Below are 284,439 nucleotides of genomic sequence, written 5' to 3'. Positions count from 1 at the left end.
AGAACTCATGTCATCAACGTCCTGGCCAGTAGCGCTGCTATGTCCTTCTGTCTCATCTGTGTGTGCGTGTGTGTGTGTGTGTGTGTGTTACATTTGTATTTAGATATTCAAGCCGCTAGCTCTGCAGGTTTGGTATTTCAACACAGCAAGTATTGTAAAGATAGACTGTTACGTTCTGACCTGACATTTAAAGGAAAACTCAAGTGTAAAAAAGGATACCTGCGTAGTTAATAGAAGTTAGAGAATACTATGATATAGTAAGTAAAAGCAGGAGTCAAGAGCGCACACGCCAGGTTTGCTAAGGTACACACAGAGTTTCTATGAAGGCATTGAACTGTTTCAGATGAAAACAGCAGAAATGCAGAACAGTAGAAGTTTTTTTGTTGCTGTCAACAGCTGCGAGGAAGCAACTGAACCACAAGTTGTTTCTTGCCAACACAATTGCAATAAAAATTGTCGATAATCACATACGCTGGCTGATAAATTAGCGTCAGTGTAGTGTCCAAAAAGTATCAGTAGCGTGTGGGGTCACGGCAATGAAAGACTCTTCAGAATGAGTTGGCTTTTCAATGCATTACAATACCTCCACCAGCTTAGTGGAACAGCAATGGGACATGCTTACAATTCTGTACATTCAGAGTCAAAACAAAACAGAGACTCACTCTTAAAAACGATATAACTTCAATTCCATAATTTGTATTATACCACTGTCTTCTGAACTGATGATGAGTTGCTAACAAGCTGCAAGCCGCTCGGCCTTTTTTTGGAGTCTCCCTCAAGGCTTTCCAGCTGCTGTTGACTAATCTGGGCATCTTCTTTTACAGTTTCCAAAGCATGTAAAACGTATGTATCACCAATGAATGGGCTGTTACACTTGTTTCCTGGCACCTTTTATTGGTGTAATAGTTTAGCTTTTGAGTTGTAAGTCTTGTTGTGATACCTTATCTTGACTTTGGCTGTTGGCTCGCTTGATGGCAAACAAGCCTGCAGTTGCTGTTGTCGGTCCCCGACTGCTACATAATCACATATGAATTTCCTGCCTGCAGAAGTTTCTGGTGACACCTGTAGTGTTCCCTAACCTTCATCTTTTTTTTTCTTTTTGCCATACAGTCTTTTTTCCCATTGTTTCTTTGCACCTCTCTGCTGCCCCATGCCCCCGTGCAGAATAGTATCCACTGAACAATTCCATACTAAACAATGGAAAATATTCCTCTACTGCCAGCCAGTGCAATTCTGCAAATAGCATTGTCAGCACAAGCACATTCAATCACATTCCAATTTCCCACAAAACGCGGAAAGTTTTTAAACTTTTTTTCAACTCTGAAGGACAGTTGTATTGTCCACTGATTACAGTGTAATCTTCCCTGCACCAGTAGCCTGTCTCACATGACTTACAGAATAGTGCCCTTCCATTGCTTTAGGCTGCCATTATTTGTGTGAGTCTTTGCTTACACCTTATAATGATACCTCACTGCAGAGAAGTGTTATCGTGTTAACTACAGTAACCTGTAGACAAGTTTACTGGGGTAGGGAATGAATTTAACACCAACTTCTATCATGGTTCACATAGTTTATACTGGTGTGAAAATAAACAACCACTATCTAATATATGTGTGTATTTAAGACACATTGTAAGTATTCATCATGACCATTCATTATAAAGGAGAAAAAAAATATATATATATTAAGAGCATTAACTTGACAAATGCATGCTGGGAAGTTCACTAATATGCTAATTGGTTTCATATTTTATTAGTTGAATTGACAAGTTGAGTAGACTGAGTCGAGATGTCAGAAAGTCAGACAGACAATGACTAAATAATGTCAAAGAAAAGAAAGTGCACTCTATTTGTTCAGTCAGCCGGAATGAGACAGCACATTTTGCAATGTTCAAGACAAGGTTTAACAATTCTGATGCTGAAGGAGACAGGGCTGATCTGAGTTGCACCTTGATGGAGCTGAGTCCCATTTCATTCCTGCACAGTGCCCTAAATTCTGGGCTAATTGTAAAGGCCAGAGACTCTTATTACCTCCTTTCTTCCTTTTCCTTTTTTTGGCTGTCAGATGTGTCTTTCTGTTGGACCACCTAACGCTGGATGTCGATCAGGTGTCTGATGCGCCCTCCCCCCTAGTCACGTACCACCAGTCTGCAACAACCACAAAGAAATGGTCGGCACACAGGCAGCACTAGTGACACAACTGAATGCAGAATTCAAGGAAAATCAAGAACGAGAATGTAAATAAACGTTACTATTTGACGTCCCCCCTTGTGAGGCACAGCACCGCAGGCAACCACACTGTCACAGGCAGTTCTCCATGAGTTTCCCATAAGGCCTATTCATCAAAAAATGAGTTACTTCCTGCAATAAGTATTAGACGGCATTTTGCATTTAAAGTCTACAAAGCATTGGCCTTTGCTATTTAAGCTTCCAACATAGGATAGAATCATAAATCCCAACTTACAACTGCAGCTTCCTCACAAAATGTCAAATAAGCCACAGGTCTGAGCCATGTATTGTATCTCTAACAGGGCCACTGTCATCAGTTTCTTGCTTTAACTAAATTATTCACTCAAACATTTTTTTCACTTCATGAGCTGAGAGATCCTTTCATTGTTCTCTTGAATGCAGCTCATGGGGAACACTGTGTGTCTAAGGTTAGTCATTATTGATTTCACATTTGTTTGCCAAAGTGCATGCCTGTTAAAAAAAAAAAAAAAAAAAAACACTTTCCCCCATTCTCTCATTTTCCTTTGAAAGGATTTATTTATCTCATTTAAGTGCTCAGGGCACTTGAAACCCCAGTTGAGAAGAGAATACTTGATGTGCATGCACAGTGGGCTTGAAGAACAAGGTGAAAGGCAGAAGTCACATGACGGTGGCTTGTCATAGTCTCTCTCCCTCTCAGCAACTCTCTCACCATCCCTCCGTGTCTTAGAGTTGCTGAGTAGGGATTCTATAATGAGAGAGCTGTGACGCTGAGAGGTAGAAAAAGAGAAAACTAAGCAGCACGGGCTTGTGGGGGGGCTACGGGGCGAGGGACGGGTAGAGGGGGCAGGGAAGGAGAAAAGTAGGAAAGAGGAGGAGCGGAGTCAAGAGATCAGGATGTAGAGAGAAAATTCTCGGGCAAGGTCTTTCCTAATGAACAAATTATCATGCAAAGGTGTCGCTCTCCACCTCCCCCAACCCTCCCTCGTTTCCTTCCTCTCTGTCTTTCATCGTCACTTGTTCTTTCCTTTCTTTCCTTTCTTCTCGTCCCCACCTTTCTCTCTCTCTGCTTCACTGGATTGACCTTGGTTCCAACCTCGCTCAAATCCCTTGCTCGTTGCCACCCTCCCTATTTCTATAACCTTGTTTATTTTTCTGCCGCATTCCTGTTTTCTTTATCTCGGTTGCTTCTCCTCCTTTCCACTGTTTGCCCCCCTCAACGTTTTCTGAGTTCCTCCAGGCCTCAGGCAGTAGTCTGCTGCTCTAAAACCTCTCTATCAGCACATCCCTGCAATAGTCAGGTCTGACAGTCACTTTCGCTGCAGAGCTGCCTGATTTACCACATGCATGCACACACACACACACACACACACATACTCGCACACACAGACACTTGGTGTTAACATAGCGCTAACATAGTGGAACCAGAACTGTCACTAAATGTGCATGGCTGTGCGTGACTATCTTCTGCATCACTAATAACATGAGATGGTTATGCATGAATGCTTCATTCTAAATGTGAAAAATATGCACAGATACTATGTGCGAGTCTGTGTGTGCGCGTGTTAAACTGGGTGCATTTGCTCCCCCAATTTCTTTACCTCTCTTTCTCACTCTTCAAATCCTGTATTAGCCTACCAGCAACGTAAAGGTCACACAATGCAGCGGCGTTTGACTCTGCAGTCTGTTAAATAATAGCGTTGCTATTTACTGTGCTCAGCCTCAGTCTGACATCTAAGTGTGGCCTGGGGGCTACATCATCTCCACAGTGTTGTTTCAACAACAGCTTCGCATCGTGTCAGTGCTCACTGGGCAGGCACATCGCCTGGTACATGTTTTGAACATGTTTTGAACTTGTCGGGGTGGGGGACATCTGAGGAAAGAGAAAGGTGAGAGAAGGAGAACAGTGGGAACAACAACAACAACAAAAAAAAACTCAGAAAGTATAGTGAGCAAATGTTTGTTTCTGACATCGAATTGAAGGTAAACTTATAAACAAATCAGCTTGCTGACTTCACTTTCTATTTGTTCCTAGTCTGAATGCTATCAAAATAACACTGACACTGATTCCCTTTGTTAGATATTGACACTGTTATTTATAGCTCACCTATGTGGCCCTAACGTCATCATCCTTCAACTATGAGGACAGAAGATGACTGCCTCCTCTACGTCAGGAGCAAGATTTCAGTTTTAGGTTTTGTTTGATCTGAGTTTGAATCATTTATGTTCCCCGTCAAAAAGTGGACAGAATAATAAAAACAGCAAAACACTAAATCATTATAGGAAACACAGCTTGTTGTTACTTGTTATTTTTGCTAACCTTAAGATGTCCAGTCACTTAAATCCATCATTTTTGACAAGACTTACTGGAATTACGTATGCCTTAAAAAGTAAGCTGCTGCACTTCTGAAGTCACTGCGTCTCTTTATTTCTGTTGGCATGGCACGGAGAAAAACTGTACACAAGTGGTGTGTTGTTGTTGCATTGATATCACGCTGGTGATTTTAGGGAGACTGCCAGCAGTTTGCTGAACCTCAGACTGTATAGTCATCATTGTACATCCTCTAAGGGGTGGCATTGCTTCAGATAGTAAAATATTAGTTATATTATTTGTCTTTGTAGGAACATGTTTTTAACACAGTTTGCAGTGCACCCTAACCTGCTTTTTGGATTTTAACTAGCCAAAATATAGTGTTGTCATTTTCTCTTTCCTTCATCCCTCTTTTGGCAAACTGGTGTGCCCATCAGCCAAAACATTAGCGCTTGTGCTGCCAGCAGCTGCTCCTGTACCATGTGCATCAGCCTAACCGGACATGGCTTCGGTTCTATTCCAGCCACGTGATTGGTCCGTGCAGCACCAACATTATCATTGTTTTTTTTGTGTTGTCTGTAAAGCCTGGATGGAATAAGTTCTATTGAAGTTATCTCAGCCCTGTTATTACGATGCATATCTTTATCACTTTATCACCCAGTCCTATCTGAAACTGTAACACACAGCATTGTTTTACTGTTTGCTTCTTGTGTCCCAGATTGTTTGCCAGAGTGGCACACACGCACACACACGGCACACATAGACAAGACCCAGTGCAACTGTCCAAAACGTTGATGGCATTTATTCTTATATGTCAACAAACATACATGATTGAAGCAACGACCATATATTGCACAATAGGTTGATAACTGAATTATTGTGCACTCAGAGAGTGATAGTTACAGCTTGTTTTAGCTGTCTTTCGTGGCTGCCTGGATCTTTTTTAGGAAATGCACTGAGTGACTCTTTCATAGCTCCTGCAGATGTTCAAGGCTTCATTTAATGAGCCTTCTGCAGAATTTAGGAAAATAATTGAGCTGCAATTAATCACACTGCGTGAGCTCAGCTCGTTCTCTGTGCACAAGGTCTAGGACAGCCAAGCCGGTTACCTCATTTATATGACATCAGTATAGTCTGTTTGTCCATTTTTGGGTCACGTTCACGTTCCTGTGATGAAATCCAAGCCTTGTTTTTTTGGGGTAAACTGAACTGACCTTAAAAATGTTGGAAAGATGGCAAAATAGATTGGATTTTGGTCATTTAATTAAAGATTGACTGGTGTCAGGTAATAATGACCCTACGTTTGTGTTTTCTTACTGTCATTTGCATGTATTTGAATGTGTAGGAACTACTTGAAATGACACAATGAGGGGGATTCCCTCATCAAAATGAAATTTATCACTGCCAAATAGGGAGGACTACAATGTAAATACAGACAGTGCTAAACTGTCCCAATCCAGGCCCAGCCTGTAGGCTTGTCATTTGCCAGTCAAAAAGAGTTATTTTATCTTTGTTTGAATGGAGCTTTCTTGTTCCTCTCGCCTCTGTTTCCGAACGTCTCAGCAGCAGCCCCGGTTCAACGTGTGTCGTGTCTATGTTATCTTAAGTGCCTTTTCTCCCTGGGGCTTACGCAAAGGAAGACAGAGAGAGACGGAACCCTTTTCCCTCTAGCCAGGGAGAAAAAAAAAAAGAAGAATAAATCAAGGTAAGTGTACTGAGTGTGCGAGCGAGAGATCAGCTGTGTCAATGTGTGTTTATACGTGTCAGTCTATCTGCATGTGAGGATCTCTGTGTGCGCCTGTTTCTCTCCACATGTATGTTTATATCTACCTGCGAGTGAGTGTGCGTACGTAGTGTGACCGTGCCTTATGCTCTGTGGCCCAGATGAGTCCGGGTAATTGCTCCTTATATGGTGAACTGTCAGATCACATCACTGTGACTAAGGGAGGAGGGCAGAGGAGCGATTTATTCCCCCACCTATCCCCTCTCTCTCTCCTTTTAATGATCATTATGAATGATTTATGCTCCACTAGCGTGTCTGTGTGTGTGTGTGTGTGTGTGTGTGTCTGAATGTTACAATGAGAAGACTATGTGCATGTGAGTGTGTATTGCGGACAGAGTGAGTGACCAATACAGTGACTGTGTGCATTGGCGTACACTCACACACACACACACACACACACACACACACACACACACACACACACACACACACAGGCTTGGTTTTGTGCATAGACTAACCTCTCACTGTCCTTGGTTGATTCTGTATTCTGGAAAGACACTTTCTTTGGTAAATATTGTTTGGGAGTGGAACATTTGGTATGTGGGTCCCTGTGAGTGTTACTGTGAAGCCTTTGGGATTTGGTGGTGCTGTACAAGACAGAAGGATTATTGTGTTTGTTAAGAACAGAGAAATGAGGATCAAGAGACACACAGACAGTGCTGGTGAGAGAGATGACAAGAAATAGAAGAAAAAAAAATGTGCATGTATGGGTAGGTGTCCCTAGTTGGAAAGGTGTGTGCCTGCTGCTCAGCGTATGTGTTCATGGACTTCCTCTTCATGTTTATGTGTCTTTCTGTGCGCTCACGTGTGTCCGTGTCTGTGCACGGCCTATACTGTATCTCTGAGCACTGTTTCCTTTGATCGAGTCTTTCATCCGTGGCTCAGCTGTAGTTGTAATTGGTCTCTGATGGGACTGACCCAGTGGGTACTGACTGAGTGAAACAGGCTTTGGGTGGCTTCCTTAAATATTTCAGACCAGCCAAACGTGAGGTCTCCCTGCTCTCGCCTCAGGCTCAGCCAACACAACCACTTAGCTGGCTGCCCTCTCCTCTGACAGAGAGAGCCTGATAGACATCAAGAGTGTATCTGACGAGGGCAACTGTTTAAGGCGGCATTCTCGCAGACTTTCACTCTTAGTTGCAAAAAAGTTCATTTGAATGTGAAAGTGCATTTCAGTCGAGAGTGACACCACAGGGGGCTCTGCCAAATAGCACACAACAGTGCGAAATAAAAGCTGAAGCGAACTCAATGAAATCGTCATCCAGAGTCAAACTGGCCAATCGCATACAAGTAATTACATGCTAATATGCAGAGTCATTTATACTTATTTCGGCCTAATATGTGAGCCCAGTCGGCCATACAACTTAGAAAGTGTGAATGTGAGTGTGAAAGTGTTGGTAACATCCATCAGAGGAAAACCAGCAAATGACAATGACAAGCTGCCATTGTGATGCTGTCTAGCAACTGGCAGGGTGAGCTACATCTCCACATCTCAAAGTTACTTCAATGCCTGTTTGCTACAACAAACCACCACCTCATTACAGCATCTTTTATCTGCACCTTGTTGAATGGACGTCCTCAGCACTGGAGCATTCTGCACGAGACCAAATATTTGTCTTGCTTCACCAGCATCACCTCGATCTACTTCTTCCTCATGGAGCCTCACTTTCTCTCCCCAACTTACTCCCCTGTCTGGCTGTCACTCTTCCTCTTTCAGTCAGCTCTTTCCTCTTCTGTCTACCGACTCACTCTCGCTTTCCTCTGTCCCCATCTTCCTTTTCTCCCTTCCCTCTGCCTCCATCCGCGCGCCTTCTACGAATCCGAGGCAAAGCGAAAAAAGATAATTCCCTGGTTCTCTGCAAAGAGACAGCGAGTAAAAATAGAGAAGGTTATCTTTCATGTTCAATTTTAAAGGAATGTTTGAGATTTCCCCGAGATGATTAAAAAGGAACGCTTCTGACAAGGTCACACAGACTCACACGCACATATATACAAGTAGAAACGTGCACGCACACACCCGCATGGAGACACACATGCATTGGAAGCTTGGTCAAAACACCTTTGGGAGGTGCTGCCATTTCTGAAACATAACACTGCAAAGCTAAAACTGGAAAAAAAAAAGAAGAAGAAGAAGAAGAAAACATTCATGCCTGGGTGAAAAACCACAGCAAAACCAGGAGAGTGCGCCTGTTTTTTTGTGCTGCTTCTGTTACCTGAGAAGATAAACGGCAAAGGCAGCAAATCTGATTGACTCGTTCCTTTATTACTCTGGCATTTATCACCGTTCATTTTTGTTGGTAACAGCCCAGGCTTAAATGATTTATTTGCCTGTTTGTGTGTACACATACTTGTATTTCGCGTGCCTCAGTCATACGTCACTTAAAACATTTATTTTTACGTTCGCGCCTGTATGTTTACAGCCTTATTAAGGTTTAACTTTTGGCTTTAAGCGGTATTGTATCCCCGGAGACCAATTATCTGACAGGGTTAGGGAAACGCTGCGGTGTCAGAGAAGGGAGATTGCAGGGTTCTGACAGCACTCCAGCATGTTTCCTCGGGCGTGCTGAGCGTGTTTGCGCGTGCGTCCTGCGTCTACATGCATATGCGCACGTGTGTATTATTTATCATCAGGCTCCCCGCTTGCTTACGTGTTATTAATGAACACGGCTTGCCAGCGTGTTGCTCTGATCACATTTATTGCCCCCGCCCAAAGAAATTGCGTGAGAACCCCCCCCCCCTGCAGTGTTCATTTTGGGGTGTGTGCATGTGTGTGTGTGTGTGCAATGAAATAGTGTGGGTGTAGGTGTCACATACTGCAAATTGCTGTCAGTCCCGGTGTTAAGGTATTCTAGATGTGTCCCAGCCACTTGGTAACTATAGCAGAGACTGACAGAGGTGCTGTGGGACAAAGTGGTGTTGGCGTTTTGAATGAGTTATCCTGAATTCAGTCTGCGTGCGTCTCCAGAGGCATGGATGAATGGCCTGATTCTCTCTCCACCTCCCTTTTTCTTTATGACTTTCCAGCCCTCTATCCTGATCTCCTACCGCTCCCCCTCTTTCCCTTTCAAACTTTCTCACCCCCTCCCCCCCTCCCTCCCTCCAAATCCTCATATTGTGTCTTCTTTATCTATTTCTCCCTTCAGCCCCTCTTTCTGACTGTCCTTTTCTCCTGTCTTCTCTCCCCCTGTTTCTTTTACTCCTTCATTTGTCTCTGCCCCCAATTCTCTTCATTCTCCCATTTCCCCTCTCAACTATTTGAAAGTTGTTTTTTTTTCCAACAATGAACTGCACTCAGGCTGCTCCAACTCTGTTTCCATAGTGAAAGGTGGTCCACTTATGCTCTTCGCTAACCCAACTCTTACCCATGACAGAGTTTTCTTTTGCACCAGGGCCCTTCATTTTTTCTTCATCCTCTTTTATTCCTACTTCTCCCTTTTTGTCAGTAAAGCAATTTTTTACCTCATGATTTGTACAAATTTTCCAACTGGAGCTTTTTGCAGTCTATTTCCCTCGAAAAAAACCCAATGTATTTTAGTGGAGTTTCTTCTTCCTCTCTTTCCCACTCTCCCCCGTGTGTGTATCACTCCCTGTCTTTTCACTTTCTTCCTCGTGTCTCCTTCTGGCTTCACCTAAATGACCCCCTAGAGTCTCACTTCCTCCCTTCTCTCACCTACATCTCTTTGGTTGTCTCTTCCCATTCCTCTTTACTGCCCTTGTGTACTGTTATCCCCTTATCTTTTTCCCTTCTCCCTCCTTTCTCCCTTCCCTCCCAAAGGTGCCAAGGACGAGGGCGATGGAGACTTTACATGTATTGAACAAATCCGCAGAGACACATGCACACAAGTAGCTAGATGCAGATAGATACACTTGCAGTAAAAAGTCAAGTTCATGAAAAGTCTGCATTACATATGCCAGCTACACATATACACCTCTTATACAACTCTCTGGCAGCATACAGAGGATGCAGAGAGTCACACACCAATCAAATGTTCATGTTTAGTCTATAATTAGAACATCAATGTAAAGCACTGCAGAGTCAGCAGCTTAGACACACACTCAGGCAGAGGTACTATAGACAGGCACAGAAGGAGGGAAGGAGCATTATTCAGATACCATTATGTGTCTTCTCTGCTTTCTAACAGTAGTTCCTTTTCTGCGGCTAGTAGAGATCATATTAGGCTGCTATTATGTGGCCCCTCTGACTTCCTTTAGTCAGTGCTCTATCTACAATATCGTTGTCTTTATGTGTCACGGAAGTCATTGAAGATTCCCATAGTGAGAGCTGTTTGGAAAACCCATCCGTATAGTAGATAGGGGTATCCAGTGGCAAACCTCATGTTAATGATGATTTTATCCTAAACGTATAGCCCTCTTTTATTATTCTATTGAGTGGACACTGTCCTCTTTCGCTGATCTAGTTAAGATGAGAAATGGCAGGACTCTGTGCACTGTGTTTCATTCTTTGATTTTTATCAAGTGCAAGAAGCGGAGTGACAAAGAGAAAATGAACGCGGGTCAACAACCATCCTCTGACTCCAAATGGCATGAGACCACCCGAGACACCTGCTCCAAGGCTTATTCCTCAAGATTTAGCAAAAATCTGTGGACTACCTACAAAATACCGTAAAAGGCAGCGTATCAACTGGGTTTGTGGACATTTTTGTAATCCAAATAAATGAGTAAAACAAAATCTCGGCTTTCTTTTAACGCTGAAACACCGATTTCTTCACTAATGTATATTTTATTAGATGAAAGCTCACAAGATGGAGATAAACCTGGTTGGCTATTTTCATCCTAGAAAAAAAAAAAAAAGCCCATTTCACTTGCAAAAGTATGTCACATACATCACAGAAGATATGCACCATGAAGCTCTGTTCTGTACATTGTCTTCAACCTAATGGAATATGTTACAATGTGTTAGCCGGTATTTTTTTAACAAATGAAATGTACGCCTACTTTCAGAATTACCCAATCAATCAAACTCAGGATACTTGGAGCAACATTTCCATATGTGCTAACTCAGTTAGTTTGAAAAGCAACTTTACCCAGAAATATTGAATTACCAAGGTAAATGTTTAAATTTCAATCTTTATGTGATGTCTGACTATTTTTTCCTCCCATTTGACTGAGATGAGACACAGAAACGCTCCGTCTCAGCATTTTAGCCCGCAACTCTATCTGGCAGAGGCACAAGCTCAGAGTGGGAACATGATCTATAATTTATCTCTACTTATGAGCAGACAGTCTGTCAGGATGCGTTGTGTGTGTGTGTTTGTGCATATGTTTCAGTGAGTGTATGTGGGCGTGTGCATGTGTTCACATGTCGGCCTAAACAAAGTCTAAAAAGTGACATTTGAAATCACACAAAATCTTTGGCATCTTTTTCTGACATTACTTTCCCAATTTGCAGTCTGTTGCCAGAGGTTTTAAGGTGGTCATGGCAACGTTGTTACCATGGCTTTTGTAGATATCGAAGAGACAGAGGAAGATAGACCTGAAAGTGGAAAACGTTGTTGTGTGGCACATTACTTTGGAACAGTGTATGTAGTCAACGTGTGAATGATAATGCACTGTTTAGCGGAGAGGGGATTGTCCCGAGCGTAGTCTTTCTTACAATTTGACAAAAAGCACAAATGTGCTAAACACCTGCAAAAACACAAGGATTACAGTAACAACAGACAAGTGCAAACGTATATTAGACCTGTAATACTCCTAAGACGAAAGAGCCCATGCGCATAAAAGTCTTTGGGAAAAGCTCTTGACACCACTTTGGCATCAAATTTCTTCAGGCAAAGAAAGTGAGACATAATGAGAGGAGATTCTATTATCTGTGAATACAAGTGCATGTTTATATTTGTGTGTTTGTCCATATTGGAGTATGTGTGCATCAGGGAGCAAATTTGTAAATCCGCTTGGGTTCGTGCACGTGCCTACGTACTCTGCATGCCTGTGTGCTCCACGCGGTAACCACAGAGAATGGGAGCGAGAAAGCAACAGAGACTGCAGCTCGTTTGATGTAGGAATGGCGGTACAGAAGCTGTATTGATTATCAAAGTATGCTAGCATGTCCGGGGGCCCTCCAAGAGCAGCCGCCCCTCCGCACGCTGACGAAAACAAGCCCACGCAGTTTTAAGGTCTTCAATGCAAAAGCTGTAAACTCCTTTAATTACTATTCTAATATTTGATTTGTTTTGACACATGAATAAAAAAAACATTAACAATAAATGCAGATACAGTGAGCAGTAAGATTGCTATGATTTACTTTTTTATTTCTTTTCTCCCTGTTATCCCTGTTCACTCAAGCCAAGCCAGTGCCCTGACACACAGGTGTGCACACACACACACATGCAGGCTGAAACTCATGATGCATTACCATTCTTCCCATTCACACAGAAACACACGTGCTCACAAACAACTATCAGATCCCACCTCTCTCACATACACACACACACACACACACACACACACACACACACACACACACACACAAACAGTGCTATAGGGCTATTCATCTGTCTGGAGCAGTGGCTTATGAAAGGTCAGTCTTTGAGTTATGACAGAATCTCCTGGCCACAACAACCTAAGCATGGGTGGTAGAGCACTGACTCGCTACGTGTGTGTGTTTGGTAAATGCCTGTGTGTGTGTGTGTGTGAGTGCGTGTGTGTGTGTGTGTGTGAGTGAGTGTGTGTATGTGTGACAGAAAGGCAGAGAGAGAACAGGGGCAGACCTGTAATTAGTATGTGATACTCCTGCAGAACAGGAAAGGTGGGAAAGAAAGGAAATGAGCACCACACTTGGAGAAGTTGGTCTACAGAAACAGTTTACCTCAGTGTGCATGAGAGGAAGGGACAGCCTAAAGGAAAGACAAATGGAGTCGAGAGCTGGAGAATTGAATATGAGGGAGGGAGACAAGGCTTGTGAGGGACGAAGCTGTGGCAGAGATGGAAGAGGGGTGACAGAGAGGGGTCAGCAGAGTGATAAAATGCCAGAAGAGTGCCAGGAGAGTGGATGGATTGGCACAAGAGACAGGGGGGCTCGGGCTAAATGAGAGACTTACCTAGTGTGTGATTGCTTGTATGTCAGCCTGTGTGAGTGTTTATGCAAATCCGTGCATGTAAGAGTGTATGTGTGTGTGTGTCTGTGCGTATGCCTTTGGCAGAAGCGGAGGGGCAGATGCTGCCTGCGCCCCAGGCCTACTGCTTTACGGCCTTCTGCGGAAATGTTGCTGTGCCAACCTTAGCTCTCATCCGCAGCCAATCACACGCCTGGGCCCACGGTGGAGCAGAGTTAATGCATATGCGCCGACACACATGCATACATGGACCAGCAGGAACACCCACACTCACGGAAATTCCATAATGAGAGACAAGGGTAATAAATGGAAAGTGTGTGTGTCAGTGGTGGTTCTGTTCATTAAGGTGCAGGGAACAGTGTGTGCCTGTAATGAACAGGAGGCTTTTGGAAGACACACACACACACACACACACACCACCACCACCACCTAGAAGGGCTGCCTAAAGAGACATTTAAGGATGTTTTATGACAGGTAATATAAATCCGTTCCGACCTCTGAACTTTCCTGAGCTGTAGCAGCATTTTACAGTGAGAACTTTGCATATGAAATTGACCAGCTCTACATCTCCATAACCACACTCCCAGACTTTTCTAAAAACCCCTGTCCCCTCTCATCCTACATATCACTCCTTTTCAATATAAGGCTGTCACTTTGCTGCCGCCTCGCTCTCCTTATAGAACTCCATCAAGAACTGGACAGGGTGCACTGTCATACAACAACCCATAACAGAAGATTGACATCAAGTCGAACACTTTAACATTGTATGTATCACAAATCACCACTATTTATACTCTCCATCCAGTGTAACCATCTTCAGAGAACCTTTAGAAAGAAAAATACCACGATGATGATGAATAAAATGACACTTGTGTCTTGTGTTTCATCACGTTTCATTTTTTCATATGCTCGGTAATTCTCAAATAAAGCGGGGAATAATCAATTAGGCATTTCAACAAAGAACAGCTCAGAGGTGTAAAAGCTCAAAGCAAGAGAAAAAAGGGGTTGGAATAGTTCGGAGAGGGGGGGGTACACAGAGCATCAAAGGTGATGTTGCAGGATGATGTTGCAGAGGAAACAACAGGGAAGCGGTGAAGAAGAAGAAGAAGATAAAGAGCAGGCAACAGAGGGCTGCAGAACAGAGGGATGCAGATGAAAAAACTGAGAAGAAAGGAAGAAAGAGAGTCAAACAGAAGGAGAGGTTGAAGGTTGAGAGGTAGACAGACAGATCACAACCGAGCTGAGACTAGCCGACAGCTGTGAGAGCAGAATTTGATACTGCGGCACAGGCACACAAACAAAGCCGTGCAGACACAGACATGCGAATGTGTGGATGTACACGCACACGCATAAACACAGGGCTCGGCAGCGGCACATACACGTGCTCACGCTGTCCAAAAGAGCCACATTACCCATGAAATATTAATGGTTCAAAGCAATCAGCAAAAATGGAGAAGGGGTTGTGTGTGTGTGTGGTGGTGGGGGGGGGGGGGGTTAAGATAAGGATACAGATGAAACCAGTATGTCTTTATTACCAATGCAGGCATGTGGATGGTCATCAAAATAATATGCATGTTGAATCATCACTTTTTCCAGGAGCATGATCGACCCCCAGAAACACCTCGCTATTAGCTAATTCCAATGAGCAACAAAGCAAGGTCATCCCAAACGCTAAAATACCCCAACGCAGATCCACTCTGTGTAATGTATGACAAATGCATATGTGTGTATGCGCGCGCGCGTGTTATCTGTAGTCAATGCTGTGCTGGAAATGCAAAGCTTAATTCAGCTTCTCAAGCATGGATGGTTTGTGTGAGTCTCAATAAATCATTAATGAATAATTTTCACAGGTGAGGGAGTGTGCATGAGAAAAAGTTGAAAACAAAATTGGGTGAGAACATATTGTCTTCCCTTGCTAAATGCTAATGTTTTCACAGAATATTCTGGATGTCGGATGTGTGGGTGTGGGTGTGTGTGTATGTGTGTGTCTGTCTGTCTCTGCGCATCGGACTGTTAATTCCTGATGATAAAGCACAAACACTCAGGCGCGTTTGTTCTCTTAAGCACCTATCTGCCCCTTAAAAGCTTCAGGTAATAACACCATCAATCACCAGCTCGTGTGGACATGCGTGCATGTGATCTATGTGTATGTGTGTGCGCGCGCATGTGTGTGTGTGTGCCTATGCTTGCACTTTCGACAGAAAGGTCAAAAACAGGAGGAGTCCGCGGAGACACAGGAGGTATCACTTCACTGCAGGAGCTTAATCAGAAGGAAAAAATGTGCCAGCGTGTAAAGACTCACGCACAGACACTGATGCTACACACGCGAACAGACACAAGCGTCCAGGACATGAACATCAGCCGAGTACATGCATTAGTGCACAGCAGTAGCTCCTTACTAATGAAGAGGGGAAACATTGTGGAACGGCGTGTCTAGGCAGGTGTGAGGAGAAATAAACAAATAATGAGATCAACACTGCCAAGATTACAGCACATTCATTACAGGATTTAATCTGTTCCCTTAAATTGCCGACTTTTTTTTCCTCTCTTTATCAGACAACATCATCTCTTCCCGGCGTATGACTTCCATCTGCTCCTTCCGTCTTTTTCTTTAATTTGCGTACTCTGGAAAGCTGATGTTTGGTGCCGCGTCATTAGCCGCGGAGTCACGTCATCCTGCTCCTTTCACCTCCGCGACCAGTTTAACCAGAAAGCACAAACGATGCTCAAGTGTAAAAAAAAAAAAAAAAACAGGAATCACTCAAACTGACTTTAAACATATGTTTAGAAAAAGATTTATGTATCTCGCTTGACAACCACACTTCTCACTCCACTGGTCCATGTTCAGAGTTTAAATACAAAACAGTTTATGCCTGTGTAGATGTCAACACACTTCTGCTTAAAGGGATTGTGACAGAGGACCTCTGCTGCAAATGATTTGCTGAATCTTTTAATAGCCTTTCATAGCTCTTTCTCTTTCTCTTTGCCATTTCTTTTTCCCTGATATTACTTTAAAGGTCACTTTGCAGACGCTGTGAATCTTGAAGAAACAACAACATTCTTGCAGGATTTTGAACAATGCAAATCAAGCACTGACATCCATGAAGGGGAAAACCTGTTATGACAAATAAAGGCAAAGTGTGGGAAATACAAAAAAATAAAAAATAAATTGTTCTGGTCCTGCCTTTTATTTGCAGGCGGTCTGTAACTTTTTGACAGCTAGTGCTGTAGCGGTAAATTTCCGGTGGGGTAAGCCTGTGCTGTCTGTGCCAGCATGCTTGTTATTCTGATGATGGAAGGAAAGAAGGGAAGGAGGAAAAGCTTCCTGATCTTCATTAAGAATGACTCAGCTGCTTTTTTCAGTCTGTCAGCATTTCCAAAGCTGATGACGTTCCAGGGTCGCTGCTGGGCGAGCTATTCAACACAGGAATTGAGAGTTAAAGACTATGCTGCCACGGCTTGAATTAAACTATTTGCAAGGGTGAGAGACATTGTGTGTGTGTGTACGTGTGTGTGTGTGTGTGTATATGTGTGTGTGTGTGTGTGTGTGTCAAAGACTAAGAACTTGTCATAAGTGGTTTATATTAATATTCATAAAGTGATTAAAAAGAAGTACAAGTGGAGAAATAATTCAACTCTTACTCCTCTTATACTGTAAATACCAATGTTTAATTTAAAGAAATTATTTTAAAAATAAACTGAACAGAAAATCATCTCAAGTAATTTCTCAAAATCTCCGCACACACCTTGTTGTTTAATCTGTGTAATGTTTTATTTCTTAAATGGATTCTGATGCATCATGTCCACTCCTGTTTTCTCTCTGTTCTTAAGCGCAGGAGCTCGTTTACTGTAAACTGTGGCGATCAGACGCTTTCTGCATCAGGAAATAAAACAGAGCTCGAATGCGTGGGGCACAACATATGGGTGGAAATCAACTGAAGATGTGGGTAATTCTCAAGAAAATAGCTGTTGAAAAAAAGTTGTATTTTAGACTCGTTTGCAATCAAATGTAATTAATTATTCACCAATCTATTTAGTTTGTTCCAGCAATGTTCAAATTTTTTAACTCAGAGGCTGTAGAACTGCAAGTATATATAAAACACTGGCATAGACTGAATTTTCACAATAATGCTGACAGCATTATACATGCCCTTTTTTTTGCTTTCCACTGCAGCAAAGCTGGCTGAATTGCAAAGTAAATGGGCCACTATGGGGGATCAAGAGGGATTCTGTTTATTTATTTCTTTTTCAAAGAGGCATTAGAGCTATGATATACTGTATATGTAAGTTTGAGTGTAAAGAATGAAAGAGAGATGTGAAACCTTTCTCAATGTCTTGTCAAAGAAAGGATGGGGGAAAAAGAATGGGAGACATCTTTATAGACAGCATAAGAGAGGGTTAGGAGAGAAGCCTTAGAGAGGCATTCTCAAAGATGAAGGATCACTGGCAAATAAAAGAGTAACAGACTTTGGTGTGTGTGTGTGTGTGTGTGTGTGTGTGTGTGTGTGTGTGTGTGTGTGTGTGTGTGTGTGTGTGTGTGTGTGTGTGTGTGTGCATTGTGTATACCCACTGCTCTGTCAAGACCTATCTACTCTTATACCTTTCTTTCCAACCTGACAGGTAGGAAGTAAAAAGTTGTAACGGATGGAAGAATGTGTGTGACAGTTTGCAAGTGTATATATATAAATATATTTGTGTGTGTGTGTGTGTGTGTGTGTGTGAGAGAGAGAGAGAGAGAGAGAGACCTAATGATGTCTGACATAAGTAAGAGAGAGACATTAAAAGGAAACAAGAATAAAGAATATGCAGTTATGTACGTTGAGGATCCACATATTTGGTATTAAATTTGTTTGATATGCGTGTGAGATGAACAGAATTTTCACTTCCTGCATCGTGATTTACTGTAGTGGGTGTGTGTAAATGTGTGTGTGTGTGTGTGGGTGGGTGCGTGAGTGAGTGCATGCATGAGGAGGTGAGAATGGCTGAGAGTGAGATGGGGAAATGAGAGCCAACTCTTTCTCTCCCCCTCTGAGTTTAGAGGCACTTCTTAGATTTATCCTCTGCAACAGTGTTTATTTGTTTTTTTTCCAGGTCCACTAAGCAACATCAGAATCCCAATACACACACATATAGTGTGTGTTAACGGTGTATTCAAATGAAATTATTAATATGGTTGATGGGATGTCTGGCATGTTTCTCTAAACAGTTAAGTGAAATATTCCTACTGTGGATAAAAAGACTTAATTTAAAAATGTATGAAGAAAGATTTTTATATTTCTAACTGCAATGAGTGAACCCACTTCAAGATATACGCCTTTATAGGGTTTTATCTTTATTGGAGCCTGTGTGTGCTGTACAGAGCTATGCCATTAGGTCTAAAAGATCATTTAAATGAGGAATTAAGACATGAAAAAGCTGAAGATTGTGCCTCAGTAAACACTCTGAGGATTATTTATCTGTTTGGAACATGATGGCCATGTAGTGTAGACAAGTGATGGTTGGACTTAACAGTACATGTTTGTTTGTTTTTTTTCTGTTTTGTTGTTTTTATTTGTTTCTATTCCAGCTACTGAGTAACTTGCCAGTAATCATTTCAAACAATGCTATAATGATATACCAAGCTTTGATCATCATGTACACCTTTGTTTATATTACAATAATGCAGAAATTGGCCTAGTGATACATGTTTACCTCTAGCAACAGAGCTACTGTACCCTATTTAACCTGGAATCCTTCATTTCTGGCACTATTTCATTCATTTATCAACAGTTGAGAGATTAGCTAATTTGCAGACAAAACAACTTTTGCGTATAAGGAGAAACTGTGGAGATCAACCCACAGATTTCATGGTTTATTGTTATGGTTTGCTCTCGCCATTCTCGTTGCATTGTTTACATCTGCAACAGGCAATTTCTAAAGAAAAAAGCATAACTTGCCCATCATCAAAGTACACACAGACACAGTTACCAACTAGCTGGTGACACAGTGGAGAATTTTGCAGCTAAAGAATCAGGTGTCCTTCAGGGATTGTAAGAAATGACCTGTCTCTGTATCTCTGAGGTGTAGCTAAATACGTAACTCTTTGGTAACAATTTCCATCATAACATCTTAAAAAGTGATATATCAGTGTTTAGAGCCTGTTTCCACTGAGCCTGATTTGCCAAAAAGAAAATCAAGAGATGCTTCAGTTAGAGGTTAATCCTCAGAATAATCTAATTAACCTTTCCATTGCCACTAGGACTTGGATGGTGCAGGCAAGAGTTAGGGTCATTCTTACTGGAACTAATTCAAACTGCAACCACTTGATCAGGCACTTGAACTAAAGATAAACTATTTATATTGTAGTGTTATCTTAGTGTCTGAAAGTAAATACTATTTTTATTACTATATTTTATATTTTTATAAAAGCAAAAAAAAAACTGACATCAGTGATTTATCTTAACAGCCTAAGAGGTAAAAGCGACAGAGGTGAAAACATGTGCATATACACCGGGATAAGCTAACGGCGCTACATGTCCCACCTGACCTGGAAATTCTCTGTGGGGATAGGTGTAGTCAGTGTAGTCACTCTGGTGCAGAAAATAAACCCCAAAGGGAGAAATCCTCATAAACATTTGCAATGGTCACAGCCCCTGCAGATTTGTTCTGCGGCCGGGTGCATCCTGCTTCTGATTTGCCCACTGGGAGAAAAAAAATATACAAAAAAAAAAAAAAAAAACTCAAAAGCTATGCTCTAAAAACATGAAAGGTAAAAAAGTGTGTACAATAATTTATATGATTTAACCAACTAAAAAAAATATTGTTCACATCCTCAGGGGCAAAGCCAACGAGTGAAGATTAGAATACAAACACACACAAAGTATTGTGGTATTGTTCTTGGATCAAGCGGTGTGAGCAGCACTCTAGGTTCTTAATACAAATGCGTAGTGTACTTCTGCTGTTAATGAGATGGTGACTACCTATGTACAGAAAAATCTAAAAAGCAATCCACATATAAATCAATTTTAGAAGCATTTCTCACATCTGCCACTCGCTTGCCTGTCTCACAGGAAATGTTTCTATTTTATCAAATGCATCAGTTCTCACTGTCTCTGAGGGACGCAACACTGCGGGATCCCCATTTTTTTAAACTCTATGTTTTTCCACTGGCATACATAGTGAAGCATGAACACAGACAGATGTTTAAATTGCATAATCTCCCACTGTTGATACATCTGTACTTATTAACAGCAGCTGACTGTCAGTTTGAGATTGTCTGTTTTAATGTAGGCATATTCCCTCCGACTGCTGCAGTGGGTGGGGAAATAAAATCAGTAAATAAATAAATAGAATTCTTCCTGTGTATTCATCAAACAGCTTATTTGTGCCATTTTTACATATAAATAATGGGCAAGGTCGGGAGAATCTGTAGAGTTGTGCTGTCAGTGAGACATGCTCTCACATGGGGGAAACTCTGCCTCTGTAGAGAGTGCAGGAGGCAGGATAATGGAGGTCACGTTGCGACATTATCCACACTTTAAACTATTAACTTTTAACAATACATATGCTCTAATACTGTACTCAATTAAAGTGTTGAGGTACTTGTACTTCTATTTTATTTTACCTGTTCTTTAGTACAATTATACAAATACAGAGTAATATTGTACAGATTAACCACCTGGCAGTGTATTAAGTAGTTCAGCTTCACTGTTACAGGCTGTGGTTGTTCCACCACAACAAATCTCTAGGTAACAGAGGTCTGTTGCTCATTTTAAATTAATGCTAGAAATGTTTCTCTGTCATATTTTTCACCTTTGAAGGTTCATTTGCAGTTTACTAGTGTGTATTCCCTAACCTCTACTTTTTCACTGCGACTACCTCAAGGGTAACTTTTTGAATAGAAAAAAAATAAATAAATGTTGGATGATTTTTGATTAATTCTCTCCTTGAATCTGTAAATGAATTAAATTCGACAAGGCCGCAATATTTTATATTTTAGCAGAAATTTTATTTATGGAGAACAAACCCTGACTAGACATTTGTGTTGTCAACAGCTGCAAGTTGTGTATAAAGTGTTTAACAGAGAGAAATTAGTTTAGTGGAGTACTTCTAGAAGCATGTACTATGTACAGCATTGACCAGGTATTGACTTTGTAAACTTGTGTTAATTAATACCTTCTATTGTCATCAGTAGATGTCAACAAAATTCAGAACATCTCAAGCATTCAAGTATCTCAACAACTTGAATAACTTACATTCTTATCTTAAGTTCTCAAAGATTAACCCAAAATGTTAGATACTAAGATAGAAGTTATTATCTTATAAGGTTGCATTTAAATACAGAAACGTCCTTATTTACATTAGTAAAATAATTTCTGCAATAGTGAGGCAAACAAAATCAAAATGCAGAAACATAAATATCAAGTTCGATATCCAAGTTGTAGGAATGAACATGTGACCAGCTAACTAAACTGAGTTAGTCATCCACCTACTGATTAGTAATTGCAAAACTTGATGTTGCCTCTTGGTTGACTTGTCACATGTGGGTTGTAAATTTAAAAAAAAAAGAATAAATAAAGAAATTGCACTCATCCAACCCAACACATTGCAATCCATCCAAGATAACTATAAACATGAAAAATAAAGAAAACATCCTACTCTACAGAAAATCTCACCCAGGGGGCGGAAGAATTACTGTTGGAATTTGAATTTGGATGTGATGGTATATAGAGAGACATGGAAAGACATTTGCGCAAGAGTGATGAGCTAGTCAGCAGTCAGTACACAACATTAATGTAAAGTGGATGCAGCGGTACAATGAAGTTCAGTTCAAGTAGGGTAGAGAACAGGACTGGACAGGATAGAGTAGAGAACAGGTAGAACAAGATATGATTAATGGGATTGAATGAGACAGGGAAGGATAAGATTATATAGAGTAGGATGTTAGGAGATAAGATGTGCATGTCATTATTACAGTGAATAGCCACAATGGCACAGGTAGACTATATACCAACATAATTATCCCAAATCATATAGAAACACACAAAAAAAAAAGGATTTTAACAAACTAATTGTGGTTGGCCACATTAGTTAGTAGGACAGTCTCCGTTCCTGCTTCTGCCCTTTAAACGTGTAAAATCTCTGTTGGTTCGTTTGCATCTTGTAACCGCTGTTCCTCTGTCGCTGCAGTTTGTCTGTGTTGGCATATGCTGTCACAGATTTGGAGCTACGTCCCATGGACATATTAAATATTTTCCCAGTTTTTGACTGATAGTCCTGCGGTTGGAGCACCGATGATTTGGCCTCCATAGAGCTTGGTTACTGTAGATGTTTCATGTTGCTTTGAAAAGACATCAAACTGCTGATTACCAGGCCTCATCTAGCTGACAAAAGCTACTAATTGGCATTGCACCTAATATGGCCCACCTCTGTAGTCGTGTCTGCAGCTGGGATTAAATGAATCCCTTTATGTATATTTTGGGTGGTGCAGCCGCTTTGCTATGCAATGTGAAATTCTAACATGTCAAGTCCATAAAAGCAGCTCAGGAGAAACCAAAAGAGGTAAATTCATCTTAAACACATTGTAACGTCTCTATCTTGGTGTCTTTACAATGTAAAGATACTCAGTCAACTTAGCTTAGTGGGACTATTGACGTTTCATATGACACTCAGCTGGAGTGTATTTTAGAGCGTGTTAACTTTCTGGGAGAAATCTGAAACCTCCTGTTTAACAAAATGAGACAGCTGTAGTGACAAAGAGCTACTGTGACAGGTGTATAAGAACCTCGATATTGTAACAAGACCAGGTTCAAAAGACCAGAACCCCTCCTTTAAGGAAGCTAGGGCAGGAGGATTTGGACAAATGTGTGTGGTTGTGAAGAAAGACCAGAGACCCACACTAGTAAGCATTGTTTAATCATGAATCTTGATCTAGTTTATTCATCACGTATAAAGGATATATTCATCCTTCTCTCAATGGCTACCTCCAGTCAGTCTAGTAAAGTCTATGCATTATAAAAATGTGAAATGGTTTGTGCAAGGGTCTTAAACACAGTGATTGGCACAAACCTCCTGTCTACTATGTGCTTTCTCTGTCTGTTGTGTTTTTCTTGTACATTGTCTGTTGTGTGTACCGTGTAATATCTGTACTTCTTGCTTCTGTACTGAAAATGGATCCAGCTGTGGTTCAAGTGTGTGGGGTCTATCTATCCATATTGTTTTAATCTTCATAAGTCTGCCAGATCTTATCAAGTGTCTTTATTAGATCTGGTTCCTGTCATCCATTTCTTTAAGCTGGGACTGGAAACTCCAACTGAAGTCATTGCTCCCACGGTTAGTTCACTCTGAGGTCTATCACTGCTTGATATCACAGTTGCCATCCGCTAGTCACTATCTCTCAATCCTTTGCTAAACTTTTATTGTCCTGTTGTTCCAAAGCCTTGGCTGTTAGATAGAAATAGTTAATATAGATGCTGCAATCCTGTGGAAGATGAAACCCACACTTCCTTCTGCATTGTTGGATTCCCTGTCTTAGGAAGAAGTGCATTCTCAATCTGGCCTTTTGCTCAGTAAGGTATTCTCTGGCTTTGTACTTGTGAATGAAAGGAAATTGGAGGTCTGCACCGCCATCACAATTCTAACTACAGGTGTGGAGCCTCTCCAGTTATCCGTCATCCGTTTTGAGCATCCTTTGCTCCAAGATGCTCAACATATTGGTGGCATGCAAACTTCAACATACTGTTACATAAGTGACAAACGTAAAGGTTAAAAGAAGTGCAAGGAGAAGAGCAGAGAAAAGACCATGCAGACATCATAGGAGTTCACCCATGCTGAGTGTCAGGGTATTTAACTTTGCCCAGCCTCATTTGCTCTTGCCTACCTATCAGGAGGCTACTGATCCTGTGACATGTGGAGGCAGGCCCAGCGAGTTGGTGAGCTTAGTGTGAAGCGGTTCATGGATCAAAGCAGTGAATGCTGAGCTATAGTCCACCACTAGACAGGATCCTTCCACATATCCCTGGGTTTGTATCTACTAGGCTGCGTAAGAGCTTAACTGCAGAGGGTCCAGTAGGTGGTCCGGGATTTGGTTCAGGTGATTCAACACAAGACCATCAAAAGGATTTTATGAACGTTAGGGGCACAGTGACAGGCTTGTAGTCATTAAGGCCTTTGATGCAGAGTTCTCTGTGGATAGGTCTACCACGGTTGAAAGCAACTAATTAGGGGGTCCATCATTACAGTTATTGCTCTAACAACCAAATGTGCCATAAGTTGACTGGTTAGCTTGAAGTGATGGTAAACACTACAATTAGTGTTGTATCATTAGACAGTCCCTCTAATTTAAAACCAAGAATTAATGATGGACTAATAGTGTAACATAACACAACATAACATTTATTAAAAACATAACTTTACTTGCATAATGTGGTGATTCAATCCATAATTGGTGGCAAATGACTTGTCTTCGCTTCTGTGTGTGTGTGTGTGTGTGTGTGTGTATGTGTGTTTTTGTGTTTTTGTGTTTTTTAATATAGCAGCCTGAGTAAAACAAAGCCACTACAAGGTAAATGAATGGAGGACTGGACGGACAGTTACAGATCTATTGCTAGAGTACTGCAATGCATTGTAGGAGTATTATCTTTGAAGAGTATGTGGAATGAATACTGCACGAAATGTCTCAGGGATATCGGGCAACTTGATTTGCTTTGCTATCACACAGGAACTGTCAAGGCTGACTTCCTTTTTCTCCACAGCTACCCTTGTAGATTATGTAGTGAAGCTGTGATCCTCTTTTGTGGCGGCCAAAATAATAACTGTTTCTCCAAAGAACATCCTGTCTTTAACACACACACACACACACACTCTCTCTCTCTCACACACACACACATACTTTTCATTCAATATGCAAATTGAAACTGCAGCTCATTTGCTGATGAAAGAGGATTCGTGCTCAATTATATCTTAATGGGTTGGATAAAACAGTATGCAGGCAACAGATTGTTATTAATGTTTTACTTTTCATTGGGTCAAGTATGACTTTAATTTTCTAACTCAACTTAAGTAAAAGAGAACTGACCTGGCCCACACACTCACACACTCACTCACACACACACATGCACATATAGTTCTCTATGTGAAACTTGAAATTCACCTCAGTCTGACTTCCGAGATTGATTTTGAGGGAAATAAAAGCGCGCTTGAGTCCAACAACAGAGGGCGTGGGTGCGCTTCAATACCTCCGGAATGCTAAGCATTAGATGTGGCCCATAAAAACACACACACACACACACTCGAGTTTCTCCTTGTGCTCCCCCATCTCACTCTCTAGAGTGAGAGAGGTGATGCTGAAGAAGAGCTGACTGAAGATGTGACCTCTCTGCTGCAGCTTGTCGCTCTTTGTTTACTCTCCACCTGCCATGCGCTCCTCACTAATAGCTGATACACAAAACTCTCCCCCCCCCCCCCCCCCCCCCCGGTCAATAACATTATGTTCGGGGAACTCCCTCCTTTTCCAGCCAAGCCGGGCCCCACAGTCTGTCCTACTAAAGCGGCCCGACTAGGCTGGAAATTAGAGATGCAGAGTGGGTTTAACAGAGCGGCACAGTGAAAGCACCGGCAGTGTTCAACAGCAGCAGACCGATGCTGCATTGCGCTCCTCGCCGAGCATCCTCACTCCACTGTGAGGTGCAGGCACGGTGCCCACGGGGCAACAACAGAAAGCATGTGCACCCAAATGAAACCACCAAACAAGTGGAAAGAAAGTCATATTAAAGCATATTACACGGGATGCGTGGATCCTTCAGTTACTTTTGGTGTATTTTCTTTATTAGTACAACATTGGTTGCAGCGGTGGTGGTAGCCTAACTACAGCCTCAGTGTGTGGCACCACTAAATAACTGGCCTGTAGCAGTAATGCATGATCATCTCCCACTCTGCACTAGAGAGTGTGACAATGTCGGTCTCTTTGAGAAAAGAATGAATGAAACCTCGTACACCTGCCCCGGCTGAATCGCTGCACAGGCAGAAACACGCTGGCCAGATCACTCTCTTTTCTCTGCGTCTCTCTTTGTCCGTTCTCTGAATATGTGAATAAAAAAAAAAAAAAAAAACATTTTCCCGCCAGGAGCTGTCATCAGCCGGGACACCAAGCCATTTAATCTTCCTGTATGACAGGAGGGGAGAGGGGGTGGTGGTGGTGGTGGGGGTGAGGTCTGTCCCCAGTCACCGTTATACACACACGGCGACCCAACACCGCCTCTGCTGCCTCTTCAGTTACAGCCCAGCGATCGAGTTACGCGACCGGGGAAAAATGTTGCAGTAGAGTAGAGAGAGAGAGAGAGAGAGAGAGAGAGAGAGAGAGAGAGAGAGGGAGAGAGGGAGGGAGAGAGAGAGGGAGGGAGAGAGAGACTGCAGCATCGCTGGAGACCGGCAGCAGCAGCAGCAGTCCCGAGCAGTGCAGGTGAGAGGCAAAAAAAAAAAAAAAGCCAGAGAAGGAGGAGGCGCATGTGGAGGAGAGAGAGTGAGAGAGAGAGAGAGAGAGAGAGAGAGAGAGAGAGAATGCGGGACTCCTGGAAAAAAAAGACGCATCTACACTCGGTCCATCACCGAGACGTCCACGCCGAACACTGAGCGCACGGGACTACGCGGAATTGATGCTGATATCGGGATCTCCACTCCAGCCCGTAAGGAGAGGCTCTAATTTTCTATTAAACGTGAAGAATTCTTTGCGAGAAACTCGCTCTGAGAAGCACTCTTTGCTCCTCACAACTTGCGTAAAGGAATCCGACGGCTTGGCACGTTGCTCCACTGCGGGAAAAAAAAAAAAAGAGAAAGAGAGAAAGAGGAAATCGCAGCTGGATCGGAAGGTAAGAAAAGAGCGAGGCACCAGCAGCAGCAGCAGCAGCAGCAGCAGCATCCCAAAGACTTTTCTCTGATAAACTGATTTCGGTTCCTCTTTGGGGATGAGAGTTGATTGTCCTCGGCGTCCGAAGAGCACAGCAGTGTGTGTGTGTGTTTCTTTTGTGTAGTAGTAGTGCTGCATTGCAGTTTCCAAGTGTGAAAACGCAGAGGAAAAAGCTGCTGTCCCAAATGTGACTGGAATAAAAAAAAAAAAAAAAGAAGTTACCATTGGGCATTATGAGCTGATAAGCGGGATAGTTGTCCGGAAAGAAAGTGGATTATTCAAAGGCTGATGAATCAGTTTCTGTTTTTACTTCTTCTTCTTCTGCAGCAGGATGGATTGTTTGAAACCTTTGTGGCACGAACAACGCAGCGATGCAGGGGAATTATTAGAGAAGTTGAAACCCCACTGCTGAGTGTGCGAGGAGTGTCACAGGGAGAGGAGCTGAAGTGAAGTACGCGCAGTGAGAGTGCCGGACCTCAGGCGTCACTCACCGCGGAGAGCGATAGGGAGACGGGGAGAAGAGATTCAAACACCCACGCTGTGAGGTACAGCACGCCACAAAGCAGCAATAAAGAAGAGACAGGCCCGCAACCCGGAGGCAATCAGAAGCGAGAGAAAGGAGGATATAGTGGACGGAGGAGCCATGCAGAGGCTTGGTGCAGTGCACTCCTCCGCGGCGCAGCCTCTCAGCCTCGTGGTCTTAGTGCTGCAGCTGCTGACTCAGCTACCGGGTGCCGACTCAGCTCTCCGGTACCGTGTGGCGGAGGAGGGCCCGCCTGACGTCAAGATCGGCAACGTGGCCGCCGACCTGGGCCTCACGGCGGGCACAGGCAGCGGGGACGTCACCTTCGCCCTGGAGAGTGGCTCCGAGTTCTTTAAGATTGACAATGTGACAGGTGAGCTGACTACAGGACCGCGGCGCATCGACAGAGAGAAGCTCCCACAGTGCCAGATGATATTTGATGAGAACGAGTGTTTCTTGGACTTTGAGGTGTCCGTGATAGGGCCCCTGCAGAGCTGGGTAGATCTGTTTGAAGGCCGCGTGGTCATAACAGACATCAATGACAACACACCCTCCTTCCCCTCACCTGTGCTCCAGCTGTCAGTCGAGGAAAACCGCCCAATAGGAACCCTCTACCTGCTGCCCACAGCGACAGATAGGGATTTTGGGCGAAATGGCATTGACCGCTACGAGCTGATCCAGGATGGTGCAGCCGGGTCAAGTTCAACAAGACGCACAGCAGCAGGAGGAAACCCCATCACCAGGGTGGATGGGATTGGGGACAGAAGGGGTAGAAGTGGTGATAATGGAGGGGGAGCAAGGAGCACCGTGTTTGAGCTACAAGTTGCAGATATACCAGATGGTGAAAAACAACCACAGCTCATTGTGAAAGGCCCATTGGATCGGGAGCAAAAAGACTCCTATGAGCTCATCCTCAGGGTTCGAGATGGAGGGAACCCTCCACGTTCATCCCAGGCCCTGCTCCGTGTTTCCATAACTGATGTGAATGACAACAGCCCGCAGTTCGAGAGGTCCACATATGAGGCAGAGATGGCAGAAAATGCCCCTCCAGGTACACCTGTGCTCCAGGTCAGAGCTTCAGACCGTGACATTGGAGTCAATGGGCAAGTGGAGTACGTTTTTGGAGTTGCCACTGAATCCGTCAGGCGACTTCTGAGACTAGATGAGTCCACCGGATGGCTGAGCGTTCTTCACAGGATTGACCGAGAAGATGTGGCTCAACTCAGGTTCACAGTAACGGCCAGGGACAGGGGCCAGCCTCCTCGCACTGACCGAACCACCGTAGTTCTGTCCGTCCGGGATGAAAATGACAACGTCCCAGTCGTAGAGATACGAAAGATTGGACGGATCCCTGTGCGTGATGGAGCAGCGTTAGTGCCAGAGAACGTCCTCGTTGACACACCAGTGGCTCTGGTACAAGTGTCGGACAGGGATCAGGGAGAGAATGGAGCCGTGACCTGCACAGTCGTAGGAGATGTGCCATTCACACTGAAGCCAGCTGGTGAAACAGTGCTCCCACCCCTCCCTGCAGATGAAGCTTTTGACAGGTAAGGCAAATCAAAGGTAACCTTCTACAGTACAATCAATTATACCAAGTGCCTCGTGAGGACAAACTGCTTAGCAATACGTAATCCCTCAGCAAACCTGACCCAATGCCTCTGTCATTAATGATAATTTACTTGGGCACACGCTTAATTGTAATGAGCCAGAATCTAATAATCAAATCCTGTGATTTGAATATAATGATTATATTTCTTGAGGGACAGCAAAAACACTCATGGAAAGGTAAACATAAAGTAATGATGCATTCCAAGTAGTAGCTCAGAACGATGCTTAACTTTAGCTGAGGGGAGGACAAAACATTAACTAACATGTATGTAAGAAGCAAATATTAACTGTATATGTAACATTAGGCACCTGATTTAAAGTTACAAGAACCAATTCATTAATTTAAAACTGATCAGCAGTCAGGAAGTTACCACAGTTTTCAGATGGATTCATTCATGTTATTTAGCTATGTGTATATATTTTTGTAAAATATAATCAAATGTTAAATTTACATCGTAGATGTACTTTTCTAACCATTGGTTAGTACAGTTTTCTATATATTTATATGTTTTCTAACCTTGATCACTACACATTCAGTGCACAGTTGCAATACGTCTCACCCACACCACTGCTCCAGGAGGTTCGTTGTTCATTGAGGATTCAGAGAAGAGTGGCTGAAGTGTTGTTGCATGCAAATTCCATTTAAGCCTGGTTCAAGTGTTTTCTGTTATTCAGTAAGGCTACAGAGTGAATAGAATACCATACAATCTGTAAACTTTGAGCAGAAATGTTTGTAAAGCCAAGGATTTTAGATTCTTGTTTTAATTGCAGCAGTGTGAACTGCAAAAGTAAAATGCTTTCAAGTCAGCTGTAAACATATTTCCTGAAGCCACTGAAAAGAGTGAGTGCAGGAAACAAGGAAGACCATCTTAGCATATCGCTGCTTCTGCCTGACGTCTGTACATAAACACTGGTTGTTGTATTGAATGTAAAGCCATCCTTTGCTGAAGAAATCCTCATTTAAAATAGTAATCATGGGAGGTCTTCAGCAAATCGACTAGTTGATTTAATTAACAGCATTATTCTCTCTGTGCAGATGATTACATGAAGGAAATCTAGTGTGTTTTGAAGATAAAAGCATATTAGAGTTGAATCTATTAGATGTATAATCCAAGTGTGGACAGGTATTTTAGCAGGCCCCTTATTGTTTCAGCATATTTCAATAATGCTTGCTTTTCTATTGTTTAATATACAGTAGATGCAGTCTGCGTATCTTTGGCCTGTTCATTGTGCAACACAGAGCATTAGGACGTCGTGTTGGGATCTGTAAAATGAAAACAGAAAAGTTGCACAACATTCTGACATGCCCCATAGAAACACAATGACTGCTGACAAAATCATTTTATGTTACCCAACACCCTTATTACTGATAAGTCAACTAATTAAGTTGGAGGGAGCAGCGTTAATATAGGTTAGATTTTTGTACAAGATCTGTATCGTTTACATGTAAAGTAGCATGAAATGTATTTTTTTTATTATTTTCACAGGAACAAGAAAAAGTACTTCTTACATACGTCTGCCTTGCTGGACTACGAGGCCACCAAAGAGTACAGCGTTACCATTGTCGCAGTAGATTCTGGAAGCCCCAGTCTGTCCAGTAACAGCTCACTGATGGTGCGAGTGGTAGATATCAATGACCATGCCCCAAACTTTGCCCAGAGCGTTGTGGAGGTCCACTTTGCCGAGAACAACTCACCTGGGGAAAGGGTAGTCACTGTGGTGGCCACAGATGCAGATAGTGGAAAGAATGCAGAGATTGCCTACTCCTTGGACCCTCCTACCAATGGGCCATTTTACATAGATGCAGATAATGGAGATATCCGTGCCACTGGCGTTCTGGACCGTGAACAACGAGAGAGGTATGAACTCAGGGTTATAGCCAAGGACAAGGGCACACCAGCTCTGCAAGGCTCTGCAACTGTTGTTGTTCAGGTGACCGACCGCAACGACAACTCTCCAAAGTTTGTTCAGGAAATCTTTACATTCTACGTCAAAGAGAACCTGCTCGCCAACAGCCCAGTTGGGATGGTCACTGTGACTGACGCAGACGAAGGTGAGAATGCAGAACTCAGTCTGTTTGTAGAGATGGATGGAGTTGATGAGAAGAAGACAGGCGAGAAGGTGGAGGGAGAAGATGGAGAGAAAGAGCGAGGCAATGAGGTGTTTTCTATCGAGAACAACACAGGAACTATTTTCTCCTCTGCATCATTTGACCGTGAAAAGCTTTCCAGCTACACCTTCCGCGTGCGAGCTGTGGATGGAGGGGAGCCTCGCAAAACTTCCACTGCCACCATCTCGCTCTTTGTGACAGACGAAAACGACAACGCACCTTCAATCACCTCTCCAGCCAATGAGTCCTACACCCTTCTTCCCCCTGCCAGCAGTGCCCGCACCATAGTGAGGACCGTCACAGCCATAGACTCAGACACGGGCCCAAATGCAGATCTTCACTATGCTCTAGTAGGGGGAAACCCATTCAGACTGTTTGAGATTGGCCACACCAATGGAGTGATCACCCTGGCAGAGCCCCTGGAGCGGCGCCACAGAGGTCTTCATCGGCTGGTGGTACGAGTAAATGACAGTGGGGTCCCCTCTCTCTGTGCCACCGCCCTGGTTCATGTCTTCATCAATGAGAGCTTGGCCAACGCCACCTTAGTGGATGCACAGGTAAAGATATATTTTGCAGACTAGTATTTTAGCAGCAGCAAGTAAAGTGTGTATATTGTTATGCATGTAAAGCCATGCATTATACAAAATCTTCAAAAGTTCAAGAGAGAATGAAAGCCAATGTCCTCTTTTGGTGTGTGTACGCCACTATTGTTCTACTCAATTGATGGTGATAACCAGTAATGATAGCGATGACACATGTCCTTTGATTCATTCAAGTAATGGCCACAGTGATAACACATTACAATAGAGGAGGGATGTAATGACAGCTGATTGTAGCTGTTTAAACTAAACCAAAAAAAAAAAAGATTATTTTTATGATAGAATGAGATAAATGCACAATGTGCACAGTCTGCGTGATGTTGAAACTTTCTGCCCATTTTTGAGGACATAATTGTGTCTATATTTGTCCCAGATAAAGAACCCTCTTTCTCCTTTTGAAGGCTATTGGCAGTGCCTGCTCCTTTGTAGTTTGGATCCTACCGGAGTGTGTCCAGCTTGCATTCTTATAATGGCTATGCGGTTAAAATAACTGTTATTACTGAAGTGGTCCTTCTTTTATGGTACATTGAACTCAGAGCTGAGAGCATTAGGTCTGTGTGTGTGTGTGTGTGAGAGAGAGAGAGAGAGAGAGAGAGAGAGATGGGCTTGTCCCAGTTTTGGCCTTGTAATACATAGCGGGTTGAAGCACTTTTAATTTGAATAGGAGCTGTACTTTAGCAGTGTGTCATCACTACAGGCCTGAATATTGATGAGGTTTTGGAGTTTGCGTCGTTGTGCGACACATTCTGAACAGTTATCTACAAGAGGTCAAACACTGAGGAAAGAGACTGAAAACCAGTCTAAAAAGCTAAAGCAAAAGTGAACCGTGTGTATTAATACATCTGCTGTTATTGAGGTAAGCTGTGTTATCTGGAGCTGAGGGGCTTTCTTATAGCAAAATTAAACCCGGCTTGAAAGAGCCAGACAGTAGATTTGCAGAAGTAATTGACTAGACTCAAATGTATTACTTAGATACCAGAAATAACTACAAGAATATGAGTTCAAATTTAGCTTATGCTGGTGGAAATCGTTGCTCTCTGCCCTCGTATTAATCAAGAGAACTTCCCATTATGCTTTAATAACAATAAAGCTATAAATGCTGGCAGGTAATAATTATAAAAACGTTGTCTCTGGTGTGGATGAGTAATTTGTATTGACTAATAATTAAGTCAGCTCAAGTGGGCTTGTGGTTACAGTGTTTGTTCAGAGTCTGAAACGCTGAGGCTTTAAGCCCTATTTGAAACTCAGTTCAGAAAAGTTCCTCAACTGTAAAGTAAGTCAATTTAACATGACATCAACATCATGTTAACGTAACACAACCTTGAGATATTTAGGAGGAAAAGAACAGTCTTCAAAAATGTGTTAAAGCGCAGACGTTGTTATTACCGCAAAGTAAGATAACATGCTTGATGGGCGTGATACCACGATAGTGTGTTGAGTGTCAAAGTGTTTTTATCTCACTCTGTCTAACGTGTATGTAAAAGGAAACAAGCTTGCGGTATCTGAGGACACACCTTACATTGCAGATGTTTGTGTGCACCACTACTTCTTATTATAGTTGTGCTTTACTGGATGGTTCAACTTGTGCCATACAGACAATAAAATAGAAGCACCTTGGGTAATGTATATGATTTCCAAGATAACCTTGGAAATTTTTCATTTCATTTATATTTCAGTAAAATTATTCCGTTTTACAGTTGCATAGCAACTAGAATAACATTGTGCTTTCTGTGCCCTGTGAGTGCTCGGTATCCTTGTTTTGAACGACACTTAATGCTAAATCTTGTGCTTCTGCAGGGGAAAAAACACATCTTGAGAGTTTTGACTCACTCCGTGCGGAGGCATCTTGGTGTCCAAAATGTTGTTTGTGGCACTTTTTCTGAAAAAGCGAACAACTAAGTACGATTAGAAGATGCAGGATCTGAGCGCCAGCCAGTAAAAAGGGACAGCCCATGGATGTAATACAGTTGCTTAAGAGTAGAATGAAAAATACAAATTGAACAATCAAGGCGGCGAGGATTAGAACAGAGCACTTGGTAAGCGGTGGAACAATGGTGTTGACAGGTGGAATTAACTGCTATGTGTGTAAATGACTGGGGCCATTGAATTGAACAATAGGGAGTAATATGTCCAAGCTGGTATAAAAGCTGTCTTTGATTACAATATGCATAGCTTAGTTTGATTGTAGGGAGGAACTTGGCAGAGTAATTGAGTAGAAGTCATTGAAGAGAGAATACCTCCATTTCATAATGAAGTCAAACTGAGTGGTGGATGGATGCCAGATGTAATTAGAGAAGGGAAACAGCAACTACTGCTGCAGCACCATGGCAGGAAATTATTCCAGTCTTTTCTATCCGACAGTACTAGGTGAACCACATGTTGGGCAATTAGCTACAATATAATGCTGCAGAGTTTGAGCTCAATAAAGAAGGGATTTGGATGTGATAGTTTGGACATGGCTGTCATTTGGGAAACTTTAGGGTGCTTTGTAAATCACACGCTCTCTCTGCTATGAAAGCTTTTAGTGATAATATTTTCTCTTTCTTACAATTTGTATCTTATATAAGATCAAGAGTCTTTTATTTAGAAATGGGGAATTTTTCCATGTTTCTATCTCCAGGCTACTAAAATGAATTACTAACTTATCAATTATCAAACTACAGCTCTCTGTTCTCTTTTTGAGAGCTGTGAACGTATTGAGCTACAACCGAGATCAGGCTTGGGTCAGTAGTATGATCAGGGGAAATGTCATTGTCTTGGTCACGGCATCCGCATCTGCAGTGACATGCCGATAACAGGATCACTAGAGAGTGGAACAGATAGATGGTGGTGTTGTCCAACCAGAACAAAGCTTGTGCAGCAGAATGCGGGATTCCACTGGGAGTAGCAAAGGTGCATGCTGCGCTTATCCTACTGATACCTTAACCAGCTTGTGTGTGCCCCAATACAAACTGTAACACACACACACACAAGCACCTGGATGGCTGTGCATTTGTAGTTTCCATTCAAAGGGGTCTCTCACATGAGCTTACTCACAGCCTCACGCCGTAGACTTTTTAATGCTATTCTCCGACACATATGCCTGCGTGCATGCTGCCAAGCACACATAAACTTGGCTCATGCATAGGTGACACTGGATTGCAATTTTTTTACTCACAATTTTTGACACTCACAATACAGCAGGCAGTGCAGGGATTCCAGAGAGCCAGGGAGATGCCCAGCCGAATGAAAATGGAAAAAGCATACTGCAGGCTAAGGAGGAACAATGGGGCGTAGGGGAGAGCAGAGCCTGGTGGTGAGGCCCTCTGCTGTGGAAGCAGAATAATGGAATAGAACCAGCACAACTTGCTCCAAAAAAAAAAAGAATCTTAGCACAGAGATAGATGGTGATAAAACAGTGAAATATAACGCAGTTTGCTTCTAAGCTTGGGGGTAACAAGACGTGAGAGTGAATAATGTGTCTCTATATGAGTAAGCCTAATCTGCCTGGGATAATGTAATAATGATGTTACACAGTGCAGTGTGAGCAGCACTTTCTACAGTATTGCCAATACTGCAGGTTCTACTATAGTTATTCTATTTAGTTATCACAAGCCAGGGGGACCCAAATTGAACTTCTCTTTCTCATCTGCTCTCGCTGTCTCTCTCCCGTTCATTTCGGCAAGACTTATTACCCAACATTCTTAAGGCAGCAGGGATTACATGAGTGCATAATTTCGAGCCTTGACAGGTCAAAGAAATTGTCGTGTGAGAACTGAGACGAGGTGTCAGGGCTGCAGAATGAGTTGTCTCACCAGCGGACAGCTTACACTCTGTGTGGCCTCGTGTAGGTTTCATACCTACCTCTCAGAGTGTGTGTGTGTGTGCGTGTGTGTTTCTGTGTTTTGCGTTGTCTCTACATAATGATTCTCCCAACATAGTTGTATTGATTGGCCATATTCAGATTCACCATATTACCAGCAGGGCTCCTCTGGCCAGAATTTCATAGCCTCATTGTCGAGCCAAGTTCCATAACCAGTAATGGCTCTGTTTGTGTTTTAGCGTGCACCAATTTCTTGTAATGATCCTTTTATTAATGTACAACCTCAGAGTCTGTGTGTGTTTGTCTGTGTGTGCTTGTGTGTGGGTGTGTGCTCACAGCCCTGTATAAAAAATGTTCATAAAATCAAATCGTTGGTATTTGTGTCCTCTAGCTTACACCCAAATAGAAATAGTTTGTAAGTGTAATGCAAAGATCAAACTGGATTAGTATGGATTTGCCTTGGAACGAGGAAACCATGAGATGTAACAGAACAAAAAAAAAAAAATCAAGACCCTAAAGAGATAAAAGAAAATATCACCAACATTTATTCCACAGGGCACACATATTTACAGTAGCCCTCTATTTGAATAATCCATCCAATTGTCAGTGCAAAAAATTGTCATAGCAAATCCTTAACAAATTCACGCCTACACTATCATTTACAATGGGGACATTGTTCAATGATGAGACAGAAGATGCGTTTATGTTCTGGGGAGGTAGTTATAGCCTGTCTTTTGCCTTTATTTGCACGTCCATTTGACTGTTTCTTTTGCTTTTCTCTTCTAACCGTCCCTGACCACAGTGTCAGAAGTTTTTATATCATCCTTTTATTCTTTTAATAAGCTTTAAGCAGCACTTCTCTCAGACACTGTTACACTGCAGTTGACATAAGATCACAAGTAGAGAATTACAGGCGCAACATGAAATGTTGCAACCGGGAAGCAAGAGCAATTATATGTTTAGTGACACTCCGTATCAGGGAATAATGGGGAACCTCCCCCACTAAAGTGATGAGTTTAATTAAGTTGAAGATGCTGTTTGATGTCTCTCTGTGGCTCACACCCACTGTGTCCTTTTTTTTCACAGTTGTCGTTCTGGACTTTTTTTTTTTTTCATTAATTATTGTCTGTCTTTTGTTCCTCTTCATCCTGTACTCTCCTTCTTCTCTTCTTCTTCTTCTCTGTCGCTTTCACCACAGGTGGCCCGAAGCCTGATGGCTCCACTGTCACTGGACATTGCAGGGGACCCAGACAGCGAGCGTGCATTAGGGAAACAACGTCTCAGTGTAGCTATCGGTGTCCTGGCTGGAGCCGCAGCTGTTATCCTCGTGATTCTACTTGTTGTCACAGCTCGGCAGTGTGGCGCTCAGGGCAAGAATGGTTACGAGGCCGGCAAGAAGGAGCCAGAGGAAGACTTCTTCAGTCCTCCAGGTGCTCAAACACAGGCCGGACGTGGTGGGGGATCAGACCGTGGACGCAAACCTCGACGGGATAAGCGCAACGGAAGTGGTGGCGGCTCAGCTGCAGGTGGAGGGAAGTCAGACAGATCACTGTACAGTGGTATTGTCACAGTCAATGGACTGCATCGCCATGCCAATGACGATGATGAGGAGGATTTGAGTAGTGCTAGCGAGCGTCTGGCAGCCCGGTACTCTGCTATGGACAATGACCCCAGCAGCCCACGAATGGGCAGTGGCAGGAGGCACCAGTCAAGCCCAGATCTGGCCAGGCACTACAAATCCAGCTCTCCTCTCCCTGCAGTGAATCTACAGCCCCACTCTCCACCAGCTGAGGGAAAGAAGCACCAGGCGGTTCAGGAGCTGCCGCCCTCTAACACCTTTGTGGGCAGTGGAGGTTGTGTTGGGAGTGCCGGCTCCAGCAGCAGTAGCAGCGGGGGCAGTGGCAATGCAGATGCAATGTCTCTGGGATCTGATCAGTGCTCGGAGTATGGCTGCCAGACTGTGAACAAGTACAGCAAACAGGTAGGAGCTTTAGGAAGGGACTGGAATGATGTAATATGTCCCCTTTTTATTTAGATCTTAAAATTTTTCATTCAGCTTTCTGTGGCTCTCTGACTCTGACTTCTGTCTCGTCCCTCCTCGGGTTTCATCTCTTCTTACTCACACAGATGCTGACATCTTGTACCACATACCCCTTTGCTCATGTCTAAACACCATTCTATGTCCACAGAATAGCTGTCAGAGTGTGTGCACACTGGCTCGTACGCTTTTGTGTCTGTGTCAGCATCATAGGTCTGTGACCACGGTGACAGTACCCCGCTGTCACACTGTGTGTGTACCCTGTGTCAAACATCCTCCTTAGCGAGATCTGATGCAAGAGACATGAGTCAACCCCCTACTGCGGGCGAAAAATATGTGAATGTGCATTTGTGTATACATGCATGACTCGATGTGTGTGATGTGTTTGTGTGTAACTGTGTGTACAAACCCCTGAGGAGTTCAGTTGAAGTTAGGAATGGTAAAATAGTTGCTTCCAACTGGGTAATTGGTCATTTTGTGTTTCTGTTTCTTTTGTCAAACTGTTATCTTTCTACCATTTAGCATATATGTTTATCCCATAAAAAAATATCAGTTGCACAGATAATGGATGCATTGGCTTTGGTGTTTGCTCAGGAAGCTGCAGTTAAAAGCTGAAGTCCTGCTGACAAATAAATACTGCTTAGAGACGGTCACTCACCCCTCTACCCACACCCACACACACACACACACATAAATATGCACACAAGCACCATCTATCATTGTAGACATACTGACACAGTAGGATCTCCCTAGTCCGTGGGTAGTGCTCCCAAGAGTCGCGTTTGAGTGACAGCTTACCCTTCTTAAAGGGGCGGTGTCTCACTTGACAGACAGCTCTGCATTTATCCTCTCTGTGGTGAAAAAGTGCTGATGTGGTCATTAAAGGGGAAGTAGAGGAGCTTCTTAGGCTAATCAATTCATACATGGGCTCGCTGATCCTTCTCAATACACGCGCACACACGCACACACACATGCATCCGCACACACACTCCAGAGGTTAATCCATTACGGAGTCAATCCTCTTAATCTGCTGTTCCCAGGGAAAGAAATGCTTACTGGGAGAGTTTGATGTTCATGCTTACGTGCACTCAAAACATGCCAGCACACATCAGGAGACAGGCAGACAGCATAATGAATTATTGATTGTATGGGGTAATTAACTCCTATGCTGCAGTGGAGGGTGCCCCCTCCCACTCCCAAAATATCCAACAGGCAATGGTTCCATACCCAATTCTGTGTGTGTATGTGCATGTCTGTGTATGTGTGCTTGTGCATGCTGCGTTCATGTACGTGTCAGAATTTGTAAACTCTTCCGTTTGGCAACACGAGCCGGTTTGTGTTGGTGGGTGCTTGTCACTGTGCTTGAGGGACTGCTTATTTCATGAAGGCATATGCTTTTTATATGTGAGTGCAAGTGAGAGATAGACTCAGGGAGTAATAGGTGGCAAGTATGTGCCAAATGTAGGAACTGGGACGCTGACAGAATTTGGAATAGCATTAGATCAGGAGAGGGAGAGAATCATAGGAGGTTAGGAGGGGAGGAAGATGGAGTAAACGAGATGGGGGAAGAACTTTGAAATTCAAAGCTACTTTACTGGGTCAGTGAAATCTCTAAAAACTGTTCATCTGAAGTCAGCACATCGTCAGACCAACCAGGGTGCTCTAAATAGGAGGAAACAAATGAAAAAAGCAAGTAATAAAAACCGGGCATCACTGATGAAAGGCGAGATTGCGTCAAAAAAAGCAACAGAGATAAAACAGTTCAGTCAATGGGGTTGGGTCTCTTTTAAATATAAATTGGTCACGAGGAGACTGGAAGCAGAGGGAAGAGTAAGGATATCCATATCAGTGAGCATGAATAAATACAGAAATTATCAGGAGGAGAAGGGGAAAAGAGAGGAAAAAGTGAGTAAGAGGCTCCATACCCAGGAGAGCAGGAACAGAAGTGAGAGAAAGAGGTTAGCTGAAGGGAAAGAGGGTGGTAAAGGTACGTGCAAGAGACAGGGGCACTAATAGATAAAAGGCAGTGTGAGCTAATGAAAAGAAAGTTTTGGCTTAGGACTCCCCCTTTTCTTTCATGGAATAGAGAAGGAGAGCGTGTGTTTGTATGTTAAGTGGTGGTTCAATATGATACTGAAGTTTAAAATAAGCCAAATCCTGATTTAAAACAGTAAAAATCTGATAAACAAATGAGTAAACTCTCCAACAAGACATTAGAGAACAGCGCTGCAGGTACATTTTTGACACTCAGTGCCACAGACACACTGCAGTTGATAACAGAAAGGTATTGGGGTTCGATAGCCAGCTCTAATGTTGATGGAGGGAGTGTAAAGGAGAAGGTTGGAGTTTGTGTGCCTCTAAGTAGAGAGAGAGGCAGGGAAGTTGAGTGTGAGAGAGAGAGACAGAGAGAGGTCTGGTTTGGGCGGCAGCCAGAGAGCGAGAGTGGACTGCTGAGATGTGGGTCATCAGGATACCCGTTGGCATCGGGACACATTAATGATCACAGCAGTCACATGGCACTGCAGTCAATATGGGCAAAGTGGCCTCGTTCTACCCTCTAACCACCACCACCACACACATAAAACACACTCGACCACAAAACTGTTTTTCCTGTCTGCTGTCCTCAATCAACCACAACAGAGATCACAGTGGTTGTTTGAACTCAGCATTACGTGTAGGTTTGTTTTTTTTCTCAGGTTTTTCACTTGTATTTATGTTTTAATGTCAGTGTGGGACGTATCTCGATGCCCACTTTGCACCCCTTCTATCTTGTCCCACCACCTTTTGTTTCTCCCCGTCGATCTCCCCGCTTCCTTTGCTCCAGGCGCGGCCATAAATCTAAACGCCCCCACCACAGCCACCTTTGCATCCTCCAGTGCGTCACACTGACCTCTGAGAATTCATCGACTCAGCGTTTTCACTAGTGTGACTTCTTCTTTTACTGTAGTGAGCACTTTCTGTCTCTGGACCCAGCGAGTGCGCGGGGGCGGGTGAGAGAGAGCGCGGAGCCACAGAGGCTGAATCGAACCAGACACACACCCACTTACATACGCACACACACACACACACACACACACACACACACACACACACACACACACACACATCAAGTGTAATCAATGCCCTGTTAACAAGGCCAAGACTGCGGTAGAAACAAGTGGCTTGATATTGCAGTTTTTGTGCATTGCACTGTTCCACAGCGCTTTGTCAAGGTCACTGCTGGGCTTTCACAACGCGGGGGGCCATACTGCTTGACACAGCAAGGACAGGCTATGGATATGAGTTTGTGGTGAATAGGACTCATCCGGCCGGCCTTGTTCATCTAATTGGACTGTATGGACGGGCACAGGCAAAGAGATTAGGTCTACTGGATTATAAAATTGAAAAGCAGCTTTTCATTTCAACGAAATCCCTCCAGGATTAAATATGATGAGCGTCTGTCATGGACTCACACACACAGTCCACGCACGCCACATGAATGCATCCACACATACGCCCCCTGTGATAACACGCAGTGTGCATTAGGGTCATAGAGGTGAAGGCACTGTGAACCAAAAAACAAGCAGAAACACACACACACACCCACACACTCGCAAAAACCCATTCTGCCCTCCCTCCTTTATTCTGTTACACATGCACAAGCTGTAACCGACCCGTGACCCCTGTCATGATGATACCACAACACACTGATGTATTTATTAAAGCCGTCGTGAGTTCAGGCTGCACAGTCAGCCATATGCTCGTGGGTTGAGTAGTTGGAGAAATGAAGAGGTGAGGGTAAGCGAGAGGTGAGAAGGACGAGGTAACCAAAGCGGGGATCACCAGACGAGCCAGACTGAAAACTGATCTACTGACCTGAAGACAAAGAGCTAGGGCAGGGCAGGGGGTTCAGGGAGGAGGTGAGAGTCAGTGGGCACCAGAGAGGGAACATGAACCAGAGAGAAAGAAATGAGAGAGTGAGCGAGAGAGACGTGGAGGGTGGGAGGAGACCGAAAGGTTGAAATGGAAACCAGCGTTGTGTTTGCGTTACATGCTTGGCTGTGGAGATGTGCAACACATGCGTGCCCTGCAAACATCGATTTTCTGCTTGACCGGGATCATGTGGCCATTTTACAAACATGCTGTGTTTATAGGTGTTTTCATACTTGGATTCCAGTTCCACTGGTCTCAAACAAAGAAGAACATTAAACAAGCGCCTTTTGGTTCTGGTTTGTTTTGTGCTCAGCGACAAACTAACAGGTGTGAATGCTGGCAGGCCCTGGTTCCTGTGATGACGGGTGGTTCCTGGGCTACCTGAGTTAACTGAGCTTGTTTCAGTTCTGTTTAGTCAGATGGACAGTCATCACAGACGGATTTCCTTTGCTTTAAGATGCTTCAGTTTAACATGAAGAACTTACGACTGCAGTTATGACAAGTTATTGTAAGTTATTGTGGCGTTCCTCCAACAACTCTCAACAGCGCATGCTGGGAAGTTTTTTTTTTTTAAACTACCAATTTAATGAGTTAATCCTCATCAATTTATTCATTGAACTCATCGTTTTAAGTCAGAACAAGTCATGTTTTCAAGTTGTGGTGGTCTGACATTTTAAGTTCAATGAACTTGATATTGACAAGTTGATTCCCCTAAATCCCTGTATGTATTACAGTGAAACAACACCCTTCCTCTCACATAAGTGCCATCACAATGCAACCAATAACAGTCGAGACGTGTGCTCTTATCCTCAGTAAGATGAAGGCGAGACCTTAAAAGTGGTATTTTGCTCATCCTTACTTCTTACCTGAAATGTTTTGGTTGAAGGTCAGAATAGTGATCAGGTGACAGTAAACATAACAGGAAGCGTGTAGCAATGAGGGTTAAGGTGAGTTTTAGGAGTCAGAAGAAAGTCAGTAGAAAATTCTCACACATTAAATCAAAGATCTGTGTGTGTGTGTGTGTGTGTGTGTGTGTGAGTGCGTATGTTTCCATGAGAGCCCAGGACAAGCAGAACAATGACAGAAAGACAAAGCAAGGCGAGAATCAGAGGGAGTGAGATTGCGAGAGGCAGAATGAGAGAAATTGTCTGTTTCCTCACACATCAAGGTCACCCAGAGCTGGAATGTGTTTGGAAGTCCCCTGTCTGTCTTGGCTGTTTACCACACGGGATAATACAGACAGGCTGTTCGGCTGATAATGCGACTGTGTTACCAACTCCTCCTTTCAGCTTTAGTTTCAAGATTTCTGTGAAATGGCAGGAATTTGGGAATGTCATTCCCACACAGACGTGAACGCACACAGACAAGCTGAGGCAGGGCGACGCACACACACACACACACACCCACACACCCACATGCAGCCCACACTGTCCGACGTGTGATTTTAACACACACAGACATGCCCAATGAAATGCACTCTTGTGTGTACATAATAGCACATAATTACATACCCTCCCAGATCCCTGGGCATACACACTTTTCACTGCAAGAAGACGAACTCTTTAAAGAATATGATGACACGCGAGCAGAGAAGGAAGTTTTCCATCTCTTACATCAGTTTCCTTCACTCCCCCTGGATCGTATCACATGTTCATGCCCAGGCACACTCTTTCTTCTACAGTCACACACTTCCACAGATGCTTACAAAACACACTTGATCCTAATTCCCTGACACACACACACACTGGAGCGCACACGTAGATCTACGTAGCAAGGCCTTGACTGAGTTGCTTCCTTTGCTCTGTATTGTACAACTGTGCGTTGAGCTCATCGGCCTCCCAGTGTTACCTTAATGGTTGTCTGTGCGTTGTGCAATTTTAACCAATATTGCTAAACAGAAGTGCTCTTTCTCAAACTAGACAGGGATTCTAGACAGCTTAGTAGTTCTGTGACTGGTTTTATCCACTTACACAAAAGAATCTCCCGTGCACTAAGTGGTATTGAGTTGGGTGGAATTAAATCCAGTTGAATGAATTTTGAATTGAAAATGGGACTGAGCCCTAACCAGCTTCATGGAATAATTCAAATTGTATGGAAACAAGACTGAGTCAACTCAAAATGAATCAAACTGATTTGAATTCATTTACCTTTCCAGTGTATGTTGCCGGTATCAGTTCAGTGGGCTGACGTGAGTGATATTGTAGTATGTAAAGTGGTCTGACATAATGTTATTACTTTACTGTGTTAACAAAAAAGTTTTGGACTGTGCCAGAGTCTATTTGTGATTAAATATATTCAAGCCCGTCCAGTTTGATAGCCTGGACGTGTATTATTAAGTCCGTACACCACACTGACTTGTGCGTGTGTACATACAGCTCCATTGGTGCAAATCTAAAAGCTAAATTGCGCAAGTGCGTCCACCTCTGAAGGGCTCTTTACGCCTGGAGCGAACCCGCCTTCAAACCACTTCTAAAAGCCAAATTATTTATACCTGGATGCATCACACATTCCCCGATCCCACTTCAATAACTCATAATGAATCATAAAAAAAGGGGGACAGTCTTTCCTCAAAAGATTCTTTGATGTCGCACTGAGTTGTACGCTCTGAAAGTGACAGACGTAGCAGTGTGAGGATATTAAAGAATAGAGCGCGGAGGGGAAGTTGAATCTCTGCATTACCACCCACCTAGCCAGTCAATGAAAAAAAAAAAAAATTCAGTTTGCTTTAAAAGTTTACAAAGACTTTGGACACTTTAAAAAGATCGGATCACTTTGTTTTAAGCATATTGTGGCTTTAACCTCATACAGATTTAAACGTCACATGCTGCAGTGTTCTAAATTAAATCGTCGGGTCTTCTACCTGGTTCTGTGACATCATTAGTTAGACATCTGTCTGGGAACAGCTGTCCCTGGAACACGTTTAGAAGACTTAAACAGCCAAATGCATTTGTTGTTCAGCAGTTCCAAGCATGCTGTTAAATGTTCCCCTGTCTTCTCTTTATGCGCCGTCCATCATCCAAAACTCCGTCATTCTGGCCATAAGCACGTGGAAATCTGCGCCATATTTTACCCCACAGCTTGTAAAATTAAACTGGCACGTCCTCGAACTGAATGCACCGATCTGCAAGAGTCTCACAGCTCACAAAGAGTTTCCAGGTGCAAACCAAATGTACGAACTTCTAAAACTCGAATGACAAGTACAAAAAATCTATTTTCAAGCACATCATTATGAATTATTAAACATTCCATAGACTGTCTGCATCTGAACTCAGTGCTATCTAACTCATCCAATAAATAATTGTCTCTTTCCAAAACCTCCATCCCCAATGTCTGTCTGCCTCCCCCACCACATGCACACACCCACACCCACACACACACACACACACACACACGCACACACCCTCCTCCGTCTGTCTTCTCTCTGATTGATCTCTCTGTTCTCCCTAAGTGGTTTCATCTCTTTTCATCACTCTCCATCTGGATCCATCTTTTCAAAACCGTTTTTAATGGCTCCAAACTTTTTTTTTTAATAACCCTTAATAGTTTCTTTAAATTTTACAAATGGCTCTTAACAAGCCTCTCCATTTTCTCCTCTCCTCTTCTTGTGTTTTGGGACCGTACTTACAACTTTAATCTTTGCTTTTCATTTTTCTGATTGAATAAAATTAAGCATGCTACCAAGGAACAGGCCTAAGGTGTGAATAACTGTACTGTGCAATATGGTTTATGCATTTTTGCTACTGGCAAATCGGAGCACATATCTCGCTGGATATCAGCTTATTAAATCTTGCGTGAGTGTGAAAGACCGGCCCTCAAAGCTCTGTAGTCCAAAGCCAGTGTTTTTGCCCCGGGCTAAGTGTAGCCATCTGTTTTAGAATTGTTTGGTGGAAGATAGATAAATGAAAAGATCAAGATGGAGATAGAGATAGAGAAAGACAAAGAGAGAGAGGAGAAAGAAAATAAGGAGAAGAGATATTCATGGTCAGTACCCTTGGTTTAGGAATACGGGGATGGTGGGGATGGTGGGGCTGGTGGGGGAGGAGGGGCTGCAGTTATGAGAGCTGGGAGATGAAGAGAAATAAGGCGACGGGGAGATAAGGTGATGCAGTGAGTGGTAGGGGGAGATGTGAAGCAACAAAATAAAAATGCGTTCTTAGGTGTAGCCTAGGGGGTGGGAAGCTGATGGAGAGAGTGTAGAGAAGAAGGAGATGGGATGAAAAAGATAGGGATGAGGTATGTGGGTCTTGGGTTAGAAGAAGACAGCAGAGGAAAGGAAGGGAGGGAGCCCATCTCAGACTCTTCGGGCTATTTTGGTGTGAGAGTTTGTGTGTGTGTGCGTGTGTGTGTGTGTGTGTGTGTGTGTGTCAAAGAGAGAGAGGAAAAGAGAGAGGAAGAGCTTGCTACCTGCCCCAGCGAAAAAGTTACATAAATCTGAGTGGGCAGGCCTCCGCCTGCAGCAGTGCTCCATATTATACCACTGACCCAAGTCTCTCTCTCGATGTATGTGTTCACATATGTGTGTTTGTGTGTGTGTGTGTGTGTGTGTGTGTGTGTGTGTGTGTGTGTTTGTGTCTTTTTCATCCTTGTTCAGCCCCACTTGCCTGTTCATGTTGGAAATAGACCAGATAAGAGACTACTACATAAAGTAGCCGGTCAAGCCATTGGAGAGAAATCCCCCTGGTGCCTTCAAACAGAGGCATTAAAATAGTTTGACCTGTTTGACACACACATGTACTCATGCAGACTATATAATCAGGCACTCACATCACACCACTTTTAACTCTCTCCCGTGGGCATTACAAATTAAGAGTTTCAACAACCACCATCACCCACAATATGTAAGCTAACATGCTTTTTTTTTTTTTTAAACGACAATCCCGAATCAAAACAAACTGAACTCCGATGAGTTAAATTGCACAATTGCAAAATCAATGGCTTGCTCTTAATACAGTTCGGTAATTGCACAGCATTACCGTAACATTGGTTCTTAATGGGTCAACGCTGCACAGGTAGACATCAGCTTTGCATTATTTAAAAGGCTCCATTCTCCTGTTTCACAAATACAGAGATATTATGAAGATGGTAGCTTCCAGCACTAGAGAATAAAACAAAACAACACACTCTCAGATCCAGAGATGTACACACAAACTTACACACAAAAACAAAAAAATAAATAAATAAAAATTGCAATCAAAGTCATGCAAATCTATCTGCCAATTAGGGCCCCAAACAGGTTTCTGTGGGGATGAAATGGCAACCTCTAATTGGCTGGATAAAAGAATGCTCACATCTGAGCCGACAACCTGAGATGGTTTGGAAAATATATACACGTCCCTGTGCGCATACGCACACACACACACACACACACACACACACACACACACACACACAGGCGTAGACAGTGTAAGTGGGGATCACAGACAATTTATGCATGGTTGGGGGAGTCACAAACAGTATCACCGGTAAGATGAGAGGGAAGGATAGAATGTGTGGACACGGATCTGGTGTATTGTCACATGCAGGCACTCACACATACTCATTGACCGGTCAGTCGCTTTTTAAAAGCGTGAATAAAGCTTTGGTCGCGGTGTCGTGTTAACATGAAAGCTTTCACGGCTGTTAAAAAGAGCAGACTTTGATTAGAATTTGATGTGCGAGAGTGTTTCTTAATGCCGGCCTTTGCTGACGACGGCCCTTTTTAATCCAGCGGAGCCGTTGCAGGGAGCCTTCCATCAAAAATATGTTGAATCGACGATTTCACCTCAACATGCTCTAATGTTTTTCTTTTTTTTCACCCTTTTTTTTTTCTGAATTTTCTAAAAGGCAGGAGTCAAGCGTGCTCACCATGCTTGGCCACATTTTAAGTGGATCTCAACCACAAAGCTGCAGCATTAGCAGCCGAGTAGTTTCAAGAGCGATCAAACGTTGAATTTCAAATTATTGACTAAACTAATTGAATATCAAAGAAGCTGGTGTTATTTTCATGAGCGGGTTGAGTTGCTGCTGCAGGAAAATTGGTCTACACGACTTTTACAAACTGAGTTTCTCTCACATGGTATGATCATTAAAAATTGTTTAACAACTAATTTCTTCCTCCCATATGGGACTTTACGTAGGATAATAATAAAATAATGATTAAAGTCGGGGATGTGGTTTGTTAGGAAACCAGTTTACATATAACACATCCACATGTGTACATATATACATATATATACATACACAAGTGCTCTACAAATAGTCAGGCCATGCAAATATACTATACTGTTAGAGGTGTTGCTGTTGTTTTGTGAAGCCCATCTATCCTGTTGATTTTTCCGAAAAAATATCCTGAGAATATTTTTGGAATTGTGACCTTTATAATATATATATATATATAGCTCGACAGGTAGAGAGCTAGACAGAAAAACATGATGTGATGGATGGATGTGATGGTGACGTGCGCACCCACCACTCATCTTTGACGATATATAGCTTCCACAGTGGAGCAACACTATGCAAGAGTAAATGTTTGGGGTTGCACAGAAACTCATTCAGCCACTAGATCATTTTTTAATATATAATGCAAACAACATTCAATGCAGAAAAAAAAGTCTTGTCATGACTGTGACATAAAACAAAGTCTCATAAATGAAACATGAACAATTGCTGGTTGTTGTTTTGTGGTAGTTTGTAAGACTGAAATATATAAGATTCCCTTCACTTGATGTCTCAATATATGTATCGCATAAAAAAAAGTACAAAGACAGAAAACATTATGCATATTAAACATTGCCTGAACACCTATATCTCCTGATTTCCCATCACAAGGCTTAGCTGTCAGCTGAAGTACATTTGAATACTGTAGAGTAGAGACTATACATTTACATATTATAAGTAATTATATAGAGTACTTGTGAGTTTAGTATGCAACAAACATTATGTTTTCAGCTGCAGCTTCAATTTTACTGCAGTGGCTGTGGAATAATTAGCATTTTTAAACGTTTTTAATGCCAGGAGTCACATAATAATTAGGCCGACTCCTCAGCAAAGGCTCAACTGTCTGAAACTCAGAAATGACTTCACTGAAATCATTTCTAAATGTTAAAGCCGAGCTGTGATTTTCAAAAGGCTCTGCAAATGCGGAGCCAGTCTTCCTATATGCATAACATGTGAAGTGAGGTTATCGATGGGAACAGGATGGATTCTCCCCTGCTCTCTCATTAACTCTCCTCTTTCCTTCTCCTTCCGCTCGGTGGCCCGACTCTGCACTCGGTCTCTGGTGTATCGAACAGCATGCACACACACACATACACAAGCTCACATGTAAGTATTCTGTTTGCATACCAAACGCATACGTCACAGCTCAAAGAAAATGAAAGCTATATTAATTATACAGGCTGTGCTTGCGCGTGCACACACACACACACACACACACACACGATAAAGAGAAAGAGTGAGGGAGCAGTCGCTTTATGTTTTTCCTCTGCGTCAAAAGAGACAGAGAGTGAGAATGATTGAGTCTCTCTGCGTCAGGGAGAGGGGGAATGAGGAATAGCGCAGGGGGAGAGAAAGAGCACACTGTCTTCCCTCTTTAATGTGTGTGCCGGTCTGTGTATGTGTGTGTGTGTGTTTGTTTGCGTGCGTGTCATCTACCCAGTATAACGCCCCCTCTGTGTCCCCGAGCCACTCTCTGTCACTCACACACACTGAGACTATTGTCAAGACATTGGGCGAAGCGCCCCTAGACATTTCTGTGGCACTGTGTCTGTCACGGGGGTGATAGGGCCGAGCTGGGGTTCACTTACACACACACACACACACACACACACACACACAAATGCATACAACACGACATTCGTGCATAGAAATTCTATGTTGCCATATTATGGTACTGTTAACGTGCTGGGAGTGCAGCATGCATGGGTGTTTGTGTGCTGTTCCAGCTTGCCGATGTAGACGGTGTATGCGTGGCACGGCCTATGTGGTGTACGTGGTTGTTTGTATTTGACAGCACATTAGGCAAAGCTATCTTTAAACTTGTAAAATGAGTGACACTGATTCTAAACGGACAGGATGGGTTTCAGTTTGTTGTGGCGCTCTGCCGTGTCAACCTCTGTCAGCTCAGCCCATCCGCCAATTTTACAAAAGACAGGAGCACCACTAAGGAGACAGGGTACATTAGAGAGAGAGGGAGGGCAGCGACAACAAGAAAATGAAAGACAGGGTACAGAGATTCAAGTCAGATATGACAAACAAACAAAAAAAATAGTTGGAAAAGTGTAGGATGAAAAACATTTGGATGGGGTGCAAAAGAGTGAAAGATGGGGATGCAGAAAGAGGTGAAAGTGTTCAGGATGCTGAGAAAGAGAAACTATGGAGGAGGAAGCTGTGGTGGAGGGGGGTGTGGAGGGGGGTGGATGTAGGGAGTGGAAGCATAGATACCTTGCTCTTGTATCCGGATGTCTCTGAGGTCCTTTATTGACTCTGTCTATTGTTCACAGCAGCACACCTAATCACTCTCAACAGGGTGGTTGTGTTTGTGTGTGTGTGTGTGTGTGTGTGTGTGTGTGTGTGTGTGTGTGTGTGTGTGTGTGTGTGTCCACCAGTCTTGTGAGTAAGACTACTTATCTGTAGCTTCGTCCTCACTTATACTGTTTCATACACTGGCCCCCACAGTGAAGCTATTGTTCACTCTCCTCTGGTCAGCCTTAATGGACAATAGCAGTGGGTGGGAAAAGCCTGTTCCTAACACGCATACTATCAGTCTAATGGTACACACGCACACACACACACACACACACACATAGTAAATGCCATCTAAATAGAAGGCATACATATGTATGGACTCCCTTACTCACGCATATACACAGAAGCCAGTTGTATGCCACCATCCTGTTTGCATCTTTCTTCACAATGACTGCTGTCATGGATATTATAAGAGATGACTGTTTTAGTGACTGTCAGTGGAAAGTGATGAGCATCACCATCACGAGCACAGAAACACCAACAAAGGAGCTAATCTGAATCATGGGGCATTTGTCCGGTAAGCCTCGCTTTACGTCTCACTCTATGAGCTTTTGTTTCGGTTTTTGTTTTTTCCCCTATACACAGCCACGGCCGGACAAAAGGATAAACGTTTCAAAGGCCCATCGCAGTGAATAGAGTCAGTGATTTCCAATGTGTATCTGCAGGGTGGAGAGCCCAGATGGAGACGGGGAGAGGGAAGAAAGCTCAATGCCAGAGTGGACAGCTTGGTGGTAACAAAGCTGTGGTGGATGGTGATGCAGTAGACTCACCGCGCACAGCAAAGCAGGCTTCACTCTCTCTTAACACACATATAAAATGTATGTACAAACAAAATACACACAGGGCTGGTTAGGTGGCTATAATAATGAGCTCTGGCCACAGGATCACTCCCAGTAAGAGCAAGTAACCTGACCCACTGCATATTCCATTCACACATCGCACGGAGCAAAAACTGTTCATCGGGACAGACGTGCTGGTCGGCTGCACGGCAGGTAGTTCCAGGAGTGGCCACAGGGGGGCTGGCAGCAGACTGCTGCAGTGTGAAGAAGAGGAGTAGAGAGAGAGGGAGAGAGAGAGAGAGAGAGAGAGAGGGGGACCGCATAGTGCCGATCAGATGACCTCGCTGCTGCAGTTAATGTTCTCTGGCGCTCAGACACAAGGCTAAGGCTCTCCCTCGCATTGTGGGGCTGCTGTACTACAAGCTATTGTGGTGGTAGAGGTGGTGTTGTGGAAGGTGTTAGTAGGAGCGTGTATGCAGGATGGAAAGGGTGAGGGGAGTGGAGGAGAAGAAGACGTATATGTTGTTAAAACAATGACCAGCCTTTCTTTCTTCCTTTCTTTCTTCCTTTCTTTCTTTCTTTCTTTCTTTCTTTCTTTCTTTCTTTCTTTCTTTCTTCTTTCTTCCTGTTCCTCTTTGTCTTTCTCTGTTCTCTTTGTCCCGCTGCCATGCCCTCCCCTGCTCATCCCTCCCCACCCCCCTGCTTTATATTACCCCCTCTTTTCTACTGCCGCACTTGCCTCCCTTTACCTCTACCCCATGCCCCGTTTCCTCTCCCCTCTCTCCGCCTGTCTCTCCTTCGCTCCTTCTCTTCTTTCTCTCTCTCTGCAGTGCAGCACAGTGATTATCATTCCTCTCACAGAGTCAGGCCTGATAGTCAGATACTGCTGAGCACCCTTCTACATCACCTGCTTCTAGAGGGAGCAATGGAGAGAGAAAGACTGAGACAGAAGAAAGAGAAAAGGGGAAGGCAGAAGAGGGGGATTGGTAGACTGCAGAATTAGAGGGATGAAAGGGCGAAGAGGAGAGCAACGCAGACAAAAGGGGAAGAAGGAAGAGTGAACAAAGAACAAGGATATAGGAGAGAAAAGGGGGGGAAAGCAGAAGCACGGACAAGGGAGGATTACTCTTACTGCAGAGGTGGTCCCATTGCAACATACACACCGCATAGTTATAAATGTGTGAGTGAGCGTTCGGGCACACCTGCAAGCATGAGTATGAGCAAGCAGATAAGCTCTCTGCGTGGATATCTGTGGCTGGATGAGATCTGTTAGGTGGATGTGTGTGTTGTGGTAACAAGGCTCCTGGCTCATCAACATCTGTGTGTCAGACAGCTGAAGAGATGCCACTCACATTGCCTCATCCCTCCCTGAGCTGAGTTTCAACCTGCTCCCAACCATTTTCTGCATTCTGCAAATACCACAACAAGTCCACAGTCTCTTCCTCTAAACACTGTTCTTTGTCTCTTCAGACTGCCTGTGATGATGTGATTTGAGTCTTTTTTTTTTTTTTTTTTTTGCAGAGCTGTTCCTGTTTTTTTAGATAAACATTTTACCCTGCCACACGTACGGATCATCAACAGCCATCTTTCCTTCTCTTTCCCCCATTCATCCATTTACCAGTTGTTTTATTAATCATTCGTCACCGCCTGACTCCCACACGGTCTCTCGATACTTGTCTTTACCTGTCTGCTTGACCTAATCACTACTCGGTCTAAACAGAGCCGCTGCTGTAGCCTCAGGAAATTGCATTCCAACACTGCACACGTCACTCCGCTATAGCACAAGGTCTTGAATAAAGCTTTAGATCAGTTCTATATTTAAATAACCAGTGTAAATATATCATCATCAAATGAATTGTTAACACATCTGTCCTGTTCACACAGCCCCTGCGAGATGCTTTCTGTCAGCATATTTCACAGTTTCTCCTCCTCACTGCCTTTGATGCATAACTTAACAGTCGACAGCAAAGGATTTCAAAAGATTTTCTAGCAAATGATTCAGAGATTTTTGAGCAAATGTAATCCAAGAACAGAGACATTTGACCAGCTGAGTCAATCTCTTAGTCAAACTTTGGTATACGTGAGTTTTATTCATTGGTCTTATTGGCATGTTGAGACAGCACTGATGAAAACTATTTAAGAAAGTGGAAAAGTACAGAGGCAGCAAGAGAAAACACTGCAGGTATTCTCACTTGTGAATCCAAATGGCAACATAATTAAAATTAGGATATGAAGGCAAACATTCAGAATTAAATGCGAGTGCCAGCAATGATCTCAACAGAGTCACACAGGGCTTTTATTTTGTAATGAAGAATACATACAACTAGTGTACATTGTGTTGTACATTGTGTTATTGTGTCAATACTAAAAATCTTTACGTGGCAGTTTAATTAAGTGTCAGCGTTCATGCTTTAAAACAGCTCATTAATTTCATTTGAAAACTCATCAATAAAAAGTCCACATACACATCTTCTGGCTACATTAGCACAGCATGATTTATATGGTGGGGAAAACCAAGAGCTCAGTCGCAAAGGGCATTTTGGCCAATCAGCATGCTTTATATGAAGTCTGGACAATAACCATGTGGGGTCAATAGAAGCATATTAGTTTTCACTGTCTGTTGTGGTAGCACAGTGCAATATCACCTTACATATCCTGCACGGTTGTGATATGCACAAGACTGAACCGTTTAATCAGCTCCTTTATTGTAGAGCTGTAAATAAGTCATCACATTATGAGAAGGAAGATAGAGCCTCGAAGTTTAGATGGCATTTAAAGAATTCCAAAAACGCAGATTTTAATGAAGACTTAAAGTATCTGTTAAGGGTCAGTAAACGTTTGAACCAAACATTCAAAAATATAGATTTTTAATTCCTGACGTGAAGCATCGTGCATTCACACATTGAAATCTCCAGTCAAGGACAACTGGCGGGGAAATTAACATGCAAAGCTGCACCCTTCAGTCAACATTCAGAAAATTTCAGGTGTCTGGAGGGAGTGATTACAAATGGGATGTCAGGTGTCTGCCTGATTGACATTTGACTCAGAAAACTGTCGGACTTTTGCCGGTTTCAACACAAAAGCCCAGCACATCACAAAGAAAGCGAAAGTACATTTTCTTTATACTGCATAACAGCACCCTAATTTAAGAACATTTGTGAAATTCCATTCCTCACTCATTGATTAAAGTATTACTTCCTTCTGACAAAGTCTGGTACGTTTTTACTAAACAAGAGCATGCAGGCAAAAAAAAAATATCTTCCATATAATTCAATTCTGTTTTAGCCAAACGTAATTATTGAGCCTCCTCTATATATCTGCTGGGTCCACTCAGTGGATATTGATCTCTAAAAATAAGCCATATCTGCCAAACTTCACTTCTATTTTGGTGAAGTAATCATTACAGTGTTGTTGTCTTTCTAAAACTGTACATACATTAGAGCTAAACCTCTCTCAGGTATGGATTATTCATGACATCCTGACTCCTTGCATGCAACGTGACTGGGAGTTCACAAAGTGGCTGAAGAAATGTGTGAAACGTGTCCTCCAGTGTTGATTGTTGTTCTTAACAAAGTTCTTGCTGTGTGTGAACGATGCGCTACGCAACATGATGTATATACGACAAGCAAATAAATAATATAGTCAGCCATTACATGGTGGCTCTCCTCTTTACCTAGATGATGTCAAACACAAATGAGAATGAGAAGAGAGCCAAAGGGAAATGTGGCTCCAGTCCTACAACCATATTTGTAGTTTTGGTTTATGCATAAGCCACATCCTGTCACTTCATTATGCAGACCAGAGTGAAGCAGGGCATAGACAAACACCAACACACATCCAAATGTGTTCACACACACACACACTGTGCAGATGTTTCACATACACACCCTAACACACATGTGTTGAATATGCAGACACATGTAACAAGAAGAGAGGGAGACTGTTAATTAACTAGAGCTCGTTAATTCTCTTTGAACCGACAGCGAGGAGGTTTACACACTAATTACCTTGATGACTGAGCCAACCTGTGCGCGCACCATCTTACATGCACCCCCTCGCACTACAAGCACGCACGCACGCACACGCGCGTGTATTCTCAGAGGCTGACAAAACACATCTTGCAGCCTTTGAAAGTCTCACACAGGCGTACAACACAAACATAAAGGTGTGAAATCTCACTCATAAGCAAATGCATATGCTCACACACACACACAGAGAGAGACACACACAGTCTTGCCCTGAAATGAAAGCTATATTAGGAACATTTTTTTTTTCCTACAGGTTCTTCAGAGCTGCAAGATTCAGGTGGTTACGTTTATTCCGAGTTCAGTCCCATCATGCCTCTGTTTGATTCACGCTGATACGCCAGAAATAACTTCATAATAACTCCCATTCTGTATCAAAATACTCACATGTTTGTACAATACGCTTGTAACACACTCAGCCTGCCATGCAGATGAGTGAAGCTCCCATGTCAGTATTGAACTCTAATGGTCCATGTCAGATTAAGGGAAAGGTTTTTTATGTCCTCCATCAAACTCAATTAATATTCCATCAGGCATGAATTCATAGGCCACACTGGACCTTAGCCAATTCATCCGTATGTGTGTGTGTGTGTGTGTGTGTGTGTGTGTGTGTGCACGCTCATGTTTGAATGCATGTCAACATTCAGTGAATATTTGGAATACTTAGTAATCAGTCTTTATTGCGATTGCTTGGCCAAATTACAGAACACATGCCCACAAACATGCTTTCTGCTTCACGAATCAGCCTGGGAAACAGCAAGTAGAGTTTTGTAGAGAGAAGGTAGAAGATATAAAACACAAATAAATTAAAGGTGTGTGTAAAAAAGGTTAAAAAGATAAATATAAATGGAGGAGAATAAAGCCAAATGATAAGAACAGTGTAAACTGTGCACTCAGTAGAGTTTAATGACTGAAAGATACCAAAATATGGGATTTGGCAAATGAATAGAGGAGAGGTTTGTCAATGAGCGAAGATAGAGGGCGAGAGAGAAAGAGGGGAAAAGGGGTTCTGGAGTGTGGAGGAGTTATGGGTCAATAAAGCCTGCTTGGGGAGATGAGAGGACTTCATAACGAGGTCAAGGACACACCATTGATCGCCACATCGTAAAGCTGACTGGCAAAGAAAAAGAAGGGACGGAGATGTGAGAGTGAGGAGGAGGAGGAGGAAGGCAGAGAAGAGGGGAGAACTGCAGCTGTGAAAAGCATCAAGGATCAACCGAAGGAAGGAAGGAGAAAGGAGAGAAACAGAAAATAAAATTATCAGGGTGAAGGAATGAAAGGGGGCAGCTCCGGACAGAAAGAGGGTTAGAGGGAAATTGAATTAGATGGAATCACTGCTGAACAGATGAATTCTGTAATAACACACCGAGCAACCAGCATGGGGCCTCCAATAGTAGTAATTCTTTGTCTGTCAATCAACTCCCACCCCGTGGCGCATGCTAGATTTCTCCATTCATAAGTAATTCTACCTCAAGTTTGTTCCTCTCGTGGATTCCCATCGCATTTGAGCAGCATCTGATTAATGATTACTCAATGGATTGCCTTTAAGTATTGTGCAGACATTCACGATGAAGTCCACCAGCAGGCAGATATTTTTTGGCTTTTAGTGAGATGCCGTGACGATGATTGGGCGGTTTGCTCTGAATTTCCTTACACACAGTCATACCCCACTCATTGCTAGATCTATAACTCATTGGTGATTCCTTGAATGTGTCACCGTCGGCGATGGCAGCAGCATTTTAATCTTACATGCTACCGTGATGAACTCAGACGTGGTAAACGTTGGCAAGCATTGTTTCTGCGAGCGCGGAGGTTTTTCATGGATTGATGTGTAGCTCTGTGAGTCAAATGTACAAGTCCAAACTGGAGCTCACATCCCTCCCAACTCCTTCCTTCCTCATTTATACGTTTTCTAAACAAAGGCTGGAGACTACCTGTCTGTGGACGCTGTTTTTTCTTGTCCTCTGGTTATCAGAAGTAATCATCAGTTGACATCATTATTACTGGGAAGTAGTTTCTGTGTGATTATGAAAAGGTCCGTGATGTCGAGTTATTATTATTCTATGATCCTAGCAAAACTGTTTTGACAGCTAAGAAATAGAGGATTCATTTGTGATGTTGACATCACTGATCTTAGAAAATCAAGCTTATTATCGTGAGATCACACAATTAACATTTATTTTCTCCAATTGCAAAAAAAAAAAGTAAAATAGAAATTAAATTGTCTTCCCCCATGCCCTCTGTGACTGTCTGCACTCAGCCTGTCAGTCGCTCAAACACTTTCACCCACTTTTCCCTCTCTGTGCCATTGCCCCCAGTCTGAATGAGTGGAAAAGAGATTGGGCTGCTTCATCTAAGCTAATGCTCTAAAAATACATCGCTGTCTCCGTGGACGGTGAAGACGCGAAGCCACTGAGATTCCAAGAACTGCTTCTTTTCCATTAGACTTTAATATCTTTTCTTGTGTCTCGGTCCTGCGCGTGCTCGTCGTCCCCGCTGTCTCACGTACTTCTTGTCATCGCTCTTTCAACCTAACATTGTTAAGAAACGGCAGAAGAAAACAAGTTGCTCTGACTTCCCCCCTCTGCTTAATTAATTTTGTTGTGTTCCTCTGTCTTCTTGTTGCACATGTTCATTAGGTGAAATGTTTCTTTTTCTCTTTATCTTCCGTTGCTCGTAATAAAAAGAGGAATTGGTGCCGTTTGGGTTTTTTATCCCCGCTGTCCATCCGTTTCCCTCTAGATTATCTTGAGGCGGCATTTTAAGATGAAGTTATTCCACCCTAATCTCCGTCTTTTCCTCTGTTCCTTCACTTCCTCTATATACGCCGGGTGTTACAAAGCAGATCTAAATTGAGAGGCCTGTAATTTTACGAGCAGATAAATGAGTATGACAGGAGATAGGAGGGATGTTGTATAGAAATGGGCTTTCTGGCGCAGACTGATCCCTCCTGGCTAGACAGAGTGATTTAACTCTCAAGTTCTTTATCTCCCCCCCCCCTCCAAAGTGAAAACTGACGTGCTAACTAGACAGGGGTGATGGGTAGGTTGAATCATCAGCAGGTGTGACGCTTAGTTTGAGTGAACGCCACAGTTTGTTACAAAATCGACACCACTTCCACTGCAGGACTGGGAGATTTGTCGCCGCTGGTTGATGAACCGTTGGTTTGTCTTCATGATAAATGTTGCAAAAAAATGAAAATAACAGTAATTTCAAATCGCACTGCTTCAACGCAATTAAAGAAGAAAGCCAGGCCAAGCAACATGAAATAAGCTTTGTTATTTAGCATGTTAATGACTAAACAAAAAAAAGGTCTGAGAGTCAGCTGAACGGCGAAGATGAGGCTAATGATATTCTATAATCAATATTTCTGTTATTGTCAACAAATCCAATGAAAACACCAAAACCCATAATGCAGTAATTGATCTCTCAGTGGTTTTCCGCTCCCTCTGCTGTCTGTGGCTCTCACCCTGAAGCCCATTTGTTGCCTATAAAACTGGACACACATAGTTTCACTGTAGTGAATGAGTGAATGGTGTTTTGCTAAAGTAGTGCTGAGTATCTATAAACATAACTAGGACAGACTGACCTAAAATAAATTACACCCATGTCATTCTTATTGAAGGACTGTGGCATCCGATGCAACTGTGTAGCTTGTTTAATATATATAATCAGTACGTTGCGGCATATCTACCAGATTTGTAGACAATTAGAAGAGAATAGAAAATCACCAATCTCATCCTTTAACATCCCTTTTTTTTTTTAAATAGATCACAAATCAAATGTTTTGTGTGTGGACTTGATAATAACCAGCTGCTACTACTAGGCACCAGTCCAGATGAAAAATACGCGTCTCCGGGCAGGCCAGAGGTTTGTAAACATCAGCCGTGTCCAGCAGCATTAATCTAAACTGGGATTAAAAGACAACTGAAAACTTTTGGGACCACAGTGATTGGTTGATGACTATTACCCTGCATTGTAGCAACTAAGCTCATAATCAAGGAGAACACGATCAGATAATCTCAATATGTCTTTGCAGACCCCTACCCACCAGCCTAATCCCCAGATTTAGAATCTCAGATTAGGAATCCTGGATGATTAATCCCATATTGTGTGTGTATGTTCCCTGCAGGGGACCCTTCGCCGGGTGACCTTCTCGGTAGTCAGCCAGCCGCAGGATGCCGGTTGCTATGACAGTGGCCTGGAGGATTCGGAGACGCCAAGCAGCAAGAGTTCATCAGGACCACGGCTGGGAGCCCTGCCACTGCCCGAAGAAGGCTACGAGCGGACCACACCAGAGGGCAGTGTGGGGGAGGAGGAGCATGTGGAGAATGGTCAGAGCAATCACACACACACACACACACACACACACACACACACAAGCAGCCAATACAATTCACTGAAGTCGTTCACAATTATAGTCAAGAGACCTGCAGATATATTTATTTAATATTTTGTCTCTCAAGGCCATATGTTCAGTATTTTGTCAAAGGCTTAGACATGTTTTGATTAAAGAAGAAAGAACACTCTCAATCACTCACTCACTCTCACACACACACACACACACACACACACACACACAAACACACAGACAAACACTTTCATTGAAACCTTGACTGGCAGCAAGGACTCGGGAGTGTTTTCTGGCCTCACGTGATGGGGGGATGTTGACTCAAACAGTCGTCCTGTGTGTGCTGCACATATGTGTGCGCAAAGACTCGCGTGTGTCATGTGAAGAGCTTTTTCAGAGGAGTTCATGTGCGGTAGCATGTATGTTGTGCCAGGAGCTCATCAGCGGCCTTGCCTCAAGTCAGCAGTTCAAATCCTCTCTTTCACCAGCGAAATTGTGCTTGTACCCTTTTTTTTTCTTCTTTGTCAAGGATGGAGAAAGGCAAAAAGAAAAGGTTTTTTATTTTATCTTTATTTTTTTAGTTTTCCTCTTTTATCTGTGTATGGTCACGCCAGAGCTAGAACAGCGACAACACATCAAGGTCACTTTGACCTTGGTGACTGGCTGTACTTCTGGGACTGTAAATGTGCTTTCAGTTAAATGCCACTTTTTTTTCTTTTTTTTTTTGCCGACTTGTGAAATCTTGAGGATTTTGTGGAGTTTAATAAGTTTTTGTCACGCTCAGGTGGAGAGAGGAACTGAACAGAGAATTTTATTGTGTTAGCCATAATTATACTGTATAATTACGTGCCTGTTTGGTTTCACACGAATTACCGCTGTTGCTGCACACAGGCAACCAAACTGGAATTAGTCTTCAAAATACTACAGAAATATCTAATTTCTCGTGTTTAATTGAGGTTATGCAGAACTAAGAAAATCAAAAATTGAATGAAATTGTTTTCCGTTGCTCTTTAGATGTGTGTGGAATATATTTTACTTTACCTTTATCAGTCTCTAACATGAAACCCGTCTGTAGGAAAGTAATTTACCTCATACATCATCATTATAAGTCTTGTCTCTTTTAACATGGTGTCTGCATTGATTCATAATGACTGGTTTACTTAGATAATACCATAACATTTGACTCCTGACCTTACAGCATTAAACCTCTCGTGGCCTCACTAACCTTTTGAACCTGCACTCATGGGAAATAATAAGGCCAATAAGTAACTTAATACAGGTGCATCTCAATAAATTATAGTATCATTAAAAAGTGAATTTATTTCAGTAACTCAGTTGAAAACATGATACTTATATATTAATTAGATTCATTACACACAGTCTCATATATTCCTACTGTTTATTTCTTTTAATTTTGATGATTGTGGCTTACAGCTAATGAAAACTCAAAATCCACTATCTCAGAAAGTTAGAATACAAAAGATCAGTTAAAAGAAATGTTGGCTGAAAAGCAGTACATGCACAGTATAGGGACTCAATACTTGGTTGGGGCTCCCTTTGCACGAATTACTGCATCTATGCAGCGTGGCATAGAGGCGATCAGCCTGTGGCACTGCTGAGATGTTGTGGAAACCATTGATTTGAACCTTGAAGGCTAAAATTTACTTTAATCTAAACAGAGGACTTTGGACCAGCAGTCCAGTCTTTTTTGTCCTTAGCCCACGTAAGACGCTTCTGACACTGTCGCTGGTTCAGGCTTGACACAAGTCATGCCTGTGTCTGGTGAAGCACTGACTTCAGCTGCAGTCCACTATTTGTGAAGTGAACATTTGAAGGCTCAGGAAAACCTTTGCAGGCGTTTTGAGTTAGTAAGCTGATTAGAGTGTGACACCATGAGTCTACAACGTTTTTAGAAGTTAGAAATAACTCATTGACTATATTCTAATTTAGGGGATTTCAGGGTTTTCTTTTACTGTGAGCTATAATCTTCATATTAAAAGAAATAAAGTGTGGAAATATATCTCTCTAAATAAACTTTTTGATGACATTCTAATTTAGTAAGATTCACCTGTATTTCCCTTGCAGGTGAAAGTTTAGATTTGTCATGCAAAATTCTAATAATTATCTTCTCTGTGGCCTCAATTTGTCATTTCATGTGACAACACCTTTCACTCTTCCCATAATTCTTTTATATTGTGAGATTTTTTTGAAGTCAGCAGTTCATTTCTTCCTATTTCCTGTTATTTAAAACATGTCCCAACTGTCTCTACTTAAAAATATTAAATAAAGACTTTTTTTTAAACTATTATTGTCTTGTCTTTCCCGTATCCAGATGCCAGGCAGCTGCCAGATGTAGCTCTGACAGGCAAATGTACCAGAGAGTGTGATGAGTTTGGGCACTCTGACACTTGTTGGATGCCCGTCCGCCCTTCTCCTCGCCAGCGTCAGCGCCACGGCAGCGACCCACCACGGCTCTCCACCTTCGCTCCAGGGGACGACAACAACAATCTCCGTGGTAATGACCATGAGAGTGACAGCGAGAGCGCTGGCAGCGCGGGGAGTTCAGAGCCTGTTGTGGTTGTCAGCGGAGAAGGTCAGAGATTACCCTTAGTCAACGGGGACCCTCTCGGCACCTTGGGTAGTGGAGACCGCAACAGGAACATGGGCGATCACAACCGTAACCTTCTGAACCGCAAGATGACTTCAGCATCCTATGACACGTTTAGCAGTGCAGGATTTGGGAGGCGCCAGCAAGAAGAGGAAGCGGGAGAAGGCCAGAACCCACCTGAGGTTATACCACTGACGCGGACAGGAGGGGACTACAAGACCACATCCTGCCTCACATTGTCACGCCGCGAGGTCTACCTGTGACAGTCCCGCACTGGATCAATCAACACCAGAATATTCCCTTTTCTTAAAAACATGGAGGGTTAAGACTTTACTGGCAAGTCATCAGTTTGGAGGTCCTTTTAAACCTGAGAAGATGTGAAAATGTCAGGAAATATCATTCCCAAAAGCTATCAAAATAGAAACTTTTGGAATCTGACTAATATTTATAGGCACTTAATCCTAAGCAAGCGATGGATCAACTCTTTGAAGAGCTTTGACCATCAGTACTTTCTAAAAAAAAAAAAAAAAGAAGTTTTTTAACTATTAGCGAAATCTGCCTACAGGCTAAGATTTTATCATGTCCATGTGGAGGAGGACTATTTCATCAGCTTCTTTTTACCTGAATCCAATGCATGCCTGACCCTGTGCCACAGAGGGATCTGTGTGAAGAAGATAGAGTATGAGACTGAGTAAATCCTGATGCTAGAAATGCCTCAGTGCATATAAAAAAACCTTGACTGTGGCTACTGCGGGCCAGTTTCGGACTCAACTGGTAAACCACTGAGGTTTTACCTAAAGAAGTAACGGGTCTGGAGTTATTTGGATGTAATTTAAACCAATCAAACTTTTTTAAATGCCTATTCAACTCTATTATAACACAACATGGGAATATTAACCATTCAAACTGCTAATCCAGTGAGAATCCTAAGTGTATCAAGTCACTGTACAGTTACATGGTAGAAAAAAAATCAGGTAATGTTCTTTAAAGACATAAATGACTCAGAACAAACTGCAACAATGTGAAAAGAACCGACTTTTTCTACAGTAATCAAATGTAATCATTCAGAATACAAGGTTCTCATAGAGCGTCGGTAGTGCCACAGTATTCTGGCGCGTATGAAAATGTGCATTTATTATTTTGCCTTCACGCCCAGTCTGTGACTATATATTGTATGTGTGTATTTGACAAAACCAGTGTTATCTCTCTCTGTTTCAGAGTAGACTGGGGGTGCTTAGCTCCCTACACACCTACTGTATCCTGACAGTGTTCATGTATCATAAATACTACACACACACACACACACACACATGCAAACACACACACGCACACATACGCGCGCATGCACACACTTGAACACACACACCTTAGCATGTAAACACAGACTCATACGGTGCATTTACGAATGTGAACATGCCTAAGGCCACAGTTTATGACATGATTCAGTGGCTGTGTAACATAAAGTATATAATAACTTGCATTAACTTTCATACAGAACACATTAAGCACACACACACACACACACACAAACATACATACAGCCTAATAAAACTTTAGTAGAAAGACACACCCATATTAAAGATGTGCGTAACGCACACTTCATATGCACTATGTGTGTATGTGCTCTTTAAGTTTTTTAGCATATTGACTCATTGAACTAGCTGTAGCATTTTGCCTGCTGCCCTGCAGCCAGTATTTAAACATGAAACGTATTTAAATAATTACTCATCTCTCTGACTGATGTGTGGGGCTACATTAAAGGGAATTTCAATGACATCTACTGTATGTATTGATAGACAATGTGGGAATATGAGATATTCTGCATATTGTAAGTAGGACTCATAGAAAAACCAAAATCTCTGTAATTTCTGTAAGAAAAAAAAAAGGAAAAGAAAAAAGACTTGCATGAAGAAAAGATAATGCTAACTTTTTTCTCTCTTTTTTAAAACCACATGCCTTTTTGGATACCACGCCTATTTGGATACATCTGTACTAAATGTGTGTGCTCATGGGGAGAAATGGAGATAATGACGGCAGCATGGGAGCTAGTATTAGTGGAATAAACTGTTCCTTCTTTATCGCGGAGCGAGTTTGGGCTAACCTTGGGCCTTTCTCTGCATTTCCATGGCCCGGATATTGGCACAAAAGGGTGCCACGGGCTGTAAAGAGAAAAGAACGCAATGTAGTGAGAGCACAGAGTTCTGCTGCAACCCTTTTCACCACACAGTGCCAACCTGAACACGCCCATAACGCTGTGCTGAACGGCACAAGATAACAGACTGCTTCACATTCGTCCTTCCCAGCAGCTACTGCACGACTCCAGACACACTCTGCTGCACTGGGCTGAGGAGTGGGTGTGGATTGAGGCCAGCACATCTTAATTCCCATCATCAGTGTGTGGTTCAGTGGTGTGATAGGGATAATAGGGTTAGGTCGTCCCTGTGGTCTTAATGAGTTTCCTTTCTCCTCTCCTCTCCTCTCCTCCCTTGATCTGCACTGATCTCATTAATGTCTGGATAGGCGAATGCAACACTACTGGAAAATGCCAGTAAGTGTGTCTCTTCATATTTTTTTCTGGTTGTTTTGGACCAGACGAGGGGAAAGAGACATGCTTGTTAGGGATGTTCTGCAGTGTAGTTCATAGCTCCTTGTCAAGCTGAGAGTCTCAGCACTCAGGTAAGATGAGTGACAGTGTTTAAACTGCTAACTAACTACTTGTGGTTCTGGCCACACACAAACTCCCACACTGTTGCTGCTTGACTGTGCCCTCACTGAAATATTTCTTAATGTTTGGAAACAGTTTCACAGTAACGCGGAGATATTAGGAGATATTTAATATTACAGGTTGTATACTTGTATGCGCCCTTATTTTTGCAACTCTGTGAACAAACAAACTTGTTCTAAGCCACTGATATAGAGACTCCCTAAGCCTTCACTATCCCCAGATCCCCCCACCTCAAAACATGGCTGTTTACTGAGCTCTGTTACTGATGGACAGTGCTGAGGATATAACGAATCTCAAGGCCTGACGCGGAAATACTGCTGATGGAGCGTTCGCGTTGGAAAAGGGACGGACGAGACAGACTGACTAATTAAATGTGTCTCAGTCTCGTGGACACCAGGAAGGCGTTGGAGAAGTAACATCCAGTTTGTGAGTTTTGGAAAGAGACTCTTGACACAGCCCTGCCTCATCAAAGCGGCACATATCTCTTCAAGCTGCTGTTTTTTGGCAGTTTCATTAAAGCACCTTTCAAACCCTCCTGATCCAGATTTAAGGGAACTTACTGTAGATGAATCCGCGTGGACGTCTTTCTTTCTTTTTTCTTTTTTTTTTTTTTTTGATACTGCACGTTTAAACATGAATATGTTTCAGCCTACTGCAAAGCTAAGAGGGGGAGACGGACAGAGAGGGGCGTGACGTCTGAGATCAATCAACCACTAATCGAGACATTTTTTAAAACAGGCACTTCAGCGGACATCATGTACCTGTCATCCCCCTTGTGCTGTTATCCTTATAGCCATGTACAGATAAAACTACACTGTCGAACAGACAACTGGAATCCATAACAGACTATGGCATGCTTAACGTCTTCAAATCTGCACTTGAGAGAAAAAAAAAATGAGAAAAAAAAAAAACTTTTATTTTCTCTTCTTTGTTTTGTTTTCTTATGGAGCCGGCTCTGTTTTTTGCTGCTCCATTCCTGTAATTACCTAATGAACTAATTGCATTTGCTATGACAAGGAAGAAGAGGAGCTGTCGACGAATGGTTTGGTATGAAGATGAATCATGTAAAAGTTTGACTTTGACATTAAAAAATTTCAAACATGTGTTTGGTACATTTTTTAAGGCAATGATTCACTCAGCAACTGCGAGATAAATGATATCATTATCATTATTTTCTTCTAGAGTATCAGTTTGAGTTGACCATCATTAGTCCACATATATAAGTATTACATCTTTCTAAAGTAAGAGTTTCTATCTGTATTGTCGTTCTAATCTTATAAAGTATTTAGAAATGTTTTATTATTAGTTAATAACCTATTAATGCCCTATAAGAGAATAATGACCATTTGGGTTGCCACATAGTAAAAGAAAAATTTCCTCCGTCATGAAATTAGTTTTGTCTTTTCCAGCTACCTCTGAATTCATCTGAGAAATTATTCCAATGGATCTTGTCACCTCTAAGCCTCTGAACAGCAACTGTAGCAGTACATTTGGACCAAATTTAATTTATGCTACACTGGTTTTGCTGATGATGTATTAAAAGTAATAGAAATCAAAAAAGTTACAGCTAATATTATTTCTGCATAAATAACTTATATTAGGCCTCTAGAATCATTAAATGGTACATTAGCTATTAATAAAGACATTCATTATAGCCTATAAACACTTTATATAGTTCCACTGTTGACAAAACAATCGTGAACCTTGGTTCACTTTCTCAGAAACTTTTAACTTGAGATGTTCAAATGATAATGAAGCTAAATTCATCTACTGATAAGGATGATGCGGTGAAGTCAAAAGCTCTAAACCAAGTGAGTGTGTGTAGACAATTTAGTCACCTGTTCTTTCCAAGGTCAAAGATAAACTTTCTATTAGGTGCAACCAACATAACCAAAATCCTTCCATTAAAAGAATGACACACTGATGCTTTTATTTTACTGGGCAATGACAATTTTCACCTGGCTGACACCAGAACGTTTCCTCTTGAATATCACTAAAATGTAGGACATCCATCAACTTAATCTTTGAAAGGTGAATTTTCTGAACTGATTCCCCGCTGGAAGAAAAGTTTTAAAATTCAGAGGGCAATTTGGACTTAGACTTATCAGAAAAATGTTTCAGAGGTGTTAACTGCTGCAAAGATTAGTGTGAAGGACTGGAAATGTCAAAAAAAAAAAAAAAAAAAGTCCCGCAACCTGTACTTCATTTTGTGCCACATTCAACACTGACACCGTGTGGTCAAGAATCAGTATTACTCATTGTTACAAAACGTCCTCTTTTGTCTCCAGTTCATTCTGGTCACAGTGAAGCACAGTTTAATTTGCCTTCTGTGCTTATTCTGTTGTAAAAGACCGGAAAGAGGTTAATGTGGCAAAGTCTGGGAAATGATTATCTATGAGTGAAAGTTCATATTTCAACGTCTTTGTCACATGAGATAGAAAAAAGGGACAATAGGCAGATAATAGATTTACAGTGGGTGTAATTCAGAATAAATCAGAGAAAAATTGAAGTCTGTAGCTCAGCAAATGGCGTGTATGTATGAACCATGTACAGATAGGATAAAGAATGGGGTGACATTTCAAGACAATTTTAGTATGAATCACTTATTATAGTGTATGTGCAGCAAAGGCTCCAGCCCAGACAATACCAGCAAATCAAACTCGTTTTCCATTTTAACAGGCCAGAAAGTTGGTCTGCACTCTGTCACATGCTCGTCACTTAACGCAGATCCCCTCCCGCCTACTAATTCGATTTTTACGAACAATTACAGCTTAATATTCACATCACAGGTCGAATGAATCGTGCTGTTTGAGGAAAGGATTGAAGCAGTTTCTCTTTTAATTGTGTTTTTCTAGGCTGATGGCTTATAACAATCGCACATTTGATTTATGGTTTAGTCGAAATGTCAATTCATGGATTCATGCAGGCCGTATCATTTTGTGTCCTCATTATCCGCAATTAGTATAATGGCTTGTATTTAAATGACAGCATGTGTCATATCCAATAAAAAAATCTGTTTTCAACAAAAAATAATAATTATGGATTACTGACCGGAGTGATAAGTCTTCAGGAAAGAACAGTCTCGACGTTACCGTCCCCCGAGGACCACTTGTTCTAGCCTGAAATAAGGCCATGAAAACACACATAAAAGACAAATCATTAAACCACACAGTAAAAGGTATTAGTCATCTTCTCTGAAATATCAGGTGTCATATTAATCAACTCATACTCATAAGTCATCTCATTAAATTGCTAACCGTAAAAGACTTTGTAAAGAAATCATAGTGTTTCCCCAGATAAATGGACAAAGAGTTGTCTGCACTGCAAATAAAAAAAACTTTGAAGTCTTAATTAGATTCTTGTGGAACAAAACCCCCAATGCCTGTGTATTTTATTGATTTTATAAAGATAGTGGGAAGAAGTTGTCAAGGGAGGTGCCAGATGAAGTAAACCCGAGAATGTTAACCTCCTCGCACGCTGTCCGGTATATCAAATGGTCTTTAGAGATCACATGCTTTCAGGGGGGGGGCTTAAGCAGATTCTGGTTTCTTCTCAGTGAAAGTGAGCTGAAAGTGAAGTGAATTTGAATTACCTTTACATACACAGAGAAGGAACCTTGGGCTCAAGGCTTCAAAGTGAGGAGACATAGCCGTGTAATGTGCTGAAATTCCCCCCTATCTTGCTCATTTGTGCTTGTCCTGTCAAGAGGAAATGTTTTCTGATGTCCGGTCTATAACAGGGTGCTGCAATCCCACAACACCAAAGAAACATTCAGCTCCACTGTAGTGGAGCATAAAGCATTGCAGGTGTGATAAATTGTGTCAGAGTGCTGTGCTCCTGGGTTAAAAAAAAAAAGCCTTGCAGCAGAGGCTGTAAACATCCTTTCTTGCTGATATGCCAGGTGGTTGATGTGAGATTTGATCCTCCCTGTCTTCCTCCGTAGGCTGTCATTTATGTCTCTTCATCTTTTCATGGCCACATCAGCCTGAACTCATCAAAGCTGTGCCATCAGCGTTCTTAGCAGAATAGCGAGAAGTGACACACACACAACAGGGTTTGATGTGAAGACATATCTTTTAGCAGGGTGAAAAATGTACAAGAATCAGCCACAACATGAATTAAGGTGGTGGTGGACAGCGGGCGGCATGAGGCGCCACTCTGAGGCTGTAGACTCATACATGTGATGTGATGACTGTCAATCATGCTGACCCCTGTCTAACCCAACGACTCCACAATCTTTATTACTCTTTAGCATTTTACATCATTTGTCAACTTGGAGCATGTGAATGTACCAGCAATGAGGTTTGAAGGAGGAAATCAAGGAGGAGGCAAGTTGCCAGTTCAGTCTGGTTCGATTTAGATGACGCAAAGTTGAGTAAAGACAAAAATATAAGCAGGAAATTGTTTATATTCACATGAAAGTAACATGCTGTGTGAATGATGAATTGAGGTTTCAGTGGTAAAAAAACAGTGTGCGGTTTGATGAGAAGCAGAACAGCTGGTACTGTTCTTTAAGGGGATCTGATAGAAACAGCTAAATTGAAGTTAATTTATCCATGCAAATTTAGAGTTATAGAATAATAATAATGCATTACTACTATGATAACAACAGGCTAGTCTGATTTAACAGGTAAGACTGGGAAATGTAAATGTAGCAGCGGCTTCTCGAAGGCTTAAGACAAATGCTCTTAGCTCCTGTGTGATTTGTCTACTAGTAAAGAAAATGTGTTTGCTTGTTTGTAGAAAACTGACAGCTCTAAGCTGTAGTTGTGACAGCAGTGATTTGTGGGTAGGCACCAGGAAGCTCCAGTCTGCAATTTAAAAACATGTAATTACCTATACATTTTAGTACACTTTACAAATAACATACTAAAGTATGTTATTATTTTTTTCTTTATACATCATAAAGAAAATGTTTTTAAAATGGGGTCTTTAGGGATGTTTCAGGTATTTCACATCCACATAGACTATGCATTTGCTTTTTGTTTTATCTTAATTGTAGCCTATTTTCAGAGAATAAATATAAAACTGTGAAATTTCACCTTGAGAGCCTCATCGTCTTATATGAAGTTCATATTCACCTAGGCTGGGCCAAGAGTGTCATACTCAGTAAACATCACATGAATTCATCTAAGCCTGCCTTCAGCTTGAATATTATACAGCGTCTGTTCATTTTAATATTAATTTGTTCACATTCTTTTGAGTTGTGATTATGTGTAAATTTGTATAAGAAAAAAAAAGGTAACTGCCCTTTTCCATTACTTTAAGTGTTTAAGTGTTGTTAATGATACAAGAAATCTAAACATCTATTTAACAGTGCCACATTTAGTATTAGAGGCACTTTATTATCTAAGAGCTGATAACCAGTGTCAATTCGACTTTCATTCTAGATATAATTAAAGAAAATCCATCTAAATAAATCTTATTAATGGATTTTGTTTTGATCTCACTCAGAATGTTTGCTATTACATTTTTGCTCTTTTTGCACAGTAACTGCATGCAACTCAGATACGGTCTGCACAGCAAGTACCTGAGGGACCATCACCAGTAAAACATCACAACTAGTTTAGCAATGTGCCTGGATGCAGGGGCACACGCAGGGGAGTCTCAGCCTTGTTATGACCCCTGTTCAAACACACATACACACATAGCCCATGTTTTCTATATCCTTGTTTCATGACATACTGCACGGATCAGTTCATCCTTAACAGCGGAAAGAAATAGAAAGTAAATAGTCTGTGTCTTATAAATAAAAAATATGCATTTGAAGTTGCAATACCCACTGTGAAGATCTAATTTCTATTTAGGTAAAATAAAAATCGTTATAAAAACATTTATTACATATTTTCTTTAGTTTTCTTGTGTGATCTTGAACATTCAAAATACAAAGCCTGTAGACAATCAAAAACAACACCAAGTACAGGTGTGACCTTCAGTGTGTGATAAACTTTGAGAAAAGAGCATTTTGATGTGATACTTCCCATGATATTTATGCAACTGCCACATAAGGAGTGTAAATTAAATAATACAAATTTCCCTTTGAGAAAACTCTGTAAAACAAGCGGCGCCAATCTCCACCTGATGAAACGTGTAAATCAGTTGAGTGATTTAAATTAGCTGCTTTTATTTTGAACTACAGTAAAGTGAAACATTCCTCAGGGACAATTCATGAGTGTACAAAGTGTATCAACGTGATAACAAGCTGACAAGTTTTACTAATGCTACTTCTATAATGTAATCATTATTGCATTAAAAATAGTTTGCATGTGAGAGCGTTTCCTGTGTACAAGTGAAAATGTTGTGTTATGGAAATCACAGCAAGAGCGAAGTTTGATTTCTCTGAGTTCTTGCAGAACAAACTTTCAGCGGTTTACTTTGTAATTTATATATATATATATACATACTGTATAACCATAGTTCCCACATCCTCTTCATGTAGCCTGGCTCGCTAGGGTTACTTGTATAGTAGCATTCCCTGTTCTCATCTCTTGTGCATGAATGTCTTATCCTTGTTCCAGTAGCCCACTTCTAATCAGGTTGCCCTGGTTCCCCAACACCTGATGTGGACCTTGTTGACCTGGGCGACGTCAGCTAAGATACTGCGCAGGACCCTCAAGCTCCCAGGCCTCTGGTAGAGGACCCGAGCTTGAAGGAATAAGACCGCTCCAAGAAAGGGGCGAGTGGGGAATTTTATATATATAAATTTATATATAGAAAGAAGAAAGAAGTCTCTCCTGTCCTTCTAACTGTATTTATTTGCCCTGCAACAACACACAAAAAAATATATATCATCACAGCCTACATTCGATTCTAATTTCATACACATTTGTAATAGTTGAGTAAATTTCCTAAACTTCTATTTTTTACTCAGTTATTTTACTCAACGTCCTTTTCAAGGTGAAGTTTATCTTCTGTTTCCATTTCCATCTCATCTTTCTAGTTCAGAGTTTAAGTTTTCAGTTTCCTTGACACGTGAGAAGAGAAACACATGTTTCACATACCGTATGTGTCTGCAGGATGTCAAGGCTAACACCTTGACAAAGTCCTTGTTTGCATTTAACAACAACAACAACAACAAAAAATGGTATTAATGCAGGAGTGCAGGTGCCTCGTCAGTGTTATGTAAAGTTATGTAAATCAGCCCAGTCTGATATGGAGACAATTTACACTCTCTGTAGGATTCAATTTACACAGCCCTCACTCTTCTATTCTCATTATCATCACAAACTTTTTTTTTTCATTATTGATTCCTGCTAATTGATCAGATACAGTTCATGACTGTAGCCGTCACTGTAATTGTCACTAAAAATGGGTTCTGTCTTACGCATACTATAACTCCAAGTTGTCATAACACATTGCAACACATAATAATAAGTGTTAAACTCTCTGTTTTACCATTGTTTTTGACAACAGTCAAGTCTTTATTGATTATTAGTGGTTGCATTGGAGACAACAACAACAAAAGCAAAGTGGCATTGAGACACTAAATGTACCAAGAAAACACCCAGGTATCCATAACGTTAAAAATAAAAACAGCTTATAAAGGTTCTGAGTGAAGTTTGAAAGAGCAGTGGTGGGAGCTGAAGCCCTTTTACAGCAGTGGGTCGAACATGTCATTACAACAAAGATCTATCTCTGTAGATGTGAGACTGGCAGAAAACTAGCGAATACAGCAAAGTCTTTACTGTGAAATTCGATTATCTAGGTACAGTGTCTTAATATTAGTTTCAACTGCTCATCTACTTTCACACTTTACAGGAGAGCACTGATGCATTTGCATAAAGTACCTGATTATATAGAGGAAGTTGCATTGCTTTTATTAAAGTTCACAGTAAAGTTAAAATCAATGAATGTGTTTCCTTATTTTTAACTTGGTAACAGCTGGTTCCAACCACAGTGAATGTCATTATGTGTTCAAAGCATACATTTACTGATGTAAGAGTACGTTTGTGCTGTTAAATACAATTTAAGTGTTCCTGCACTGTAACAATAAACCACGAGTAGTGCAACATCCAGAGACGTGTCCATGCAATATGTATAACTGAGCCACACTGAAACAAATATTGCTAATATGTTGAAAACCAGATGCAAGAGAAATCTGTTTATTCTACAACCGTCCAACCAGATGGATGGAAAGGAGCACCGTGTCTGAGCAGACCCACACATTAAGACGTGGGGTGTGAGGAAGATTAAGGAAAAAGTCATGCTCACAGGAAGGGAGGTAACATTTTTACATAACACTGGTGTCACAGCTAAGTGCTTAGAGGGGGCTCTATGTGTGTGCATGTGTGTGTGTGTGTGTGTGTGTGTGTGTGTGTGTGTGTGTGTGTGTGTGTGCCACAATCATGAGTTTTTCATCATTTCAAGTGGCTGATTGTAAATCACACTCTTCTTTTACTGGAAGTATACATGTGCTTCTTCTCAGTGACCATGGATTCAAGTCAAGCTGATAAAATCATAAGCGGTCTAATAAGGGTCTAAAAGGAGCATGTCACCATTTATACCAAAAAACACAAAGGTCACTCATTCCAGCGTACTCACACCCTCAGTCATACATATACACTCACGCACACTCAAGAGGTGAACAACAACCACACTGTGCACAGTCGAGTGTTCAACCAAGGCTGGTGATGTTGGAGCGACCACCGGGAGGTGCTACAATACGGTGGCCAGACCGACGTGGGATGTTGTCATCAATCTGCGCCCCTGATAAAAAAAAGACAAAAAAAAAAAATACTGCTTTTATTTCGTTCAATATTACCAATCTAGCTTCTTAGAAAGCTCTCCAGAAGCCATTTGGTGTGCAGTGGCAAGAAAAAGTATGTGAACCTGCATTAATGTTGTCATAAAATGTGATCTGATCTTCATCAAGTCAAGACTATTAACAAACATAATGTGCCTAAAAAAAAAACACACAATAAAATTCAGATCTTTCATGTCTTTATTAAAAACAATGATTATTATGATTCATACACATTCACTGTTTCTTTCCAAAGCTGCTTTGCGACAAGGACAATTGTTAAAAGCGCCATATAAATAAAATTGAATTGAATTGAATTACTAGCAGGTTTCGATGGTTGTCTTAATAAAGACATGAAAGATCTGAATTTGTTTTGTGTTATTTTAGGCACATTATATTTGCTATTTCTTAACTTAGATGAAGATCAGATCACATTTTATGAAAATGAAAACAATGAAAGTTTGCATACTTTTTCTAGGCACTGTATCTGGATATTTATCTAAACTATACAAAGCATCAAAGGAATCACTAAACTGAACAACAGTGCATCTGCTACCTGATAGGCTGAAGTTGGACTGATGAAGATTGCGTATTGGTGGAGGCTGGTGCGAGGTGGGTGAAGTTTTAGCTGACGGAGCAGGAGTAATATATTTGGGGGTAGGCACAACATCATACACAGGGCCGTCATAGATCCCACGAGTAACACCCTGATTGCCTTTCACCTGGAGAAAAAGCACAAAGACAGAGCATATGTTATTTCTTTTCTTCAGAAACAAAATGACCTGCAATCCATGGGAACAAAGTGGATTACATGATTTTTCCTTATGATGTTACTCTGTTACAACAATATACGTATAAGTATAGTAGGAGTGACCTATATTTATACTGTATATTACCACTACTAATACTATATTTACAGTATCTCCGTGTTCTGTACCTGGTTCCTAAACTTGACGCGCTGATAAGCATAGTCTGGGAAGGGCTTGCGGGGAATAAATCGACCAGTGCCCTGCTGAGCCTGCAGCTTGCCATCCTCATAAACCACCCGACCTTGACTCATGACCAGCGCAGGACCTCCACGGCACTCCAGTCCCTCAAAGATGTTGTATTCTGAAGCCTGTGCAGAGAGGTTTACAATACAGTACACAAGATGAAGAAAACTGTAAATAGAGTAACTGAGGGACAAAAGAGAGATTTTTCATTTCCCCCCCACCATTGAGAATGCAGATACTACAAAGGGTCAAGCCCCATTGTGCTATTGCAGAGGGCATTGCATGAAAGGGCTCAATGCATGCAGCAAAATGCAGCATTTGAGAAGATGGGGCTCGTTGCAACAATGTCTATACAGGGGGAGCGTTAGAAAGAGGTTAGCACAGAATGGGTGAGGGGTGAAGAGGGATTATAACCTAAAGCCTGCCTGGATTAGAGCCTTTGAGAGTGGCGGAGCAGACTGAATACATTAACCAGTGTCTAATATCTTCACCACATTGTGTCACATTGCTCACGGGCAAATTTTGTCCCCTGAGGTCTGTCTCTTGAGTTTCAGTATTTAAGTGATGCACCAAGTTAAATCTGTCCCATATCATTTCAGCTACCTTTTAAAGATATAACCTAAATAAAAATGATATATGTGTATATAATGTAATGCATGCATATTCCTACTGCAGACAGTAATGCCAGGCTTGGCAGAATATCACTCAAGCTGAAAAGTACATTTCAGATTTCTCTTTACCTCCTGTGATCTTTCTCTTAGATTTAATCCTATTTCACACCCTGCTGTCTGTCCTATGAAATGTTCCTCGCTGCAGCCTTTCTCCAGACCCTCTTTGTTCTTTATTGCTTCTGATGTACCTATCTCCCCTTTTCCCTCATCCTCTTTCCTTTCCATCTCCCCTATTTTGGTTTGCTCTTACCGACTGCTGGAGTTTGGCAGTGATGGTTTTGACACTATCAGGATCCCAGATGACAATGTCAGCGTCGGAGCCCACCGCTATCCGGCCTTTACGTGGATACAGATTGAAGATCTTAGCAGCATTCGTAGATGTGACTGCCACAAACTGATTCTCATCCATCTTCCCCATGGCCTAAGGGACAGATAAATGGTTGTTTAAAGTGGGAGGCAAAAGTCACACTCGCAGGTACACACACACACACGTTCTCCCTGCTCACCACAGATTTGTCCCAGATGAAACCCATTCTCTCCTCCACTCCATTGGTTCCCTCTGGGATGAGGGTGAAGTCTTCTTTACCAATTGCTTTCTGGGAAGTGCTGTAAGCACAGTGAGCACTGCCCACCACCTGGAGGTCCCCACTACATCATGGCATAAAAATAAATTTCACAAAGATCAGCATATACTGCATAACATTGCAGAGGTTAACCTGCAAACTATTTAATGCAAGCAACAAAGTGTTTGGGATCTAATGGCAATTTAATTTTCTTGTGACCTTTCCTGAAGACAATACTGAATTTCAAGTTTTGTGATAAACACAGAGACAGCTACTTTCACTTTTGTCCACCAGATGTCCCCAGTGTGCATGTGAGGCACAGCACAAGTCATGTAGTGGCCTGGGGCAGGAAAAAAAACAGCTAGCTGATCCAAACAGACTGGTGCAACACAGCTGCAGCACCAGTGCCTAAAGTATTAACTAGTCAACTTAAAAATGCACTGTGTTATCAAAAAGCATCAACTCATGCTGTTCACTTTCTCCTTACTATATAAGAGTCATAATTTAACTGATGAAGAGCTCATAAAAGGTCATTTTCATGATTCCCTAGCTAATGTCTCTTATTCATTTGTTAATTACAGTGATTATTTCATCATCGTGACCTGTGGGATAGTCGTCTCAGCACAGAGAAGATGCCTATTGAGGAGATAAATGGTCCTACTGCAATGTGAGAAAAAGCTATGTTCTTTTGTTTGTGTCTGTGAAAAAGAAACTAAATGCACCCTGTCGTTTCAGCAACAGCAGTATTGCACCACCAGCACGACAGCGCGGACCCGCCTTGAGAAGCAGTTGCAGACGAAGGTTGGAGGAGCAGAGAGGAAGAGTGAAGAGGAGGGAGGCACTTGGTAGTCAAGGCAACAGATGATGAAGGGTTCTAGTTCCTGTGCTATTTATGGAATCGGGGACAGTCAAAAGTGTGCAGCACAATGTTCTGTGCGGTTTGTCTGTCTATATAAGATGTGAACTACGGTTGGTTTGGTGCAATTTATCCATCTTTGTGAGGCATGATTTACAAATCAACTTACCATTATCAATCAACGTACTTTACACTGTGCACAGTTAAAGTTACTTCAGAAAAATTTCGAATCATCCATTATTAAGTGTCTGTCATCTCGTTCTCTCCGCCCTTGTCTTGTCGTGCTCATTCACCTTCGCTCCATCTGTTCTTTTTCACCGAAGCTGGTCTGACAATATTCCTTACACATCAGCAGCTGCTTGTGACATGAATACCAAACAAATATCTAAGAGCGAACAGGGACAGTTAGATCCTTGCAGGTGTCTCATTTGGTGTCACCCAGCTCATTTGCATTTCACTTTGTGCAGAGGTTATAGCTAAATTAAGCACTTTGTTTGACCTCCCTCTATCTCATTTACTGTAGAAAGCTCTCTGTATGTTCTAGTATGAAATATACTATATGCTGCATATTTCTTTCAGGCTCCCTAGACCACCATTGTTTAGTGAACCATGTGCATTCACTGATGAATGGATGAAAAGGATTAAGATGTACCAAGACAGCAGCGTGTGGAGATGATCTGGAGTAGTGGGATCAGGACTCAAAGGCGGAGAGGTCACATAAGCAGCCGCTTTGGCCCAGTTCTTGCTCCAATAGTGAGAACCATCAGTGGCCAGACTGGCGGTAATTGGCTCCCCAAAAACTACAGAACCTGGATACAAAAATATAAAAATATAGTTCACGTCAATAAACACAGGAAGAGTTATTAAAGTAGAGTCAAATGGATGCAATGGTTCAAAGCTGGTGAAAAAAAAGGTCAGACAGTTATTGAAAAGACAGAGGCTGACCTTTCCTCCGGGCCTGGGTGATTGTGTCAGCTGCACTCTTGCTCATCACCTTAGTGATGTAGACAGGACAATTCACACGGTTACCAAGAGTGATGGCCCGAAACACCGCCTCAGCCTCCAGCTGCATGGAAAGGAAGCAAAGCACTTATAAAACGGGCACAGTGGTGGTGGAATAGCAGACGACCAGCCAGAGTTTACGAAAATCACCTCTTCAGGACGACTCAGAGGATGGCCTTCAGGCCCGGTGATTCCCATCCCAAGGATTTTTCTCTGTTCCTAAACACAAACGAACACAACAGCAGCTGTCACCATCACATGCACTATCGGTACGTAGCGTCATGTTACACCCACAAAACTGGTATCTCATGTATGTGTGAATGTAAAATGTAAATCTCTTGGGCTGTCGTTTTATCAAAGGAAATGAAGCGTGCATTATTATCTTAAAATACCAATGCACGGCGGGGAACACGTGCTATTGTGCTTTTAATTAATGAGCTTCTGACAGTTCTGTCTGGCGCAAAGAACAGTTAAAATGAAAAACCCACCCCTTGCATGGTTTCATTATTTGCTCTGAGAGAGGTTGGTGCCTCTACAGTTTTTTCATCATCCCTCTCTCTATTTCCATTAGAGTTAGCTTAACAAGTATGTCATTATAATTCATCATCTCTCCCATTATAATTCCTTAACCTCATTTATCTATCTCATTATATAGATCACGGTTTTCGCCTAATTGTCTCCTTAATCAGGACTATCATCTCCATGACGATGACTACCATTTTTCATCACTGCTGTCAGCATTATCAGCACCTTCACCATCTTAATCACCATTACATTGTCATCATTAGTATAATAACAGCAAGGGTGGCCTAAGATAAACCTGTCATCCTCAACTGCTGCAGCAGCAGCAGCATAAATCCTTTCTCTCTCGAAAGAGTGAGAGTTATGTAACAAGAATATCTACCAGCTGCAGTGGAGGTTGCATATAACTATAAAGACGGAGGCAAAAATAGAGGAGGTGATGTTGCACTTACCTGAGCGATCAGGTCTCCGTTTTCAGCGTGAACTAACACGACAGCACCCAACTGCTTCAGGAAGGAGAAAGCCTCGTAGAGCTAAAAGACAGCGACGAGCCCAAAGAACAAACAGAAACATATCAATTAGCTCCTATTTTTACGTGGGGACATTAGAGCAGGATTCGTGATTCTGAAGCACACCTGAGAATCTGTCATCTGGTACAAGTCCTTATAGGCCATGAACACTTGGAAGGAGTTGATACCTGACAACAATGAAAAAAAAAAAAAAGAATGTATTCATGACTCAAAGGTGACAAGGAGAAATTCAGCACGTGCAGCGTATGCAGAACGTGTTAATATCTTGCATCTGAGCCAAGAGTAACAACTCTACCGTTTCTAAAGGGAAACTGGTCACAGGAGCCGCTGCTCTAGTGCTGTTGCTGCAGTACTTTGTAGTTGCCCCAGATGAAATGTGATTTTTTTTACTTAAAACAGCTTACAAGCTAAATGTATACACTGCCACCAAGATAGTGCTGTAATGAGAACAATGCAGCTTTCTGCTGTCCCTTCACTGTAAGAGGATTCAGCACTTGGCCAAATTGTTTCTAAATCTGTCCCTATTGTTCTTGTGAAATGGCTCCAAAAAGAGGATGAATGTGCAACTGATACCCGAATTACAGCAATGACTACAATAATAAATAAATAACAGAACGACCAAAAACGAACAGACCTTTTTCTTGCACCAGCAGCTCCAACTCATCTTTAACAGTGTCGTTCCACTGGGGGATGTCCACGTGCAGGGAGTAATCACAGCATGCCTTCTTGTCTGCAGCCTCCTGCCAGTGCTCAAACGCCTCCAGCAGACTGTCCTCGGGCTGAGGGGTCACGTGGTCAACTGAGAGGTGAGAGGGGTCGAAGGTTAAAATGGAAAGAGTGTGTTAATGTGGTCACAGGAGTCGGTTGAGTATGCTGCATGCTTCTAGGGATCCATACTCACTGATCATAGTAGTGCCTCCAGCAAGTGCGGCCTTGGTGCCCTGCAGGAAGTCATCAACAGGCTGAGTACCCAGGTAGGGCTTCATCAGGCAGGTGTTGACATCGATCCCCCCTGGTATCACCATGAGGCCATTGGCTTCAATCACCTTGACACCCCCCGGAACAACCAGATTCTCCCCCACCTGCCTGCCAAGGTTCAGATCGATGTTGAGATAAAAGAGTGATGGATGAAACGTGGGAGTGAGGAGATGATGTGAAAAGATATATCACCATCACAGCGGGGTTGTGAAGAATGAGGGTGTAGAAAAGGTCATAAAAAAGAATTAGGAAGTGAAATATTGATGTACTCAAATCACATATGTTTTGCCTCTGCAATCATTTGACATAATCAACTCCTCATAGACGCACTTGATGAGCCCATCCTCGATGTAGACATCTGCATAAAGACTCTGGTCATCATTGACCACTCGCCCTCCTTTGATCAACAGCCTCTCGCTCTGCAGGGGAGCAGTAAGAAGAGAGAGAGAGAGAGAGAGAGGGAGAAAGAGCAAGAGGGGCTGAATTCAATCCTGACTTTATGATGTATTGCACCAGCGTGCATCAGTTATGTAATCCATGACCTTATAGCAATATAATGACACCTGGATGGAGTCTCAGAACACCTGAAATGTCTCAGTAACATTGATTGTACAGAATACTGAACATTTGGAGACACAGTGGTAAAACAAGTGCATTTTTTTATCAGAGGCTGTGTCCACACCCTTCACCACTGTGGATGGTGCCTGGCAACAGCATCTGGAAGAAGTTTTTGTCTCCATGGTAACCAGTGATCATCCATGGTTCCAGATGATGGTAGCTGACAGCTCTGCTGAATTGTCAGCATCTTTAACCAATAAGGACGCCTGCAGTTTTGGTTTTTGACACCGTCATACATTTTAATGCCTGTAGCGTCTGAATGTGCGCGTGGATTCGCTTTGCATTTGATGATAGATACGTCTTTCTGCAGGATACGTGCTTTTCACACGAGCTGGCTGAAAATGGCATCACCTCCGTTCTGGTTTACGAAAGTCTTTTGTTTCCTGTGCGATTCCTGATTTCCTGACCGTCACGCCAACCGAGTTAATCCCTCTGACAAGCGGCGAGATTACACAACACCGTCCAGCCCCGGGGCGAGAATACGCGCTCGATCCGACGCACGGACGCAGAGAATTGTCACCTCTCTGTCTTAGGTTTGCTGTTTCAGGCTGGAGAAACATTAGAGGGGGACTTCTGTCCTTTACAGCCTCACTAAGAATTGAATCTCCTCTATGCACACAAGCGCATACAGCGTCTTCGGCCAGCGCCGCTGACCAGGCCGAGTCTCTTACCGTCAAATGGGGGATGTTGTTCTTCCCCTGGTAACTGATCCCAGACATGCTCACAGTCTCCAGTCCAGCGCCCTGCGCCACGCTCTGCGCCCCTTTGACTTCCCCGAAAGTGTGTTGGTTTTTGTTTCCGTGTGTGTGTGTGTGTGTGATAGAGAGAGAGAGAGAGAGAGGGAGAGCGATGAATCCGCCGCCGTACGGCTGCGTCACGGAGCGCGCACCGTGACAGACAGGTGACGATCCTGTGCGTGCGTGCGCGCGTCTTAAGCGTCTTCCAGGCACCGACAGCGACGGTTGCGAGCGCCCTCACACCCCGAACACACACACACACACACACACACACACACACACACACACACACACGAGCCCATACATACATGCAAACAGCTCACGTGACCACATGAAAACAATACGCTGCCCGTCGCTGTCCAGTTCAGCACCACGAGCTCAGCGGCGCCCGACGCACAGCGCGTGCCCACGTTCATTTGCATATATATATATATATTTTTTTTTGCATATTATTATTTGAGCTACTTATAAAATGGTCAAACTGGTCAAATGGACAAAGTTGATCCTTTCTGCAGAGTGCAGCTCTCCAGCCTCACTCCTGATGGGTGGATTCATCCATTTGAACCGTTCTAGTTGTGTTCTTCCCAAACTGGGCCATTTTTCCCACTAAAAATAAATTATTGAAATATTTATAAGCCACGTTCAGCCAATCAAAAATAACCCTCATTGTTCTTTTCCCTGTAAGTGGGCCGACAGTCTTCCACCAGCTCTCGGGGCCTGTGCTGCACCTTATATGGCCTGTATTTCTACAGGAGCCTGGTTATAAACGAAACATCAACATTTCAACCTAAAAAGCCAGACAGTGAGAAAGACACCGGCTCTCCCACCTCTCCATTCGCGCTCTCCTTCCCTGATGAGTACTTTATCTCGGAGCCGGTGCGCGCCTCGTCGCTCTCCACCGGTGAGTCGGTCTGTGACGCCGCCCGGGTCTCGCTGGGCGTCTTGCCGATGGGGTCACCGGTCTCCAAAAGCCTCTCCCGGCTCCCGCTTCTCGGGGTGCGGCTCCCTTTCCTCCCCACCGCGTAGTTGTCGAAGTCTATGGTCTTGCTCTCAAACGCCCCCTCCACGGAGCTGAACATCCCGTACGTCTTCCTCTGGTTCGGCCCCGTGGTGATGGGTCCAGCCAGGTAAACAGGTAGCTCATCCTCCCTGTTCCACTGCCTCCTACAGTCAGACATCGTGGCTTCCACGGAGGACGCGGACTTCTCCCAGTCTGAAGTGATGGGGACAGGCAGCCTCGCTTGTTTTACGTCTAACCGGGTCACAGTCCCGCCTCTCGGGCAAGCGCACTCATTGGATGCTGTGAACTGTGAAGCGCAGCTCTCTCCGGGCTACCTAAGACTCCCTCACACACACACACACACACACACACACACACACACATAAAACAGTGAAATGATGCAGTGCTCCAGTTTTATAGGAAGAGTGGTGGTGTGTCAGTGCAAACTAGTTTTAGTTAGATAGTCAGATAACAACAGCAGAGGTTAACCACAAACACAATAATAAACGACTCTGGGACTTTGCCTCCCTCTTTGTGTTCGTTTCTCTGTCACCCCTCTCCCTCCCTCTCTATCTTCTTTGTAATGTGGGGGTTGCGTATGAGCGAGTCACATCAGCGGATTAAACCAGACTGTGCCACGTTTTAACCCACATCTGGAGGGGTACACAGATTAACAAACAGTACATTCACAGCTTTGGCCACAAAAAAGGAGCTGGTGAGACCTGGGTGAGCTGTGGGAAGCAGGGGGTTTTATCTCCACTGGGCCCAAGCAGTGACCTGGATGTTCATGAGATGCTTGCTGATGCACACATGAGAGTTAAAATCTTGTTGCAGTTGGCAACAGACTGTCATCCTCAATGCTGGAGAAAAAAAAAGGCAAAGGAGAGAGAGTGCAAAGCTGGGAGCTGTCTGTTCAGTGCATTGCACGAATATGACCACAGTTTGGCACTATGAAACAAGCAAGCTATCTAGATACTGCTCATATAGCAGCAGATTTATAGGATACCTATATACTCCATATCACATGTTGTGAGAATCATTGCAACACTTTTCAGCAATGGTACAAATCATATTCATAAACAATACGTAGGTAATAAGTAAAGCATGCGTGATACAAAGACTGAATTAAAGCCTGATGCTTTGTGGATTTATACGTTTATATGAATGAGTGATGCACAATGTACAGATGTACAATAAAAACTGCTTTACACCGGCACATCGTCAATGTGCTACTGTTTTAGTTTTCCTACATAAAAAAAGGTCTTATTCCTTAATTTGCATTAATTATTAGAAATGCTTATTTGCCATATTTTTTACCTTTGAAAATGTGTCAAACACATCTGGATTAGAGCTGTACATACAAGTTTTTAACCTCTAACTCAACTGTATTTGAAAACCACAAAAAAGTAGTTAGCAAATTTTAGAGCATGTACTTAGGAACTGGAACTTCAGTAAATACTTGGAAGTGGTACTTCAATCTGTGGTGAAGTACATTTTTAATATGCATGAAGTAATAACATAAACTCTGTAATTTCAACTGAATTATCATGCATTTCCTAAGCGACTGGTGCCATATGGGAGAGAGGCCGGCCATGATTAAGAAAGGCTCTTGACCTGGAACCCCATAATCTACTTAAATACTGGAACCATTCAGTTCAAAACTGCACATGCAGCCTCACCGGATTTCAATCACCTATTGTTTTAAAGCTTTTTTTTTAATACAAATTATTCTTATTATATTATTTCAGAATAAACAGAATAAAAAATGAGAGCTTGGCTATTTAATAGAAATGTATTACCCCATATGGGGAGTATATTTTGAGAGGGTGGGTCACTAAGTTGTGGTGTTGTTTATAGACCGGAGACATGAGAGTTTAACCACAGCCAGTGTGCGTCTCTGGTTTCACAGAGCTGTGCGGAGCGGCGGCATGGACCCCAGCATGGACAACAGACACAACATTTAATTTCAGGAGAACAGTGACTGCACATTTTGAAGAAATCTGCTCATTTAGTTGCCAAGTAAGACGTTCTCCTTTATGTAATTTTACTATTGACTTGTGTAAACTTACTGTCGAGGATGTGCTTTGTCATGGAGTTCAGAGTTCCTGAATACTCGAGGAGTGTCTTTGCAGGGCGAACAGCTCAGATGCCAAGCTATGGCACGGAGTGATTACAGTGTTGTCACAACTAATAAATAATATTCTAAGTTTTGTTTTTGGAATATTTAGATTAGATTACATTAAGATTTAATTTGCCACTTTGTCATTTCAACAGGTTTTTTTTTTTTCTAATTACCTAGTATTGTCTTTTAATGCTGTTTTTATTTCACTGCTGTCAAAACCTTCCTTTCCACTTGCAAAGGAAACTTGTTATATTTTAATGTCTCGTCTGTTTTTTTCACTCACATGACTCACCACTGAGGATTTCTGTTTTTTTTAACTGTAGTATTTAGTCAGACGTTACATGATAGTATATTTACTTATTAATTAACATTTTTTTCTCAGGAAAGATGCAGAAGGATTTCCCATCAGCACCCACACCTCTCAACACACAGGGGTCATGGCCTGTCCTGGATGGACCCTCTCATCCCTCCCCCACACAGATTCCTCTCGCACCCTTCTCCAATAACCCATCTGCTGCACCGTCTCAGGCCTCCAAATGTCCAACCTCCACAGGATCTACTACAGAATATCCCTCTCCACAGTCTATTCAAACCACCTCCGAGCCAAAGCCCTCGTCTTCTGCTCATGTGTCCTCTAAAACAGTTCCAGTGAAACCCTCCTCTCCTCCTACAAATCAAACAACAATTAATTCTTCTCCTAACCCGTCTACACCTCAAATCTCCAAAACCTCATCATTTTCCAAGCTCACATCTGCCTCCAACTTGGCCTGTAACACTCCATCAGGTCCCCCTCCAGTTTTGTCCTCTACCGCTTCCACCACGTCGACTGCTCCTTCTTCCACCGTCCCAGTGAAGAGGACGTTTGCCTCTATGGCCAAGAAGGTGATAATACAGGAAAGACTCAGGAAAGCAGAGGAAGAGGACGCCGTTGATGAAGACGAAGGTAAGCTCAGGTGACGTCGCAGACCGCTACCTCATTGCTGTGTAGAGGTGATAAGCCTCATGCCATGTTGTGGAATCTCTTTCCATGTGTAGCAGAGTAACCCTGCACTTGGATGAGCATCTCTCTTGGCCAGAATGAAGAGGTAATCTAGCTAACGTTGTTTTTTGTTCTAATCCTGTGGTGCAAAACACACTGGGCTGCACTTCAGAATAAAAGGTGATACATGGAGCGCCTCAGTAGCCGAATGGTTACAGTGCATGCCATGTAATCACAGTGTCGCCAGTTAAGGTTTGGCAGGAGACCTTTGCGACATGTCATGGCCCCCTCTGTCTTCTCCTATAATTCCTGTCTTTATATTAACTCTGTGAAATAAAAAGAAAGTAAGAAAAAGCAAAAATACTTAAATTACATGAATAATGACTAAAATAAATTCAGCAAATTAGATGAAACAAGACATCTTTATCAGTGAGGAAGGCTGTTTGTTAGACCACTGGTATTGTAATCCCCTGCATATATCACTCTTCATATCAGCAGCTCTTCTTACTGTATGAATGGCAGGTGAGGAGTAGTGACTATGCAAACATTCAGCTATCTGGACTCTTCATTCACATTTCTGGTTTTGGTTCAAATGTGTCTCAATAACTATCAGTTTCATTGTTGTGAGATTTGGTGCACAGGTTTATGTCCTGCTCGAGTTGAGTCCTTGAGCCTACCAATCTGCACGGTGACACAACGTCTTATTTAGGTAACTTAATTGCTAATATTGTTCACTAACTTAAATGTTGTCACAATGTTTACTTTCAGAGCTACTGAAAGTGTAACCAGCGCACTGGTTGGACCTAAAAGATGCAAAATTCCAGGTGCATGAGACGAATATTGCTACAGGCATAGAAACTGAACCCCTTTGTTTAAAGGAAGTGTTACAAAACGTTATGCATTCAACAAGCATTTGTGACAAAGGACATACAAATAAACACATTGTTGATGGAGCTCTAGAGGTCGTGTCACAGGAAATCTGCATAGACATACAGAGACATTTGAAAAGAAAAACCCAGTCACATCTGCTCCACTTCTTATTTTGTGGTTTGCTCACATTACAGGATGAGATTACAGGTGGTGTTCAGACATTTCTGGATTTAAATAAATTATATGCAAAAACTGGGTCACACTAACCATTCAGTATAATTGGACAGCTATACATGATTGACAGCAATGACGTTGTACAATCAAACAGAGTTCTTTCATTGATTAGGAGCGAATTATGCATATTTAAGTTGTCCTCTCCTCCAGATGAAGAACCAGAGGAAGAGCTGTCTGTGGAGCAGATGGAGGAGAAGGCCAGAGCTGGTGATGCCAGAGCTCAGACCCGGGTGAGAGAAAGCACATAGCACACAGAGTGGCACATGGTGTTGTTTTTTGTCCTGCTCGGTGACTCAGTCTGGGTGTGAGGACGCATCTATTTTTGTCCGCTGATCCCAGACCTTCAATATTAGGCACAAATTACTGTGGCACATATTAACATAATCCCAGTCTTGCAGCATTCACAGACCAATAATTATAATAATAAAAAAATGATTGCTAATAAGCAGATGTTTATGATTTCATTCTCTCTGTCTGTAACACAGACAGCACTTATACAGTGCTTTTCTACAGTACCGGTACTCAAAGTACTTTTACACTGTGCCCCACACAAGCACACACACAGATGGCAGAACTGCTATGCAGCTGACCTGATTCACCAGGGGCAACTTGGGGTTCAGTGTCTTGGATCCATATCCAAGGACACTTGGATGTGCCGAGAATCAAACCACCAATCCCATGACTTGGACCTGTCTTCTAGCAGAGAAGTAACCAGTGTATGTTGTGGGACACCGAGCAAATTATAGTATTGTAAAGTCTCTGTGTCACACAGAAGATAAAGCAGCTTGTCCACTAACTGCAGGTTTGGCGTTTTGATTCAAGGATAACCTGGTCCACATGTCAGAGTATCCTTGGACAGAACACTGATGCTCTTAGTGTGTATAAGGTTTTATGCATAATTAGACTTGACAGACCCTGAATAAATCATAATTTTTCTACCTCACTCTCATGATTTAGCTGGGACAGCACTACTTGATTCTTGCTGAGGAGAAAGACACAGAGTTAAATAACTGTCTGGCTGTTAATTGGCTGATTAAAGCAGCCAAACAGGGAAGAAAAGGTGCCGCAAAAATACTGCAACGCTGCTGGATCCAGAAAAAAGGTAATGTTACAGCATTTAATGCATGCATGTACACGTCTCTGTTTTTCTGTTTGTGTTTCTAGTTCCTTAACCATACCTCATTGTCTACCAGGAATCAGTCCAGAGAATGAGGCTGATGTGCGCAAGTTGTCAACAGAAAGTAAATTTGAGCAGGCAGTGCGCAAAGCAGCCATGATGATGTACTGGAAGCTCAACCCAGAGAAGAAGGAGAAGGTGGCTGTGACTGAGATGCTGGAAAATATCAGCCAGATCAATGCTGTGCCAGGTAGGAGGCACATATACAGCCCTCTACATGTGTACCCCAGACTCCCCAGAATGCTGTAGCATGTTAAATATATCACACATCGCCCTTTGTGATTTCAGTGTTTGCAGCTGTCATGGTGAGCAGTATCACATTACATGCAGACATGCAGCACAACATTTCTAACTCACTGCTGCTGTGGTCACTCCTCACCAACAGGTGGCACTGCTGGGAGGATTCCTGGCCCAACCTCAGGCCAGACCCAGAAAGTACTGGAGAGCATGGTCAGCAATGAGTGTAAGTGTTCAGCCGGCAAGAGAGAGGATATAGGGAAGAGGGTGTGTATTGAGTGTACAGCTGGATATAATAACCTGTAATGTGTCTTCTCAGCCCAACAGCTGGTAGCTCTGGAGGACTTTGTTGAGATGACAAAACATTATGCACAAGGTTTTGTCCCCCCTGCACCCGAACATGAGAGCCAGGCCGCAGCCAAGACTGAAAGCCCGACACCTCATGACAGTGGGGAGGTAAAAAAAACATTAAATCTGAAATGTAACAACACAAATTCAAATTATTTCTTAATATTATTTTGTGTATTATTTGAAGCTCAAGACTGAGTTAGTCCCATCAGGATGCAAGAAGTCCCAAAAAACCTCCTGGGGTTTTGGCCGCAGTGGCATGATGTTGGATGCTAAACAGAGTGGAGCAATAAGTAGAGCCATGGACATGAAATCACGCCTAATGGTATCTCAAACAGATGGACTGTTACAATTGTTCTTTATTTTGTAGATGTTGTTACTGTTGTTGTTAAACCATCTTAATGTTATATAATTACATCATGCTATTGATTGATTGATTGATGCTGAATATTATAATGTAATCATCTTAATTGCATTTGCTTGTTTTGCATGTTAATGTTTCTGGTCTCTCCTTCTATTTGTCTGTCATCACTTCAGATGCTGCAGTACCCGCTGCACGCCATTGTGGAGATGAAGGAGCACCTGGTCGACTGGGCGTCACGAGCCGGCGTCCAGTGGCTGAGCACAATCATCCCCACGCAGCACGTCAACGCTCTGATTTTTTTCTTCATCATAAGCAACCTGACAGTTGACTTGTTCGCTTTTGTCATCCCGTTGCTTGTGTTCTACCTTTCCTTCGTCTCCATGATCATCAGCACGCTGCGTATTTTCCAGAGCAGTAAGGTGAGTGGGAATTGGCAGCTTTGTTATTCTTAAAATTCTAAATCCAGGTGTGTTTAAGGTTTTGGTTTTTTCATTTTACTTGCCTATTTGCTGTGCCTTTAGATGAGGACACTGGAGATTTCCCTATTTGTCTGTTGGTTTTTTAATGCAGCGATTTCACTTTTATTACTACCAAACATATTTTACATGAAATATCTTTGGTGGATACAAACCTTGTGACTTAAAAGTAATCATACTCATGTATTTATACTAATAACATTTATGTGTGGATGCATATATTGTAATTGCAGATGCCTTTTATTTATTTCTTTTTCCCTTTTTTTTCTATTTTTTCCAGACATGGGAAAACTTCAGAGCTCTGACATCTTTGCTGACACGTTTTGAACCTGGGCTGGATGTGGAACAAGCGGAGACCAACTTTGGCTGGAACAACCTAGAGCCGTATCTCTATTTTATCTTCTCCGTTTTCTTTGTAATCTTCTCCTTCCCCGTGGCCGATAAAGGCTGGATCCCCTGTTCTGAGCTTTCTACTGTGGCCATCTTCTTCACTGCAGTCAGCTACAAGAGTCTCAATCCCACTGCTGCGATGTATGCACGCCGAGCAATGCTCATAGAGGTCAGTGTAGATATACCAACAGCATACCTGCAGGTTTTATAATGATTTTCTACCTTTAAAGAGGCCAAATAGTTAACACAATAAACATATTTCATGTATGTGACAATGACACATTAATAAAACAGTTCCCTGAAGGTTTTGTAAAATTTTTTTGTATGTGTACTTTCCAGGTAGCATCATCTTTGTGTGGCCTGACCCAGTTACTGCCCGAAAACATGACAGTGCTTCGTTTCCTGGGACACACTTTCGCCACAGTGCCACTGGGGAAGTCAGTGGTGCTGAAGCTCAGTCTTCCTTGCCTGCTTTATGTTTACCTCTTCTACTTGTTGATCAGGTGAGAAGGAGCATTTAGGGCCCAGGATGTGTTTGATGAACATACTGTGGCTTCACACACTGGATTGTGTCTGTGGGATTTAGCTCAGCATATTTCTGAATAGTTGTGTTGATGCTTTCAAACCTTATAAAATTACTGTCTTCAACATTTCTACTAAACTACTGTTTACTTTCACCTTCAGCATGGCAAGGATACGCGGTTTCCGGGGGACTTACTGTATCCTGGTTCCATACCTTGTGTGTTTCATGTGGTGGGAGTTCTCCGTCGTGCTCCTTCAGAGTTCCTCCGCCGTGGGTCTAATCCGCACCTGCGTGGCCTATTTTCTCTTTCTGTTCGCACTACCTGTCCTGGCATTCGGCCTCGCCATCATGCTCTTCATTCAGCTCTTCAAGTGGTTCCTCGAGCTGGAACTGACCAAGATGATCGTGACCCTCGTAGTGTGTGCGATACCTGTCACCCTGCGGCTCTGGACACGGTTCAGCACGTCCATTCTGGACGTCTTTCGCTCACTGACACACCGAGGCCCCGTCAAAGTCATCTTACTTTGTATCTCTTTGGTGATATTTTTCTTTGCCACCTATGTGTATCATGCAGAGGGACAGAAGGTCTACAACTCCACACTGACTTGGAGCCAGTATAGTCAGGTATGTGGGCCCCCGGCCTGGGAAACTAACGGCATGGCCCAGACACAGATCTTCTGTAGCCACCTGCATGGACACAGAATTACTTGGACTGGGCGTTTCAAGCATGTCCGTGTGGCCGAGACAGAGAATGGGGCGCAGTCTGTCATTAACATGTTGCCAGTGTTCATGGGCGACTGGCTGCGTTGCCTGTACGGACAGACGTATCCCAAATGCGAACCAAAGAACTCTACAGTTGCAAACGTAACAGCTGCAGATTTGGCTGCCAGTTCTCCATCAGCTACAGTTTCACTGCCCGTTCTGCTCCAAATGCAAGAAGAGGAAGAACTGTGTCAGATCAAGGCCCTGGCGAAACACACCTGCCACGTCAAGCGCTTCGACAGCTACCGATTTGAGGTGACGGTGGCGATGATAAGTGATGGAAATGTTGAGAAAGAGGACCCAGCCAGAGATATAGTCCTAATGGCCAGCCACGAGTTCAGACAGGTTCTGCTTAATCTGAACCCTGGCAATTTAGTGGAGTTCAGCACCAAACTGGAGGGTCGGCTTGGAGCCAGAGCTCCAGCCTTTGAGTTGAAAGCGATCCGCTGTCTAGACTGTGTGTCTTCACTGCTGACTGGAGACAGACAGGTGAAGATAGAAAGGAACTGGAGACGCACCACAATGAGAGCCCTGAAGTTTGCGTTTGATTTTTTCTTTTCTCCGTTCCTGTCTGCAAAAATAACTGCCTAATAAAAAAGTAATAATTACTTGTTTATCTTTAGGAGTTCATCCTGCCCCTTTCTCGTGAGGTTACTATTATTAATGTGCCTGAAAGTATTTTTTACAATTAGATCTGACATGGATCTAAAGCTCATACTGACATTTAAACTAGGCGGTGTCTTGGAATGAATATTTTGATTTTATAGTGATGATTTTTTATAGTGCTTTTTGATATTTTATGCGTTTTCAAAACATACTATTACTATTACACTTGATTAGCTTCAAAAGCAGTTCAAGAATGATCAGATGTCAACTCTGTCTTTAGATTAATTATCAGGTCTTGTTGTGTTTGCATCCAAGAGCCTGTAATTTGATTAAATGGAAGCTAATGACGAGTACTGGCCATCACTGAATATCCAGACATAATGCAGATTTATTCAAAATAAAGTATTTTCAGAGTGAGTGAGCTAGATTATGTTTGTATTAAAGAATTCTTGTTGTATGGTGAATATGTTTGCACGTACAGAATGTGTGTACTTTTTTGTGGTCTTAAAACTTCCTGGTCTTCATCTTTTTCTTTAATCATGAGATTTGCCTTTGCCTTGAGCTACAGTGCACATACTGTCAAATGACATTTGGAAAGCCAATATGAAACAATGACCCATTATTTTAGGTTAGCAACGAGCATGTTCACGGTCATGTCAACTTGATCAAGTAGGCAGCTGAAGTCTCAGGGTCAGGAGGACAGAGTATCCATGTTGACCCACGTCCAGTGGTTTTAATGTTGTGGTTGATCGGTGTATGTTAACTGTAACAATTAATGGCGAAGTCTGTATACTGTGAATTTTTTGTGCCTTTTACTTTCTGTGCAACCACTGTGAATTAAAATGTTTGACTTTGAAACCAAATCCCTCATGCATGGTTTTATTCAGATTCATGGTCTGTATGTGTTTTCGCTATAAGAGAAAATGAAAACCACACATTTGATCTGATTGTGTTATTTTATTAATGCACATTCCTTTCATTCACCTCAGTTATGTTTTCTTGTATCGATACAGTTTTCTTTTTTTTTTTTAAGTATGATAGATATACACGCTAGTAGCACTGAGTAATGGCAACATGCTGCTGCTGCTGCTGCTGCTGCTGCTCTGCTCCTCAATACAAATCCTCTCACTGATTGTATGTGTTGGTGGTTATGATGAGATTACAGCTGACTTTGTTCTAAACTACAGCTCACCACTGGAGTCCTGAAACTTACATAATGCTTTAGGTGGCTTGTCACTATGTAACCCATTTTCTGTTTTGCTGTGTTGTACACTTTAGCTTAACCAATCAGTGCACCACTGTGTGCACCACATTCAGCGACACCAACAGACAGTAAAGACCAAAAGAGAGCCCAGTACCTCACAGACAGCAGTGAATGAAATAGATGTATGTGAACAGTGATTTTTCAAACCAAAGGAATTAAGCAGTGAGCAAAGTGGAGACAAGTGGAACAAAGATGATGACGGTTTTCTTCTTCTCTTGTAGTTTAAGGTTAACACAGTGAAATGTTGCTGAACCACCAAATAGTTGTTAAATTTAGGGCATCTAACGCTGTCTACCTCTACACTGATTAATCCACCTCTGCTGCTACAGTAGACATTATATTCAGAGAACTTACAACAATCCCAACAGGGCCAAGGTCACTTGAAAACAAAGCACTTCACTGTAAACAGTCAAATCATGAGCAGGTCACACAATTGACTCCAACACAGACATCACCTTACGGCTGTACAACCTAGACTTTCAGTGTCACACGCCAGAGTAACATGTGGCACTGTGAGGTATACAGTATAATGACATTAAGAACCTGTGATAGGATAATGTGGCATTACTGTCTCAGTGTTACTTGTTTATTATTAATTTATCTTTTGTTAATTTCAGTATGTACAGAATGAGCTGTTGCCCTGATGATTACTGGTGCCGCACGGGACACACCGTTCGTCATCAACACTTTGATGAGCTGACTCAGGGGCCTTATTAATAATAAAAAAAAAACAATGTGCTTAGAGTCCAACTTTTTGATTGTAGGATCCCTTATCAAAATGTGCATATGTATTATAAATTGAAAATTTCACAAATGTTTTAATAAGCATAAAACCTTACAGTAATTTTACTAGTATCTAATATAGATTTGGTCACCAATCAGCTTCAATTAGAGAAAGTGTGACTGTCAATTTAAATAATTTACCCTGTAACTACTCTCTGTAGACTTTAGACAAGGGAAAGACCTTGATTCTGGATTCAAATCCACAAATACTTAATATACATAGCAAAACACTCAGCAGGTGTTGGTTTGTTCACAACTCCCTTCTCCACCACAACCACCAATACTTATATACAGCACATACAGTGCACACTCCTCCTTTATCACATCTTTGCCCTGAACAGTGTAAATCCACAGCATTTCTATAAATGAGATCTCAGGTTTTTACATTTTAGCTCTCAGGAAGCGAAATTGATATCGCATTAGAAAAAGAACACAGAATATTTACAGCTGACAGTAAAAAGAGTGTGTACGTTTATGTTACCTTTAGAAGACAAGCTCATGTTGCAAAGCAAGAATACTGCGGCACTGTGTTTTTGTTGGTGCCATTATTGCAAAGTGAACAGGGCAAAGATTATGGGTGAATTATGCATGCAATCTCCAAGAGCACTGCTCCAAAGGAGAGGTTGACCTGCTGTTGTCACCCAGTTTAAAAAAAAGGTTCAGATGCTGTGAAGAACTGTACAATAATACCACTCCCAACGTTCCACATGTGTGAAAATGCTTCTATTTACATGCACTATCTGGAAAAGTCCTTAGGAATCTACCGTCTAACCACACCAAGGTCTTCATGTTTTATGGCATAATTCATTCTCTGTTGTTTCCCCAACACTTTTTTTTGTCAAATGGTGCGAGAGGATGTTAGTTAGGAGTGCAACTTTGTGTAGTCAACAGCAGAGGTGTCCCCGCACCTCGTCCACTGCCCCCCACTGTGGGGCACTTACACAAACATCTTCAAAAAGTGGGAGTGGAGTGGAAAAACATGTCCTGATCAGTACTAGATCTCAGTATGTTGTGAAACCACTTGGCTTAGACTTTTCGTACAACTGTCCAACCTCCACGCCCATATATATTTAATAATCATATATATATATATATATATATATATATATATATATATATATATATATATATATATATATATATATATATATATATATATATATATATATATATATATATATATATATAAAATATATTTTAACACAGTTTTTCAGTGAGAAACAATAAAAACACTGTGTCTGCCACTTTCCATATTTCCATTGCTGTCACTGTGCCTGTGTCTCAGGGTTAACACGATCCTGGAAGATGTACAGGTTGTTGGTTGCTGCTATGGCAATGATATTTTCGGATGGGTGCCAAGCCATGTGCAGGATTTTCTTTGTGAAGTCCAGGCTATCAACGCCTACATCTCCACGGCGACGCTTACCACTGGTATATACACGTCTGGTCCGCAGCACAGCCCGAGGTTTGCTGCTTTCCCGCCATGCCTCCAAGGTTACACCTCGGCCTGTCTCCCTGTCAAACATCCGGAAGAAGCTGTTGTATGCCCCTGTCATGATGACACTGAGGAGAGGAGAGGAGAGGAGAGGAGAGCAGAGCAGAGGAGAGGAGAGGAGAGGAGAGGAGAGGAGAGGAGAGGAGAGGAGAGGAGAGGAGAGGAGAGGAGAGGAGAGCAGAGGAGAGGAGAGCAGAGGAGAGGAGAGGAGAGGAGAAAAACAAAATTAAATGTACAGGACTGACATGATGTCTGCAAAGCTTGTCTGTGAGATTGATTTAAATGTCGTGTATTGACAAAGGCGGAGCATTTAGAGAAGCACTGTAAGCAGGAATACGATGGTGCATCCCAGCATCCTTCACTTTCAAACGCACTTAAATACACTGTGCTTTGTGTGCCTTACATCTTACCTGTCCGAGCTGTTCCAAACACACTCAAACTTGTCGAAGATGCAGTCGTTCTCATACAGTGAGCACAGCTTACTCCTTAGATATTCATGGACCTGGTGATGATACAGCACACAGCACAGCTGACATCTTAGAGAGTTAACTGAGAATTATTGCATTTTGCTTTCAGCACTGGAAAATCTGGAGCCAGCATATGTTTATGAACTGACAAAACATTCAATAAATGACCTTGACAATATGCTAGTTTATAAAACTGTTTTTTTTTTTTTTTAAAGAAGCTCACTGAATGATCAGTTTATTAATAAATCTTAATATATGATACAGTAACATTTCCACTGATGGCCTAGCAACAGATAACTAACACCAAGGCAGAGACAACATGGGTCAATGTGTCAATACAAATAAAGGTAAGACTGAAACATACAGTAAATAAGGAAGCTCTGTGCTTTCTTACCTGGTATGTTTCCACAGGGCCCTTGTCCATATTTAGGTCCCACACCTTAGCGGTGAGGTAGTCTCTGGTCAGCAGGTAGCGTCCACTGTGGCTGAACTTAACGTCCGACACAGAGGAGATGATCTCTGAGAAGAAGGACCGGTTCCCTGGATCCTCAGGTTCCTCAAACACTGGACAAAGATAGACTAGTTAGGTGTGTCGCAGAAATTACCAACAAGTCATGCTTATGCTCAAGTATAAATACATCAAAGACATAAGACATTATCATATTTCCAAAAATGTGATCTATTCACTGTTACAGTCTCACAGACAGCATGCTTGATTGCTTGTCTCCAATCGCCAACACATTGCTCACGTTTAGTATGTTTGTCACAGAGTGCCGAGGATCTCATATCACAGAGGCGCAGGGTGCCCTTGCTGCTGCTGTACACAAACAAGTGGCAGTGCTGAGGGTGAAACTCTGCTGCTGTTATCACCTCCGTCAGATCCTCCATGTTGGCTGGTTTGATGTCCACAATATCTGAGAAGAGGTACCGTCAAAGAGCAAACATCACAGAGGCCGTGGAACCACATTCTTCTTTGAAGAGCAAAGCAACGCTAGCATAGATACCCAAAGTGTTATGATCATACGTATTTTATGCTATTCTTTGCAGGGAAGAGTGAGGGAAGGCACATAATAGGGTCCAATGAGGCAACTCCTCCCAAGGTGCACCCCAACTAACCCTGAATATGCATGCACACTCTGCTCCTCTTTCTCTGTTCTATTTGTGGTGGTCCTGTGAGGTTCAGTAGAAAGTGTACTGTTGAGTGAATTATTTAAACTCTTCTATCACAGACGCTGCTACAAATTTTCTAGGTCAGCTTCACTTTGAATGGGAAATCTCTAAATGCGCCCCATCCAACATTTTATAGTTCGCAGAGATGGAGGCAATGCACATCACCCTATTTGAAACATAAATCATCAACATAGACACGTGTCACGTTATTAAATACAGAACAAGGATGAAACTAAATATTTACTGTATATATTACAAGAGGTAAAATATTGTGTGTGACAAGTACATTTTGTATTTAAATTATAATTATAGTATAAATATACAGCACTGAAAGGTCAAACCGTGCACGATGAATTTTAAAAGGAGCTATTTCTTTAAAGCAGGTTTTTACACTCCACAGGAATCTACTCCAGTGAGCATGCATACACATTAGGGCATTTTGCCCATAAAACACATATTTGTTCCTCAGTCAACAATTTTAATAATAATAATGGCTAATACTATAATGCTTTACTTGACTGACATGTTCAAGTCATGCCTTAGGTTTGATTGTACGCTTTAGTTTATACATTTATTGAACTAAAACTGTAAAATTGTTATTGTTTTGCTCCCAAACAATGAGATAATATGCATTAATTTTAGAAAAGAAATCAACTGTTGATGTGAACAGATGGTAGATGTTTTCTTTTATTTATAACTACCAACTTTAATCATCAGTAGGAAAAGGCTCAGTTACAAACACTGGAGGTTTGCACTGTAGCCCCTTTTCCAGTCGTCTTTCATTGTTCTAGAAATAATTTTTTACTCATTATTAAAGTGCACTTTTCTTATTGCTGCTGCGGAAGTTGTTGTGATGACACACGGCGTCCCAGTGAGAAAGATCTATTCTATCTAGTCTATTTAGTACTTCTATTTAGTGCAGTTCTGGGAATTTTATACCCTGTGAAACTGAAGAGTCGTCCTCTAGATAGATTAAGTTACAACCAAAGAAATCCTAAGAGAGCTATAGAGTTTATATCGATAACAGAAAACAGTTTTTATCAGCACATTGGAGTTCAAAATTAAATCAGCATGGTATAAAGACAACAAATCACTGTAAGGAAGGATACTGAAGCTGCGGTCTGTGATGCCCAGGTGCCACATATTGATGCGGAGATCATCAGCAGACAGGTACGTCTCCCCGTCGCTGTTGACTGAGATGGAGTTGACATGGTAAGTATGTCCATTGGCAAACACTCTTCTGGGACGGACCTCCACCATTAGATCTGTAGGCTTCAGCACCGGCACCTTAAAGAATGAAGTTATGAAGGGACATGAAAAACAAGAAGACCAAACCAGGAGAATTAGGATAAGAGCAAAGGCACACAAAAGATGGACACTTGCCAGTCAATATCAACTTGATGTGTATCTAACTCACTAAAATGAAAGTGTCCTTATTCAGGTGTGTGTGTGTTTGTGAGTGTCGGGTTTGTACCTGCAGAGACGTGATGGTAGAGACATCCTTGAGCCGTCCCTCCTCATCTTTCAGGTTGTATCCCTCTGGTCTCTTGTCTCTCTCACTTACCTTCCACAGTTTAATGGTCTTATCTGCGACAGGCAGAAAGATTTTCACATCAGATGAAGCTGATTAAATCGGTTTGAAACAACTGAACGGGAGACATGGATCTGCCCTGTTTTCCACTGAATGTTTATGTGACAACTGTAGAAGTTGTTTGTTGTAGCCATTGTCATTGCCCTCAGAACTTAAAGCAAACCAGATCAGATCAGTTTTCTTTTGTTGAGTTCACTATTGTACAACTAATGTGACCAATTACGGGTAAATGCTGCACGTCACTCTTGTCTCACCATTGGTGGAGAGGAGGAAATGTGCTGCGTTCTGCTGTGGCAGCCATCTGATCTTGTTGATTTTCTCTTCAATCTCCAGACTCTTCAGGTAGTCAAAGTCTGGCTCGTGGCTCTGGAACGTACTGTAGACATTGTACTCCCCAGAGTCTCCTGTCTCCCCCGCGTCCTCCAATTCCCCTTTAGACTGCCCAGGGTCAACAGTGGAAAAACAAAGGTTTGAATGGACATATCTAAGTTTCAATAATAAGTATTTGGGGCAATCAACTGGCATAGAAACAGGATTATTAGTAGTATTATATATTAAACTGACCTCAGTCTCTCTTTGAAAGATGACCACTCGGCCACCTTTATCCCCTGTGGCCAACAGGTCCCCTGTCTGGTTGAACTCCACCGTAGAGATGACATCAGCTGTAAGAAAGAAAGGAAAATGGAGGCAAATTAAGAATAATGGTTTGAATGAAAGTATAAAAGGAGAGAAAGACAAAAAGATGACAGAATAGACAACGTGGGATCCGATAATAAGGGAAAAAAAGAGAAAATACACAAAATATATTAGATAGCATCTTGTTCAGTAAAGTCATATGTTATTTCTACTACCAGCTCGGCTCCAAACCACAAATCAACAAATGAATACCTAAAATTTAAAACAGGACAACAACTAGTGTTCAGCCATGTCATGGAGTGACTACTGTCATCGTCCATCGTCTTGTATCCAGCAGAGCAGGATAATGCACCCAGGAAACCGAAACGAATCCGCTCAATCACAGCAGCATGTTATCTGACACCACAGAGACAGTGGTGACCCGCCGTCTGTTCTACCTTCAGTGACGTAGTCTCGCAGGAAGGTGTGGTTGATTTTGGGGCTCTCAGCGTCCTCGCCCATCTGAAGCCGAGGGAGGGTGACCCGCCAGCGCGCCCGTCCTGAGGGGAAGGGTCCAATCCGTGCTCTCTCTCGCCACCCAGGCTCCGCCCATGCTGCTGGGGCCTAGCGGAGCGGCCTGGAACAAGGCATCCTGGGAAACCAGCCAGCAGGAAGGAGAAGAGGTGTGAAGAGGATATGAAATAGAGAGTGAGGAGAAAGAGGGATTTTTAGGACAAGGTAAATGAGTGAGAGGTGGAAAAAAAGGCAGGAATATAGAAAAAGGGAAGCGATGAGGTAGAAGATGTGAAGCAGGAAGAAGTGGATGGTAAAGCTGGGGGTGAAGATAGTTTTGGAAAGGAAAGAAGACGGCTGTCATTGGGCAGGCTCACAATACATACACATAGCATGCCAAGTGCTGTGACCTTTGTTAGACATTCAACACACTCATTAGTAAAGACACACATGTGCAGACACCACAAGGCCCAGTCAACACTACAGCAAATCCAAGAGCTGAAGAGTAGAGGAAAATACCCAACACCACCAGCAGACAAATACTGAATCTAAATCTGGCAGTATACATACAAAAACAAGCACAGGGTGAAGAGAGTGTCAGTGTGAAAATATCCACTGTAACATTCACCCTGCGTAGCTCTGGCACTGGTAGTGAATGCTCCCAGGGTGTGGTAGTCCTCTCTGCCCACTTTCCAGATCCCTGCTCTCGCAAGCACACACACAGTTCTCAAATAGATCTGAGAGGAGATCAGAGGAGAACGTGATGTCTTGCCTGTGCTGCAGGAGAGAGGGGAAACAGGCCTCAGCACACCTACCAGTCAGTCCGCCTGCTGCTGCTGCTGCTGCTGCTGCTGCTATTCCTGGTAGTGTGTGAACGTCCTCTGCTGCAGTGAGCCCAAGCAGGCCTGCGTGTCTGTCAGATGGAGAGGAAAAGGGAGAGAAAAGAGAGAGCAAGGATGGCAGCGAGAGGAGGAGAGGCAAAGTAGGAGAAAAAAAGAGAAAGAGAGAGGGATAACGAGGAGGATGGAGGTTCGCTGGCTGCTGATGCTGTGGAACTGATTCTGTGCAGCATCCAGCGTGTCATGGCAGCCTCCTCCTAGAGCAGCCAATCACAGCACAGCTGTCACTGGCGAGTCCACCCACTGCAGGTGATGAGGAGGAAGAAGCCAGCAGAGGGAGCAGTTAGACACAAAGTGGTGTGTAGCCTAACACTGTTTCTTTTCTTTCTTTTTTTAATTGGTACAATTTCTAAAATTAAAAACTGGAAAATGTGTAGAAGGCTTTATGTTCATTCACTGTTAAAGGTTACACATTACACAACACTGTAAGTGTTTCTCTGTCAGTAAAAAGCATTAGTAAAAATGTATTGGATTGTATTTCAATAGGGCAAACAACATGACAATGAAATAAACCAGAAACCAAACGATGCCATTGAAAAACAAATTTGTAATGTTTGGCATTAGTAAGTTATCATTTCATTTATTAAACTGACATGTTGCTCATTTCCATTTTTGTACAAATTCACACTGTGTAACTCAGATGGAGACCAAAGTTTGTATTTGTAGTAATGATATTATTCCATTGTTCATAAATTGTTTTTGTGCTGTTTTCTATGTGTAACATGTAAAACAATCCATGTTAAATCAAAACCTGGGTTTGACCCAATCCAGTCCAGTCAGGAGTTTAAATGGATCTATGTGGTTCCCTTTAATGAATAAAACTGTGGCGCCAGAATAAAATAAAAGTCATTACCTTGGTGCAACTGTTTCCACAGGCACTTCCACAAGCATCGTTCTCCACTCCTACTCCTTCCCTCTGTCACTTTAGTCTGCTTGCCTATGCAACATGGCAGGTGTTCCTCATGATTCCTCATCAGGTGAAAAAACTTTTATGGAGTTTTATGACTTTTATAGATTTCTTTTTTCTCTTAACGTGGTAAGGGGCTGGCCTGCATCCACTCTAAAACTCCGGAGTCTATGGAGCACAACTCCAGTAAATAGCATAGTTGGAAGACCACTCCAAATATATGAGCGTTTCAGCGTAAGATAGTTTGCACAAAATTGCTATGTATTATTATGGAATGTACACACTTCAGCAGCTGCAACAAAAGTAAAGTTTATACATAATGTCACATATTGGTGTGAAATAAGCCATCCTGCATAGACAGTATTTATACTTTTGGTGGGTAATTTTACTTGTAGTATTGCAACTTAGGTACATGATTTGAGTTGTTCTTTGGCCACTGTGACTTATCTTCAAATTGAAGGATGGATCGACCAGCATTATGTGACGACAGTGGAAGCAGAGGATGTGCAAATCTGCCCCATCAAGTCAAGACAGGCGGTAATTACATGATGTCCTTACCACCTCCGGCCTCTGGGGGGCGGTGATGCCCTTTAACGCAGCGCAGTTGCTGCTTGTTGCGGCCTGCAGAGGAAGACGCCGGCGAGGAGACAAGAGGAAGAAAATGACAGGGCGCGCAAAAAGAAAACCCAAATCAACACAGGTAATTTCACACCGTTCAGACCGCCTCTCTTGGTTTGCAGACATTTGAGTACGAATGACATGTTTACCATGTAAAAAGCTGCGTCGTGTGCGTTAATTAATGGTGGCAAACCCGTCCCTGTTAAACGCTATCGGCAGAAGTGTTTGTCACGCTGGCTGAGCAGCAGCGGTCAGACGACAACATGGCAGCAGCGCCGCAGACTAACTACAGCAGAGCCACAACATACACTAGTTATATCACAGCTGGTTTATTCCCACGAAAGACAAGTCACTGACCACGAGAGCATTTCTAGCTGGATAATATCCGTCAGCTAGTGTTGATGTTAACTTCTCTGACATGCTGCAGGGTCGATGGTCGGTGTCCTGATCCCACAAAGGCCAAAAATCAAGTGCTATAATTGCGAGAAGTGGTTAGCTAGCTAAGATGATGTTTAAATTCTACTTACAGCTGTAAAATGCAAAACAGACAACACAGGGCTTTAGGTCTGTTTGTTAATGCTACACCTTAACTAACACAGCAACCTCTATGAAGGTCATTTCCAGCTTTGTGTTGTTAATTAGAGGCTTTGATCCAGCATAACTGTGGTAAACTTAAATCTGTTATTCTTATATCTAGTCCTCACTCATTAATATAAATAGGACAGATGATAACACCTACTAGTATGATTTGATGCCATAAAACTTGCTGTGTGACCTTTGTATGAAAACAAATTACTTTTATTTTGATATAAGAGATTTATTTTAAGAAGCTGATTCTCTTAAAATACATTTGTTTAGGAATCGGGTGCAGGAAATGGGGAGTTGAAGAAAGTCCGCACTGAGGAATCTAAACCTGCTCCAATGTCGGAGGTGGATTCAGAGCAACGTGATGAGATGGTGCGACTGTGCAAGCTTCAAATGCCAGAAGATCTGTACCACTTCTGGGATTTCTGCAATGAACTCTGTCCTGACAATCCCCGTGGTATGCATGCTACTCTACTCTTGATCATCATTAACACTCAATAGCTGATAATGAGAAATGTTTCATACCTTTCACTGATGTCTGTATGTCAGTTGATTTCCCTATCCATGTGTTATTTTTATGAATGTTAATCTTCACAGATGCTTTGAAAGACACACTGGATTTGCAGCTGGTCGGTCCGTTTGACATTCTGGCAGGAGCTCACAAAAGTGCAAAGAATCCCGAGCCTAACTTTCACCTTCACTGGAGGTATTATTATGACCCACCAGAGTTTCAGACCATCCTTAAAGGAAGTGAGGACAGCCAATATCACATGGGCTACTACAGGTATAGTAGATACACTTTTTGCAATATAAAGTCTGTGAAGGTAGTTAATTAAGTGCCAATGGTCAATGCTGTAATGTCCACCAGAGGATGTAGCCCACTAACAGTTGTTATATCACCAACAATGAGAGAACACAGTCTAACTATATCTCTTATAACTATATCTCATTTGCATTAGTTGTTCTGATTTAGCGTTATTGAATGTCATTGTTCCCTAAATCTACCAGAGACACTCCAGACTCCCTCCCTTCGTTTGTCGGGGCCAGTGAAGCTAAGAAAGGCTGCACTATAACACAGATGGGGGACAACTTATTTGCTGCACTCTTGTAAGTATCACAACATACTCATCCCACATTTACATTTTCCTAATATGTGGTAAGTTTCAGCTGTCTAATTAAGAAATAACATTTAAATGGCAGAATGAAAAATGCTATTTAGTATGTGCAGAATTGCACAATGTATGGTCTGTATTAATTATCAGCACAATAAAGGGTATTTATCCATCTGACATGGGAAGTTATTTTCAGTTTTACAGCAATAATCACCACTGGGCAGAAAGCAGAAGTGAGATTTATGCATGAGGTAAACAGGCTAAAAAGAGTATGTAGAGCTGGTAAACATAGATGAGTTGCATGTCGTGGTGCACTGTTGCATGGACTATAATGTTCAGTAAAGTAACTGTAAACTGTTTGCATACTATTTCTTTTCAATTGCTGTCAACTCACCCACTGCTGATCCTTTTATTCCACCACCAGTCTGTATCTACTAAGGAAGAGGAAAGAGAGAAGCAGCAAGAAAGCAGGAGGAGATGCGTTGGAAAGCTTGGAGACAAAGCTGAGAGACAGGGCAGAGACTCTTGGCTTTTCTCTAGAGCAGAAGACCAAAGGCATGAAGCAGAGAGACAAGAAGGTAACTTACACATTGGCACAAAAAGTGGCATTACCTACTCGTACTGAAACTCACTCTTGCATTCTACTCATTTGTTGCTTAGGGCCCTCGAATATAAATTTGAACCTTTGGAGTGTATTTAAATTAAGTATTATGTACAGTTGTGATTCAAGTCATCAAGAGTAATGAAAAACATGTTCTGCCATAGGTGGTCACCAAGACTTTCCACAGTGCTGGCATTGTTGTGCCTGTAGACAAGAATGATGTAGGATACAGAGAACTACCAGAGACAGACGGTGAGCTTTTACAATGTTTATATAGTTCATCTAGGGATAAACATTGACATTTGTGAAAGGTGTCTTAGCCACTTCTCTCATTTATCTGCTTCCACTGTCCTCTGTGTGCAGCCGGTCTCAGGAAGATCTGTAAAGCCATTGCTGAAGCACAGAATGATGAGGAGCGCGTGAAAGCATTTGGACCCCTCCAGGAGATCATCACGTTTGTTCAGTTTGCCAATGATGAGTGTGACTACGGCATGGGTTATGAGCTAGGAATGGACCTCTTCTGTTATGGATCCCATGTAAGTCTCATTAACAGGTGAATAGGAGCACTAGCAGCTCTCGTGGTCTCTCTACTACCCGACTTAAAATATGGACATTGAGATAGGATTAGTTTCCAGCATGTAAGTGCATGTTTCAGTTATTTGGGTTTTTTGTTTTAGTTTTTTGCCAGAGTGCTTCCTCAATGTTTTAACTTTAAACTTTAGGTTTACAGAAGAGTTCAAATGTGATAATTGTGGGTGTTTATGAGGAGTTTTGGAACCACTGCTTTACGCTCCGCAAAGATCTAATTGTTGAACAGCCACCAACATATTAGTTGACAGAAATGCTTCTATTGATAATTGGTTTCTTGTCTTCCTCAGTATTTCCACAAGGTCATCAAGCAACTCTTGCCCATGGCCTACAACTTGCTGAAAAGAAATTTGTTTGGGGAAATTCTTGAGGCCCACCTCTCAAACCGTAGCCATGATGATCTGGACCAACTCTCTGCACATTAAAAAGACTCAGAAATCAATTTCAGTTCTAGTTCCAATAAGCTTTTCCCACCATGTGTCCTCGTCTTCAGTTGTTTCGTCATTGTTAATGTGTCTTGGTGGTTTTGGTGCTGCTGCCATTGATTGGAAGCTATTTCACGGTATTGTGTTTGTAAAAGGTAGATATCTAATAAAGTATTTTTTTATATTTTTACTTGGTTTTTTTTATCCAAGGTGATCTAAGTGAATCCTTAAGTGATAGCTATTCCATATTGATATTGAAATTGATATTGAAAGGGATTTTGACAGTGTTGGGTTTAACTTGTAATAATAGAGATAGAGGGCAGTGTTGCATTTATAAAACATGCATCAGGATGCTTGTTTTTAACAACTCTAACATGGTAACTGGTGACATGGTAGCACAAGAATTATTGCTAAAGTCAGGCTGTGTTGAAAGGAAAACTTAAAGAGCATCTTTAAGCTTTTTACAGTGTTTAAGGTTTAAGACCTTGCAAAATCTAACAGTCATGCAGCTGACCTGTCTCACCGGGGGCAACTTGGGGGTTCAGCATCTTACCCAAGACACTGTGATGAGAGAAGTCGGGAATCAAACCGCCACACCTATAATTGGTAGATGACTGTCATTAAGTGCAGCTCAAAATGATGGCATCTTAATTTTATAATGCACAGAAAGAGAAAAATGCTGACTTGGCTCTAGGGCTTAAGTGATTTGATGACATACAAATTGATTTTGGAAAATACAGTAAAAAAAAAAAAAGTTAACTAAAATAATAAATGTCTAGTCTATAGACACTTAAAGACATGATTCTCAAACTTGACCTGGTCACGAGATTATGTTAATATTTGTAAGGTATGAAATAAGCCACTGGTTCCCATTGAACCTGGGATTTTGGGGAGGCTCCCGGGAAATTTCCCAATTTGCTTAGTGGACAATTCAGACTTGATGAGGAACCTCTCAACAAAGATTTGGATAGAAAAGGACTTAGATCAAGAAAAGTCTTATGTTATTTATTTGTTGTCCACCTCATTTTCCTTGACTCAAGTCCTCTCTGGTTTTTAAATGTCTCCAAGACATTATTATTGATTTTGTCCTGTCAAGCTCCATTAAAATTGTAGTTCAGTGAGGAGACCCAGGCCAGAGAGGGGGCGTGAAAATACTAAGAGGCAGATGACATTATGAAAGCCCAACCCAGCAGACTCTGATGTGAAAGCTCTTTTTTTTTTTTTTTATAATAATACAGTTTTTATTTCATTTCATGGGTGACTTTTAACTCTTCCATCTGAATAGAGTACTGAGTAGTACTGCTGCAGAAGCACCATTGGGGGGTGGTGAAAAAGCACTACCGCTTGAGGTGCATTCAGGTACCGTCGGTTAGTCGGGAATTTTTTCTTTTGGGTTCATTCTTTGACGCTATGTGAAACGCTGTTGTAGAAAAATAACTAAGATTTACCAGCCTAATTACAGTTTTAAGTGATGTAGAGTAAAAAGTAATTTGACAAAACGCGTACAAAAAAAAAAAAAATCTAACATTCTTGCTTTTACTCTAATTAAGCTCTGTCTCCATGACAGGTTGTTTTTTGACAGTGGTGTCAATAAATTAGTCGTTTGTGCGTTATCTTTATTTTTCAAATCGTTCGTCTCATTCAAGTTTCCGACTGTCCTTGAAGCAGCATCAATCCTGCGGAGTTTCGGGAAAGCGCATCGGAGGCGCGTTCACATGTCAACACACATCCTACACACGCAGACTACAGCGACGCACCGGCAGCATCCCTGGACGCACGGAGCGCTCGTTTGGCTCTGACAGCCTTGAACAATCACCGTTTCAGCTTTGGGGGAACGTCTGATCGCGGACTGACTCTGACGCCGCAGAATGATCCCGGGCCCCGCTGCCGAGCCTTGTGGACTCTGAGGCCCTGCACAGAAATCCACCTTGCACCGGTGAAAGGGACCCTGACTGAGCGCGTCGCCCCCAGCAGCAGCAGCAGCAGCAGCAGCAGCAGCAGCCAGCCCGAGACAGAATGTCAAGCAGCCCCGAAGAAAGTCACTCCAGGGGCGGCGGCTCCGACCGTGACTTGAAAATGGCCTCATCGAGCAACACATCCCCGGAGGGTGGACATCCACCACCTCTGCACCAGAACCGTATACGGCAGGTGGGTGTCTGTCTGTCCGCAGCCTGCGCTCCGCATCGACTCGTCCAGCGAGCCGCGTAACGAGCAGCGCAACCCGCTGCTGCTGATGCTGCGCGCTGAGCCACAGCAGCAGTTAAAGGCGTTGCCGTTCCTCAGCACATCAGCGCTGGAGATCACACAGGTTTTATTTGATGTGACTAAACCGCGGTGAAATTAGCTTTTGCAGATGGTATTTTCTCTTTTATATATATATATAAAAAAAAAAGATTTGTTTTCATAAGATGCTTAGACTCATATGCTTCACAGGGGGGTGCGATAGTAACCAAATAGGCCAATTGTGCCAGTTGTTATGGCGGTCAAAATAAACAACCAGCAGGCCTGTGCTGACTGTCACAGTCTGCAGTGAGACAGGTTTACAACTTCACATGTACCGTGTGATGCTTTGCTGGACAGAGGCTGAGGATCCCAGATGGGGACATCTGAGGACCATTCGTCCTGTGACACATTTTTCCTCTTTAGTGCACGGATGCTCCTGGATGATTGGAGTCAAACACTGGTAGTTTCATATGCTTTCTTGCACACAAGCTCCCCACTTTAGATACTGTCCACAATGTGTGCTTGTCTGTGGTTGTGGTACAACATTAATTCATTGTCAGGTGGAGGATGTGAGTGCTTTTGCCCTGCATCCCTTGCTCCTGGGCTAGTTCGTGTCCTTATGTGGACTCAAATCCTGATAATTTGCCTCTCGTCTTCTTTCCGCGTCTGTAAAAAAACTCACACATCCCGTTTATGATGAGTTTGTTTTGAGAACTTAATCTACAGAAAAATCTACTTCAGCTCAACAGGAACATTATAATAGTGCATTCACTTATATGTACAAGTCTGATTTGTAACAAAACAAATGTTTAAGTGGTACCATGGAGCATCGACTGTGTAATGTGTGTGTTTGAGTATTCAGTGAAAGTGAGTCAGGAGATGGTAGATGGTTATTTCCTGCCTCACTGCACTCTCGGGCTAATGTGATTTCAGTAATGGACTGTAGTGCTACATGTACGCACACATAGACACACATAGACACTCTTCAGCCTTTTCTTTTAGGGTGGGGCCATTGAGCTTAGATTCTTGGATGCTGTCAGCAGGAGTTTTTATATCATCTGCTTTGAAACAACCTGCTCAAACAGGTGTTTGGCAATTCATGATTAAGTGAGCACATTGTGGACAGGGAATAAGAACAGCTGGGTGTTCTTCTTGGTGCACAGAAATAGGATTAGCTGATTACCCATAGGTCTCCCCGACTTGTGATGAAGGTACAAAGGAGACTTCTCCGAGAAAAAAGCTGCGTTCTATTAAGTCGTCTTTGGAGGCTAAACTGGTAAAACGGTCACACTCTGTCATGCCTGCAAATCCTCTAAGTACCTACCAGTATACAGCCTCACACAGAAAAGCACAGTTTTACTTCTCTGTATTTGTCACTTTTACTAACTTAAATGATGCCATTCATTTGTTATGTTTAATATTCATCTTTCTTTTACCTCTTTTTGTTCTGATCGGACTCTTGAGTACAATATATGCACAGGGGGCAGAAGTACACAAACTCTGACTTGCCTTAAAAAAAAAGCTACACTAGGAGTAGATACTACTACTTCAAATGCATCACTCAAGTTGAGAATTGACTTTAACTAGAATAGAAGAAAAGGGCTTTAAACACTATCGAACCTGATGCTGTTGATAACGTAATGAAGTGTAGGCCGGATTTGTTCCACATGAGCCAGGTGAGAAGAATGTTATTTTGAAAAATTGTCCAACTTTGCTTTTCTTCCTTACTCTTTAGTTAGTAGCAGTGAAAAGCAGCTGTTGGGTGATACACACTGGTGAAGCAAAACTAAAGTAAAACCAATATGAAAAATAAGGCAAAGGAAAAATGAAAAGTAATTCATAAAACAATTACAAAAAAACATTGCTGGTAAAGATCATAAAATGCTAAAATGTAATCACTTCCTGTACTACCAGGTGGTCCCTAATTATGTAGTAGCTGCTTACTTAGTCTTAAAGATCTGCATCTGCAAAGTAACTGAAGCTGTTAAAATAATTGCAGGTACAGCAACACAAAATGGAAACACTCAAAGTACAAGTAGCTCAAAATAGTGCTTTAGTACATTACTTACTATCTTATTAAGTGATAACGCTCAATGTTGAGCTGGATCTAAATCCAACAGTAACAGCTCTACTTACAGTAAGGGAGACAAAAACTGAAAATGACAAAGGGATAGGCCGCTGTGAAGCGAGGCTCCTACTTGCACGTCTAAAAATACTGCCTGTCTCTCATGTGAATGTCCTGGAGAAAAAGAGTTTCTTCCCAGCCAAGTGCCTGTGTGTTCATGTCTCTGTGCTCACTGAACCGGTGTCACTGGGCATTTACACGCTGCTCTGGGTTGGTGTTGAGTGATTGCTTCCCGCAATCTGCTTTCTCCTCTATCTGAACAATACAGAGACTGCGTCATAATAAACCATCCCTCTGCCTGTGCCAGTCCGCTTTCCTGTGGTTGAACAGTGGGTACTTAGAGCTCAGTTTGCTGAGATACTAAGTGTAGGGCTAGATTTTATACCCACTGCACTCTGATATTGATAATTTGAAATCTTTCTATATGCTTTGCTATAAGCTTACGTTTGGAACAGTCCAGTTTTACATCTAGATGACTTGTGTTCAGTGCTAGGCATCTTGACCTAGTTCTCCCTCAGTTCTTGGTAGAAACACCCCCTTTTGAAGTAAACTTTTGCTGTATGACTCTTAATTTCTCTTCCCTCTTTACTCTACATTCTGTCCCCACTTTCTACCTGGCTTGGGATCCATCTTTCCTCCTTTTTCAGTCTTTTAGTCTTTAGCCCAACTTTCTCCTTGATATGTTTCCCTCCAAAACGTCTCCCTCCCTGTGTACCCTTCGTTCCTCTTCACCACTAGTCCCTACTCTGAAGGCATCATGTGCCAAGGGGTCAGATTTCACTGCAGCCTTTGACATTTTCATCTCTCTCCTTTGCGTCTCTCTGTCTGTGTCTCCTCTGCTTCTCTGCGTCTGCCTACCTATCTGTCTGTCTCGTTTTCTCCACTGGGAGTGGTATGATGGGATTTTGCAGGAAGAGAGTCCTAATGGAGTCGTGGCCTTCATTGCATTACCTCTAGACAGCTACAGCCACACATACATGCACATAAGACCACAGCTACTATTTCTTTTACTGTTTGATGCCAGGACTGTTTGACTAACTGGGACCTCTGTGGGTGCAGTCATTCAGTGTGTATACACACACATGCCAACACACACATACAGGAGATACTGTAGCACTACATAGTTGTATTAGCAGTATTTGCCCTTTTACACAGAAAAATACCATAGTACCTGAACTGACGGTTATCTAATTGTTTACTATGAAATACCTGCTTGGTACTGCGTTGCGTTGTTGTGTACTGAGTATGACATGTCAGTCAGTTACACTTCATATCAGCAGATATATGCTGATATATGATCAGCTCTTTGTTTCTCTTTGTATGGGATGTATTGTGATAAAACAAAATCGAGTTACCCAGGGCAACATTATTAATTGAGTTATCAATTAATGTAATGCATTATTTGATTTGTAAATTCATAATTTAATCTCTAAAAGGTTGGAAACAGTTAAAATGCCTGTTATGTCTGTTCCCAGAGGGGAGATTGCAGACTGTAGAGTTGAAACAGTCAGTTAAGCAATTAGATTAACTATATTGATAATAAATTAATCCTAAACCAGCTCAGTAAATGTGAAAATCTTTGGGTTTTATTCATCATGTATTTAATATTTTTGGGTTTGGAGCTTTTGGTCGGGTAAAACAAGCTAATTGATAATATACTACATTTACTTTCCTTGGTTAGATTATTAAAACTTTCAGTTCAATCTAGAACAACACAGAGTTATCTTTGCTGTGTTCTAAAGAAGCGACTGAGACGTATTCATATCCCACTGAAATTAACCTCTAGAAGCCGCCATCCTAGGTATGATGACAACTAACATCTGATGCAACACAGAAGCAAGACTCATATGATGTTACCTGTGTGCTTGCACATAAGTTTACATAGTGTGTTGTGGTGATAGGGTGGTAAAAAAAAAGAGCAGTGGTGTCCCTGCCCCACATCCAAAATCCTTATGGAGGCTCAGCAAGTCTTTATTTAGCTGCAAACAATGTTCTGACACTCTGTACCCTGGACCGAGCTGCTTGGTAATCAGAGTACCTCATAACTAGTTGGTCTAGTAATATCTGACACCATCTTACCCTGGCCTGTATCACCCTGATAGATACTTTGAACGACGACAGACAGCACGACCGGATGAGTCATAGCTAGTCATCATCGTCTCGCTTTAGCTGCTTCGGTTAAAGGCTGTACATAAAAAAAACTGGGCAAATTTAAAAAGTACAATAAAAACTTTCAAGGAATCTAAAACTATTAAAATGCATCTCTAAACAAGGAAGGCTGTAGAACTATTGTGTTGCAGATGCTTCCTCTGCAAGGTGCCTGAAGATGCCTTCTTTGCCAGTCATGCTCCACAGAGGAGAGGTATTTTTCGACTGGGGGCAGTGGGAAGCATTTAGATGTTAATTATTCATTATAGCCTTTTATCTGGGTTTCCCATTAGAAGGAAAGAGAGAGAAGAAGGTGTGGTTGGTGATCAATGGACTTCTCAGAAACTCAACTCTAACACCGTTGTGTAAATGCAGTCTCTCTGTGTGTGTGTGTGTCTCCTGACAAGCCTTTCCTCCTTTCCCCCCTTTTTGTTGCCTCTCTCATCATATTTGAGTTAAGGCAAAGCAGGGTCATTATATCCCAGAACTAAAGTGAGACTACTAATTAAAGGTTTCTTCTACTCACATCTGTTTTAGTTTGTCTCTGAAAATATGTTTTTCCTGTGTGACTAATAATCTGCTTAGCTATTTTCCTCTCTTGAGTCCGGCAGCATCACTCAGTACTCCTGGTATGATTGTTTACGGCAGTGAAATAACCACATCACCCACAGTGTCCCAGTACAATCCCAGAGTTTTCCAGACACTGATATTGGAGAGAATCTGCAGTGGGATTGTAGTTTTACTGGAATATGGTCGAGGTCTCTCTGCCGTCTCTTTAACAGGAATGGAAAACTGATGTCATATCTTCCTGAGGGACATGGGAAGCACCTCATTTTAGAGAAAGCTGTACATTAGGATGACAGCCACTTGCAAAGCAGTGGGTGTGATACCTGTATCACGCAAAGGCAGTGACTTATTGGTTAGGGTTGCACTCATCACATTTTGCTTATAGCTTTTACCTTCCATCACTAGCAGGAAGTGAATAATTAATTTACAGTCATAATCAATTGCTTACTCTGCATTTCTGGCCATCTAGAGTCTTTTAGCGTGCTCATAGTTTGTTTTCCGAAAAGTGGCGTTAAAGGCTGTAGTGTAATGTAGTGAAAAAACTGCAAGCTGAAAGCAATTAGTTAATGTAGAGCTGCTGTCTGCCTGTAGGCCTGTTGCTCATCTGTAAGTGGAAGTTGGGAGTGTCGTCAGTATGACAGCAACACTACAGGATGCTACTTGTACATTAGAAACCAGATGTCTCCAGTTGTTCTTATATAAAGTATGTCTGTTAGTGTGTAGAGGTGGGACAGCTTTATTTCAAACAGGGCGTGGGCTTCTCAACTTTCTCTCCTGCCTGGCATCATCGTCTCAGGACGTATTATGTGATTGCGTCAAGGTTATATGTCTCATCTATGGTGCATCTCCCCATCTCACCCTCCCCAACTGCGTATCGGCATCATTACTCACTGTCTGGGTGTGGCCCGATTCTTAACTGGCGGCATTGTCCACTTGCTATTAAATTTGACTGTGTGATTTGGTTTGGGGACACTGAGGGTGCATGTGTGCTGTGTACTTTACAGCTTTGACCTTTGTTGAGCAGCGAAAGAGGCTGCAAAATGACTCGGCGTTTAAACTGAATGAGCTGTGAGCTAATCCATTATAGCCTCTACTCTGGTTTTTGTTCATTCAGTCACTGGGTCAAGCAGACATGATTTATAGATTAGCAGTTTGGGCATTTCCAATAATTATACTGGTCTGTGTATGGTACTAGTAGTAGTGTAAGAACCATTTGTACAGAATGTTGGTAGATTTATAAAGACGACACTTTATATTTATAGCTTGAGAATATGTTGATAAAAAAGTCGGCTTTCTGCATGTGTTGTCTTTTTTTATGAAGCCATGTTGTTTTTATTATGAAGCCATTGTCTTAAATAGAGTAAATTGCAGCTTGTGTTACAAGTGGCATTTACCATAACTGACTGTGATAGGCTAAAATCATACCAAAACAAATGTTGTTGTTTTCCACCTGGTGGAGAAATCCACCTATTTACCTTATCTATGTGATTTAAATGAGAAGATGTGGACATACTGTCTGCATGTCTGTATGGAAAGGATGGAGCCAGTGCAACAACTTGATTAGCCCAGCATTAAGACTGGAAGCAGAGGGAAACAATTAGCGCAGCTCTCTCTAAAACTCCAAAATCCACACACTAGCGTCTCTTATACTCACAGGAGAATTGAAGTATTTCACCTAAAAAAATATACATGTATTGTTTCATTTCTTATTTCTAGAGGTGATTTTGTGTTCAGCATCTAGTGGACTTTAGAATAATCTACAATATTTAATAATGCACTTGTGTATTGCATGTGCCTCTATTTTAGTAGCAAAAGTGCCTTCTTCTCCATTTTAGCAGAAGCAGAATTCACTGCTTGAAGCAGATAGACGTAAACAGAAATGAAAACTAGCATCTCTCAATGGGCAACATTTGGGAGGAGTTAAAAACAATTGTCGTCGATAATGTACGGGCTTCTAGAAATCTAAATGAGTCGTCAAACATGAATCTGAGATCCACTGTATGTAAGCTGGCAGACGCTCACCGCTGGCAGAGCTCCACTAGACAGCACTGTGGCACCATTAGGAGGGGGACAAATCATAAACAACAGGAGCAACATCCAGAACTAGTGCAGAAAGAACATCCAAAACAAACAATATATATATATATATATATACATATACAGAGAAGTGAAATAAAAAGACATGTGCAGGGATATGGGTGCTGGTCTCTGTGTCTATCTACCTAATCTGTCAATCATAGAGTCCTAATGGGTCATATAAAAGCCTCTGGATCTATAAAATGGAAAGCAGACCATTAGCCCCTCCGCACATAGGAAATCCACTAAACCAAGAGAAACAAGAGCTCACATCACCTCAGTTTGGACCCCTGGCTCTCAATGTAATCTGACTCTCACATTAAATGGACACACACACACACACACACACACACACACTCTCTCACACACTCACACACACACACACACACTCTCTCACACACACACTCACACACACACACACACACACTGACCCTTCCTTCATTTATAATGCATTCTCCTAATCCTCATTATCTTGCATGAGTGATGGCAGAAATCAATAGAAATCATTGATCAGTACATGGACACTGAAAAGTTCATAGCATTAACAAAGACACTAAATGTACACACACATACACACACACACACACACACACACACACACACACACACACACACACACACACACACACAGAGAGAACTTTAACGCTTTAATGTTAACAATCTCTCTGTAAGAACATTGTTTTAGGATCAACTAACATGATAATCAATAAGTGTATGGATCTGGTCTGTTAAATCTGAAACTTGAGTCGTTCAGTACAGTGGGAGATGCTGCTTGAAATTCAGATCTGTTCGCACTGAGCAGTATTTGTTATGTTTATGTGATCATTGAAGTACCTAAAACTGATATGAACCACTGCAAAGCTGAGATAGTTGAGTCAATCTAAGATTTGACTATGCTGCTCCCTAGGCTTTAAACTCTGAATTTAATTATAGTTTAATTTTTGTATATTTTATTGTTGTATTTTATCTATTGACTTTTAGCTAAATTATTATCTATTATTGACTTATGAGAGGTTGTGATAGATGCATGTGTATGACTTGTTTTTATGTAGTTTGAAATGTTTTGCTGCCTGTCTTGTCGAGTGTAATCTAAAAAAATGTAATCTCACTGACAAAGTATGATGAAGAAATAAATGTTTGTTTGTTTTTGTTTGTAATGTTAGATTGATGTTATAATATGTTATAAATACATTACAAAAGGCATTTTAAGTAATGAATATAGAAAATGGAAACATAACTTATTCCCTGTTTCACCAGCAGAGAGTGCTGGAGGAGCAGTGTACACGTTTATTCCATGTAACTGCAGCATTATCATTGAACTGAATGAAGCACTCATTTTAGGGCATTTTAGACAGCGCTACAGCGTGGAATGATTCAGCAGTTCTGCCCCCATTCATGTTTAGTAGCAAAGAGATGTTGCAGATGTTGTTGTTGTTGTTGTTGTTGACTGATCCTGTGGAAACGTATCTGCCAGAATGTGTGAATAGAAATAGAGATGAGATAGTGTCCCTGCTCCTAATGGTGAAATGTCAAATGCCCAACATAAGCTACACTTACAGAGACAGGCCTTGACGTTATGGACGCACACACCCACACACACACACACTTGTGTGTCAAATCATATTCCATCAGCCACCAGTCCTGAGGGCGCAGTGCAGTTGAGATTGAGGCTGACCCACTTTTTACTCCCAGAGGGGGAAGCCTGTAACTTGCAGGTGATTGGGAGCCACTATTATGTGCTGACTGGACCCCCTCTGGACCAAGTGGAGTGTCCCATCTTCTCTACTGGTTAGCTACTCGTCACTATCCTTCCTCTTCCTGACCTCTCTCTGTGCATACCAGTTTTATTAGAATTCTTTCAATTATTAACGTGCTTGTGTTTATAGCCTTGTTATCGCGCCTGTAATACACCTTATGTTCCCTAGTGTAAATGCATAAAGCCTTTAACATAATGTTCACCTTGTTATTACGTTGTACTTTATCTGGGAAATGAACATAAAAATAATTTGAGACTAAAATACTGCACATCTTTTCTGCCTTTCAGTTCTTTAAAAGCCACTTTGTTCTTTCTTAAAAAGAATTATGATCACATTTAATTTTGTTTGCAGTAAAATGAGAAAAACAAAGAATCCTATGTAGGCTAGCCTTTCTGATAATAGCCTTGGTGAGATCACAAAATGGCTTTAATATTCCCCTTATTTCCCCTTCTGTCTCCTTCCTTTTGCTTGTGTGTGTCACTCTGTCTCTCAGGATAGAGTGCAGCGTTTCAGGGAGAGTGACTGTGGCTGTAGCAGTCAGCCGGCTGCTGGCATGCAGCCTCACTAAACCCCTTACACAAAAACACTTTCCTGTGACTGTAACTCTCATACACATATTAACACAAGCATGCACGTGCACACACACACACACACACTTTTGTAGCTACATCTGTTCACATGAAACAGGGTTTTCACGTACATCTGGACTGGTCCTTTCCGGGTGCGGGCGTGTTTGAGTGTGTGTGTGTGTGTGTGTGTTTGGATGGGTCTTGCTTTCATTACTCTCAAACTCCTTTTCAGTCATCCTCTCGCTGTTTCTCTCATGCTTGCACATACTTTGCATATATTTTTGTGTGGACTTTCATTCTGTTTTTGTGCGCATGTGAACATCAAGTAGCATCCTGACTGATTCTCGACCCTTTACAAGACTGAAGAAAACGACAGGACAAACAGAAAGGGAGGAGGAGAGGATCATTTTTGGAGCCGCACTACCCTTTTCCTTCATTGTCTTTTTTTATTGTAGTTGACGAGAGTAGATGAATTCTAATTTGTAAATGGTTTATTTATTTCTTTATTGTTTGGAAACTGACAGATTTTTTCATCTGCAAAAGCTGAGTGGAGGTACTTAGTGTGTGTTGGGGAAGGACATATGAAGATTAACAAAGTCAAACTGTAGCATTTAGCAAGAGACAATAACATAGACAGTTGAAGTCATGGCTCATGCTGCAGCCCACCTGAAGAAAGCTCGAGAGCTTGAGCAGCATCCAGAATACAGAGCTCTACAGAAAGCCAGGGAAAAGAGAAGACGGCAGCGGGAAAAAGCTGAGCGAAAGCGGCAGGTAAAAGCCACATAATCCTCTGACAAAATCATATTTACAAGTTTGTGTCATAGATCATGCTTACTACTATTTCAACAACACCTGCTCTAGCAGGCTTAAGCGAATACGGCAGGCACTGGTGTAGGACACTGTGTGAGTTAGTGATGCACAGATGTCAAAGTGGTTGACCATGCATGGTGCATTGGTTACTCTTCTGCAGTCTCAGATGATTGATCATGTAACGTTAGGGAGATGGGTGATGGTGGAATAGGTGACAGATGTGAGGAAGGCTCAAGCTCAGTGGAAGGTTGCACGCCGTTGGTATTGGACCACAATGTTCTAATACCAGACAACAGTGCAGTATTGCATACCTAAGGTGCAGCTCATGTGCAGTTATAAATGTTAGTAAGCCATTAATAAAAGGTAAAGGGAAGCCATCCACTAAACTAACTTCTCCATGCCATCTGTAAATATCTTAAATTTTTAATCCATCAGGTCTGAGGTTACAAATGTTAATCGTCTGTTTATTAATGGTTTTCTGCAGATTCCCTGCAGTTCTTTGTCACAAGGTGAACAGTCATACTTGTGGATAATGTTTCACAAACTGCCAACGTAAAAGCTTTTCTTTCCACACTGGTTCTGGGCACTAGAAAGAAAATGACCTGTGAGTGTTACCTAGTTTTCAGTGAAAAATATTGCCATACACTTAGTCTTTTATTATAGGGCAAGATAGTGATATAAAAAAATCACCAGTGACTTGTGTACACAACTGTCATATTCAATAGATATTTGATTTTCCTCCTGTATAAGTATGCATTTGAGCAGAGAACAGTATATAAGCCAGCATCCTTCATTATGCGGCCCTACTCTGATTCAATCTACATAAATCCTGTACAGATACACAGATTATAGCTGGTGCTCTATCAGTCTAATTTGTCTTTGTGCAATATGTTTGGCAGAGAGATAAGTGAAGGCAGAAGTGACTAAAAACCACACTGCAACATTGGCACAACCGCACACCCACAAAATTTTGAGAAAGAAGAAAATAAAATCAGTGCGTGTCTGGCACACAGAACTGTCTGTTGGACTGTTTAGACCAATTTGGTTTAATCCTTTGGATATTTACAGTCTGGGTCATTATACAAAAGAATGCCACATCCAACCTCATCCTAAACCAGTGGACATTTATAATATGAATTTAGCAACAATATCTGAAATAATGAATGTGATATTTGGGATAATAAACTCCTGAAACCCTACTGTAAACATGCAGACAAACTTGCTGCTTGTCCACAAATCATGACATTGTGTATGTCCCTTCAGGGATGACTGTCCCTTCAACTGATACTATAGAAAAGTTAGTGGAATTTGATTAGGATACTGGGTTTAGGGTAGACTTGTATCACTTCATCAAGAGCCTTGGTGTTCCTAGAGAGCTCCACAGGCCTCACAGTCTCTGGCCCGACTCAAAGCCAGCTGTCATGCCTCCCACCCTAGGCACATACAGCGAGGGGTCAGTGATATGGTAGAATGGAGGGTCAGGAAAAGTAAAAATAGCCAAGGCAGGGCAGACAGAAAGGGTTAAATGTTTATGGCCACAGTTGTTATCCTTCAGGGTGAGATGAGAAAAGTGGGCAGAACTGGGCCTTAGCTTGCGCAGGAGAGCCAGAGGAAACTGAAGATGAGCTTTGGCTGACCAAGGGATAAACAGACATATTGTAGAGTGTGGAGAGAGTGGTGGTAAAAGTGAAGCAAGTGAGACTTCATATGTAATTAAGTTTGGATAGAAGACATGGACAGATTTAATGGATTGCAACATCGATTGATACTGCCAAACGTCGGAAAAGTGGACTAGAGAGGCTCTTATCGAGGACATAAAGTGGGAAACTGCAAGCCTTGGACTTTGGTGGACCACACAGCGCCTCAGAGTTGTAAAGTGAGGTAGTCTTCTGGTAGCGTGGGTATAGTGTTGACAGATTTGGAAGGTAACCATGGGCAATGCAGCAACGTGCAAGGCCTGTGGATCAAGTAAAGCTTTAAAGACCACTGGGAGTGACAGTGATCTAAGTCAACACACTGACTACTACAGGACTGCTGACTCTGGATCTGAACTTGATGGGTCATTGGTAAGCAGTGGAGAGGGAGACATGGTTCATTGTCTTTAATGTTTTCTGTTAGGTATGTTGCACTAATGAAGTGTCCTGCCCCTTCTTCTGTACGTGCCTGACGGACATGCTACCGTCTTATAATCTTATAATATCTTAAACTCCTCTCCAACTATGACATGTCTGTGAAGGAGGATCAGGGATTCAGTGATCAACAGTTATTTTGATTGTTAATTAAAGTCATTATTCAAGCACATGTCGTCATTCTCACCCTCTTTTCTGTCTTATGTGACAGTAAATTGAATATATTAGGTTTTCTGTGTAATGGTGGAACAAAATAAGCATTTAAGTAACTGTAGGAACTTTTGTTGTCCAACTTCCATGATTTTTATATTTCACTGATTAAACGAATAATAACAATATTAATGCTTGTCTGCAACGAAGAGGAAGACGTGACCCAATCCGGTGGTTTGATTCCCAGTTTGTTTGTTTGTGTGCTGCATAAAAAAATGTTTATGTTACAGTACTCTTTAACATACATAAATGTGGTTTGGTTTCAATTACAATATCCTTTATACATTTAACCTCAGCCAGAAATGTCGAGCATATACCTGAGCCTTAATGAAACTGAAAATTCGAATCGTATTTTATTCTTGTTTCTAATTTTGACCTTGTTTTTTGTCTTCATCTCTTCAGTCGGACAGCAACACCAGTTTCCTTCGGGCTGCCAGAGCAGGGAACATCGACAAAGTCCTCGAATTCCTGAAAAACGGAGTAGACATTAGCACCTGTAATCAGGTAATGAAATTCTTAACAGCCTCAACACAAGCTGCATCATGTTCTGCATTTTGCTGTATGTTTATGACAAGCATTGTTCTGTTTGTTCTTTTGGACCTTTTCTGTAATGTGTCTTCGCTAAGTGAACGATCAGCAGTGGTTGTTTAAAGCGCTGTTGCTGTTTGAATTATGCTCCCTATAGTTTTATTAGCCGGAGATTACTAGACTGTGAACCTACATAGTTGCACCATATTTGCTTCTGGAGTCAAGTTTGATTGAAGTTTCGTTTTACACTTCTATCAGGTGAAGCCATGATCTTGTGTCTTTCATGTCCGTTGTAAAGTTTAACTGAAGACTTCCTTCTTCCTAATCGTTTGTTCTGAATACACAGAAACATGCTACTCTCACAGCTGTATTACAGAGCTGTTAGGGAGTCTGCCTGTCAGGCCTCCTGAACCAGTTTTTAGTCTGCTGTGTCATGGTGGCACAGTACAGCTGAACTAGGTCAGCGCATGCCTTAACCTCCCAGACCTCACTTCAGACATTATAACCATCCATCCTCTTCTCCCCCTCCCCTTAGACCCATCTTTCCCTCCAATCTCAGCAGCATTTTAAGGTGTACGCCCCTCACACAACTATTTTTACCACCGCCACCCCCCCAACACACACACACACACACACCCACCCTCACCCACATTCCACTTAGGAGGAGGGATTTGGGAGGGTGCAAATGTTTTGCCCCATCAGCTCCTTACACGCCCCTGCCCCAGCTATGTCAGATATGATTTACAGGAGTCACAAGGTGGCTTAAAGGAGGATGAGAAGTGTGGCTCCGTGAGTCTGTGTGTGTGTGTGTGTGTGTGTGTGTGTGTGTGTGTGTGTGTGTGTGTGTGTGTGTGCTTATTGTGAGCTCTTTGTATTTTCTACAGTCTCATTGCTGTTGGACTTTTAGATTTCTCCAGCACTTTAATGACTATTTATACACTGGCCTGTAATTGGTTGGCAGTCCGGCTCTAGCAACCACCCAAGGCAGTACTATTTGTTGTGTACACACACACACACACACACACAGTGCAACAGAAGAGCCCTGTCCTTCATAGTATCTGTCAGATGATCACATCTGAGCCAAGTGACATTTTCATAAATATCCTAGTGATGTAATAAATATCACTGTAGTTAACTGCAACTCACTTCACTGAGGACACACACACACACGTAAATACATTTAGTCATAAAGTACATTCTTGTAAAGTGTTTTAATGGCTAGTACCAGTATATTATAGTATAGTATAGCATTACTATGTACTATAGTATATTATAAACTATATTGTACGTAGTCCTCCAGGTGTATATATTTGAGCTTTTGTTTGACTGTGTCACTTCTTTCTTTATACTTATTTACATCTTTATACCTTAGACTGCCATATCATCATGGTCACAGGTTTATGGCTCAACTATTCACGACCAGCCTTAGACCTTCCTGTCTTCACCTCCTGCTTCATAAACTTCTAGATGAGGGACATCCATCATGCATTGTTAATGTAACTTTCTGATGACTGTGTGACATTGTATTTGTTGACATAATACAAGTTTGCTTGTGTTTGAATAGTGTCTGCCACAAGCTAGGTTTCTTTGATTAATGATGGAGCCAATCGAACACACTACACAGTGTTATAAGTATGCTGATGGTGGTAATTTAAATTGGCCCAGATATGATGCCATTTAAACCTTTTTTTTTTTTTCAAGGCGATACCAATTTCCACAAATGGCTCAATGATTGGACAACTAGATGATCATTCAGTTGATGTTACTTGTGATTAGCAGTATATTTCCTCTCAAGGAAATCAGTAGGTCTGAATCATGTCAGTGGAAAATCACTCTACACAATTATGGAGCTATTATCTGAAGTAGTGTTGTCAGCACTGCAGTCAGTAGAGTCAGTGTACTGTCGATAAGAGCATCAACAGACATGAAATTATATCAGTCTAAAATGTGCAGTCTGGTTAATTGGAAGTAGCAACTGATTGATCTGCAGTTATCTCATATCTTAAGTTGGATTTGTGACAGTCATTCCCCTATTTACAACTATCAAGCAAAGTTTTAATGTTGGAAATCGTCAGACAGTATATGTCCATAATATAAATTATTTTCCATAGCATTATTAGATATGAGCCAGGAAATGTATCCTAAAACGAATATAGTAGACATTCATATCATTATTTGTTTATGTGGGAGATGCTTCAACGTCACACAGAAATGTAGAGCATTCCCCCCCGGCAGTGTGTTCCTTAATAACTGAAGAGTCAGATCCTAGAAAGCAGCAACTGGGTGGCAAGAGCCAGAGTCTGGTGCTCAGAGCAGAAGGCTGTCCAAGTTAGTTAAAGTTAGAGGGAGACAGGGATATTCACTCCCTGTCTGCCAAATCTACTGTTAGACGTCTCTAAGTCACAGATTTTATGAATGAGACAAATAAAGCACCTTCTAGACAGACAACGTTATCTGCCAGTTTCAAGGCAGTGACTTTGAGAAGACAACATATCTGTGTGTGTGTGTGTGTGTGTGTGTGTGTGTGTGTGTGTGTGTGTGTGTGTGTGTGTGTGTGTGTGTGTGTGTGTGTGTGTGTGTGTGTGTTTGAGAAAGTTTGTTTCATATGTGTGCATCATTTGTGTGTTTTTGTATGTGAGCCGTTTCCATGTCCTCACAATTAAAGGCCGGACTTCGCCTCTAATCTACCCAAAACATTAATCCTTGGTGAGTGATATTACGCTTTAATCTGCTGGCATTCGCATTAGTCCCACTTTTACATTCACCATTCATTCCCTCTGACACTTGGGCCTATAGACAACACCAAATCACCTTGACCACTTATTACCCTGTGTGATTATAACATAGGTCAGCGGTCACAGGGGCATGAATATTAATCTCTGCTGGACCCAGCTCAACTGTTTGCCTCACGCCAGAGAGCACCACAAACAGCCTGGGATCACTGTTTTGGGTTGAATGTCCATTAGCTAAATGAAGCTTTCACTTGCAGCTCAGACCAAAAAGAGATTTAAATCAGTTTGTGTGTCAGAGTGTGTACATGTGTGTGTGTCATTTGTGGGTTTTGCTTGTCTCTCTTGGAATAAATTATGGCTGAAATGTGATTGAAACAGTCTAATAATATTGCGCAATTTTCGCTGTGTCAGTGAGTTCACCATTTCCGAAGTGATGTGCGAAGCTGGAACTGACCTTTATTTCATATTCAAACACCAGTAAAGAGCATCTAGTCTCACATTTGGAAGTTGTTTCATCTCGCCTGTTGGCACTGCAGTGGAAATGTCACAGACTGAGTAATTTAGTCAAGTGATGACGTTGGAAGTATAGGCAGACCAAACTGACAGAGAAAGATAAATCTCCTATTATTTATCATCAGATAAAAAAAAAAAGACAATTTTTAAAAATGGATTAGTTTCAGATTTTCAAATTAAAAGGGTTTTGTTTGTTGGATAAACTGAAATTTGGGTAAACAATTAATTGTTCTATTTAATAAAAATCCTTTTTAAAGTAAATAAAGTAATCTCTGCCCTTGTGCTTTGTATGTGTAATGAAGCTATGCTATCTAGTTTTAAACCTTTTAAAGTCATATCATGTACAGTATCTCTAACACAGAACTCACTTGAACGTTCAGTTGCGTAGTACTTTGGCTTCTGGGGTATGCACTGTATTTTCTTTTTGAAAGGTTAGCATTTTCACTAGTTTATATTCAGTGTGTATGTGTGGCCTACATACCCTCTATGACTTTGCAGAAACACGACACCCCTTTGGCTGCCATTTGGCAACTCAGAGAGAGGGAGTGCGCGCGTCTGCGTGCATGCATACATGTTATACGTGCACGTGGGAAGGGAAGGGCAATGATAAAGGTGCTAGTGACATTACAGCTCCTCTTTACATCGGTGCCAGGAGACACAGTACATCCCTGTAACCCATCTGAGAGAATTTGCAGGGGGGAGAAGAAGGCAGAGAGAGCCAGCTTGCATCTACACCCAAGCAGAGGAAGGATGCCCATTGTTGACAGTACTGAAGGAGCATCAGCATTTCTAAATCCAGATTGGTGCTGCATTTAAGAAGGCGAAAGAGGGAAAAGCTGAGCACACAGAAAGTAAAGAAGACAGAAACAGAGAAAGTCTGACATTTGGTTTGTAAGAAGGAGCGGGAAAGATAAAACCAAGCTCAGAGTTTGAAATACTCGCTTTTCAGAGGGGCACGGTTCAGAATGGAAGAAGAGGAGGATGAGGTGAATCATTCTTTTGTGTGTGTTTATATGTGTCTGTCTCAGAGGAGCTATGTGTGTTCATGTGTGTGTTGTAGAAATACATGTTGCCAGTGCCTGTCTCTGCTCTCCTCCTCCTGTGCTACTTATAACCTGTAGCTCTGGTTGATGGACCGGAGAACTTTGATGTAACGCTCACACCAAACATGCCTGAGGGGAAAACACAAAACCAGAGACAGTACCTCTTGTGTTTGAGTTCTAGTTTAATTTTCCCAACTTATTTCTGAAAATTATCTGCCCCTTTTTGATTTTTAACCATGATCTGCTTCACTTTTAGAACATATGTTATTACCATATCATACTTTTTAATTGTTTGTTGTTGTTCCTTTTTACGAATTCTTTTTATATTTTTGTTCTGAATTATTGTCGTTTATTGTTGTTCAACCTACATGTTATAATATATACATCAGAAGTTATGCAGTTATCATATTACAACATTTCTCTTGAACTCTATTATTGATTTTATCTTTCCTCCAGAATGGTCTCAACGCTTTACATCTAGCAGCCAAGGAGGGACACAAAGATTTGGTGGAGGAGCTGTTGGAGAGAGGAGCACCTGTTGACTCTGCCACCAAGGTACATGCACGTGTGATTATGGTTGTTCAACCTTGTAGATATAGTGTGAACATAGCACAGTTTGCTCTTTAGCCCTACTGCAGAAACACGTGCAAAATAATAAACGACAGCTTAGTGACAGAAAGACGAAGTTGAAAAAGAGAGATGGCAAGAGGGAGTACACATAAATAGAAGTTATATATAGTACACTGTAAGTGTAGTGTAGTATTAATTAAGTACTGTTTCTGTCATGAGCGATGAAACTTGGGAGAGGGTTGTGTGAATTTTTTTGTTGAAATTTAATAGTGAACAAGTGTTGTCCAAAAATAATACATGCTTATGTCCTAATGTCTTCCGTCTGCAGCAGCTGGTAAAGAATCTGTCAACATGCTGCCGATGTCTGATCTATCTATCTGTCAACCAAATCCAAATTTGTAGGCACTCATATCCACACAGGAACATCGCACATACCTGTCAGTTTGCCTTAACACTGTTTTCCTCCACAGAAAGGAAACACTGCCCTCCATATTGCATCATTGGCGGGACAAAAAGAAGTGGTCCAACTACTGGTGAAGCGAGGAGGAGACGTCAATTCTCAGTCACAGGTAAGAAGTTCTAATACACTAATCTAATAAGCCATAATTTTGCTGAACAGTGGCAGCTGGACCTGTTTTAAGTTCTTGAAGACGTTTAGTTTCTTCTAGACCTCTGACATTTAATCTTAACTGGCATTATATGTGTACATATTTCCTGCAGAATGGCTTCACTCCACTTTACATGGCAGCCCAGGAGAATCACTTAGAGGTGGTGCGATACCTGTTGGAAAACGAAGGAAACCAAAGCATTGCAACAGAAGTACGTCTGTGTTGCTGCCTAATAAAGTTGGACACACTTAGAGGCACCGTTTCCTTTTGTTTTCTCCAAACCAACTTTTTGTCTCTTCTTCTTCGCTTTCTTCTCTGCCGATCTAGGATGGATTCACACCGCTGGCCATCGCACTCCAGCAGGGTCACAACTCAGTGGTCTCCCTGTTGTTGGAGCACGACACCAAGGGTAAAGTTCGTCTACCAGCCCTGCACATCGCAGCCCGCAAAGATGACACCAAATCTGCAGCACTGCTACTCCAGAACGACCACAACGCCGACGTCCAATCAAAGGTGAGGGAGGCCTGGCAGGGAGAAATTCATAGAGAGATAGTGGAAGAACAGGAAGCAAGAGCAACAAAATGGAAGAAGATTGTAGGAGGAGGAACTGCTTTCTGTTTTCTATTTGTGTGACCTTGGAAACTTACCCTGTGTTTAATGTGAATGTTGTGATAAGTCCTTTCCCTAACAGCCCAACTCCCTATTCCTCCTTTGTCTCCACGCATCCTAACCAGATGATGGTCAATAGAACCACAGAGGTATAAAGACTCATCAGTCCCTATTTGATTCCTTGTTGTCACTTGTGACCATCTCTTTCAGCTCATCTGACCTGATTTTTCCCTTCTTTAGCAAAGACTTGTAAAGTCCTGCATGTCAGAATTCTGTCTCATTAATATGAATGCATGCCATTGCATGGCCAATAGCAAAACACGATGTGGTGAATTAATAAATCCCAGAGAATGTTAACTTAACGCATTTAATTACAGTTTTACTTGACTTTATTTCTGTTTTTATTTAAGAACTAATTCTGATTCTTTAGTATTGGTATTAATGTTGCAAATCTTTTATACTTACTTATACTAAAATACTGATTGCATTCCAATGAATTTTTACTTTTTCATTTCTGGACATTTATGTCTCATAACCTACAGCATGTGAACTTCTGAGCATGTTAATATCATTGTTTTTTCTCTTTGAAACACATTTTTAAGTTAACTCTGTTTCTTAATTAAATTGCACCATGTCTATCAGAATGGGAAGGTAAGGAGTGAACCTACCTACGATTGTGTACTGTAGATATTTATATATACAGCTTATATATAAATGTCCATTTGTCCGTCCAAGCAGATACACATAGTGCACAGTTGCTTTGTGTATTTAAGTTTTGGTTTTAATTGTCTTTTTGATCTTTTCAGTGTCCAAAAAGTGCTGTTTCTTCATCATTTGTTTTCAGCAAGCATGGTAGAAATACAGGGGTTTCGCATGCACTATGTGCTGAATGTGCCATTTTTGGAGTGTGCTCATTTTATTTCTTCTTCTTACACCAACTTGGTTTCTTTTTTCCGTGTTATTATAAATGCTTTTCTAGATTGAGGTTTCTTTTCAGTATCTGCTACAAAAATGTCTGTCTGTCTGTCTGTCTTTCTTTGTCCTCTCCTTTTTCTCATCTTCTGTTTCGACTCGTCTCGTTTCCTCGTTTCCTGCTTTTCGTGTCCTTCAAACACCACTCTTTTCCGTCTCACTCTCATGCTCTCTTCTCTTTCCTTGTCTGTGTCAAACAGAGTGGGTTCACCCCTCTGCACATCGCGGCTCACTATGGTAACGTGAATGTCTCCACCCTGTTGCTGAACAGAGGAGCTGCTGTGGACTTCACAGCCAGGGTAGTTCCCTAAGCTATTAAATCTTGACTTGTGTGCTTTCACTGTGAGACTTGCAGAGCAGTATTTTTAAAAATAGTCGGGTATTAGTGATTGGAACAGAAAAGTCTTAAGATTCTAGGACTTTCCATCTGAAGGAAATTAAAATTCAGTGAAATCTAAACAATGTCAGCCTCCTCTCACATTTTGTGAATGTGAATTTTAGCGATGTAAAATAAATTTTTGTTTGCTTCCTTGCCTTCCTGTCTTGTCAGAATGGGATAACGCCTCTTCATGTGGCATCCAAGAGAGGCAATACCAACATGGTGGCCCTGTTGTTGGACAGAGGGGCTCAGATAGATGCTAAAACCAGGGTGAGAATCTTATTTTAGGTTCTCATTTCATATTTTATTTAAGTATGACAAATTTGCAATAACCCTATAGTGACTGATCAAAAACATATACCAACCACTCATCTTTTGTCACAACAGATTGGATTAATGTTGCACAGTATGTATTTTATGCTTTGTTGTGATTCTGTGCATGTGTGGTTGTTTCCCAGGATGGGCTGACCCCCCTGCACTGTGCAGCCAGGAGTGGACATGACCCAGCAGTGGAGCAGTTATTGGAGAAAGGAGCCCCGATCTTAGCCAGAACCAAGGTATTGTGCAGCAGCTATACCAGTACTGGTTCCTTGTAAAATATGTTTTTACCTTTTCTTGACACATTTATTGATTTACATTGCAACAGTGCACACATGTTGGGGACATTAGCTCAACAGCTGATTTACACTCATAGTCCCAACTGTGAGATTCATCGGTGTATTGTCCTCTTCATCCCCACACAGAACGGACTGTCTCCACTGCACATGTCAGCCCAGGGAGACCACATAGAGTGTGTTAAACTCCTACTGCAGCACAAGGCACCCGTTGATGATGTCACACTGGACTACCTCACAGCGTTGCATGTTGCAGCTCACTGTGGCCACTACAGAGTTACCAAGCTGCTGCTAGACAAGAAGGCCAATCCCAATGCTAGAGCGCTGGTAGATATCCACTATACTTTTGATTATGTGAAATAAGTAAAAATTAAATCAAATAAAGGGTTAGAAATGAAATACTGTGATTGTGAATGCTTGAATTTATTTATTTTTTATTGTCTCTGGCAGAATGGTTTCACGCCTCTCCACATTGCGTGTAAGAAAAATAGGGTGAAGGTGATGGAGTTGTTGGTCAAATATGGCGCCTCCATTCAGGCCATTACTGAGGTGGGAAAGTATCAACCATCTATTTATATGGTCAACTTTTCAGCCTCACATTGTGTTTAATGCTCTCCTTTTTTTCTTTATCCCTCTCTCTCTCTTATTCTAGTCTGGCCTGACTCCCATCCACGTAGCTGCTTTCATGGGTCACCTGAACATTGTTCTACTGTTGCTGCAGAGCGGAGCCTCTCCTGACGTCCGTAACATTGTGAGTAGAATCTGACAACAGATTTGTTGAGCTCAGAGGTCAGTACTCAAAAAGACATGTCTGAAGGTAAATAAACATTCCTAAACGTTCAAGTCATCTTTTTCTTTCTCTACTGTTCTGTCGTTGCTGATCAGCGTGGTGAGACGGCGCTCCACATGGCAGCACGAGCAGGTCAGATGGAAGTGGTTCGCTGTTTGCTGAGAAATGGAGCGTTGGTGGATGCGATGGCCAGGGTGAGTCAGCTGTCGCATCATCGGAGTTAATCACAGTTTTCCTTCTGTTATTAATACAGTAAATTATTTCGTCCACTGAATAGCATACACATATGGGTAATGTGACCTGCCTCAAGTCAGATCGTTTCCAGTTCAGCAGTCTCTACCTCTTCTCTCTGTTTTCTTTTTATTTTCTCTCCTGTCTTTCCCTCTAAACTGAAACATGTTTTATTGTTTTCCTCCTTCATCGACTGCAGGAGGACCAGACGCCCCTGCACATTGCATCTCGTTTAGGGAAAACAGATATTGTCCAGTTGCTGCTGCAGCACATGGCCCACCCAGATGCTGCTACCACCAATGGCTACACTCCCCTCCATATTTCAGCCAGGGAGGGCCAGGTAGAGACAGCTGCCGTGCTACTGGAAGCTGGAGCCTCACACTCAATGGCCACAAAGGTGAGCGTGATATGTACAGACAAAAACAAACAGATTCTTATTCTCAGCTAAGCAGGAAACACTGCTGTGGACATGTAGATTTGAAATTAACTTCATCCCCTCCTTTCTACTACAGAAAGGATTCACTCCCTTACATGTAGCAGCAAAATATGGAAGTCTCGACGTAGCAAAACTTCTCCTTCAACGCAAAGCTCTTCCAGATGATGCTGGCAAGGTGAGCTGAATATATGTGAGATTCTTAAACAAGATCGGAGGTTATTTTAGGATAACACTATTTATTTTAGTGAGATACACAGTGCAATGATGCCATTACTGGAAAAACAAATGGTTTCTCTGAAATAGACTCATTACAGGCTGTTCTGTAACAGAAATGCCAATAATTTAATCCTCTTACAGAATGGCCTAACTCCGCTGCATGTGGCAGCTCATTATGACAACCAAGAGGTGGCTCTGCTGCTGCTCGATAAAGGGGCATCATGTCATGCTACTGCAAAGGTTAGACGGATGCTTTTAAAGGAGAAAAGTACTTCTCACACTCACACTATTGTAAGCGATTGATTGTGCCATTGCGTTTTTTTTTGTAATCAATACTGGAGTTTACTTCTTGATGAGCTGTTTCCTTAAACCTTGTTTAGTCTTGAGAGATGTTTATCTTGCAGTAATGATGACACAATGAGAGTGAGAGTGAAAGTGATGCCGAGACACCCTTCTTTTCAAATTTTTGATTAATATTATTTTACATTGTAGAAAAGTAATTAACGGCTAAACGTTGTCCTTGTGCAGAATGGCTACACTCCTCTTCACATTGCAGCCAAAAAAAATCAGACAAACATTGCCTTAGCGCTGCTGCAGTATGGAGCAGAGACCAACGTTCTGACCAAGCAGGGAGTCAGCCCTCTACACCTGGCAGCGCAGGAAGGACATGCTGCAATGGCCAGCCTGCTGCTGGGCAAAGGAGCAACCGTCAACTCGACCACCAAGGTCACTGTCAGATATCTGTGTGTGATATAGTGTTATACATCACAAAGGAGACATTTACTACTAATGTTTATATTTATAAACTATAGCAACCACAGAGAATATGCACCAGGGATGTACAGTAGTTCCAGATCCAGGGGCATATCTTAGGAGTTTAACTCTGTGCTACATGTATTACAGAATGGATTGACTCCTTTGCATCTCACAGCCCAAGAGGACAGGGTTAATGCAGCAGAGGTACTGGCCAAACATGATGCTAACTTGGATCAGCAAACTAAGGTACAAACATATGCATATTGCATGTGCACACAAATAATAAACATTAGTTAATTAAACATTTATTCAATCATTACATGGTGTCATGCATAGACACCACTAAAGATAAAAAATGTACCACACTCAATTTTTCAACAATAGTTTCTAGGAAATGTATTTATTTATTTAACTTCTATGTTTTTAAGTGTGTGTTTGCTGCTGCAGTGTATGCTTACCATCTGCTTTTGAAATGTGACTAAGAAAGTAACACACTCTCTCTCTGTGTCATCGCCTCCTACTCTTCAGCTTGGATATACCCCACTCATAGTAGCTTGTCACTATGGAAATGCCAAGATGGTGAACTTCCTGTTACAACAAGGTGCCAACGTCAATGCTAAGACCAAGGTATGCTCAAAATGTCAAATATGTAGCAAACAAAACAAGCACAACGTGAATTAAAAGTCAGTTTTTATAGTGACCATACAAAACTGTGATGCGTTTTGTGTTTGACAGAATGGTTACACGCCACTTCACCAGGCAGCGCAACAAGGGAACACGCACATAATCAATGTTTTGCTGCAACATGGGGCCAAGCCTAATGCTACTACAGTGGTAGGAAAGAAAAAAAAGTTACAATACATGAATAAAAAATGTTTAGTAAAAAAGCAAATGGAGCCCATTCTCCTGTGTTTCACAAACCAACTTTATATCCCTGTTTTAAGAATGGGAACACGGCTCTGTCCATTGCTAAACGCCTGGGTTACATTTCTGTGGTGGACACACTTAGGGTTGTCACTGAGGAGGTTGTGACAACGACAACGGTAAGCTCCATGAGTGGTGACGATGTGTGTTTGACTGTAGATTTTGGACCATACCACCTGTTTGACACGTCTCTGTTCTGTTGATATTTTTACCTGACTACGACGGATGCCACCTCAGACGGTGACAGAGAAACACAAGCTCAACGTCCCCGAGACCATGACGGAGATCCTTGATGTGTCTGATGAAGAGGGTGAGTTAAAGGAATAAAGATAAAGAACACATTATTAGACTACTCCAGTCAGATACGGTAGCACAGTATTGCCCTTGAGTGTAGTTATTAAAAGCTGTGTGTTATGTGTGATGGACATTTATAGCTGTGGGTCTTAAAGATGTGTATGTTATAGTTCTGAAGCTGGAAGATGAACCAATATCTGAGATGTCTGTGGAGCTGGAAGGTAGTCTGCTCTGTTCTGCCAGATTGGGGTGGACTATATTTGTGTTTTTGTAACTAATCGACATGGCCATGCTGGTAGTGAACAGTATTTACTTTTGCTAAAACAATATATTTTGTCCCCAATTTTGTTGCTCTAACTTCATAAACACTATAGCTGTCTTTCCCTACAGAGTCAATGTAGTTAATATGGCTGAATGTTGTTGCTGTGCAGTTGTTTACCTGATTTCACAAAAACAGACCTTGGGTCTAATACCTCATTGTTCATTGAGGGAATAAAACACATATGCAATAAATACAAGAGTGGAAACTGACTGCATGAAGTGTGTGTCGCTGTGGATATGATCATAATATTTGCTTAAGATGAATATGGATGAATGAGGAATGCATTGATTCAGTAATACTGACATGCAAAAATACATCTTCCACACCGCTATCAAATCTTCACAACCAGGGAAGGATATCTCTGAAGGTGCCTCTATGTCTTAAAGGTGAGGATACTATGACCGGTGATGGTGGGGAGTATCTGAGAGCAGAGGATCTCAGAGAGCTGGGAGACGACTCTCTTCCTGGACACTACCTGGATGGATTCAGCTACAGTTTGAGCCACAACCTGGACAGGTCACAAACAATACAAAAAGTGCAATCGTGTGTACATCTGACATCATAAACAACGGCATGACCAGACCGTAAATGTACTGTATAAACAAAGATAACACAGAAACACACTGCAAACGTCTGCCTTGTTCTTCCAACAGGGCGCAGCACACTCCCATTCACCAAAGCTTCCATCAGAGGGAAGGCGTTTTCATCGAAGAGATGCTTACAAGCCACCAGGTGCCATCAAAACGTATTAACAGTGCACAATTCAAACTAGATAAAGCATTTCCTGAAGAAAATGCACTGTGAATGCTGAAACGCTGAATCGATTCATGAAGAACTGCTGAAAGTTGATGAAGAGAAACAGGAAGTGTTTTAACAGAGATAAACATATGAAGAAGAAGTTAAAACAGCTGAATGTTAACTTAAAACAGCTGAAATAGATTTGTTAAATTTAATAAAACATAGCTGAATTTATCTAAAAAGTTAAATTTAAAGTTAAATGTTTAGTTAAAAAAGCTGAAATAGATTTGCTGAAGTTGATAAAACATAGCTGAATTTATTTAAACAGTAATTTAGATAAAGACTGAAACGTTTTAAAACGCTGCTGAAATTAGCTGAAGAGAAACAGGAAGTGTTTTAACAGAGATAAACATATGAAGAAGAAGCTAAAACAGCTGAATGTTAATTTAAAAAAGCTTAAATAGATTTGCTGAAGTTATAAAAACAGTAAAATATGAAAGTTAAAGTTAAACGTTTAGTTAAAAAGAGCTGAAAGTATGTAGAATAAACTGAAGCAGGTTAGCAAAGAGACGCTAGCATAAACATGCTAACTACACACAAGCCCTGATCACGTGACCCGACACAGCCGTTGCCACGGAGACTGTAAGGGGAGAGGCGGGAAACTTCAACTGCCAAGATTTTCACTCGTGAAAACTGATTTGGAGCCCTTACAAACAGGCTTTTTTCAGCAAAACTACGATAGGTATCGTCATAAAAAGTTAACTACGTGAGAGCCAAGACTTTAATGAACAACTAGTGTGAATTTTATGTTTGAGGACTGAAAATTGTGGTCACAGGAGCGAGAGATCCAAGTGGACCGTTCAGCTTGTCAGACAGAATCTCAGACCGAATTTAACATTGGAGCTAATGGGAGAGTAGAGGGGGACTCCCGTCACTCTGAGGCTCATAGAGAAAAAACGATTTGTCTCAGAGCTGAGATAAATAGATTATCAGAATCAGGACAAGTTTACCTACATTTCTGTGAAGAAATTATTCAGAAAGAGTGAAAATTGTGGCCGTGCTGACAGTTTATTGAGGAACATTTTGGTTTTAAAAAATCGGCCTCTCCACTCTAAGCTGTGACGTCATCCACTCTAGCTGCACCAACGTTCCATCATTCACTCCCATTATAAAGTCCAAAATCAGCCAAAAACATCAAGTCACAAAAACTGAAATTATGAAAAAAATATAAAAGATATTAAAAAACTGAATGGAAGATTAAAAGAGCAGAAATAGCTGAACATTTTGATACCTGAATGATTTCTGTAGCTGAAAGTATGCTGAAGTAGTTAAAGCTGAAAGAAGAAGAAGTTGAAGAGTTGCTGAAGAGACTCTCCCATAGGAATCCATTATAAAAAATAGTTATACCTGGTTGGGATGTTGTTGGGTAACCTAAGTTTACCTGAATTTAAAATATATTGGATTTACTTCTGAATGGGTTCTGTGACTTTGTGAATGTTTGCTGGTCTGTAGGTGTCAGCGCTGTCCAGAGAGAACGACAAGGATTCGTTCCGTCTGAGCTGGGGTGCCGAGCACCTCGATAATGTGGTGCTGTCTTCCAGTCTGCTACACTCTGGGTATACACACATTCACACACACAATCATACATTTGTGTGTTGCAAAAGTGACAATAAAGCCGTAGATTTATTCTTGAAATGGAGACTTCATCCTTTGCACAGTGTTTTTCACGTTATCAGGAGTGTATGAGTCACCTTTACTTTACAAGATCACTTATCATTTTTACTTCCTTATCTTTTGCGTCACATATCTGTCTTATGCTCTTATTTCTCGTTTTTATCTTTGCTGCTGTGTCTTTTTCAGTCCCTCACTTTAACTTATTTTTTTATTCTCTTTCTCTCATTTTTATTTAATCCGTTGTTTCCTATTTGTGCACTCTCTTCTCTTGGCTGTGTTTGTGATGGTGTGTGTGTGTGTGTGTGTTGTTGTATTCTGCTTCTAGTCGTTCCTCTCCGTGCCTAGACCATGACAACAGCAGGTGATATTCTTTATTTTGGCTACTGCATCTTTCTACTCTCCTCTGTACTTTCTTTTTTTTTCCATCCACTAATAAATGATCCGTCCTATCGGTCTGCATGAATGCATAATGCATGACTTTCCATTTCCAAGGTTTAGATGTTAACTAGAGATGTTCCAACCAGTGTTTTTTACCACATTATCTATGTTTGTCTTGATCTAATACACTATATATGTATGTTAGATGATAGGTTGTAGCATTTAAATGTAACATTGGGGTGTTTAATCCAAATTTGAAATACCTTAAAAAAGGCTGTTTTTTCTCATTGTGGAGGTTTTGGAAAACAGTAGAGCTCTATGCAGGTTTTGGCCACATACATAACACATTACTAACTTTTTATTGTAGGATCCCATTTGTTTTTAATGGGATCACAACACGAAGAATATAACATTTTAGCATTTCAGTTAGTTGGTGTATGCACCTGCTTGCCTGAAGACATCCACAGTAATATCTGAATCATTATACCCATTTGCTCCGTGAGACGAGATCTTCAAGAAAGACGCTTGCTTAGCGCCTTCCTCTTTGCTTGTTTGTCTTGCAACTGTAAAGGATTGAATATAAAGAGCAATTTCAGGTTGGAATGAATCTTGAACCTAGAACCTGCTGAGACCTGTTTGTTGTTTGAAGTAGCTTCTTTCCTTTGGCTGCTTCACCTTGCATGGAGGCTTGTAGTCAAAGACTGGAGTCCTTAACAGCCCATTATCTATTGCTGGACCCTTTTCTTTAGCTTCTTGGTCAGCTTCATGGTCGATGCCAGGGGCGGGGCTATGCGTGGATGCCGTCACAATGGCCTGCGAATCATTGTACCACCAAGGAAATGTTCTGCACCTACGCGAGTGACATGCAGGCTGGTGAAGAGACACCGTCTAGCCTCCATGCCCCCTGTGGTGGAGGGTGAGGGACTGGCTGGTCGCATCATAGAAGTAGGACCCACCGGAGCTCAGTTCCTGGGGTAAGCCTGTTTTTGATCACGTGTACGTGTTCGTCTTTGGGTTTTGCGTGTATGTGTTTTACTTGTGTGAGACTGTTGACACCGTTGCGTGGTGTGTTCATACTTTTTTCTTCACTCCTCTTCTCTGCTGCGTTTGGATCAGTAAGCTCCACCTTCCCACAGCTCCACCCCCTCTGAATGAGGGTGAGAGTCTGGTCAGTCGCATCCTGCAGCTGGGTCCTCCAGGAACCAAGTTCCTCGGGTAGGACCATGGGTGGGGAACACCCTACTACCCTGGAATCCTGGTTATATGCACATAGTTTTTTGCTATGTCCATCATAGACTGTATATTTTTCATGATATGCTTTGTATTAGTAACTCATTTAGTTAATTTTATGTTGTTACTTCCTTTGTTTGTTGATGTCTTCATATTTTCTTAAGTCTCTGATTTTCAGTGCCCAGACTTTGTTTGTCGTTGGACTCTGCTTCTAATGTGGAATGGATATTGCTCTGTTTAAACATTTTCATCAAGTTTGTTTTACTAGGCATGAAACGCACCTTAAATTTGAGTTATGTGTCTTTTTTGTTTCTTCTGTTGTTGTTTTTATAAGCTCTTGCATCAAGCCAAACATCATATTACCTGTGTTAAAGTCAGCTTTACCAAATTGTTACTATAAATATACTTCTAATTCCAACTTGTATTTTATTTGTCGCCCTTCTTTAGGCCTGTGATTGTGGAGATCCCACATTTTGCAGCTCTTCGGGGCACAGAGAGAGAATTAGTGATCTTGAGGAGTGAGACGGGGGAGAGCTGGAAGGAACACCACTGCGACTTTACTGAAGAGGAACTGAACCAGATACTAAACGGCATGGATGAAAGTAAGGGATCTTAGCTGAACTGTGATTCCAAAAATGCAAGAGCTGTTGACAGGGGCTGATACAGTATCTCACATACTTTGTGATGCAAACAATACATGAAAACACACCAATACAGAAATTTCAAGTCACAATATAATAACATTGAGGCCCAATGCAGGCTACATTAGATTAGCGAAGCATAATAGAGTACTGAAACAGAAATACATATGTCTTCGCGCAAAAAACTCTTCACTGAGTATTCTTACCAAATATGATCTATGATGTCTGATCCTCACAGAACTTGATTCTCCCGAAGAGCTTGAGAAGAAAAGAATATGCCGCATCATCACCCGAGACTTCCCACAGTATTTTGCCGTGGTGTCACGGATAAAGCAGGACAGTCATTTGATTGGACCAGAGGGTGGGGTTCTTAGTAGCACGATTGTGCCCCAAGTCCAGGCTGTCTTCCCCGAAGGAGCACTCACCAAGAAAATCAGGGTTGGGCTACAGGTACATGCTTTCTTGACTAGACATGTAGAAGTGGAAAGTTAAACCTCAAGGAAATACTTCAGTTTTAAAGTTTTTGTATCTTGTTTCAGGCTCAGCCCATTGATGTCGATGTGGTGAGAAAGATTCTTGGCAACAAGGCCGCGTTCAGCCCAATTGTCACATTGGAGCCAAGAAGGAGGAAGTTCCACAAACCAATCACCATGACAATCCCTATTCCCAAAACATCCAACAGTGATGTGCCAAATTCAGTGTACAGTGGAGAAACCCCCACTCTGCGTTTGCTTTGCAGTATTACAGGCAAGTATGGAGAATAATAATAATAATAACAACAACAACAATAATAATAATAACGTTTTTTTTTATCACAGAGCAAAATCAAAGGGAAATTCTGTCGTTATCATTTTCTTGTCTAAATTCAGAACAATTAGTGAGCTAACAATCATTGGTCTGTCTTTCAGGTGGAACCACTCCAGCCCAATGGGAGGATATCACTGGCTCCACTCCTCTCACTTTTGTTAACCAATGTGTTTCCTTCACCACAAATGTGTCAGCAAGGTAAATCCTTACTTCATGTTTAAGTGTGTTGAGTCTGTCACTCTTTTAACATGTTCTATCCTTTAATACAACATATTTCTTTTTTATCATGAGTACCAAGCATATTGTGAAACTAGCTGAAAACATCTCTCACTTATTGACAAAGAGTGTTTGTTTCCCTAGGTTCTGGCTGATAGATTGCAGACAGTCTCAGGAGTCTGTTAGTTTTGCCTCTCAGCTGTACAGAGAGATCATCTGTGTCCCATACATGGCAAAGTTTGTCATTTTCGCCAAGACACTGGATCCCATTGAGGCCCGTCTGCGCTGTTTCTGCATGACGGATGACAAGATGGACAAAACCCTGGAGCAGCAGGAGAACTTCACCGAAGTTGCCCGCAGCCGGGATGTTGAGGTGCATTTTGATTGGAGGAGTCGGGTTAGCCTGTAGCCGCACTGTGCAGATACAGTATAAAGAAGAATATAGTAGGAGAGTGTAATGGAAAGAAAACAGAGGTTAACAAGCAGACATAGCCAGTCAGCTGGTTATGATTTACTGTAAATAAAATACTGTTGTTGTTTTTTTATTTGTAAAAACTGTTTGCATATCCACACACAGGTGTTGGAGGGAAAGCCTATATTCGTTGACTGCTTTGGAAACCTGGTGCCTCTTACCAAGAGTGGACAGCACCATGTGTTCAGCTTCTTTGCCTTTAAAGAGAACAGACTGGCCCTCTTCATCAAAGTATGACTACAAACTGGCAAAATGCCTGAAAATTCAACTTGTTCACTCAGATTTAGAAAAAATAAATATATATTATTAATGAGTCTAATTGCTTTACTGATGAACAGATTAGAGACACAGCTCAGGAGCCATGTGGTCGACTGTCCTTTACAAAGGAACCACGGACATATCGTACTCTTAACCACAATGCCATCTGCAACCTTAACATCACGCTTCCAGCATACTCAAAGGTGAGTTTGACTATAAAGTTGTTTGTATTCATACTATAATTATTATGTACGTTTAATTGTATATTACTTTTAATCACAGTAACTTGTGACTTGTAAGTTAAGTTGACTGTCTTCTCTTTGTTCTTTTGTTCGGTTTAGGATTCTGATTCAGACCAAGATGCTGATGATGAGGTAAATAAAGTTGATTTCATCAAGTAGTACAACAAAGAAGGAATAGTATCATATTTAGGTTGTAGCTGATGACGCCTTTTTGATCTTCTTTTCCACAGAGCGAGAAGAGTGACAAAAAATGTAAGCTAATCTTTATATATTTACAATATGCATATATCATTAAGATATTTTATCTCTATTTATATTTATATTTAGAATTTGTCATAAATTCATGCATTTGAGACACACAGCACACATTATCGTTGGTCAGTATTGGAGGGTACCAGAATATGAGATTTATGTAATATTATTTGGTTATTTTTATAATACTATGTTCAATTTTTATATATAAAATATATATATTTAGGTTAAAAAGGAACAAAAATATGAAAACTTAATTTAAAAGAGATGCACTGACTGATACATTTTATGTTCTATTTGGATTAACCCTGCCCTCTTATTTTGCTGTACTAACACTGGATAGACTTACACATTTGTTACTGGCAGCTATGCTATGGCTGATGTACTCTGCATCCCCTTCACCCCACTTTCTTCTTCTCTTATCATATTCATTCTGTGCAATTGTTATGAACTCTTCCATATATTTTAAAATTTTAATTGACAGACTCACACTTTTTGTTCATATCGACTCAAAATTACTTTTGTTTTTAACAGTTTTATGTTTCATTCTTCATTTCATTTTAAAAATAAATGACTTGCAATTAAATCAAAGTCAAGTATTTACTTTTACCATTTTTTTTTTAGTTTATTACTACTTTTTTACATGATTAAATAATTGACTAGCAGTATCATAATTTGCCCAAGTGTGTAGAATTTTGCTGGTTTATATGTATTAGTACTGGTCTCGTTTTGAGCAATTTCGACGAATCTTAAAACTCAAGTTTTTCATTTCTCTTTCATTTGCCAGCTTTCATTCATTCATTGCATTATTCATCAAATCCTATTCACATTTTCACAAAATGTTACAATGCACATTTTGTATGTAAGCAAGTACAGTAGAAGAACATGAAGCAGAATATAGTGTCCTACATTTATACTAAAATGTCTAACTTTTTAATGTACTGTAGACCTATTAACATTTATTTTACTATAGCATACTATAATATTTTTTTCAAGAAAAATAAAAAAAAATTAATTTACATTGCTTACAAAAAAACACAAACAAACACACACAAATTAGTCACAATAACCTTATTACTTTACATTCATTTTTACCTCTTCTTACTAAAATCCTTCTTTTGTATGTAACGTTTGCTATGTAGCCCATTTTTAAGGCTTTATTTGTAGGCAGGCATGACTCTTCATGTCTGACAATCTTGAGAAGTGCCGTCTGTTTTTTTTCTGTCCTTTGATTCCATATGTTTATGTTTCAATTCCCTTCTACTTGTGTTTACATAAGTTGTGTAACATTTCTGAATATATGAGTTTAGATGAATATTCTTCCTGTTTTGTTACTTCCTCCCCCTGGCTTTGCTTATGCTGTTGTTGCTCAACTCCCCTTCAAACTCTTCTGGATCTCTTTGTTATCTTCTTTTTGGTCTTTTTTTCAAGACTTCTTTATCTTCTGTCAGTTTTCTTTTTAGTCTATGAACTGAAGATGGATTATTGATGGCATTGTCTTGATCACAGTTTTCTGATGTCTCTCTTCCCCACTTCATTTGTCCCATTGTTCTTTACCCTTTTTGGTTGTGAAATATTTTCAATTTAAGATGATGAATCTGAGTCAACTGAGACTTTCTCTCTGAGAACTAACCAACCTCTTGATCCTGCAATGCTCGCAAGCCCGGACCTCCTCTCAGATATATCAGATATCAGAATATGTGCCATTTTGACTGCAGAGCAAATGTATGAAGAGAGAGCTCAAGCTAGAGGTTTGGGGGGAAATGAATGTTTGGCCATAGCAGGACAGGCTGGAAAAGTGAGTCTGGAAAAGGTTGTAGACACTGAAATGAAGAATTCCCATGTAGAAGAACCAGTCATACAAGAGATCTGCATTGCGAGGACAACTTCAAGTAGATCTGCTACAAAGGACAGGGAAATGACAAGCATGGTCTCACACCTCAGCATGGACATGGAAGAGTACTTTGAACAGAGGCCTGTAGTGATGAGTGGTTCTCAAGAAGATCTTGTCAAAGATGGATTTGAACAGGTTGTTATCAAGCGTGATGGCAAACGACGTCCCCCAGATATCAAGAAGCCCATTAGAAAGAAAATTAGGGACAGGGAGCGTTCTGGATGTAGCAGCTCTGAGGGAGAACTGGAAAGGATGAGCTCCCAAGAGTCTTTAGATGGCGATAGCATTCTTAAGGAAAGTAGCCTTGTACCTACCCCAGTGATGGATCCTCCAGCTTCTCCTCTAGTGGTTGAGACACCTATTGGATCTATAAAAGACAGAGTTAAAGCTTTACAGAACAAAGTTGAGGAAGAGAATGTGCAAAGAAATACTCAAGGTCTTGCATCAGCACATGATGCAAAGTCTTCAGTCACCACAAAGAATATGGAAGCAGACATGCCAGAACTTCCCAGAGTTCCCAAGTCCCCTAAATCTCCCAGATCCCAGACAGAAAGACTAGAAGAGACTATGTCTGTCAAGGAGCTGATGAAAGCATTCCAAACTGGACAAGATCCTTCCAAAAGTAAATATGGCCTTTTTGAACACAAAGTAGTGCCAGCATTATTACCTGAATCAGCAGATTCTGAAGTAATACAAATGACTGAACAAAGTCCTCAGCAGGAGCAAACATCACAAATCAAAACACAGATCTTTGAAAATTTCCACGAACAGGATGATATAAAGATATGTGACAAAACAGATTTAGAGAATCAAAAGGTGAGCTTAGGGAAAGACAGCTCTGGTGAACCACGGTCAATTTCACATGGTGCTTCGACTGGAAAGACAGTGAAATTTGCTGATACAATTCAGTGTGAAGATAGAACGGTCAGCCCACAGAGAGACGCACCAGAGATGTTAAGGAAAGAGACAATGTCAGTAAAGGAGCTGATGAAAACATTCCAAACTGGGCAAGATCCCTTACAGTCTAAGGCAGGTCTTTTTGAACACAAAGCCGTGGCTTCTCATATTTCAACATTGATAATTCAGTCTGAAGATCCTGAAGAAATACTGTCCACTGAACAAAGTCCAACACAGGAGCCAAAATTACCATTGCAATATCAGAACCTCACAACTTCTCACCAACAGAGTGATGTGAAGAAATGTGACAAAACATACCTCGAGAATCGACCAGAAAGTTTTACCAAAAATAATTCTGAGGAATCACAGTTAATGACAGTTAAATATGACGATGGAAGAGAAACAGAGTTGTCAGAAAAGGAAACTAAGTCTGTAAAGGAGCTGGTGAAAACGTTCCAAACTGGACAGGATGCCTCAGCTGGGTGTTTGGAAGACAAAAGCATAGCTTCTTGTTTTTCAGCAGATTCTCAGGAAATACAGTTGGCTGAACAAAGGCCCACACTGGAGCCAAAATTACAAACTCAGAACCTCATAATTTCCCACCAACAGAGTGATGTCGAGATCTATGACAAAACAGATATCTTGACAGAGGGTCAGCGATTAAGCTTAATCAGGCATAAGTCAGACAAATCACCATTATTTACAGATGGTGCTTACTTTGAAAAGACAGTAGAAGTTGCTAAGACAGTTCAGCGTGATGATAGAAACGTTAGCCAACAGAAAGAGTCACCAGAGTTGTCAGGGAAAGAGCCTATGTCTGTGAAAGAGTTGATGAAAGCGTTCCAGTCTGGAGATTCTGTAGTGATACAGTCAACTGAGCAAAATCCTAAACAAAATTCAAAATTACAAACCCAAACTCAGAACCTCACAGTTTCCCAACAACAGATTGATCTCAAAACAGACTTAGAGAATCAACAAGTAGGTGTTAAAGAGATACAGAGGATTGAACACAGTGGTGGCAATGTATGCAGAACATTAGATTTACAGGCTCAAACATTAAACTTAAACAGAGAAAACTCTGAGGAATTGCAACTAAGTTCAAGTACTAGCACTCAGAGAGAGGAGTCATCATGGAAGAGCCCAACTAGAATACAGATAGAAGAACCAGTCATAAGAACTAGTAGGAGTTTATCTGAAGACTTACAGATCAGCCCTGATCGCAGACCTTCTGAAGACTTCAGTGCTGACATAAAAGCAGAGCTTGAAGAAAGTCCTGAGTACCAGCTGTTCAAACAAGCTTCAACATCTGCAGATGTAAGGTTTCAGCTAGAGACACCCAATGAGGATACCTTGGCTGATGATTTTGATACAAACCAAGCACCCATCCCCATTCCCCGTGTGAACAAATATTTGGGAAAAAGTATTTTGGTTACCGAAAATCAAGTGAATGATGATGACCTAAGTCCTGAAAGTCCGAAACATGAAGGTATGACTGAATCCCCAGACTCTTTTGATGAAATTAGGACTGCTCATTCTAGTCCTATTGGAAGTACGAATTATGAAGGACACACACCGACCCATCAAATTACCAATAAAACGATTACTTACTCTGCTAGCAGAGACAAAATGGACATACATGCCATTACTTCAGAGGAAGAGTTATTTCACAAAGCAAGCAAAATGTTCTCTTCACAGATGGACACCAAAGAAGCAGAGTTTAGAATCCAGGAGCCACAACTTCAAGAAGGTCAAGCTGAGGAAAAAATACATAGCCATGTGTCCACAGCAGTAAGAGATATGTCAGGGATGTTGTCCTTACTAAACAGTGACTTGGAGCAGTATCTACAATCTAGCCCTGTGGTAAGTCAACCACCAGATGAGGATATTGTTAAGGAGAAATTTGAAGAAATAATTTTAACAAAGGACAAAGATAAAGAAATTATCACATTTGTCACTGATGAAAATAAAGCAGTAGCAATGTTTGGAGAAACACAAGAAACTGATGATGTTTCAGTAAAAGAACATTCACTTACAAGAGATGAAGAATTAGTGAGTGAAAGTGAAGAACCCGAAGCATCTGAAGGAGTTAAAGTTTCATCAGGTATGTTCTCAGTCATGAACAATGACTCGGATCAGTATCTAGAGACTAAGCCTGTGATTGGTCACCCAATAAAAGAGGATAGTAGGCAGGAGAAAGTTTCCATGTTCACTTTTACTAATGAAAACAAAGAAATGACAGTGTGTGACACAACACAAGAAACAATTGTGAAAAACGACAAAGTGGTAGGTATCCAAGAACTTACTCTCACCGAAATATCAAAACCCTCTAGTGACGAGCAAACAATTACAGGATATGAAAAACCGCTAATGACTAGTTTTAAAATAAAAGATAAAATAGATGGTAAAACACAACAACAGATACAATCAGATGTTGAATGGGAAGAAAGTTCTGTATTAGAGACAACATTCCACAAAGTTCACATTGAGAGAAAGACACACTACCAACAGTCCACAACAGAGAAGGACATGTCAGGCATGATGTCTTTGCTGAGTAGTGACTTGGATCAACATCTCGAGGAAAAACCAGTGGCAATACAACACCATCCAGAAGAGGATCTAATCCATGAAAGCTGCAAACAAATGATACTGACAAGTGATAATGTGGGGGATGTAACATATGGTGAGATCCATGAACAGATAGAGTCAGATGTGTCTGAAATCAAAGAACTGGCAGAAAGTTCTGTGTTGGAGACACCGTTCCATGAAGTTCATCTAGAGAGGCAGACACATCACCAGCAGTCCACAACTGAGAAGGACATGTCAGGTATGTTGTCTTTGCTGAGTAGTGACTTGGGTCAACATTTCGAAGAAAAACCAGTGGCAATACAACACCACCCAGAAGAGGATCTAATCCATGAAAGCTGCAAACAAATGATACTGACAAGTGATAATGTGGACGATATGTCAGAAGATGAGACCCAAGAACAGATACAATCAGAGAAATCAAAGGCTGAAATCAAAGAACCGGAAGAAAGTTCTGTGTTGGAGACACCATTCCATGAAATTCATATTGAGAGAAAGACACATCACCAACAGTCCACAACTGAGAAGGATATGTCAGGTATGTTGTCATTGCTAAGTGGTGACTTGGATCAACATCTCGAGGAAAAACCAGTGGCAATACAACACCACCCAGATGATGACCTAGTGCATGAGAGCTGCAAACAAATTATACTGGCAAGTGATAATGTGGACGATGTGACAGATGGTAAGACCTATGAACAGATAGAGTCAGATGTGACTGAAATCAAAGAACTGGAAGAAATTTCTGTGTTGGAGACACCATTCCACAAAATTTATATTGAGAGAAAGACACATCACCAACAATCCACAACTGAGAAGGACATGTCAGGTATGTTGTCATTGCTTAGTAGTGACTTGGGTCAACATCTCGAGGAAAAACCAGTGGCAATACAACAGCACCCAGAAGAGGATCTAATCCATGAAAGCTGCAAACAAATGATACTGACAAGTGATAATGTGGGCGATGTGACAGATGGTGAGATCCATGAACAGATAGAGTCAGATGTGTCTGAAATCAAAGAACTGGCAGCAAGTTCTCGGTTGGAGACACCGTTCCACGAAGTTCATCTAGAGAGGCAGACACATCACCAGCAGTGCACAACTGAGAAGGACATGTCAGGCATGTTGTCATTGCTAAGTGGTGACTTGGATCAGCATCTCGAGGAAAAACCAGTGGCAATACAACACCATCCAGATGATGACCTAGTGCATGAGAGCTGCAAACAAATTATACTGACAAGTGATAATGTGGACGATATGTCAGAAGGTGAGACCTATGAACAGATACAATCAGAGAAATCAAAGGCTGAAATCAAAGAACTGGCATCAAGTTCTCGGTTGGAGACACCGTTCCACGAAGTTCATCTAGAGAGGCAGACACATTACCAGCAGTCCACAACTGAGAAGGATATGTCAGGCATGTTGTCATTGCTGAGTGGTGACCTGGATCAACATCTTGAGGAAAAGTTTATGGCAATACAACACCACCCAGAAGAGGATCTAGTGCATGAGAGCTGCAAACAAATTATACTGGCAAGTGATAATGTGGACGATGTGACAGATCGTGAGACCTATGAACAGATAGAGTCAAATGTGTCTGAAATCAAAGAACTGGAAGCAAGTTCTGTGTTGGAGACACCGTTCCACGAAGTTCACCTAGAGAGGCAGACACATCATCAACAGTCCACAACTGAGAAGGACATGTCAGGCATGTTGTCATTGCTGAGTAGTGACTTGGGTCAACATCTCGAAGAAAAACCAGTGGCAATACAACAGCACCCAGAAGAGGATCTAATCCATGAAAGCTGCAAACAAATGATCCTGACAAGTGTGGACGATATGCCAGATCAGGAGACCCATGAACAGATAGAGTCAGATGTGTCTGAAATCAAAGAACTGGCAGCAAGTTCTGTGTTGGAGACACCGTTCCACGAAGTTCATATTGAGAGAAAGACACATCACCAACAGTCCACAACTGAGAAGGATATGTCAGGTATGTTGTCATTGCTAAGTGGTGACTTGGATCAACATCTCGAGGAAAAACCAGTGGTAATACAACACCACCCAGATGATGACCTAGTGCATGAGAGCTGCAAACAAATTATACTGACAAGTGATAATGTGGACGATATGTCAGAAGGTGAGACCTATGAACAGATACAATCAGATGTGGGTGAAATTAAAGAACTGGCAGACAGTTCAATGTTGGAGACACCGTTCCACGAAATTTATATTGAGAGAAAGACACATCACCAACAGTCCACAACTGAGAAGGACATGTCAGGCATGTTGTCATTGCTGAGTAGTGACTTGGATCAACATCTTGAGGAAAAATCAGTGGCTATACAACACCACCCAGAAGAGGAACTAATCCATGAGAGCTTCAAACAAATGATACTGATCAGTGATAATGTGGACGATATGACAGAAGACGAGACCCATGAACAGACAGAGTCAGATGTGTCTGAAATCAAAGAACTGGCAGCAAGTTCTGTGTTGGAGACACCGTTCCACGAAGTTCATCTAGAGAGGCAGACACATGACCAGCAGTCCACAACTGAGAAGGACATGTCAGGCATGTTGTCATTGCTGAGTAGTGATTTGGATCAGTATGTAAAGGAAAAGCCAGTGTTGTTGCATTGTCACCCAAAAGAGACATTAGTCCATGAGAGTTGCAAACAAATTATAGTAACAAAAGAGACAAAAGTAGAAACTACTGAATTTGACGGGATGTTAGAGGTTACAAATGTAGACATTGCTACAGAGGAAGTTTTGGCAAGTGAGTGGCAGACAGGTTCCCATGAAGAAGAAGGTCCCAAGAGTTTTTCATCTGAGGAAGGTGAGGCTAAAATCTCAGTAAGCAAAGTCTCACATTTTAATGACCCTGATAATGAGATGGTGGACATCAGAACGCTAGATGTAACAAGTGATGACTGCAAAGATGATAGTGTAGCTTCCACTCACTCAGCCTATAAAACACATACATTTTTGCAACTACCAATCAATTTGAACACACAACAACAAGCTGATTTAGAGAACCTAAGCACTGTTGTTTGTGATGATCCAGCTAACGAGTCATGTCATCGAGACTCCCTAGAGGCAAGTCCTCTGAAGGAAGATACCTCCTCAAACAAATCACCTGATTCAATTGAGTCAAGTCCTACTAAAGAGTCCTCCTGTCCAGACTCTCTTGAAGGAAGTCCCACTGAATCAAAACATCCAGAACTTAGGGCCAGTAAGGCAGCTATGTATGAGGATTATGCTTCCCAGCTCAAAGCATGTTTTGCTCATGAAAAACATATTCACAGGGATGAGCATGGTGAAGAGGAAAACAACAGTGAGATCATCCAAAGTGAACTGGAGGAAGACAAATATTACAACTCAACAAAGACAGATGGCAACTTAACCTCTGACCCAAACGTTTGCCACAGCGAGAAAATGCACACGCTCATAAGGCAAGACTCTCTTGATGCCGATGATAGTGAGGAGGACAACACTAATAAACAATTCACCCCAGAGGAGGAGATGTTTAAAATGGCTGCAAAGATTAAAACATTTGAGGAGATGGAACATGAGGCTAAAAAGAAGAGCGACCAGTCTTTAGATGTGTCTGACACAGGTGATTATGATGATGAGCTAGGCACTCACACACTTATTGAGACAGCAGATATTAGCTTGAACATCGAGGACAAGGGAGAAATTCAATCACAACTAAAAACTTCTCATTCAGGTGATGGCTCATTGTGTGTAACTGCAACTCACAGAGAGGAAGCAGATCCGAAAAGTAGTGAGTGTGTGCCACTGTTAAGAGAAAGAGAAACCGAAATACACAAAGATGCTGTAGAAGTTGACTGTTCCTTAGTCACACACGATAAATATTTTTCCAGCTATGTGGCAGATGAACATCATCCCGATGATGACAAAGAACTTGCATCACCAATGACAGATGGCACAGTTTCTGTCAGCAGGCAGGCTGTAATGTGTACTAAAGAACTAGATGTTATTCCTGTGTGCGAGGGCGAGAATTATGTCAGTTCACAAGTCGAGGCTGAGGAACAGACAAATCTCTGTCTGGCTGAGGACAAAACAACCAATCAAATACTAGTTCAGAGTCCAGTAGGTGAGAGCACCCCTGATCCATTTCAGTTTCAAGAGGGGAAGCTGTTTGAAATGACCAGAGGGGGAGCTATTGATATGACAAGAAGAAGCTGTGATGAAGAAAGGGAAGCATATAACTTTTTTCATGTAGGGGAGCATCCAGTTGGTGAGGTTGTGGCAGAGGACACTGGGAGGGAAACAAAGTCTTTAACTTTAGAGAGCAGTGACATAAACATTCAAGAGATCCATACATCATCTCTGACTCACGGAGTCAATGACAAAATTCTAACTAATGTTCAATGTGAGGCTGAATTCTTTGGTCTAGATTATTTGAACTCTACTATAGCTGACCTTCAGTCAGACATATCCTCAGTTGGCCATTCAGTATACCCAGAACATAGCCATGATTCCTCTGACTCCTCTCCCGATGATGATGATGATGGGGAAGATGAAGAAGACCAGTGTTCAGTCATAGAGATGAGCTTTTCAGCTGCACAGGTGGGTGTCCCATCACATCCTCAGGATTCAAACCAACTTTTGCCAATCAAGACAGACAGCACAAAAGAGGTCTGCTGTTACGAATCGGAAATATCCACGAAAGACTCACACGCACCTGAGCTTGATCAGGATCGAAGTAAAACAAGAAACGACTTAACCTTAGATCGCAGGACTAGATCTGAGGCTGACAGTGACACAAGTAAACCATCAAATAAGGACAGCAGGAGTTTTTCGGACAGTAGTCAATTCATTGATAAGTCCAAATCTTCCCCGTCCAAACATTCAGTTATGATGCAAAAGAACCCTTTAGCTCATGCAGTCTCTCCCTGCTCTCCCCAAATGAGAGAAATCCAACTGTCTAAGACCGCAGAAACGTCTTCTTTGGATACTGATGATATTAGCAGCTCTAGTCACAGGAGTCCAGATTCTGTTATCTTCACATATGACATCCCAGCCTTACACAGTTCAGATTCTGATGGCAATACATTGCCAGGTGTACAACAGTCCTCTGGGACAGAGGATGTATTTGAATCCAGGACTGCCTGGGATGACACGGTGGAAACTCAGATGCAGAGAATCACCGAACCAACTCCAGAATGTACGCCAGGTATGGCCAGACCTACACGGGCTTTTGCTTTCCTATCTCTTCTCTTCAGCAGCAAGACCCTTTTTCTTCTTCCTAAGAACATGTCACCATTTGTCAGTTTGTATTAATTTCAAGTGTCTAGTGAATTGTCTTATTTCATGCATTGCGTTGCGTGTGTGTGTGTGTGTGTGTGTATGTGTGTGTGTTTCTGTCTTGTGGTGTGTTGTTGTGCATGTTGGTAAGTCCCACCTGTGTTTATGTATATGCAATCTCAAGATTGAATGGCCATACTTGGTAAAGAAGTACTAGTGTTAACAATTTTGATGCAGACTTCAACAACGGTATTGGTAACTGTACTACTAATAGAGCATTACTAATGTTAGCATGCATGTTGCTTAACCAGCACACTAATGACTAAAACTGAATTGTGACCAAATAGAATTCATAAACAAGTCAACTCATCTTCAGTGTGACGAATCCAAGGTTTATGATATCATCCATATCAACATCACAGATCCATGATCAACTTCAGAGTATTACAGCCCATAACATAGAGTCTTAAGGAAAACACATTTTACATCTTACACTTACAAAATCTATGTTAAATTACTGGTACCTGCAGTGTGAAGACTGCTTTCTCTTGCCACATGTTTTATACTTTATCTGTTTGAATATGATATTATATTTTTATGTTTGACTTTGGCTGCATATTTTAGTAGATTGGCAGGATGATGCTGACAGAAAAGAGGAGATATTAGCTATCATTGCAGATCTTCTTGGCTTCAGTTGGACGGGTAAGCTGTCAAAAATGTAATTTCAGCTTTTTTAATTAATAAATATTTCATTTGCAGGAAGCAGTATATAAATATGCATTATCACCAACTGTTATGTGTTATCTATCATCCTAGAGTTGGCGAGAGAACTTGAGTTCAGTGAGGATGATATCCAGTTAGTGAGAACAGAGAATCCTAATTCCCTCCAAGAACAGAGCCATGCCCTGCTGCAGCACTGGGTTGAGCGGGAAGGCAAACATGCCACAGGTACTTCACATACTGTAAAATTGCTTATTTGTTGGAATATATTGAAAGCACTTGGAACAATTGTATAAACACACCTAGTGAAATATATTCTATTTTTGATTTTGTATCTTTAAAATCATTTGTTTTGCTGATTAAAACTTTTCTGTAGGCTATTAATACATGTAAATCCTTCCACAGAGGACTGTCTGATTAAGAGGCTAACCAAGATTAATCGCATGGATATCGTCCATCTTATTGAAACTCAAATGAACAAGTCAGTTCAAGAACAAACATCCAGAACCTATGCAGAGATAGAGAAGACACTGGATCACAGTGAAGGTAGTTTGAATATTTCCATGTAATACAAGGGTCTATCAGTGTTTTTTTTTCTTGCACTTTTATTCATTCTATGTACATTTTCAGTGTCAGTAGCCCTGTCTTCAGTGCAAGAAGATGCAGACAGCCCCAGAGTTGTGAGAAGGGTGGAGTCAGATCGCAAACCACCCCCTGCCGTTTCTGAAGAGGACCTCTCAGTTGCTTCCCTACTAGACATTCCTTCCTGGGCAGAACCTGCTGGCCATACCCATTCAGAGAGCATGCATGGTGACCTGTTGGAGGAGCTTGAGATTCCACAGTAAATTAATCATTTGAAAATTAATCCCAAATCTGCAACATACATTTCCGCATAAAGTAGTGTGAAATAATTGCTTGTTATTTAGTTGAAGATCATAGCACAGAGCAGGCACCCCTGCTCACATACAGACATAAAGGATAGGGGGAAAAGTGCCGCTTTCATAGAGCTCAATGTTTTTGAACATGTTGATAGGACAGAACAGTGACATATTGTGCACACAGAATGCATGAGTTGCAGGAATCTGCTGTGTCGATTGTTTGGGCATGTTTTCCTTTTGTTATTGTAGGAGCCTGACATGTCATACATTTTTGTGTTGCAGTGAACTGAACCCTAACCTGTGGACCTCTGAGGATATAATTACACAAGAACCTACATGTTACGACAATTCTGATGAGCAAGTAAGTTTGTTTTCTCCTTCGAAAGAACAACAACAAGGTTGCTGGAGTTCTGCAGAAGTTCATTTCACCAGTCCTTTCCAAGGTGGCACTCAGTGTTATGTCAGAGACGGCTGCAGCCAAACCTTCCAGTTGAAGCACTGTGGCTCTGAAGAGCAAGGGCAATCACCTGAAATAGTGAAGTCGTCTCTGTCTATCAATGATTTTAGTCTCAGCCTATCAGAGTCAGAACAAGCTGAGATTGACTTCAGTGAGCTTTGTAGTGAGTTTAGCTATACTCAACAGCTTGGTAATACAGTCACAGCCGAAACCATGAGCAGAACGATCGCTGACCCCAGACTGCTAACCTCACCACCTGAAGACTATCAAGCAACTCTTGCCATGACTGAAGATGACACAAATGTAGCCCAGAAAAGTGGAGACACTCACAAGTGCAAGGATGAGGTCACAGCTCTCTTCGGAGTACAGTGTGGTGATGACAAGATCCCACTTGTTTCTGATTTGGAAACAGGCTTTAAACCTTTCAAATCAAGCAAGGATGAAAAGACTAATACCATATATGTCTATGGTGATGGGTATCCAGAAAACATGCCCTTCATTGATGATAATGTTCCATCAGTTGAACCCTGTATTGCTACAGCTAACAACAGCTTGGTAAAAATTAAGATGCCATCAAACGGTTTGGCAACCAGTAGCCCTGTTCACATGGCTTGTGACTCAACACAATGTAACTGCTTTGCTGACCAGTTTTTCCCTGACTCTCAGGTTTCTAAACATAGTCAACCTATATCTGAAGGTGTACAGACAGGGAGAGAGTTCAGAACACTCTCACTTGTAACACTAGGTAATGAATGTGGAGAGTCTTTGCTAGAAGATAATTTTCATGATAGAGGAGTATCTTCACCTGACTCACTTAATGGATATGGATGTTCAGATATGGATGATCGACCATGCTCACCGGAATCAGAGACTTCTGAATGCAGTTTCTCATTTCTCGAACTCTTTTTCTCAAAACCTATTCGTGCCCAACTTATGAGTCAATATTGTAATTATTTTTTACTATATTCAGGTGGCAATTCATCCTCATTTAAATCTACAAATTCTTCATCCCCTTTTAATGAAAAATTGGGTGTAAAAAGTACATATACACAAAAGGCAGAAAAGGCACCCTGTTTTAAAACTGATATTTCAAATGCAAAATGTTGCACAGTTAATACAGAAAGTGTATGTGATGAAAAGGAACCGAAAAGTGCTTTAAGGTCAGGCCACTGTAATGAAGTCGGATTAGTGTCATCTGAGGCCCCAAAACCTAAGAGGCAATTTAGTCAGTCCTTCCTAGATTATTGGTTTTCTGATTTGACTCTGTCTTCTAAATACGTGCCATCACCAAGTGAATCAGACAACACATTAATGAATCCTGAACAAAGAACCCCAGAAGACAAAGACCTAAGGAATTCTTCGTCAGATTCCTCAGAAAGTCTGCTATGTACTGAAACTTGTGACATTGTTGAACAACTACCATCACCCAAGCCGGTAGTCTTTGAGTTAGTGGAAAAACCAAAATATATTTTAGAGTTTCCAAATGAGACCTCAACAGAATCAAATTCAGTTAAACTACAAAACTCTGAATTCACGTGTTGCAATGATGCATTTTTTGACAAAGACATGAAAATATTAAAATCACAGACAAATACAATTTTCAAACATGATTTGTGGTCTAAAAAAAGACAAGTTACACAAGAGCCAAATCTATCAGATTCATGTACTACACAGATTGAGAATAATGAGATTAACACAGCCTTACCTTCATCTCCAGCAATCTCCCCAGAAAGAACTTTTACATATGCTGATGTTGTGAGGGGTTTTACACATAAAATACAAGCAGACTCTTTGTTGAGCGACAAGCCATTTGTGTTGAGACCACTTTCTCCCTCACTACAACCATCAGACAACAAGTTTACTGATGATTCCTTAGATCATTTTGTACCAGAGTTGAGACCACAGTCTCCTGAGTCAGTGGCTTCAGAAAGTGAAGTGAGACCTCTCTCTCCTGACTCACCTATTCCTCAGTTCAGATCTTTTGACTTGGATTATGTTAAGGAACCTTTAAGGTCCAGGTCAGTTTCCCCAGAATCAGCATTTTCTGACTGGGAGGGTACTGATTTGTGTGTGGACACTGGGTCTGATGATCACAGACCACTTTCCCCTCAATCACTTTGTTCAGATTTGACTCAGTTATTCAGTAGCAGGCCTTTGTCCCCAGAGTTTTCTCCTGGGGACAATTCATTACAACAGGACTTGGTGAGAGATTTTACAGAGTCCTCTAGAGTATCTGTTGTGTCAGTTGAGCAGCATTTCTTGTGTTCTTCCAAGTCAGCTTCCCAAATAAATAGTCAGTATTGTGACTATTACTTACAGTACAATCAAGTACCAGTGTCACATCTTTCTTTATTGTCAGATACAGAGAATTCCAAACTTTGTCAAGAGGAATTATTGGAGGACAAGATACCAAATCTACCAGATTCGTGTACTACACAGATTGAGAATAATGAGATTAAAACAGATTTACCTTCATCTACAGCAATCTCCCCAGAAAGAACTTTTACATATGCTGATGTTGTGAGGGGTTTTACACATAAAATACAAGCAGACTCTTTGTTGAGCGACAAGCCATTTGTGTTGAGACCACTTTCTCCCTCACTACAACCATTAGACAAACAGTTGACTGATGACTCCTTAGATCATTTTGTAACAGAGTTGAGACCACAGTCTCCTGAGTCGGTGGCTTCAGAAAGTGAAGTGAGACCTCTCTCTCCTGACTCACCTATTCCTCAGTTCAGATCCCTTGACTTGGATTATGTTAAGGAACCTTTAAGGTCCAGGTCAGTTTCTCCAGAATCAGCATTTTCTAACTGGGAGGGTACTGATTTGTGTGTGGACACTGGGTTTGATGATCACAGACCACTTTCCCCTCAATCACTTTGTTCAGATTTGGATCAGTTATTCAGTAGCAGGCCTTTGTCCCCAGAGTTTTCTCCTGGCGACAATTCATTACAACAAGACTTGGTGAAAGATTTTACAGAGTCCTCTAGAGTATCTGTTGTGTCAGTTGAGCAGCATTTCTTGTGTTCTTCCAAGTCAATTGCCCAAATAAATAGTCAGTACTGTGACTATTACTTACAATACAATGAAGGAGTACCAGTTTCACCTCTTTCTTTATTGTCAGATACAGAGAATTCCAAACTTTGTCAAGAGGAATTGTTGGAGGACAAGATACCAAATCTACCAGATTTGTGTACTACACAGATTGAGAATAATGAGATTAACACAGACTTACCTTCGTCTCCAGCAATCTCCCCAGAAAGAACTTTTACATATGCTGATGTTGTGAGGGGTTTTACACATAAAATACAAGCAGACTCTTTGTTGAGCGACAAGCCATTTGTGTTGAGACCACTTTCTCCCTCACTACAACCATTAGACAAACAGTTGACTGATGACTCCTTAGATAATTTTATAACAGAGTTGAGACCACAGTCTCCTGATTCGTTGGCTTCAGAAATTGAAGAGAGACCTCTCTCTCCCGACTCACCTATTCCTCAGTTCAGATCTTTTGACTTGGATTATGTTAAGGAAATTTTAAGGTCCAGGTCAGTTTCCCCAGAATCATCATTTTCTGACTGGGAGGGTACTGATTTGTGTGTGGACACTTGGTTTGATGATCACAGACCACTTTCCCCTCAATCAGTCTGTTCAGATTTGGATCAGTTATTCAGTAGCAGGCCTTTGTCCCCAGAGGTTTCTCCTGATTTGGATCTTTCATTACAACAGGACTTGGTGAGAGATTTTACAGAGTCCTCTAGAGTATCTGTGGTGTCAGTTGAGCAGCATTTCTTGTGTTCTTCCAAGTCAGCTTCTCAAATAAATAGTCAGTATTGTGACTATTACTTACAGTACAATCAAGTACCAGTGTCACATCTTTCTTTATTGTCAGATACAGAGAATTCCAAACTTTGTCAAGAGGAATTATTGGAGGACAAGATACCAAATCTGCCAAATTCGTGTACTACACAGATTGAGAACAATGAGATTAAAACAGATTTACCTTCGTCTCCAGCAATCTCCCCAGAAAGAACTTTTACATATGCTGATGTTGTGAGGGGTTTTACACATAAAATACAAGCAGACTCTTTGTTGAGCGACAAGCCATTTGTGTTGAGACCACGTTCTCCCTCACTACAACCATTAGACAAACAGTTGACTGATGACTCCTTAGATCATTTTGTAACAGAGTTGAGACCACAGTCTTCTGAGTCATTGGCATCGCAAAGTGAAGAGAGACCTCTCTCTCCTGACTCACCTATTCTTACATTCAGTTCCATTGACTTGGATTATGTTAAGGAACCTTTAAGGTCCAGGTCAGTTTCTCCAGAATCATCATTTTCTGACTGGGAGGGTACTGATTTGTGTGTGGACACTGGGTCTGATGGTCACAGACCACTTTCCCCTCAATCAGTTTGTTCAGATTTGGATCAGTTATTCAGTAGCAGGTCTTTGTCCCCAGAGTTTTCTCCTGGCGACAATTCATTACAACAAGACTTGGTGAAAGATTTTACAGAGTCCTCTAGAGTATCTGTGGTGTCAGTTGAGCAGCATTTCTTGTGTTCTTGCAAGTCAATTGCCCAAATAAATAGTCAATATTGTGACTATTACTTACAGTACAATCAAGTACCAGTGTCACCTCTTTCTTCATTGTCAGAAACAGAGAATTCCAAACTTTGTCAAGAGGAATTATTTGAGGACAAGATACCAAATCTGCCAGATTCATTTATTACACAGATTGAGAACAATGAGATTAAAACAGCCTTACCTTCATCTACAGCAATCTCCCCAGAAAGAACTTTTACATATGCTGATGTTGTGAGGGGCATTACACATAAAATACAAGCAGACTCTTTGTTGAGCGACAAGCCATTTGTGTTGAGACCACTTTCTCCCTCACTACAACCATCAGACAACAAGTTTACTGATGATTCCTTAGATCATTTTGTACCAGAGTTGAGACCACAGTCTCCTGAGTCGTTGGCATCGCAAAGTGAAGAGAGACCTCTCTCTCCTGACTCACCTATTCCTCAGTTCAGTTCCCTTGACTTGGATTATGTTAAGGAACCTTTAAGGTCCAGGTCAGTTTCCCCAGAATCAGCATTTTCTGACTGGGAGGGTACTGATTTGTGTGTGGACACTGGGTCTGATGGTCACAGACCACTTTCCCCTCAATCAGTTTGTTCAGATTTGACTCAGTTATTCAGTAGCAGGTCTTTGTCCCCAGAGTTTTCTCCTGGGGACAATTCATTACAACAGGACTTGGTGAAAGATTTTACAGAGTCCTCTAGAGTATCTGTGGTGTCAGTTGAGCAGCATTCCTTGTGTTCTTCCATGTCAGCTTCCCAAATAAATAGTCAATATTGTGACTATTACTTACAGTACAATCAAGTACCAGTGTCACCTCTTTCTTTATTGTCAGATACAGAGTATTCCAAACTTTGTCAAGAGGAATTATTTGAGGACAAGATACCAAATCTGCCAGATTCGTGTGCTAAACAGATTGAGAACAATGAGATTAAAACAGCCTTACCTTCATCTACAGCAATCTCCCCAGAAAGAACTTTTACATATGCTGATGTTGTGAGGGGCATTACACATAAAATACAAGCAGACTCTTTGTTGAGCGACAAGCCATTTGTGTTGAGACCACTTTCTCCCTCACTACAACCATTAGACAAACAGTTGACTGATGACTCCTTAGATAATTTTATACCAGAGTTGAGACCACAGTCTCCTGAGTCGTTGGCTTCAGAAATTGAAGAGAGACCTCTCTCTCCTGACTCACCTATTCCTCAGTTCAGATCTTTTGACTTGGATTATGTTAAGGAAACTTTTAAGGTCCAGGTCAGTTTCCCCAGAATCATCATTTTCTGACTGGGAGGGTACTGATTTGTGTGTGGACACTGGGTCTGATGGTCACAGACCACTTTCCCCTCAATCAGTTTGTTCAGATTTGGATCAGTTATTCAGTAGCAGGTCTTTGTCCCCAGAGGTTTCTCCTGATTTGGATCTTTCATTACAACAGGACTTGGTGAGAGATTTTAAAAAGTCCTCTAGAGTATCTGTGGTGTCAGTTGAGCAGCATTCCTTGTGTTCTTGCAAGTCAATTGCCCAAATAATTAGTCAGTATTGTGACTATTACTTACAATACAATCAAGTACCAGTGTCACCTCTTTCTTCATTGTCAGAAACAGAGAATTCCAAACTTTGTCAAGAGGAATTATTTGAGGACAAGATACCTAATCTGCCAGATTCATTTATTACACAGATTGAGAATAATGAGATTAAAACAGCCTTACCTTCGTCTACAGCAATCTCCCCAGAAAGAACTTTTACATATGCTGATGTTGTGAGGGGCTTTACACATAAAATACAAGCAGACTCTTTGTTGAGCGACAAGCCATTTGTGTTGAGACCACGTTCTCCCTCACTACAACCATCAGACAACAAGTTTACTGATGATTCCTTGGATAATTTTGTAACAGAGTTGAGACCACAGTCTCCTGAGTCGTTGGCATCGCAAAGTGAAGTGAGACCTCTCTCTCCTGACTCACCTATTCCTCAGTTCAGTTCCCTTGACTTGGATTATGTTAAGGAACCTTTAAGGTCCAGGTCAGTTTCTCCAGAATCAGTATTTTCTGACTGGGAGGGTACTGATTTGTGTGTGGACACTGGGTCTGATGGTCACAGACCACTTTCCCCTCAATCAGTTTGTTCAGATTTGGATCAGTTATTCAGTAGCAGGTCTTTGTCCCCAGAGTTTTCTCCTGGCGATAATTCATTACAACAAGACTTGGTGAAAGATTTTACAGAGTCCTCTAGAGTATCTGTGGTGTCAGTTGAGCAGCATTTCTTGTGTTCTTCCAAGTCAGCTTGCCCAAATAAATAGTCAGTATTGTGACTATTACTTACAATACAATGAAGGAGTACCAGTGTCACATCTTTCTTTATTGTCAGATACAGAGTATTCCAAACTTTGTCAAGAGGAATTGTTGGAGGACAAGATACCAAATCTACCAGATTTGTGTACTACACAGATTGAGAATAATGAGATTAACACAGACTTACCTTCGTCTCCAGCAATCTCCCCAGAAAGAACTTTTACATATGCTGATGTTGTGAGGGGTTTTACACATAAAATACAAGCAGACTCTTTGTTGAGCGACAAGCCATTTGTGTTGAGACCACTTTCTCCCTCACTACAACCATTAGACAAACAGTTGACTGATGACTCCTTAGATCATTTTGTACCAGAGTTGAGACCACAGTTTCCTGATTCGTTGGCATCGCAAAGTGAAGAGAGACCTCTCTCTCCTGACTCACCTATTCCTCAGTTCAGTTCCCTTGACTTGGATTATGTTAAGGAACCTTTAAGGTCCAGGTCAGTTTCTCCAGAATCAGCATTTTCTGACTGGGAGGGTACTGATTTGTGTGTGGACACTGGGTCTGATGATCACAGACCACTTTCCCCTCAATCACTTTGTTCAGATTTGACTCAGTTATTCAGTAGCAGGCCTTTGTCCCCAGAGTTTTCTCCTGGGGACAATTCATTACAACAGGACTTGGTGAAAGATTTTACAGAGTCCTCTAGAGTATCTGTGGTGTCAGTTGAGCAGCATTCCTTGTGTTCTTCCAAGTCAATTGCCCAAATAAATAGTCAGTACTGTGACTATTACTTACAATACAATGAAGGAGTACCAGTTTCACCTCTTTCTTTATTTTCAGATACAGAGAATTCCAAACTTTGTCAAGAGGAATTGTGTTAGGACAAGATACCAAATCTACCAGATTTGTGTACTACACAGATTGAGAATAATGAGATTAACACAACTTTTAATCTTTCATTACAACAGGACCTGGTGACAGGGTCACTTTCCCCACAGTCAGTGATTTCAGACTCAAGAAATAATAATTAATTATTTAATAATATTAATCATTAAATTAATAAATTAACTTTGATTAGGAGATTGTCATCTGAGTCATCTGTAGATTTTCACTTATAACTACAGTAGGACTTAGTGATTTTTCATAATCTTTTCCAGACTTTTTACTTTCATTTATGTAATGTTTTTTTGTGTGTTTACATGTTGTCAACTAGAGTCATTATCATTACTAGTATTTACACAACTTTGAAACACTTTCTGCTGTTGATAATTACAACCCAATCCAGTCATCACATTTTACTCAACACTCAACCTCAATCCATAGATTGGCCGACTAGATAGTCTAGTGGTAGGAGTGCTGTCCTCCAGTCAGGAGATTGGGGTTCGAATCTTACTGTGATCTACCTCCAGTAGGGTTCCTTAGGCAAGACCTCCTTATGCTTACCATGCCTTTACATTGTACCTCATTTGTAAGCCACTTTGGATAAAAGCATCTGCCAAATCATAAAAAAAAAACATGTTAACATTAATTTACTTTAATTTGATAGCATCCCAACCACTGTCCTCTGCTAGATATTTTACATACAATTCAATACAACTGAGCATGTGATTTGAGACCATTCTACAATGAGAGCATTCACTCCCCAATAGAGTAGCCACGGTCACCTGAGTCATATTTATCTCAAACTGATCAGAGACAATTTTTCTCAATTTATACTTTTCCCTCATACCAGATCTCCCTGTCAGGGCACCTCATTTACAATAGATTCTACTTTTGTTAAATGGAACTCTTCTAATTTGTGTCTGGATACTGAGTACAGACCACTATATTCACAGTCAGTTTTTAATTTTTTAATTTTTATTTTTTATTTTTTGTTTATTTCCATATTCAATGAATGAATTCAATGTTTCATTCACTTAGTAAAAGTATGTTCCCCCCACAGTATCCACTTTGAGGTAACAACATATTTACAACAACATTTTCAAATGATAATTTACAACAATTTCAAATATGGAGTATTCCATACTTTTTCTTCAGGATTTGTTTGATGATGAACCTACCAGCTTTACCACAGTCATTTTTTTTTCTTTCACTGTATTTTTAACACATCAGATAAAAAAAAATGTGAATTGTTTTAATCACTTGTTCTTTTTGACCAGCAAGTCAAATTAATTCTTTTGGTTTCCCAAATGAGATTTTCTTCAGAAAGACCTGTATGTAAGCCATTCTGCATGAGGTTAATGGCACACAAAGATTTAGTCTATGAAGGAAAATAAATCTGTGAAACTTTTTTGGACAAGACTGTATTCCCTGAAAATGGATTTGTCAGACTTGTGGTGTTACTTTGAAATATTTCTTTATTTAAGAACAGATTAATTCCCCAAAATACGTATTTCACTGACTGGAATAGTTGAGATAGTATCCAGTTCCTCCCTCAACTATAAATGGCCTTTTTGTCAGGCCTGGACAAGTTAGAACCTAGACTGTGTGAGGTCAGACAACACAGGATTAGTCAGGTTTATACTGAGTTGAGTCACAAGCCATGAAAAAGCCAAGAAAAATATTGGATTTTATCAAGCCGTCTTATTGGAGAAGTGTGTCTACACAAGAAAACAAAGAAATTCTGTGAAAGGAAAACTACTTGTGTATGAACATAAATTGGCAATTACCAAGTCACAGTTAAAGATGACATACTCCCAAGATTTGTTTTCCAAGAACATGAAAAGAAACTCCACCAGAGAGGACGAGAGTAAAAGTGTGTCGGTAAGACTGCACATCGTGTTGCTCGGCAGAGACTGCAGTGTTGCTTTGAAAAATAATACATTTAGCAATGCATATAGAAATGTAGAACTCTTACCTAAAGCTTTCATTAATAACACACTGAGGCTTCACTGCCTTGCTGTGGCATGTTTGCATCAGAGCATATGATCTTTCAGTGAACCTCAATTCCTCATCCTGCCATAGTGACATGAGCCTCTTGTCCTAGTATGGAAATTCTCATATGCTACATAGATGAAGAGCTAATCAGTGATGCACTGACATCGCCTAACTTCACTGTTTGAAGCACAAAGACGTTCAAGTATACTTACATGTATAACTTTTTATTTTCTTAAGATTTTAATCTATTTTAGTTGTGATATGTTGCATACTGCTATTTAGTTAAAAAATCTATACCAACTGACTTATTTGCCACAGCTGAAGTATGTACTGACTGTCATGTGTTCCCTCCTCTTTGTAAGGTTTAATTGTATGACCAAAGCTAGACATTGCCTCACCTTAGTACTGTGCTCCTAAATTCTAAAGCAAGTGCAAACAATGCCACCAGTTGTAATATTATTATATTACAAATCTACAAAAATATTACATTATAATTACATGCTTCTCTAATAGCTTCTTTTCCATTTTTGTTTTTTTCTGTCTGAAATTACAGAACTGAGGATGAGTCAGACCTGCAGTAGTCCAGACAGTAGTAGTGTTTTACTGTGGCAAATACTGTGAACAGTTGGGTTTAGGATTTTTCGCAGGAAACACAGTGCTTCCTGCCTCCTTTTGAATCAAGTTCATTTGTGCCCTTTTGGTATTCTAAACTGTGTTGTTAGTGACGATGTTACAGCGATACATCTCTAAACATACCATTTTACGTAGCATTCTAATCAGTCCTTTAAGGTGTTCTAAATTATATGATGTTAGAATAATTTTTTTTGACATAGTTTATAAAAGATACTATTGCAATTACATACGAAATTGAATCTGATCTAATCTAAAAATGCAAGTGGGCTACAAGTGAAATTCCTCATTTGAGATTTTGTTTTCATATTGAAAATTCTGTACCCGTGCTTGACAAATGCATGTTTCATTGGTCTCCTATCTCCAAAAAACATCAAACATCTTTTTTATTTATAATTTTCCCACTTCATTGTATCATTTCTTGCAGGTATCATCATCTTCCAAGAAAGATCTTTCAGAATCTTCAATACAGAAAAGTGTTTATTTAGGACTGAGTCAGGTCGTCTCAGCTGAGACACCAATTACCTTACCAAATAATTCAAACACACTTTCCATGGAAAGACTAGAATTCCCAATACCACATACCTTCGACATGAGTACAGTACAGTCTGAAATAACACTGACTAATCAATGTAGCTCACCACAGGAAAAAGAGGACAAGCTGTTGTTTCCTAAACACAGTGAAGATCCTGGCTTAGCCAACCCAAGCTCAATGACCCAAGACTCAGTCTATCAAACAGCACAAGACAGAGTAGATGATCAAATCGCTGTATCCTCAGAATCCTCTTTAACACCACAAGGCTCTGGGTCCCCTCAGCTTGACCAGCTACTGTCAGATCTGGAGGAGATAAAACTCAAGTTCAAACCAGAGAAGCTTGATCTACCTCTGTCCGAATCCACTGAAGGAAGCCCGGAGGTTGATCAGATGTACAAGTTTGAAGACCTTTCTCCTGAAGATCAGTGCCCTTCAGAACATGGTAGTACCATAATAGTCAGCGTTTCATCTGTTATACAGCTCGCAGGAGACAATAACTGCACAAATGTAGCAGTCACAGACCCTGAATTAGTCGTAGTCACCCCTGACATATCAGAAACATCTGAGACAAGTGAACCATCAACCCAAGGTAAAGATAGTCCTATAGTCCCTACCGAGTCCTTTTTAATCCCAGAATCTGCCCAGGGATTTGACAAAATGATGGAACCCTCACTGAGTGCAAGTTTTCCTTTGGACATATCCCAGTCCAATAAATGTGATGAGATGTTTTTCCCCAAAGTAATTGCAAAGAGTCAGTCTGACATACCTGAAAAACATCTTTGCGAGGAAGATTTGACAACAGACATCCCTCAAAATCAAGAAGTACATGAAATACTTAAATCAGCCAGTGACTCAAAGTGTGTGGCAGAAGAAATATTAACACAGAGCTCTGTTGAGCCTGAAGACTCGTCTTCTCTGTGTCCTGATTTGACTTCTAAGACAGTTATAGCTGCAAGACATTTTAGCTTTGAGCAACAGATGCTATTTCCCTTTTCAGGAAATCCTGAGACATTTTTAGATGAAGATAAACCAGGGATCAGTGGACATAATTCACAAGAATCTCTGACTTCACTAGATTATGAGCATTTTGCCTCTGAATGCACTTCAGTCGATCACAAAGCAGAGATCAGTTCATCAGCCTCTGATGAGGAGTACAGCATCCCACCTGGATATGCAGAGTGCGTATCTACCACAAACACCTATACCCGTGTTCCTACAGGATACGCAGAAGTCTTGCATAGTGGTGCAGATAGTCCTACCTTTGAGTACTCTGATCCAGAGTCTTACTTTGACTGCAGACAAGCTGCATCAGATTTCTCAGAGGCTGAGCCTGATGAACCCGAGACAAGAACTAGGTCAGCTAGAGACCATCTCCAGGATCATCCCAGCCATGATAGAGTGCTAGAACAGATGAATCAGAGAGAGTTGTTATCCTCTGGAAGTGAAGATTATGAGGATACTGCTGTTTATGAGCCCCTTCATAACGTACATGGAGAGACTGAAGAATTACAGCACTATTCAGAAACATCCGATGAAGAAGAATTCAGCTTCTGTGAGGCTTCACAGCCACCTCCTGTCTCTAAAGTTCAGGCATATGATGATACTGATAAATCTCTGACAAGGGTAAGATGGGGTTTGATAAACTATCCCAACCTGCCAGCTTTTCCCAGACCCAAACTTAACCAAACACTATATTTGCTTCAGAGTGGAATGACTGCTAACCCCCGCGGCAACCTGGATGGGATCTAAATCTCTTTGTAAACCTAGTTTTGTTTTTGGTTTCAGATTTACCCAGTCCTAACTCTGCATGTCACTTCACGGCCTGCAATAATCTGTACCATTCATAAGTTAACTGATGAATTACACATTAGTTCTTTAATTAAACAAAAGCATGATATGATTTGCAAATGTTACAGAGTGCCATGTTGCACTTTCCAACATGAGACAAGAAAATATATTATGTAATACTCAAAAACATTGCAAAGTGCAACATACCATTCTGTGCATTGCTTGCTTTGCTACACATATGTTGTCATTTAATAAATCTTAAGTGATTTGTGTTGATTGGTCAGGAGATCGCCACAGAACTTGGATCAATGTCAGAAAGTTCAGATGATGAATTTTTGACCACCAGAATAGTACGAAGGAGAGTTGTCATTCAGGTATCTGACTTTAGCATGAGTTATGTCGTCTGAAGTGCGAGTGAAGGGTGTAACTTTGAGAGCGCAGTTTAACCAGGCTTCACTTTCCAAGTTAAAATGTTTGTCTAACAACTTCTTTTATTCTTATTTTGGGTGAAAATGGGTGAAAAAAGGGCTGTTTGACAATTTAGGGTTTTTAAGAAACCTGCCACTTGATTTGCACAGATGGCTGAGGTGTTTGAAGCTGCTGTGACCACGTCTCCATTGGTTTATTTGACATAACCTTTTTATTTCTCTGAGAATGCAAGTTTGTTTCCTCTGTCTCAAAGTCCCTATCCTCTCACAGAGTTACTGCCTAAAATGCAAGCTTTGTATCCAGTTTTTTCTCTAACATGCTGGTGTGTTGATTTTTAAAGTGACGAACTAAACATTACTTGGAGCCAAGTTAGCGTTCCTGACTATTGTTTGTCTTTCTATTTCCGTTATAGGCTGATGAAATGCCTGACCTCCCTACTCAGTCGGTGACGGAAGAAAAGTACACGGATGAAAATGGACACATTGTTGTCAAAAGGGTAAAGCGAGATTTTGTATAAGCTCTTGTGCACGTATCATGATAGTGGCAGCATCCTGTAAAACATGACAAAGCAAATTTAAGACTTTGCATCAGTGCTGTCAGTAATACTGTTTTTCCTTCAGAGATAAAAAAAAAACTGGTTCTTGTTACATCAAACAAATGCTTCACAATCCAAGGTTTTTGATCCTCCGCAGGTTACCCGTAAAATTATTCGCAAGTGTGCTTCTGCGGATGGTGCGGAGCATGAAGAGGTGTCATTAGAAGGAGGTGCGGAGGGGCCATTCAGCACGGCAGAGGGAGATGGATACTCCAAGGTGGTGAAGCGGACTATACTGAAGAGTGAGGGAGACCACTCAGAGGTATGTGGTGCTATTATAGTCTTCCAAATCAGTTTTTAACAGGAAATACCAGAAGCATTCTTATTTATGCTGGTAGCAGATTATTAATGACAGCTGAATTAACTGATACCTTGTTCCTGTGAACTAGGTAACATTTACTGAACACGAGGGTTTCTCTGCATCGAGACAGGAGACAGCCGAGACTTCTAAGGTCAGTCACGTAGAAAGGACAGTGGTGGTGGAGGGTAAAAGGATAATGACACATCAGGGCGATCCGTCTTTGGCCTCTGACCTCCCCTCAGCTCAAGACGACTTCAAACAGGTAATAACCTTTTCACCACTATGCCCCTAACCAAGACTTAAAAGCGTACACATGCTTACCTGATACGCTGTTGTATGGCTTTTCCTTTTTCAGTCATTGCAATATTTGATCATAGCAGCATACAGCTCTCAGTAGCTCACCTAAAGTCCTTACGTACATGTAGAAAATAGTTTCACCCCCACATAGACAGCCCTGGTTTGTCTCTAGACTGTTACTGTAAATAAAAAATTCCAAACAAAGTAAAAAAAACTGTTTCTCATTCTCATTTTCATGGCACCAGGCACTAGGTTATATAAGCGATTTTAACAGGACAGAGCTCCCTCATGTGATAGAGAGAGAGACTGTGAACGAAGATGGAACTGTGGTCAGGAGGTGTGTGACTGCTGGAGTGCATCTGTTTGATTGCATGTGTGTGTGTGTGTGACTAGTATTTTGTGAGCGTGTTCTTTCTACAATGAATTACTAATCTAAACTTAAACTAAACTTTATTAGTTTTCTTCCTATTAGATGTTGACTAATGCTCCTGTTGTTAACATTAACCAGTTAGTCATGACGTTTCCTGTGATAGATCTGTATTCTTCTTCAAAGAAAAACAAGAACAAGATGTATGTGTTTGTAATTTGATTGAATTTTTAACACTAACGTTGTTGTGCATCTGCTATTTCAGTTTTATTTCCAGCATTTTCTGAAGACGCTGATCTGTCTTCCTCTTGTTTGTTTCCCGCCTTTCGTCTTTGCTCCATCTTTAGGGCCCACATGCGTAAAGGTCACACTCTCAGAAGAACAGCGGTGAAGGGAGCTGGGCAGCCTGAGCGGGTCGTTTTAGAGCAAACGGCCAGTCCCAGAAGAGGGTCAAAACCATGTGATCTCCAGCAGCATCTCCACCAGCTCCTTCACCGTTACGACGATGAAGAAAGGACAATGATGAGAACGAAGAGGAGGACGAAGAGAAGGAGAATGTGTAACACTCTCCCCACACTCCCTGGCTCTGCCCATCCGAAAGTCCCCACTTAATCCTATGCATTAGCCAATTGCAATCCTAGTGCACCGCGGCACCTGAACGCTACCACAGTCTTCCCATTTTAGACCTGGAAGATGTTTGTCCACGATTTGAGAGTTTTCTTCTCTGGCTGGTGTTACGTGTTCATGATTTTCTTTTCATGTTCTTATATTGTTTTGCCTTTTTGTGACCAAAGAAAGCCTTCTGTTGTTTTCCTGACTGATTTTACTTTCCAATGTCGGCATTGTCTTTGATATTTAGTTCTGATGCTGTGGTAGAGCAACAAAAAAACAATGAAAATAAAGGGGTACTATTCACATCAACTAACTCACAAACCTCTCGAGGGTAAAGAACACTTTACCTGCAAAATACTGGTACTGCTCTTTGAGTAGGTGCTTGGACTGAAAGACAATATTTCACACTGCACTGCCTCTCACAACCAGAGTTTTTCAGCTGTTCCTTACTGAAAAACTGTCTCACTCGATGTACTAGCCTTGCCGCTCTTCTGATTCAGGTCATTTCACAGAGAGAAAATGAGACTGTATCGACACCCAATTTAACTGCTGCTGCTGCTGCTGCTGCTGTGTTTTGTGTAGGCTATGTGTAATCTGTCCTATGGAATTATATATTATCTATAATCTAGACATTACTGACATCAGTATCCTAGGAATTAATAATCACTTATGTGAAGTAGAGCAGGCATGACTAATCAACATCTGTCATTATGATCCTAGCTTTGACTGCTTTGTAGTTCTATGGATTGCACTTCTGCCTCTCCCTCCTTTGTCTGTGTCTTTCTTTCTGTGTTATGTTTGATTCTATCCTCTTTTTTTGTTTGTTTTTTTGTTTGTTTGTTTGTTTGTTTTTTGGCTTTTTGTATTGTATGGATGCTAAACGTGTGGGTGAGGTTATACAGTAGCTCATGTACTGTATGTTTGAGTTTGTCCATGCATGTGTTGCTTTAAATACTGCTGGGAGCTGTTTTAAAGAGGGTATTTTTAGATTATTTTTAACTGTTGTTTGAAGATTATTTTCAAGGTTTTTGAGTTTAGATTACTAGTTAATATAAAAAACATATTTTAACTTTATTTAAATGCCATTAAAACACTTTCTGTTTCTGATATGACATTTGTGGTGGAGTGCTCAGGTGTTTCTGCTTTATTTATTGTTAGTTTATAGTTTATATTTTATTAATAGTTTATATTTTCAGAAAGTGTTGGATCAGGTTTTTGCAGTTGTGTGGTGTGTGCTTCTGAGTGACTGACTCTGTGTGTGTAATAAAAGAGTGTGCGCCAGTTTCTGTCAGCAACGAAAAGAAACGTTTATTTTCCACAAACTGCTTTTGCACTCCTGAATGTCAGGAGGAAAGACCTCCATGCTTTTTGTGCACAGGATATGAGACACATAATGAGGCTTAAATATACCATTATTCACAGCTCTGAGCATTGCTACTGTATGTATCTACAGCATATAATGTATTTATTTCACTCACTGTTTACTTTGTGATTTAGAAAAATGTAAAATGCAAACTAGTGGAAGTTCACTGTGACAGGTATGCTTTTAATTTGAAGAATCAGCATCCCTTTTCTGTGATGATGACAGTTATATACATATACAGTGCATATATAAATATCTGTAAGGGCATGTATTACTGTATCAAAAACAGTGTGTCTATGGCTGATAGAGAATAAAAATCTACAAATGTTTAGGCGTGTATTTTGGTTTTTGCTTCAATGCCATCTGTACCCAGCCCAGATACCTCTCTGCACTATACAGACATTCTGCAGCAGAACTAGCTGTAGTTTGTAGATATATATTAAGTAGATAGATTTATATAAACCTTTTAATTTATGTTTCATATTTAATCAACAAACTGTTGGTCTGACAGCTTGACATAAGAAAAGCAGGGCAGGTCATTTCTGCCCAGTCCTAAGTACAGTTCAGACCTGGTGTTGTCCTCTGCTGGGCATCAGCGGTAGTAAAAGTTGAGCTGGTATGGCAGACTTAAATATAATTGAATAATATGTATACAACAGTATGCTGCTTTACGATGTCTAAAGGAGCAAAAAGACCCAGTGCATTATAATTTGTTTACATCAATGATTCTAGAGTTGTTCAACACATTGCTGCTGGACGTCTTTCTTGTTAGATCAACATAACAAATATTTCTTTTGGCCTAGTTTGAGGAAAACATGTCAATGAATGATAAGGCTCTTGCTGATGTCTTCCCTAAATTGTACTATGTTTCTGTTTCTAGTTTAGAAAGTGTTTCAGTTCAGTCAAGGTCACCTAATATGCTCATTCAATGGAAAATGTAGTCCAGGTTTTTTCCAGATGATATCATCTGAAATTAAAAAAAAAATGCTGTTTTGCAGCAAAAAGGAAAAAGATATTTTAGTTTTAGGAGGGCAGATTGGAGATATGTGATAAAAATCAGTGAAGTAAAGATAATCAAATGAACTGCTAGGGAAAAAATGGCACATGATCAATGTGGTTAAACTGTATCCATACCATCTATACACAGAGTGGGGCTGATGATATGAGCATCGTTTTCTTCCTTTGGTTTTGCATCCTCCAACTAACCTCCTCTATACAACTATTGTCACTATCATCAAGTGTCAATCAAGTGTTTATTACCTATAATAGAAAAATAATACTTGTGTTTGCAAATCATGGCCCAGTAACCCTGTTTTCACTATGTTTTCCACAATTCAGGCCAAGAGCTGCTGAGACAGGATGTGGTGACGACAGTTCTTGGATGTCGATATGATCTGTGAAACAGTCTATTGGGAACAGGTTAACAAATGTTCCTTAAAGTTATTTGATTCTGACCTCCTTATTTAAGACTCAGTAAACTGTGTAAAAGACTGCAGTTGAATTTTGGTTCTGTTACAGATAAGCATCTTCTACAAGACATATAATATCCACAAGATGTCACCATTAAGTCATTAAGTAACATTTAAGTGAAAGTGTTTTAGCTCATATTTCTATATTTAATCTTAAGATCATAACTACTGATTATCTGTCCAACACGCAAAAACAATTGAAATTACAAATTACTATTTAAGTAAGTAGTGTAAGTAAGTAAATAATAAGTAATTAAAATCATTTATCTGCAGTTCAACACCTATAAATTCCTTTTGTACTAATATATTTCGCATCTATATCCAAATAGCATATTAGTGCAGAGAACAGAAATGTTTTCATGCTAACTTTAAGGCTAGCACACACAGCCGCAGCTCCCCTCCATCTCTTTGCTAAGGCATTCATGATCAGCCATCAACACAAAATAATTTAAAACCCATTAATAATCACACACTTAAGCTGATTTATTTGTTTCTTAAATATGTTAAGCCATCCATTGCCGTGCTGGCAACAGGTACACACCAGATAAGGAGTGGTGCATTGCACTGACATCATACGTTTTGTCAAAAGAAATCTATCATATTTTCCCCTTACAAAAAGAAGAGACAAAGCAATTGAAAAGAGTAAGGTAAACGGTAAGGATGACAAAGACAGTGGCATTGTCCCGCAGTGGTAAGCAGACCACTTGCTAGTAGAAGCACTGATGGTCAAGGAAGACATCCCAACATTTATTACAGTCCACCTCTTATCTGACTCCTCTTCTTCCCTGTCCTCTGACTTTACCCTTGTGTGACTGCAATGCTCTTTATTCCAGCGTTTTTACGATGCTTCCAGATGTAGTGGAGCAACCATAAGGAGGACACTTTCACTGAAGGTGGAGACTGAAGTGCCTTCGCTCCATCTTCATCATCTCCACCTTGAAATGACAAGACCAAAATGACAACAGAAAGCCTACATACAGTCATATGATACAAGTACAAACATTATGAAAAAAAAAATGAGTTTGTTTCCTCATCTTTATACAAAATGTAAGGAGTGCTTATGCAACCAGGGGTTATATTTCCTCCTCTTAGATATGAGGTTTTGATATTTACGCTGGATGTCAACCATAGGTGTGTTACTGTTTTTATAGCAGTTCCATGATACCGGAGAACAGTAGAAACATTTGGGACAGGACTGATGCACAACATCAACAAATGCAAACATACAAGTCAGTGATTCACAAATCAAACAGAAGATATAATAGTTTCATATGATCTTACTCATAATACCCCCCCCCCCCTCGCCCCCCATGCACTACAGAATAGTTTTGAATTTTCATATATTACATATATGCTACATTCTCTTATTTCTTATTTCACTGATATAAAGGCAAACATATCTCAATGCAAAGTGTAAGCTGCTCTGCTTTTCTTTACATTTAAATTAGTATTATAGATTGAAATCGGACAATTCAAACAGTAATGACCTATAGCAAACATAAATGTAGCTCATAAACTTGGATTTTACGTAAACTCTTAATTCCTCTGATAGCAAGAACAGCAATTTCAATGTTTGTATTTGCTTTTATCAACAATCACAATGTATATACATCACCAGAACTAAAGCAAGCTTAATTTTAACATTCTGATCTTCCAAATGGTTTTTGTATCGCACACACATAAATACACATAAAAATACTGAACAACTTTTTTTTTGGGGGGGGGGAGAGGTTACAGTAGTAGATTTTTCAACATCTCTATTTTATATTTCAAATGCATACCAAAACATCTTAGAAAACAAACAAAAAGAAATGCTGTCGATACTTCTTTCGGCAAGTCCAAATACAGTGTGCAGCCACCCGATGGTGGTTTGAAACAATTCCCCATTAATAAAATGCCATAACAGTAAAATGTACTATACTTGTGTCCTGTGCGATGTCATGTCCACATAGGGTATATAAGGGTCAAAGGTCAGAAGAGCAGTCATGGGTTGGCTAGTTGACTGCCCTAAAACATTTGCTGATGGGATTATTTTTCTTTTTGTCACCACATGTTGATATTCCATTAACTGCAACAGAAGTGAAAGACAACATAAATGTGAATTGATGACACTAAAAAATTAAAAGCTACTACATGATGGGCGTGCACGGGCTTGATTTTCATTTCACATCTTGAATGGGCAGTAATGTTTCACTGCTCTCTACACCTTTAACTACACCCAACAGTGATGTAATGGTGGACTGAACTCAAGGTGTGTCTGCTGTGTTGTTTCTTACTGTATCTTACTGGGAGGGGATGCTGGGCGAGCCGGAGCGGTGAAAGTGGATATTCTGCCACTTGCCGTCACGGCGATGCCACACACGAGTCTCCTCGGACTGCATGGTGCGGGGCATGCCGCTTGTATCCATATACTGGGTCAGTCGAATATAGGCAATACATGCAGCATTTTCCCCAATTAGGTGCACGTGTGGGTTCAAGAGGATAGTGTGAACCGGCTTGTTCCCTTTGGAGAGGGCTGCAAATGAGATATAGTCACAGATTACAGGGAGAAATTATGGCTACATAAGTATCACATATTAAATTTAATACAACTTCATTATTTAACCAGATATGGTGCTTAAGTTATTCCAGATCAGGAAATAAGAGGGAACTGGCCAAGATAGCACCACTGAATCTAATGGATATGATTTTTTCATGTTGGGTAACAACAATTTTATAACCATTACTTGTTATGAAAATCCAATACAGCTGTGTGACCGTTCAAATACAAAACACTGATCCTACCTCAGAAGGAAAATAAAGGAATGAGGGATGAAAAGTCTCCATATGTTGACAGTAGTGATTGAGGTTTCTGGGACATATCTGGTTTATCTGACCTATTTTTACTCCGTCTGAGGACATTCTGCCATTTATAGCACTCATTATTCATCAGTGATTTTTTATTTCAAGGTTAGTCCATAATTACCACCATGCCCTTGTAGTGTATCAGCAAACATGAACTGTAAACTGATGTTTGACAATACAATTTAACCCATATCTATCTACCCATATCAGATTACTGAGTAGATTGTGAGGTAACTTCCCATCACTGATTTCAATTTGTGGCCAACCCTAACAGCAGTTGCTTACCGGATTCTGGTTCTTGTGAGAAGTAATTTGCTTTTATGTGGGAGCTTGTCATTCCTGTGTATGTTGTAATGCTGATGCATTATAAAAACTTTTATTATGCATTCTGACACTGATCCCTAATTTTGTCATGCTTCCCAATGACTATGCTAAATAAGAGATTTCAGCCAATGAAAGCAAGCTAGTTCATAGTAAACCCTGATAGAAATCTCCAGAGCAGCTGGAAAACCTTAAACAAATGGATGTGAATGATCAGTGCACAATCTCTGATCCTTCTAAAGGCCAACATTTTTTTTTTTTTTCAGCATTTAGTTTGGGTAGAGAGCCAGCTGGCTGCTTGCACATTTTGGAGCAATCCAAGATGCACAGCTGTGACAAATTTCAGCTGCTCTGGAACCACATGAGCAGGCATTTAACATTGTGACAAATTTACTTTCACATCAGTAATTCTGCTGATACTCTAATTAGATACTGTATTCACGGATTCTGTAAAATGTTTTGATGATGCTGCTGAAATGTATGTTTGGCAACTCACCATTCTCAAAGTAAAATCGATGGAAGTCGTGTCCTTCCACCAGGTTGCCCAGGGCCTCTGGCTCAAAGGAAGTAAGACCAGGATCACAGATCTTCCTGTTGCACAAAGACACTGAATCAGCAAAGGAAGTAAACTAAGCGCAATACCCAGTTATGTTTCTGTTACACACACAGGGAAGAAACTTACGCGTAGGACTCAAAGTCTCCGTTGTTGATAGACTCAATCAGCTGTTCAGTGACTTTGATAATTTCCTGTTTGCGAGCTAAAACACAAGATCACAGAACATCATTACCTACCCAACTGGATGTATAGATATGTTGTCACAGTATTTCAGGCAGGTCTGAGTGCAGAAATCTGACATCAAATCAGCTTCACGTGGTTTCTAGTCTACATTTAGCAAGATTTCAAAGTTATTAGAAATGGGAGGTGCTCGAAAAAAAAGTGAATCACCAAGTTTTTAGTTATTTCTAAGTATGGAAACAACAGGAAAGCCTCCCATGACTAATAGTGATATCAGGCAGGAAAATGCGGGATGACACGCTTCCTTTCACCCAACAAAGCTCATAATGAACAAAGACAAACCAATGCTGAGATGCAAGTATTTGCTACAAAAGCAGTTGTAACTAAGTAATATTGACAGTTACCTTTATTGTTATTGGTGCAGGCTGGGGAATATTGAAAAAAATACTTAATCTGTGCAACAAAAAGACATGTTAAATAATAAAAAAAATAATCTATCAGTTAGTCCTTCAACTCCAGTGCCTTCACAGACAAACTACAGTCCTGAGCATCTTCATGAGTGTGTATGTGAGTCAACTTTTCACTGGGTGAGCTAATGGTTGGGTCACAACATAGAGAAGAGGGAAGAGTATCTGTCTGTGCATTGAGCATCTTCTTTAATTGAAATACAGATGAATAAAGTGGACGGAAGCAACAAATAATCATAGAGTTAAATCCAGAGGTTGTGTGAGCAATGAGCATTAATCTGAACAGTCCATGAAAGATGAAGATATGACAAAGGACCTTTGAGGCAAATTACATATAGAGAGAGCTCAGATAAAAGATTTTTGGGGAGTAGATGTAAAGGAATAAGTATTGTTTAAGGCATATACCTTTATAGGCAAAGATGGGATAGGAGTTGACATTTTCAACAAATCATAAGCAGGAAGGAAATTATTACAAATGAGACATTTAGTTACAGTGAAAACACAACAGGACATGTGCAAATACAAAAGAAAAAGCAAGCACTATTAAGAAATGACCGAATGAACCACAAAAATAAAATGGGAGTCAATTGAGGACACGGGGGAGGGTGGAACATAAAAAAGAACAGCACATACTCCCTTTTGAATTGACAGCCAGAGCAGTGTAGTAGTTAATTTGCTGTGCTGCTTAACAGAGTTACAAAACATGGTGAAGAAGATATGGAGGAGTGCTCAGCCTGACTGGAAACAGTGAGGAGTACAGACGGGAACCACAAGTTTCCTTACCTTTTACATCTTCATCCTCTATGGTAGTGTTAGCACTCTCAATAGATTCCTTAGGGATGACAACATTCACATTTTAGCGGTTTGTATTTGTAATGCACCATCAACCATGATTTAATACAAAGTAGGTTTGAGGTATCAGTGAATGTTAAAATAATCAAAATGAAATAATGATTGTCAAATGTAATGCTTTCCAAATATTAATTTCTCCATTATTTTTCTCCCAGTGCAGTGTAGTTAAAGGTTAAAGGTTGCATTACGTGTGGTTAAACAGTTGATTAAAACATAGGAGCTGTTACTCTTCATAGTGGAAGATACTGTAGTAGAAATTGTGGTTTGATTGTTATACCTTGTTTCCATCCACAGGGTTGTGGATCACAGTTGTCTGTGGTTCCTACAGAGAACAAGTGACAGAGGACGAACTAAAGAAAGTCAGAAAAGGTGCGATGGCACAGCTCCTGTTAAAGCAAGTGTGTGTGTGTTTGTGTGTATTCTCTGAATATCTATTGTAATTCATCTGACGTCAACCCCCCGTTTGATTGCCTGTTCCCAAGTGTTTTTCTTTTTCATTCAGTCTTTTTGACTGTGTCTTTTCTCTCATCAGTTCTCCCCAGTGTCCTGCCTTGGTAATCAGATGTCTGGGCTTTTGCGGAATCGATCCTAATGACCAGCTCAGTCTATCTAATCACTTGCCCAGATTACAGTAGATTATAGCATCAGCAGTCTGCATCTGTGTGTGTGTGTGTGTGTGTGTGTGTGTGTGTGTGTGTGTGTGTGTGGAGGATGATGGAGAGACAAAAGAGGATAGAGAGAAACAGAGATGTCATGTGCCTGTGTTCATGCGTCATCATCTTGACAGCAAATAGGGACACAGAAAGCCTTTGACATCATGCAGAGCAGCAATCATGTGGCCTGACGTAGGCAGCCAGTCAACAGACACCATGCGCAAGCCAATGAGTGACAGCCACATTTAAGTATGTCATATCATATTGAGCCTAAGGAGCCGGCATCCTCAAACTCCAGCCATGCACTGACAAACTATCTAAACAGCAAACCCTACATTATCTTTAAATTCTTGTCAGCAATTTTGTCCTCATATGTTGCACAGAATGTACATTTTATTCCATAAATGATGCAGGTGTATAAAGAGAAAGGAGAGAGGAGGGATTCTTGCAGAGGAAAAGGGCACAAGGGCTTTGGGGATGAGGTAGAGGTTGTCCTTAACTCCAGATTTATAACAGGCACGAAGCGTGAAGGCTTCTCGTTCGAGCTCAACATTACCAATATGCAGCTTGGTATGCCCCATGCATGCATCATTTCTAAAACAAATAAATGAATTATGAATGCTATCGTTCATAGTAAGCTGTATCCGACGTACTGGGTCTGAGACATGCTTTGCAGTCGTAAAAGCTTTGACACACTATCTCATTCAGGGATAGCCTAAAGTTATCACCCATTATATGTTTTTTATATTGTTATACAAGTCAAAAATTTAAATTGTAAAGCTGAGATCAAACAGAAACTGATCTGATCTTGGGTAAAAGGGTGAACCTGTACCTCCTCCACAGTGGGTTTAGACGTGGGGAGGTGTAGGGGTTTTATGGATGAAGGTGCAGGTGTAGGTGAGGTTGTGTGTGTATACCAGTGCAGGGGCAGGGCCAGTGTCTTTAGGACTGGTCACTGTGTTGGCTTTGTTGTTGACCTGCAGGGGGCAGTGTAGAGGGGACATGACTCACACACTTGTCAGGCGCACAACACACGCACGCACACACACACACACACACACACACACACACACACACACACACACACACACACTAGATAGGATCCATTCCAAAGAGAACATCCCAACTAATGTCTCAAAAAAGTGATATTACAGTGCTACCGGCCAATGACTTATTGTGAAATCACATGTTTGCGTGCTTCAGGGAAAGAAAAACTTTTACTTTGGATCGATACGAGAAACCTCTTAAGATAAAAGAGGCTGTTTGTAACAAAATGGGGCAGTTCAAAAGTCCACTGTTTCATACTAACAGCCATGACTGTTCTGTTTATTTGGATTCAATAATTTAATATGAAACATTTCCCATTATTATAATTAGTATGTCTTTCACAAAACATACTTTTAGGCTCAAATTTCTATCTAGGCTGCTCTTGTTTTTTATTCTCATTGAACAGGTTCATGTGGCTGAGGGACAAACCCCCTGGAATGGATTTGCAGAATGACATAGTGACGCTAGGTCAAACAATGTATGCTGGGGTCCAATCTCAAATTAACACCCAGTTAAACGACAGTCACACAGAACACTCAGTCACACAAAACTCTCACACATGTGAGCACATGCACAAGTGAATCAAGTGTTAATTTCAGATGGGACCCTAAACAGAGAAATTAGGATAAAATACATTTGGGGTTCTTCAGTAAAGAATAAATGATTATGTAAAAAGTGGTGTTAATAAGGAAAAAACAGGCTGGAAGAAACACTACAGAGAGCAGTATCTTTAAAAGGATGATTACCCTAGAAATATGATACATATACACATATAATCGATCATGTCTGCTGTGCCACAACAAAATGTAATTAATCAAAGAATAAATAAATAACAACTATTTGGTGTGACTGTCCCTGAATGAAGATGCTGTATAGTGCAAAATGAGTAATTGTAATAATAAAAATCCATAAGGCTCCTTAGACACTCAGCGTTCCAACATTCTAATGCAAGTAACAAAGCATTTTCGTCGCTCGCTGTGCAAATCAACTTACCTTAACGCCGTCTGGCTTCTTGTTGAGCAAACTCTTGGCTGCTGTAGGAGGGAAAAGAAGCAACACATCAGCAGGAGAGTTCACGGACAGACACTTTACAAGTCCTGTGCTTGAGGCTACACTAACATGCAGCAAGCGTATCAGTCAACAATGCCTATCTTCCAGCTCCAAGTGCAAAATCAACTGCATGAAACATAGTGCAATGCAATAGATGTTCTGAATGGCATCATCATTTATGCAAGATTGTTCTCACACTTCATACAAATTAACGAGTGAAGGGTTAAGGGGTAATATGTGGTTGATTAACAGGTGATAAAAGATCAACTACCCATTTCCAAAAAACTCACACAGCGTTCTTAAATTGACATTTGCATACTTACTTACATACATGCACTTAAATCACTAGCATCCACGCACACAATCCCACCACTCCTCTCTCACTTTAAGCCTGGTAGTATAATAAATCCAAACATTTTATTGCATTTCAAAATACATGCTACATGTCCTAAATTTCATTTTAGTTCTCATTTTGGCAAGGTTCAATATAACTCTTTCATAAACTAAACACCTCATCTTCATGCATATGTAACTGGAATTCAGATTAAACATCACAGCTTATCAGTTGGGGTCAGACCCACGATTCCCTGTCATTCCAAAAATCTTACCTCAAATGGATACCACAATCCAAACAAAAGACGGAAAGAAAATTGAAAAAGGAAGGAGATGATGAATAAAGAGAGACACAAATGCACTAATGCATTTTACTGTAGAATGAAGAGAGAAAGCAGGCAAGTACGAGCCTCAGAAACAAGAGACATGGCAAAGGAAATACATGCAAAAAGTATGACAGTGCAAAATAGAATATGGTAAAGCAAAAGCTAGAGAGATAAAGAGAGATGGCTCTGTTTACAGGTGGCATCTTTGTGCCATGATCATCTTTGCTCTACAGAGAAATCGATTGGGGCATTCTGAAATAGATTAACAAGGCTTTATTCGTTTTACCTATTTGTAGTGCCTCAATCAGTTTGACTAGATAATGTGCGACTAACCACACTATCTGCCAATATTCAAATAAAGAATAATTTCCAACCACCTGCTTTTTGAACGTCAACGTTTTTAGTCTTGGACACTAGGCTGAGAGAGACATACCTGAGAAGTTTCTTGTGACCAGCAAAGTGGTCAATATGGCTCCCTGCAGTGATAGAAAAGAAGGAAAGGAGGAGGTAATGATAATGGAAGGAAGGAAAAGAGAAATAAGATTGATTATAAAGTTACAGCAAGAAAGTGGAGCACAGCAAAAGGGCAACTTGAATGTTTTAGAGAACAACTCATCATCCCTAAGTTTCCCCAAGAAGTCCTGAGTGAGGAAGGCATAGAGAGGGGGGGAGAAAAAAATGGATGGATGGATTGTTCTACGTAAACAGATACACAACAGACGGCCAGAACTCTCACCTTGAGTTTCCTCCTGGCATTGAATTTCTTCAGGCACTCCACAGTCTCCTGCCTGTGCATCATGGAAGCTACAGTGGACCGTTGCTGCAGGAAGAAAATGAAAGGATTTGGAGGATTTGGAGAAAATTAAAACAATAGGAAGGGGTCTGCAAGTGTGGGCAGTGTGACAGCAGGTCATGGTTAGGGTTATGTGTGTTCATGGACGTTAGATAATACCTATTGTAGTTAATCATCATCTGTGTGTGAGTCTTTGGGCCTGTGTTCAGATCTGTGTTGGTACTGTTTGTTTTTACATTATACTGTTTGTGTGTGTGTGTGTGTGTGTGTGTGTGTGTGTGTGTGTGTGTGTGTGTGTGTGTGTGTGTGTGTGTGTGTGTGTGTGTGTGTGTGTGTGTGTGTATATGTGTGTGTGTCACATACACAGATCCAGGGGTGTTTAAGGGCCTCTGCAGCAGTGATGCGTTTGCTGGGATTGATGGTCAGCATCTTGTTGATCAGATCTTTGGCCTCTGGAGTTACAGTGTCCCACTCTGGGGACGGGAACTGTCAAAAACGGTCAAAATTAAAATGCTCATAAGGCCCAAAGCAATTACAGACAAGCAATTTAGCATCAGCTGATTGTAACATTCTTCTTGTATGAAAAGACAAAACTTTATTTTAATAACAGTCCTTGAATATATGTGTGTATGCGCATCCTTACATCATAGGCCCCAGCCTTGATTTGTTGGTATAGGCGATGCTGATCCTCATCCCAGAAAGGAGGGTAGCCCACCAGCAGGATATACAAAATCACACCTGGAAGAATGTCGAAATGAGCATGTAAAGAAATAATACAACAACACTCTGCACTACTTTAGTACATACAGTACATTTTTCACCTGCAAAATAAAATGTACTTATTTCACACACACAATACATTTGAAACAACATAACACCACTGTGGGTGAAGAACACTTTCTTTTACACAAGTGGTATAAGCAAGGTCATACAAGTGATAGTTTGAGGTTTTAGCTCCAGCATCAAATTTAGTGGAACAATTTAAGAAAATTTAAATTGTATTTACCACAGGCCCACATGTCCACTGGTTTCCCATATGGATCTTTCCTCAGGACTTCAGGAGACAAGTAACCAGGGGTGCCAGCAAAACCTGGAGGAGTGACATGGACACATGGAGGAGATGTGGAATGGTAGGTGGGAATGGGTAAGTCAGTGAATGTGCCGTTTGTCAGTTAAATACTGTAAATGAGTGACTGATTGACTGATTAGTAGTTGGCTTGATTGGTTGACCAACCGATTCAGCTTGAAAAATCTATGGATGAATACTCACCAAACCATGCCTGCTGGTCCCCCTGCACCTCGATAGCCAGCCCAAAGTCAGCCAACTTGACCGCCGCCCCCTTCAGCTTACTGGCCAATAGAAGGTTCTCAGGCTGGGGGGGGCGGAGTCAAACAGGTTAGAGGTGAGAGGTCACACGCTCTGGGAATAAGCCACCCACTGACACAGATCTAAAATCAGATTAGCCAAACCAAATCCTAATCCAAACCATTAGGGGTCTACGGTGCTAAACTGCTCTTAAATCAGTGCCTGAGGCAACTTCTCTGCCACACAAATGACAGTGAAACAGAAATGTGCACAGGACCAAATCTGTGTGTGACCTTAGACTTTTTCCATGCTGGAGATGTGAACTTTCTCCCTTTAAATCTCATGAACTGTGGGAGAGTGAATTGGCAGGCAGACAAGATTGCGCTTGTCCACAGCAGCACAAATTCACGAGTCCATGAATCCATGAGTGGGAACAAAGTGCACACTGCAGAGAAAAAGACAAGGAGGAGGTGTGGAGTAACAGAGGACGTGGGTGTAAAGACATGTAACTCAGCCCACATATGGGTAACGACAAACACGCACACCACACACTAACACAGTTTAGCACAATCAGAAATGGATGCAAGCCCCCAGCAAATACATGTGAATACTCTGTCAAACACAAACACACACGGACACAGGTGCAGAAAGGTCTTTGCTAACCTAAGGCCAGTTAGACAGTGTGCTCTAATGAATAATACATTTCCTAACATTTAGAGACTCTAAACATAGACAGCCTGTGAGCAGCCAGTTTATTGCAGACATATGACTCAACACGACAGAGACACTAACTGACAACTACATAATGATTTACATAATGATGAATAAATCCTTGCGATTAAAAAAGCATTTCAAAACTTTAAATCACTTCCGCAAAAGACATCTTCCCTAATAAAGTCGACGCATTGGAAATGTCATAAACCACTGTGGTTGCTCAGATGTTTTTTGTTTTTTTTTACATGAGAACAATCAATCTGATCATATTTCTCTAAGACAGCTCTCTTGCATTGTTGCAATAATGCAGACTGCAAATGAAATATTCATGACCTTGGAAAATCTTTTACCTTATAACACAGTTTTTACACAATTATGTAAATGGTTATCGTTCCTGAGGTGGGCATATGCTGTCTGCAGCACAATGGTAGCATTAAAAGAGGAACCTTATTCTTTTAACTAAAAGAACACAGCAGCTCATCCATGCTCTTATGTAGTAAAAGCTGTAGGACAGCTCCTTAGATATCCGCCCTGTGATGCAGACATTTTATGGTAAAATCAGCTTTATTAACTGCCTAAAGCTTAAAGGATACTGTGAGAACCAAAATCAAAAAAATCTCTATATTGCTATGATATTTCTCTCTCACACGAAAAAAAATTTCGGTTTCAGTTTTATTTCATCAAACAATTTATAAAAGAAGCAAAATAGTAAGGAAAGGTAAGTGACGAGGGGTCACAGGATCTTTCCAAATGGTGCCATCTGTTGTACAAGGTCAAGACTGAGCAGGCCTGCAACCGTGGCTACGGTCATACAAACCTTCAGATCCCTGTGGACGATCCCATTAACATGGCAGTGATGGACGCTCTCCAGGATCTGCTGTATGCAGTGGCTGCAGGAAAGTAATGAGTGACGGCAAGATTGAGGTGGAACAAACAGAAGGTGAGACAGAAAGTCAAGGAAGAAGGGCAGAGGAAAAGAGAAGAAGGGGGAGATTAAGCAAAGAGGAAATAACCTCATATTATTTGTGCATAACAAGCTCCTCTGAGTAGACATTTTATATGTGATTTCATTTTTATACATGCAAAGTGTGTGACCAGTAAACACACATACACACATACACAAACACTATCTCCCCCTCTCTCTCTTTGTCCTTAGGGACAAAATATTTCCATATAAAGCTGTGAATGTGAGTTAGGCTGTGTATGATTAATACCAGGGGCTATATGTCATTAATCACCTTTATAAATAACTCTTATGAGATGCCTAAGAGACAAGGCAGCTGTACCACACCTCTGAGAGTCCATATATACACACCGGTATAGGAACTCGTTGTTCTTTACAGTAACAGACAGAGATGCATAATGGTTACTATGCTCAGCAGTGTGTAAGTGTGTGTGTGTGTGTGTTCGTGTGTGCATGTCTTTATTTTCTTGTGTGGACAAATTTTGTTTTAACACCATTATTGTGAGGACTCTTTATCGGGTCCTCACCAGTTCTATATGTGTTTTGGTTAGGGTTAAGATAAACTTTAGGGTTAGTCGTTTCGTTGTGAGGGTTGTGTGTGTGTTACCTGGCATCAGCCTCGCTGTAGTACTCCCTGGCTACGATGTCCTCAAACAGCTCTCCTCCTGTGACCCTACAGGGAGACAGAGACTATATTATGGTGCATTTCTGTCTTTAACTCTCCTCAATCATACACACATTAGCCATGTTTCTGCATCCTTATACAATGTATACTTAACAATAAAAAATAGCTGCAGCCACTACGGTGTTATGTGCGTAAGGATGCACGAGAATATGCAGGATAATGTGAGTGTGTTTAGAAATATCTTTGTTTGAGTTGTGTGCATGTATGTGTGAATGCAGATCCTAATAAGGTTTGTATGGCCATAGATCTGTCTAAATGATAATTTATAAATCACTGCATTAAATGGTAGCAGTTCACAGATGAGCTTAAACATAGATTAGTTAAAAAGATTAAATATTTATACCGTATAGCTACTTGGACAAATCTAATGGCAAAACATTAGCTGACTAATATTTGACTATTAGAAAATCAATAATTGTCATTAATGACATTAGCACAATTAGACCTCTCTGACTCCAAACTGCATAAATCCCACTAGATTACTTCTGTAGGTCGAATAAAATAAAACAAAGTAATACCTGCATTTAAAAAACTGTCAGTTAAGGTAAAATATTGCTTGGTCCATTAATTTTAACGGCCGCCTTGTGATGCTGCAGTAACATCTTGTTGACATGGTTGCTTTTTATTAAATGGCTCCACAGTTTCCTAGCAACCAATTTACACAGTCTTTACTAGCTAAGGCATTATTTGTGTGTTATGGTTAATCCTGCTAAAGTAAAACTTCCAGAACCCAGAAAGGACAAAAAAGTAGTGATGAGGGTAGGTAAGTACCTACCTTATTTACTGTAGGTAATAAGGTAGGTACGTAAAGTAAATCAAGAGTCTGCTACTCACAGATCAAACACAAGATAGTGGAAACCCTCTTCTGATATGCTGTCATGGAGTCGTACTGTAGAGGATATTTGTCAAAAAGGCAAACACACACAGAGCACACAAAAGACAAAAGAGAAATCATTACTCAGTAAAGAATAAATACTTATTATTTACATTTCTCTTTGTTCTGCTGTGCATCAAAATTTGGTTATTTATTGTGTATCAGGGGTAAAATTCAAACAGCAGTGTGGGGCACTAAATGCTGTAAATCAAGTAGTAAAATGAGTCTGCCATGCACAACATATCCTACCACCGATTATTATCCTAATTATTGGATGCATTCAGAAAAGTGTCTTTGCGCAGTTGTCATCAACAATAACTGTGATTAGATTTATCGTTTGAGAACAAAGTGAGGCTCAAACGTTTCCTATAACCAGATTCATATTATACTGTATATCATACCGCCTACTGCTGACTATAGATAAAAGGCCTCAGCCATAGGATGTAAGTGAGGTTTAGATGAAATTAGTTATTGTATTCATTTAACAAAACACAATGGAAATCCCAGTCGTCACATCCTCTTGTGACAGTTAGAAATTATATGTGCACTGTGACACTGACATGTGAACAGGCATCTGGGAGCTCAGTTTGGATTAGAGAACAAAGAGCTATTAAAATGCATCCCACATGTGACTAAATATGATCAGACATGTTAATACTGATTATTAAAATGTGCTTAAAGGATTGGATTTTAAGTCCATTACTCATAGGTTGTCTTGAATAAATTAAAATGTTGAAATATTTCACATGACAAAAGAAACGTTCTGACTTGGCTCCACTATTTATTCCTATTCAAACTTTGTAAGAGCGCACTTTCTCTTGGAAAACTGCTTGGTTTCACAGCTGTGATGCAGAACTAATTTGGCCAATCTGACATAATAACACTACGGAAATGAACAGATGAGTTTGAAAAGAACAAAGTGTGTAATGAGGAAGAAATAGTGTAGAGGGTCAGTGTTGTAGAGGAAGAGTGTAGGGCTCCCATGGTTTTCTGATGACTCAGCTGGGAAAGCACAAAGATATATCATCATTAGATACCTGTGTATACACACACACACACACACACACACACATTCCCTCTCGCTCGCTCACAAATATGTCTGGAAGATGAATAGCCAATAGCAGGAATCACCAGAGACCTGAACAAAATATGTGGACTTTCGTTTGAATAGGGGCGCGTTCTGTGTCTGTGTGCGTGCGTGCGTGTGTATTTTGAGATCGAGGACTTGCAGCTCACCGATGTTGGGGTGCTTCAGTAAACGGCAAATCCTCGCCTCTCTCTCCAGCTTTTGATGATCTAAAAGAAAAACAAAGGAGACACAAACACAGAGAGAAACACAGAGACGGGTTATTTTTATTGTTCGTCATTATTCCCCTGCTGTGATTGGCTTTCGAAATCATCTAACACGAAGTTAGTTCTGACTCAGTGGAGGACACAGCAGAGCATTCGGACATCATTGTCAACATCTGCGTCTCCCTGTACTTGACACTGACGCTACTGTATGCGCGTGTGTTGTGTCTGTCTGTGTCAGTGTGTTGGCTTTGTGTCAGCCCTGCTCTTTTCCTTATCAGAAGTGAAATGCTTGACAAAAATAATGTGACCTGATATGTGCTTGGTTATGTGCCACAAACAGGCAGGCAACAGTGAACAACAAACACAGAGAGCAGTCACAATGGTTCATTATGACCTTCAATGTCCTGCCCCATGGGAGCTCTTGCAATGTGCTTGCAGGTTCCTTTGCTGCCCCGAGGGCAGAATAAATTGACACGATTGAAAATGAAATTTAATTTAGCATATCAAAAAGCTGAATGTAAGAATGAAGAACACGTCTCTGCTCACTACTATGAACATATTGCCTCACTGGCCTCTTTATTAGGCACACCTGTACAATCCAATACAGCCGCTGCTCTACTTTTTTTCTACTTATTATAATCAAAATACACCCCGAGAGATTAGAAGTGATAATATTTGCTTAAAATAACATACTGTATATCCTTATTATAAGTAAAATCATTAAAAAATGAATTGTGTGCACTAAAAACAACACTGTTTTCAGGGAGATACACATAGAACAGGTACTGAGGTTACTGCGCTTCTGCAATGTGACCACAAATAGCCTGGTCACACGGCAGCTCAGAGAGCATCTCGCATCGCTCCTCTGTGAGACCAGACAGATTTTATGTGACTCTTTGAACAAGAAGTGGCACTCGAATGTCCCTGACAGAAACTAAAGTCCAGTGACTCTGATTCAAAACAACTGAGTCAGAGCAGCAGTCCTTATAATGAGTGATGCAGTACGGTGTTGAGGCGACCCATTTCGGCGTTGCCTCAGGACACAGAGAGCAAAAAAAAAAAAAGAGAGAGAGAGAGCTAGAGAAAGTGAGTGAGAGAAAGAAGAGCAGTGGGTCCTACTTTTTTCCAAATAAAATAGGACGCCTATTTTTCACTCTCATCTCTGTCTCCTTCCTCTGCTCTTCTTGATGCTATGGTAACGGTGGACTTAGTGCAGCTCAGAAATCAACAAAGAACGCCAAGCAGCATGTCCCCATTATAGGTACAGGTTTGTTTGTGTTGCTGCAGTGCACCTATAGGAAGCAATAGGCAGATCAGCAGCCAAACTTAGGGTTCAAATAACTTTGAATCAAATGGAGCTTGGCGTGCTCTCAAATGCTCGGTAGAAATCCCAGTACAGTATGTTCACTGTGATTGAAGGACTGTTCGTGCACACCAGAGGGTGGGGTTTCAGTCACAGTGAGAGAGATGAAGCCAGGATAAAATCCCAACAGTAAAATGCAAAACAAATACAGTGTGAGCTGTGGCCGCACTACAGTTAAAGCTAAAAATACAGGAGGCTGGATTTAAAATCCGCATTTGTATAGTTAGTTATGAGCACAAGAGGAGAAAGGAGGTGGCATGCCCAGTCCTTAAACCAGGTGGATGTGTGCTGTGTCACTTCTATCTATAATACTAATGCAAGTATGAAACGCATTCAATATAAAGAGCAACTAACTTTGCTAAATATAATTTCTGTACATATCAAAATAAAATGTAAGCAATCACTCAATCATCTATAAAGTTACTGTCTCATTAAGATCAACAGTAATTCCAACACTTTTTCAGGCCCTGATATGCTGTACAATGACACCGCTGCTATAAATTATAAAATTATCCACATAAGTTGGAGAGCAAACAAACCCCAATGCAGCTATTTTGACTGATCCCAAGTCCGGCACAATGCCTGTGAGAACACGCCAATTTAAATTTTATTTGATGTATAATGCCAGCTTTGGAGACAAGCACAGCAGCAGAGGGCCAAACAGGCATCCTGACAGGCAGAGCCAGAAACAAGGGCAGCTCATCCATTATTTCATGATTAGCAGGACCCTCTGAGCAAGGTCACTAATCTCTCCATCTCTGCCTCAGTCTTAACATGTTAGAGTGACACATAATCCCTCTGCTTGTCTCGCAGTCTGACACAGAAACTGTGTTGTTCCTTTGTTAATGTTAATGTTCACTTTATTAACTCCAAGTTAAGTTGCATTCTGCACTGATGCCACAGTGGCTCTGTTGTGTGTAAAGGCGAGGCTTTTGAATGATCACACACATTTTTACATTTAGCTTTGTTTACAGCACGCATTCACAGTGGCACATTCCAAAGATTCTCAATAGGGTTGAAGTCTGGACTCTGTGGTGGCCAAGCCATGTGTAAAAATGATGTGTCATGTTCCCTGAACCACTCTTTCCCAATTTGAGCCCTATAATTCCTGGCATTGTCATCTTAGAATATACCCGTGTCATCAGGGAAGAAAAAAGGCATTGACGGGAAAACCTGGTCATTCATTTGTCATTCATTTCAGGTAATCAGCTGACCTCATTCTTTGGGCACATAATGTTGGTGGAACTAGACCAGACCAACTGCAGCAATCCCAGATCATAGCACTGCCCCCACAGGCTTGTATAGTAGACACTGGGCATGATGAGTGCATCACTTCATCCGCCTCTCTTCTTATTCTGATTTGCCCATCACTCTGGAACAGGGTAAATCTGGACTCGTCAGACCCCATCACCTTCTTCCATTGGACAGTTCTTAACCCAGTTTTAGCAGTTCCATCAATTTTCTTAGATGTTTTCTTCGGTTGATTCATGCCAATAATTTGACCCTTTCTGGAATAGATTACCAACTTTTCCTTCAGACCTGGTTGTTTAAGAAATGAGAAGCTACTAACTGCATCAGTTAGGGTTAAATAACTTGTTGGCAGCTTAAGCCCAGATTTCAAATACTGGACATCCTCATCTCAGGAGTAAACCACCATGAAAAGAAAGGTCTACCAGTGCGACTCACTTAGCCTCAGTTTACATTTACGTTGCCAATTGGTCAAAATGTGGTCCACTTGAAACCATTTACATGGTTTTATTCCAACATAAATATTTCTTTTGGACTGTGTAGTGTAGTGAATCACATATATAGTAAGAGGTTTATTGCTTAGGGAACATTAAAGTAGCTAAAGTCCAGACATGTCATAAAAATTATTTTACAATTAGTCATGTGGCAGATGGAAAGTAGTAACTTGTCCGCACCTTATCACAAGCTTTTATGAAAACCATTAAGAACCTTTTGATGCCAATAAACTTTTATCACTTACTGTCTGTCAGTCACAGACAATTCCTTGTTTTTTTTGTTTTACTGTACCTAACTGTAAATGACTCATCCGTAGCTTTTCTCCATCACTTTCCACCTCCATTTCCTCCATTTTTATTTCACTCTCTCTTTCCCTCCTCCACAGGTAGTCCACCTCCCAGCCGGCTGGACATCTGTTGTCTAGCAACTCCTGCACCAATCAGAGCGTCAGGCTTCTCCTCTCCTCTGCAGTGGAACCAGCCTTGCATGCAAATGGTTGACATCGAGAGTTCACACACAACTATCAAACTCTACAGAACTGCAGACAAGAAAGAATAAATAACTAATTCTCTAGGAGCATCATACATCATCACCATCGAGCCATAAGCTAATAACACACAGGGCACACAGAGGACATGCAAATAACAAAGCAGGAAAGGCACATTAATAGATCCTGCACAGCAACTGTTAAAATTTAATGAGTAAAAAGTACAACTAAGCCAGCTAACTACATGTCATCACTGTAGTAGAGACTTCCCGCCAACCAGAACATAATATCACAGACCCCAGACTCAACAAAGAAAACAGTTGACAAGATTTCTGCAGCATTTATTAGTGTTTTAATGCTTTTTGGTTCAGGTCTTATCAGGTTGAAAAAATATTGCTTCACAGCGAAAGCGGTGCCGTGTTCGTCCCGGTCCTTTCTACAGGGAGTTGTGTATGTTTGGCTGAATAAGCTTCTTTAACTTTTTTAATGGCCAACTTTGAAATCTGCCGCACACTTAAAAAGTCTCAGGCCAAGCGGGATGAGCTGTTGTTATGACTGCCTGACAAAATGCTTAAGTTCTTTTACATACTTTGATGTATATGTGTGTGTAAACAGACACTAGCTGGATGCATTTTGCTAACGTGTTTAAAACTAACAACAGCATTTTTACACAAAGTGAATCAAAGTGACTGTGCAGACAAATATGAAGCTCAGTCAGCTGTTGGCATTCATAACAGTCTGGACCTTTGTGTTATTCTATCTGGAACTGGATGATGATGTGAGTAAAACTATGTCAGTCAGCCACTTATTAAAGTGGTTCCTCATAAAAAAAAGTAGTCATTTCCTTTCATTTTTGAAAGATGTTAAATGTGTTCGAAGATGACATTTGATCTGCCCTTTTTATTTATTTTAATTGCTTGGGGAGTCGCTCGCTTGCACTTTAATGCCAAAAAAATATTTATTTGTGATTCTATCAAACTATCTGAGAGATCTGCTGACATATCTTACTTTCACAAAGATAAAAGAAGTGAAATAAATAAACAGTGAAGTAACCACAACTGCTAATTTTGTTTGTTTATTGTAGTCAGAAATATATCTTAAGCTTGTACGTGGTTTCTATATAACAGATGAAGCAAAGGTGAACATGCATCTCTCATTTCAACCTATTTAAATGTGCAATTGACAGAGAAGTGAAGGGATGCTGGTTCCCTGTCTTTGACCTCCTGTCACATCATAACCCACCTTGTCTAAAACAATCTATTTGTTGGCATCAGTATTCCAACTATGTAGCCTTTGACCCGCAGATCATTTTAAGACAGTCCAGAGTGTACTCATCCTCTCTTAACAAATATTAAAATAAATAAATGGTTTAAGATATTTTGCAGAATACTGAGCCATGACAACATCCCTTTCCATGGAAAAGTGTCCCGGCAGACATAAAAGTGAATTCTAAAGAAGCCATGTCATGAATTGCCAGAAAAATAAATCTGTTTATTATAAAATGTAACACATTATCTTTTGCTTGATATCCTTTTTGAGCAACGCAGTGTTGCTGTTGCAAAAAAGATTTTTCTTGTCAACATGTTTTGTTGGCTCTAAATGGTTTGTAGGTGTTTACTCGCCTGTCTCTATATGTCAGCCCTGTGATAGACTGACGACCTGTCCACGGTGTACCCTGTCTCCTGCCTAATGGTTGTTGTGATTGGCTCCAGGAAAAGTGGTTAGGACTTAACTTAACTTTTCTTGTTAGAAATAAAAGATGCTGACCCGGCATATGATATCTAGAACCAGTTCTCAGAAAAATCTTGTCTTCTGTTCTGTGTAATTAAGTCAGAAAATGTATTATGATCACAAGTTCAACTGAACTTACTATGACTATATGGACACAATGTAGACCTGCAGGGAAGTTGAAGACGTAGACGTACATGTCAAAATGGAAAGCAACAGTCGAAACCAAATTCTGAAAAGAAAAAGTTAACCACTACTAAATGCAAACTGTGTCGCAGAGGTTTGGGAAAGAAAGGAGGAAATACCTCAGACAGGCATCCAAATCTGTACAAATAATTCAAGTTAAGACTTTCAGTTCCGAAATGTGATGACAACATCCCATGAAATGTTTGTGAAATGCGATGCAGCTGCTGCAGCAATGCTCCACACACAGCGCCCACGAAGGCTTGTTTAGGTTAATGTCAAACTAATAACATAAAGTGAGTGCTTCTCGTAACATGACTGGGTTACTGGCATCGCCGTTCAGCTGTATGTGGGGTGTGCAGCAGCCTGTGCGGTCTCCTGATTCTTTTGTTGTGGTATCAGGCTTACATCTCTGCTATTTACTGTTTGCATTCTTTTTTTTATATTTCATGCATATTTTTTTGTATATTTCATGCAGCTGTTATTACTGTAGTATTAATGCTATTCCACCATAAAATGATTGATTGTCTTTTACTTTGTTTTATATAACAGTAATGCCATTATTTTAGCTTAAGGCTCCATCCCTTTGTTGCAGCTGGAATGTAAATGAATCCATACAGAATAATAATAATAATAAAATAATAACAGATTGTGGAGCCAGTGGTGTTGGTACCAACTACCACATTTCCGGTCTTATGACTGAAAGCACACATCTGGTTCTTTTCTTTGACTTCAATCATTTCTCCATCCTGGCTTTTCCTGGCCACAGCTTAACTAAAGGATTTACTTAGATTTAGCTAGTACAGCAGTTGATAACATGTTGTATCTGCCGTGTTTTTTTTGTTTTTTTCTATGCACATAAAGTCAGGAAGTCTTTGCAAGCTGAGAAGAAAAACATTCCAGGATCACTGACCGGTTTGCTTACACTTCAGTGCCGACAAATGATCCTGCACAAAAACACTGCAACCCTTTGTCATCACAAGAAAAATTCCCAAATTTCTAAAGCTGCTTTCACTTTCCTGCTTATTTTTTCTTTCAGGTTTTGATGTGTTGGGTCTAAACTATACTAAAATTAGGGACAGACAGAGAAGACAATGGACAGGCGAACATGAAAAGTAATATGCATAGAAGCCAGACACACGTAATAGAAATAGAGACAGAACTAACAAAATAAATATCAAAGAAAGACTGTCAAATACATAAAAAAGGCTAGAAAGATTCTTTCCCTTCTATGTATCATCACTGTGATCCACCAAGCTATGGTGGTCTGATCTGATTTCTGTCCTCTTTTGTCAATCAGGCCCACATCATTTTGCCAAGCCCTAATTTCACTGAAACCTAAAACACACTCACATATGCACTAAGAAAATAAGAAAATGGTTTTGGTCATGTGCTGATATCAACTGTTCCTGATTCTATTTCTGATAAGTCTAATGATACACAATAAAATATATACTCTATTAAATGTCTGTTGATTTTAAAGGATTAGACATTACTCTAATTTGCCTTTAAACCATTAGTTTTTAATTATAAGGGGCGTTATAGTCAAAACATTTTTAACAAATCATTGCAAAAGTTACACCTTTGGATCACTGTAGCTTAGAAAACATCCCATGGGAACTTCTGATGAGCATAACTCAATTACTCCATTTCAACAATCGATAATTTAATCGATAATGAAATAAGCCTTAGTTGAAGGAAACATGATACTGGAAGTTGTGCTCAAAATTAATTAAGACTTTTAATTAAAAAGATGTAGTAGAGTGAATGAAGACTTAGTCCTTTGTGGCCACTGGCTAAGTAGTTCTCCACTCGTTTCCACTCTACCCCCCACAGAACCCAGCGGTCTAATGAAACCATCCTGGACATGGAGACACCGTCACCCTCCGATGGTTTCCAATAGAAGAAGAATTAGAAGGCTGAAAACTCTTTTGCTTCCTCCTCCTAGAAGAAACAAAGCTGCCTGGTATCAGAGATAAAACTGCCCGCAGAGTCTTGCTGGAAGTCTCATAATGCACTGTAATGTCTGCTTTTATCTTTTCTAATGTAACGCAGACAGACATTAGACAAATATGTAAAAGTAGTCTAATCTAAAGGTGATGGTCTAGACGTGCTGACAAGGGACAAAAATGGACCTGACCTGATTAATAATCATATACTCTATATATAATCTATTAAATGTCTCTTCATTTTAAAAGACATTACTCTGTGATTCGTCTGTAATCATGAGAACAAAGAAATAGTGATTTAAATGTAGCAGTGAAGCCCTACTCGGCAAGGGATTCTTTATAGTATCTACAGTACGTCCCCGAGGCAGCAGACACAGTACAGTATGTGGTGTAGCCGCAGACCACCGACAGCACCAAAGTACCTGAACAATGCAACAGTACAAGCAAATCTTCCTACGAATATCACATCTGCTATTTAAACAGCATTGCTAAAAATACTTCTGTAGTTTAAAAAAACATTGAAAATTACCACATAGCTCCTCGTTACCAAAAGAGTTGCATAGCAACCAGAAACTCTTTATCTGTAAGGAAGGTAAATGCATTGCTTAAAAAAAGAATATGTAACTATATGTATGTGTAATGTTTTTTATTTATAGTCTGCATATAAATGTGAAACAAAACTCAAAATCAAATCAGTATTCCTCTTAATACGTAAAAGAAAAATACTACCTTGTCCAGATCCACTGGAATTGATTTATTCCTACATTTACCTGCAATGCCTTCCAACAAGCCTTGAGAGATGGTGCCTGAACTTTTCATGCAGCGTTTTTTTTACATTCTGTAAAACAACAGTACTAATGTAATATAAGCAGTATCTTGTGGCTGTGACAGAGGAGATGCCAGATACATATAATTTTGTGGATTGGTCCTGATGCTTAGGCTGCTGTGCCAATGCAGAGGCTCTGGAAGTAGACGCAGCTTAAAGAAAAAGTGTTTATTTTAACAGCCATTATGCTGTGAGGAAACACTTATTTTGATGATTCAGATTGAACCAGCGAGAAATTCTAGCTTATTATTTTCATGCAGTCAGCTGCTCTAGGTGACAAGACAAAAAAGTGGGAATCAGAATCTGTATTCGGAATCTCTCACTTAAACCTTTGAGCGCATCATATCATTATTTCAGGACTGTGAAGTGGCCTGTCACAAACTGACGGGATAGGCCACAAGCTAATGAGAGCTTAAGCAGTTGCACAGCAGACGTGTTAATTTCAGGAGATTTCAGTCACTTCAAATAGCCCCTATCTGTGAAAGGAGTTTGCTCTGTTGTCATGGTGATAATTCACTTATCAACATGGGTCCTAAACACTTGACAGTTTAGCAAAATCTGTCTGCCAGTGAAGATATATCTGCTGATATTATTTGAGCACCTTTTCCAACAAGACATCACTCAAAGCTCACTTTCAAACTGAGTTTCTGATGGACTGATTTGAAAAGAAGGAAGTCTGGTTTCAAGCTACCAAGTCAAACAGCAACTACATAATTCATCGGGTCCCTTTACAGAAGCTACAGTGTGGCTTGGAGTGGAGGTTTTTATGAATGCATCACATTCATAAACACACAAATACCTATGCATACATGTTGGATGCTCAGTAGCATGCGTATGCGAGTGCACTGGCAGTCTGGACAGGTGAGCATCAACTAAAACCAAACGCCCACCTCTTTTCAAAAGATTGAAGATTTTTTAAATACCCGTATGTACACGTCTTTCTGTGGTTGGATGGACAAATTGAAAAGCTTGAGCAAAGATTAGAAGTAGGTGTAGGCAGGGCCAGGGTTGGGATTAGGCATTTAGTTGAGATGGTTAAGGGTAGGGTAATGCTTTGTATATAGAAGACTAACATATAGCAAGACAAACATATGTGTGCGCGGGTGATAGAGACAGCGAGAGCAAGAGAATGACCAACATTTATTTTTAGCCTTTAAGTACCCAGTGAGTCATGTGATCCCCCATCTTCCCACTGATCCATCCTTCCTTTCCTTCCATCCTATTTCTCTGTCTCTATCCCCATCTTTCTGTCTCCCACAATCACATCCTCTCTACCTCCTCACCCCTTCCTTTCACTTCAAAGTGAAGTGAAACAGAGTCACTTTGACACCGGAGGAACACAGAATGGAGACGGTGAGGGAAGGAAGGGAAAGCAGGAGAGAAGACGGATCTTTATCTTGCGTAATGAGGAGAAACTACAGCGGGGGTATGATGTGTAAAAAGAAAACATGCAAACAGACATGCATATATCTACATATATATTCACTGTATACACCACCAAGGCAGATATCCTACACCTCAGAAATAGGTATCATCTCTGTAACCATGACATCTCAATATAAAAAACGATTAACACAGAATCTGTCCACTCAGAGGAGTCAACAGTTACGAATGGAGTGGAACAACGTCAACTGTTATTGCAATTATTGCAACGCATTCGACAATTCCAATCAAATTGTTAAGACAAGCTGGACAGGTCGTACAGCCAGGGACTATATTGCACAGAAAGACTGTGCACGTACAGACAAACATATGAGGGATTACAGACACAAATATCAGCATGTGAGGACTTCTATACAGACCCAGCACATAACAAGCAAATACAAAGTGACAAAATAGAGCAGACAAGAGTCAGAGTGACAGGATACTGACGCATGCATGACGAAAGAGAATAAGTATTCAACTCCTGTAAGGGCTACAAAATGCACAAATACCCACATGTAAAGTGATGTCTTCCCTCTGATAATGTGTGTCTCTCTCTCTGCCTTCTATCATTTTCCACACTCTCTCCACTGCTTCCTCTCATTCACTGACTCATCTGCTGGTCTTAATGAAATGCTGCATAATCAGGATTTCAAGACTGTGTCTGGTGCGATAGGCCCTCCACATGTGTGCATGCATAACCAGGAACAACACAAACACATTACCACGATCTCAAGCCACAAATCCCACCCTAAACCCCTTCCAATTATATATACTCACACACACGCATGCACTTGCATAAGCAAACATACACATGCGTAGTGGTGAAGTGGTGGGTCATGATCCTTCCAAAGAGAAGGGAATCTAGGGCTTATCACAGAAAGAGGGTAATCTGACATATCTAACATGCCAGCATGTCCGGTATGTAAACTTCTATATGCACAAACACAGACACACAGAGGAAAGAGAGAGAGTGTGTATGCGTGGTGTGTGTGTGTGTGTGTGTGTGTGTGTGTGTGTGTGTGTGTGTGTCTGTATCAGAAGCCCATGCACGCATGTGTGGTGCGATAACCCTTTGCAGTATTTTTGGAAAATCTATCTCAGCATGCAAGTGGCGAGACCCTGATCCATCTGCTGAGGTGTCCATTACCAACAATGCACTCAGCAAGCAGGAGGGCAAATGTAGGCAGAGGAGAGACAGATAGACGGAAAGAGCAATGGATTGGTGAGGTAAGAGAGAGAAATGGAAAAAGAAAAAAGGGGGGGTAAGAATTATTACAATACCTTGTAGTTCACCAAAAAGCGACAGATATGGAAGAGAGAGGGAAATGCAGAGAAGAAGACTAAGTGAAAAAGAGCAGAGAATATGGAGATGGAGGATGATCGGGAGGAGGGAGGCTGGGAGCTGCTGAAAAAGAATAAAAGGTAAAATACAGCAAAAATGGGGGAGTGGGTCGCTTCATATACACATGCAGTACTACAACAATATAATAATTCTATGAGCATGGCACAGCGGCACATGTGTAAAACAACCACGGTAAAGTCAATCAAATACAATACAAGCACAATACCCCAGTTCCTGGGTGGTGTGTGTGTGTGTTTGAACGTGCACATATGTGTAAGTGTGTGTGTTCCAAGCCTGAGGCAACCAGGCCAACGGCTACAATTACAGTGACGAATGTGAAAGAACTGGGTCGACATTGCAGGAGAGATACTGACCCTGGGATGACAAGACCAGCCAGAGCCCTGAATCAATACAGAACACAAGCAAACGCACACACGAACACGCAAACAAAGTTGTATCGCAGAAGTATTTATATAGAAAACAAAGGAGAGCTAAAGTATTTACTTGACATCCTCTTCTGAACACACTCTCCAATTTTTTTATCCTGTCTGTGTTTTAGTCACTGACACACAAACTTGTTTCCAGTGGCCAGTGCAGATTGACAGAGTGTAGGCCCTGTTAGCTGTCCGCTGAGAGTTTCCGAGCAGCCGGGTAGCCAGGCCAGCTGGGTGAGGGTTTGTATGAAACATAACCCTAAACAGACGCCCAAGGTCCGCCACAAGCCAGTTCACGTTTCTAATTGATTTTCCCCAGTCAGCAACACACCCACTGAGAAAACAACTCTGATAATTGGCTACTCGACAGCGAGAAACGTGACGTTAGAGACTCCAGCGGCCATAGTCAGACATATCTTTGGGGATAGAGCGGCGACATTGAATCCTTTTAAAACTGCTGACTAAAGATCAGCGTAAATATAGAAAAATGATTATTCACACAGAAGTTGATGTCTCTAGATTACACCAGTCAGAAGTCACTAAAATTGATGTTGAACTGGTGTGTAACTTTTCCAAAACCGGATTCTGTAGTTTTCACTGGACGTAAGCCACACGTCATCATTCAACCGCTGGCATCCACCCCACATTACATGGTGCAGCTCTCTTAGCCAGAAATCTATCAGACATCCTCAAGAATGACATTAGAGAGTTGACACTGGAGTCTTACACTTTAACATGAATCCAGATGGATGTTTGTCACAGATTTAATTACTCTCAGGTGTTTCTGAGATATCGCATTGACAAAAATGGGACATACGTGAGGTCAGAGTTACCTTGACTTTGACTACCAAAATCTAATCAGTTCACCCTTGACCCTAAATGTCATTCACATGTCATACAAGAATTGGATGAACATAAGGTGACCTTGACCTTTGATCTTTCTAAACAATTTATCACTTAGTCCAAGAAGACCTCAACACATTCCTGAAATAGCAGTTCACAATGATTGGACAAAGATGAGGTCACCTTTGCCTCCTTCCTAGGCTATTGCCAGCGTAGAGACATAACAAAGCGATCAAACTCTATTGAATTATTAAATATCAGATCTCATTTGTCTAGGAAATAATTTGATAGGAGACCATCAATTAGATTTATTTTGTCTAACTGAAAACGTAGCTGGAGCAGGAAGAAAATGATGAAATAAGTAAACCCCTGCTGGGGGTCATATTCATTACCATGGTCCTGGAAGCATAGGCCAGAGTGGAGGAGTAACAGCAGTCCCCAACTCAAGCTTATTAACCATTCCTAGATCTAAACATACTTACAACTAATGTAAGAACCCAACTCTTAGCATCTCTTTATTAACATATATTAAAAACCATAAAGCTATCTACATAAATATGAAAAGCCAACACTAATTCTAAACGCAAAAAAAAAGAGTATATTATTCCTCATTAATAGAGGAAAACTGGCACAGATGGATCCTCATAGACAATAGATGTAGATTCTTTTATAAGACGTCAGTCCGATTTAGACTTCTTCTTTCCATACATCTTGCTACTACTAGGTTTAAATCGTATTTATCAGATTAATTCCAATTTGTCCATGTTAACAAAGTGTCTTCTATGCACACAAACGTTAGTCATGGAGTTCCACAGAGTTGTGTGCTTGGACCGATACTTTTCTTTTATCTGTATGTTTCTATAGGCAATACTTTTATGAAACATCATTTATTCGCACATGACTTTAAGGTGACATAAAGGCCTGGATGTAATTTTCTAATTATATTTATGGATAAAGACCTCAGTCACATGCTATCTAACCACATACAGTAGTTACTCTAGATGACATAGTTTTAGCCTAGTACTACTGAGGAACCTTGCAGTTATTTTTGATCAGGATATTTCCTTCCACTTGCATATAAAAGAAATCTCTTCTTCTTTCCTTCTTCCACCCAAGATGTTGCTAAAATTACCCTCAAAGTGATGCTGAAAAACTGGTCCAACAATGTGTTACCTCTGAACTGAACTACTGTAGCTCTGTACTGACACCACAGTAAGTCCTTAAAACCCCCCAGTTAATCCAAAATGCTGCAGCCAGACCAGAATTAGCAAGAGAGATCATATTTCTCCTATATTAGCACTTCTCCAGTGGCTCCATGTAAAATCTGGAGGCAGACAGACACCCTCTATACTTTTAAGACTAGGCTTATAACCGTCCTTTTTGATGAAGCTTATAGTTAGAGCTGACTCGGGTGACTCTGAACCACCTCTTAAATATGCAGCTAAAGACCTGGACTACTATTGGACCTCCCTTGATGCACTTAGCCCCTCTCCACTCCTCTCGTATCTATCCAGCTATATGCCACCATTACATGTCGTTAACTTTGCGTCTTCTCTTTTCCATGGTGGTGTTTTTTCCTCTTTGTCTCTGTTTCTCTGTACCTTTCTGCAGGTATCCCTGGCTTCAGAGCTGTATCTTTCCAGTGTGCCGTTTCCTGGCCCTACCAATCTGTGCAGCATTTGTCTCTTGCTTGCTGTTCTTTTGTCTCACCACTTTCCACTAACTCCAGCTGGTCAAGGCAGACGGACGCCAACCCGGAGCCTCGTTCTGTTTCAAGTTTATTCCCTTAAAAGGAGATTTTGCTGTCATGCTAAAGACAAGCACTTTGTTTTTTGCTCATGTTTGGTGTTTTTCTTGTATCTGTGTGTATGTCCGTACATATTCGTGTGTGTTTGTGTTTTCATACCTCTGGCAGAAAGCTTCTTCGTGTTGATGATTTTGGCAGCATATTCTTGTCCAGAGGAGATCTTCACACATCTCCTGACCACAGAAAAAGCACCCCTAAAATGCAGACACACACAGAAAGCTGTATTTAGCTATTCAAAAATGTTAAAGTAACAGTTTTTATTTAAAATGTAATAAAATACGCCATGTTATATTAGGACAATGTTTCAAAGCAGAAGCTCAGAAAAATGAGACTTATTGTAGAAAGCATGTATGACTAAATGAAAGGTTTAGAAAGGCCTGTCCTGATTTAGCCAATAACGTTACCATGTGACACGTTTCATTCTCACTATGAGGGAAATCTTTGCCTGACTGGAGCTCGACTCGTCTGCAGGGATGTGTTTCCATGGTAACCATTTTAAACATACCTCATCAAACAGCATCGTCTGATTAACTGAAATAAACCTGCCCTAAATGAAAAGCATGTATTGAGAAGCGGCTCTCCATGTCGCTGCCACAGATGAGTAATTGCGAACGGGCCGACCTTAAATTTTTTATGTTCCACTTAAATTTTAACATAAAGATCTACAAAGTTGTAGATGCAGTAGCTCACACAAACCCACACACGCCTACAGTCCTCAGCACTATTTGTGATCATTAACACCAACAAATCACCCTAACAAATCACTGTAGTTGCATGTGCTGTTCTGCTGTCTCAAGCACATATATGAAGTTAAAAAAAAACTAGGTCAGCTATATTTGAGGGAGCAGAAGAGCAGAGTGCTGCATCTCTCATATCTAAATGCAGCCATGGAGAGCTTCGCCTCAGCTCTGCAACCACGCAGGCCCGCTTTGCTGTTCAGCCTCCATCTCTGTCTGTGCATGCCCGTTTCTTTCAAATACAATTTGTTCCCCTCCGCAGCAAAGTCCTGTCTTCCTTTAGACAACACCAGAGATAACAAAAAGCACTTGGATACAGACACAAGACAGACAACAGTGACAATAAGTACTGCCTCAAATGAACCCTGTCCTGTCACTTACCTCAAAGCTGACAACTGTGCCATGATGTTATGATACAATGTTATATTATTTGGTTTTGAAAAATAAAAGCTTTATTTAAGCTTTATTTATTTATTTTACTTTAACCACTAGCAAGTACTACTATACTATATAGCCATATGCACCATAACCAAGTAGGATCATCTGGCATGAGCACATTTTCCACTAAAGCTTACCTTTAATTTATAGGGGGATTTGGTTAAGGACATGGTAGCAGCATTACGTGTTATATAAGAGCGCCATTGACTGTATAGTTGAGTTGCATGGCACTGTGAAATATATACATTAAACATGTCTGTTAGTTAATATGTGACAAACACAGCATATGACAGGAATTAAATCACCTATACTAGCTGGTGCACAGTGTCATTTTTAGCAGTCGCACCATATGTGATAAAGACGTTTGTGGTTTTTTTTTATTAAGTTATTTTCCAACATCAGATGAAGTGCACTATACATGACTAGCCCGGAACATCTGATTATGTAATTGTGTAAAAAACAGTAACCAACAATTAAAACATATTCACAGAGATGTAGGGACGGAGCTGATACTGTAGGTAGCTTGATCACATAAGCTCACAAACTGAAATATTATCAATTTGAGAATATCCCTTATGTTTAATTTGTATTTTGTATATTGTATTATATGTATTTCTATGTCAGTCATCTAAACATTTTGTATTTTATTTTCTAATTTTACTGAAAATCCCTGGAAATTCAGTTTTTGCTACATAAAATTTTGTTAGATGATCCTTGAAACTTGCTCTAGATACAAAAAAAAGTCAACACCTGGATTTAACTAAGCAAATAGGTAAGAGCCTCACATTGGATAATTACTGCATGGATGATTATTCTTCACCTGGCAACAAGTTATTTAAGCCTAACTGATGCAGTGAATAGCTTCTCATTTCTCAAACAACCATGTCAGAAGACACATCATGTGGAAAAAAATGTTAATCTGTTTCAGAAGGGTCAAATTATTGGCATGAGTCAGGAAAAGAAAACATCTAAGGAAATGAATTGGCCACCACAGAGTTCAGACCTTAAGCTCTTTGAGAATCTTTGGGATGTGCTGGAGAAAACTTTGTGTAGCGGTCCGACTCTCCCATCATCAAAACCGTAAATAAAAATGTTGTGACATTGTGGAAGCTCATTGAAACGATGCCATGGTGAATGCGTGCAGTAATAAAGCTAAAGGTGGTCAGCCTTTTAAAATCAGTGTGCACCTAATAATGTAAGTCTGGTGGAATTAAATACAGTATAGGAATAATATTTTCTGTGATACAGTCTCAAGTCTTAATGTGATACAGTTTCAATTAGATTTTTTTAAGCAGTCATAAAAAGAAACAAAGATGTTGGCCTGGACATCCAAAAACCTGTATAGCATGCGTTTGTAAATGAGAAAGTATACATGGTTAGTTGATGTAGGTAGGGGGATATAACCTGAATATTACATTTTTATCCAGGTTAATCTGAATGTAGCTGTATCTTTCAACACAGATCCTTATTATATTATCCAGTATTTAGCAAATCTAATAATCAAGGCTCTCAGTACCAGCAGTAAGTCTGTGTCAGTGTTGGGGAAAATGGGGCTGTAGACAGGAATCAGGTGAGTTATAAGGTACTAAAAACACAATATATCTACATTAATATTGACAGCTGGTGTACAGTGAACACAGAATCTGATCATAAGGCAGGTTGGTGAAGCGGTAGAGGAAATTCCCTCTTCCTCACTAGGAACACTGGCTTCCATCGGGGAGAATGAGGTGATCAAATCCCTCTGTCTGGGCTGCAGCGCTAAGTGGGAGACACTGTGGAAGCAAGTGAGTGGGTACCTAAACTAACATTTGTCTTTTTTTTTTTTGCTTTGGTGGAGCTTCTACCTAGACTGCAGACATCTGGGACTGAGTATAATGACAGCAGGACACTGGGCAGACTGCATGTCCACACGCACACATAGAAAGTACACACAAATACCCAGGTACACCTCGATATACTGGTTTGAAAACAGAATAGAGCCATGATCGCAGTCACACATGCAGGTGCCCGTCTCTCTCTCTCTCTCTCTCTCTCTCTCTCTCCCTCTCAGGGGTGAGGAATTCCCTGCCTGTGTCTGATAATTGACCGCAGCTCGGTGCTTGACTGAGGAATGTGTCATCGCCGACTACACGGTCTGCTGTCGCATTACCGATAGTGTATTTCTGTCATGCGGGGGGGGGGGGGGGGTAGAGAGGGGAAAGAGGTGAGTTACCCCATTTCAACATTTCATTCAACACACACTGATGCATTTCAGCCCGGTTCCGTCTGCAACATGGGTGCTCCTCGCCCTCTTGTGGAACCCCCCCCCCCCAACACCACCACCACCACCACCAAAAGGTCGAAATGCAACATGATGGAGGAAAATGACGGTGTACAGCATCCTCTCTCGTGCAGGCCTGCATTATACATCATAGCGTATTTACGCCCCCCCCCCCGCCTCCTGCATCACATTATCAGCAGCGCGCACACGCTCGCAAAAAACGACAGAGAGAGAGCCTGGAATCCGCGTCCCCTAAGCCAAGGTGGCCTATTACATAACGGGCTGACATTTCCTACACGGGTGATGCCAGATTATTACAAATAAATAAATAAATAAATGATTCCTTACTTCCCCAGCTCCTCGAACAGCTGATACTCGTCGGTAAATCTTGTGCAGATCGTCAACGCCATCCTGAAGGAGGTGCCAAGAGAGGTGTGCGGAGACGCGGATAAGGTGCACTCACGAGAAGTATCCACCGCACTCAGTCGTCAACACCGCCCGGTTTTGTTTTTTTTTTTTTGTCCTGGACCTGCAAACCAAACGGAGGGATTCATGCACAGCTAAAGCGCATCAGCAGGAGCTGTGGTGGGATGGTTCCTGCAGCAAAGCACTGGCTGCGCGTCAGCTTAGGGGTCTGGAGAAGGATCCGACGTTGTCGTTTGCTGTGTCTGTCTTTTCTTCACATGCAGCAGCTTTTCACAACTCGCCTAGGAAGCATTTTGTTTGCATTTCGGTGTCTCGGTGCGTGTCCGTCCAGCGATTTGAGTGTCGTCTGCCTGTGCGCGTCAGAAACCGCACTACCGCACCTACCCCCGGTTGGGCTTTTAGTCCCGCCCCTTTGTCTGCATCCTCACACCGGCTAATAACAAACAAAGCATAATAATAATAATAATAATAATAATAATAATATAAACAAATAATACAGTGTTATGTGAATTTTGGCTTTAATTTTTAATTTAATAATTATTATAATTATTTTAATTTTATAATAATTTAATGTCTATTTTATATACATTTTAAATAGATCACACTAGGTCTGAAGATGGGGCCAAAAATAGCAAAAATAAATCCTTCTGTAATGAGTCTGTTAATATCTTAATAAGTGTCAGGGTGTTATTTTAAGTGACTTAAATTAAATGTATTGAGAATGTCTATAGTTGGATCACTTAAGTCACTCACTGGGATAAAGTCGCCTTGATGTGATTTTACTGTGTCAATAAATAAAACTTTACCCAAATGGCGATAGTAACAATTAGGCAACCTATTTTGTTTGAAAGCCATTACAAAAATAAAAGTGAGAGAAGCTGAGGATCAGGTTAACCAGCTCAGAAAAAACACAACACGCCTTCTGTTGACTGGATGACAATGATAACAGAAGTCGATTTGACTCAAAATCCATAATACGTATTAACTGCAATGTCTGCAGGAATGCAGCTAACAACTTCATTAGATCGGTGTTAATGTGGGGTTGCAGCATCTGGGTATATGACCGTCTAACTACAACAGCCCTGAGGCCTGCTGCTTCACACCACACCAGACTACCGTAAACACTCCACCAAATGGGCAGTTAGATTTAAAGTCACATTGCTCTGTGTATATGCACACACACAGCTGCACATACTACAACCCCCTTTAACATAGCTCTGCATCAAATCTATCCACTGACATCCCATCTTGCATTGCATCAGTCCAAAACTGAGGACTGGTCTAGTTCCACTTCCACAAGTGTGTGTAATAGTATGGCCACTTGTCAGTCTTGTTAAGCTCTGCGGCTGTTGTGTAAAACACTTTCCTCTGCTTCCATACTCTCTCATTTCCAATGATGTTTCCTGTCAGCTCTAAAGTAGCTGGCAGCTTAAATTGTCCCATTTGGTGTCTCTTCCCTTTAGTGACTTTAGTGACTTGTTATGTGCGGGTTCTCTTTTGCACGTCTCCTAACCTGCTAATCTCGTCTTCTGAATGAAACTAGCACGAACTTGGCAAAAATACTGCTGTGGGTAGATGAACGTTGAACGTCCTGTGTGTCTTGTCCTGACACCAAACGGTATATCCTCTGGAGTGCTGTTTATCTACTAAAAGCTCCTGATTTGTAGCAGTACTAGTTGATACAGTAGCCTATAGTCATGTTCGGCTTTAAAATTCACTGCTCAAATGAATAAATAAATAGTAGAACCTAGTTAAGAGTTTAGAAAAAGTAAGTCAACATGCAATTTCCTTGATTTCTGCATAGATTAGTCAGAAAATTGGGTCAAATATCAACAAATATAATATTTCTAAGCTAATAAAATGCCAACAGCTGTTTGTGGATCAAACCCATGGTGGAAAGTAAAACACGTTCTAACACTTTTATTAAACCACCTTTGGCAGCAATAAACCCAAGTAAATGCTCCCTGTGGCTTTAAGTTCAGTTAGCTCACATTTAAGGCAGCAGGGGAATGTACAGTCTTAAGCGGAATAATCTTAAAAGTGCTTATTCTGGAGGTTTTAATGTATTACACCATTTGAGAATAAACTCAGAGCTAAGTCTGTAGTAAGACAGTGAGGTCATTTCTCCAGCAGCGTCATGTGCTCTAGCACTGTAATGTTTACTTAATGTGAGACAAAGTTGAATGCAATGGATCAGAGACTCCAGCTTTTCTTTGCAGGTGTAAAAAGAAAATTACTTTTAATACTAAAATATTGCACTTATTATTTCATATTCTGCATAGAAGAGTAAATGCACAATTAAGACCCAAACTAGCAAATCATTTCTTTTAAAGTCATTTTTTATTAGATAATACAAATAAAGGACCAAGTAATTGAATATAGTTACACAGATAGGTTATAAATATATAAATAAATATTCATAAGTTAAAGACAATAGGGCAGTAACAGTTTTACAAAGTAGAGGGGCAGCCAAAATGAAATCAATGCGGCTGCAACAGGTGACATACAAACAAGCTCAAACTTGTTAACATACAGCGTGTTTGATACAAACATAATCTGATTGGTACACTCTGTTGCAATTTTCAACAGATGAAGAGAGAAATAAGCAGTCGAGTGGTAATAACATGAAGTGGGTGTGATAACCACACTCACACAAACCAAGCACAAACTTTTTAGTACTCCTCATCGGTCAACAAACAGTTCAGACTTATATAAGACATTTCTCGCCATCTGTTCACTGTGGTTTGCTGCAGAGAAAAGAAAAGAAAGAAGAAGAATTATTTTAAAGTTTCCAAAGAGACATCTGACTTTTTCAGTCACATTATTGAAACATATCATAAGAGTGTGTTGTACTTACTTGGCCAGGATCTTCTGAATCACCTTCTTCACCCACGGGGCGTGGGGGTCTAGGCAGACCTGTAGGCCTGTTGATTTCAGTGTGGCACTGCAAGACCAAACAAATAAGAGATTAGCAGTCTGAACATATAAGGCAACAGGTGGCAACGGGAAAAATGTCAAAGCATTAACATTATCACTATAATGAAATATTCTGAAATGACTTCTTACATGACTTCAGTTTCCTCGCAGTGAGAGTTGGCAGGAATCAGTTCCACCTTCTCGATGTGGCGGCCGATGGGTTTGCTCTCTGTTTTAATGCAGCGGCAGTGCAGCTCCACTCCCATGCTTCGCAGGCTCATTCCTTTTAAGAGACAGGAAGTCACATGTGGTCACAAAGTGCAAGTGTTTACTTGCAAAACTTTCTGTGCAACGTGAGACGGGAATGCTGTGCAAAGTAAAAGATAGTAAAAGTTCAAAATTACTGACAAACTAAATAATCTCACCTTCGCTGACTGCGAGGGAAGTCAGGAGCACCACAACAGCAACAACAATGACTCTGCTGCTCATCATTTTCTGCATTTTTGGAAATTCTGCAACAACTAAGCCACAAAAAAAAAAAGACTGGACGGCTGAGAATCTTCACTGAAAAGTAAAAAAGTGTTTTGTTCTCTGCTGCGTTCTTTCTTCTTGAAGTTTCCTTTCTCCTCTACCTTTCCTTTTCTTAGTTCAGCTGCTCGCTCACTCTACTGTTTGAATGTAGCGCTGCTCAACCCTTTTAAAGCCCTCTCCTGGATATGAGTCACGCGTTGCGCAAGTTGGGACTCTCAGCCGGGAATTTACAGCAAGACTTATCAAGCGTGCTCATTGGACATGGGGTAACATAAAATCTGTCACTAATGCAGCATTAACATTTTGAAATAGTGAATAAAAATCTTTAATAAACAGACTGATGCAAATAACCAGCCTGAGAGAAATGAAAATATGTCATGTTAAATATTTATGTGTTTATGAAAGAATTGCAATTACTCACACCACAATCACAGATCAGAGATTGGCCAAGTGACAACTCATTCACTGATGACATGCAATAAAATCAGCAATTAGTTGCAATCTGTGAATTAGCGGCTGACAAACTCAGCAGGTTTTGTCATCTAAAATTCACAATCAACAAGAGGAATTTGTCCGCTTGTGAACTTTGTGTGTGCCGGTTTGCCACTTTTTAAGGTAATAAGAGTTTCTAAACACTAAAACAATATATGTCCAGTGTGTATTTCTAGGTTTATTGGTTTTAAAGTTTAATGATGGCAAATCAGCACCCCACAATTATTTCTCAGGTACAAGAGCTAGTGAACTGCTCACATTCAACAAGGTGAATACCTTATACCTAGAGTACATGCACACTTTTTTAATGTGCACTAAAATAATTCACATAAATCATTTTTTTGTGAATAGAAAGGGAAAGTGAGAAAGTTGGTGTCTGATAATATTTATTCTATAGCTCCCCAGTTAATACAGTTTACAAAAGAACTATCAGCATTAAACACTGATCATAATTACATAAAAATACCTAACATTCAACCAACCTAAGTTAAAAAACATGTTGTAAGATTTGACACTCATCAACAAGTTACATATGACTGATTCACACATTAGATTTTCCTCAAACAACATTTGGAGATACACTTTAATGAGACCGAATGCTGCCTAAACAAGTTCAAACAGACATTTGCCTGCAGCAATCACGTCACTAGATCCAGTCTCACAAAGCAGAAGGAAGTATGGGGTAACATCTGAGAAAGGGGGGCAAAAAATTGTGGTTTTGACAGTTTAATTCTTCACTTGTTGCTTCACTTAAACAATACGTGCTGATTGAAAGTTTTGGTGAGTTAGAAAAATCCAGTTTTCTGAAAAGTGTATGACCTGTTTTAAAATGTTAGTTTAAGTTATATGTCTAATGACCGGGCAGGTCAGATGTGGCCATATCTCATGTAGAACTACATATTTCCTTTTGCGGTCACATATGCTTAGATTGTACAGCAATGGGAACCAAACGTGAATATGTTTTTTTTGTTAAATAGAGGATGTGTTCAATTTCACTGGGAAGTTTTCTTGAACATTTTCCTTGTTGGGGTTTATCATGTGGGGATATGAAAATAGTATGACAGGCGGCATGTGACTTATAGGAAGCACTTATTATTTTCATTAATGTGTCTCTACTCTCCCTCACGGTTATTCTGAAGTGATGGGGTTAGAGAGAAAATGTCAGGAGATTTTTTTAAATAGAAAATGCAGTAAGAAATATTTAGGTCCTGTACTTCTGTCTTGCTAATATGCAGAATATGATATTGTCCAAACAAGAAAATAAAAAAATACATACACACACACACAATAGAGGAAGTAGGTTCTGTATCTTCATAGAATTATAGAGTCTTCTTTGACAGCATGACACACTGATGTTTGGATATTCTAAAACTTCCCATGTGCTGAAATTTAAAAGAGAAGGACTTAACAATTGTAAAATTAGAACAAGAAAGAATTCCAGTTGTTAACTCAGCCGCCAGATAACTTCACCTGGATCAACCTTCCCAGACAATTGCAAAATACACTGGCGTCTATAAAAAAGTCACACGCTCTAATATTTTGTTGGAACACCTTTAGCTTTGATTGAGGCACATAGTCACCGTGGCATCGTTTCAATAAGCTTCTGCAATGTCCGACATTTATTCTCCTTTAGAGCTCCATTAAGTTTTCGTTAAGGTCTTGTATTGATGATGGGAGAGTCGCAACGTTGCACAAATTTGTCTCCAGCACACCCCAAAGATTCTCAGTGAGATTAAGGTCTGGACTCTGTGGTGGCCAATCCATGTGTGAAAATGATGTGTCATGCTCCTTGAACCAGTCTTTCACAATTTGAGCCAGATGAATCCTGGAATTGTCATCTTAGAATATGCCTGTGTCATCAGGAAAGAAGAAATCTGTTGATGAAAAAACCTGGTCATTTAGCAACCCCAGATCATAGCATTACCCCCACCGGATGCCCTAGTCATGATGGGTGCATCAGTGTAAGAAGAGCGGCGGGTGAAATGATGCACCCATCATGACTAGGGCATCCGGTGGGGGCAATGCTATGATCTGGGGTTGCTAAATGACCAGGTTTTTTCATCAACAGATTTCTTCTTTCCTGATGACACAGGCATATTCTAAGATCCATCACTCTGGAACAGGGTAAATCTGAACTCTTCAGACTACATGACCTTCTTCTACTGGACAGTTCTTAATCTTAAGTTTTAGTATTTCCTGAGACGTTTTCTTTGCTTGATTGATGCCAATAATTAGACCCTTCGCAAACAGATTACCATCTTTTTCATGACCACAGTTTGTGGTTCTTTAAGAAATGAGAAGCTAATCACTGCATCAGTTACAGTGAGGGAAAAAATTATTTGAACCCCAGCTGATTTTGTAAGTTTGCCCACTAACAAAGAAATGATCAGTCTATAATTTCAATGGTAGGTGTATTTGAACAGTGAGACACAACAATGACAAAAAAAATCCAGAAAAATGCGTTTCAAAAAGAGTTATAAATTAATTTGCATTTCCACGAAGGAAATAAGTATTTGATCCCTTCGAAAAACGTGCTTTAGTACTTGGTGGCAAAACCTTTGTTGGCAATCACAGAGGTCAGCCGTTTCTTGTAGTTGGCCACAAGGTTTGCACACATCTCAGGGGGGATTTTGGCCCACTCCTCTTTGCAGATCCTCTCCAATGTTTGGCAACTCGAACCTTCAGCTCCCTCCACAGATTTTCTATGGGATTAAGGTCTGGAGACTGACTAGGCCACTCCATGACCTTAATATGCTTCTTCTTGAGCCAGTGATTTGTTGCCTTAGCCGTGTGTTTTGGATCATTGTCATGCTGGAGTACCCAACCACGACCCTTTTCAATGCCCTGACTGAGGGAAGGAGGTTCTCACCCAACATTTGACGGTACATGGCCCCATCCATCCTCCCTTTGATGCGGTGCAATTGTCCTGTCCCCTTGGCAGAAAAACACCCCCAAAGCATAATGTTTCCACCTCCATATTTGACAGTGGGGATGGTGTTTTTGGAGTCATAGGCAGCCTTCCTCCTCCTCCACACACAGCGAGTTGAGTTGATGCCAAAGAGCTCGATTTTGGTCTTATCTGACCACAACACTTTCACCCAGTCTTCCTCTGAATCAGTCAGATGTTCAGTGGCAAACTTCAAACGGGCCTGTAGATGGGCTTTCTTGAGCAGGGGGACCTTGCGGGCACAGCAGGATTTCAGTCCTTCACGGCGTAGTGTGTTACCAACTGTTTTTTTGGTGACTATGGTCCCAGCTGCCTTGAGATCATTGACAAGTTCCTCCCGAGTGGTTCTTGGCTGATTCCTCACCGTTCTCATTATCATTGAAACTCCACGAGGTGAGATCTTGCATGGAGCTCCAGACCAAGGGAGATTGGCAGTTAATTTATGTTTCTTCCATTTGCGAATAATTGCACCAACTGTTGTCACCTTCTCACCCAGCTGCTTGGCGATGGTCTTGTAGCCCATTCCAGCCTTGTGTAGGTCCACAATCTTGTCCCTGACATCCTTGGAAAGCTCTTTGGTCTTGGCCATGGTGAAGAGTTTGGAATCTGGATTGATTGATTGCTTCTGTGGACAGGTCTCTTTTATACAGGTAACGAGCTGAGAGGGCTGCCAATGTCAGCTCGTTACCTGTATAAGATCCACCTGGGAGCTAGAGATCTTGCTGACGGATAGGGGATCAAATACTTATTTCCTTCATGGAAATGCAAATTAATTTATAACTCTTTTTGAAACGCATTTTTCTGGATTTTTTTTTGTCATTGTTGTGTCTCACTGTTCAAATACACCTACCATTGAAATTATAGACTGATCATTTCTTTGTTAGTGGGCAAACTTACAAAATCAGCTGGGGTTCAAATAATTTTTTCCCTCACTGTAGGGTTAAATAACTTGTTGCCAGCAAATTTATCTTTACAGCTGCTGGACAAATCTCCAGAGGAGGAGTACTATTGACCTCCTCACCTCACTTTTCAGTGAGTGCCATCAGCAGGCCAACATTTTTATTTATCTTTTGAAATATATGTATATTCAGTGGACCATCAGTCTTTGCTTTGCCTTTTCTTTAGTGCTAATTTGGAAGTGTTCGCATGTAATGCATTATTCTCAACATCAGCTGCTCCAAATCTTGCACCTTGGCATAACTGCAAAAAACAGACTACTGTCTTATGAAAGGCTTTAACTTTTACAGGCTTTAACACTGACTTTGCTGCGTATAAACAGGGCTCTTAGTCTTTTCTTTAATTCAGAGTTTTGGCTCATAGTGCCTTAATTGATAATGTTAATTAGCATTACATTGTCTAATGCAGTAATGTACTGTTGAATTTTAACTTAGCATATATATGAGCATATTGTGGTGGAGTACTGTATAATACTGTACCTTTCGAAAGAGGTCAACGACATTCTACCTGATAACATTGACTTTCACTGCCTTATCATAAAGTGTGCTTTACAAACCAAACATTGGTTAGACACACAAAGCACTGCACAATACCAACCACAAAAAGACCGACTATATGGTGTTCAAAACAGAAGCTGGGAAAGTTTTGAAATGAATCATGAATTTGTCACCACCCAGTCTTAATTGTTCTATTATTTTCATTGTTTGTGTTTGAGTGATAAACTAATTAATATACTTGAGCATTACTGTCCTGCTTTAGAATAAATATTCTCCATTGTAATATACATGCAATAGAAAACTAGTGCTTTCACTTGAACTTGAGTGTTTGACTTTGGTTAATGTTAATGATAAACACCATGAGGAAGTGGAAACTTACTAAAAAGAGATGGCAGTCATGCTGTGGGTATTTCAGGAAATGCCAGGGAGTTTTGGGGTTTTGTAAATAGCTAAGCAAAGGGGTCAAAGGGTTCTCTTCAGGCAAACATCACAACTTAAAGGTTTGCCTGAAGAGCCTTCACGAGTCACGTGTTTAAGCTACATGCCAGCACAGGTTTGCTGGCTTGTAATAACTGTCTCATTTAATACATAGCTATACTAATGAGCATTAGTTTTACACAGGGAATATTTTTACTAAAATGCAAACTAAACTAAAAGCTATATTTGTTCTTTGATAGGACTAATGTCATCATCTGCATATTTATTTTATATATATTGTATAAATATAATTATTTTGAATTTGAATTTTGAAGAACAACAGTAAAACGGCATGTTTACAAATACAATAACATAGAAAGGCAATATACAGCTTGGTTTGTCACATATCTTAATTCTAAGCAATTCAATTTTAGTCAACTTTAATGAGAAAAGTACATATTTATTAAAAAGACAAACCTTTAGAGAGCATTAGTTGTTTGGCACCGCAATCCAAATTACGGCGCCTGTGCTACCGTCGCCTCCAAAAATATTGGAATGACTAGCAAGTTAATTTGTGTTTGCTGTTCACAGAATACATTTAGGTTTAAGAATCAACCTCTTATTTCCTGGCAATTACATTTAGATAATACATAAAGACCTTTACCCTACAGCAGCATGTAACTAAGCTTCTCTTGTTACCAAGGGATGCAATCAAAGTTATTGTTCAAACAATAAATAGCCCCAAATGACTACTCTTGGTTGTAATCTTGGGTTTTACCTGACTTCATTTATTGTTGTTTGTTTCAACATAAAAAGCAGACATTTTGAGTCTATGGGAGAAAAGTGAGGCTTTTTGAATCAGAAAACATTTAAGAGGCACTACACAAACAACATCTGGCACAGTCAATACAACTATGTAGAATGAAGGAAGAAACCACTGGTGCAACATACACAGAACATCTGACAAACATATGGGCAGAGAGAACAACATACATAAAGCAGGAGTGAAAGAATCTAAATCCACCAATCAAAGAAGACTTTACGATCACACCCACTCCACCGTATCTCCAGTAAATCACTTTAAAACAGGGTTCTCAAACTTAATTTGCCTGGGGCCACTTTAGGTTTTCCACAAGAAAAGCTTTGTTAATTTGTTAATTAACAGTTCTTCAACCTTTCTTCTGAACATGAATTGTCCTGAACATGAATTAAACATTGAAGAACATGAACTGTTTTTCTGAACATGGCTCCTCTTGCCTACTCCTTGCTGCTACAGACCTGGCAGCTCTTCCTCTCCCATAGTCGAGCCACATTTGTCTTGAGGGAGGAAGCAGCTGAGACCCTCAGTATGGTTTAAAGATGATCATCAGTAAGTCTGGACGTGTACTTAGACTTATTGAAGTTCAGCTCAGGGAAGCTGGGGTTCAATTCTCTCAAAAACTGCAAATAGCACGATGAAAATAAAAAACACAATGACCCACAAATAGCAGTGCGACCCTATAATGGACTGCAGACTACATTAGGCTGAATTGAGTTCCTTACTTTTCTTTTAACCCGCCGAGAACGCATCACTTTGACTTATAATGTCCTGCTGGACAGAAACTTAAAAAAACTTTTTTTGAAGTGTTGTGAACGCAGCGCGGTGGGACGAATGTCAATTAACTGATTTCAGTGGATACATGACGGAATGTTTGCTCGCCAATTAATACATTTCAGTTTTACAGAGTTACCCACATCAGTGCAGTGAGAAAAAAAACCTCACTTTTAAAAAAGGCAGAAAAGCTTAAACTCTAGTTTCTTTGGAATTGTTTGGTTTATAATATATTCCCTAAGCAGCTGGGAGTTGCTTCCAATGGAATTACAAATCCTAAGGCTGCCCAAAAATGGCTACACCTCCTTTTATCTCCAGTGGTACATGAAAAAAACACAGTTCGTTGGAAATGAGGAAAGGGAGGGTGAATGAAAGAGGGAACAAAAGAGTTTATACAGAGCGGATTGCACCACAGCTAATGATTGCAGAGGGAAAAGACAGACTAGCAGACTAACTTCAGCTTCAGAGCAGATATGTCTGTCATCCTCCTCCTGTCTACACTCCTGGTTTTCCTGACCATCACTGAAGGTGAGCTTAACCTATCAATCACTGTTAAACCAGTGCCCAAGCATTTGCAATTGTATGTGTGAAGTGTTTGTTTGCATTCTGCATTTAGCTGGAGCATCAGCAGTATGCATTGACCTCTCTGACCCTTTTATAACCTCAGGCATTGGCCCGGGGGATCATGGAGAGACTCTGCGGTGTCGCTGCATCATCAAGGAGAAAAGGCCAATTGGACGTTACATAGGAGAAGTGAAGGTGAACCCTGCCAGCTCCCACTGCAGAGATGTTGAGATTATGTAAGTCACAGTGGGCAAAGCTTCAAACGTTCTGCTAATTCATGCGTCCAACACTTACATTATACCTGAGCTGATAACCTGCGTCCTAATGGGCCAGCAAAATGTATTTTATTTTATTCTTTGCATGCAGTGCCACCCTTAAAAAGGATGGAAAGAAGATTTGTCTGAATCCTGATGCTCCATGGGTTAAAAAAGTGCTTCAGAAGATACGGGCTGTGTAAGTCCAATTAATTTTTTAAATAAATATAGCAAAGCAATTTAATTAATTAGCATGCGAATAATGTCTTTCTAAATGACAAGAATTAAAATTTGTCATGTTCTGGGTCAACAGAATTTTTCCATTGAGTCATCTTCTACTAGTATATATTCACAAGCTGGAGAGATTAAAATAAGTATTTTCTTTTTCTCTTTAGGCAACAGATTCAGCTGACCACTGACGTTTCAGGGCACAAAGAGCTTCTTTAATTTGTTGGGAAAGATTTATGTCAAGAGGTTGTACCTAATTATCTATCCATCTATATGCTGAAAAAAAAAGAAAGGCATAGCCATGCACAAATATCCAAAATATATGTTTAACACTATATGTCTAACCAGTCTAAAAGAGTTTTTTACAGTTGTGAAGCAGGTTTCTGATGTTATATTTTTTATATCAGCCATGTTTGTATTTTCAGCCACTTGTATGTGCATGTGTTTAAAAAAAACATATACAACCTTTTATTTTTAAATATTAATACAACGTAGACAATAAATAAAGAGCAGAAATGTAAATGTCTCTCTCAGTATTAGTATTCAGAAGTTGTTTTGTCTTTTCATAGCATTCGGGGCAGCACATTGCTGTGTGAGGTCGTTTGCTGTCTGCACTAGAGAAAATGGTAAAAACAGGTCTAAAAATCTTTTAGAGCAACATTTTTCATAGTGTGACTTGGGTTGTGACTTGAAAGACATAACTTAAAACTCTCAGTGGAAGGACATTGCCACCTCTTGGACAAAGGTGGACACCATCATGTGAAATGTGTCATTGGCAGCTACTTATTTCCCCGGGTTTCACAATCTGTCTATATGTCATTCAGAAGGAAATATTTTATATATGAGTTTGTTAGTTTCTTTTGCACGACAGTAAGACTGTCATTTCAGATCTGGCCACACCCAGTATCCTGTAACAACCCCAGTGTTCCCACGGTTCTCACTCACGTGTCTTACATGCTCCACTACACACTTTTGCCTCTACCTTCCAGTTTTTCCTTATTCTCATCTGTCATTCTTCACCTGGGATGTGCTATTGTGAAACTGTCCTTGGTTAAATGATAAGAAAACACCCCTGAGGTGTGAGGCTAAGAGACTTTCTCTAAACAATGCTCCACTTTGTGAAGATTAAACAGTGTTATTTCCACTTGATCTGGACTTTTTTTTGGCACCTTTAGTCATTAATATGTTTATTGTATTTTGGCTGTGACAATAAAAGCACACCTATGTTTGTCTTGTTGTCCACCTGATCACCTTAACCCCACAGGTGTTGATCACCTGATCAGGTGCACAGGGTTGGTATATTTTTATTCAAGGCTTTTTTTTTTTTTTTTTAGATCTTTTTCACAGTAGACATTTTAGCACAGCTGAGGATGAAAGATTTACAAGCCGCTTACTGACATGGAAAGTGTTATTATTAATAAACTTAATGCTATTAGTTGGAATGTTAAACGCTCTTAGTTTGATGGAAATAAAAGTTTTACACTATAGTGTGAAAAAAGCTTTAACTCTGAATGAGAAAAGGGGGATCCATCTTGAAATCTTGTAACTGAGACTCATATTGTTGTAATGCAATGAAAGAACTTTGAACAACACAGTAAGATCCAGCCTGTGTCTGTCACAGGGAACACTCGTCCTTTGGTGTATTAATATCCGCTGGCTACTAATAAACTCCAACGAGGTTGACGCCCCCTTTGTCTCTGTCAGCGGAAGACGGAGCTGCTCTCCTTTTCTTTCGTGCTCCGTTGCCGTAAACTGGACGCAAACGTCTGAACTCCGCTACTTCGCTTCGGCACGTCTGCAGTCATCATGGGGAGCTGTGAACTGTGTGAGCCGTGAGAGAAAAAGTGTCCGAGCGCAGACATGTAGACGGTGGCCGTGAATGCGGCAGATTGCTGAAGGGTAAGGCTTGAATAGTCGACCTGCACCTACAGCTTCCCCCCCCCGTCCTGGTTGTTGATGTTGTGGCTAAAGGTTAGTTACGCAAGGTCTGCAGACACATAGCATTAGCTAACGCCGGCAGCCCTGTTGATAGCAGCTAACTTTCAGCACAACGTTGCGATCATTCGCGGACACATTGGTGAACCAGCTGCGTAAATTAAAGTTGCAGCAACGTTTCTGCGTCATTTCCATCATGTGCACTTCTGTGGGGATTGGTTTCCTACTAAAGGCACAGTCGAGTCGGCTGGCCCATCGCAGCACTGATCATTTGTCTTGTGTGCTCATGCACAATCCCTGTTGTGTCTTATTTATCTTTATTATAGTCGTCAAACGTCGGCCCTAGCGGTTTCCTGTTGCTTGAACTGCGCGTGCGTGTGCGTGCATGTGTGCGTGCGTGCGTGCGTGTGACTGGCTGTTTCCAGGTCCCTGCCGAGTCTCTGCTGCCATGGAGGTGAGCAGCCTCCCTGTGGAGCTGTGGAGGGTTATCTTGGCTTATCTTCCTCTCCCTGATCTGGGCCGCTGCTGCCAGGTGTGTCGCGCCTGGAGGGAGCTCATCCTGTCTCTGGACAACACCCGCTGGAGGCAGCTCTGCCTGGGCTGCCCCGAGTGCCGGCATCCCAACTGGCCCAGTCAGCCTCATTTGGAGCCCCCGTCCTGGAGGGAGGCCCTCAAGCAGCACGCCCTTGCCACCCGCACCTGGACTCAAAATGGAACCGAGCTGCAGTCCTCCGCCTGCCTCCTCTTTTTCAGACGGAGGAAAGATCGCAGGGTCTGGCATGTGGGACCCGGGTGTGAGTTTGAGACCCTGCGCGGGGCCCTCGGGGTGGTGGGGCCCTATGATCGCGTGGTTCTCCATCCAGGGGTTTATGAGGAGCAGGCAGAGGTGGCACTGAAGGTGCCCGTAGAGCTGGTTGGCCTGGGCCAGTTGGGTGAGGTGGCCCTCCTGGTGTGTATAGAGCAGCAGTGCCCTACTGCCAGACTGTGTAATCTGGTCTTCATGCCACCGTGGTTCTCGACTGTGGTCTATAAGGTGAAGTAGCAGCTTGTCATCATGATTTCTTCACACCACAAGTGATGCAACTAACATTTATTTTCATTACCAGTGATAATGCTCATCATTTTCTTGGTTAATTAATGAATCACTGTTTCTATAAAATGTCAGTATAACAATTTCATAAAGCCCAAGGTGCTCATATGCATATGCTCATCCTGAAAAAACGCTGAAAATGATCACGTTGAACTGACAACTGATTATCATTTATCAATAGTTGCAGGTTTTTTTTGCTGTTGACTTAATTGACTCAGTGTTTAACTCTGTGTCTGTGTGAACAATATGACCTGTGTGACCTTTTTTTTCTCTTTATTCCAGACATCATGGGGTCATGTACAGCTTGATAACTGCAACTTTGAGGGGGCCCAGCTGCAAATCCGCGGCCCAGGAACCTGCCAGGCTCGGTTCTGCTCCTTCTCTCGGGGCAGCTCTGCCCAGTTGCTGGGTGTTGTCCTCAGTTTATTGGACAGCTGTGACTTCTCGGGAAGTGACACAGCTTCAGTGACCGTTGAAGGTCCTCCTGTGTCTGAAAGGAATTGGGCTTGTAAACACTTAGCTGCCCTGGCTAGGACATTCCCACCGCGTGGTGTGTCTGAGCGTAACGGCAGCTCTCCCACAGGACTTCTGGCTGGCTCCGCTGGTGGGCATCAGCCTCCAGGTAATTACATTAAGAAGGAACATGTGAGCATGGACGAGTGGCGGAGGAGGACTGGGGTAGATGCAGTGTGTCAGGGCACAGTGCTTGAACATGGCTGGAGTGATGGTGAATGCAGTGAGGGAGAGGAGGAGGGCCGTGATGTAGGACTAACTAACAACACCAAAAACTCATTTACTCTGGATTACAAAATCCCATGTGATCACCATGGCCTGTCCCATTTGCTCAAGGCCCGGCCAGATGGCTCTCTGCCGCAGGCGTCCTCTCCAGATCCCCCATCTGTGACCCCTGAACCTCTCACCCTTCAGAGGGAACTAGAACGGGACCCAGAAGCTCAGATGTTGGCAGCATCTGCCCTTGGCTGCATCATCAGACGCTGCCTCTTTAGGGAAGGGAAGGGTGGCGTACATTTGTCTAATTATGGACAAGCTCGGCTGGACGGAAACATTTTCCGGGGGCTGAACTACGCTGTTCGCTGCATCCAGAACTCCACAGTAAGTAAAATAATCATTTTTACTTAAGTGTATTTTAACAAATAGGCATGGAATGAGTTTTTAAAATGCAGCTTGCAATAAGAGCAACACATCAAGTTAATGAAGTAGCCATAATCATGAGTAATTGAGCAGCAGTTTCCAGTCCACATTGTCACTTGAGCCGCCTCATTCTCTCTCCCCACGATCAGATAGTGATGCTGAGAAACGAGGTGTCTGAGTGCCGTGCGTCAGGTGTGTTCCTGCGTCTCTCTGCTCAGGGCCTCATCGCAGAAAACAACATCCACTCAAATGGAGAGGCAGGGCTGGACATTCGAAAAGGGGCTGACCCCATCATTGTGGTAAGTGCTGCTCTACTGTCCACATTTTTTTTTGAAAAAGATCCCATTTCCACATGGAACTGCTTTTTGTTTGTTTGTTAAAGCCTGTCTTACATTTCACAGTGCAACAAGATACACAGTGGTTTGCGCTCTGGGGTTGTTGTCCTTGGCAATGGGAAAGGTTCAATTCGGAGCAACCAGATTTATAATAACAAAGAAGCAGGCGTGTATATCCTCTTCAGTGGGAACCCTGTGGTCAGGTGGGTCTTGCCAAAGAATGAGGAGCTTTTGTTCCTCCCAATTTTTATTTGACTTAATTTTGTTAATGCAACATGTGGAGACTTTTTTTTCCCAGTTCAGACAACGGGCAGAACATTTCAGAGCACATTGTTCCAGTTTCTGATTTAAACACTCTTGTCAGGCACTCTGAAACCACAACTCCAGGTCTTTTTCATAGTAGATACTACTTCTTCTTGTGCAGACCAAACTCTTTTTTTTTTCCAGTCAAAGTAGCTGTTGTACTCACTTGCAAAATAATTTTCATCCAGGTATGCTAATGCCTGTGGAGTTTATTAGTACTAGGGCTGACATTTCCAGGAGCTCTATGACGTTTTTATGGTTGTTCTTAGTGAAGACAAGATCTTTTTTTTTTTTTAGGTACATTAGAATTGTTAATACTATTAAGTTGATCAATTTATGCAGATGACAAAGAAATTCCAATTCACATACTTTTTCTTGCTACTGTATATTGAGGTGTTATGGTGGTTAAGGGTTATTTATTCAGAGAAGTAGAGATAGTCAGCCCCGCACTGTAAGCTCAGTGTGCTCCAAATGTCCAAACATCCCTTAAAATCCTCCTCTCAGGCTTAATTCACTTCAGCAACTTAACAGTCACCCACTGGTGCAGTACAGTGGCAAACAGTATGTTGCCATAAATGACACAAGCATTTTCTTAGCGTGTTATTAGTTGTGTTACCTAATGTTTTAGGATGTGATGCAAGGGGTGCAAATGCTTACATAAACAAGTGATGTCTTTGCATGAAGTCTAAATTTGGTAAATAATTACCACCTTCTCACCCATTATTCTGTCTTCACTTTGTCTCTTAGTGGGAATCACATCTTCCAAGGCCAGGCAGCAGGGATAGCTATAAACGAGAACGGCAGAGGGATAATAACAGGTGTGTCATCCACATTATACATCAGGTCAGATTGGTCCTATCTTGTCCCCTGCTGATGTGCCACTTACATAAAGTAAAAGCACTCCTTGTGTTTATTATTTTGTTTACTGCATTAAATGAGTCACTGAGGGTTTACATAGACATACATTTTAATTCCAGACAATGTGATAAGAGAGAACCAGTGGGGGGGTGTGGACATCCGCAGAGGAGGTGACCCCATCTTGAGGAACAACTACATCTGTTATGGCTACTCAGACGGCATGGTTGTGGGAGAGAGAGGCCGTGGACTGATTGAAGGAAACCATGTTTACTGTATGTAATTATAATGGCAGCATCCTAAAATCGTGTACATGTGCACAATGACTGCACTCATTACATTTCCTTTGCCTTATTTTTTCTTTACTTCAGGTAACAAAGGCTGCGGTGTGTGGGTTATGTCATCCAGTCTCCCACAGCTCCTGGGAAACTACATCACCCATAACTGTATGTATGGACTGGCAGTGTTCTGCAGGAAGGACCCAGAGAATATTGAAGCCAGGGAGGGGAACTGGCAAGGGCAGGAAGGGATCGGTGGGGATGGAGGCAGTGGTGAAAGGAGAGGAGTAGAGGGAGAGGCAAGAGAAGGACAAGAGAACTTGAACGAAGAAGGGGAACTGTTCGCATGGGAGAGCGATCTGGACAGTGAGGATGAGCGCCACTCCGCCCGTCGTTCCATCAGCGTGGCCCTGGTGGAGAGCAACTGCATGAGTTACAATGGAGGTAATAAATGCGCCTGTGGAATATCACAGTGTACAAAAGGTATCTACTCCCATATCTAATACTTTCCTTTGCCCCCTCATGTAGCAGTTGGTCTGTATGTGAAGAGCAGTGAGCCCCTGAATGTCTTTGCCAACCTCGTAAACAACAACCGTGGCACTGGAGTTGCTGTACTACAGAGCAGTCAGCTGACCCGACTGGTTACAAACTGCATTCTTGAAAATGGTCGAGGTGGTGTTACGGTGGAGAAAGACTGCAGAGTGGAGCTTCGTGGTAACGGCATCTATGAAAACGGTGGACATGGAGTGAGTTTCAGTGGCAACGGGCAGATTGTGGAGAACGACGTGGTTGGAAACCGCGGATCTGGAATACAGGTCTCAGGAAATGCTGACATCAAGGTGAGCTGGAATGAGGCACACGCACCATTAGACTTAATTTAAATACACGTATGCATAGCAATCAAGTGCATTATTTTTTCTTTAGGTGCTGCGCAACCGGGTTCAACCAGCACAGGGCTGTGGCATTGCTGTGCTAGGGCCAGTAAAAGGTCTTGTGCATGACAATCTCCTGTTCCAGGGTCACCCTGGAAATAAAAAAACGCTGCTACATATGGATCCTGGCAACGAGAGCTGTGTGTTGCGCAACAACAATATTCTACGGCATGATAACAGGTAACTAGGCAATCAAAAGAAAGTGCCAGAGATTCAGAGACCACCACTGGGTTTGCTGTTGTCTGTCCACACAGTATTCAGTTGTTTACACTTTTAAAGCAGCTAGAATCAATTAGAACTGTTTCAGTGCATTATTTAGAGGTCCTAGAACTCAGGTCACAGAAAGGTGTCCAAGTCACTTTCTTTAGAAGTGATCTGAAAGGTGATGTCATGTCAGTTTTAGTGTAAACATGTTTCTGTTGCATTTTATAGCTGTACGTCTTCTCCTCCTTGGGTTTTGGAAAACCCTCCCCCTCGTCCACTGGCCAGCTCCCCCTCTGGCCTCTCCTCATCCCAGTATCCTTCCCGACTGGGAATCTCTGTGACCACCAGGATCAGCGCCACTGTGGAGAGCGGCTGCCACAGCGGCAGCATGTTCTGCTCCATCCTGTGAATCCTGACGAGCACTTACAAACCAATACGTATGACTTTTCCACATGTTGTATTACTGTACATTTAGGGCACGTCTACCTTTCTCAGAGAACCTCCACATGATGCTCTACTGTTGGAGGGGGGGTGTACCAGAAGTGAGAGGCTGCACCTGAGTCATTCACCTTCCAGTACACTAGGCTGGCACAACATTTTGTACATCTTTAAATCCGACTTTTGTAATTTTATGATCATTAATGAAGTGAAGCTGGAGTACAGCACTTTGAAGCATTGTCATCATTCTACACTGTAAACAACAGTTTCCATGCTAAAGCTTTAATGCCATCACATTCCTCTACAAGCAGATTTCATATTCATGTACAGAACTGCTTCAGACTCTGTTTGCTTTTGAGACTCACTACTTAGGAAGTGCACATTTATCAATCCTATCTGGAGTCAAAGGAATCAGAAATGCCAGCTTCAACCATTGTACAAAGTTAAGCTGTGCCTTGTTTGACTAATTTAAAATCAGTCAATAAATGTAGCTAGAGAAGGTCTCACAGTATGTATATGCAAAAAAAGAAAAAAGAATTCAAAGCCAAACTTTAGCTTGTCTCTTGCACAGTTGTTCTGCTTCTATGGCGGTATCTTTGTATCCTGTCCATGTTTTATAAGAATGATCTACTTCAGTTTTCTTCAACTTCATCAAATTCAATAAAGAAGGATAAGATATCATATCAACCATGCTGGAAAGTGACACGACCACAGACTTGAAAGGAAAAAAAAAAAAAAGTGCAATATGTGATGTCCTCAAATGTGCCTGTACGTTTCATCTAAGCTAGATGTTTTCTGTCATCTAGAATTTGTTTACAGCCCATTACTCCACTTTTTGTATCATGCACAGCAAGCATTAAGTGACACGACCATGTCTAACCCAAAGCTCATAACTTTATTTGTCTACAAAAAGCATTAATAAACAGCTCTTGTTGTTTCAATTCTTACAGTCCTTTCTTTACTCGGTTCTTGTCTCTTCTTGTCATGGTCTTTAGTGCATTTTCTTGCGTTTCCGTCTCTCCATAAACTGATCATACTTGACCAAAGGTAGAACCAGAGAGGCATGCCTATGTTCGTCTCGCTGTCCAGCCTCATCATCCTTCCCTCGAGCTGGTCTGCTTAGCGTAAGTCCCATTGACTTTGCAATTTCAGTCATTCTACAGGGAAAATATGAATCACACAGATTAATTCACATTTCATCCGTTATAGTTCACATTGATAGTGTTTTATATGGAAGGATTTCAACAATAGTACAAGTTACAGCTAACACTACTGAAGAATGTTACGTAAGCAGCGAGAGAAAGGATGCAGACATTTACCTGGCCTCAGTGATTCCCAGGTCACGGTGCAATAATGTGAGGTCAGCAGTCATGTGACCCATATGCAGCAGAAGAGCCAGGGAATAGGCTGCCAATTTGGCACGCATTGATGTTGACACCATGTTCTGGAGCCTAGGACATATAGTGAAATTCATGCGTGTTTATATGCAAGCACATGTAGCCATACAGATAAATCTCAGGAGGGGGTATATTAACTGGACCTACAGTGGGTATTTCTTGTAATAATGCGCTGGTAATAGATCTATTTGCAGGATGTCCAGGGATTTTTCTCATCCAAATCAGATGTTTTAGGATTGAGGGTACTATATGCTGCATGTTACAAAGCCTTTTGTGTCAAATTTATACAATTGGGCTAAACTGACTTGAGATATGTAATGATAACAAAGTGCTAATATTATAAAAAGGTAATGTGAAGCAAATTGAGTGGCAAATGATTTCTTTAAGCAATCAACATACAAACATCCATTATCGTACCTGCCATTGTTGAAAGTCTCCACAGTGAATGTTCTGAACAATTTGCTCTGAATGATGCGAGGACAGTCTTCCTCCTGCCAAACTGCACATATATACAAAATTATACGTTTTTTTAATTAAAATAATATATATTACATGAAAGTGCTGTCATATTTAAGTATCTATAGCAAAAAACATATTGAGCTAAAATAATTGTGATACACATATACTGTTAAGAGGAAACTTATTTGCAGTCAGTGATGGTGCTGTGCACCTCATCATGTGAGCTGCTCTGTGGTTATTGTTGAATATTACTCACACTTGCGCGTGATGCTCTTCTGCCGAGCCAGTTTAAGGAGCAGAGAAAGGTAATAAGCACAGCGTGCTGTGTTATCTCGGGCATCACCCACAGTTGGCATGTTCTCGAGGCGCTTCACAACACTCTGGCACCTTGAAAGTACAGCGACAACCAACGAATGTAACAAAAATGAGAATGCAAGGAAACGTGCGGTTTAAGAACAAGCGACAGGTTTGAGTCCTTTATCTTCCTACCCTCCTTCATCTTTCATCTTCTGCAGCTCCTCAGGGGTGAGTGCTGCCAGCTTGGATCCAGCCTTCTCCAAAGCCTCAAACTCAACTGGACTCAGGACTGTGGATGTGGATTAAGGACAGAAACCTAGACAAACCCAGTTGTCGTTTTGAATATATATTTTCTTTTCAAACATTTGCAATTCTTTTAACATGGCCCACGAACACACATATGCACAAAGCAAATAAAAGATACGATCATCAAATGGGTAAACGTTCTCCGGTTTGTCTGCGTCTGCATTGCACGGGGGGAGGTGGAGAGCCAGATCTCCCTGGGCCTCTGTCTCCGCAACTTCCTGCTGTAGAGCTGAGTGGAAACAAAAAAAAAAATGATGAAGTTAAGTGACACAACAAGGATAGAGGGAACAGGTTCAGGATGAAAGCATGAGGTTCTCCTATCCTTAGTATTATTTTATTATACGGATCTCTCTTCGAGATATTAAACTATTTGACTATATTTAGACTACTGCTATCCTTATCAGATGACTGTTCAGCTTACCTTCCAGACCCTTCTGGTCAATCACAGTGCTGGCAGCCTTAGCCACTGCTTGCTGCAGGGTATCGCTGCCCACCTGATTCAGCCTGCGGGAGCTCAAAGCTCTCTTCTGTTTGTTGGTGCCAAACGCTTCAATCAAAGAGTCGACCTAAGGGGAAAATGTAACATAACATTACGGAACTTATAATAAGACTGTTCTTATTGAAGCTCAGTCTTCCATGAGAGAAGACAAGCAGGACAAATTGTGGTACCTTGTCTCTGTAGGTTTTAGACGTGTCCGGAGGTTTTGCAGCATTTGTTGTCTCTCCTTAAGAAAACGAGCATTGCCAGAAAATAAAATTAGCATTGACAAAACCTCAACCAAAAAGCAGATCCAATAATGATTTGGTGGTTTACTGTAATCAATAACTTGCCATAAGTAGATTCCTTACAAACAGCCTTAAGACGTGAATGTTACATCCAGTACAGTGATTCGTGTGACTGAGCTCTTTTTACCTGGTATGACAGGCTGCATGTTAAAGAGTTGAGCGCTGTGCAGCTCCATCTGCATGGTCTGTTTGTTCAACACGCCCACATAATATCTACACAAACACCAGACAACAATGTGTGTTAGTAAATCTCTTCACAGTTGCTGTTGTCTCAGTCCTAATCTTACAACATGTGCTTAAACGACTTGCTTGCAAAGGTTGTTGCATTTCAGTGACCCTGCTCCAAAATTACTTCCAACATAGGACAGTCGGTTTGTTTCAGCAACCTAAACAGAGGAAAGCAACGCTAATGAGCAATCTTATGAATGTCATTTGAAGGAAAGGTTGCATAGAAATATACTAGTCTTGCATCTTTCTCACCATCATCCGCCTGCTCTTTTTCCTGGGGTTTTTCTCATCTGCGCTCTTGTACATCGTGAAATCCAGTTTGTCTGCATTGTTGACGCTGCCGTTTGAAAAGCGAACTGCGACATTAGGAGAAATAAAAGGACAGTGTGAAAAAGAAGTATTGATCATCGCTCAATACACAAAACTACACAAATACACAAGTCGTGAGCCCCGGTGCTGGCACCCACGTGTGCAGTACATCAGATGTTTAAAACGTAGAAAACAGACACGACCGAACATTTACCAGCACTCTTCCAATTATTTTTCTTCAAACACGGTATCAACAACCAACTAATCAAACACAATCACCTATAGTCGCTTTATCTGAATCTCTCTCCTCTCCACAACACACCAGCGAGCAGGAGGCGGCCATAGTTGTTGTCTTGTGTTTCCAGGTGACGCAAGAAGCTTCACCGCTTCGTATTTCCGTATTCGCCAGGCCGACGATTCCCCCTTAGAAAATGCACCAAAAGAGGTTCATATATAGTACGTATTTTATTATTTATTTGACTGTTTACCTTAGTAGAAAACAAATCAAAGAAGAGATTCAGCAGCTATCAAAGTGCACGGTTGTGCGGTATTATTTAAGCAGCGGGGTAAAATCGTAGCGTGAACACGGTAACTATCTTGACACTGTCCATCAGCTTCGTATGCGCTGGCTGCCATGTTGCAGCGGCGTCGCCCTTCGGTGGAACAGTAGAACTACAGCCCCTCTTAGACGAGGTCAGGGACACAGCGCCACCCTGTGAGTCTGGTGGGGAGAAACCGTCTGAGTGGGAACACATCAGATGTTACAGCGCTGGATACGCTCGGTGTCTGTCTCATTAACGCTTGGTAGAGCTCGGTCTGCTGCAGGACGACGCGCTCACAGACCCGCACCGACGCGTGTGAGAGCACATGACGGGCAGCCTGACCTGTAGATCCAGTATCAGTGGACACTAGCTCAGGTACTGGTCCACAAGGGACTCGGCGCTGGTAGCAGCGATGTCATCCAGGCGCTGGATGGAGAAAGCTGTTCGGATGTAGGCCGGCGGTCCATCCAGGTGACCGTATGATTGTGTCGTAGCTAACAGTCGATGAGCTGGTCTGAAGCCAGCTAACTTTAGCCTGTGAAGTCTGTGGCCAGGGCCCTGGTCTGCCTCTTGTTTCCTACGCTTTCGGAACATTCAAGGTAATGTTATGTATTTCTAGCTTTCAGTCTTCACTGTTATAACAATAAAATAATAATGTTTTGCTAATTTAGCTAGTAGCACTAGCTAACCGGTTCGGTGTCAGCCCGTCTTTACTGGCTAGCTGTGAGCTAACATCTATCGTTATTACTGCAGCAACACTGTGGTTGCAGCCATATAAGTACAATTTATAACCATGTACATACGTATAAGTAAATAGTTTGACCAGCTAAAGCAGTGTGTTACGTTATAGCAACACATTTGATTCATTAACTATAGCTCAGAGTCTATCCTTATGTAAACATTAAGCCCTTTTAATCTTTAATAGTCTCCATGTTAATTGTTTTTGTCTTGTTATTGTCCAACAGTTCAAGTCATCTAATGTCCAATAATACAACAGGGAAAACACTGAATGTCATATAGAGACACCAGCAAAATACTCCATTTGTCATTTGTTTGTTTCTTATCACTTTTGTACCCTTTTGACCTTTTTTATCTCATCTGTGCCTCTGTCTTCAGGACCATGGATTTCCCTGGCCACTTTGAGCAGATCTTCCAGCAGCTGAACTATCAGCGTGTCCACGGTCAGCTGTGCGATTGTGTCATCGTGGTGGGTAGCCGACACTTTAAGGCCCACCGCTCAGTGCTGGCGGCCTGCAGCACACACTTCAGAGCCCTGTTCACAGTCGCGGAGGGAGATGCTAGCATGAACATGATCCAGCTGGACAGTGAGGTCAGGATTTTCACAATACTGTCAAAGGGGGAATGGGGTGATACTATGAATATGTTTATAGTTATTTCAGTGAAGGGCCTCATAAAGGAAAAAGTATAGTTTTTCTACTGTTACAAGATCACACAGTGACTTGTTTCCTTGCAGGTGGTGACAGCTGAAGCTTTTGCTGCCCTGGTCGACATGATGTACACGTCAACACTGATGCTGGGCGAGAGCAACGTCATGGACATTCTTCTTGCAGCCTCACATTTGCACCTCAACAATGTAGTCAAGGCCTGTAAACACTACTTGACCACGCGCACCCTGCCCCTGTCTCCCTCATCTGACAGACAAACCCACCACCACCCTCAGCAGGACCAGCAGAGACACAGGCAGCAGCAGCAGCAGCAGCAGCAGCAAGTAGCAGACCTAGTAGTGAACCCTACTCTAGCGGCTAATGCTAACCTTGCAGCAAATGCTGCCACGTCAAAGTTACAGCGCTCGTTCCTGCTGCAGCAGCTGGGGCTTAGCTTGGTGAGCTCTGCTTTGGGTGGGATGGATGAGGACGGAGTGGGAAATGTAGTTGGCAATCGAGGGGTGGAACAAAGAGCCTCCTTCCCTATCCGACGCTTCCACAAACGCAAGCCATCGCTTGCACTAGGCCTGGCGGAGGAGAGACCCAGGCAGAGGCAGCGCCCCTCTGCCCCTAGCATGGGATTGTTAGGAGATGAAGGAGTCAATGCAGAGCGCGATGAAAGAGCACTACTTTCCCCAGACTCCCACAAAATGGGGGATGAGTCAAAATTAGATGCTACAATCCCCAGTCTAGTAGGAGTGTCCCAAGATGATCCTCAGATGCCCAGCCAGTCGGACAGCGGACACTGTGACGGGGACAATTTGGGGAGAATGCAGGGAGGGGTGAGCAAGGAGGAGGACATGGATGACCAGGAGCACCAGAACAACAGAGCAGGGAAGATTAAATCAGGGACAGAGGAGGAGGTTGAAGAGCCGGAACAGAAGGTAAAAGTGTTCTTTATCTCATTTGAATAATCTGCCAACTGCATGTATTTATCTTAAATTGCATATTTTAACTTGATTAATGAAACATCAGAGGCACCTTCATGAGATGTGATCGATGACATATGTTTTCTTAAATCACTTGCACGTGTTACATAAGTATGACTCTGTTGGTAGGTATTGTCTGGCCATCATTCTGCTTCTGTTTTCAGCGTCTTGGACTTTTTAAAAAAGCAAAATCTGTCATAGTCTAAGAAGAAACTTATTTGTTCCTCCTTTGCTTCCCGCAGGTGGTGGTTAAACGGGAGCCACTGAGCTCACCTGAACCGACAGATGAAATCAGTGATGTGACATCACAGGCAGAAGGCAGTGATCCGGCAGAGCCTGGAGGCCATGAGGAGGAGGAGAAGGTGGAGCTGAGCCCAGAGAGCAGCGACCGCAGCTTCACCTCTGAACCACAGCCAAGCTCTGATTCTCTGCTGCAGCCCAGCTCCCAGCTACTCCTCAAGAGCAGCTTAGGAGGAGGCAGCGGAGTGGGAGGAGGCTTTGGATGTAATAATGGATTAAATGGAAAACCTGGTTTTAGCATTTCTAGCTTCCTTAGCCCGAAGGATTTTGGAAGTGGCAGTGCAGGGTTGGTGACAGGAGAAGATGAGCTTCCTAATACAACAACTGGGGATGCAGTCGCACATCACTTTCTGCTGAGACAGGAAGCTGCTGGACCATCTGGTTCTGCTTCGTCTTCTTCTCTTCTGCAGCCAAACCCACTGAACGGTGAGAGTCGAAACAGTTTTGGAGACAATCTGCAGCCTGACTCTCTGTTCCTCCGCCCCCTGCATGATGGTCTGGGGAGCTCCAGAGGAAGTGGGGGAAGTGTGAATGGAGCACGTGGTGGGGTGGATCCCTTTAGTTTGGATTTCCAACGATCCAGTCTAGGCCTTCACTCTCTGGGGCGACCTTCACGAGAGGCAGGAGGGGCGGCCGCTGCTGCTCTGGGCTATCCAGGTTACAGACGTATTGCTCCAAAAATGACCACCGGCATAGGGGGAGATGAAGGAGTAGGTGGTGTTCTTCAGGATGCCGCCTCTTCCTCTTCAAGTCTGGCAAGTCCATTGCTTCTCAACGAGAGTGGTGGTTATGAGATTAACAGTGTTAGGCCCACCTCCCTCCCCCCTCAGCTCACCCGAGCTTCAGCTGACGTCCTGTCCAAATGTAAGAAAGCTCTGTCAGAGCACAATGTCCTGGTGGTCGAGGGAGCTCGGAAATACGCCTGTAAGATCTGCTGCAAAACCTTCCTCACCCTGACTGACTGCAAAAAACACATCCGAGTCCACACAGGAGAGAAACCCTACGCCTGTCTCAAGTGTGGAAAGCGCTTCAGTCAGTCTTCCCACCTATATAAGCATTCCAAGACCACCTGCCTACGCTGGCAGAACAGTAACATGTCCAATGCCCTGCTGTAGAACCAAGGGCACCGCATCAAAGTAGATGGGGGCAGTAGGATGAATATATTAGTAAAACACTTGGACTGAATTAAAATACTGACATAAATGTCATTTCAGAAGCTGTGACAGAGCAGCTGGATCCGATCAGCTGCTCTGTCAAACTAAAAGTCCTGATTATAGACCAAAGATAGGGATGGTAATCATTCATTGTGTTTTCCAGGAGAAAGACACACTATTCAGTTAGGAAGGGTTTTGTAAAAAAAAAAAAAAAAAAAAGTGGGCTATGAAGGAACCACATGGAAGTAGGACATGAAAAAAAAAATTCTGCAATCACTGTATAGTTCTCTTAAGGAGTGTCGTTACATGCAGCCTGCAGACTTTGCATAATATGATCCAAGTTAGTCTAGACTTGGCTTTTAAAGCTGCCACACTGTTGGCTATAATGTGTGTATATATATATAAAAAAAACAATCGCACAGGCCCTCTTGTTGTCAAGTTAAGTTTAGTTTTGCTGAGATGATTCTCAGTGCTGAACATCTGTTTTAGTTAAACTAAAATAGACTGTTGCACTCAGTCAGAGGCAACAGTGCAGCAACATCTTTAGGAATTTTTAAAGCATGTAAAATACATGTGTATATTTCTTATTGCACATTTGTTAAACATAACCGCATTTCATATCAGACTGTTGTTATCTCAACTTCTCACTTTGACTGGACCTTGTTCTGTGCAGGGCCAGTGATATACAGTAGACTGTACACTAACTGTACTACTAACTAATACTTGTACAAACGACTGCTGACAAAAACAGAAAGGTCTGATTCTGTTCCGTTTGCTGAAATCTTTGACCTTTCCAAGTTCAGCAAGTAACATGAAGTGAATTAATGTGGGTGATGTTTGGCGTCTGTACTTGTGTCCGGTCATTTTAGAATTACTTTCATCTGTCGTGTTGCTGAGTTCCTTAAGAGAAGAGATTATGCAGCTGGAAAAACAATTCAGTTCGTGATGATGAAGCCTTCCCATTTCAAGGGACTGCAGGAATAACTCACACTGATACATTTATACCTGTCATTTGCCAAATACATGTTATAGGTGAAATGTTAAACTTTGAATCACTTATATCAACATCTTTTCACATTTTGCTTTTACCGGCCGGAATTATTAAGCTTGATGTTTTTAACACTGAATAAGGAAACCATGTACATTTTCCCCAACTTTGCATTAATAGCAGGAAACAACCTGAGAAATTAGCATTTGCTGTGACTTGCAGACTTTTTTACAGGAAACTAATATATTATAAAGGCATTACGATGCTATTGGAATACAGCGATACGACAGAAATGCACAGGAATATGTGCTGTTAATGAAGCTTATTGTGTTGTAATGTGCTAAAGTTTCAGTTTATTATTTTCAGTTGTATAAGACATGACACTAAGTGTCTTTCATTCCTTGGTTACTGACTTGGAAAATGGTGTGGAGGTTCACTATGGACCTTCAGCACATGTTGGAAAAGTGCTTTAGACAAAGTGCTTTATAAATGTAAATACTTCACATTTGTGTTGGTTTCATCACCTTTCTCCTGGGGAAGAGACAAAACAACTCATGAAGTGTGTTTAAGTTTCCTACTTGTTATCAGTGCTTTATATGTGTCTCTTTATACATCTAATTTTGCAGCTGTTACAAAAGCACTTAGACAAATCATTCTCTTTTGTACCTAATGCGTTTACAGGAATGATGAACTATGTGAAAACATTGCCGTAGTGCGATTATCCAACTCTACCTGCCCTCAAGGATTTTTCCTTTTGTTACACCACCAATAGGTTGAGTTTGAAAGCCAGCTTTAGCATTTTGACTATGCAAAACTGGAATATCATTGAAGTGTAGAGAAATATTTCACTTTCATGGTACAAGATACAAGATTTTATATCTGTCATGTTTGTTTGTGTTAATTTCAGGTTGTAGCTGTCATAAGCGTGTCACATTGGAGGATTTGAGGAAGATTAAAAAAATAAATAAAAGAAAAAAAGACATGCTGAGAAAAGATCTGATTTTACAGTTCATAGAAAACAAACCTTTTGTATCAACCCACTTTGGGGGTGGGCTGCCAGCAGGCTGTAAATAGGAGCGTCTTCTTTGGTAGGAAGTTGGTTAATTGAAGTCAGTCTTCATGCAGTGTTGTAATGTTCTGTTTTTATTGAACTAAAACAAAAAAAAAATCCTTTACATAGGTGTTTGCCTTTTTTTTTTTTTCACATTCTTGCTTGCTGTATTGTGTCACCTACGCTGTCAATGAGAATCACACAGTCATTGCTTCAATTTCTAGTTGGCACCTTATTGTACTGTAGAGTCCTTACACTGTTATCCTGTACAAAATGACAAGTTTTTGTTTGACTTCTACTCTAATGGATAATGGTGACATTTTACTTCTAAGAAGAAGAAGAATTGCCTTGTTGGATGTTCTCCCTGTAAAAATAAGCTAACCAACTGTTTGCCATGTAATTCTAGACACTGTGGAGTCAGTAGTGATGTGTTTGACACTTGGCCACCAAGTTTAAAACCACCATTGATAGTCGAATGTCAACTTTTACGTGTATCTCTGTGTCACTTACTTAAATTCAGCCTACTCTTTCATTGTGGAAAGAGGTAACTGTGATAAATACAGACTTATAGGGACAAAAGAGGTATGTATTTCTCCAAAATTGCTTCTGTGTCTCACATCGTGGCCTGTTAAGAAATTATAATGGTGCTGTCTTCTAAGGCTGTTAATGTGAATCTCTGAAAACATGCACTGACTGTATTACCCCTGTATGAATATGCCAAAATAAAAATAAAAACTATATATATGTGTAAAAGGCCTAAATTGATGATGAAAGCCTTATGCCCTCTAGCTTGAAAAGCTGGGCTTATGTTGATATGCCAAATCAAAAGGATTTCTCTTTTTCTGTATACCTAACATAGTGTAACCACGAGAGGACTAAATGTTTGTCTCTTTACTGTTGAAAATGAAGATTTCTAGTATGTTCAGTTGTTGTAAAGACCGAATAAAAAAACACAGAAATTTGTTGTTGTCGACATTTTTTGGAACATCGCAGTGATGATACAAGAATCAGAGTCAAGATTCAAAAGAAAAAGTGCAGTAAAAAACTAAAATAACACTTAATAATTAGATTGTCTTGAGCTAATGGTTCGGTGTTCTCAAAGTGGAACTGGATTCTTCTCACAGCTTGAGCTCCTTGATCATCGGCTCGCCCCGCAGACCAAGCAGCAGGTTGTTAGCTGCCAGTGCAGACATGGCATTGCGTGTAGTATAGGAGGCACTCGCGATATGGGGTAGAATCACTGTGGGAAAAAAAATATGCAGTGAGAATCTACCACGGTGATGGTTAGAAAATCTAAAACCATTTGTAGTCTGACACACTCACCACAGTTTTTAAGGGTAAAAAGTGGGTGGCTGGTGGGAAGGGGCTCAGGAACAGTCACGTCTAATCCAGCTGCTGCAATCTGTCCAGTGGACAGAGCCTCATACAGGTCTTCCTGGTTCACCACCCCACCTCTAACAAGGTAGAGGGTCACAAACACTCTACTGTAGTTCTCAGTGGAAATGCATCGACCATCATTTGTTTTTAAGATCATCTCAAGTGCTACCTGCTTGTGTTGATAAAGATGGAGGTTTTTTTCATCTTGGAGAAGAGGTCCTTGTTGCAGATCTCCTTCGTTTCTGGTGTCAAAGCACAACACAATGCCAGGAAATCGGACTGCTTTGCCAGCTGGTCCAAAGACACTAGATCAAGGCAAAAGGATATCATGTGACATAAAAGGTTTTAGTTTCATCACACTCAGGTTAGTTCAGTCCTCAACAACATCGGATTAATTCGGGCTGTAAAAGGTCAAATGAGATTGAATGGCATTTGCTTTTGCTCTTCTTTTGAAAAATGACTATACTTCTGATTTTTACCATATTCTGCATTGATGGTACTGGCCAGCTCAGGCCTGGGCGCCACATCTGTGTAGATGAACTTCTTCACTTTGAATGGTGCCAGACGTTCAGCGATGGCCACACCTCCGTGCACAAACACACATTGTGAGAGTTATCAGACTGACAGATTTGCAATCAGCTGTTGTGTGTAGTGTTTTAATAATTTATGCTCACCAATCCTCCCTAAGCCAAGAATACCCACTGTGCTGTTGGCCAGCTCGTATCCACACAGCCAGAGGGTTCTCCATGTGCCCCAGCCGCCACTGCCACATGGAGAGTGGCAGAGATATTTAGCTGTGTTTGCAGTAGCTGTATACTTGGATAAGTGTGTGTGTGTATGGTAATTACGTCTTGGCTTCGTGTGTAGCCTCTATGAGCCTTCTGGAGGTTGTGAGCAGCAGAGCTACTGTCAGTTCAGCCACAGCATCTGTCAGAACATCGGGGGTATAACCAACATGGATCCCTCTGAGGGGAAACACACCCAAACATTACATGCAGTATTATACCCTGAGACAACAGTACCTTCTTTGATTTTACTTGACATATTGGGCAGACAAACCAGTATGTCTTGTGTGTCATATAAATACAAAGATAGGACCACCTTTTCTTTAGCTCCTCCAAAGAGAGATGGTCAAAACCCACTGACATAGTACTGACAACCTTCAGGCTGGGACCTTCAGGAGTAAATCACACACACACATAAAGCGCAGGCATAAATATGAGACCCTGTGCACTGCATGGAGCCTATTGATCTGACTCAAAGCTCATCCTCAGACCTGCAGCTTCCAGCAATTCTGCATCAATCTTCTCGGTAAGGACGCAGAGCAGGCCATCGACGCCTTTGACCTTCTCAAGCAGCTCTTTCCTCGGCACAGGGACATCATCTGAGTCCCACAGCTCAAACTGCACCCTTAGACAAAATGAAACAGTTTCTTTTTGTTGTTGTTCTTTTATCTGCAAAACCAAAAGGCCACTCTTAGCCACTCTAAAGCTGTATATTGCGATTTATGTCTTAGTGTTAATAGTTAGATAGGTGCAGTAAGACATTTGTTCATCTCTGTTGTGGCAAAATGCCCTTTAGGCCACCGGTGTTATCAGTGATCAGTGTAAGGGCAAACATTAGCAGTCCTGTTTACTTGAAGTAAATGATGAACTTCACAGAGCTTCAAACAGCTACAGCAGGTACATAATTGACCATAAAAAAAGAAGAAGAATATGAAAATGATTCATTTTGAAAGACTGAACAGCAAACCATGACTCACTGTCCAGATTCGCGGAGGATCTTCAGACCCTCAGGTGGAATCTGTCGGGTGACATATACTCGAGGCAAGGTTGACATCTCTCTCTGCGCGCTGCTTGTTAGACCCGCAGTGATGTTCAGTGGAGTAACAGCGATCCTCTGGAGCCGACGCAGGGCCACACGACTGCACCACATTGCCAGGAGAGAGTAAATCTGTGAGCAGAGGTTTGAGAGATGAAAGTGATACTTTGGAGTTCAGCGTCTGTTGTGTTCATGTGCATGATTTTGGCTCTAGTTCAAGGGGGGGGGGAGGTTCCTGTGTTTGTCCGACTGACCAGTATGATTAAAGGGAGTGTGTCTCCAAAGTCTGAAGTTGAAGGATACTGTCCCAGACAAACTAAACACACACACACACACACACAGTTATGTCTCTATCCCTAGCCCATTTATCCTAACACTAACCCTGAAACCTAATATCCCCCAAAATACTCTTTTGAGTTATTAGGGACTGGCTAAAGTATCGTCATAATACATTGCACATATAAATGATGCAAATGTATTTAAAGGAGCAGAGGACTTGTGTTTTCCTTACATCATTACCCAGAACGGTAGAATAGTCAATGACATGTAAATGTTTCACTCACTGCTGTTGACCTTTGTTTCTTCAAACAGTGGAGGCCCCCAACACTGTTTCGTATTTTCTGGTCTGTCTCTCAGGACTGGTTTGGAAATCAGTTTTTTTATTTTAGATAAAGGACTGTAATACATTTATTTTTTCTAATTGACTTAAAACAAATATTTATTTGATTAATTAATTAAAATTAAATGAATATTATGATTTCATGGTAGTAAACTTATTTTTTCTCATTAACTTACAGTGAATATACTGATTATTTTTCTATTAAATTAACTAAGTGATCAGGCGATCGTTCTCTGTCTGTTCATTGCTTCATTGGTGTCACTTTAAGATCCATTTTCATCTCTTTATAGACATTTTGCATCACTTTTAGGATATTCTATCTTTTTGTGGTTTATTTTTTATGTTTTGTTTCTGGATTATTTGCAGGTGAAAATGTTTTTGGTGAAATATGAGCTTAAATAAAGCATGGTAGGGCTTTATATAGGAGACAATTGTTAAAATCGTGAGTTTTATTATATTCTGTAAATCATTATTTTATTAATGATTATTTAGTAATTTATCATTTAAATCCAGATGTATTTAATACAACATTTCCAAAATAAATTGTTTATTTCTTGAAAAGTCCTGTGAAACTATTGGTTGACCTTGGTCATGTGACCGTGGTAACCCGGAACTACTCCGAGTTTTTAACCAGTCACAGCCATTCATTCGACACAGTTCGTCGCTCTTACTGACAGGTAGCGACGTAGGATTGCTTGCATTTTTCTTTAGCAGTATTAACAGCGTAATTTTCACTTCGCTTGGTAGAATGATAATACCTAAAATAGCTGTCTACTTTTGGGAGCTATATGTAGCCTAATGTATGTGTCATTACTTTTAACGAGTTCATGACAAGTGTCCTCGCCACCGGCACCAGGCAGCAGTAGCACTTCACGCTAATGCTAACTAGCCGTAGCAGCTAAGCTTTCTTCAGCAGGTTCACAAATCAAACAACATTATTATGATAGATAACTTGCTACTTTAATCTTTGAGAATAAAAGGTAATCGATTTATTAGTGTAAGACAGGCTTTTAACCTTATAGTGTTGGTCGTTGTCATATCACCAACACTGACAACTAGAGTTAGCTGGCATTAACAGTTAGTTAGCCACTTAGCTAACCTACATCAGGGCGTTGGTTTAGAGCATTACCGCAGACATTCAGAACATTGTAAAGCTCTCACAATCACTGTCTGTATTTGTACATGTAAAACAGCCATAATAGTTCTCTCTGACACATTTGAATCTCCCCTTTTCCCCTCCCAGCATGGCTGCAGACTCGATGGAGATTGACGATTCTCTTTACAGGCAAGTCTATATTGAATATAACTTAATTCACAATGACACACGCCAGTCAAGACTGCAAATAGCATTGCTGTGTTTTACGTTACAGTCGGTACAATTATTGTAGTGTATGCTTCACACTGTCCCCTTGATCTCTAGCACATTTTCTCACACTTTCTTTTCTTCACTCCCTCCTCCAGCCGCCAGCGATATGTGCTGGGAGACAGTGCAATGCACCAGATGGCTCAATCCTCAGTCTTTCTCAGTGGAATGGGAGGACTGGGCATAGAGATAGGTAATCTAACACCCATAGTCTTGCACCACAACACTGTAAAATAATCATTGTCATAGTATCTATATGATCTGCTTTGTCGGTTGTGATTTGATGGTTAACAATTTGACCTCTTTGACACAGCAAAGAACATTGTCCTGGCTGGTGTGAAGGTAAGTACTCTCACTAAATACTATGATTGTTCAACACCATGATCGTAAATAATGTTTCAATCAGGAGTGTTGTGTGCTCTGTGTGTGTGTGTGCGCAGGCAGTCACACTTCATGACACAAAGCAATGTGAGACCTTGGATTTGGGCTCAAACTTCTTTATCCGCAAAGAGGATGTCTTGAGCCAGAGGAAGAGGTAATATACATCACAGAACGTGACTGCTGCTCTTAACCTCTGACTTTAATCACACTCTGAAATATATTTGCAAATGCACTTTGTAAGTTCGATACAGGGAGGCTCCCTGTTACTTTATCGGTATCTTACCCATTGTCATCCATCCCCAGGGTGGAGGCAGTGTGTCCTCGAGTTGCAGAGTTGAACCCTTATGTTCATGTTGACATGTCTTCCTCTGCTCTGGATGATAACACTGATCTCAGTTTTCTTAGAAAGTATCAGGTAAGGCATTTGACTTGGAAATCTAGGTTGTGGGAATATTGACTATGTTGCTCACTGTCTCTCAGTGAAATGGTTTTGCTTAATTTCTTCTAGACTGTGTATTCTGTAGTTTTTTACTGAGAAAGGAGAGAATGTGTTCAGCTTGGTTTTATAGGAGACTTGACAGTTTGTAATAGATTCAAAATGCCTTGCTTTAAAACCAAACTATGAAACAAAAAGCTTCTCAAACTACTCCTGACTTATAGCAGGTAATCCAAAAACAACATATGTTCCCAATTGTCATGTTTTAATCAAAACGTGGGTAACCAGGCTGACTCTGCTTCTCCCTCATATGGTGGCAATGCTACAGTTAAAGGTCAGTTTTAAAGGCTAACTTGCAAACCGTCTGTTAGGATTCAACAAAACATTCTGAGATTATGTATCCTGACTCTAACTGGCCTATGATTGCCTGTTTATGTGTTCTATGTAATAGCAGAAAAATGGCTTCAGGTGCAGGCAAAGTTTAGTGTCTGTGATTTGCTCTCCCCTGCAGTGTGTGATTCTGACAGAAACCAGATTGCGTTTACAGAAGAGGGTGAATGAGTTCTGCCACTCACAACAACCCCCCATAAGAGTAAGTCTAAGTTACTGTGCTGGTTGTTCATTACAGAGCATTAGTTAAATCACTTCTTGCACACATGGAACACAAAGTCATATTATATTATTAACCAAATCCTTTCTCTGTGTATTAACCTAACATTGCTCTCCTTTATCATTGCCAGTTCATCGGCTGTGACGCTTATGGCATCTGTGTGCGGGTGTTTTGTGATTTTGGAGAGGAATTTGAAGTGTCTGATCCCACAGGAGAAGAGCCCAAGGAGATTTTCATCCAAAGTATCACTCAGGTAGTCTTCTAATTCTCATAACCTGTGACCATTACTAATAATGACCTATATTTCTATGCATATGAAAAGGTTGGGCTGAGTTGCCCATTTTTTTGCTTCAAAAATATAGTATTAAGATATGACCCCACAAACACTATGTGTCTGCTTAAAATATTTCATGAATATTATTTTGAATCTTGACATTTTAGGACAATCCAGGGTTGGTAACATGCATGGACAACCAGCCCCATGGCCTACAAACAGGCCAGAGTGTTGTCTTCAGAGAGGTCTATGGCATGGTCGAGCTCAACAGCACTGTACGACAAGTATCAGGTACTTTGATTTTGTCTCTCACTTTTGTCATGTTTTGAGCAAATCTGGAGAAATTATGCTCTATAAGGTGGCATAATGTACAATAGTGTAATAATGTATGATATGTTTTCTTTTTTGTGTGTGTTTGTGTCTGCATGGGTGGGTTTGTATGATTGTGTATGGCTTTAGTCCTTTCCCCTCACAGCTTTTCAATAGGAGATACATCCAAACTACAACCATATGCACATGGAGGATACTTTGTCCTTGTGAAAACCCCTAAGACATACAGATTTGTAAGTATTCTAGTTGTAATATCATCCAGAACAAACATTTCCAAATAAACAAATTCTTCATCACTCATGTGATCTTGTATTTATGAATTGTAGGAGACAATAGAGAGACAGATGTGTGATCCTCAGGTCCTGACGCCAGACTTCAGTAAACCAGAGGTGAGTGTGTAAAGCTGTTCCTGGAGACTGAATCACTAATTGTTAATGAGGTGATCAGCCAGGTAACTTTGTATACAACAATAAGTATATAATTAAAAGTGATACAGATTCCAGCTTATTTGTCATTTTTGTGGAAGTCTCTGATTACAAAAAGCAGTGTCCTTACAAACCTTTTTTTAATTTACCCATTAGGCTCCACTACAGATCCATGCAGCTATGTTGGCACTGGACACCTTCCAGGAGCAACACAGTAGACTTCCCAACATTGGGTAACCTAAATATTTCTCTCTGCTCTGCTTTCTGTACTCAAACAGTACCCAATGGTATCGTTTGTCCTGTCCTGTGCTTTTCAGTGTCTGAAGTTGTTGACATGCATCATGTTAAGTTATAAGCAGTGTTACTTTGATACCGTCAGGTGTTTACAGGATGCTGAGGTTTTACTGAAGCTAACTGAGGAAGTAAATGCAACTCTTAGGAACAAGGTGAGTTTTTTTTTTTTTTCTTCTTTTCTTCATGGCTTTTTTTCTTTTGAACCCGCAAAGATACTTTCACATCCTGTGTCACGGATGATTGCATTCACAAACACGCTAACATCTCTTTCATTTTCTTTTTCTCTTCCTTACTACTTGGAGGCTCCTCTGAATGCCGAGTTGGTATGCTGCCTGTCAAAAACAGCGAGGGGAACTCTTCCTCCATTAACAGCAGCTGTAGGAGGTCTAGCTAGCCAGGAAGCTCTTAAGGCCATCACAGGAAAATTTGCACCACTGCAGCAATGGGTAGGTTATAACACTTTAACTGTGAAAAAGCAAATTAGTAGTTTAGTAGCTCCGTCATTTCTTTTCCTTTGCAACACCGGAATGGAAACTATTAATGCCATTAGTTTTTACTCCGTATTGTTGTGTTGTGTTTAGTTTTACCTTGATGCCATTGAAGTCGTCAGGCCACTTCAGTCTCTTTCTGTGGAGGAGTTTGTCCCTAGGGGAGATCGGTATGATGGATTACGAGCTTGCATCGGTCAATCAATGTGTCTCGAACTGCATAAGCTTAGGGTCTTTATGGTAAGGCTTTCTCACAATATTGAAGGTATATTTTACATTGAAAAATGTTAAGATTTGTGTCTAAATAAATCCATCATTGATTTCACCTTCAGGTTGGCTGTGGTGCAATTGGCTGTGAGATGTTAAAAAACTTTGCCCTCCTTGGGGTTGGATTGACTCAGAGCTCAGGAGAAGTGGGTATTCCTTATTTTTTGTTTTATGTATTTCTATATGGTTATACTCTTGTGATACATTTACTGAAACATATATACTGCTGTCAATCCTCAGGTGTGCATCACAGATCCAGACCTTATAGAGAAATCTAACCTAAACAGGCAGTTTCTCTTCAGACCGCATCATATACAGGTCAATTTTTTGCCCTTTTTCCACATTTTCCCCACTTCCATACACTGAATATTAAAAAGCTTGAATCACAATCAGTACTTCCATAAACCCACAATATACACACACTCACACCCCTTTTTCTTTCTGTTTCAGAAACCAAAGAGTACCACAGCAGCGGAAGCCACTCGCGATATCAACCCAGATCTGGAGGTGGATGCTCACCTCAACAAAGTGTGTCCAGCTACTGAGAACATCTATAGTGACACCTTCTACTCCCGCCTAAACCTAGTGGTCACTGCACTGGACAATGTGGAGGCACGGAGATATGTAGACAGGTTGGTGCAATTATTGAAGTGATACGATCAATATCTGAGCATTTTTGCCATTACACTCGAAAGCGAGCTCTGGTGCATCCTGTTTCCACTGATTATCCTTGCAATGCTTATTTGGAGTCCACCTGTGGGCAATTCAGTTCACACCTGTCTATATAAGGTCCCACAGTTAACAGTGCATGTCAGAACACAAACTAAGCCATGAAGTCCAGGTAATTGTCTGTAAACCTCAGAGACAGGATTGTATGGAGGCACAGATTTGGGTAAAGGTACAGAAAAAATAGTATTGTGGCATTAAAGGTCCCAATGAGCACAGTGGACTCCATCATCCGTAAATGGATGAAGTTTGAAACCACCAGGTCACCTAGAGTGGACTGCCCGGCTAAACTGAACGATCGAGAGAGAAGGGTCTTAGTAAGGGAGGTGACCAAGGACCTGAGAGAGCTCCAGCATTTCTTTGTGGAAAAAAGAAAACTTTCCTGAAGAGTAACCATCTCTGTAGCACTCCATCAATCAGGCCTGTATGGTAGAGTGGCCAAACGGAAATCACTCCTCAGTAAAAGGCCATGAGAAACACGATTCTCTGGTCTGATGAAACGGACCTGAATGCCAAGCATCATGTCTGGATGAAACCAGGCACCGCTCAGCACCTGGCCAATACCATCACTACAGTGAAGCATGGTGGTGGCAGCATCATGCTCTGGGGAAGACTTTCAGCGACAGGAACTGGGAGACTAGTCAGAATCCAGGGAAAGATTAATGCAGCAATGGACAGAGACGTCCTTGATGAAAACATGTTCCAGAGCGCTCTGGACCTCAGGCCGGGACATTTCAACTTTCAACAGGACAACAAACCTAAGCACAAACCCAGGATAACAAAGGAGTGGCTACGGCACAACCCTGTGAATGTCCTGAGTGAGTGGTCCAGCCAGAATTTTTAGGAAAATAAGGCTACAACATGACAAAATGTGTAAAAAAAAAAAAAAAAAAAAAAAAAAAAAAGTGAAGCGCTGTAAATACTTTCTGGATGCACTGTAATTCAATTTTCGCTGACTGGACACACTCTTCTTGATATGTTGAGAGAGAGCATGCTCATGACAAGAAGATTAATATTTTAGTAAATATTTTCTAATTTGGCCCAGTATTCATATTGTGTCCCTGTATGGATTTAATTTTCAGCCGATGTGTATCCAATCAGAGACCTCTCCTCGACTCTGGCACCATGGGAACTAAAGGACACACAGAAATCATTGTGCCAAACTTAACAGAGTCCTACAATAGCCATGTGAGTATGTGTGAGACCTTGTGGGTAAACCATATTTTTCTGTTCCCTCATTTCTTCTTGTTGCTTTACTTTATAGGCACAGACTTTACTCTAAGTGCAGTGCTTCTACATACATCTTTTCATTTGCTTTCCAGAGAGATCCCCCAGAGGAGGAAATCCCGTTCTGCACTCTCAAGTCTTTCCCTTCCGTTATAGAGCACACCATCCAGTGGGCCAGGGACAAGGTCTGAGATGACAGAATTCCTCTTCCATGTTGAATTAGTTGTTTACTATACAGACTATTTGTTTCTGTGGTTGTCATTTTTACTTTTATTTTTTGGATGTGTCTAGTTCGAGAATGCGTTTGTCCACAAGCCCTCGATGTACAATTCATTCTGGCAGACCCACTCCTCTGCTGAAGTGGTGCTGCAGGTAAGACTTTATATGTTACACATGCTTTTCTGATTTACTGATCATTGTCTTTGCATAAATATAATATATATTATATAATATAATAAATAGACTGATAATGTCATATTAATTAAAACATAGTATTGAAAGATTGTCTCTTTATGTGTTTTCAGAGGCTGCAGACAGGGGAAAGTCTTGAGGGTTCATTTCAGGTCATTAAGCTACTAAGCAGAAGGCCTAGCCAGTGGGAGCAATGCATTGGTCTTGCTCGTCTGAAATTTGAAAAATATTTTAAGAGAAAGGTAAAAAGTCCATACATGACAATTTACAGTGTTGGTGCAAGCCCAGCAACATGACATTCATTGTTTACTGATGTTATATTTTTATCTAGGCCCTACAACTGTTGCACTCTTTCCCTCTGGACACAAGGTTAAAAGATGGAAGTAAGTTTTTTATTTTATTTTATTTATACCTCTAACGTTACCCAGTTATTTCACAGTAATTTAATAGGCTACGTTATAAATGTATTGTTGTCTTTTAGACTTTTTATTTATTTATTATTTATTATATAGTTATTTATTTTTTATTTTTACACATTAACAACTGTACCCAAAAGCAGTAGTGGTGAAAACTTTCTCCTTTTTAGGTTTGTTTTGGCAGTCTCCAAAAAGACCTCCAGCACCTATTGATTTTGACTTGAAAGACTCTTTGTGAGTACAGTATTTTCTTACATTACAGTACAAGACTTTATTGAACTGTGTGTTTCATTATCTAAACTTGCCAAACCCTCCTCTATTCCCATCAGGCACTTCACTTTTATTGTCAGCACTGCACGGCTCTTTGCAGGGATTTATAACATTCCTTACACAGAAAAGGTAGGTCACACATAATCGTGTATTGTCTCAGAAAACCCACGTATATACTCACTCACTCACTACACGTTTCTTTCTATCAGGATCTGTCTGAAGAAGCGGTGACCAGGATTCTCTCAGATGTCCCTATCCCTAAGTACAGGCCCTCAGAGAAAGTACGTTTCTACATTGATCTGATTTTATTGCTTTCTAAAACCCAGAGTCTTGTTAATTGTTTTGGATCTGTTCTTGTAGTGTATTGAGACAGATGATGCAGCAAAGAAGCCAGATAAAATGAAAATACCTCTAACCAGTGAAGAGGAGAGGGAGGCCATCACACAGCTGGAGCAGGCCATTGCTACTGACGGCGTCACACCAGGTACACAAACGATTTCAATAAATATGCAACAGCACTGCTACAGTTCAAAGCTGCATCTGTTGTGGTCGTTAACTATGAAATGAATATTGTTTACCGAAAAAAAATAAAAAAGATTGCGAGATAAACAGAAAATGTCTGTGCTTTCACATACTCTCTGTAGAGAGCTTACAGATGAGTCCACTACAGTTTGAAAAAGACGACGACAGCAACGGCCACGTGGACTTCGTTACGTCAGCATCTGCTCTCAGAGCGAGGATGTACTCCATTGAGCCAGCTGACAGACTCAAGACCAAGCGCATCGCTGGCAAGATCATCCCTGCTATTGCCACAGCAACAGCTGCTGTTGCTGGACTGGTGAGAGGAGTCAATCATAGCATCCCCTCACTGTTTATGCTTTTGCTTATCTTGCAAATACATTTAAACTGTCTTAAGAAATTTATTTATAGATTTATAGATTTAATATTAACAGATATTAACGTTTGAAATATGCTGTATATATTGGTGGTTTCCCTTGATGCCAGTCTTTTTATACAGTATTAATTTAAGCTTTAATTTAAGATCAGTATGGTATCAGCTGACAATGACTATATCTAATGTAAATATCACTAAGTATGTGTTGTTGTTTGCATGTACTTAGGTGGCTCTTGAGTTGATCAAGGTAACTGGAGGCTATAGGTTTGAAGCTTTCAAAAATTGCTTCTTTAACTTGGCCATTCCTGTGGTCGTGCTCACTGAGCCCGCCCCAGTTAAACGGACACTCATCAGGTAGGACTTATGTGCAGTTTTGTCTTTTTTATTCATTTTTGGCGGAATAGCTTTGCTGTTTTTACTTACAAACTGAACTCTGTGTTAGACTGCTTACCACAGGTTATTCTATTGCAGCATCACATCACATCACAATGTGAAAGTTTCAGTTGCTAGCTGCAGGATTGTAGCATGCTCCATCATTATTACAGTGCAAAGTAGTGACCGCTCTATGGCACCTTTTTCCAGGGACAATATCAACTTCTCCATCTGGGACTTTTGGACTATATTTGGCCATGAGGACTTCACTCTCTCTGACTTCATGAATACAGTGAGGGTACGAAACTTTCCTCAGACTTGGTTGGTGTATCACCAATTCACATACAGTTCCCACATCATTGTGTTGAGTTTCTTCGAACCTCTAAGTGGTGCATCTTTTTTTTTCTTAACATTTTTGTGACTGTATTATTTTACCTTAGGAAAAGTATGGAATTGAACCCACTATGGTCGTCCATGGTGTAAAGATGCTCTATGTACCTGTGATGCCTGGACACTCAAAGAGACTCAAACTGACGTTAGTGCCTTACACTCCTTTTCACTAAAGTTCTTACATTTGGGACCATGTTATTATTATTTCTTTACTAAACTAACTTTGTCTGTTTCTGCCTCACTGCAGGATGCAGAAGCTGATCAAGCCATCAGTGGGCCGCCGCTATGTCGATCTCACCGTGTCATTTCCTCCAGAAGCAGATGGAGACGAGGACCTCCCCGGTCCTCCTGTCAGGTACTACTTCAGCCGTGAAGGAGAGACGCCCTGACACCTTCCTAGATGTCATCCTCAAACCTCTTGTGTCCTTACTTCACCTTTCATGTAAATTATTGTGCCCCAGTAACCTGGGCCAAGGCCAAGAGCTTTCCCACAGGATGTTATGACAAGAGTAAAGTTCCTGGCCTGTGCACACGCCCCCTGTACTACACGGAGCAAGAAAAAGCCAGTGGAACATTGAGCTGCATGAGTAGCACTGTACCAGTGTACATACATATTTTCTCTTTTATACTCTGGTGAAATACACAGCTATGCCTGTGTCAATGCCTTAATTGATGAATAACCTTTCTTCTGTTTGTGGCAGTGAGTCTGACTAAAAACTGTGTTCACAAAAACCTGCTCACAGCCCCATTAGTCTAATTTCTGTTCAAATCTGCTAGGCGCTAAAGTGGATTTGTAGTCTTTAGGCATCACATCTTCTTTTTCCACTCCGATTGGCTTTGAAAATATTGCTAAACCACAGAATCTACCAGTTGTTTACCTCCCCTTTTTTTAAACAACATGTCAAGCCAGTAAATGTTGTACAGTTTAAATGTAAAACAGGTTAGTGTACATCAGAGATGCCACCAAAGATGCAGATTATCATTGTCTTCAGACTATTCATTTCCTTCATGTTCACTTTTATATCACAGGGGTATGGCTGTTACCTAAACATTAAACAACAACAACACACACTGCTGTGTCGTGACCCTTGCAGCAACAATTTTATCACCTTGTGTCCCGGTCAAATGACGTCACAGCTGACGTGTGTTGCACTTAATATGGGTAAAACCACCTTTTAGTTGTAGCTGCTAGTCTTACCTGTCTTGTTAAATTCCTAGGTAATGACTGCACTGACATCCATTAACACTTCAGGCTAAACAATGTTCTTGATCATATTGAGTAATGGCATGTGTTCAGTGGCTGTTTCACTCACTGGTGTGAAACAACTGTTCCAACATCTGGGATCACACTCCTGTTTTAAAAATGTCTTTTAAAAGAAACCTTTGTTCATGATTTTTGTTGCATTTGTTTATCGGTCCTGTGTCCATGACGTGTATTTATTTACTTGTTACTCATTTTTGTCACTTTTTCGTGTCAATCTGAGCCTGTGTTGATGAGCTCTGTTGAGTCATGGTACACTGGTTAATTGTTAATCAACGCTGAACAAAAGTCATCCTAAAAGTGTAGAGATGCGGGTGTAAATCAACCTTCTTTTTAGTTCCATTAGAAAATAATATTTGAAATGGCCTGCATTGGCATATATTGGCAATAATGTCAATGTATTTTTGTTTGGGATCTTTTAAAATCAACATTTTATTGAGGTCCACCTGAAGACAAAATCCACTAACAGGTTATCGTCTGTGTTCAAAACAATTTTGACTAACGTCACGCAAAAATGCTTCCTCAGTCACCTTTTTTTTTTCCTCTGACCATAAACCAGAGATGGTGACTTTGGCTTTGCACAGAAAAATGTCAAATCATTTTAGTGCAGTGAATTTCAGTGTGAAACAAAACGGTGTTAATGAGTGACAATGATAACAATGTATGTTCTTGTGACAGACAACTCATCCAATGATCCAATAAAATGTGAGATTTCAGGATGTCCTCAAGACTACAGCTGCTCAGAGTCTTTGTTTGAAAAACACATCACACTAGAGCAGAAAAAGAAATGAAGAAATATCAAAACACTCCAGTTCCACCTTTTTATATGAATGAATTTATGTCAATGTAACCGCAATGCTGTGTATTTGGGGTTTGGACTCTTGCTTGCTATAGGGAGGATGTTCGAAACTGACAAAAACAGTAGAGTTTATTTTAGAGTATCACCTCACACAAAATCTCATTACAAATATTACAATATCAGTAAATAACATATACCAGTACATAAAACAATATTTAGGTTGAGATAGGCTATAATAAATACATTTGATAGTTCATAGTGCAGTGATCGATTGAGTTAATCATACATTTCATTATTGTCAAGGTAGTGATTAAAAACTATTGATTTTAGTTTAATTTACTGTATTTACGTATATGATGGAGCTTGAAGCAGTAACGTCATAATATTCACATTATAGATCTAGGTCCTGCAAGTTCCCCCAGCTGGGTCCAACTTTCACTTTGACCTTAAGTTTCACGTACAGTTTTACTGCTGATTCCATTTCCCTCTTGACTATTTGTGCAACCTGCCAGAAAGTGGTATTGGAGAAAGACAAAGAATTACGTATAGAAACTGTGGTGCCTCTTTAGTCAAAGTGCGCGTAGAATTATCTCTTTGTACTGGTAACTGCAAATGTTTGGTGTAAGACTGTGGTAATTGAATATCATATACACTGAAGTGGTCTTTCCATGGCACTCCTTTTCTTTTTAGTGTTTAGATGAGACTTAATAATGCATCTTAAATTACTAACCTTTTTGTCAGCCTAGAAATAATATATTTTCCTAAAACAATCTAAAAGCAAATATAGGAACTGACAGTCCAGGAAATATATCAATACCTGTATGAGGTCTTCTTCTGTGGTTTCATAGATGAGCTCATCATGCAGCTGCAGGACAAAGTAGGCTCCTCTGAGATGAGATGTCCCGGCCCTGCACCGATTGTTGACTGTAATGGGTAATGCTGACATTATCAGACATGAGATATTAACAAACTTTATAAATGAATGAAAACATTAAAACAAATTAAGTCTTGTGTGCATCACCTGAGTGCGTGTGCTGGTGAGAAAGCGGAGCCGCAGGATATGTTTTTTGCAGTCGTTTCTGGATATTCACTGTGGCAAGTTTTACAATGTCTGCTGCTGAACCCTGCACAGTTGTGTTCACAGCCTGACGCTCAGCCTGTTTGAGAAAGAGGGAGACAGAGAGGGTATGAGATAAATGAACAATCATGCAAACTGTACTTTTGACGTCACACATGAATTGGGATTCCTACGTGAGCTTTTATGTGTGTATTGGTGTTCGTGATTCCAGGTAGGTATCTCCTACGGCCCTTCAGAGTCTGAACATAACCGTTCTTTACACAGTTCTTCACCGTTTGTTTAAGAAAAGCATTGATCCCTGAAACATAAGAACACAGAACACGGAAGTTGAATTTTTCTGAGAGACAGTTTAACGCAACTGACTCACTCTAATTGAATTGTTTAAAAATATTTTACACGTGTGCTCAGTCTGCACTTTTAGATACATGTAGCTAAACCATTTTAGAAATCTGTTGATTTAACTCTCTGATCTTTTTGGAGGCTGTATTTGGTACAGTTTATATACCTTTGTATCTGGCTTTGAAGCTTTCTATGTAGCAGGCAGCATCATTTTCTTCCACTCCCATTTGCTCACCCAAACTCTTGGCTCCCATTCCGTATATGATACCGTAGCAAATCTGCAAGGTCGTATGCATCCTAGTGAGGTTACCAATGCAAATGTATGCATGCCCATGCTATCGTAGCTTTTCTGACTAGTTGTACCTGTTTTGCATGTTGTCTGAGGTCATCTTTCACAGTCTCAGGGTCAACACTTTTCCACTCAGCAGCAATGCAGCGAAACACGTCGGCTCCTAGATTCAGCACCTGGTGAAGACATGCTTGTTGCGTTTGTCATTTGTTCACCTGTTCTTTGATGTTTCACTCTATCTATGAGCATGTACTTGTTACCTGTATAAGTCGTTGATCCTTAGACAGGTGAGCCAGCACTCTCAACTCCAGCTGGGAATAATCAGCTGCTAATATCATTCCACCTACAAAAGGACAAGGCTGACACAGTCTGATATAAAGTTACACGAAGAACAGGTGACACACAAAAACAGCTACATCATCTTAGTAACCTGAAAAAGGTATGAAAGCGTGTCTCATGCTGACAGAGAAAGCTGGGCCTTGTTCTGCAGTTCCAGCTGCAACTGAAGGCACCACAGAACGCCTCTGCTTTCTGTAACAGTAAGAGTAAAAGCAATGTTATGACAAACTACATCATTCTATCACTTCTAATGATTGTTAATTAGTTTAAGTCTTTGGACAAAACCCATGAAAAAAATGCACCTAACATTGTACATTTTTCACTTCAAGCACTTTCTGACTCTAGTTGCTGATTTTTTGCTACTGCATTTTTCTCACATGGTGTTATGAATATTGGCATGTAGGAGCATAGACACGTCACAAACAAAGGTGTATAGTAGCCTCATATTCAAGTACACCAAATCTGCAAAAAGTAGCTTCAATGTAAATATATGAACCCTTTACATAATGAAAATACAAATTTTACTAACTTAACATCCCAAAGCATTCAAGTGCTTAAAGAAGCAATGATTTATAAATCAAACCTACCCTGGTTTAGTTATTTCGCTGCCGCTTTGTGAAGGTGGGCTCTCACCCACCACTGTGGGCATGTAAATCTGGAAGTCTTTGGGGACGTTCTGTATGTTGGGTTCAGTGAAGCTCACTCTGCCTGACAACAGAATGAGCTGGGTCACTGCATCCTTTTTATTTACTTTAAATTAATTTATATTCTATAGTAATATGAATTTACCAATGACATCAAGGTGTGTCTGCATGAGACACATCCCACATGAAGAACATGTATTTACCTGTGGCTGTGTGGGTCTGGGCGATGGGGTATATTCTGTCCATGGCCAGCGTAGGGTGGTATTGCTTCTCCCTCTGCAGGGGGAACACCACTTTGGTTAAAGCATTAGTGATCCGCCTCCACTCCAGAATCACACCTGGCAACGGATGCAGAGGGCAAAGTTTCTCCAGAACATCCTGCAAACAACATTCAATTTCAGTTTAAATATATTCATAGACATTTTATCTCCAAAACATTACATTATTGCTGCCTAACAGTATAGAAACTGTGTAATTATTTGATGGCAATAGCAATAATTCAGCGTAATACAAAGTAAATCCACCTTTGTGGTGCTGAACTGCTTTCCAAGCCGTACTCTGCCACCGCCTCTCCTGGTGTAGCCCAGGGTCTTCTTACTTTTTGATCCACTCACATCACCATTTGGAGGCAGATGGAGCTCCAAGAACAACACCTACAGCGTCATGTGATCATATACAAGTTTGGAGATTATAAATGTGACTGTGCTTTGCTCTGTCATCCCTTGCAATTCTAATTAACTGAGAAATTTGGAGATGGATTCAGAAACATGGAACATGAATTAGAGAAGAAGATGCACTGAACCTGGGCTATGTCATCGATGCTGGTGAGTGAGAAGCTGTGTCCGGCCAGGTTGTAAGCCTGAGATTCCAGCGCTGTGAGTTTAGCTTGCATTACGTGTTTTTGTCTTTCACACTCCTGAACACTGAAGCCTACTCCATTTAATTCCAGTAGAGCCAAACATACCTGGGAAGGCATCTCCATGTTCCTGAATAAATCTTAAAACATTTGTACACATTACAACATTGTAACAATGACCAAACTACTAACTTCGCGACTCAATGTGCACTCTTTATACCCAGCATGCCGTCTTTCTCCAGAACGCCACTGAGATGGTTCATCACTGCAAGTATGAGCACACTCTTTGTTGCCGCCCTAACACGAGGGCAGTATGCATTTCCATTCCCTAGTCCATCCAGCAGATGTAATTCTTCAGGACAGTAGACGGTCACCATGTTGGGCAGAGTCCTCTCTTCACTGCCAGGATCCACCAACCAGCAGGCAACCTACAGTAAACACATGAGGAACCGAGTTCATTTGCTGAATCTTAATGTTGGTTTCTGATATTTTATTAAACTTCTTTAGAACAGAGCAGCTCATTGGCAGTAATGAAAATATGTTTCTGCATGCCTGAATGTGAATAAACTGTATGCACATAGGATTTCTCTGTCGGTTTTCTCACCTTGGGGTCTTCACAGTTTCCCTCCAAGCTGATGCCACAGCCTAGGACTAGCCTCTTGTACACCTGGATGATGTCATAGGTTATAACCACACCTCCTCTGTGACCAGCCGATGGCCTGCTCAGACAGGTCTTCACCTGCTCCAGCCTCTCATTTACTGGCAAATCGTCGTCAAGTGGAGGCGGGGCCAAGCTGGAGCTCAAACCTGAGTGTTTAACAGACAGTTTGAATTAAGGAAACTTTTGTTTGAGGTGGTGTATGCACAGTGTGTCTGTGCCATTACCTTTGTTTTGCTCTTTCTGCAGAGATATGTAGTATGCATCTCTTGCTCCCCAGCAGACAGACAGCCCAATTATCACCAGTCCATCACTGTCTCTTACTGGAAAACCATCGGCCCTGTTGGGATTCTGATGAGCTGCTGACACTGCACAGATAACAAAAGTATGGAAAAGGAGACTAATCAACGCAGGCTAGTGGAGGAAAATGACTTGTTTGTGATGTAAGTGGACAAAGAAAAACATAAATCCAAAGAAATGACAAATCAGTCACATTTAACTGTAGGTTGAGGTCTTTTTCTTTGCTGTTACCTCTCTTGTGTTTCCCTCCTATTTCATTGAGAGGCTGCAGTCTGTGCTCTCTCTTTTCACAGGCCAAAACCAGAGAGTACCGCTCCTTTGTTTTCCACTCTTCAATGAAAGTGTCAAAAAGGCACCTGTCACTTGCCACGTCTATGATGGTGAAGGTCCCGGAGTTGCTGGAACAGAGTGATTTATCCTGGGACAGCTGAAGCGAGAAGCCTTCATCAACAGCTGAGTCTGTGTCAGAAGGAAGCTTTGGACAGGGGATGGATAGAGAAGCACAGTTCTGGGGTGAGCTGAGGTTGGGGCCAGTTTGAAGCACACCTTTGGTTTCTGAAGTTGAACATGGAACAGATGTGACCTCAGGTTCAGTTAGTCTCTTAGTCTTTGGTGCCTGCCCCAAGTGGCATTTGTGGTGGTGATCAAATGTAGATGTTAGGTGTTTATTGGCAGGAACAGGTTCTGGTAAATGATTACTCTGTCCTGTCCGAGATTCAGGGCATTTTAGGGCTGATGGTTTGTGCAGACCCAGGGCCGAGGGAGTGGACTGGTTAAGTGGCCGGGCGGTGAGAGGTGACTGGACAGAGGAGGTGGTCAGTTTTACCCGTGGTGTGACGGGTGGCGTTTCCTGGGTGGGAGGAATAAGGTCTCCAGCGCTGCCTGGTCTCTCTGTGGCGTTCCCAGCGTCATGTCTTGAGAGATGCACCAGGGGAGAATCATTCTCAGCAGCGGCAGATTGCGCATTTAGCTCTTCCCTTTTTCTGTCCTCATGTATTGTGGGCTGAGGTAGATCTGAAGCTTTTAGTGTGTTTGCAGCATTTATGAGTCTTTGAGTGTCTGCGTGGCCAGTTGTAGGGTTCTGACAGGTCTGTTCAGACATGCTAGGCCACCGGTCAAAGATCTCTTGTAAACCAGGGCTGCAATGTGGCGTACCTACAGGCACATTATCTAACAATAAAACATTTGTTTTGCCTTGCTCCCTTTCTTTCTCCATCTGCTCTTCATTTTCACCATCTTTATTTATCCGTCTCTGTCTCTCACCTGGTTTAATATTATTTTGACAACTGGTGAACTGTTTAAATTTGTGCATATGGCCTTGATTATTTTTAAATTGCTCATAGTCTGTGTTGCATTGCTGAGCTTGACGATCGCAGTCTTCTTGTTCTTTTTGTGTTCTCCCTGTATGTCTCAGCAAGCTTTGCCTCTCCAGAAAATGTTCACCCACCAGCAGCGTGTCGCCCCACTCTGAGAGGTTGAAGGATGACTCACCCCACTGAACGGCCTCCTGCCTTTCTGCCTCCCGGTTGGCAAGAAACTCACTGCATCGTTGATCCTGAGTTGATGGAAGAGGCCACTTGTCTTTGATGTCCTGGCCTACAGGTTCCTCTTGGTCTGCTAGCTGCTCTGGGCTCAGACCAGCCAGCAGAGAGCTGTCATACAGGCTGTCAAAAAGGAAACTACTGCTTCTGTTAAAACTCTCAGAGGCAACTGGATTGGCTTCAGGGGCTTCATTATCATTACTGCCATCTTGATTTTTATCTTCTTCCAAGTTATCATCAGCGAGACCAGGGGAAATCTGTAAAAACAACATCATATGTTTTATAAATAAGAAAGTCATTTTATTATTTCAAGTATCTGATTTTACATTCGCCCCATGATGATTCTGGCCAGTTACCTGGTGGCTGCTGTTAAGGATGAGCTCCATTTGACTATCAGTGAGAGAAATATTGAATCTATGACTTGCACTGTCAGGAGCTTCAAGCCCATCTTTTCCTGTGACGGAGTGTGTGCACATTTCTACCATTTCCACTTCTTTTGCCTCTTCAGTTTCTACCAATTGGTTCATAGCTCTATCATTCCCAATTCCACGTTGGTATGATTGTTGAAGAATGATTCTTTCTGTCTGAGTGTCCAATTCGAAGCTGTCACCAAAACTCTCTTCTCCTTTCTTAACATTTCCTTGAACTTCTTCATCTCCTTCTTCTCCTGCATACAGCTCAGGGGATGAGAATTTATCCATCTCTGCACCCTCCATCCTTCTTCGCTTGGCTTTGGGAGAGAATAAGGGAACTGAGGCAGGAGAAGAAGACAGGGGAGAATCAATCGTAGGAGCAGAGACTGTGGGGGGCGTTTGTGGCACATGGCCAGGAGCTTGACCAGTGGAGTCTGAAGGCGGGCATGATGTCGGTGCAGTGTCAACATCATTTTGTAGGCTTTTGTCAGTTTGTATAGAGTGGAGGACTTTGCTTAGGGCTCTTGAGTGTTTCAGTCTACCTGGTTGCAAAGGAGAGGCAACAAGTCCTGTGGTACCGTCTCCTTTTGATGACTTTGGGGAAACAGTTTCTTCTCCCACCCTTGATATCAGAGTTCTAAAGCGAGGAGGGGGCATTGGAGAAGGTGAAGGCTGAGCATGGGGCAGCAGCTGAGGTAGACTGGAGACAATCTGCGCCAGTTCCTGCGTAAGGCTCCTGTCAGGAATGGACGGTTTTGCCTGACCCCTTTCCTTCATTGAGACTGTACCTTCACTTTTTTGTCCTCCTCTCTCCTCTGATGTTTTGCACTCCCCCATTTCCTGCTCGGGCCGTTCTCTTATTTCATCTGGATTTTCTGGGGCATTTTCCATAGATAACTTTGCATTTGTCTCTTCTATCTTTGCTACATTATCTCTTTCTACTGCCACATGATTACCTGTTTGTCCAACTTCTGTCTCTGTCCTGTCCTGTGCCTTTTTAGGTTGTTCTCTCCTGGCTTCACCAGTTGGCATTTTGTTCTCTAGCTTCTGTTTCTCCGGTTTAATCCCCTCTCTATGCTTATCAGTATCTTTGCTCTCACTCTTGTTGAGCCTGTGTCCCTCTCCCTCTCTACTGGAACCTGCCTTTGCTTCTTGTGGGCTGATGTATGAGACAGATGAGTCTGTGTCGCTGCTGTGATGGTCGTCGAGGTTGCTGAGAGTGGGTGCGCCGGGTGGAAGTGTTGTTGGGTCCCACTGAACTCCTAGCTGGGCCAGATCTTCCTGAAGGAGCAGTCTTGCCTCAGATACTATCTCAATGGCTGCTTCCTGTTCCGTCAGGGCACGTCCACCTGTTACCCAGACACAGCGAAGGTTTCGTCTCTCAGCTGCCTCCATCTCACTCTCATCCACTGCACGTTTAGAGCTGCAGGAGACAGACAGTAAAACACAGAGGTCTAGAATATAAGGTGTAATTGTTAACTATAAGAGGTGCATATTATAATGCACCTGCTGTATTTTTGGTATTCAATTACTTATTAGATATTTTAGGGTTAGTTGTTAATAAACACATTTAAACGTGTAGTTTTTAGTCACAACTTCATCTTCAGTCAGTTTAAGTCCTTTATTATGCTTGTATATTCTCTTGGAACTAACTTTCTTTCTTTACCTAATACATAGAGGCATACATACACCTACCTTTTAAATGGGACCGCATTCCTTAGTGCTTTCTCCACATCAGCTACAGTAGCTCTGGCTAATTCAGCGACAGTACAAAGCCCTTGTGCGTAGAGTGCTCTGGCTCGTGTTGCATTCAAGAGGGAGACCCTGACGAGGTCAACCAGTTCCCTCTGTACGCCAAAGCTCAGCCTGGTCTGGTACTGGGACAAAAGCAGCTCCATGTTGTGCCAGCCCAGACGCTTGCAGAATATCATTACCATACCTGAGAAGAGGCAGAAAGTGTTTTTAGAAGCTGCATAAATGAACAGTTCATGAATAACAAGTATTGTGTATTGGCTCTGTTTGACACTGATAATAAAAACCATCAATCGTGATTTAGAATGACAACTAGACAAACTTGTTCTGAGCTACATTTAAGCACGTACCCATTCAGTCTAAATTACACAGTAACTTGATGCAAGAAGCATGAGCACTTATGATTCGCCGTGGTTCTGAAGAAAGCATGTAGGTGCTGAAACATCAGCTAATGGAGTTTCTGCTGTAGAGTATATCCATCATTCTAAAGTGCTCCTGCTTCCTGCATCAAGTTACTAGTTACTGCTGACCCTTTTTAATGTGAAGAATGCAAAGTTGATATATCCTACCGTGTCCTGTGTTAGACACAATGTACACTGTAATCCTCAATACACTGAGCAACACTGATGTCGGATGTACCTGCATATGTAGAAGCAGACTGCTGGAGAGACTGTAACTGCCCACGATTGCAGTTGTATTTGGATGCAACTGTTCCCAATGGCACCTCATTCACCAGATCCTGTAGTACAAGGGTGGTGAAAAACCTGAAACATAATAACGAGGACAGGATGTAACAGAGAAAGTATTCCTAAGATTTCACTGTTCGACTTTCTGATTAGTGTAAATTATTGAGGGGCTTGTTTCAGCCTTTTTATCAGAATAACACAGTGTTAAGAATCAGTATGCATATTGGAAGAGGGCCAACAGCACAGACATAAATAAAACTTTCAAAAAAGTTCAACAGAGTACTACTACAAGCACAATTCTGATTGTGCTCATGATATGCAATGCATATAGTATCTGTAAATATCATCATTCTGTGTTTTACCGTTTGTGAACTGCCATCTGTCTACGTTGTTTTTCTGTCTTGGCGACAAGTTTGCAGCTGACAGAACGTGCCAGAAAACCTTCCTGGACGCCCACTAGCTCTGCTACTCTCTTCATCGATGATGAGAGCTGCTCCCACAGACAGAAGAACTGATACCAATCTATAGTGGTCCACTCTGCATACAGTGGAGTGATCTGAGCAGCATTTGGACACAGAATTTTATTTTATTATACTACTGAGCACTGGTAAAATAACATAGAGAGAAAGCAGTTGACATAATGTTCAAAGGCAGGATATTTGCATGTCTACCAGATACAGAATGTGCAGGTCATTTTCCAGCACAAAGCCTTTCATTGCCCGCTGGAGGTCTGCAAATATTCCCAGAGCTTCAGGCGGAGAGAGGGAAGAGGACAGTGTGGCAGCACCAAGTTGAGTGGGACAGTACCGCTCCTCTGAATAGGCAGAGACACCAGAGGATAAGCAGTAGTTATGGTGACAGCAAAGATGAGAATAGGTGATAGTTGATACTTTCAATAAATGGATGTATGACTGAAGTAACAGTTGCTACCAAGGAAACCAAGTCTACTTTCCCCATGTATATGTGTACTGTAGCATTACTATCAAATAAAAAATGGGTATGAAACACAGTAAGATTGCCCTGGGTCAACTGTGGCAGTACCTTGCTCGTCCTTCTGAATACTAATAAATTCATTCTCCATCAGCCATTCAACACAGGCCTCAATAGCTCCTTTGTTGGTCTCTTCGTTAGATTGTTTTTGTCCATCACATTTCATGCTGGCAGCCAGTAGAGAGCATGAAGCATATAACCTCACATCCTGTGGAGTGCTGGCTACACCTCCGACAATGATCTGCATGTTAGGATGATTCAAATAAAGAGCATAAGAGAATAAGTAATATAATACTTTTCAAAAATGACAATCCTGATTTCCAGAAAAGTTTCTTTTTCTAAAATTAAAATCTTCGATTTGCTAATTCACTTGAGCCTTTAGTTATTTAAAAAAAGTTCCACAAAAGGATGATGTAAATGTTTGTAAATGTAAGGAAATTAAAATGTTTAGATCCTTGGGATAAATCAAGGTTTGAGTTAACTGGAAAATCACATTTTGTAGTTTTTACAGGATTTTAAAAAACGTTACAATTTCTGAAAATGGGATTTGTACCAGTGTAGTCACATGTGAACTGATCTGACAATATTTCAGTGACCTCCAAAGGATAAAACATTTCTCCTTCTTCTCAATGGAGGACTATCATAATGCATTTGCAGGCTGTAGCCTGGCCAAGTTAACTGAGTTATCACTCGTACCTCTAGAATAGCTCGCAGCATGCTAGTGGTGACACCTTCCCCTTCCCTTCTCACTAGGCAGCTGCTGATTGGCTGAAGAGTACCCCTAAGTAGACTGATACCTTTCTGGCGTTCTGCCTCTTTACAGACTAGCACGCTTTCACCTGGAACAGGACATCCAAAACAACAACTTGGAAACAATGAACAAGTAATAATAGTTTTTTTCCTTCATTGTCTTTGCCCCTGTTTCCTCCATACCTGTGGTGTCTACTCCTTTTCTTCCTGCACGTCCAGCCATCTGTTTGTATGTGAGTGGGTCCAACAAGTGTCCGTTGAATGTAGGGGTTCGAATGATGACCCTACGAGCTGGGAGATTAACTCCTGAAGAGAGGGTAGAGGTTGCAGCCAGGACTCTGACCATGCCCTGACGAAAAGCTCCTTCTAACACATCGCGTTCATCAAAGGTCAGACCTACAAAGAAAATCCAAGACATAGACATGTTATGTGGTTTACACGCAGAACAACTGTAGCCCTTCCACTTATCCCACAGTTTGTGGTTAAGGTGTTGTTTAACTTTGTTCACCTGCATGGTGGAAGGCCACTCCCCACGGTACAGTTCGCTGGAGGATAAGGTCTAGACCAGCAGGAGTTCGTTTCAGTTGGGCTATAACATTCACTAGTCCCTCCTGATCCAGACACACAGTCTGGGCATCAGTGTCACCCTGATGATCTGAATGAAACACAGTGTAAACCTTAAACTTTGTAAACTTCTACGTGATCATACTTTTCAACAGATTTTATTAATCACCTTGCTCTGAAATACAATATGTACTGATGGCAAAATAATTTCATTCAAAGAAATACTTAAGTTTCCATCCACCATTAAGCCTGAGGTTGTAGAATTCTCTGGCAATGCTATCTGCCAGTTTCTCACACCAGTTCTTCGAGGGGCAGAAAAGCAGGACAGAGTGGCCCTCCCTCACCGTCTCGTAACACAAGCTCACTATGTGATCATCATCCCCCTTGAAGCGGAAAAGATTATAGCGCATGATTACATTACTTGTCACAGGAAAGCATGCATCAATCATGATAACACGCATTCTGGATGATCTCCGTACCTTAATGTGTAGTGCAGGAGTGAACTGCCGAATCACAGACAGGCTCTTGTCATAGAAGTTGCAGCCCACTTTGAGGTGCTCCTGCAGGGGCACAGGTCTGTAGTCTGTCTGGTAAAGTTCTGCACCTAACCAGCTGGCAAGCAGAGAGAGGTTTGGCAAGGTGGCACTCATACCTATGATCTGTACACCCTCAGAAAGAGACCTGTAAAAAGAAATGTAAAAACTCATTAACACGTGTGAAATATAATCTTTAAATGCTGTTTATCAGTACAAAGAGAGACAAACAGACCCTGTGGTGTTCTGCTTCTGTGCAATGTAGCGGATTTTTGTTAAGAGCAGTTCTAGCAGGTATCCTCTTCCAGAGTCTCCAACCATATGTAACTCGTCCACCACTACCATGCCTAGCAGCATAAACATAACACACAATTTTAATTTCTTGCTCTATCTTTTATCCTCATTTTTATTTGAAAGATAAAATGGGCTGTTGTTATTTCTAATTTATTAGCAATTTTGTCTAAAAAACAAAACAAAACAAAACAAAACAGTGAGACGTGCAAAATACAAGGTGAAATTTTCAAATTCAAACAGAAAACTCAAACAGAAATGATCAAATATCTGGAATTTTTGCTTAAATGAATAAACTGATTATTAAAACTGTAGATTCATTTTCAGGCAAACACAGAACTGCACACAATTATTATTATCATTACCTAACAGTCCCATACTGTCTTCTTCAATGAGTCTGTTGATCAGAGAGTTGGCTTTTTCTATGGTGCAAACAGCAACATCCAGTGCTGTGAACCCTCCGGCAGCTTTAGTGCTGCCCATGTATCCCTCCACACGAACTCCTGCCTCTTCAAATACACTCTACAGGGGCAGGGAAACAAGTCTGTAAGATAAATACCTAAATGCACAGAACGACAGCATGTTATGAAAAACAAGATCCATTTATTCTCTTTCCATCCATTCCTCACCTGAAGGTAGTGCATCTTCTCTTTGGCCACAGAGACAAATGGCAAAATGAAGAGAGCTTTTCTTTTAGTCTCCAACACACGCTTCAACATCAGCAGCTCTGACACCAAGGTTTTTCCAGCACTAGTTGGAGCTGATGGAGGATTCAAAAGGTAAAAAATAAGCTTACAGTGACTGACTACTGTTATAACTCGCTTCCAAAAAGACTTTTCTTACCAGAGTACACCAGGTTACCTCCCTGCAGCACCTGTCCCACAGTGAGGCACTGAGCCTGCCATTCAAACATCTGAGTCACTCCATGTTTCTGGTAGCGCTCTAGGACAGGTTTTGGCAAACCCCAGCTGGATAACAGCAGCTTTTCAGTTTGCTCCGTTGGAGCACACAAGGCAATTCCTACAGCGGAGGACACATGACATTATTTACACATGGTATTGCACTGACTCTGCCACTACTGACTGGAGACACAATTTAGGAAATAGTTGTTCAGTGAAACCCAGACAAACTGGGTTTACTTCAGGCAGCCAATACATAAATACAGACATACAAATACATGTAAAGGTTTTATGACTCTGCTTAAAATACTTCACCTGGCTGAGATAAAGTGACGCTCAGAGTACTGAGCTCTAACCCACTGGGGACTGTGAGCACGGAGGCGGACTGGTTCTGTAATGAAGGCTGGAGTTTGGACTTCTTCTTGGCAGCTGCGAGACGTGTGGGGCTGAACAAGATGTAGTCTCTGGACACATCAAGAGGCAGATCAGAATTCCTATTTGAACAACTTTCCTCGTTGTTAGGAGGAGAGCTCTTTCTTCTGTGTATCTGTTTCTGCCTGCTGAAACAGGTTAAGAGAAACATTTGATTTCTGGGAAGGAAGAAAAAGAAAATCTGCATAATAATATAGTAAGTAAGTTCAGACTGACTTGTTGAAGCTGTCTGCTTGACAGTTGTTTTTTATTTCTTGATATTGAGGAACACTGACACAGGCAGACGCAGGCATTGACAGGCCCCTCTGAGCTTGCTCTGCTTCCTCTGAGTCCTCACTGAAGAGAAGCTTCTGAGCAAGGTCTTTGCAGTCAGCTGTCCACCCGGGTCTCTTACAATCACTGTTACGTCCACACAGTCTTTCGTCTGTCATGAGGGATCTATGGGATCTTTGGTCGTCTATAGGTTGAAGAGGTGCTCTGTCTCTCTCTTTCTTACTGTGTGCAGTTGGTGCAAGAGACCGTGACGGAGCAGCTGATGATGCTGGCTCTTCCTGTGCACCTCCGTTTGCAGTAGTTGGACAAGCTGCAGGCTTTACAGAGTCGACGGCATCAAGCACCTGAACCATCTCTTCATCAAGAGCTAATGTCGATTCCCCCAGCGGGAACATTGCTGCTCCACCCTAAAACAAAAAGTAGTTCAGGTTATTTGTGATCTAAATTAAGAAGTCATACACAAAAAAAAAGAGAGTGTGTGAAAAACTGAAGCTGTCAGACTTACAATGTGGCTTCCTCTGTTCTCTGGCCTGTTTGCTTTATTTGACACATAATGTTTTTTTTGCAATAGGCTATTGACTTCTGGTGGATCATCCGGAGCCTGGTGGCTATGTTCAGAAAATGTTTATAAGTAGAAATGTTAAAAATATGTCGATGTTGTAAGTTGTCTCTTGGCAACAGCAGAAATATGTTCACAATTCTAAATCTGTCAACATTAAAGAAAAAGTGACTTAAATTTACCATTTTTTGTTCTTGATCTGGTGCTGTCCCATGTAGCTTTTCTTTTTCGGAGGAGGACCCAAAGTGCTCATAATGATCACGTTGTTCTGTTAATGTTACTGTTGTTGACAAACGCCTGAACAGCTGGGCGTTCATTAACATGACATCAGGTTCGCTCTCAACACGAGTTTATAAACTAACGTTATATCTGATGAGATGTATCAGTATGTAACAGTATATAATTAACAAAACAAACTTCACCGTACAATTCATTATTTGTATCGCTAACTATAAACATTTTCTTCTGTTGAACATCACCGAAGAAATCTGAAATCAAAAAGTCCGCCGCAGCGCGACCCGGTGTTGCACAAAAACAGTCCGACGGAACAAACGCCCCTGATCAAACGTTCCTACAACCCCATTCACTACTACTAGTATTACTACTACTACTATTACTACTACTACACTAGTATTATTATTACTACTACTACTTCCACTACTAGGTGAGTCAAAGTGTCTGTAGTGCAGCGTATTGATAAATACCATGATACTCTGGTAAAGAGTACTGACAAATGTTTCTAATCTAAAGTGTTATTTCAGTGCATATGGTGTTTGAGGTGTCTGTGGTACAGTTTGTTGTGTCTAGGGTGAACTCTATTGATAAATACAATATTTTGAGCTGAACTCTACTGATACATAGCATCTTCTTAATATTCTTCTCTGGGGTTTTAAGGGAGCCGGCATCCAAAAATGTAGCATTGCTGCCATTTGTATGTTTCAATTCTTATTGAGATCGTCTAGATAATGAGTCTCTTAAGAAGTTATATATTATATATAAGTTATATATATGTGGACCTGTCCTCCTGAAGTCCTCCATCACGTCCTCCTCTCCTCCTCTAATTCTCTTTACTAAGTCGTCTGAGGTGTCCTCGGTAATGTGAATGGACGTGGGCGGGGCCTCGGGCTCCGTCTCGGGGTGCGGGGCGTGCGAGCGACTGGTGGGCGCGCCCGCTGCGACGTTGCGGAGGCTTCAAGATGGCGGAAGCCCTGACACCTCAGGAGCAGCTGGTAAGGGTCTCTTGGTGTTTTTTTCCCTCTCGTCTTCCCTTCGTGTTCAGTGTTTACATCTGTCACGTTTGGTTTATCATTGAACCGGCGATTTTTTTTCATATTTTTTTGTCACGGTGGTTGATCCTGGGAACGACGTCTAGTAAGCCGCCCTGGCCCATTCGCACCCTCCGGAGTCGACAGACTCCGGTGTGACTGACAGCAGTTAGCATGTGTGCATGATGGCGTTTGCTAATGCTAGTAGCTAGGAAGGATCACTTAACCGGCTGTGTATCTACAATACTCGCTCCTTTGATAACCTGGATTAACGTTCGTTTCATATCATGTATATTAACTACCGATACTCTGTTACATATGTTTAATCCCAAACACTTGTTATTTTGGTGGATTTAACACCATCATTAGCCATCCAGCTACCACATGTAACCTAGCCGCTAGCTAATGCTAATAGAGCTATTGTTGACTTGCAGGGAATTTCCTCGACAGCTTTCTTGCCATATGTTAAAAATATTTTGGACGAAGCCCGAAGGTCAAAAATGACCAAGCAGTCATTGCCTTAATGATAAAATGTCATTATTTATCGTGACACAGTTAAGACAGCGCTCGATCGGACAACTCGAGTGTATGCTATGACCAACTAGATAGCAGTGTCCTGCAGTGCGGATTTACGGAAGAGATTTCACAGAAGTGATCCCCCGGTTCCTAGCATTGTTATTACCATCACTGTCGAGTAAAAGGGGGTGGGCCTGGCATTGATGGCAAACATCAAATACAACGCAGTGATACTATTGACTGCTTCGTTTAGCTGTGTACTTGTTTTGGCTTCATCGTGCATTCGCTGCATTAACTGTAATAACATGAATAGCAAGCTAAGTTACATGACACGATTCCGCTGTTAAGACCTGTCAGTTTGTTTCATGATTGCTTAGTTTCCCCGAACCACAAACATCAATCGATTAGTTTCTTCTGAAGGTACTTCCAGTACAAAATGTCTGTGATGGTTGTATTAGCTGCTGAAATCAGCTTGATCTCAGGCTGGCAACCATCCTGGTATTGATGTTAAGTTACGGGCGATAACATGCAATTACCAGGTTTCTCGTGATGCCAGGATGTCAATGAAAGATTGTCTCCTAGATTTTGCTCTGGTAAACAAATCCAGAATTGTTGTCCCATCTTACTGTTGTCTATTTACAAATATGTTCAGCACTGATTTAAGGGACAAAAACAAATCTTGCAAAGGAGGGTGCTTTTTAAATCACACCATTATGTAATAAAATTTCTAGCATTTTATAAAATACACTACCAGTGAGTGGTGTCATTGACACTAAATAATGCCTTTTCTTTTTTTGATTTAATTGAAGTGACTGGACCCGTCAGGCCAGTTTTCTCATATGAATGTGTCTGTACAGTATGTGTTCACTTACAGTTTTCTAGTCAGCTGTTTTTTTTGCACATAGCTGACTCTGCATCACTTGTCCCCCACGACTCGATACCTGTAGTCAGGGCTAACTTTAGTTAAGAGATACATTAATCAGCCCTTAATACTATACCTGTCTGTCAGTTTTGATGTTGGAGTGGATTGCTGTCAGCATGTGCACTCTGACAGGTTTTCAGCCACGTAGCAGCAAGCTGTGATGCACTGCGTGTCATTGTTCTGACACCTGTCAGTCATAGCAGCATTATAATTAAATTAATTAAAATATAATTAAATTAATTTGTGTTACTGTTTTGACTCATCAGTGTAATCAGTCACTTTAAAACTCATTAGAACAAATCAGTCACAGTATTTTTACTTTGTTTTTATTCTCTTTATTTTATCTACCACTGCCTGCATTTAGACAATTTTCATCCCTACCAGTACCTGTATATTCAATATGAGTAATTTATTTACACAAATAAAATAGAAGTTTTGTTATTTTTTTCAATAAAACAATGACAATTAATGTTAACAGCGCTTTGGTATAGCAGCATGAAAAAAATGAGGCAATAAAAACAAACGGTATATAAACAGAAAATATATTTAAAAGAAAGCTGACACTTCAAAAGAGCACACAATGTGCACTGGAATGTCTCAGCTGAGATAAAATAAATTACTAAAAAGTAAACATTTTTAATCGTCTGAAAACAATATTCACAGTGAAATCTGTGTGTATTTGATATTTACTTGATACATAGTTTTTGATTTCCTTGTAGAATGACTGAATGAGTTTGGGTTTTATACAGTCCTCTGGCCAAAAAAAAAAATCTCACATTCTAATATTCAGAGTGTGATATTCACACGTGTGTTATCATATTCATAGCACACATTCACAGTGGCACGATTTCAATAAGCTTATTCGGTGTCACCACAATTATTTCGGTCCAGAGCTGTGTTAATGTCTCACCTAGATCTTGAATTGATGAGACTGTTGCTTCACATCCATGTGTGAAAATGATGTCCCATGCTCCCTGAACAAATGACTAACTGCAAGTTAATGCCTTCCTTTGTTCTTCCCCATCTGAACAACTCTTTCACAATTTGAGCCAGATGAATCCTGGTATTGTCATTTTGGAATACACCCATGCCATCAGGGTAGAAAAAAATCCAATGACAGAAAAAACTGGTCATTCAGTGCATTCAGGTAGTCAGGTCACCTTACTGTGTTGCCAGCTGAAACATATTAATCATCGCAGCAATAAGCCAATGAAAGGGTACTAGCTACTTGCTTAGTGAGATCCAGGTGCTTACTCTTTGTTTTTTGGCTAGAAATTGTATAGAGCTGATGAGTTAATCTGTTGTAAACAATCCCGTTGTACACATGGTCGTGTATACTGTATGAGTGCTCACATCCACTGAGTTACTGAGAGATGCCATGCTGCTGCTGCCATCTGTATAACACATTATTGTAGCATTGTTTGGGAAAGAACTATAAAGCTGAGGGGCCTGACATTCAGCTTTATAGCCTGGTTTGTGTGTCTTTGTAATGTCAGCTGTCATTCCCATTAATCTGACCTCGGGTGCACATACCGCTCCACTTTTCTCTTCCTTATCTTTCATCACATCTGTACAGGCTGTGGAGGAGTTCCTGAGTGAGGTGCATAGCAGGGAGCAACCTCAAAGTGCTGGGCTCGTCTCCCAACCTACAGCTGTAAAGTTTCTTATGGCCAGAAAGTTTGATGTCTCCAGAGCCATCGACCTCTTCCAAGCATACAAGGTACAGTAGTGCTTTGGTTGGTGACACAACAAAGACCATTATTTTTCTAATATCAAATCAAAATAACACCAGAGGGTTCAATTATGCCTAAATGATTTGGGAAAATACCCAGTTGCAATTTTTCCAACTTGTATTGCAATTCAAATTTCTTCACCACCAAATAAGATCCAGGCTCATCTGTTGGTGTACACATGAGCTTGCTATGTTTGAACATAAAAATAATCTGAATCTGATCTTGTTTAAATCTTTTTTTATGTATCGACGACCATGCACTGTAGCTGATATGAAGGGGCCTCGTGACATCACAAACCAGTGTGCTCTGAAACACTGCACATTATTTTCAATGCCTTGTGCAACTTTGACCTCCTGCTTTGGCGAATAGCATTACGGCCAATAGAAACAACGCAGTCAGGGGGGTTAAAATTGTAGATGCAGAACACTTAAGATTGTGTGTGTCTGAATTCCTTGAGTGATATGACACAACTTTAGAGACCTCCGCAGGAAGTTTGTGTGATGGGAAGAGATTTCCTTTCAATTAGGCATGTCGGGGGAGCACCTTGGTTGCCATGTGTATACAGTGCATGCCACTTAAACATACTTTAACTGGTTCAAGTCTTGTTGGGGACTGTTGCTGCATATCGTGCCCGCTTCTCTTCAATTTCTCCCAGGCTATCTCTCTACCGATACTATCAAATAAAAGCAAAAAAAGGCCCAAATGTTTTTGTAAAGTAGAGATGCAGTGTTAACATATTGCCCTCTCAGTAGCACTTCAGATTTAAGTTTCTGAATTGAAGTAATAAGCTCAAGGGGCGCTGTTTTCCATACACACTTATGTTGTCTGGTATTCAAAACACACTTGAACAACTGACTAACTGCACTCGTCTTTCTTTGTTCTTCCTCATCTTTACTATCATCCTTCAACATTAGAACACAAGAATCAAAGAGGGCATCATTAATATCAACCCTGACGAGGAGCCGTTGCGCTCTGAGCTGTTGAGTGGCAAATTTACAGTCCTGGTGAGTAGTGAACATGTGATGATCCACTGGAAACAAAGAACCTCGTGTCCGTCATTTTGCAGTTACACACCCGATGCATAGAAAATTGTGCACATGCTCTCTAACCTGTGTTTGCTCATGTCATTGTGTACTTGCATGCGCTTTGGGAATGGAGATAGTACATTTGTTTTTAAATAGTCAGAATAGAATAGTATTCACAAATACTATATTATGGAAGCTGATTGAATTTACATTGGTGTATATGATAGTGTGTTAATGAAAGCCTGTTGTTACCAGCCTGGCCGTGATGCAAAAGGTGCTGCTCTGGCGCTGTTCACTGCTCGTCTCCATCGGCCAGACCTCACCACCCACAAAGCTGTGCTTCAGGCCATCATCTATCAGCTGGACAAAGCCATAGAGAGGTGATGTCCTAACTTTAGCCAATTATTTAAACAACCTTTCTGCACTTGTACTCCTCCAATCACTTAGAGTATTACCATGTACTTAAATATCCTTAAGGCATATTTTATATTATGATGTGTCTTTCTCATGGCAAACGTCCTTTGACCCTCATGTGCTATTAATTAAAAAAAATCTTTATTCATCCCCAGTGTGCAGACTCAGAGAGACGGACTCATATTTATCTACGATATGACCAACTCCAGCTATGGCAATTTTGACTATGAGCTGTGTGTCAAGATCCTCAATTTGCTCAAGGTAAATATAGGGAACGTCCTCTGTTGCTTTTTTAACAGGGCAGTCAAACTTACAGTTATAAAATCATTAGAAGTAGCTGTGCTCTGGTGTAGCTTTAGTTCTGGGGATGTGTTGAGCAAATAATTTACATTCTTTGTTATTTAACATGTTAAACACATGTTGCAAATAATTGAGACTGTGGCAGATAGCTTTTCTTCTTTGTTTGGAATTACTTCATGTCTGGTAGTAAACTGACTCTGCTTCAGTTGCTGCTGGAATCAGTACAGTTGTATATGTGGGTTTAGTTTGGCTAAAGCTGAACTGCATCATTGCATAAAATGTTCCCGTCATGTAGCTGGAGCCTGTAGAGCTCTGTGGGGGGTACATGGTAGCTGAGCTGACTTTCTACTGACAATGGCTTTTGCATCCATTTGTGGGAATGCCCATTATTTGCCTGCCTTCTAGTTTCTGGTGTTAGAACTGTTCCTGTTAAATTAAATGGTACTCATTTGTTACTTGTATGTTATAGGGGGCGTTTCCAGCTCGTCTTAAGTGTGTCTTCATCGTGTCATCACCTCTTTGGTTTCGAGCCCCTTTTGCGGTTCTGCGGCTCTTTGTGCGTGAGAAGCTGAGAGAAAGGGTGAGTGTACCTGTTTTCCATTATATGATTACATCATAATGTCTCAGACGTTCAGTATTTAGTTGAACATGTGTTTTTTGTTCTGCAATCACCAGGTGTGCACAGTGAAGGCTCATGAGTTGGCCAGTCACATCCCAATCTCCTCCCTTCCTGAGCATTTGGGTGGGACATCCCAATATAGCCATGTGGCTTGGATCCAGTCCTGTGTTAACGTTCACACAAATACTGTTCAGGGTGACACACAACAACATGACGCACATGACTGTGTGGGAAGCCTGCTACGCTCATACAGCTTAGAGTGCAGCAACCCAAGCGCAGATGCTACACTGTCCCACACCCATATTAATACACAGTTAGGTTCTGAGCTAGCTGTGGCTAACTCTAACTGCTACGATGATAGCAATGCTAATCCACACAACCACTGTGGTGTGGTGGAGGGCAGGACTCGAGGCCTAGGCCAATACCAGCAGAGCCCGCATGCTGCTGCGAACAGGCCACAGGGGAACCACCAACACTGGAACGGCTCAGCAGTGAGCGGAGCCAACATGGCCGTTAGTGGCTCCAGCCCCAATGCTAACATGAATGGTCGTGGACGCCAAGCTCCTCCTCAGTCAGAGACACCTCCCGACACACCGCTTTCCCAAAAAGCTGATGGTAATGGAGCAGATGGCAAGTCAACAGATGCTCCCCACAGATTTCAGAACGAGTGTGTAAAAGAGGAGGAGGGTGAGGGGGAAGGGGTGCCACCATTGCCCCAGAAATCTTTGCCTCGTCCACCCCACCAGGCTTCCTCTCAATCCTCACCCCTGTCATCATCGTGGGGTCCTGATGATGACTGCTGCATGGAGGTGTCTGTTCACATACCAGAGCCAGGAGGCATGACGGTGCTTGAGCTGGTGGAGTATGTGAAGAGAAAGAAGAAAAAGGGGATCTATCAGGAGTACGAAGAGATCCGTAAGGAGCCACCAGCGGGCACCTTTGACTACTCCAAGTAAATATATTCTATATATCTGACTACTTTATTGCTGTCTGTTCCTGTCTTTCTGCTGGTCTATTCCTTGTGTTGCTTTGTCTATGTGCTGAGGTAAATGGAAATTAGATGACAGATAACATGTAAGCCTACACTTTAAGTCTGTCATTTCTTCCACACTGACCTCAATTCTGCCTTTACAGGAAATTGTCCAATCAGATAAAGAACAGGTACAGCGATGTTCTCTGCCTGGACCAGTCACGAGTGCGACTCTGCCAGCTCTCTGATGATGAGGACGAGGTAATCATCAACACTTAAAATTCCGATTTAGTTTCAGTGTCAGTGCTGCTGTCTCTTATGTTCAAATATTTGATTTATCTTTGCATGAAATTAATGGTGGACACTGAAGTAGGAAAGGATTGGCTGTGGACATAAATGTGGAAATGAATGTGTTACATTAGTGCATCATACACAGGTTATTCCTGGTTCAAAGGAAACCAGTGTGTGTTTTGATCCTTTTTTAACAATAGCAATGTTGAGTATTTCCCTAAACAGGAGGCAATAGATCCTAATACTCACCAGTGCATCTTATCCACCTCTGCTGTGCGTTTTTTGTAGACATCAGATTACATTAATGCCAGTTTCATGGATGGGTACAAGAGGAGCAACGCTTACATTGCCACTCAGGGTGAGCAGCAGGGCAATATTCTATCTTTATATAGTCCTCCTAACCTTGTACAGTTTTTCCTGCCACAACCCTACTCTTAGACTACAGTACAATAACGTATGATGTAACTGTCGCCTGACAAACCTTTGTCCCCCTTAGGTCCCTTGCCAAAAACCTTTGTTGACTTCTGGCGCATGGTGTGGGAACAGATGGTATTAATAATTGTCATGACCACTAGGTGAGGCTCCTTCACAAATGTATTATTTTGACCACTACTATTTAGGCTGCAAGGTTAAAAAATATATTAAAACAGTCTCTGCCCAACAATGTACAAAGGTTGTTTGCCTGCATGAGTAGTAGGATGTGCAATTTTCATAGTGAATTTGTTGTCTCAGGGTGGTGGAGCGTGGCCGTGTCAAGTGTGGTCAATACTGGCCTCTTGAGGAGGGCAGGACTGAGCAGTACGGCTATTTCTTGGTCAGGAACACACACATCCAGGTGTTCCAAGACTTTAAACTCTCTCATCTTGAACTCTACAACACACAGGTAAATCATACTGATTGCATTAGTATCTCACTTCCTAAACTGTGAGGGATTTGACATGTTGCTGTATTCCTCTATGGTCCTGCCTGAGTTTTATTTTCGTAGTCTGGAGAGACACGGGAGGTATGCCACTACCTCTATGTCAGCTGGCCAGACTTTGGGGTGCCCAAGAGTGCTTCTGCAATGTTGGACTTCCGTGAGCATGTGCTTCAAAGGAGGGAGGCTGCAGTCCAGAGTCTGGGATCCAGTTGGAAAGGGCCTCCAGGAGGCCCCCCTGTGGTTGTGCACTGCAGTGCCGGTATTGGCCGCACAGGTAATGACAAGCAGCTAAAGAGTATGCTATTGCTAATAAGGTGATGTACTATAAGCTTAGCACAGAGGTTCATTTTACTACAACATTAATGGCCACTTCTGTAGATCCACTACTCCACCATAAATCAACGAATCACATTTTTTTATGTTACATAGTGATGTATTTTATAGATACTATAGAATACTATAATTCTAGTAATCTAGGTACACTTAACACATGCCTGTATTCACTCTAAATGTTGATCAAAGTGGTTTCAAACTACTGTTGAGTTTATGGTTATAAGAATTCAGCCTGCTCCGAACAGGTAAAAGTAGGTCCTTTCCAGTATCTGAGTACACCCGACACACAAAGTGGAAGCCCTTCCTTATTTCCCTTTTTTTGAGTTTTCTCTTGTTGCTGTTCCTCTGTAGTTCATATATATTTTATTAGATATGTTGTTAAATCTTGTTAAGTTGTGAAGGATTTCAAATAATTGCTGTGTTCTTTGTGTAACTTCTTTGTTTTGCTCTGCTTTCTGTCTAGGAACGTTCTGTACACTGGACATCTGCCTGTCCCGGCTGGAGGACATTGGCACAGTAGATATCTGTCAGACGGTGCGGCGGATGCGAACACAGCGGGCTTTCAGCATCCAGACCTGGGACCAGTACCACTTCTGTTACACAGCAGTCATCGAGTATGCCCAGCGTCATGGGAAACTGAGCCCAGTGCAGTGGTCTGACTCAGACTTAGAGACTGATAGCGAGTAAGAGACACATGGAGGGATAATTACACAAATGGGAAAGCCAACATAAGCCGAAATCATTGGAACGAAAGAGTGAGGAATGGCATTTATGGAAAAGGAGGACAATGACTGTTCTGCCATAAGAGACAAGAGACAGAAAATGGAGATACTGTTTTTGGCTGTTGATGTAATGACGCAGACTCCCACAATTGCTCTTCCTTCATGAATGGGTAGACGAAGAAGGCGAAGAGCAAGCAGAAAAATAATACAGGGAGTGGAGACTGTGCGTTGCATCACTCATTTAGCAAGCTGTCCTGCCAATTTCCAAGCCCCTTTTTATTTGGCAAACTACGGGGGGACTTGGATTGCCCTGAACCTGTCTTGTTGACAAGAGTGTTGTAGGAGTTGTAGCATTTTTATACTGACTTGCACATGAGGAATGACAAACTTGAACATTACCCCTTGAAGCCCTCCAAACCCCACTCTATGTTCCTTTTGTATTTCCTGTTCCTTTCAACCCTGAACAAGTCTGTGAAGGCAGATCAAATTTGAAGGGTTTGGGAAGTTGAAACTTTTTTCTTTTTAATTACTTTGAGAGGAAATGGTTTTGCATGAGCAAATGGTCTTAAGTGACAGTAGGTCAGAGTGTGAGCCATTCAGTCTGTTTTTGTGTTTTCTTTATTTTCCACGTCTTTATTTCTATGGTGCATTTTCTACGTGTGTTTCATACTTGTGCATATGTAGACTAACTTTTCAAAAGCCAAAGTCTTCACCATGAATGCTTGGATGTACTCCTTACTGAGATATTATAGACTGAATATTCTTGTAACAAACATTTATAGGTTATTGTGCATAATAACAACCTCTGAAAGAAAAGCAAAAAGAGCCTTGTTTAATATAATTGATTTAACATTGAAGAAATATCTATGTAGCAAGCCAGTCTATGACAAAATACAGAAAAGAGTTCTGGTATGAAAATTGATATCACATTGCAAATCTGTGTGATTTATCAGGTCTAACATCTTCTTTACTGTTGACATGTTCTGATTGGATGAAATTAATTAATTTGGCCTTAACCTGATTCACTGCCTCGTTGTTCTCAGACCTAAACCATACCTGAAACTGTAAAGTGATTCATTCTAGCTTTTGTTCTTTACAGTTTTGAATATTAATCTGTTGATACCACAACTGTTGTTTGATTCTTGAGGCATATTCTGCCTCGGATAATGGTGCCTTCAATTTTTCCTTAGCTTAATGTCTCATTAGTATAACAATAATAATGCCCAAACTAGTGCACTTGCATAGTATGCACTTACTATGTATCACACAGGGCACCCACATTTTGCCTATAGTCCTGTTCATAGTACACTACTTATGAATAACACGCAAGTAGTGAGTTATCTGGGACTAAGCTCTGGTTTGAGACGTGGCTATTCTTTTATCATTTGACCTCAGGGGGTTATTTAGTATTTTTTGCCTAGTGTCAAAGATCCATTTCTGGGTTTGCCTCTGATAAATTATCATTTAAGAAATAACTATATCAACTTTATTTTGTATTTTTTACTGTATTGTATCCTACTATATTTATGTCTTTGTAAAACTTCTACAATATTGAAATCAGTGAATGTTGGTACGATGCTACAAAGAAAACAAACCAGTTATTGCATTTGATAAGCTGAACAAATCAGATTGGAGTGAAGTATATATTTTTTGTTGTTCACAATGACATTTTAGTGGAAAATATGTTATTGTATTTTCAGAACTGACTTGTATAAATAGTGATTGTTCAATTTGAGGACAATTGTGGAGGGTGGATGGGGATGGGCTAACAATGTTTCTAGAGAGCTTATTGTTAAACTCTTGAGTAACGGTGACATTAACGTCTTACTATCTGGTACGTATGCCAAGGAAAAAGCAAAAAAAAGAGCTATGTAGAAAAGAAAAACTGCAAAAAAAAAAAAAAGCAAGAGGCTGTCATATATATTTGGAATGGGTTAACGTTTATCAGCATGGAAAGAGAGCCTTGAATGTTTTTTTGGGGTACTGGTGTCCACGCAATTTAGTGAAGACAGGTATTGGTAAATGTGGAACCATCATCCCTTAATGCCAAAGGCCCAGGCTCCACTTAAAGATTATTTTCCTATTATACATCAACAGCCTACTAGCATGGACCTACCAGTGCAGCCTTGCATCCGTGGACACAGGAAGACTCAGTAGCACCACAGGAACATTTCTAAAGATAATGTATAGCTACAAAATGGAAGTGTGTGTATGTAAAAGAGTCTTGGCTTGGTCCCCATGCTACTTTTAATTTGTTTTATGAGAAACTGAGAATGCAATGTGCATTTGTCATTGGTGTTCATTTAATGTTTCTGTCTTTCTGTGCTTTAAGTTCTCGTGAATTGAATTATGACCTTTCACATGCTGTCAGCCCAGCTGTCCCATTAAAGCAAAGGTATTACTACGTTGAATGAATGCAAAGCCAAGTTATCTCTTTTTCCCTGGATATTATATAGTAAATGTGCAGCATACATGGTAAGTATTAAAGCATTTTTGAACATTTAGTCCAATTAGAGTCAACTTAAGTAGCCTTTTTTTTTTTTTTTTTAAGTGAACTCGTTCTCTTTCTGCATCATATATTGAATTATTTAACAAGTAAGTATGTAACCAAAATATCCATGTAGTAGGTATACCTGCTGATCTAGTAGAGCACCACAGGGGTGCTGGAGCCAGTCCCAGCATACCTGGAGGAAACCTATGAAGGCACAAAGTGAACATACAAACTCCACACAGAAAGACAACACAGCCACACCCAACTAAAACAGTAAAATTTAGACCCTCACACAGTGCTAGTACGAACATATGGGTCAGTTTATTTTTATTATGAACATTAAGTGCCAGAGCAGTCAGTACCTGCATCCTCCACACAGAAAGCACCCAACGAACCATGGATTCGAACCCAGGTCCTTCTTACTATGATGTATGTCATGTCATTGACAATGTATGTCATTATTTTATGACTGATTTATAACAGTTGAATATTTTCTCTGCAATAACAACAGCAGCAGTGTTATACACATTTTTATTAAGAATAAATATACAGTAAAAGGACATCATCAAATGTGACCAGTCCTATTTAAAGTTACACATTAAAACACTCTCCAGATATATATGCGTGTGTGTTGTCTTAGGATTAAAAGTGTTTCAGGCTATTTTCATCCAGTTTGGTGTCAGATGAAACTGTTTTTCCACTTAGACATAAGCAAATGTGGGTTTTGCCATGTTTACAAAACAGAGGGCTGCAGTTGATATTAAACCATGCACAGACACTCTCCAATCAGAGCTATGTGTTTTCACAGCTGCTTTTTTTTCTATTGAAGTGTAACCCGAAGTAAATGTAACCATCCTCATCATCACCTGCGAATGTGGTTCGGGTATGTTTTTGACCTCTGGGAGCAGGAGGTGCAGCAGATGCTTCTGTAATAAGGGTAAACGCAGAGTCGGGCTTGAACCACCACCAGACAGTTATGATACTGGTCATTGCAAAGTGGATCTGGGACAAAGGAGACAGACAATCTAGAGAAGTTATGTGGAAAAATACACAAAGGTCATTAAGGCTGTTCATTTAAATATTTTTTTTGCTTTTTCTTCATAATTCATTATTCTGTACATTTGTTTGATTCGAATCGGTAGTGATCTTGGATTTTACAGTTTCAAATATAAAGTACACATTTAAAAAACAAAATAAAAATATATTTAAACTCTCATTCTGGCCTTGGTGTAACCTCTGTGACCTAACTACATCCAGACTATATTTACGGTGTGTAGTGTCGTAGCTGTAGTACGCTGTCAGTGAGACCTACCTATCTCAGCTACACAAGGTTGTTTGTTGCATTCCTCTCGACTCTCTGGGGTCAAACTGGGGTCACAGCGATCACTTGGGGCAATGTTGTCAGTAAGACAGCGCACCTCTCGCACACGGTAGCCACCATTGCAAGATCGAGAGCACTGAGGAGACAGGAAAGAGAGAGCCGAGAGCATGCAGAGGTGAAGGGTTATTGAATGTAGACGTGGACACTATTTATTCACCACAACTCATTACATCCTTCTGAACTTCCTCTAAATTACCAATGTTGTAGCATAATGTTACATACATGCACTAGACCTCAGGTGCGTCTGATCATGCAGATATTGTAGTTTTAGTTTTATGTGCTGAGCTTTTGGGATATTCAAATCAGACGCTGCTTCCAGTCCAATACAATGGAGGTGAAATGAATTACATGTGTGGTGTTCAAAGTAATGAAAGGATTACATTTGTAAATCAGCTAGTCGTCTTTCCAGAAACAATGCCAGGGTTACTGTTGATCCATAGACAGAATTCCACTGAGAACAGCTATTACTTAAACGTCCAAAGGTTCCTCCAAGGTCCCTTAACTGCATCCATGTTTTTCCCTCACTTTTATTTGTTGCTATTGTCTTATTCACTCCCACTGAAGATACATTGAGGGATGCAAGGAAAAGATACAGGAGTCAAGAGAGGCCGCTCCTCTGAACCATCATCTGACGTGACGTCTGTTTCTGATGACAGTGGCTCAGCTGTGGATCAGCTACTGTGTTGACATTTGTTAGACTGGAGTTTGTAGTGGCAAGAAAAAGTATGTGAACCTTTTGGAATTTTTGAATTCATTTATCATAAAATGTGATCTGATCTCCATCTAAGTCAAATGTATTAACAAATATAATGGGCCTAAAATAATAACACAAAAAAACTAAACTTTGTTTACTCTTTAGTTAGATGAAGATGCAGAAAACCATGAAATTTCAAAAGGTTCACATACTTTTTCTTGCCACTGTGCACTTCGAAGGTGGGAGCTTATCACTTTCAATGATACACATGAAAAATCCCAGTACATCTGTAATTACCTAGTACAAAACATAACTAAACATAACTAAACATAACCGAGGAATGTAACAAATTAAATAGTAATAGGAGTGTAAGGTCACACATTCTGATTCATTTGAGGGAGCCGTTCTGACTCATGTTTGTTTGTGTTAACTCCAAAAGCAGCAGAAATCTGAGAGCTTGATCTCAGTCACAGACCATAAAACCACAAATATCTCCAAGACCATTATGAATGAGGAAAAAAAAAATTCTAAACAAATTCTCTATTTCTCTATTGTTTTGGATGAACAGACACTCACTGGCCACTTATACAGATACACCTGTATAATCTTATGTAATCCATTAGAACAGCTCTGCCATGAATTCTTATTTTACAAGCTTATAATTTGTGTCAGAAAGATGATATATATATATATATAGATATATATATAGATAGATAGATATATGTGTTTATTACTGAGGTTATAGTGGGAGGTGGAGTTGTATCATCATATTAGGAGGCAACACCCTGGTGTAGGTGAGTGAGTGTATGTCACTCAATCAAGTGTCTCAAATATTCATTGTACTTTATTTCTGTCTGACTACAAAAACCAACAGTTTATAGGGATGTACTAGAAGGACAAAGAGACTCTGTGACACTTACTGCGCTCCACTCCGTGACATACCACTGCACACCACATGGCTTCAGGCTGCAGGTCTGAGCAGTGATTGGCTGAGGCAGACCAGAGCATTTTAACTGGTCCACAACCGCCATACGACCATCGTTGTTGAAAAGACAAGCCACGCTCCGCGTCTGTGTACCGTTCCCGCATTCTGCAGAACACTTAATTAACCCCCCCCAACCCACACAATATAAATTTGTCGCATCAAATTTCTGTTTTAACAGTATGAAACCTGCAGGTACTCTGAGTGTGTGAATTACCTGACTCCACGGCCCTGTGTACCACTCCAGTCGGTTTTGGCATGGGCCTGAATCACAAAATTTCACTTCTGGGGGGTGTTCCCCTTCACAGATGCTCAATGGGAGATCAGTCACGTGATCCATCAGGCACACAGCCGTCCGGGTTCGATTGCCCCTTCCACACTCTGCAGAGCACTGAGGATTACCACACATACGTTATACATCAGTGCTATTTGAAGGTGACACATGACACATTGAACTTTTACATGTTAGCACACAATGACACTGTATTACCCTTTGGCTCCAGAGGGAGGTGAACCAGCTGCGTGCACAGGTTCCCATGTCACAGTTTTGCAGAGTATCTGGCTTTAGGTTCACGTTACATTCCTCATCGTCCTCCACATCACCCTGGTTGCTCACACACACCACCTCCCTGCTGCGCTGGCCCAGCCCACACGGGACTGAACACTGGTACACACAAATTAGGTATTTATTATTACTTTTGTCAGTTTCAAAAAATTTTAGTGACCTTTGTTGATTTGCTGGTGATTTTTTTTGTGCTTTTACTTGAGTAAAATGAATGAGAGCTGGACTTTTACTTGTAATTAGTTACTTGTGTGTGTGTGTGTTTTCTCACCGGGCTCCACTCAGATCTTATCTCCCACTGGCTGCAAATCTTCAACTGACAGTTAGACTTGGTCACCGGCCTGTCAGACGACCCACACAAATCCTGTTCCACTATTACCAAAGTCTCTGTCCCATCGGCATGGACCTGAGTAACCTGGCGACAGATGACTTGGCGGTGCTGAGTGCCGGGTCCACATCTCCTGCTGCACTCCGACCACTCCCCAACATCCCAGCTTTGAGACAATCACAGAAGACAGAGGATGGGGGGAAATAAGTACCGGTTCCTGCTCAATCGCAGAAGATTTGGTTTCATGTTGATACTAAGAGGAAACAATGACCTTCCACAACAAATGCATGTCTCAGCTATGTCTGTCTCCCTTTTCTGGAGAGATTTTAAAGCCTATAGTTTCCTCCAAAAGGAGATTACAGAAAAGACAAACAACAAATTCATATTACATTTTCTCTGTGACTACTGAAGATTCTGTTTTGCAATCTTCTGTTGCTGCTTTATTCCCAATAGACTGACAACCATCATGGCTCACTGACAATGTGGGTGAAATATCTAACAGACCCACAACCAACGTTTTTAATACACTAACTCCCTTCTACAGCTTGGCAACAATAGGATCTAGTGGTATTTACTGCAGGATATGAAAACCAAAGCCACACTAAAGTGAATCAGTGTGATTAAGTGTAACTGGTGACTGACTTATGGCTGGAATGTGTGTGAGTGATGAGGCCTTCACTGAGTTACAGCTCCATGTGGAACTAATACACTGTATGCATGTGTGTCTCACATTGTGTGTCTGTGCAAATGAACAGGACATCAGGTGTGTGTGTTACCCACTAAGCAGGGCAGGGCTGGGAGATGCACTCTTCCTCGAGGTTTAATGGTTCATGGCCAGGATCACAGAAGTCAGCAGGAACGGACACTTGGGAATCGTTCTCAACACACTCCCAGAGCACCTGGTGTCTGCCTGGCAAGTGCATGTGCACAAACACACAGAAACAGAAGAAAGACTGAGCAAGTGAATGCCTGCTTGTCTGACACACATTTTGAAAACATGTATGCATGTGGCAATCTGAGCCTTTTACGTGTGCTACAGTTACTGTTACTGTCATAGCTTTCAATTACAGTTTCTGTGACTAATTTCTGTCACCACTGATTTTGTAACACCTTAATTTTCTTTTTATGTGTTTTATTTGCTTAACTGTAGGCTGTTCCAAAAATTAATCAAAGGCCAGTCACCCCTTCTTTGAATTTCACGTTTCTCACCAGTGCCACATGTTGCACTGCACTCTGTGTGCCCCCTCTTCTTCCAGATATAGGTGGGCTGAGGATCAGCTTTCGAGGTGGGATCAGAGGACACCAGGTTAGGATGGGGCTTCTCCCTGATGATGTCATTGTTGGAGATGTCCCTTTGGTGGACATTCTCACCTGGGAGGAAAAATTGACCCATAGTTTTAGCATTAGAAAGTGAGAGAGTAATTTCGTTGGAAGAATCATAACATACATTTTTCATTTGTTAAAGGTTTGTGTTGAAGGTACAGGTGATCTGTTGTACATGTTCTCCTACATCTTTATTACTTACACTAATTGTAAATAGTGTATAATGTGTTCACACTGGCACTCAGTCAGCATGAATACAAAAAAAATGATTTTTCATTATGCTGTTGATGTATGCTATTCACCAGCAATACACAAAGGAAATGGAGGAGCAGCTTACAGCTGGAAAAAATCAAAAGTAATTATGGATAGTTGTGAAACAGCTCCAATATCACCTCAGAAAACAAAAAAAGTTATTACATTTTTCGGAAAATTAAAGTGAGTGGCAGTTCACTGACGTCCAACAGTTCCAACATTGTTGACTTTTTTTCTCAGTATAAAACTGTAACTGGAAAAAATATTCTGCAAAACACATACAGTATATTCATTGGGTGGGGCAAATAACATTTTTCTTACTCTTATTAATACTTGGAGTCAGGTGACCAGAATATTCCCATCATAGCACCACCCATCTAACCTGATTAGTGGTCTAATCAGCTGGAATCATTTAAAATACCTGTGGGTTATGCAGGGACTTAAAAAAAAAAAAGTGCTATTTCTTGGGATAACTCAAGAGATTTCTTTATGTTAGGTAATTATTTAATTATTCTTTTAATGAAGGTCAAACATTAGGTAATGAAATTAAATCTGACCCAAGTGGACCTGATAATTTTCTCTGTGCGCGTGATATTTTTTGCCAGAAGAGTTTTGCTGCCTGCCCTGTGTCAAATGTTATCTTAATCCTAATCCAATTTTCAAAAGGACAGTTTTGCTGCAAAGCTGCAAATGATACATGTTGGTGTTATTATGACCTTCAAGGGACAGCTGAACCAAACACAAACCCACCCTCATGATGTATGGGTAGATACAAAAAGAGGCATCCGTTGTATCAAACAACACTTGGGGGCAAAAGCAGAGAATCATTTAGGTCATTTACAGTGACTCTAATGAAGTTATAAGATTTTATGGTGGAGCGTGCACTTACCCATGGGCAGAATATGAGAAGATGTATCTGGCTCTGGAGTAGTGTGCATGTTTTGTGAAGGCATACTGTACTCATAGTATACACTGGGACCTGGCTGCTGGTAGATCAGCTATAGAAAAGAAAAGCAGAGATGAGTAATAAGTAGTACTAATGTATGAGTCTGTGTGTGTGTGTGTGTGTGTGTGTGTGTGTGTGTGTGTGTGTGTGTGTGTGTGTGTGTTTGTGCCATCATCTATCCATCTCACGTAAACATGCAAGTCCTCAGTCAGTGGCCCAGGTGCAGTGATGGACTCTCCTTTGCGAGAACGTATTTCATTGGGTCGTCTATAAGTCAGCTGTGTTCCCACAGCAGTGAAGATGCCAGGCCTGTCAATCACCCAATTACCGTTGATGATGTAGATACCAGTTTGGGTCTGCAGCGCTGCAACAGAACCCTGTGTTCATCCATAACTGCAGCACTCATCATGCAGATATTATTATTTTGTCTAAAAATGTGGTACATGTATGTGTTTGTGTGTTTGTGTATATGTCTTTATACCCAGGTAGTTTCTGCTTTTTACTGTCTCGTGTATCTTGATGTTTCTTGCTCCTGCAGGAATTTCTGCGATCTTATGGTAGCCAACACGGAGGAAAGTCAGAGAAAAATTCCCCCTCACTACCTCAAACCCCTGCCAACACACACACACAAACACACACGCACTTTTAGGAACACAAAGCCACAGGTACAAACATGAGTACATTGGCACACTCGTGTACATGTACAGACTCTCTCCGTACTTCATGTACCGCAGTTTCCCCATCACAGACATGTGTTTCAACAGTACAATCATAAATTCCGCTGGATCACATTGCTGCACTTTTTTTTTTCTCATTTTCACTCATCCATCCTGCTCTCCAACTGTCTCTCTCTCTCTCTCTCTCTGTCTCTCCCTTGCTGGAAATCCCACAGCCCTCCCAGTCCAACAGTTGGTTTGAGTTGGGGAACCTTTCTGGTCTTTCTTTTCTGCCGCTTACAGAAAGTTTACATCTTTACCTCCTTTTAACGTTATGTCTCTCTTAACGGGGCTCCCTTTAGAGGTTATATTCAAAATCTGATATACTTTGGTATTAGTTAGCTTGACTGACAAAGACACAAATAATCTAAAAATAATGGGCTGCCGTGCAGTTATTTCACATGACCGAATTCTGGCTTGATTTTAGTTGTAGTGCATAATGCACAATGCTTGCATAAAAGGCAATAACAGCTTGAAACATGCATGTAGCTATACTTTTCTACATGACCATGTGGATGTCTTACCTCCGGTGAGGATGGACTGGTTTTGAGATCCCAGGAACGAGCACCTGAGGGTGGGTAGAGGAGACAGAGGAAGTGGAGGAGAGCCAGAGCTGGACCCTGCCTTAGAGAGCTGAGCTGCTGCCACAATCCAGCCATGGAGAGACTAAACAAGGACACTCACGTACACACATACACACACATGTTAAATGGGGGGAGTGTGTGCATTTGAGGTGGGGTTGGCTTGAAGGGTGGGAGGGAGAAAGCCAAACTTTGGGAGGGATGTGAGGAGAAACGACGAGAGAAAGTGTTGAAAATTGTAGGCACATTTTAAAAGCTGCTCCCATTTTGCACCTTGATATGAATGCTGTGACAGCTCATGGTGTGGTGTGTACTTGTGTAGAGACAGGCTCCTGTAGTGTATCCTAAAGCTTATCCAAAATCAATATCTCTCCGTGTGAGTCGACATGTGGGCTTGAGGGTCACACATCACTCTTGATCTTGCTCTGACTCCTCCACCCACTTCTTGTTTTTCACTTCATAAGGCCTGCCTTGATCTCAGTTACTCTTTTTATTTCAGAAAAAAAGAACTTAATTAAAAATACCACAGTAAGAAAGGGTTGGATTGAACATAATAGAAAAAATATGCTAGATCTATTGACAGCTTATCACTTTCTCTGTCTGTGTAATAAATGCAAAACATGTGGTGTGCTATTATTCTCTGTTATGATTTAGTTTGCCTCCATCAGTGATTCACACTCAAAACATACCCATTTTATGGTGACTAATTTAACTTCTATTACACGTCAGGAAACACACTGACTGATTCAGATATGACTGTAAATCTATTGGCCTGGAATCAATACCCAATAGCTACGCACTCCGTGAGTCTTCATCTAGAGAGGTTATGGTAATATTTCAGTGAACATTAATGAGTTGGAGAACTTCAAACACGTGAGGGAACAAAATATTTCCCTGGCTGAATGTTTTCGATCAGGCCAGAGGACTGTTTTTTTCCTGTAAATGCACGACGCACTGAAGCTGCCTGGCTCTTCAACTTTCCGCTAATTTATGTTGGAGAAAGAGGAGACATGAGAGTTGTAAATATCAGCAACTATTTTAACTGTTGACTGCAAATTAATGTCACAGCGTGGAGAGATTTAGCAGGATGGAGTAGATATAATACATTTTAACTACCTGGTTCGTGAACCAAAATGACTGTTAAAAACTGTCTGTTAAATCTATTGAGTGAAACAATACTTTCCCACAAAAGCATTCAGTCATTTCTTTTTTTCAGAGATGCATCTTATAAAGGGGCCCAGAGCGGGAACACCCACTGGCTTACTGTGCGTTACAGTCAATTGAAAATATGTTTAACGTGCAATAAAATTGGGAGCTAAGGCAGGCTCGGGAAGGAAAAAGCCCATACTGATAGATTTATTTAAAACATGAGATTGGAAATTATTGTTTCTTTTGCTTTTACTGCCAATCTACCAAATATGACTATGAAAGTATGTTTTAGACAGTGTTTGTGTATTGTTAGTAATCCAAAGTATGCACGTCATATTTGGCAAATACTCCACACACTCCCCTTAACCCTCTCCTTTCCCCCAGCTCTGGGTTGTTTGATGTTCCTGTGCTCGATCCAGACAGCTGCCCCAGAAACCAAATGAGAGGTTCTGTCAGCCTGCTGACACCTGGACGTACGCTAACCATCGATTACTCTTCTAATGACCAACTCCTTCCTGACCACCATTTTAGTCACTGAAATTCTTTTACAGCTGTCTGTTCTTGCTGGCTTAATGTCAGAATGTAGTATTTCTACTTGCTGAAATTTTACAGGCTAATGCAAGACCGGTAAGGCCGGTTGTGTATGTGATCGCTCCATAATTGACAAGAACAGGTGCAATGAGGCATCCCTTACCGATGCACTGACTGAAGCAAAGTAACCAAGAGTGAAGTACAGGAGTAGGAAAGAGCGATGGTGAGAGTGGCTGCATACAGTGATTACAGACGGCTGATGAGTAGGCGGACGTCTGGTAAAATGCATTCAATAGTCTTTGTGCTCATCTATTTTCCTAATTACATGCTTGCACAGGTGAAGACGCCCACACCTCCTGACACCATAGCTACTGCAACCACATACCTAAAGGGTCAAGAAGGACATTTCACTAATTGTAGCGCACAGGATGCTTGTGCCCTACAGGTTGTGAATGCATGTCCACGAATGCACATGAAAGTATGTTTGCAGGTAAATCTTTCGCTTAAGCACCACCTTTCAGAAAGCTAATAGCAGTCATGTGCCACAACTGCTCTTACTTTAATCAAATAATGTTGCACTGAGCATGTACACAAAGTAAATATTTGTTTATGAAGTATATGTACAGTATGTCTTGTGACATGCAGCACAGGTAAATGTCTGTGCATCATATCAGTCCTGTGACTTTTCAGGGCATGCAGTATGACAGGGGTCAAACACTGATATCTGTGCATAATGGTTATAATAAAACCAAAATTATCGTTTATTATACCGTACCAATGCCAGAAGTATCTT

At 41.3% G+C, this 284,439-nt stretch overlaps 17 protein-coding genes across 31 annotated transcripts; 9 read left to right on the top strand and 8 right to left on the bottom strand.

The window, feature by feature from the left end:
• Positions 1–26,893: 26,893 nt before the first annotated feature.
• Positions 26,894–64,031, top strand: pcdh7a (protocadherin 7a). Its single transcript, XM_026360109.1, has 5 exons — positions 26,894–29,326; positions 30,875–32,054; positions 37,097–37,879; positions 59,290–59,491; positions 61,841–64,031. The coding sequence occupies exons 1-5, from the start codon at positions 27,900–27,902 to the stop codon at positions 62,377–62,379; spliced, it is 4,131 nt and encodes a 1,376-aa protein (XP_026215894.1). The 5' UTR covers positions 26,894–27,899; the 3' UTR covers positions 62,380–64,031.
• An 8,217-nt stretch (positions 64,032–72,248) lies between these two features.
• Positions 72,249–82,254, bottom strand: crmp1 (collapsin response mediator protein 1). 2 transcript variants are annotated; one of them, XM_026358859.1, is made up of 14 exons: positions 81,878–82,254; positions 80,026–80,114; positions 79,619–79,803; positions 79,352–79,516; positions 78,823–78,884; positions 78,640–78,720; positions 77,816–77,884; positions 77,609–77,729; positions 77,316–77,472; positions 75,751–75,892; positions 75,495–75,665; positions 74,519–74,698; positions 74,138–74,303; positions 72,249–73,547 (listed from the first exon to the last, which is right to left on the bottom strand). In XM_026358859.1, the coding sequence occupies exons 1-14, from the start codon at positions 82,226–82,228 to the stop codon at positions 73,456–73,458; spliced, it is 2,031 nt and encodes a 676-aa protein (XP_026214644.1). In that variant the 5' UTR covers positions 82,229–82,254; the 3' UTR covers positions 72,249–73,455. The 2 variants fall into 2 exon arrangements, with proteins under 2 accessions (XP_026214644.1, XP_026214645.1); XM_026358860.1 differs by lacking the exon at positions 81,878–82,254 and adding an exon at positions 80,985–81,120.
• A 1,691-nt stretch (positions 82,255–83,945) lies between these two features.
• Positions 83,946–91,916, top strand: wfs1a (Wolfram syndrome 1a (wolframin)). Its single transcript, XM_026360187.1, has 12 exons — positions 83,946–84,069; positions 84,555–85,115; positions 86,406–86,485; positions 87,213–87,357; positions 87,449–87,622; positions 87,818–87,895; positions 87,989–88,125; positions 88,205–88,342; positions 88,555–88,800; positions 89,138–89,416; positions 89,587–89,750; positions 89,932–91,916. The coding sequence occupies exons 2-12, from the start codon at positions 84,560–84,562 to the stop codon at positions 91,121–91,123; spliced, it is 3,189 nt and encodes a 1,062-aa protein (XP_026215972.1). The 5' UTR covers positions 83,946–84,069; positions 84,555–84,559; the 3' UTR covers positions 91,124–91,916.
• Positions 91,917–94,431: 2,515 nt separating this feature from the next.
• Positions 94,432–100,076, bottom strand: ppp2r2ca (protein phosphatase 2, regulatory subunit B, gamma a). 2 transcript variants are annotated; one of them, XM_026360133.1, is made up of 10 exons: positions 99,852–100,076; positions 98,982–99,355; positions 98,473–98,570; positions 98,163–98,346; positions 97,792–97,904; positions 97,427–97,604; positions 95,897–96,061; positions 95,542–95,711; positions 95,091–95,182; positions 94,432–94,748 (listed from the first exon to the last, which is right to left on the bottom strand). In XM_026360133.1, the coding sequence occupies exons 2-10, from the start codon at positions 99,043–99,045 to the stop codon at positions 94,451–94,453; spliced, it is 1,362 nt and encodes a 453-aa protein (XP_026215918.1). In that variant the 5' UTR covers positions 99,046–99,355; positions 99,852–100,076; the 3' UTR covers positions 94,432–94,450. The 2 variants fall into 2 exon arrangements, with proteins under 2 accessions (XP_026215918.1, XP_026215919.1); XM_026360134.1 differs by having other exon boundaries at positions 98,982–99,175.
• Positions 100,077–101,466: 1,390 nt separating this feature from the next.
• LOC113161384 (histone PARylation factor 1) lies at positions 101,467–104,933 on the top strand. The gene is made up of 8 exons (XM_026358933.1): positions 101,467–101,542; positions 102,319–102,502; positions 102,643–102,829; positions 103,054–103,152; positions 103,582–103,735; positions 103,923–104,010; positions 104,122–104,294; positions 104,637–104,933. The coding sequence occupies exons 1-8, from the start codon at positions 101,504–101,506 to the stop codon at positions 104,769–104,771; spliced, it is 1,059 nt and encodes a 352-aa protein (XP_026214718.1). The 5' UTR covers positions 101,467–101,503; the 3' UTR covers positions 104,772–104,933.
• Positions 104,934–106,553: 1,620 nt separating this feature from the next.
• LOC113162023 (ankyrin-2-like) lies at positions 106,554–168,547 on the top strand. The gene is made up of 52 exons (XM_033325916.1): positions 106,554–106,919; positions 119,788–119,889; positions 124,658–124,756; positions 125,242–125,340; positions 125,492–125,590; positions 125,707–125,892; positions 127,161–127,259; positions 127,511–127,609; positions 127,798–127,896; positions 128,083–128,280; positions 128,404–128,502; positions 128,606–128,704; positions 128,839–128,937; positions 129,174–129,371; positions 129,487–129,585; positions 129,768–129,866; positions 130,155–130,352; positions 130,530–130,628; positions 130,911–131,009; positions 131,118–131,216; positions 131,327–131,425; positions 131,544–131,616; positions 132,309–132,438; positions 132,576–132,654; positions 134,173–134,276; positions 134,660–134,695; positions 135,462–135,686; positions 135,829–135,927; positions 136,390–136,544; positions 136,822–137,033; positions 137,123–137,330; positions 137,492–137,588; positions 137,751–137,979; positions 138,184–138,309; positions 138,417–138,539; positions 138,678–138,710; positions 138,809–138,830; positions 140,420–141,757; positions 144,098–149,407; positions 150,103–150,180; positions 150,295–150,426; positions 150,604–150,744; positions 150,829–151,039; positions 151,359–152,161; positions 161,003–161,187; positions 162,359–164,089; positions 164,539–164,628; positions 165,096–165,179; positions 165,376–165,540; positions 165,668–165,841; positions 166,122–166,213; positions 166,591–168,547. The coding sequence occupies exons 1-52, from the start codon at positions 106,788–106,790 to the stop codon at positions 166,853–166,855; spliced, it is 15,249 nt and encodes a 5,082-aa protein (XP_033181807.1). The 5' UTR covers positions 106,554–106,787; the 3' UTR covers positions 166,856–168,547.
• Positions 168,548–170,145: 1,598 nt separating this feature from the next.
• On the bottom strand, positions 170,146–203,319 carry camk2d2 (calcium/calmodulin-dependent protein kinase (CaM kinase) II delta 2). Of its 8 annotated transcripts, none has more exons than XM_026359733.2 (21): positions 202,859–203,319; positions 199,175–199,269; positions 184,889–184,948; positions 183,613–183,667; positions 182,701–182,766; positions 181,947–182,019; positions 180,380–180,482; positions 180,116–180,199; positions 179,753–179,847; positions 179,473–179,595; positions 179,053–179,136; positions 178,750–178,792; positions 177,601–177,641; positions 176,478–176,537; positions 175,185–175,229; positions 174,839–174,887; positions 173,993–174,013; positions 173,535–173,610; positions 173,349–173,443; positions 171,964–172,202; positions 170,146–171,755 (listed from the first exon to the last, which is right to left on the bottom strand). In XM_026359733.2, exons 1-20 carry the CDS (start codon positions 202,918–202,920, stop codon positions 171,970–171,972), a joined length of 1,563 nt encoding a protein of 520 aa, XP_026215518.1. In that variant the 5' UTR covers positions 202,921–203,319; the 3' UTR covers positions 170,146–171,755; positions 171,964–171,969. The 8 variants fall into 8 exon arrangements, with proteins under 8 accessions (XP_026215518.1, XP_026215519.1, XP_026215520.1 ...); XM_026359734.2 differs by having other exon boundaries at positions 171,974–172,202; XM_026359735.2 differs by having other exon boundaries at positions 177,601–177,638.
• Positions 203,320–205,254: 1,935 nt separating this feature from the next.
• On the bottom strand, positions 205,255–206,536 carry LOC113161333 (interleukin-8-like). The gene is made up of 4 exons (XM_026358852.1): positions 206,278–206,536; positions 206,003–206,135; positions 205,794–205,880; positions 205,255–205,683 (listed from the first exon to the last, which is right to left on the bottom strand). Exons 1-4 carry the CDS (start codon positions 206,351–206,353, stop codon positions 205,671–205,673), a joined length of 309 nt encoding a protein of 102 aa, XP_026214637.1. The 5' UTR covers positions 206,354–206,536; the 3' UTR covers positions 205,255–205,670.
• Positions 206,537–213,452: 6,916 nt separating this feature from the next.
• LOC113162560 (interleukin-8-like) lies at positions 213,453–215,477 on the top strand. Its single transcript, XM_026360749.1, has 4 exons — positions 213,453–213,812; positions 213,952–214,084; positions 214,215–214,301; positions 214,498–215,477. The coding sequence occupies exons 1-4, from the start codon at positions 213,758–213,760 to the stop codon at positions 214,547–214,549; spliced, it is 327 nt and encodes a 108-aa protein (XP_026216534.1). The 5' UTR covers positions 213,453–213,757; the 3' UTR covers positions 214,550–215,477.
• Positions 215,478–216,046: 569 nt separating this feature from the next.
• fbxo10 (F-box protein 10) lies at positions 216,047–222,793 on the top strand. 3 transcript variants are annotated; one of them, XM_026360157.1, is made up of 11 exons: positions 216,047–216,229; positions 216,691–217,298; positions 217,638–218,468; positions 218,657–218,806; positions 218,909–219,045; positions 219,893–219,963; positions 220,123–220,275; positions 220,372–220,722; positions 220,807–221,117; positions 221,203–221,390; positions 221,643–222,793. In XM_026360157.1, exons 2-11 carry the CDS (start codon positions 216,714–216,716, stop codon positions 221,821–221,823), a joined length of 2,958 nt encoding a protein of 985 aa, XP_026215942.1. In that variant the 5' UTR covers positions 216,047–216,229; positions 216,691–216,713; the 3' UTR covers positions 221,824–222,793. The 3 variants fall into 3 exon arrangements, with proteins under 3 accessions (XP_026215942.1, XP_026215944.1, XP_026215941.1); XM_026360159.1 differs by having other exon boundaries at positions 216,047–216,301; XM_026360156.1 differs by having other exon boundaries at positions 216,047–217,298.
• Positions 222,727–225,986, bottom strand: polr1e (RNA polymerase I subunit E). Its single transcript, XM_026360161.1, has 12 exons — positions 225,914–225,986; positions 225,578–225,681; positions 225,407–225,483; positions 225,225–225,310; positions 224,981–225,036; positions 224,733–224,877; positions 224,430–224,540; positions 224,198–224,294; positions 223,965–224,095; positions 223,667–223,748; positions 223,172–223,303; positions 222,727–223,009 (listed from the first exon to the last, which is right to left on the bottom strand). Exons 1-12 carry the CDS (start codon positions 225,975–225,977, stop codon positions 222,844–222,846), a joined length of 1,251 nt encoding a protein of 416 aa, XP_026215946.1. The 5' UTR covers positions 225,978–225,986; the 3' UTR covers positions 222,727–222,843.
• A 384-nt stretch (positions 225,987–226,370) lies between these two features.
• LOC113162138 (zinc finger and BTB domain-containing protein 5) lies at positions 226,371–232,900 on the top strand. Its single transcript, XM_026360160.1, has 4 exons — positions 226,371–226,775; positions 227,293–227,506; positions 227,651–228,505; positions 228,793–232,900. The coding sequence occupies exons 2-4, from the start codon at positions 227,297–227,299 to the stop codon at positions 229,963–229,965; spliced, it is 2,238 nt and encodes a 745-aa protein (XP_026215945.1). The 5' UTR covers positions 226,371–226,775; positions 227,293–227,296; the 3' UTR covers positions 229,966–232,900.
• Positions 232,901–233,028: 128 nt separating this feature from the next.
• grhprb (glyoxylate reductase/hydroxypyruvate reductase b) lies at positions 233,029–235,437 on the bottom strand. The gene is made up of 9 exons (XM_026360162.1): positions 235,183–235,437; positions 234,697–234,830; positions 234,522–234,594; positions 234,269–234,385; positions 234,095–234,183; positions 233,900–234,004; positions 233,590–233,725; positions 233,367–233,497; positions 233,029–233,283 (listed from the first exon to the last, which is right to left on the bottom strand). Exons 1-9 carry the CDS (start codon positions 235,353–235,355, stop codon positions 233,162–233,164), a joined length of 1,080 nt encoding a protein of 359 aa, XP_026215947.1. The 5' UTR covers positions 235,356–235,437; the 3' UTR covers positions 233,029–233,161.
• A 1,070-nt stretch (positions 235,438–236,507) lies between these two features.
• Positions 236,508–247,426, top strand: uba6 (ubiquitin like modifier activating enzyme 6). 3 transcript variants are annotated; one of them, XM_026360153.1, is made up of 32 exons: positions 236,508–236,537; positions 237,104–237,145; positions 237,322–237,416; positions 237,537–237,565; positions 237,664–237,758; positions 237,908–238,019; positions 238,552–238,632; positions 238,781–238,903; positions 239,092–239,215; positions 239,384–239,487; positions 239,581–239,643; positions 239,836–239,912; positions 240,059–240,125; positions 240,276–240,419; positions 240,555–240,701; positions 240,794–240,874; positions 240,969–241,046; positions 241,179–241,360; positions 242,537–242,642; positions 242,777–242,866; positions 242,973–243,053; positions 243,206–243,334; positions 243,424–243,475; positions 243,679–243,742; positions 243,838–243,907; positions 243,988–244,059; positions 244,139–244,262; positions 244,423–244,616; positions 244,900–245,027; positions 245,256–245,343; positions 245,486–245,580; positions 245,683–245,824. In XM_026360153.1, the coding sequence occupies exons 2-32, from the start codon at positions 237,105–237,107 to the stop codon at positions 245,822–245,824; spliced, it is 3,078 nt and encodes a 1,025-aa protein (XP_026215938.1). In that variant the 5' UTR covers positions 236,508–236,537; position 237,104. The 3 variants fall into 3 exon arrangements, with proteins under 3 accessions (XP_026215938.1, XP_026215939.1, XP_026215940.1); XM_026360154.1 differs by lacking the exon at positions 236,508–236,537 and adding an exon at positions 236,612–236,840; XM_026360155.1 differs by lacking the exon at positions 236,508–236,537 and having other exon boundaries at positions 237,105–237,145; positions 245,683–247,426.
• A 206-nt stretch (positions 247,427–247,632) lies between these two features.
• polq (polymerase (DNA directed), theta) lies at positions 247,633–262,330 on the bottom strand. 2 transcript variants are annotated; one of them, XM_026359247.1, is made up of 35 exons: positions 261,864–262,330; positions 261,628–261,730; positions 261,066–261,529; positions 260,733–260,977; positions 260,362–260,538; positions 260,148–260,278; positions 259,884–260,040; positions 259,463–259,574; positions 259,174–259,375; positions 258,936–259,077; positions 258,639–258,785; positions 258,314–258,526; positions 258,077–258,219; positions 257,432–257,621; positions 257,062–257,204; positions 256,753–256,946; positions 256,344–256,468; positions 255,648–255,891; positions 253,896–255,375; positions 252,230–253,796; positions 251,926–252,066; positions 251,645–251,847; positions 251,261–251,468; positions 250,987–251,180; positions 250,709–250,837; positions 250,388–250,562; positions 250,128–250,248; positions 249,632–249,732; positions 249,462–249,544; positions 249,276–249,377; positions 249,079–249,190; positions 248,747–248,871; positions 248,517–248,652; positions 248,313–248,419; positions 247,633–248,000 (listed from the first exon to the last, which is right to left on the bottom strand). In XM_026359247.1, exons 1-35 carry the CDS (start codon positions 261,932–261,934, stop codon positions 247,887–247,889), a joined length of 8,301 nt encoding a protein of 2,766 aa, XP_026215032.1. In that variant the 5' UTR covers positions 261,935–262,330; the 3' UTR covers positions 247,633–247,886. The 2 variants fall into 2 exon arrangements, with proteins under 2 accessions (XP_026215032.1, XP_026215033.1); XM_026359248.1 differs by having other exon boundaries at positions 260,733–260,974.
• A 501-nt stretch (positions 262,331–262,831) lies between these two features.
• On the top strand, positions 262,832–274,125 carry ptpn9b (protein tyrosine phosphatase non-receptor type 9b). The gene is made up of 13 exons (XM_026359249.1): positions 262,832–262,910; positions 265,961–266,104; positions 267,032–267,121; positions 267,398–267,522; positions 267,712–267,817; positions 268,326–268,436; positions 268,532–269,427; positions 269,610–269,706; positions 270,025–270,094; positions 270,233–270,311; positions 270,469–270,619; positions 270,722–270,929; positions 271,452–274,125. The coding sequence occupies exons 1-13, from the start codon at positions 262,878–262,880 to the stop codon at positions 271,673–271,675; spliced, it is 2,334 nt and encodes a 777-aa protein (XP_026215034.1). The 5' UTR covers positions 262,832–262,877; the 3' UTR covers positions 271,676–274,125.
• An 867-nt stretch (positions 274,126–274,992) lies between these two features.
• On the bottom strand, positions 274,993–282,044 carry adamtsl7 (ADAMTS-like 7). The gene is made up of 12 exons (XM_026359650.1): positions 281,910–282,044; positions 281,151–281,280; positions 280,858–281,033; positions 280,613–280,721; positions 279,358–279,519; positions 278,929–279,058; positions 278,092–278,314; positions 277,749–277,922; positions 277,476–277,649; positions 277,197–277,376; positions 275,514–275,658; positions 274,993–275,203 (listed from the first exon to the last, which is right to left on the bottom strand). Exons 1-12 carry the CDS (start codon positions 282,042–282,044, stop codon positions 275,064–275,066), a joined length of 1,878 nt encoding a protein of 625 aa, XP_026215435.1. The 3' UTR covers positions 274,993–275,063.
• Between the last annotated feature and the right edge of the window lie 2,395 nt (positions 282,045–284,439).

This window comes from Anabas testudineus, chromosome 1 (genome assembly GCF_900324465.2).
Source record: "Anabas testudineus chromosome 1, fAnaTes1.2, whole genome shotgun sequence".
NCBI lineage: Eukaryota > Metazoa > Chordata > Actinopteri > Anabantiformes > Anabantidae > Anabas > Anabas testudineus.
Note: the sequence above shows the minus strand (reverse complement) of the source record. Positions and strands in the feature narration are given on the sequence as shown.

What these genes read in the sequence shown, in the direction of transcription:
- pcdh7a (XM_026360109.1), top strand. Translation starts at nt 27,900, where the DNA reads ATGCAGAGGCTTGGTGCAGTGCACTCCTCCGCGGCGCAGCCTCTCAGC. An exon ending in GCAGATGAAGCTTTTGACAG is followed by an intron (nt 29,327 to 30,874) that starts GTAAGGCAAATC and finishes TTATTTTCACAG; the next exon opens with GAACAAGAAAAAGTACTTCT. An exon ending in TGAACAAGTACAGCAAACAG is followed by an intron (nt 37,880 to 59,289) that starts GTAGGAGCTTTA and finishes TGTTCCCTGCAG; the next exon opens with GGGACCCTTCGCCGGGTGAC.
- crmp1 (XM_026358859.1), bottom strand. Translation starts at nt 82,228, where the DNA reads ATGTCTGACTGTAGGAGGCAGTGGAACAGGGAGGATGAGCTACCTGTT. An exon ending in CTCCACACGCTGCTGTCTTG is followed by an intron (nt 75,893 to 77,315) that starts GTACATCTTAAT and finishes GCCATGATGTAG; the next exon opens with TGGGGACCTCCAGGTGGTGG. An exon ending in TCATCTGGGACAAATCTGTG is followed by an intron (nt 75,666 to 75,750) that starts GTGAGCAGGGAG and finishes TCTGTCCCTTAG; the next exon opens with GCCATGGGGAAGATGGATGA.
- wfs1a (XM_026360187.1), top strand. Translation starts at nt 84,560, where the DNA reads ATGCAGAAGGATTTCCCATCAGCACCCACACCTCTCAACACACAGGGG. An exon ending in CCAGATCAATGCTGTGCCAG is followed by an intron (nt 87,623 to 87,817) that starts GTAGGAGGCACA and finishes CCTCACCAACAG; the next exon opens with GTGGCACTGCTGGGAGGATT. An exon ending in ACATGAAATCACGCCTAATG is followed by an intron (nt 88,343 to 88,554) that starts GTATCTCAAACA and finishes TCATCACTTCAG; the next exon opens with ATGCTGCAGTACCCGCTGCA.
- ppp2r2ca (XM_026360133.1), bottom strand. Translation starts at nt 99,045, where the DNA reads ATGGGCGAGGACGCTGAGAGCCCCAAAATCAACCACACCTTCCTGCGA. An exon ending in TTTCCTCCTCTCCACCAATG is followed by an intron (nt 97,905 to 98,162) that starts GTGAGACAAGAG and finishes TGCCTGTCGCAG; the next exon opens with ATAAGACCATTAAACTGTGG. An exon ending in GCCCTGTGGAAACATACCAG is followed by an intron (nt 95,183 to 95,541) that starts GTAAGAAAGCAC and finishes TATCATCACCAG; the next exon opens with GTCCATGAATATCTAAGGAG.
- LOC113161384 (XM_026358933.1), top strand. Translation starts at nt 101,504, where the DNA reads ATGACAGGGCGCGCAAAAAGAAAACCCAAATCAACACAG. An exon ending in CTGTCCTGACAATCCCCGTG is followed by an intron (nt 102,503 to 102,642) that starts GTATGCATGCTA and finishes TAATCTTCACAG; the next exon opens with ATGCTTTGAAAGACACACTG. An exon ending in TCTTCTGTTATGGATCCCAT is followed by an intron (nt 104,295 to 104,636) that starts GTAAGTCTCATT and finishes TGTCTTCCTCAG; the next exon opens with TATTTCCACAAGGTCATCAA.
- LOC113162023 (XM_033325916.1), top strand. Translation starts at nt 106,788, where the DNA reads ATGTCAAGCAGCCCCGAAGAAAGTCACTCCAGGGGCGGCGGCTCCGAC. An exon ending in CACACTCAATGGCCACAAAG is followed by an intron (nt 129,372 to 129,486) that starts GTGAGCGTGATA and finishes TTTCTACTACAG; the next exon opens with AAAGGATTCACTCCCTTACA. An exon ending in AACTCCAGAATGTACGCCAG is followed by an intron (nt 149,408 to 150,102) that starts GTATGGCCAGAC and finishes TGCATATTTTAG; the next exon opens with TAGATTGGCAGGATGATGCT.
- camk2d2 (XM_026359733.2), bottom strand. Translation starts at nt 202,920, where the DNA reads ATGGCGTTGACGATCTGCACAAGATTTACCGACGAGTATCAGCTGTTC. An exon ending in TCGTCCACAGGGATCTGAAG is followed by an intron (nt 180,483 to 181,946) that starts GTTTGTATGACC and finishes CGCCCCCCCCAG; the next exon opens with CCTGAGAACCTTCTATTGGC. An exon ending in CTGGCCCTGCCCCTGCACTG is followed by an intron (nt 175,230 to 176,477) that starts GTATACACACAC and finishes TGTTCTCTGTAG; the next exon opens with GAACCACAGACAACTGTGAT.
- LOC113161333 (XM_026358852.1), bottom strand. Translation starts at nt 206,353, where the DNA reads ATGCAGAAAATGATGAGCAGCAGAGTCATTGTTGTTGCTGTTGTGGTG. An exon ending in TTCCCTCGCAGTCAGCGAAG is followed by an intron (nt 206,136 to 206,277) that starts GTGAGATTATTT and finishes GTCTCTTAAAAG; the next exon opens with GAATGAGCCTGCGAAGCATG. An exon ending in TGCGAGGAAACTGAAGTCAT is followed by an intron (nt 205,881 to 206,002) that starts GTAAGAAGTCAT and finishes TTGGTCTTGCAG; the next exon opens with TGCCACACTGAAATCAACAG.
- LOC113162560 (XM_026360749.1), top strand. Translation starts at nt 213,758, where the DNA reads ATGTCTGTCATCCTCCTCCTGTCTACACTCCTGGTTTTCCTGACCATC. An exon ending in TTTCCTGACCATCACTGAAG is followed by an intron (nt 213,813 to 213,951) that starts GTGAGCTTAACC and finishes TTATAACCTCAG; the next exon opens with GCATTGGCCCGGGGGATCAT. An exon ending in TGCAGAGATGTTGAGATTAT is followed by an intron (nt 214,085 to 214,214) that starts GTAAGTCACAGT and finishes CTTTGCATGCAG; the next exon opens with TGCCACCCTTAAAAAGGATG.
- fbxo10 (XM_026360156.1), top strand. Translation starts at nt 216,651, where the DNA reads ATGTGTGCGTGCGTGCGTGCGTGTGACTGGCTGTTTCCAGGTCCCTGC. An exon ending in GGGCTGACCCCATCATTGTG is followed by an intron (nt 218,807 to 218,908) that starts GTAAGTGCTGCT and finishes TACATTTCACAG; the next exon opens with TGCAACAAGATACACAGTGG. An exon ending in ATTCTACGGCATGATAACAG is followed by an intron (nt 221,391 to 221,642) that starts GTAACTAGGCAA and finishes TGCATTTTATAG; the next exon opens with CTGTACGTCTTCTCCTCCTT.
- polr1e (XM_026360161.1), bottom strand. Translation starts at nt 225,977, where the DNA reads ATGGCCGCCTCCTGCTCGCTGGTGTGTTGTGGAGAGGAGAGAGATTCA. An exon ending in AAAAGAGCAGGCGGATGATG is followed by an intron (nt 225,484 to 225,577) that starts GTGAGAAAGATG and finishes TCCTCTGTTTAG; the next exon opens with GTTGCTGAAACAAACCGACT. An exon ending in AAATGCAACAACCTTTGCAA is followed by an intron (nt 225,311 to 225,406) that starts GCAAGTCGTTTA and finishes GTGTTTGTGTAG; the next exon opens with ATATTATGTGGGCGTGTTGA.
- LOC113162138 (XM_026360160.1), top strand. Translation starts at nt 227,297, where the DNA reads ATGGATTTCCCTGGCCACTTTGAGCAGATCTTCCAGCAGCTGAACTAT. An exon ending in TGATCCAGCTGGACAGTGAG is followed by an intron (nt 227,507 to 227,650) that starts GTCAGGATTTTC and finishes GTTTCCTTGCAG; the next exon opens with GTGGTGACAGCTGAAGCTTT. An exon ending in TTGAAGAGCCGGAACAGAAG is followed by an intron (nt 228,506 to 228,792) that starts GTAAAAGTGTTC and finishes TGCTTCCCGCAG; the next exon opens with GTGGTGGTTAAACGGGAGCC.
- grhprb (XM_026360162.1), bottom strand. Translation starts at nt 235,355, where the DNA reads ATGTGGTGCAGTCGTGTGGCCCTGCGTCGGCTCCAGAGGATCGCTGTT. An exon ending in TCTTGGCTTAGGGAGGATTG is followed by an intron (nt 234,005 to 234,094) that starts GTGAGCATAAAT and finishes TTGTGCACGGAG; the next exon opens with GTGTGGCCATCGCTGAACGT. An exon ending in ATCTTTATCAACACAAGCAG is followed by an intron (nt 233,498 to 233,589) that starts GTAGCACTTGAG and finishes CTACCTTGTTAG; the next exon opens with AGGTGGGGTGGTGAACCAGG.
- uba6 (XM_026360155.1), top strand. Translation starts at nt 237,105, where the DNA reads ATGGCTGCAGACTCGATGGAGATTGACGATTCTCTTTACAG. An exon ending in CAGACTTCAGTAAACCAGAG is followed by an intron (nt 239,644 to 239,835) that starts GTGAGTGTGTAA and finishes TTTACCCATTAG; the next exon opens with GCTCCACTACAGATCCATGC. An exon ending in TCAGACCGCATCATATACAG is followed by an intron (nt 241,047 to 241,178) that starts GTCAATTTTTTG and finishes TTTCTGTTTCAG; the next exon opens with AAACCAAAGAGTACCACAGC.
- polq (XM_026359247.1), bottom strand. Translation starts at nt 261,934, where the DNA reads ATGAGCACTTTGGGTCCTCCTCCGAAAAAGAAAAGCTACATGGGACAG. An exon ending in AGGTAACCTGGTGTACTCTG is followed by an intron (nt 260,279 to 260,361) that starts GTAAGAAAAGTC and finishes ATCCTCCATCAG; the next exon opens with CTCCAACTAGTGCTGGAAAA. An exon ending in TCAGACAACATGCAAAACAG is followed by an intron (nt 249,191 to 249,275) that starts GTACAACTAGTC and finishes ACGACCTTGCAG; the next exon opens with ATTTGCTACGGTATCATATA.
- ptpn9b (XM_026359249.1), top strand. Translation starts at nt 262,878, where the DNA reads ATGGCGGAAGCCCTGACACCTCAGGAGCAGCTG. An exon ending in GTGAGAAGCTGAGAGAAAGG is followed by an intron (nt 268,437 to 268,531) that starts GTGAGTGTACCT and finishes TGCAATCACCAG; the next exon opens with GTGTGCACAGTGAAGGCTCA. An exon ending in CGCTTACATTGCCACTCAGG is followed by an intron (nt 270,095 to 270,232) that starts GTGAGCAGCAGG and finishes TGTCCCCCTTAG; the next exon opens with GTCCCTTGCCAAAAACCTTT.
- adamtsl7 (XM_026359650.1), bottom strand. Translation starts at nt 282,044, where the DNA reads ATGGCTGGATTGTGGCAGCAGCTCAGCTCTCTAAGGCAGGGTCCAGCT. An exon ending in TTCTCATATTCTGCCCATGG is followed by an intron (nt 279,520 to 280,612) that starts GTAAGTGCACGC and finishes TTTTCCTCCCAG; the next exon opens with GTGAGAATGTCCACCAAAGG. An exon ending in TAAGATCTGAGTGGAGCCCG is followed by an intron (nt 277,923 to 278,091) that starts GTGAGAAAACAC and finishes TGTGTGTACCAG; the next exon opens with TGTTCAGTCCCGTGTGGGCT.